We start from the raw sequence: 288,358 nt of genomic DNA, 5'->3' as shown, positions 1-288,358 counted from the left end.
CAACTATTATTAGCATTAACTTTGGCATATTCAGAAATACCGGGATGTGTGGATAGTGAAATAAAATAAAATTTATGGTCTAAATCACCCCCACCCACTCCACATACATTCTCTCGGCCCAAAGTTTCCAAACATTTTCCCCACATAACTTGGAGATTCCCTTTCATAACTTACCATTACTTTCCGGACTTAGTCGAGTTATGCATATATATTCCTCCTGTGTGGATATTATGGACATAGAAGGATAGACAAAAGGAAGGAGTCAACCTGAGTTGGCTCCTTGGCAAGTAGGAAATGCCTCCACAGTTAGGTAACTGGAAAATAGATGAATTGACCAGGCAGAAATACTTCTGGCCGAGTTCTAGCCTCTGGGAAAAAGAAAATAAGAGATACTCTGGAAGACCAGAGGCACCAAGAATTCAAGGAATGTGGCTTCTCCAGAGAAGAACTCACGTCTCTCTTGAATTTCTGGCCCCAGACACTAGAAAATTGCTCTACATTTGATGACCTCAAAATACTGTTGTTGAGGGCTTCCCTGGTGGCGCAGTGGTTGGGAGTCCGCCTGCCGATTCAGGGGACGCAGGTTCGTGCCCCGGTCCGGGGGGATCCCGCGTGCCGCGGAGCGGCTGGGCCTGTGAGCCATGGCCGCTGAGCCTGCGCGTCCGGAGCCTGTGCTCCGCGGCGGGAGAGGTCGCAGCAGTGAGAGGCCCGCGTAGCGCAAAAAAAAAAAAAAAATACTGTTGTTGAGAAGGAAAAATGAACACATGTGTTTATCTCTTCTAGTTCTTCGAGCCCCACAGAAATGAAAGCAAGTGAATAAGACCAAAATAAACCCACAAGGATAAAGAGAGTGGGAGAGGAGACATGAGAGGATGAGAAGGTGGAAATCCAAGTGGAAAAATTAGCAGGGCTGAAAAAGCTACATACCAACTGTCTACAGAGGTGGTGCTAATGAGAAGCAAGCCATTTCCTGCCACAGAACTCCAGCTAAGCTCAAGTACTAGAGGACCCAGAAACCCAGGAAGAAAGAACCAGGGAGAAGAATGGGTTCAAGACAAGAGGATTGGATGAAAGTCTCTGCAAGGATCCATTAGCCTTCAGGTCCCTTCTTTAATCCTGCACCTGTCAGATGACTACTACTCCTCCCTGGCAGGAATCTGGAGGCTTAGTCTGTGCAGTAATTGAGACAGAGAGGTACCTTACTAGAAAAAGGGAGAGTCATTGGAAGTCTACGTACCGAACGAAGAGGCCACACACTTCTCTATCCACTCTCCCTCCCTCCCCCACCCCATGATCTCTTATCTGGTGACTAGGGTATTCCCTCCCTCAGCTTGAAAACGGGAAATTCTCTGGAGAAACTGAACAGCCTCAGAGAAATGACCTAGAGTTTCAGCTTCTACTGTGAAAGCCACCAAAAGACGAAACCCATACATGGATAAAGAATTCAAATCAATCTTTTAAAACCCGACTCTTCAATGTGAAAAGACAAAATATGACCACCAGACATTTGAGGAAAGCCTCCAAAATAAATGAAGGATATTAAAACAAACCAAAAGAAGGGACTGATATTACACTTGCCTCCCTTGGTTTCTGGGATTTCACACACTCTTCTTTTCCTCCAACTTCACTGGCCATTCCTTCTCAATCTGCTTTGCGGGATCTTCCTCATTTCCTTGACCTTTAAATGTTACAGTGCCAAGAACCCTACTAATCCTGGGACCTCTTTTCTTCTCTAGCTACACTAACTCCTTTAGTGATTTCATCCAGACTCATGGCTTTCTTTAAATATTATCTCTATGTTGTTGACTCCCAAATGTATATCTCTAGACCAATCTCTCTCCTGACTCCAGACTGTATATCTCTAAGCCTATTCAACCTCTCCATCTGGTGACCTAACAAGCACCTCAAAACTATTGTGTTCAAAATGTTCTACTGATCTTCCCCCCTCCAAGAATCTGTCCCTGTCAAAGTCTTCTCCATCTTCATAAATGTCAATTTATTAATTAATAAATATGAATAGATATCTTCCCAGTTGCTCAAGCTGAAAATCTTGTGTATTAGTCTGGGTTTCTCCAAAAGCAGACTCTGAGATAAAGATTCAAGTGCAAATAATTTATTTTAGAGAAACAAGGGTCACCAGCAGGAGAGATACATGGAAGAGAAGGCAGCCAATAAAGATGTGTTGGTAAGCCAGCTACCACTGATTGATTGGAGCTTAATCTTGTGGGAAATAGTGTAAAACACACGTGTCAAAATTATCCCGTCTGAGGGGCAAAGGAGCTGGGATATTTATACACCAACTCCTGAGAATCACTGGTTGAGGGCTTCCCCTAGGTGGGGTTAGTTTCCCAGCACTTCCAGTCTAAGGTAGGAATTGTTAGATTGGCTTTCCTTTTGCACTTCTGGGAAAGGCCTCAGGTACAAAGATGCAGACACCTGGGGTACTAACAGCACTGAAACTTTAGAATTATCCTTAATGCCTCTCCTTTTTTTTATACCTCATACTCAGTCCATCAGCAAAGTCTGTCTTCAAAACATATCCAGCATCCACAGCTACCACCTTGACTCAAGCCACCATCAACATTCACCTGCATCATTGCAATAGTTCACTTCTTGGTCTCCCTATTTCCACCTTTACTCCTTATTTTAGTTTCCTAGGGCAGCTATAACAAAATACCAAAAACTGGGTGATTAAAACAATAGAAATTTATCATCTTGCAGTTCTAGAGGATAGACGTCCAAAAATCAAGGTATCGGCAGCGCTATGCTCCCTCTGAAACCTGTAGGGGAAATCCATCATTGCCTCTTCCTAGCTTCAGGTGGTTTGTGGGCAATCTTTGGTGTTCCTTAGCTTGTGGATGCAACACTCCCATCCTCCATCTTTACATGGTGTTTTCCCTGTATCAATTTACATAGTCTTTCCTCTGTGCATGTCTGTGTATGAGATCATATGGTATGGACTTATATATGTGCAACTATAAATGCACAGAAAAAAATTAGGGATTATATATATAAAATATTAATAGTAGTCACCTCTAATGAGGGAATTGGGAGGCAGCCTAAAGAGAACTATACATTTTATCTCCTTGATACACAATTTCAGTGAGATCACTGTGCATCTTATTCTATTGTACTGGATTTTTTTTTTCAATTTAACGGTGTATTTTAGGGATCCTTCCATGTCAGTACATATAGAAGCATCTCATACATTTAATACATACATTTTACTTATTATTCCATAATATGAATGTAATCTACTTTTTAAACCATTCCCTTTTGATGAATGTTAAGGTCATTTCTATTTTTTTCCTATTGCAATCAATGCTATAACGAACAAACATCCTTGTTATATGTTATGTGTGTACAGAAGTTCAAGATTCTTAAGACAGAGACCAAGAATGGAATTAAGGGTTTGAAGGGAGGCACAGTTAAATTTTTGATAGACACTGACAGACTATTTTCAAAGAAAGTTGCCCCAATTTACAATCCCACCAATACTGTGTGAGAGTATTAATTTCCCTCATCTTTACCATCTGGATTTACTCAATTTAAAAATATTTTTCAAGCAATGAATTTTTAAAATAGCTCATTTTTGTACTTTGCTTTTCTGATTGTTAATGATTGCACACCTTTTCATGTTTGTTACCATTTGTATTTTGTCTGTGAATTGCCAATTTTTCTACTTATGAATTTGTAGGAAGTCTTTTTTTAAATATAAGTTTATTTATGTATTTATCTTTGGCTGCGTTGGGTCTTCGTTGCTGTGCGCGGGCTTTCTCTAGTTGCGGCCAGCAGGGCTGTTCTGTTGCAGTGCACGGGCTTCTCATTGTGGTGGCTTCTCTTGTTTTGGAGCACGGGCTCTAGGTGTGCGGACTTCAGTAGTTGTGGCACGCGGGCTCAGTAGTTGTGGCTCGCGGGCTCTAGAGCGCAGGCTCAGAAGTTGTGGTGCATGGGCTCAGTTGCTCCATGGCAAGTGGGATCTCCCCGGACCAGGGACCGAATCCATGTCTCCTGCATTGGCAGGCAGATTCTTAACAACTGCGCCACCAGGGAAGCCCTGTAGGAACTCTTTATATTTAATTTTATGGTGGTTTTTGTGAGAAGTTTTAATTTTTCATGTAATTAAATCTAACAGTAGTTTTCTTTGTGGTTTCTAAATTTTATGTCTTGTTAAGAATGCCTTCCTGGGACTTCCCTCGTGGTGCAGTGGTTAAGAATCCTCCTGCCAATGCAGGGGACATGGGTTCAAGCCCTAGTCCGGGAGGATCCCACATGCCATGGAGCAGCTGAGCCCATGCGCCACAGCTACTGAGCCCACATGCCACAACTAATGAAGCCCGTGCGCCTAGAGCCTGTGCTCCGCAACAAGAGAAGCTACTGCAATGAGAAGCCCACGCACCACAATGAAGAGTAGCCCCCGCTTGCTGCAACTAGAGAAAGCCCGCGCGCAGCAATGAAGACCCAACACAGCCAAAAATAAATAAATAAATTTATTTAAAAAAATTGTAAAGGAGCAAGGCTGCTGATGGAGTAGGAGGAGGGGGGCAGAAATTCCGTTGGGATGCCAGGTGGTGTCTCTTGGCAAGCTAGTCTAGTTCAGTAGTATGCAATGCAGGTCTCTTTCCTCAGACAGAGTGGCTCCACTTCAGTTCCCACTTAAGATTTTTGTTTGAATAAGGGGGTCCCCAGCTAAAGAAGGGTTTAAGTCCCTAGCCCAGCTGATCGACTGCAAAGAAGTTCATCCTCGACTTCTAAGCTCCAGACTTGTGGAAAGATTGTATGAGGAGAGGCTGGGAAGTCAAAACACCAACAGAGACCAGCAGCCCACACAAGGGTTGGAGTGTCACAAGCAGCATGGGTGGCTGGAGCCCTGCCATCTGGCACAAGGTCCACTAGCAAGGCTCCCTCTGGCACAATCTGGTCTCGGGAGCATCGACACATTCAAAAAGTCCAGTTCCATTCATAAACCTCGACTGAGCGTGTTCTGGCTCTCACCCTCAGATGAGTGTGCCAAGTCCCTGTCCTCAGGTGGCTCAGACAAAGGCTGTGTAAACGTTCTTGGTCCCTGACAACTCTGCTTCCCTCTCTTGGACTAAGCCGAGATCATGAGCTCTCTGTCTCTCAAAGGACAGCAAGACAGCAGCAGGGGAGCAGCTTTTAGCTGGGGGAAAGGAGGGAAGGGAGGAGAATTATTTACTATTGGGCACTTACTCTGTGCCAGACACGCAGGAACATGCACATATATGGTTTAACTTCCTCCTCACAACATCCTTGAGCAGTAGGTGAAGGGACTGGTCCCAGGTCCTTAGAGCTAGTATGTTGTGGAACTGGGATTTGAACCCAGGACCACCTGATTGGAAAGTCTGCACTCTGGAGAAGCTGGGGATTCACCCAGAGTTTTTTACCTAGGCCCCTCCACTGGACCATTTCTAGTTCCCATGGTTTACACATTAATTGCTCATTCATTCCATACATTTCCCTGAGTAGGCATTTGGTGCCAAGTAACATGTTAGGCAACAGAAACACAAAGCCTGAATTCCTGAATAAGGCATAAGCCCTGCTTTCAAGGATTTATAATGTAATGGGAGCCAGGCCTGAACTGAGACAGAAGACCAGGAGCTGAGCTAATTATACCACCAAGGGAGGCCCTGTGGTAGTCTGGCCAGAGGGCAAGTAGTTTTAACATGAGAATGAGAATTCAAGGTTTGGTGTCATGGGGGTGCAAATAGATTGCCAATTCTCTGTCCATTCCCCAACGCTGTCCTGTAGATGTGTGGGGTGTGGGAGAATGAGCAGACACCATCAGAGAGAGCTGAGGGGGAAGTGGTATTCTGGGGCAGAGCTTCCTCTCAGACACAGCAGGAAGTGGAAGGAGAGCTTGTCGAACAGACTGAGGTTTAGGAGAGTTTATTGTCTATAGAACATTGGTTTGGCAGGGCTCAGTTGGAAAGGGGGCAGTGGGTGCCTGAGCGGGAGTGAGTTTTGGAAGAATGTAGATCATCAGAGCAGTCGAGAATGGCAGGGGTGAGAGATTGAGGAATTGAGGCGTTGCAGTCATGACTATGGCCTAAATACATTTCATACTCAGGTTTCTGAAGCTATTTTCAGTACAGGAAACAAGCTATGGTTTCTGCTCAGTGTACCAAATAAAATATGGGGGGAAATCTGTTAGAAAGTGAGAGGGGGAAAGTCAGCCTCAAACCAGGCTGGAAGCCACCAGCACTGTGTGAATGGGAAGAATTTAGCCTGCAGTGGAGAAGGGAGGTGGCTACTAGGCTTAACTCAAAACTTGACCTTTGGGGGCTTCCCTGGTGGCACAGTGGTTAGGAATCCACCTGTCAATGCAGGGGACACGGGTTCGAGCCCTGGTCCGGGAAGATCCCACATGCCGCAGGGCAACTAAGCCTGCGCACCACAACTACTGAGCCTGCGCTCCTAGAGCCCGTGCTCCGCAACAAGAGAAACCACCGCAATGAGAAGCCCACGCACCGCAACGAAGAGTAGCCACTGTTCGCCACAGCTGGAGAAAGCCCGCACGCAGCAACAAAGACCCAACACAGCCAAAAATAAATAAATTTATAAAAAATTTAAAAAAAACACTTGGCCTTTAGTTGGCTTTCCTTATCCTCTTATCCTCTTAACTGTCAACCAGTCTGTTCTTTTAGTGAATACTTCCTCCCCTTCAAACTTTCTGTCCCCTATCATTGTTTCCAGTGAATATCTGGCTTAACGGAGAAGCAGCATGGCACTACGGAAAGAACTTGGAGTATGTCATCAGTAGACTAGAGTCCAGTTACTTGATTAAAAGTCTCAGCTCTATAGCCAGGCGGGGATGGAGTCAGCCAGGACTAGAATGCAGGATTTAGAACTCCAATTTTTCCACGCTTCTCAGCCATACCATGTAATGCAGAGCCTGATTTTCTTAGCTCCTCTGAGGTTGTTTCCTCATCTACACAAATACCTTTCTTAATAATATCTACCTTATAGGTGGTTGTGAAGATTAGATGACATGTGAAGCCCATAACAAAGTGCCTGGCCATGGTGTGCCCCAAATATTTTTTTAAATCATTTTTATGATACAAAAATTATTTGGCTCTATGGCTGCACATTGTAGGTGCTCAAATAACTATCGCACTACACGTGTTATGGGCTGAATTCTGTCCCCTCAAAATTCACACCTTGAAATCCTAAGCCTCATTACTTCAGAATTCACTGTATTTGGAGACAGGGTCTCTAGACAGGCAATTAAATTAAAATGAAGTCTGTAAGGTGGGCCTTAATCCAGGATGACTAGTGTCCTTATAAGAAGAGGACATTTGGACACAGATGTGTATAGAGGAAAAATCATGTGAAGACACAGGGAGAAGATGCTATCTACAAGCAAAAGAGAGAGATCTCAGAAGAAACCAATCCTTGATCTTGGATGTTTATCCTCCATAACTGTAATAAAATTAATTTCTGTTGTTTAAACCACTCAATCTGTGGTACTCTGTAATGGCAGCTCTAGCAAACGAGTACAACATATACACATTGTCCCTTTTTAACTGGTGGGCACAGAGCTGCCTCATTCTGAAGACTAGAAACTCCTTCTTGGCCTATGTTCTCCAACTCAAAGTCCCAACTGAAAGCCCCGAGGATGCTGGGTCTACTGGGCTGACCGCACCACCCTGGAGTGGGGTGTTGCTCCTTTGGCTCTTGGCTGCTACAGTGAAGTCTTCCAAGAAAGCAAAACTTTTCTCTTTGAAGTGACTGGTGACTTGCTGAGCAGAGGTCATAGACAGAGAGAACACATCATTCATCATAGTCCATTCCCGTGGTGCTTTCGGCTGCATGGGTTGGGAAGAGCACCTGGGTGTACAGTCTTGGATGAAGAAGTGGAAGGAAAATGCTGCTTCCGTGGTGACCCCGGTGTTCTCAGTCCCAGGACAGTGGAGAAAGAGGAGACAGAGGAGAAAGAAGTGGTCTGAGGTGGGAGGAAGGAGGAGAGGTGTCCGACGTGCATCTTAGGACACTTTCCACGGGCGGAAGTGGAGTGCTGTGTCTGGATCAGTGGGGTCTGCAATCCCAATCTTTCTCCGGGCACTTGTGTATTGGAATTCTCTGGGAGGACAGCATGTAGACCCCCCCAGAGCCCTTCGCCGGGGAAGGCCTGCCTGGGCTACAGGGCAGTGCGGGCGGGCGGGCGCGCCCCCGACACGTCCTCTGGGCGCTGCCCCCTCAGGGCGCGCGCGCCCACCCCCGCCCCACCCCGCCTCTGCCCCACGCTGGGCCGGGTGGACCCGGCTTCCAGGGCTGTGCACGCCCCCTGCGTGAGCCGGGACCCCTGGCCGCGCGCGCCCCGCGCCCTCTCCCCGCCCGACGGGCGCGCGCGCTGGCTCCCGCTCCCGCTCCCGCTGGCGGCGGCGGCGGGGATTGTTTTTGTTGTCGCTGAGGCCGGAAGAGCCGCGGGAGCCGGGTCCCTGTCCCCGGACCGGGCGCCGCCGCCGCCCCTTGCTTAGCGCCCGCGTCTCCGCGGCGCCCCCATAGCGCCAATATTCCGGAGATCAAGCGTTACGCGGCGGCGGCGGCGGCGGCGGGGCCCGGAGCGGGAGGCGCCGGGGACCGCGGCGAGGCGGCCCCCGCCGCCGCCATGGAGGCGCTGGGACCCGGTGAGGAGGACGCTCGGGCCGGGACCAGGACCGGACCCGGGGACGGGTGGGCGGGCGGACGGGCTGGCAGCTCCCTGTGGCCCCCATCGGCTTGTGCGTACCTGGGTTGGGCCGTCAGGCCTGGGGGAGGGGGACCCCATTGCACAAGGCGGAGGGAGCTGACCCTGGCCTCGGCGGGGGGGGGCGGGTTCCGCGCCCCAGCCTGGAGATCTGAGCCAGTTCTCGAGGTCTAAGGAAGGAACGAGGTCACGGAGGAAGGTGACCCGCGTCCCCAGGTCTCAGGGAGACCTGACCCAACCTCAGGGAGGTGGTTTGTGCTCCAGGGTGGAGGCGAGGCCAGTTTGGGCTTCAGAAGGGACGCGATCTGTGCCAGGTGCGCAGCGGAGGCCTGGCCCTGACCGGACCGGACCAGGAAGGACTCCACCATCTACTACCAGGGGTATTCTTGGTTTGGGGCCGCACCCCTATTTTTCTTTGCACTGACAGACAGTCCAGAGCCCTCAGATAAGGAAGAAAGAGAACTTCCCCTAAACACTTCTCATTAGCCCCCAAGGCCAAGGGGCAAAGTGTCCACCCTTTCTCAAAGGCCCTGAAGTCTCGGGGAATGTGGCCTTCGGCCTCTGTCTACCTGTCAGTCTGTGCAAGAGACCCAGAGTGGTCTGTCGTGGCTCCTCAGTGACAGGCGAGTTACCAGCCAGAGGCTCCAGCTCCGGCTTTAATACTCTTGAGTATCTTCTAATTGGGTTAGAAGTAGTTGTGAGGATCAAATGAAGGAGAAAGTGCTTTGGAAACTGTATTATGAATGGCCTCTGGTTATCTCCTCGACTCTGCCCAAACAAGAAGAACCATTCCAAGTTGTAACAAATGCCCTGCAGATTGGAGTCTGCTGCTCCCACCTGGAACCCCAACAAGTTTCTGATGTCTTGGCTAAGTAGGGCAGGGTTTAGGGGCTGTGTTAGAATTAACTTTAGTATCATACCTTATTTACATAGTAGTCTTAGTTGTAGAGCATTTCATTTTTTTAGTGCATAGAAAACTCAGTCTACCATTTGAGTTTGGAAAGTTTGCAAGTTTGTTTACTCGAAACTTGTTTACATAGCTGAATGATTCAACTCCACTTTAATTTGCTGCTTGGAGTATTTTTTTTTAAGTCTTTATTGAATTTATTACAGTATTGCTTTTGTTTTATGTTTTGTGTTTTTTTGGCCACGAGGCATGTGGGATCTTAGCTCCTGGACCAGGGATCCAACCCCCCACCCCCTGCACTGGAAGGCGAAGTCTTAACCACTGGACCACCCGGGAAGTCCCTAGAGTTTTGGGATTCTTTTTAATTAATTAATTTATTTTGGCTGCTTTGGTTCTTCGTTGCTGTGCATGGCTTTCTCTACTTGCAGCGAGCAGGGGCTACTCTTCGTTGTGGTGTGTAGGCTTCTCGTTGCGGTGGCTTCTCTTGTTGCGGAACACGGGCTCTAGGCACTCGGGCTTCAGTAGTTGTGGCTCGCGGGCTCTAGAGCACAGGCTCAGTAGTCATGGCGCACGGGCTTAGTTGCTCCGAGGCATGTAGAATCTTCCCGTACCAGGGCTCGAACCCGTGTCCCCTGCATTGGCAGGCGGATTCTTAACCACTGCGCCACCAGAGAAGCCCCTTAGAGTATTTTTTAAAGGACTTCGTAGTCAAATTTCATATGCCTTTTAAAAATAAATTGGTTTTATCACATTAATATTATTTGATAAACCTCAGTGTATTACACAGGGTTACTTCAGCTATGTCCCCTGGCTAAAGGCATGATCAGGTCTTTAGGAATGTAACAGACTTCTGTTCAAATCCAATCTAGTAATTTAATAGTTGTATAACCTTGGGCAAATTACTTAATTCCTTTGAACTTTCATTTCCGCATCTATAAAAAAGGATAATAATAATTATGTGCTGCAAGATTGTTGTGAGAATGAAATAAGGTAATGTATGTGGGAAGCCTTGTTGTAGATAGCATGCATTGGAGATACTCAACAAATGTTTCTTCCCTCCCTCCCCTGCTAGAAAGTCATAATTGAATCAACTGTTGCATTTATGAGCTGATATTGAAAAAGACTATGTAACTGTGTATACAAACCAAATTTCATGGAAAAGATCAACCTGGCAGTGTTAGGAACATCCCAGGGACTCTCTTTTTGGTTTGATTTTAGATTTTGCAGGACTTATCATTTCACTCAGGATTGAGGAAAATTAATTCTCACTAACCACATTCATAAGACACTAATGAATAAGCCACAATGTCACATAGATCTTTTCCGTTGACTGGAATATTTTCTTGCCTGCTGTCTAACAAACTCCTTTTCTGGTATCACAGTACCTTGGAAACCCAATTAATAACAAGAAGCTGCTTGCTGAGCATGGAATTAGAGCAAAGGGAGTTGGTAGTCTTGTGGGATGTTTCATCCAGGCTAAGAACCTAGAGAAGCTTTCCTGCTTCTTTGTTAAAGCACATGGATCTAGTGCTCTGTTCCCTCCTAGCTTGAACAATCATTGAAGCATGTTTAGTCTTGCTCTGCTCTCCCTCACCCAATTTCGATTTCTGACAACAATAACTTGGAAATAAATATATTTAATAATATTACCATTTATTTTGCTTATATTAATAGTAATATTGATTTTTACAGTGCTTTACAGTTTGGAAAGTGCTTTCTTAGCTGTTAGCTCATTTAATTCTCTGTGAGGTAGGCAAGGCAGGTATGATCCCCATTTTACAGATGAGAAAATAGGTTCAGAGAGCTTAAGTGACTTTATCAAGGTCTCAAGGCTGAGTGGTGAGGATGAGTCTGGGTCACCTGACTCCTCGTCTAATGCCCTCCTCTTCTATTAAGCTGACTTCATCTAATCTGTATTGAGTCATATTTGTTACCTTTTTGGAAGATGTCATTCTCTGACTTTGTCACTAAATTTTGGAGATGCTCCCCACATGAAGACCTTTGAGCAATAACTATAACATTTATGCAAGCTCAGTCATAATAGCTAACATTTGTCAGTGCTTACCATTGTGAGGCACCGTTTAAGCCTTTTATATACATTGTCTCATGAGATCCTCACAGTAGCCTTATGAGATGGATGCTATTATTATCATACCTCCTCCATTTTATAGATAAGGAAATTGATGCACAGATTGGCTAAGAAACTGGCCCTAGGTCGTGCAGTTAGGGAGTGGTAAAACCAGGAGTTGCAGAGCCTTAGGCACTGTGATTTATTTCTTTGTAAGTCGTTTGATAAATTCAAAGAAACCAGCTTTGGGGATGAACAATTTTAGGATATATCTTTCTAAATAAGTCTTCTAAACTTATTAAAAGGAATGATCACTCACCTTCTAACTTTTCTCTCTTGCCATGGAAAAGACACACACTCTGCTTTTCTCCACTTCTTAATCCCTTTCCTTCATTTCTTCTGCCTCTGCCTCTTTAAAGGGCATCAAGTACTTTAGAGAGGTATAGATGCCATAGGATTGTGAAGTAAATTGGAGACGAAAAAGCCCTGAACTGGGAGTAAGGAGACCTAGTCTAGTCATACGTCCTTGAGCAAGTCACTTGATCCAAATTTCTGTTTGCAAATTTCTGTCATAAAGCTGGATTTGCGATACAAAGATTGTTTAAGCATATCTTGGAATATGCAGGGCTGACTTTTTTATGTGATTTAATTGGGTTAATTCAGTATGCCTGTCTACCTCTGATATTATTTATTATCTACTTCTTACCTTGTTTATAAATGCCGTATCACACCAAGAGTAGATCCCCTTGTTCACCAGAAGTGGAACTCAACTCCAAGGAATAATAATATTTTTAGTATAAATTAAGTGCTTTTTTGTTTTAATGAAAAGATAATCGTCAATTCTTTTGTTTTAGAAATGACTAGGTTTCTGTTTAGTTTCTACCTGGATCTGCTACAGGGATTATTGGTACTGTTCAGTTCAACATTTATTGAATTCCTACAATGTGCTCATCATTGAATTAGGTATTGAGATAACAACAAACTGGAAGTCCCTTTCTTCTAAGAGTTACAGTCTAGTGAAGGAGACAGTAATTTAACAAGTTGTTTCTAGGTACTTGTCCTAAGTGCTCCCTTATACAGAAGTTCTTGGGAACACAGAAGATGCATCCTTCAGCCCGGGAGATTCTGGAAAGGCTTTCCAAGGAGGTTGCACTCAACCTGAGTTTTGAAGGATGAGTATAATTTAGGGGAAGAAGGAACAGTGAATTTAATACATGAAAAGATTTTCAGTACTTTAAAAATTAGTATGTGGTGATCTGTCAACACAAATTTCATTAAAGTCTTTGCTTTGATTTTCCTAAGTGATGTTGGACCAGAACAGCTTCTTGCTGCAAAGTTTTCTCTCCTTAGTGAATTGTCTTTGTTCTTGGTGAAATACCATTGCAACAAGAAAACCTGTTGTAACTTTCCTTTGTAAACACAGCTCACTTTACTCAACACCTATTCATAGCAGAAAAGATGTTTGTTTTTTAGGCCAGTGTCCATTTGACATTATAATCAAAAAGGAGTAAGATTTTCTGTAGACAGATATTTCCCAGACTGTGTTTCCCTAAATCCTTATCTACTGAGTACTGATAGATGTTTGATTTTAAAAACAGAGAGAGGGACTTCCCTGGTGGTCCAGTGGTTAAGACTTCGCCTTCCAGTGCAGGGGGTGCGGCTTTGATCCCTGGTCGGGAACTAGGATCCCACATGCCTAGCGGCCAAAAAACCAAAACATAAAACAGAAGCAATATTGTAACAAATTCAATAAAGACTTAAAAAATGGCCCACATCAGGGGCTTCCCTGGTGGCGCAGTGGTTAAGAATCCACCTGCCAATGCAGGGGACACGGGTTCGAGCCCTGATCGAGGAAGATCCTACATGCTGCGGAGCAACTAAGCCCATGTGCCACAACTACTGAGCCTGCGCTCTAGAGCTCGCGAGCCACAACTACTGAAGCCTGCACACCTAGAGCCCGTGATCCGCAACAAGAGAAGCCGCCACAACGAGAAACCTGTGCACCGCAACGAAGAGTAGCCCCTGCTCGCTGCAACTAGAGAAAGCCTGCGCACAGCAATGAAGACCCAACACAGCCACAGATAAATAAATAAAATAAATAAAATTATATTTAAAAAATGGCCCACATCCAAAAAAATCTAAAAAAATAAATAAAAACAGAGAGAGACAGAGTGTGTGTGTGCGGGTGTGTTCTAGGGAAAAACAAGTTAGGTAAATGATGAGTTAAAGTTTAACAGGTTTATTTATTACATGACTTCTTAGAGAATTTAACACGATAATATACATTGGAATTTTAAGCAGGGGAGGGAATATGCAATTTCTTTAGCTTATGGAATCCTTTCTTTTTATGGAATATCTTGTGAACCATCAATGGAATAATTTGGAATGACTGCCGTATCTAGACCAAGGTTTCTCAGCCTCAGTACTGTTTTTTTTTTATTTTATTTTTTAAAATTTATTTATTTTTGGCTGTGTTGGGTCTTCTTTGCTGCGCATGGGCTTTCTCTACTTGTGGCGAGCGGGGGCTACTCTTCATTGCGGTGCGCAGGCTACTTATTGTGGTGGCTTCTCTTGTTGCAGAGCACGGGCTCTAGGCATGCGGGCTTCAGTAGTTGTGGCACATGGGCTCCAGAGTGCAGCCTCAGTTGTGGTGCACGGGCTTAGTTGCTCCACTGCATGTGGGATCTTCCCGGACCAGGGCTCCAACCCGTGTCCCCTGCATTGGCAGGCGGATTCTTAATCACCACGCCACCAGGGAAGTCCGAGATGGTTTTATTTTAAAATGCATATAATTTTGTAAGCCTAGCTGTAGATCTACTGATGCTGATAAAAGGTTTTAGACAGTAGATTGCCTCTGAGGGTTCATCATACTGTGTCTAATGTTGACATCCCCCATATTCAGAATAATAGCAACATGGCAAAATATTTAGAAATCTAGAGAGTCTTAGGTCAAAAAACTTTTGATCTTTGTATATCAGAGTATGTTCAGTGAATAATAAGATCTCAATAATTGTAGCTATTTTTGTTTTGTTTTGGTCGTGCCACGTGGCTTGTGGGAATTTAGTTCCTGGACCAGGGATTGAACCCGGGTTCTTGGCAGTAAGAGTGCAGAGTCCTAACCACTGGACCACCAGGGAATTTCCAATTGTAGCTATTATCATCATCATCATGATCATGGGGGAATATTATCCTTCACAAACAAATAGCACATCAAATATCTTTCATTCTCTTCAGGACCTCCAACCAGCCTGTTTCAGCCGCCTCGTCGTCCTGGCCTTGGAACTGTTGGAAAACCAATTCGACTGTTAGCCAATCATTTTCAGGTTCAGATTCCTAAAATAGATGTGTATCACTATGACGTGGATATTAAACCAGAAAAACGGCCTCGTAGAGTGAACAGGTAAGGATTAGAAAGAGTAGGCTTCTTATACATTAATTTTTTTTTTACATCTTTATTGGAGTATAATTGCTTTACAATGGTGTGTTAGTTTCTGCTTTATAACAAAGTGAATCAGTTTTACATATACATATGTTCCCATATCTCTTCCCTCTTGCATCTCCCTCCCTCCCACCCTCCCTATCCCACCCCTCCAGGCGGTCACAAAGCACTGAGCTGATCTCCCTGTGCTATGCGGCTGCTTCCCACTAGCTATCTACCTTACGTTTGGTAGTGTATATATGTCCATGCCTCTCTCTCACTTTGTCACAGTTTACCCTTCCCCCTCCTCATATCCTGAAGTCCATTCTCTAGTAGGTCTGTGTCTTTATTCCTGTCTTACCGCTAGGTTCTTCATGACATTTTTTTTTCTTAAATTCCATATATATGTGTTAGCATATGGTATTTGTCTTTCTCTTTCTGACTTACTTCACTCTGTATGACAGACTCTAGGTCTACACACCTCATTACAAATAGCTCAATTTCGTTTTTTTTTTATGGCTGAGTAATATTCCATTGTATATATGTGCCACATCTTCTTTATCCATTCATCCGATGATGGACACTTAGGTTGTTTCCATCTCCGGGCATTTGTAAATAGAGCTGCAATGAACATTTTGGTACATGACTCTTTTTGAATTATGGTTTTCTCAGGGTATATGCCCAGTAGTGGGATTGCTGGGTCATATGGTAGTTCTATTTGTAGTTTTTTATGGAACCTCCATACTGTTCTCCATAGTGGCTGTACCAATTCACATTCCCACCAGCAGTGCAAGAGTGTTCCCTTTTCTCCACACCCTCTCCAGCATTTATTGTTTCTAGGTTTTTTGATGATGGCCATTCTGACTGGTGTGAGATGATATCTCATTGTAGTTTTGATTTACATTTCTCTAATGATTAATTATGTTGAGCATTCTTTCATGTGTTTGTTGGCAGTCTGTATATCTTCTTTGGAGAAATGCCTATTTAGGTCTTCTGCCCATTTTTGGATTGGGTTGCATGAGCTGCTTATAAATTTTGGAGATTAATCCTTTGTCAGTTGCTTCATTTGCAATTATTTTCTCCCATTCTGAGGGTTGTCTTTTGGTCTTGTTTATGGTCTCCTTTGCTGTGCAAAAGCTTTGAAGTTTCATTAGGTCCCATTTGTTTATTTTTGTTTTTATTTCCATTTCTCTAGGAGGTGGGTCAAAAAGGATCTTGCTGTGATTTATGTCATAGAGTGTTCTGCCTTTCTTCCTCTAAGAGTTTGACAGTTTCTGGCCTTACATTTAGGTCTTTAATCCATTTTGAGCTTATTTTTGTGTATGGTGTTAGGGAGTGATCTATCTCATACTTTTACATGTACCTGTCCAGTTTTCCCAGCACCACTTATTGAAGAGGCTGTCCTTTCTCCACTGTACATTCCTGCCACCTTCAAAGATAAGGTGACCATATGTGCGTGGGTTTATCTCTGGGCTTTCTATCCTGTTCCATTGATCTATCTTTCTGTTTTTGTGCCAGTACCATACTGTCTTGATTACTGTAACTTTGTAGTATAGTCTGAAGTCAGGGAGCCTGATTCCTCCAGCTCTGTTTTTCGTTCTCAAGATTGCTTTGGCTATTCGGGGTCTTTTGTGTTTCCATACAAATTGTGAAATTTTTTGTTCTAGTTCTGTGAAAAATGCCAGTGGTAGTTTGATAGGGATTGCATTGAATCTGTAGATTGCTTTGGGTAGTAGAGTCATTTTCACAATGTTGATTCTTCCAATCCAAGAACATGGTATATCTCTCCATCTATTTGTATCATCTTTAATTTCTTTCATCAGTGTCTTATAATTTTCTGCATACAGGTCTTTTGTCTCCTTAGGTAGGTTTATTCCTAGATATTTTATTCTTTTTGTTGCAATGGTAAATGGGAGTGTTTTCTCGATTTCATTTTCAGATTTTTCATCGATAGTATATAGGAATGTCAGAGATTTCTGTGCATTAATTTTGTATCCTGCTACTTTACCAAATTCATTGATTAGCTCTAGTAGTTTTCTGGTAGCATCTTTAGGATTCTCTATGTATAGTATCATGTCATCTGCAAACAGTGACAGCTTTACTTCTTCTTTTCCGATTTGGATTCCTTTTATTTCCTTTTGTTCTCTGATTGCTGTGGCTAAAACTTCCAAAACTATGTTGAATAAGAGTGGTGAGAGTGGGCAACCTTGTCTTGTTCCTGATCTTAATGGAAATGCTTTCAGTTTTTCACCATTGAGGACAATGTTGGCTGTGGGTTTGTCATATATGGCCTTTATTATGTTGAGGAAAGTTCCCTCTATGCCTACTTTCTGCAGGGCTTTTATCATAAGTGGGTGTTGAATTTTGTCGAAAGCTTTCTCTGCATCTATTGAGATGATCATGTGGTTTTTCTCCTTCAATTTGTTAATATGGTGTATCACGTTGATTGATTTGCGTATATTGAAGAATCCTTGCATTCCTGGAATAAACCCCACTTGATCATGGTGTATGATCCTTTTAATGTGCTGTTGGATTCTGTTTGCTAGTATTTTGTTGAGGATTTTTGCATCTATGTTCATCAGTGATATTGGCCTGTAGTTTTCTTTCTTTGTGACATCCTTGCCTGGTTTTGGTATCAGGGTGATGGCGGCCTCATAGAATGAGTTTGGGAGTGTTCCTCCCTCAGCTATATTTTGGAAGAGTTTGAGAAGGATAGATGTTACCTCTTCTCTAAATGTTTGATAGAATTCGCCTGTGAAGCCATCTGGTCCTGGGCTTTTGTTTGTTGGAAGATTTTTAATCACAGTTTCAATTTCAGTGCTTGTGATTGATCTGTTCATATTTTCTATTTCTTCCTGATTCAGTCTTGGCAGGTTGTGCATTTCTAAGAATTTGTCCATTTCTTCCAGGTTGTCCATTTTATTGGCATAGAGTTGCTTGTAGTAATCGCTCATGATCTTTTGTATTTCTGCAGTGTCAGTTGTTACTTCTCCTTTTTCATTTCTAATTCTATTGATTTGAGTCTTCTCCCTTTTTTTCTTGATGAGTCTGAGTAATGGTTTATCAATTTTGTTTATCTTCTCAAAGAACCAGCTTTTAGTTTTATTGATCTTTGCTATCATTTCCTTCATTTCTTTTTCATTTATTTCTGATCTGATTTTTATGATTTCTTTCCTTCTGCTAACTTTGGGTTTTTTTTGTTCTTCTTTCTCTAATTGCTTTAGGTGCAAGGTTAGGTTGTTTATTCAAGATGTTCCTGTTTCTTAAGGTAGGATTGTATTGCTATAAACTTCCCTCTTAGAATTGCCTTTGCTGCATCCCATAGATTTTGGGTCGTCGTGTCTCCATTGTCATTTGTTTCTAGGTATTTTTTTATTTCCTCTTTGATTTCTTCAGTGATCACTTCGTTATTAAGTAGTGTATTGTTTAGCCTCCATGTGTTTGTATTTTTTACAGATCTTTCCCTGTAATTGATATCTAGTCACATAGCGTTATGGTCGGAAAAGATACTTGATACAATTTCAATTGTCTTCAATTTACCAAGGCTTGATTTGTGACCCAAGATATGATCTATCCTGGAGAATGTTCCATGAGCACTTGAGAAAAATGTGTATTCTGTTGTTTTTGGATGGAATGTCCTATAAATATCAATTAAGTCCATCTTGTTTAATGTATCATTTAAAGCTTGTGTTTCCTTATTTATTTTCATTTTGGATGACCTGTCCATTGGTGAAAGTGGGGTGTTAAAGTCCCCTACTATGAATGTGTTACTGTTGATTTCCCCTTTTATGGCTGTTAGTATTTGCCTTATGTATTGAGGTGCTCCTATGTTGGGTGCATAAATATTTACAATTGTTATATATTCTTCTTGGATCGATCCCTTGATCATTATGTAGTGTCCTTCTTTGTCTCTTCTAATAGTCTTTATTTTAAAGTCTACTTTGTCTGATATGAGAATTGCTACTCCAGCTTTCTTTTGGTTTCCATTTGCATGGAATATCTTTTTCCATCCCCTTACTTTCAGTCTGTATGTGTCTCTAGATCCGAAGTGGGTCTCTTGTAGACAGCATATATATTGGTCTTGTTTTTGTATCCATTCAGCCAATCTGTGTCTTTTGGTGGGAGCATTTAGTCCATTTACATTTAAGGTAATTATCGATATGTATGTTCCTATTCCCATTTTCTTGATTGTTTTGGGTTTGTTATTGTAGGTCTTTTCCTTCTCTTGTGTTTCTTGACTAGAGAAGTTCCTTTAGCATTTGTTGTAAAGCTGGTTTGGTGGTGCTGAACTCTCTCAGCTTTTGCTTGCCTGTAAAGGTTTTAATTTCTCCATCAAATCTGAATGAGATCCTTGCTGGGTAGAGTAATCTTGGTTACAGATTTTTCTCCTTCAGCACTTTAAATATGTCCTGCCAGTCCCTTCTGGCTTGCAGAGTTTCTGCTGAAAGATCAGCTGTTAACCTTATGGGGATTCCCTTGTGTGTTATTTGTTGTTTTTCCCTTGCTGCTTTTAATATGTTTTCTTTGTATTTAATTTTTGACAGTTTGATTAATATGTGTCTTGGCATATTTCTCCTTTGATTTATCCTGTATGGGACTCTTTGTGCTTCCTGGACTTGATTAACTATTTCCTTTCCCATATTAGGGAAGTTTTCAACTATAATCTCTTCAAATATTTTCTCAGTCCCTTTCTTTTTCTCTTCTTCTTCTGGAACCCCTATAATTCGAATGTTGGTGCGTTTAATGTTGTCCCAGAGGTCTCTGAGACTGTCCTCAGTTCTTTTCATTCTTTTTTCTTTATTCTGCTCTGCAGTAGTTATTTCCACTATTTTATCTTCCAGGTCTCTTATCCGTTCTTCTGCCTCAGTTATTCTGCTATTGATCCCATCTAGAGTATTTTTAATTTCATTTATTGTGTTGTTCATCGTTGTTTGTTTCATCTTTAGTTCTTCTAGGTCCTTGTTAAATGTTTCTTGCATTTTGTCTATTCTATTTCCAAGATTTTGGATCATCTTTACTATCATTATTCTGAATTCTTTTTCAGGTAGACTGCCTATTTCCTCTTCATTTGTTAGGTCTGGTGGGTTTTTATCTTGCTCCTTCATCTGCTGTGTGTGTTTCTGTCTTCTCACTTTGCTTATCTTACTGTGTTTGGGGTCTCCTTTTTGCAGGCTGCAGGTTCGTACTTCCCATTGTTTTTGGTGTCTGTCCCCAGTGGCTAAGGTTGGTTCAGTGGGTTGTGTAGGCTTCCTGGTGGAGGGGACTAGTGCCTGTGTTCTGGTGGATGAGGCTAGATCTTGTCTTTCTGGTGGGCAGGTCCACGTCTGGTGGTGTTTTGGGGTGTTGTGGACTTATTATGATTTTAGGCATCCTTTCTGCTAATGGGTGGGGTTGTGTTCCTGTCTTGCTAGCTGTTTGGCATAGGGTGTCCAGCACTGTAGCTTGCTGGTCGTTGAATGAAGCTGGGTGCTGGTGTTGAGATGGAGATCTCTGGGAGATTTTCGCCATTTGATATTATGTGGATCTGGGAGGTCTCTTGTGGACCAGTGTCCTGAAGTTGGCTCTCCCACCTCAGAGGCACAGCACTGACTCCTGGCTGTAGCACCAAGAGCCTTTCATCCACACGGCTCAGAATAAAAGGGAGAAAAAGTAGAAAGAAAGAATTAGTAGAAGTAGAAAGAAAGAAAGAAAGGTGGAAAGAAAGAAAGGGAGGGAGGGAGGAAGGAAGGAAGGAGGGAAGGAAGGAAAAAAAGAAAGAAAGAAGATAAAGTAAAATAAAATAAAGTAAGATAAAATATAATAAAGTTATTAAAATGAAAAATAATTATTAAGAAAGAAAAATTAAAAAAAAGAAAAACCGACGGATAGAGCCCCAGGACAAATGGTGGAAGCAAAGCTATACAGACAAAATCTCACACAGAAGCGTACACATACACACTCACAAAAAGAGGAAAAGGGGAAAAAGTCATAAATTTTGCTCTCAAAGTCCACCTCCTCAATTTGGGATGATTCGTTGTCTATTCATGTATTCCACAGATGCAGGGTACATCAAGTTGATTGTGGAGCTTTAATCCGCTGCTTCTGAGGCTGCTGGGAGAGATTTCCCTTTCTCTGTTCTCACAGCTCCCAGGGGCTCAGCTTTGGATTTGGCCCCGCCTCTGCGTGTAGGCCGCTGGAGGGCGTCTGTTGTTCGCTCAGACAGGACGGGGTTAAAGGAGCAGCTGCTTCGGGGACTGTGACTAACTCAGGCCGCGGGTGGGGGGGAGGGAGGGGCATGGAGTGCCGGGTGAGCCTGCGGCGGCAGAGGCTGGCGTGATGTTGCACCAGCCTGAGGTGCGCCGTGCGTTCTCCCGGGGAAGTTGTCCCTGGGTCCCGGGACCCTGGCAGTGGCGGGCTACACAGGCTCCCCGGAAGGGGGGTGTGGATAGTGACCTGTGCTCGCACACAGGCTTCTTGGTGGCGGCAGCAGCAGCTTTAGCGTCTCATGCCCGTCTCTGGGGTCCGCGCTTTTAGCCGCGGCTCGCGCCCGTCTCTGGAGCTCCTTTAAGCAGTGCTCTTAATCCCCTCTCCTCGTGCACCAGGAAACAAAGAGGGAAGAAAAAGTCTCTTGCCTCTTCGGCAGGGCCAGACTTTTCCCAGACTCCCTCCCGGCTAGCCGTGGCGCACTAACCCCTTCAGGCTGTGTTCACGCCGCCAACCCCACTCCTCTCCCTGCGCTCCAACCGAAGCCCGAGCTTCAGCTCCCAGCCCTGCCTGCCCTGGCGGGTGAGCAGACAAGCCTCTCGGGCTGGTGAGTGCCGGTCGGCACGGATCCTCTGTGTGGGAATCTCTCCGCTTTGTGCTCCGCACCCCAGTGGCTGCGTTCTCCTCCGCGGCTTCGAAGCTTCCCGCCTCCGCCACCCGCAGTCTCTGCCCGCGAAGGGGTTTCCTAGTGTGTGGAAACCTTTCCTCCTTCACAGCTCCCTCCCACTGGTGCAGGATGCGTCCCTATCCTTTTGTCTCTGTTTTTTCTTTTGCCCTACCCAGGTACGTGGGGAGTTTCTTGCCTTTGGGGAGGTCTGAGGTCTTCTGCTAGCGTTCAGTAGGTGTTCTTTCTGTAGGAGTTGTTCCACGTGTAGATGTATTTCTGGTGTATCTGTTGGGAGGAAGGTGATCTCCGCGTCTTACTCTTCTGCCATCTTCCCCTCGTCCCCTCTTATACATTTAAATACATGTAATTTATTTATCATGAATCGTATTGTTCTCTAAACTCTTTTAACATGTAGGCTTTTTTTTTTCTCTAAGATGTTAAGTTTCTTGATAGCAGGTTTGCTGTCTCATACTTGTTTGTCCTCCACAGATTCTAGCAGAATGCAGGATACATCATTGTTCAGTCAGTAAATACTTAATGAATGAAGAAGAACGGTCACTCTTTCACTGTCCAAAGGTAGCAGAAATTTGTAAAAATAGGTGAAGCCACTGGTGTCTATGGAAAATAGAACTATGTGGAAATTCAAATTTTATTATCATGTGTTGGTATTGGACATGAGAAAAATATAAGTGTAAAGACAGAAGAATCATCTTGGGGTATTGAAGAACATAAACTGAGAAGCTCTGTTTAATTCTAGCATTATCCAGGAGGGGTCTAGATAAGATGACTTAAGCATTGTTGTCTGTATGACAGGAATTTACCAATAGTGAATATAGCCCTATAGCAGGTATTTTTACAGTGTGCTGAGATCACCCAATTTACTTTTCTCTGTTTTCACGCTGTGATACTCAGGCAGTCCTTAATATTATAGTTCTTGCCTTTCCAAGGATGCTTTTGCTGTAAAGTGAAGTATTTCTTTGTGGCTTGGTTTTTTTTTTTCTCATTATAGATCAATTATTTGGCTTTCTGGTATAGTTCAGTCTCATGCAAGCCCTTAATTGTTTGGCTGTTGTATAACTGAAATCAATAATAACAGAAGCGGTGGCAACGGCTAATATTGATCCATTTGACATATATTCTGTTGGGTGCTCACTGTGTATCAGGTATTGTTCTGTGTTCTGGGAATACAACATGAACAAACAGGCAAAAGTTCCTACCCTTGAGGAACTTATATTCTAATGGGGGAAAAGTCCAAAAATAAATGAATAAGCAAAGAAAACATATTATTTGTTAGTTGATGATAACTGTTGTGAAGAAAAATAAAAGAGGGATGGAAGATAGGGATGGAGGATGGGCCACTGATTTTACATCTATATATATATATATATATATATACACACACACATACATATAGTCTATGTAGTATTTATGTATACTGTAAATATGTATATATTTTGTGTATATGTTACATATATATTATGTAAGATGTGTGAACGCACGTGTGTGTATATATATGGGTATGCGCACACACATAATGTAATATTTTAATAGTATAGTTAGGGAAGAGCTCACTGAAAAGTGACATTTGAGGAGAAATCTAGAGGAGGTGAGGGATATCTACATGACGAGAGTCCCAGGCAGAGGCAGCAGCTTGCATGGTATATTCAAGGAATAGCAGATAAAGCCTGTATTGCTGGAGTGAGTGAGGGAGAGAGTGGTAGAGAAACTCCTAAGGGCCCTATCATGCAGAGTCTTGTAGGTGGTCATAGAACTTTAGTGTTTACTCTGATTAGATGGGTTTTGAGTAGACATTTGATATGACTAACTTAGATTTTTAATGGGTCGTTTTGGCTGCTGTGTTGAAAACGAACCTTAGCCGGTAAGGGTGAAAAGCAAGGAAATCAATTAGGAGGCATGTGTAATGATTCCGGTGAAAAATGATGGTGGCTTGAACTTGGGTAGTAAAAGTGATAGTGATAAAAACTGGTCAGAGGGCTTCCCTGGTGACGCAGTGGTTGAGAGTCCGCCTGCCGATGCAGGGGACATGGGTTCGTTCCCCGGTCCGGGAAGATCCCACATGCCGCAGAACGGCTGGGCCCGTGAGCCATGGCCGCTGAGCCGGCGCGTCCGGAGCCTGTGCTCCGCAATGGGAGAGGCCACACAGTGAGAGTCCCGCGTACCGCAAAAAAAACCCCCCAAAAAACCAAAAAAACAACTGGTCAGAGACTACAAATATTTTAAAGGTAGTGTCAGCAAGATTTGTTGATGGATTGAACAGGAGGTATGAAAGAAATGAATCATCATTGATTCCAGGGTTTTTGTCCTGAGTGGATGGAAAGATGGAGTTGCCATTTATCGGGATGGGAAAAACTATGGGAGAGGCCAACAGGGTTGACAGATCAGGAGATCTGTTTTTTGGCCATGTTAGGATTGAGATGTCTATTGGACATCCCAGTGAAGATGTTGAGCAGGAAGTTGGATACATGAGGTTGGACTGAGCAGAAAAGTCCAGGCTGGAGACAAACATTTGAAAGTCATCAGCATATTGGTGGTAAAGCCATGAGACCGGGTGAGATCATGTAGGAAGTGAGTGTGGTTAAAGAACATAAGATTTCAAAACTGAGTCCTGAGGTAACTCAATACTTACAAATGGGGAGATGAGGAAGAATCAGCAGGGAGACTGGCATGGAGAGGCCACTGGGATGAGAGATAACCAGGGCAGAGTGAGGAGGCAAGGGAAGAAGATGTTTTAAGCTGAAAGAATTGATCGTCTAATGTTCGGGGAGCATTGAATTTCGCAATGTGGAGCTCACTGGGGACCTTGATAAGAGTAGCTTTGGTGGAGGAAAAGCCTCACTAGAGAAGATTGAAGAGAGAAAGGAGCAGAGCAATTAGAGACATCTCTGTCAAGGGATTTTGATGCAATGGGGAGCAGAGAAATGGAATGTTCAGACGAGGAGGAAGTGGGATCAGGAAATTTCACATTTTTTTTAAGATGAAGAAATTATAGCATATTTATTTGCTGAAGGCAGTAATTCAGTAGAGTGGAAAAATTTGATGATTCAGGAGAGAGGAAGATTCCTGGAGTGTTATCCTTGAGCATACCAGAGTTAAGTAGGCTAGTCAGCAGCCGTTTAGTCTTGTCCAGAGCATCCACAAGACATTTGGTCTAAGTCAAAAGGTCCCTGAAATTTGGTCCTATTCAAAGCGTCCATGAGCGTATTTGGCCCATGCCAAATTTTTGTTTTGGATAGAAGTGAATATCAAGGACCTTTTGGTGTGGACCAAATGTCTCCATGGACATTTTGGACAGGACCAAATATGACCAAATATCAAGGACCTTTTAGGATGGACCAAATGTCTTATGAATGTTTTGGACAGGACCAAATGTCCTGCAAGCAGTAGGCTTATTGCATGACAAGCACTGTTCTAAATATTCTGTCTATTTATTCACTTAATATGACAACTTTTGTGGTGGGTGTTATGATTACCATAATTTTACAAATGAAGAAACAGATGTGAGAGATTAAGTAACTTGTCCAACGTCATACAGCTCTGCCACTTAATCATTGTGTGATCAGGGGCAGTTTACTTGCCCATTCTGAATTCAATAATTATTGCCCTGCTTGTCTCACAAGGTTGTTTTGAAGGTTAAATGAGAATAGAGGTGAAAATATGTTTTTTACTGTAAAACTTTATGGTTACATTTTAAGAAAGTAAGATAAGAGATTACCCTTCCAGTCTGAAAATATACTGTTCTCTCTTTTTTTTTTTTTTTTATAAATAAGCACAAGCCTCTTGTCAGTTAACAACAGCCTAATATATATATTGGGTCTTTGTTTCTGTGCGAGGGCTTTCTCTAGTTGCGGCAAGTGTGGGCGGGCCTCTCACTGTCGCGGCCTCTCTTGTTGCGGACCACAGGCTCCAGACGCGCAGGCTCAGTAGTTGTGGCTCACAGGTCCAGTTGCTTCGCGGCATGTGGGATCTTCCCAGACCAGGGCTCGAACCCGTTCCCCTACATTGGCAGGCAGACTCTCAACCACTGCGCCATCAGGGAAGCCCCAAATATACTGTTCTTAAGTCAGCTTTTTAAAATTGGGAATGTATGAGACTATATTTCTCCATCAGTTTTTTTCAGTTGCATGATTTGGTTTGAAAACATATGACTTTCCCACAGATTTCATTTGTAGTAATATTAATGCCTTAGCTAGTTGTGATGTATTTTTTTTTGATAGAAACATGGGTATATTTATTTGATAAAGAACTTTGTTGTGATGTATTTTAAGGTACAGTTCCCCTACATGGGGCTCACTAATGTTGGTAAGACATAGCACCTGACTTTTCATTGACGCTAGCATTCCAAAATTGCACAGACCCGGATCTGTCCATCTTAAGCTGTAAACTCTGCTTCCCCCACAGCTGCATTTGTTTCAGAGCCTGCATACAGTGTGATCCGGCATATATGCAGAAACATTTAAATAAAGCTATTCATGCTCTATTGAGAGAAAGGCTTTCTTTCTAAACAGAAAGAAACTACATTGGTAATCTTTACAGAATGAGGACATTTTACGACATTCCCTTTTCTATACTGCTTGGAAGCAGTTTGGAATATAACAAGACAGTATGAAGAATAATAAATTTCTAGCATTATCAAAGGGGTTGACTTAGTCCTTTGATTTTGATGCATCTTAGATTTATTGATCCCCAGATTTCTGAATTCTGCTCACTCTCTTTTCCAAAACCAGTATACTTGAATAAGGATGCTTATTTGATAACACACTTATCATTGTTCAGTGATGAACATGCCAAACTTAGATACCTAAGACAGGTTATTCTTATAAGGCTCTATTTATCAGAGGAGAGGATTTTGGAAAGCAAGAATTTGAGAGGATGCTATAAAGTTTATTCTCTTTTTCCTTTTATTCCCTCCTTTCTGTTGTCATCTCATGATTGCTTTTGTTCACTTGCCTACCTTTCTTTAGTTAACTATTTTTCTAATTACTTGAGTCAGTTGTAAGTTTAACTCTTACTTTTTCCAAGGACGTTTGAACTGAATTTAGATGATTATGGTATGGTGATAGTTTCCTTACTGTTCACCACCGCTTCTCAGAGCTAACCTACACTATCTCCATTACTGTTAAGGGACGTAGTAGATACAATGGTGCGGCACTTCAAGATGCAGGTATTTGGTGATCGGCAGCCTGGCTATGATGGCAAAAGAAACATGTACACAGCACATCCACTGCCAATTGGACGGGAGAGGGTAAGTGTTAACGGCAAGAAATATTGATTAGACTTATGTCATTTAGTAGTAATTACATAGGACAACAGTGTTTCCCTTTCTAATAACAATTCAACGCTTAAAGTTGTTTCTCATGCTGACGATAGATTTGTTATTCTGTCCATATTCTCTTGTCCCTTAGTTAACCAATAACTGAGCATTAGAATTTAGGTTGATTTTGTCACCTTTACATATATTCCAGATTTCTCACAGTGTTAAAGTGCCACCTGAATCTGAAGAGTGGAATTTTTATAACTTGTAGAATCTGCCTGCCAACTTGTAGAATATTATATAACACCCACTTATGAAAATAGTTTTAATACCACAATAACTTAAGACATTTGTTTTAAAAATTTAAAAGCAATACATAAATATATACTCATTATAACCTTATTCAGACAATCTAGAAATGCTATGGTTTCCCGCCTCCCAACTTGCCTGTACCCTCAATCCCATTTTCACTTTCAGAGGAAACTGCTATAATAGTTCAGTATATATCCTTTCATATATTTTTTTGTGCCTTAGCTATTTATGCATATTTATGTATATTCTTATTTTTTTAAATAAAGTTATTTATTTATTTATATTTTTGGTTGCGCGCGGGCTTTCTCTAGTTGCAGTGAGCTGGGACTACTCTTCGTTTCGGTGCGTGGGCTTCTCATTGTGGTGGCTTCTCTTGTTGCGGAGCATGGGCTCTAGGCATGTGGGCTTCAGTAGTTGTGGCACTCGGGCTCAGTAGTTGTGGCTTGCAGGCTCTAGAGTGCAGGCTCAGTAGTTGTGGCGCATGGGCTTAGTTGCTCCGTGGCATGTGGGGTCTTCCCGGACCAGGGCTTGAACCCGTGCCCCCTGCATTGGCAGGCGGATTCTTAACCACTGCGCCACCAGGGAAGTCCCTATATATATTCTTATTTGTTTGATATTGTTCTATGATTTATTTTTTCATTTAACAATATGTCTGGGAGATCTTTCCATTTCTGTACATTTAAGTCTACCTTATTTTTTTTTTTTTTTTTTTTTGCGTTACGCGGGCCTCTCGCTGTTGTGGCCTCTCCCATTGCGGAGCACAGGCTCCGGACGCGCAGGCTCAGCGGCCATGGCTCACGGGCCTAGCCGCTCCGCGGCATGTGGGATCTTCCCAGACCGGGGCACGAACCTGTGTCCCGTGCATTGGCAGGCGGACTCTCAACCACTGCGCCACCAGGGAAGCCCTACCTTATTTTTTTAATTCAATTTTTTTATTGTGGTAAAATATATATAACATAAAATTTACTATTTTAACCATTTTTAAGTGTACAATTCAGTGGCATTAAATATATTCACATTGTTATGCAACTGTGACCGCTAGCCATCTCTAGAACTTTTCATCATCCCAAACTCAAACTCTGTGCCCATTAAACAATAACTCCCCATTTTCTCCTCCCCTACCCCTGGTAACCACTATTCTACTTTCTGTATTTATGAATTTAACTATTCTAGGTACCTCATATAAGTGGAATCATATAGTATTTGTCATTTTATGTCTGGCTATTTATTTCACTTAGCATAGTGTTTTCAAGGTTCATCCATGTTGTAGCATCTACCTTATTTTTAACTATTACATAATATTCAATATTAAATTATTCCCCTACTGATGGAACATAGGTTGTTTCCAGTGTTTTGCAATTACAGAAAGTGTTAAACATCCTTATGCATATACTATATGAATATTCCTGGGATGTCTCAGCCTTTGTAAATATGTATGTGTATGTATTTTATGTATTTTTCCTTAGGTTGATATGGAAGTGACCCTTCCAGGTGAGGGTAAAGACCAGACCTTTAAAGTGTCTGTTCAGTGGGTATCAGTTGTGAGCCTTCAGTTGCTTTTAGAAGCTTTGGCCGGGCACTTGAATGAAGTCCCAGATGACTCAGTTCAAGCACTTGATGTTATCACAAGACACCTTCCCTCCATGAGGTTAGTTTGAATTCTTTGCCACAAATGTCAGACTTTTTTTGCTAGGTTGCATTGGAGACATTGAAAGGTTTCTGCACAAGTCATAGTTCAAACTTGGTTTCAGTTTGCAAAATTGAGAGTGAAATGAAAGACTCAAGTTTTTACTGTGAAACATGCAAACTCTTGTTTCTTCAGGTACACTCCAGTGGGTCGCTCCTTTTTCTCACCTCCTGAAGGTTACTATCACCCTCTGGGAGGGGGCAGGGAGGTTTGGTTTGGCTTTCATCAGTCTGTGAGACCTGCCATGTGGAATATGATGCTGAATATTGATGGTAAGATGGAACTCTCTTTACCCTTTACTCTTTTGGCTGGTTTTTTTGTCTTTCCTCTTTCCCTGAAGCTAAGTATCCTTCTCTGTTTGTTAGTATCTGCAACTGCTTTCTACCGGGCTCAGCCTATCATTGAGTTCATGTGTGAGGTTTTAGACATTCAGAACATCAATGAACAGACCAAACCCCTAACAGACTCCCAGCGTGTCAAGTTTACCAAAGAAATCAGAGGTAGGTATTTGCATTACTGTGGTCTTGGAGAGGCAGCTCAGCATGGTGCAAGGAGCACGGTCTTGCAGTCAGACACACCGGGGCTTCCATCCCATTCCTGCCAGTTCTATCATTGGGACTTTGGGCAAGTTATTTAACCACTGTGAGCCTTAGTTTATTCATCTCTAAGATAAAGATAATGTGTATCTTGTAAGATTGTTGTGAGAATTAAATGCAACTAAGTGTATAAAGCTTCTTTATACAGTAGCTCAGTACCTGGCACATGTCAGGAACTTAGTAACTGTTACTTTTACTTACTTGAAAACTTCCATTTTAATAAAATAACACAAGTTCATTTATTCTCAGAATTTCTTTGCTTCTTTACCTGTTGTTAGCTATCTTCTCTCATTATACCATAAGCTTCATTAGGGCTATCTCCAGACCCAAGAATAAGCACCAAAACATAGTTGATGCTTGATAGATACTTATTGAATGAAGTAATACATCAAAGTAGGTTGCAAGTCTTAAGTCGTCTGGGTTCTAATTTTTTCTGCTTGGCTGAGGCTTTTTTGCCTATGCATGATGAAATTGTTCCCATATCCTTGCAACTTTTGTCCTATACAATGCTATGCCTTTCTGAAGACAACCTTCGAGTATTTTCTTGTCACTGTGATTTTAATTAATACTGCTCTTTTGACTGTTTTGACTTCAGGTCTTAAAGTTGAGGTGACCCACTGTGGACAGATGAAACGAAAATATCGAGTGTGTAATGTGACTAGACGGCCAGCCAGTCATCAGACGTATGTTAACCACATCTAAAATTGTACCATTATATTTTTTGTAACAAAGGAAGCTACTATAATAATTTGAGAAATTGGTATCCCCTATTGTAATTTAAAAAATCACCTAGATCTTCACTTTAAAGCACCGAAGCTTTAAAAATGTTTTAAGGGACTTCCCTGGTGGTCCATTGGTTAAGACTCCACGCTTCCACTGCAGGGATCTCAGGTTCAATCTCTGGTCAAGGAACTAAGATCCTGCATGCCACATGCCACACACAGCGAGGTCAAAAAAATAAAAAATAAAAATAAAAAAATAGAAAATGTTTTAAATATTTTTGATAGAAATATTTATAAAATATATTTCATGCCTTTAATTCATTTCACCTCTTTTTTTTTTTTTGTAAATGTAATTATGATCCAGCCAGTTTTTCTTTCTCTTTTTAAAAAAATATTTATTTCTCTATTTGGTTGCACCGGGTCTTAGTTGCAGCTCGCCGGCTTCTTTAGTTGCGGCACACGGGCTCCTTAGTTGTGGCCTGTGAACTCTTAGCTGTGGCATGCATGTGGGATCTAGTTCCCTAACCAAGGATCGAAGCTGGGCCCCCTGCATTGGGAGCACAGAGTCTTATCCACTGTGCCACCAGGGAAGTCATTTCACCTATTAAACAGAGTATGCTAAACATAGATCAACTTTTATATAATGATGCAGAGTCATCATTATGAACATCATTTATTATAGTGTTGTAATTCTCAATGCATGGCCTGAAGGATCTATTAAGGCCTGTAAGTCGTAAAAGCTGTCATGCGAAGATACATATTGCTTTGTGCTTTATGTGGATTTTTCTCCCCACTTTTGTAGCTAGCTGTCACTTCTTCCAGCTGTCAGTGTGTATGGTATGCCTCCAGCAGCACATTCATTTATGCTTACGCAATCTCAGTTTTCTAATCACCCAGCTTCTAGTCCACTGTGAGCTATACCTAATGAGAAAATATATATTAAAGTGCTTTTAAAATTACCATATATGTAAGTTTTATTCTTGTAATCAAGATCATTAAACTCATGTCTGACATAAATATGAATATTGGCTTTTCTAAGTAAAGAGCATAAACTTAACTATATTAACTTTACATTATTTTCCTCACTCAGAAGACTTTTTCAAACAAGTGTACATCAAAATCACCTGGAACGCTTTGTTCTAGATAACTGAAATTTGGGGGTGGCCTCTGGATAAATGTAGTATATAAATTCAGTCTGATTTGAATAAATTCTTCAGTATGAACTCATGTACACATCACATGAATTTCTTGACTTGTAAAGTGGTGTTCCGTATACTCTTCATGTTATACCATTGACTTCATTCTCTAAGGAAAAAAATGAAGTCACTGTTGAGAATTATAGCATTTGTTTCAAAAGGAACTATCTTTCTCATTATTTAATTACTTCACAGTACCCTGTAAGAATAACTATACTTATAGAACTATATAATCTTTGCATGAAAATTAAAAGCACATAGATTTAAATATCACATACGTGATCCTCACTGCATTATTACTTTGTGGGCCATTAACAGCTAAGAAAGCAAGATTAAAGTAATTATTGTGCCAAGTGTTTGAGATAATTTGTCCACTGGAAGAGCGAAATCAGGAGAGTCTCTTAAATCATGCTCCCCAGTTTATACCAAATATCTTGACACAGTCTCAAGTTCATGTATCTGGTCTTGTGGCCTCCAAATCCACATATGTTTGTCCTGGTTTGGGGATCTGAAGATGTGGCCCCAGTAACTGTGCTACATTCATTTTATCAAAAGTTATCTTAAGTTATCATCTGTGGATGACCCAGGACCTTATTTGAATTTACTCATCTCTAAGAAGCCAGCAAGAGATTGTATTTGTATCTGTAGGTGTTAACTGACCTCTCTAGTAAGTCTGTGTATTTTCTGGTTCTGCGGCTTCTTCTTGATTTAAATTCTTTTTCCGTTTTAATTAAAATTTTTCTCATCTTAGCTTCAACAAACAAACATGTAAAATTCCAACAAAATCGCTATCCTGATTAAACCCTAAAATGGCTTAAGTGAAAATGGCCAAATAAAGATTGACCTTTTTTTTTAAGTGACTGGTCAAGGTAGAAAATGTTAGTAGGCTTTTGTTTGTTTGCTTATTTGAAAAAAAACACAAAGAACTTGAAGAAATTTCTAAAAAGACATTCTCTTTTATAGTTTTCCCTTACAGCTAGAAAATGGGCAAGCAATGGAATGTACAGTAGCTCAATATTTTAAGCAAAAGTATAGTCTGCAACTGAAATACCCCCATCTTCCCTGTCTCCAGGTGGGACAAGAACAAAAGCATACATACTTGCCGCTTGAGGTAAGCTAAACTAAATTTTCTTTTGCCAATCTGCCAATCTCTTGAATGTGTTTTTTAAAAAAGAAATGTTCTAAACTAGTGATAGAATTTAATATTAATCTCTAAAATACTTTGGACAGATAACTTCACCATATAACAGGATTTTCAGTTTTTTGGAAATGGAAGATGTAAGGTACAGTTCAGCAAAGGCTTAAGATGTAGAAGCCCATTACACAAACTAATTCCTCTTTGCCTCTTGGTAGGTTTGTAATATAGTGGCAGGACAACGATGTATAAAGAAGCTCACAGACAATCAGACTTCCACGATGATCAAAGCCACAGCAAGATCTGCTCCTGACAGACAAGAAGAAATCAGTAGACTGGTCAGTAAGGCATGGTCTTTAAGATAAGCTAGCTTTCAGATGGGAAAAAAACAAAACACAAAAAACAAAAAAAAAAAACAATAGAAAATGCCTGATGGGGCACAGTTACTCTTTGGTTTTTATATATGCAGGCTTTCCTGTTCTTTAGGTGAAGAGTAACAGCATGGTGGGCGGACCTGATCCATATCTTAAAGAATTTGGTATTGTTGTCCACAATGAAATGACTGAGCTCACAGGCAGGGTACTTCCAGCACCAATGCTGCAATACGGAGGCCGGGTAAGCTTTTTATTTTATTCAGCAAGCTTCTTCCAACAACCAATCAAAAAGGGATGAATCCAGGGTTTTTCCACTACACCACACTGAATTTACTCATAGCTTTGCTCATTACTGCTTTTTGTCTTTTGGCTAATATCAAATAGAGTTTTGTTTATCCCCTCATCAACTTTAAAATGGCCTTAGATTGTAATGTCTTTTCTCTTTTCTTTTGTTTCTTTTTTTGTGTTTTTTTTTTTTAAAGAATAAAACGGTAGCCACACCCAACCAGGGTGTCTGGGACATGCGAGGAAAGCAGTTTTATGCTGGCATTGAAATTAAAGTTTGGGCAGTTGCTTGTTTTGCGCCTCAGAAACAATGTAGGGAAGATTTACTAAAGTGAGTATCTTCATATTTTCAGCTTAGTAATATCCCTTCCAGATATGAAAATATCATCTTTATGTGAATGTGCTGTGTACACTGGCACTGAATCCCAGACTCCTATAGTGACACCATCTGGCTATAGGAAAAAGACCTTGTTCTTATAGTAAATCGCAGACTTGGGAATTATGTTAAGAATCTGACTCAGCTTCCTACATTTAGAGCAGAAATTTGTGACTAACAAGGCTGAAGCAGTGCCGATTGGCAAATCCTTGAGTTCTTAGAGAAGCTTCCTTTGGGGTTAATTGTATCTTTTCAGCTAAGATAAAAACTAGTTCATTTTTAATCATTACAGTGTACTAGAGAGCTTGTTTTACTGCAGGGTCACTGAGTAAGATCATTGGTTCGCATCTTACAGATGCAGTTATCTATATACAGGAAGTTAGTGAAAAGGGTGGAAAAATCACTATAGGAAAAGGGAACTGGGGTGAAAGAAAGGAATCCTACAAAACATTGGCAAATGCAGAAAACAAATCATTCTGAAAGCTTTCTACAAATCCAAAATTTAAAACTTGACCATGAGTTTTGCTTTTTCTTAAAGGGATGATTTCTTTTGACATTGTTCTTGAATCAAATCTATTACAAGTTTGAATGTCATCCTAAATATGGTGATTTTGTGACAGTGTGTTTCTGTGTTCTCAGTTGAACACAAGCTTACCCAACTATTCTTGTACCTGGCTTACCAAAATACACGTTACCTGAAATTTTGACCTTGCTTTTTTCTTCGGCCTGGAATTACTGACTTGAAGGTTTAAAAAGATCTTTGAACAGGAATGCTATTCTAGGCCCTGAGGCCCAGCTGAGGCACAATTATTTAAAAATTCGAAATGATAATCTGATAGTTTAATAATACAGAGTCTTCTGCCTTCTAATTACAGTGATACAACTTCCAGGCTATTTTTGGCAACCAGTTAAAGAGGGAGTTTTTTTGTTTGTTTGTTTATTTGTTTCTAAATTTGGCTAAGAATTTACCGAACTGAAAGAAATATCTTAGAGGGAAATACATGCTAAGAATGTGCCCTGAAATGAAAGCACTGTGCCACCGGTTCTATTTTAACAGGAGTTTCACTGACCAGCTCCGTAAAATCTCTAAGGATGCAGGAATGCCCATCCAGGGTCAGCCATGTTTTTGCAAGTATGCACAAGGTGCAGACAGCGTGGAGCCCATGTTTAAACACCTGAAAATGACCTATGTGGGCCTACAGCTGATAGTGGTTATCTTGCCTGGGAAGACGCCAGTATATGGTATGGACCCCTTTAATGTTGGATGAGGGATGATTTCAAGTAGTAGTTGTAGCAGTCAGGATAAACTAGGTTATGCTGCAGTCACAGACAATCCCAAACTCTCAGTGGCTCAAAGCAACAAAGTTTTATTTTTTGCTTTTGCTATGTGTCCATTGAGGGTGGACTGCAGCCTCTGCTCCATGTCATCATATCATTTTCACTCCGGAACCCAGTCACTCTTTGGAATGTTGCTGGCTCCATGGCAGAGAGAAAAGAGCCTGGAGGGTTCTTAACTTCTGCAATTTCTTGGTCACAACCAGCTATATGGCCCACTCAACCTCTGTGGGGGAAGTGGGATGGTGGGCAGGAAATGCAGTGGTAATGAGGGTAGTGCCATTTTACCATAGTCCCCAAAACGGGGAGAACTGGAATGTCGGGTGAAAAGCATTTAGGAATATCAGAGTGGGGGGAGCCTACCACTTCCAGAATAGGAGATGCTTAGTTTGTATCTCTTATAAGAAGAATGATACAAAGTTCTTTTGGCTATCATCTAAGTGAAGGATTTGGAAACTATGTAGACCAACCATTTGAACTTTGTAAAATGCCTTCAACCCTCTCTATATTTGTTTCTTTTATTAGCTTCTCTTTATCTGTAGTGTTTGGCGGAGGAGGGGAAGGAAGGAAAAAAAAATCCATTAGAATTCAAAGGGCTGGTGTGTGTACTGAGAGGGAGGAGCTGGGGAGATTGATTTCTTTGCCAGACCAGTCCTGTTGGAAAAGGAACCTCAAGGGACTTGAGTGAGTGGTGAGTGGTGGCAGGCTGCATGGTAGAATAAAGGAAGTGGACTGGCTTCAAAGCCTGCAGGAGGGAAGAAAAGGGTAGGGAGAGAGCCTTCCAAACTCAAAAAAATTGCCCTGGGGGTTTAGCAGATGAAAGGACACACAGGAAAAGCATCTAGCACAACGTACAGTATATAGTTGGCACTCTGTAAATGTTAATGTGTGTGTGGGGGTGTTCCCCTCTACTTTTAGTAATCAGGAGAATATATCAACATTTTAAAATTAATTAATAAACTTATTTTTGTAGCGGAGGTGAAACGTGTTGGAGATACCCTCCTGGGTATGGCTACACAGTGTGTCCAGGTAAAAAATGTAGTGAAGACCTCACCTCAAACCCTTTCCAACCTTTGCCTGAAGATAAATGCAAAGCTCGGAGGAATTAACAACGTGCTTGTACCTCATCAAAGGTAAGATCCTGAACTCTTTTTCCATTTGTTTCTTAAGCTCTAACTTACATAATTTACAATAAAGCACACCAATCTCAAATATACATCTTGGTTACCTTTTCTTATATATGTATGCACTCATGTAACCACCACCCAGGTTAAATATAGAACACATCCAGCACCTCATCAGGCTTCCTCGTGGCCCTTCCCAATAGATAACCCCCAAAGGTTCTGACTGTTCTGACTTCCAGCATCATAGATTAGTTTTGCCTGTTTTTCTTCTGGCCACACCCTGCGGCTTGTGGGATCTTAGTTCCCCCAACCAGGGATTGAACCTGCACCCTTGGCAGTGAAAGGTCAGAGTCCTAACCACTGGCCCGCCAGGGAGTTCCCTAGTTTTGCCTGTTTTTGAACTTCATATAAATGGAACCATACAGTATATAGTATTTTGTGTCTGTCTTCTTTTGGTGAATATCATGTCTGTGAGATTCATTCATGTTGCTATTTTAAGTAGAAGTTTATTTTTTGTTGTGTATTATTTCATTTTATGAATATACTACAAAATTTTAGATATTCTTATACGTTTATTATACAAGTCTTCTACATTTTTGGTGGAATTAAGTACTCTTTCTCTTGCAAGAGTGGAATTGCTGACTTATAGAAAATATATGTATTTAGCATTGATAGATACTATCAAATACAGTAGTCCCCCCCTTATCTGCAGTTTCACTTTCCCTGGTTTCAGTTACCTGCAGCCAACCTCTGTCCGAAAATATTAAGTGGAAAAATTCCATAAATAAACAATTCTTCAGTTTTAATTAATTAATTTATTTATTTATTTTTGGCTGAGTTGGGTCTTCGTTGCTGAGCATGGGCTTTCTCTAGTTGCGGCGAGCAGGGGCTACTCTTCATTGTGGTGTGCGGGCTTCTCATTGCAGTGGCTTCTCTTGTGGAACACGAGGTCTAGGTGCACGGGCTTCAGTAGTTGTGGCACGTGGGCTCAGTAGTTGTGGCACGTGGGCTCCGTAGCTGTGGCTTGTGGGCTCTAGAGCGCAGGCTCAGTAGTTGTGGCACATGGGCTTGGTTGCTCCACGGCATGTGGGATCTTCCCAGACCAGGGTTCAAACCCGTGTCCCCTGCATTGGCAGGTGGATTCTTAACCACTGCACCACCAGGGAAGTCCCAATTCTTAAGTTTTAAATTGCATGCCATTCTGCGTAGTCCAATGAAATCTCTAACTCTCCCTCTCCATCCAGCCCTGGACATGAATTATCCCTTTGTCCAGTGTATTTAGGCTGTTTATGCTACCCATCCATTAGTAGAGGAAAGAAAACCAGTAGATATAGGATTTGGTACATCCACTGGGCATCTTGGAACACATCCTCTGCAGTAAGGGGAGACTACTGTAGTTTTCCAAAGTGGTTGTACCAATTTATATTTCCACTGAGAGTTCTAGTTGCTCATATTCTTGCCAATACTTGGTGGTATCAGTCCTTTTAATTTTAGCCATTTTGGCCGGGGGTAATAGTATCTCATGATGGTTTTAATTTGCAATCCTCTGATGACTAATCATGTTAAGCACATTTTCATATGTTTATTGGCTAAGTGGACATCCTCTTTTGTGATGGGCCTGTTCAGTCCTTTGCCCATTTCTTAGATTGGGCGGCTCCTTGTTAATTTGTAGTTCCCTTGTCTGTTGAGATAATATCTGACTTGTCTACTCTACGATGTTTTTATGTGAAATCCTGTATGTGGAAGTTATTTGGGAAGTTAAATTTTGTCTGTGATATTAGTCATTTTCATACTTGAGAAGAAGGTCAATTTGAGTGCCTTACTCTTGTACAGTTGTATCACAGTTCTCATTTTTGTCCTTGAATGAAACTTCTAGGTACATAAATCCTTCCTGCAACATTGGTAGATGAGGTATACAGACCATGGGGGAAGTTAACCTAAAGCATGATTTAATTTTACCCCAAACAATGTAGCATAGTGGCATAGAGTACAGACCTTTTTGTCAGGCTTCCTGGGTTTGGATTCCAGCTTTATCACTTCCTAACTGTGTAATCTTGAGCAAGTTCCTTATCCTCTTATATCTCATTTTTTAAACCTGGAAATCTGAGATAATAATTGTACTACCCTCATAGAATTGTTGTGAGGACTAAATGAATTCATACGTGTAAAGTCCTTAGCACAGTGGTTGGTACATAATACATGTAAGCTGTTATTATGTTCTGTGTATGTATCTTATGTATATACATTTGCTCTTATACCCTACTATGCCAAACCCATGTTGTATGATGATATATAGAGAGAAATACAACCCAGGCTCTGCCCACATGGAACCTCATCTTTAGTACCTATTACATGAGATTGTCAGATTTGGGATGCCTCCTAGATATACTTTAAAAGTCGGGCTTCCTTGGTGGCGCAGTGGTTGAGAGTCCGCCTGCCGATACAGGGGACACGGGTTCGTGCCCCTGTCTGGGAAAATCCCACATGCCACAGAGCGGCTGGGCCCCTGAGCCATGGCCGCTGAGCCTGCGCATCGGAGCCTGTGCTCCGCAACGGGAGAGGCCACAACAGGGAGAGGCCCGCATACCGCAGGAAAAAAAAAAAAAAAAGAATTTACCAGAGAAGTAATATATGCATGATATTTTTCTCCTTAATTCCATAGATAAATTAGTACCAAATAAATGAATTCATTATTTTAGCAAATATTAGTTGAGTGCCAACTGTGAGCAAGGCAGTGTTTTAGGCACTAGGGATACAGCAGTGAACAAGACAAAGCAAAACAAAATTCCTGCCTTCATGGAGCTTACATTCGTGTGTGTGTGTGTGTGTGTGTGTGTGTGTATACAATAAATAAAATAAATAAGTAAAATATGTGGTAAAAGTGATAAATACATGGAGAAAATAAAATAGGGAAGGAGATAGACTTTATTCTCTTCCCTAAGTCTCATATATTGGGGGGTTTGTCCCAGTTCCATGTACATTGTGCAATTCAGTATCCATTGTAGAAATCCCAGGATCCCAAGAAAGCCTGTTCTGGGAAAGTTTTGCCTTTGCACATAGAGATTTTGTTAAATTTGGGTTGGGTCCTCCTCTTGACTCTACCCTTCCCACTATTGCAGAAGAACCATGTTGTCTTCTTTAGTCAGTTCAGATTCATTGTACTGGGTGGCACAGATACTCAGTGGGCATTAGAGTTCTCTCCCAATGGGCACGTCTTTATTCTCATAAGATTATGCCTGTGATTATGTCTGGTGATCTTGCTAAACAAAAACATTTTCATCCATATGTCTGAGTGGCAATGTCTCCTTAAATCTGAGCAGGCCCTCCGTGTTCCAGCAGCCTGTCATCTTCCTGGGAGCGGATGTCACGCACCCCCCAGCAGGGGATGGGAAGAAGCCTTCCATTGCTGCTGTCGTTGGCAGTATGGACGGCCACCCCAGCCGGTACTGTGCCACTGTTCGGGTGCAGACGTCCCGCCAGGAGATCTCCCAGGAGCTCCTCTATAGTCAGGAGGTAATCCAGGACCTTACTAACATGGTTCGAGAGCTGCTGATCCAGTTCTACAAATCCACACGCTTCAAACCCACTCGGATCATCTATTACCGTGGAGGGGTATCCGAGGGACAGATGAAACAGGTACTCTCTTAATCCCATAGTTGCCTTCTGGGGCTTCTAGGTATCTGATGGAGTTTCCTCCCATCTGCCACTCCAAGTAAATCAGATCTGAGAGATGCCTGAGAGATTGGCAAGTTCTCAATTATACATCATTTTATTTCTAACTCCTAGGTAGCTTGGCCAGAACTAATAGCAATTCGAAAGGCATGTATTAGTTTGGAAGAAGATTACCGGCCAGGAATAACCTATATTGTGGTGCAGAAAAGACATCACACACGACTCTTCTGTGCAGATAAAACAGAGAGGGTAAGAACACATAGGATAAGCTTTATTATCTGATGCAAGTGACTATGTTTTCGGTTTTTTTAAAATATTTATTTATTTATTTTGGCTGTGCTGGGTCTTTGTTGCGGCATGCAGGATCTTCATTGCAGCATGCAAACTCTTAGTTGCACATGCATGCAGGATCTAGTTCACTGTCCAGGGATTGAACCCAGCCCCCCTGCATTGGGAGCGCAGAGTCTTACTGACTGGACCACCAGGGAAGTCCTGTGAATGTGTTTTTGAGTAGGCATACATATAGTTTTTTTTTTTTAAAAGCAGAAGTGCCTAATAATAATTTAATAAGCATGCTAACTCCAATTGAGCTTAGATGAGCAATTTTGAATGATACAGGTTTCAAGACTGAATATTTCTCTTATGTGACAGCAATACGGGTTTCTAGAGTTTTTAGAGGGAGAAGTTAAAAAAAGCTATGTACACTATGGTGATACAGGAAACCTCCAAAGGGAAGGTTTACTGCTTGGACTTTATTGCCATTTGCTATTTTTTGCTACCAGCGCCTAAGGCATGGTTCTAGGGTATAAAGAAAATTTCTCTTCCAAATGATTTTACATCAGTGCAGGGGATTCTTAGGGTACATACTTTGAATGCCTGTGATGTCACGTTTACTAACCATGGGCAGGTTAACTTCTCTAAGCCATAATGTTCTAACTGTAAAGTGTGGTAAGAACAATACCTATTTCACAAGGTTGTTGTTAAGGATTAACTTAGTAAATGAATGTTAATTTTGGGTACAATTTCCAGCATTTGATAAAAGGCATTTTGTGTAACCTTTTTATAATCTGATATTAATGTGTAAACTAGGTAAATTTTAGGTACACAGTGTTGGATGACTTTACTTCTATGATCTTTTCTATGACATTACTTCAACTTTTTCAGGCCCTCCCTGATCCACTCCCAGAGAGACCAGTTCTTTCTGTTTCCTGATCTTGTCGTCTTGTGGGTCACTCCCACTGTTTTCTAGTACACGCTTAGTTTATTTTTTTAAGGATTAGATTTTTCTTTTTAATTAATTAATTAATTACTTTTTGGCTGCGTTGGGTCTTTGTTGCTGCACGCGGGCTTTCTCTAGTTGCGGTGAGCGGGGGCTACTCTTCGTGGCAGTGCGCGGGCTTCTCATTGCAGTGGCTTCTCTTGTTGCAGAACACGAGGTATAGGTGCGCGGACTTCAGTAGTTGTTGCGCACAGGCTTAGTTGCTCCGCAGCAAGTGGGATCTTCCTGGACTAGGGCTCAAACCTGTGTCCCCTGCATTGGCAGGCAGATTCTTAACCACTGCACCACCAGGGAAGTCCCACATGCTCCCACATTAGAGTTTCTGTCTCTAATCCAAGGCTGAGCTGTTTCTTCTTGTTTTCTGAATCATTAGAGAACTAAGGTTTTACCCTTGGGCCACAGGTCCACCAATCAGCTCAGATTCAAAATACTGTCTTCCAAATTGCCAAACTCTGACTTGGTAATACTTCTTAAATTCTGCTAATTCAAATTCTCTGAGCTCTTAACCGAGCTCTGGGCACAAAACATCCTGCCATCCCCTCCTTAACTGCATAGTCACACTCCATCCCGCTGTTGACTTGCTATTCATGTAACTTTAGGACCTGGACTCTCTTTCTAAACCCCCAAGCTATCTCATAGCTTTGTTCTTGACCATCCAGTGTCACTCCTGACCTTTGAAGATTGACAGTCCCAATCCTTGGTCTACTTTGCACCCCTGACACCAGCATCTTCAGTTCTCTAAACATGCCTCTTGCCAGTCTCCAACTCTGAATTAGTGTACTTGCCCATTTCTTTTGCTGCTAGTCTTAGGCTGATTGACGTTGCTGAGGAAAAAAGTCATTTATTTAATAATGAACCATAATACAAGTTCTTGACAGCAAATCTCATCCAGGCCTTTGATGCTGCAATTTCTTTTCATTTATCGTATTCCCCATAACATCTGTTCTAAACCTTTATACTCTTCTCAAGTCCCCAACCCCATCCATGAAGCATTCGTTGCCAACAATTTACATTGCCAACAATAGAATAACCTTCTGTTTCCTCCAGAAAACAAAATAGAGAAGGCATGAATTTTCTCAGCTTCCTCCCCTTTACTTTCAAATTTAGCTAAATCTGTGTTTTCTTATTTTCTTCCTTGAATCTCAGAGGCTAATCTCTCCACCTATGCTTTCTTTCCCTCCACCTATGCTTTTGTTTTTAATGCTTTCTGCCTTCTTTAGAGCCTCACTTCATCAATTATCCTTTTTTTTTTCAAAATTTCAGTTTTCCCCATGCCGTTGCTTCCCTCTCCTCACCTTTTAAAGTTTCTCAACTCTTCCTCAGTCTTCCTCAAAACTTCCCTTCTCCCTCAATCTACCTGCCATTTTTTCTTTCCTCCCTTTCATGACCAAACTTATAGGAAAAAAAGACTTGATTTTCTTTTTGTATCTTCTCACATAATACTTCAGTTCTCTGTTGCCTGACTTTTATTTCACTGACTCCACTGATGTCGTTCTCTCAATGACTTGCTCATTTTGAATCCAGCGATATCTTGTCAAATTTCCACACTGACCTCTTTGAAGCACTTATGGATGTTTGCTTTCTTTGGCCTTAGCAATATGATTTTCCAGGCTCACTACCTACCTCTGTAATTAGGCTTTCTTTGACTCCTCTTCTTCCTCTGTCCATTAAACATTGATGCTTCCTGGCATTTCATATTTCTCTCTTCTCTTCTCAATTTCAACTCCCTTAGTCTCACCTACTTTTCCAGATTCACTTACTTGCTTATAGATTCCTAAATCTGTATTTCCAGCCCCAGATTTTCTATGCAGCTCCTGATCTGCACTTCTAACTGTCTACCAGTTTACTTAGATGCTCTGTAGGCATTGTATCAGGCAAGATAGGCTAGGCTGTGCTGTGGTAACAAAAGACTCCAAAGTCTTAGTGGCTTGCTAAGATTTATTTCTTGTTCACATTACACATTCATTGTGGCACTGCTACGGCTGGGACCTCACTGTCCTCCCTTTGGAACCTAGGCTGACAGAGAAGAAGCATCTGTCTGGAACTTCACCAGTCATTGTAGTAGAGGGGAAAAAGATACATGACAAGCCATATGCTGGCTGTTAAAGCTTCTGCCCAGAAGTAGCACATTTCACATCACATTTTATTAGCCAAAGGAAGTTACATGGCCACTTCTGAGTTAATTGGGTAGGGATGTATAATCCTCCCCCAGGGAGGGGCATGGGAATATTTGGCACCAGTGATACAATCTACCACAGGCATTTCAAGCAAAGCACATCTAAACCTTCTCCTTATTGTTTTATCCTCATCTAAAAGCTATTCCTCCCCCAAATTTACTATTCTTCTATTGCTTGGCATCACTATATATTAGTCAGCCAAGTGAGAAACTTTGGAGTTGTCTTTAAATTCTTCTCCTCCCTTCCTGTCCCCACTTCCCATGTTCAGTGGGTCAAACAATTCTCTGTGTTCTGCCCTGAAATCTCTTGGCTCAACTCTTCCTCTTGTGTGTTCCATCTGCCCTAGGCAGAACTCTTCAGTATTGCAGGAGACTCCTAGCACTCTCCCTGTGTCCATTCCTCCTTCACAAATGCATCCTCCACCTACTGTCAGGGCTAGGTTTTTTTTGTTTGTTTGTTTGTTTGTTTTAAATTAGATCTTTCTTTTTTTTTTTTTTTTCCCTCTTGTGTCTCCCTCCCTCCTACCCTTCCTATCCCACCCCTCCAGGCGGTCACAAAGCACCGAGCTGATCTCCCTGTGCTATGCAGCTGCTTCCCACTAGCTATCTACCTTACGTTTGGTAGTGTATATATGTCCATGCCTCTCTCTCGCTTTGTCACAGCTTACCCTTCCCCCTCCCCATATCCTCAAGTCCATTCTCTAGTAGGTCTGTGTCTTTATTCCTGTCTTACCCCTAGGTTCTTCATGACATTTTTTTTTCTTAAATTCCATATATATGTGTTAGCATACGGTATTTGTCTTTCTCTTTCTGATTACTTCACTCTGTATGACAGACTCTAGGTCTATCCACCATATTACAAATAGCTCAATTTTGTTTCTTTTTATGGCTGAGTAATATTCCATTGTATATATGTGCCACATCTTCTTTATCCATTCATCCGATGATGGACACTTACATTGTTTCCATCTCCGGGCTATTGTAAATAGTGCTGCAATGAACATTGGGGTGCATGTGTCTTTTTGAATTATGGTTTTCTCAGGGTATATGCCCAGTAGTGGGATTCCTGGGTCGTATGGTAGTTCTATTTGTAGTTTTTTAAGGAACCTCCATACTGTTCTCCACAGTGGCTGTATCAATTCACATTCCCACCAGCAGTGCAAGAGTGTTCCCTTTTCTCCACACCCTCTCCAGCATTTATTGTTTCTAGATTTTTTGATGATGGCCATTCTGAGGGCTAGGTTTTTAAAATACAGATCTTATCCTGCCACTCCACTGCTCAAAAATCTTCATGTTACCCCTGTTGCCTACCAGATGCTTCCTTATGGTGCTCAGTGTTTTCCCACGGTAGCCAAAGCACATTTAGTTTGATCTTTCACCATGCCCCCATACACCTTCCATTAGCAATGTGACTATTTCCATTTCCCATATACATTGTGTATTTTTATCCCTGGAATGACCACATCCATCCCACCTTTTTTTCCCCATTATTTTTATAATAAGATATAATATAGACCCAGTAAAATTCACTATTTTTAGTGCACACTGTTCTGCATGTCTTGACAAATGCATACAGTTGTGTAAAACTACCACCTTAATATTTAGAATGATTCTGTCACACATAAAAACTCTCTTATGCCCTTTTGTAGTCAACCCTTTCCCTTACCTACAGCCCCTGACAACCGCTGATGTATATTCCGTCCCTACAGTTTTGTTTCTCCCAGTATGTCATATGAAAAGAAGTCATAGCCTTTGGTCTGGCTTCTTTTACTTAGCATAATGCATTTGAGATTCATCCACGTTATTGTGTGTATCAGTAGTTTGTTCCTTTTCTATTGCTGAGTAGTATTTTGTGATGTAGATGAACCACAGTTTGTTTATCCATTCCTGACTGCAAGGGGTATTGGAATGTTTCCATTTTCATTCTATCCCCTCCATCCAACCTGTACTTATCCTATAAGGCATGGCTCAACCATTTCCTCCCACCAGCTTTTCCCAGTGCCTTCCATAAGGCCCTTATTACATTGCATTGCAGTGCATTGCCTGTGACTTTCATGAAGAGCAGGAGGGCAGGTTCTTTAGTTCTCTCTGTGACTCTGTCTCTCATCCCCAACATCTGTTGCAGAGCCTTGCACATGGTGCTCAAGCAGTAATTATTGAAATGAACATGCCTGGACCCCCTTTTCCCCAGGGCAGCACCTCTTTAGGTTCTCATCTGTAGATTTCAAGAGATTTTTAAAAAGGGATTCTATGGTCAAATAAGTTTGGGAAATGCTGTATACTCCATCTCCCTCTTAAAGATTATACATTACCAGATAAAGGTTCTGAGAAGTCATACAATAGAAAAACCTTTCAACTGTGGTTTAACCCCATATCACTCAAATTTATTTGACCATAAAACACCTAAACACATCCTGCAGAACTAATATTTCTAAAGCATACACTTTGGGAAACAATACTAGAATGATTGTAGCTCAGTTACATTTCCTCTTGTCCAGCTAAGTACCCCAGGTCACATATGAATTTCATGGAATGAGACTTTTCTATACTCATGTATGTTGTTATTATATGCATTGGGGCATGATCTTCAGCTGAAGTTAACAATAGTTAGAATGGAGCCAAATAAATTCCCATCAAATTTGTGCCAATATGCTAAATGTACTACCTCGTGTGGAACCCATGTGTACAGCAGAAGTGGATGAAAACTGACCAAATAGCAAGGTTTAATTCCTTTCCTTGAAGTTCTCCTCTCTGCTTTTCTAGAAGTTTGATTTTAGGATTTGGCTATAGAAGAACTTTAGAATTTTAAAAGTATCAGAGATCATCACCTAATTTTATGGATGATTAGATTGAGGCTTTGTTCAAGGTATGTAGTTACAAGGCTGGGCTTAGAACAGAAACTGTGGCTTTCCTAATTCTCATTTCAATGCACTCTTCCTGACAATACATGTGCCAGTGAATTCTTTTATTAATCCTGTAAAAGTATTAATTTTGTTGAACCTGGTGAACCAGTTCACAGATTCCTTCATCTTAACTTTTTTTTTTTTTTTTTTTTTGTGGTATGCGGGCCTCTCACTGTTGTGGCCTCTCCCGTTGCGGACGCGCAGGCTCAGCGGCCATGGCTCACGGGCCCAGCCGCTCCGCAGCATGTGGGATCCTCCCGGACCGGGGCACGAACCCGTGTCCCCTGCATCGGCAGGCGGACTCTCAACCACTGCGCCACCAGGGAAGCCCCTTCATCTTAACTTTTACTGAAAGTTGTAGGTTGTTTTTTTTTTTCACTCCAAATAAGGAATAAAACTGATTTTTTTTCCCCCTCAGGAAGCTTATCCATCTTAAATGTCTTTTTTTCCCCCCTCTGTGAACACACCGAAGTGTTATCTGTAAAATAGATGACAATAATGTAGCCCAAAGCCACAGGTAAAATAATTCTTTGTCTGGATTCCCTTAGAGAAGCAGTGGGGTATATTTGAGAAAATAAGGTTGAAATAGTTGGGCTAACGGAAAGTTACAGAAAATTCAACATCTTGAATTAAACTGATTTTCAAGAGTTCCCTTAAGAGCAGTATACTAACTTGTTACTAATGGCTTGAGCTCAATTTAGCACTTTGATGACTAATGACACTTTTTTTTTTTTTTTTTTTTAAGGTGGGGAAAAGTGGCAATGTACCAGCAGGCACTACCGTGGATAGCACCATCACACATCCATCTGAGTTTGACTTTTACCTCTGTAGTCATGCAGGAATTCAGGTAATTTGGAAGCTAGTCCAGGTCTTTGATTTGATAGGGAGGTGTTTGCAAATTCAGCAACTAGCTTGAGTAGACTTGTTATTAAACACTGTACATAACTTTGTTAATGCTTGTATCCTAGAACTGTTATCTTTTGGTCTAGGTATCTGCTTGTAGGTGTGCTAGGCAGGAATATTTCTGAATTTAAGTAGGTTTCAATTCTCTCAGGTCGTCAACCCATGTCAGAGACATTAATCATAAAACTCTTTCTCCAGGGAACCAGCCGTCCTTCACATTACCAGGTCTTGTGGGATGACAACTGCTTCACCGCAGATGAGCTCCAGTTACTAACTTACCAGCTATGTCATACCTATGTGCGGTGCACACGCTCAGTCTCTATTCCAGCCCCTGCCTATTATGCCCGCCTTGTAGCATTCAGAGCAAGGTATCATCTGGTGGATAAAGATCATGACAGGCAAGTTTCTCAGGCAAATAAAATCTTTCTGTCTGTGTTAGCAGCATATTAAAAAAAAATGAGCTACTATAGAAAACCTTTAGGAAGAGTTAAACTTCCTTTTAGGGTTTACATTTCAAGGAGCAGATAAAATTGCATGTGCCTTTAAGAGCTGATAATGTGACTTTTGGTCCAAAAATTGCCCAGGCTTGTTCGTACTTGTATGATGTGTCTAAAGTCTGCCCCAAAAAGCAGTCTCATTTGAAACTGCCTGTGGATTTCCCATAGAGCTAAATGCATTTCAGTTCTGCTCAGGTCCTAAGCAGCCTCAAAAGATGTCCAGCCCAGTGCCCTGGCTCCAGTCAGAGCAGTCACAGGCCTGTGGATTCCACTTCATGCAAGGGGGAAGTCCTGACCAGTTCACTTTACTTTCAGTACAATCTTGGAGGATGTATCAGAGGGAACCTGGGTTTGTGTCGGGAACAGGTAGGGTACCAGACCATTCTCACCCCCAAATAAGGATCTCAGGAGAATCAGACATATTGACCTGTTATTGAGCTACTATTAAATAACTAAACAAGCTTTCTGCATTAAATTTTTTTTTCCAAATGACCGTCTGTGAAGTATAGCAGTTTCTGGGCTCTTCCCCAAGTCCGAATTCAGCTGCTAAATAGTAGACATTCCACTGCAAGTCTATTTCTGTACGGGTTGAAAGTACGCTATGATGGAAAATGCCCAGCTGTGGCTTTGTACCTTCCATTCTGTAATATACATATTCATTCAACACATTTACTAGGTATTGCCTGTGTGCCCAACACTGTACTAGGTACTAAAAACTGTAAGTTGAGGAAGACATGTTTCCTGGGATTTTATGCTTCAGTATGGGATACAATACAGGCAAACATAAAACTGACAATTAGCCCATAGCAGTATAGATGAAAGTGCAATTGGACATCAGAGGAAAGTCTGTTAGAGATTTCATAGCTGGATGGGTAGGATTTGGCTCTACAAAGAAGAGAAAAGAATTTTCCAGGCAGAGGGAATAATGGACACGAAGAAGAGAAGACAAGTGACATGTTTGAACAATAGCAAGTTTTCTTTGGTTGGAGCATTTGAAAGGGGAATAGCAGGCATGAAGCTGGAAGAATATGTTAGAGCAAGATTACCTTTGTTTAACGTAAAAGGCTAATCCTGGGATAAAATAGACATTACTCAACAGTTAATTGGATGTGAGTGACAGAGAAGGGGATGAAGTAAAAAATGACTAAGATTTTGAGCCTAGATGATAAGGGTAATAATAATTTAAGCAGAGAAGTCAGAAGAGGGATGGTGATTTCCCATTTACTAAGCCTTTTATCACATGGTGCCCTTAAAAGGTATATTCCGAAGTTGTTACTGTTACCCTAAAAGATCAAGTTCAGAGGAGTTGTTAACTTGTCCAGGGTCATATAGCTAGTGAGGGGAAGACAAGAAAGGCTGGTGGCATAGTAACATTTGCTGAGTATCTGTTATGTTCCAGCACTGTGGTGAGCACATTCATTCATTCATTCATTCATCCATTCAACAAATGGTTATTGAGGCAATGCTATGTGGCAGGCACTAGGGATTTAGTGGTGAGTAAGACAGACAAAGTTGCTGCTTTCTTGGAGGTTACATCCCAGTAAGGGAAATAAATAATTATCCAAATAATAATCTTTCAAATAAAATAAATGTAGAGGATTCTGAGAAAGTATATTCCAGGTGGCTCTGACCTGAACTTCAGAATCAGGGAAGATTTCTTTGGGGGAAATGACATTTGACTGAAGCCTAAAGGACAAGTAGACGTTAACCAGACATAGCAGACACATGGAAGTCCTTGTGTAGGCACTGTTGAAGATTTGGGTCTTTGCAGACATTATTCTAATTAATTGCAGCAGCCCATTAAATAAGTTGTATTGCATTTTCAGTTGAGCAAACTGATGTTTAGAGAGACGTTACAAATTATTTAAGGAGCCACACCTTGAGCCCAAGATCTTGAATCTAGTACTATTCATGCTACTTGAAACATGTGGAGTTTGAAGTGGTCTTTTGTTACTCTTGTTTTTTTTGCTTTCTTTTCTTTACAGTGCGGAAGGCAGTCACGTGTCAGGACAGAGCAATGGCCGAGATCCTCAGGCCTTGGCTAAAGCTGTGCAGATCCACCATGATACCCAGCACACGATGTATTTTGCCTGAGAGTCTCAGAAAAAGAACTCAACCAGTTTGGCACCCCATGCAGGCTCAAAATGTTTCAAACGCCTACTGCCTCTAGAGAGAGCCAAGTTGACTTCAGGTGGTCCTCTACCAGCAACTCAGAATAGTTGCACTGAATCTGTACTTCGCAGCACTGTCTGATGCATCAACAAAATTGAGCCATTTTTTTAAAGTAATAGATACTCATTGATTATCTTTTCTGATGCACTGGACTGAATTTTTACCTCATCATGCAAAGGCTAATCAGCCTGAACTTTCTAAAGGACTTTATGAGAAAGGTTTCTATGGACTATTTTGCTAGCTGTGGTGTTCACCGCATCCCTCTAGTCTTACAAGAGAAGCTTATTCCTTTTTTCTGTATTCGTCGAGTGGGGTATATGCATAAATGGGAGAGAAAAACCAATCTACTTCAGTTCAGTGTAACTATTTAATTGCGTGGGTCAGTAGGCTTTTTAATGGAGATTTCTGACTTCGCCACTGTAAATGCCTTTAACGAGCATTAATTTTTGAAAGTTTTACAGAGTTTTATTAGTTTTACTACTTTATGTATTGATCTCTACAGACTTGTGCTGGTGCAAGTACAGGCTGCCAGGCAATTGCACTATATTTGGCTGCAGATTCAGACAGGCAGTTCTCTTATTAGGTTGACTTTTGTGAATGTGTAACACATGTGATGCATGTCATGGTGACAGATAACACTGCCATGGTAAAAAGTACTCATGTTTCCCCCTCTTTGAAAAAAATTAGCTTTTAGTATTTTTCAGAGTTTTCAAAAATGCCCATTTTATGCTGCTGTGTGGTTTGTTAGATCTAAATGATTTTTTAACTTTTCTCATAGCAAGTTAACTTTGGCAATAAACATTTTTTAAAGTCCCTCCTCTTCCTCCCCCTGACAGTGTAGTATTTTGGATGAGATTTCGGTATGATTTTTATCAGCTATTTCTTATAGATCATAATCTGGCAATTTTTGAAACTGGTCAGAAAAGGCATATATTTCCATGCCTTTTTTTTTTTTTTTTGCGGTACGCGGGCCTCTCACTGTTGTGGCCTCTCCCGTTGCGGAGCACAGGCTCCGGACGCACAGGCTCAGCGGCCATGGCTCACGGGCCCAGCTGCTCCGCGGCATGTGGGATCTTCCCAGACCGGGGCGTGAACCCGCGTCCCCTGCATCGGCAGGTGGACTCTCAACCACTGCGCTACCAGGGAAGCCCTCCATGCCTTTTTAAAGAATTCTTTTTATCTGTTTTATAGTCACAGTTGGTGTCCTGTCACTTTGTTTTAAACTAAGCTAGAACCAGGATGCTTCCTTATTGAATAGGCTTTGCCAGTCCTTAAGGTACCTTGAGTGATGCTGCAACTTGCAAAAATGTACCAGCATTTAAAACTTTATTCCCTGGGAATCAAGGTTACTCACACAATTGCTTGTAATGGAAATTTTTTGCTTCTCTTTCAACCTGAAATGTATTTGGTGGGGTTTCCTTCCTTTTATTAAACTAAAACTGCATAGAAAAGGTTGATTTTTCTTAATAGATTCTGGATTGCGTTCACAGGGAGAGAGGATTCCTTTCTTGTCCAAACAAAGGGAGTTGATCTAAAGCAAGCATCAGTTAAAATGTGGGGGAAAAGGTATTTTGTATTTAGTGTAGATAATACTTTGTGAATGGACAACAGTTACATAGAGTCTTGATAGTTCCAGCCAGTGTTTCCCAGCCCAAATTTTACTGACAGCCCAAATTCTCTGTCCTGGAACCTCAGGAGTGAGAGCTGAAAGGAGGGATAAAAGGCCCAGAGCCACTCCACATGGCTGAGGAAGGTGCTGGGGGAAGAGATAGATGCAGTGTGGTAAAACGGTTTTGCCACCTCTGTCTGGAAACTGCTGCTGGGGGAAACACTGGATCTAATGGTGAAGGATGTTGCTTGAACTCATTAGCTGGTCCAAATCTCTTAAACTAGCTTTCTCAAAATCCCAGCAATATAAAGCACTGTTTTTCTTCAGTCTTTTAAACAAGCTTGTAAATACATTAAAGTTTACATTTCCATGTGCTGTTGATCAGCGGCGCCACCAGTGTTTGCTGAGACTGGTCTCTGAGAGTTTTATAATGTATATGGAGTCCTAAAGCTCATTAAGATACAAGTGCAGACGTCCTTGTTCTCTTCATAGAGTGGGATGAAAGCAAGCTCTGTAATTGAGGCACAACATAGGCAGGAGTGAAGAAGATGGCAGATGTTAATTTCTTAAGATTTTCCTTTTTTGCAAATACCTCACTTGGACACTACAAATCAGGACACGTTGGTGAGGGGCTGGCTGCTGCTTTTTATTCACACTTGTTCAGGGAGAGCACAGAAAATACCCTTCAGCTTGGCCACCCTGGATACAAGAGGAGGAAAAACAGAAGTTTCCTCTAGGAAAAGGATGACTTGCTGGAGTCCAGGATGTGAAGAACTCTTGGTGGCTGGCTGGCTGGCCAGTGGGCACCCCATCTGCACTTGAGTGCCTCGGACTTGCTTGTTAACAATGCACAGAAGAAACATCACTTCTCACCATCTCCTGGCATGTATGGAGCAGGGAGCAAGGCGGAGTGCCAGGAAGCCCTGACGTGCTTGCAGATGGGCTATACACTCGACCTTGAACTGTAGTTTGTAAGACCTCAGTCAGTCCTAGTACACTGGGGCAAATCAGTGTAGTGGTGGAGGAAAAGCCGGGAGGCCTATTTTTATAGGAAAACAGTACCTTTGAGGGTTTAATGCTGCCGTTTTGGACAAAAGGAAAGAAATATAGAAGAATTAGGATTGTTGGAAAAAACTTGCTGAGCGGTGAATCTTTAAGAGGTAATTACTGCAGAATCCGAGTTGCAGCAATACTTATTGCAAGCAGGTCTGAATGCATAGTTTTAATTCGGCTTGACAATTTGAACACGTTAACCCCTTGGGACTGACTGAATCATTATGCATGTGTCAATCAATGGGAGGTGTGCATTCTCTAGAAGTAGGTGTAGGCTGTTTGGTTTTTTTTAAATGCAGCCTGTTCAGGCACTGTCATGTAGTGTGAAAGATTTAAATGTAGCAATGCTAAAGAGTTAACAATTTTGGGATAAGGCACGGGGACATTAAAAGAGTGGTGAAAATCCAAATGTTGAACAATTATGTTTTGTTGTTGTTGTTAGCTGTAGAGTGAACTAGCTGCCCAGCTGCCTGGGCAGGCAGAACATATTCATTCTTACTGTAAATTCTATTTGCTGCTTCCAAAGGTGATGATTTACAAGCAGACATATTCTATATGGTCTGTATTTTAGGATCTGGTGCCCAGCCTATATCAGAGCTTACCTACCTGGCTCAGCTACCTACCCTTCCTGTGGGAAAAGGTAATCCACTGTTTAACCAGGCTCACCCTCTCCGCCCTACCCTAGCAACCCTTTGTGGATGTGCTGTAAGATTTTCTTGCTCAATAGCAAGGTGGTAGCTCTGCTTTCATTTTAAGAAAGTGGAGGCTGAGGGCATTGTATCAATACTGCTTCAACTCCAAGGATTTTTCCTTGTAAAATTAAAGGGAAGAGCTTGTTATCGATTAACCATTTTCTTACCCCTTGCTATTGACATATTCATGCTCTTTCTATGTCTAGTAGCTGAAAAACGTTTGCATTTGTTCATTTGACTAATGGTGTCATTTTTGTTTCTATATTGTTAGGCCTGTAATGTTCTAAAATGTATTTTATTAAATTTGGACTGGATGTATGTCTCTAGCAATACGAGGTACTTTCTAAACTATTAAGGGAGGGGTGGTATCCCCGAGTTGAGATAAGATGATGGTTGTTTAAATTTTGCAATTTTTTTTTGGCCTGCAGGGATATTTTGTGTTCATGTGTCCATAAAAGAATAAATTGGCATTCTTGTGCCAAACATTGTTTTTCTTGTCAATTGTCTAATAAATATAGCGTAAACTGTAATAGCAATACACATGGTTACTTTTTTTGGCCACACCGCACAGCTTGTGGGATCTTTGTTTCTCAACCAGGAATTGAACCCACACCTTCGGCAGTGAAAGCACAGAGTCCTAACCACTGGGCCGCCGTGGAATTCCCCATGCTTACTTTTTAAAAACAGTTTCCTCAGTATAAGAAATTTGCGAAAGAAGAACAATGAGAAGACTGTGTTTTTAACTCCTGGGTCTCCCTATTTTTAGAAATTGTTATTTGGGAAATTTAGAAGAGCTTCTTGCAACATTTCACATGTGAAAACTTAAAGCTTCAGCAGAGTTCTGGGTATAGCTCTTAATAGGGAGATCTATTTCAGTGATGTTCTGAGAAAAATCCGTAGTCTTCAGAGGGCAGTATAGCTACGTACTTTATAAGACTGACTTCTTCAGAGGAAGAGCTGCCCAAATTCACCCATCCTGGGACTATCCAATCTCAAGTCTTTTAATTCTTACTAGCAAAGCCCTTTTGTTAAGTCATGGCAAGTATAATGCAGAGATTTGCACAATGTGGCCCTTATACTCAGGGAATTTATAGTTTACCAGAGGAGCAAGTCCTACATACAGCCAACTTTACTACAGGTAATTGTTTTTTCCATCAGTACAGTATCCCCCTGTCCATATTTGTCTATTATCAAACATTTATCATGAACCCAATATATGCCAAGCTCTGCCTAGGTGCTGGGAATACAGAAGAGTAAAAACTTAATTCTCCAGGGGCTTCCCTGGTGGCACAGTGGTTGAGAGTCCGCCTGCCGATGTAGGGGACGCGGGTTCATGCCCCGGTCCGGGAGGATCCCACATGCCGCGGAGCGGCTGGGCCCGTGAGCCATGGCTGCTGAGCCTGCGCGTCTGGAGCCTATGCTCCGCAACGGGAGAGGCCACAATAGTGAGAGGCCCGCGTACTGCAAAAAAAAAAAACAGCTTAATTCTCCAAAGAATTCATTCTAATATGGCATAAGGTGGGGAGGAGGAGGGAGCAAGGTTAACATCTGAGTGCCTAATATATGCAGTCACTTTATACTGACATCTTTAATCACAGCCACAGTCCTTTGAGGTTGACGGTGGTATCCCTGTTTTAAAGATGAGGAGTCAAAGTTTGAAGAATTGAAGCCAGGCCTATCTAACTTCATTATACCTGCTACTGAGGGTGAAATTATAGGAACTTAAAAAGGGAAACAATTTTTGTCATGGGGAGTCAGGAAACACTACAGAGTCATGAATTTTGGGATAGATCATGAAGCACGAGTCAGACTTTGCCAGGTGGATAAGTGGGGAACAAGGGGATTCTAGACACACTGTTCCCTCACAGTAGATTAGCTATAATTTTTATCTACTCCAATTCTTTCCTTTATTACTTCTTTGGGTGATAGAATCCCTCTTTCTTATGGGAACCCCATTATTTTGTGTGTTTCAAGTGAGTCCAAATGGCCTTCCTCACACTTCTTCCCCCTCCATTTGTGTCCTGTTCATGTCCATCCTTGAATCAGTCCCTGGGGGATGTGTCACATAATGACTCCTGTGTCAGGGAGTGGCTAGCAAGTAGGCGAGTCACAGACAAGGCATGTTCCTCCTCCGTCTCTTTTTCTCTATCTCTTGGCTCTGATTTCCTCTATGTTGACTTTATTCTCCAGAAGCTATTGGCAAATCTTTAAGGAGAAGAGGGACAAAATCAGATGGGAAAACTAGCAACTATATTGCAAATTGACTGGAGAAGGAAAGAAATTATTTTAGTTTAACAAACATTTTTGGAGCTCCTATTATGTGCTAAGAAATATAAAGATGAAAGACACAAGTTCTGGTCATTGAAAGGTTCACTTGTAAACTTGGGGGCCACATATGTAACAAGGTAGCTTTAAGGGTTAAGTATTATGAGAAATATATACACATAACCATGGGACCACTTAGAGAGGCTGCTAACCCAGCTTGGGGAGATCAAGGAAGGCTTCTTAGAAGAAATGATGACTGAGATGTCTTATAAAGAATAAATAAGAGGGTTTCCCTCGTGCCGCAGTGATTGGGAGTCCGGCTGCCGATGCTAGGGGACGCGGGTTCGTGTCCCGGTCCGGGAAGATCCCACATGCCGCGGAGCGGCTGGGCCCGTGAGCCATGGCCGCTGAGCCTGTGCGTCCGCAACGGGAGAGGCCACAACAGTGAGAGGCCCACGTACCGCAAAAAAAAAAAAAAAAAAGAATAAATAAGAGTTTTATAAATGAACAAGGTGGAAGAAGGCATTCTAAGGATTCTTTTCATGGGCAAAGGCATAGAGAGGAAAACAAAGATCATGACTTGTTGGGATAAATTACAAGTAATTTCAGTACTCTCGGATTATAAGGGAAGTGGAAATGATAAGGCTGAACCACAGAGGCAAGCATCAGTTCCTGCCAGGATGGGACTTGCATGGCATTCTGAGGAGCTTAGGGTTTGTCCACAGGTGCAATAGCACAGTCTGATTTGCGTTACTCAGGCTGTCAGTAGTGCTGTGGGTAGAGTCTGAAGCTGAAGTTCTGAGAGTTTTACTGTGGAAGCCCAGGCTAAAGATGATGAGGCTCGAACTTGAGCAGTGACAGTGCAATTGGAGAGAACGAATGAACACGAGATATTCAGAATTTAGAAGAAGCAGAACTTGGGGAAAGTGGATATAGAGAGTGCAGGGAAGGAAGTAGACTCATTAGGAGGGCTCTCAGATTTCTGGCTTGGGTAGCTGGGTAGGTAATAGTGCCACTGAGAAAATGAACACAGAAGAAGCAGATTTGGGATTTGTGGGAAGTAAGAATGTGGGGAGTTGAATTTTGGATGGATTTGATTTGAGGGTGGTATATATGGACTGGAGAAGGGGATTTGGAAGCCATCAGTATATATATCTATATATCTAACTATAGCTATGTCTATATCCTATTCGTTCTGTTTCTCTGGGGAACCCTGACCAGTACAGGCTGCTCTTAGTATCTTCTCTTTGTTTTTGATTTTCAACACTTTAATAGGCCTAGGAATCTTTATATTTATCCTGCTTAGAACTTTGTCTTATTCATCTTTGTGAAACCAGCACGCAGTGTCTGGCATATAGTAGATGCTCAATAAATGTTAGCTAATATCATTATTTGAGGAAATTCCCCAACACAAAAGTCAGAGAACAAAACAAACAGTAAACATAACTCAAAGAAAATAGAGACCATGCAAAGGGAGCAGAAGAAAACTCCCCCCCCCAAATTGTTTTATTTATTTATTTATTTATTTTTGCGGTACACGGGCCTCTCACTGCTGTGGCCTCTCCCGTTGCAGAGCACAGGCTCCGGATGCGCAGGCTCAGCGGCCATGGCTCACGGGCCCGGCAGCTCCGCGGCATGTGGGATCTTCCCGGACCGGGGCGTGAACCCGTGTCCCCTGCATCGGCAGGCGGACTCTCAAACACTGCGCCACCAGGGAAGCCCCTTTTTTTTTAATTTTTAAAATTTATTTGGCTACATTGGGTCTTTTAAAAAATATTTATTTATTTTAAGATTTTGAATTTTATTTATTTATTTATTTGGCTGCATTGGGTCTTCGTTGCTGTGTGCAGGCTTTCTCTAGTTGCGCGAGCGGGGGCTACTCTTTGTTGCGGTGTGCGGGCTTCTCCTTGTGGTGGCTTCTCTTGTTGCGGAGAACGGGCTCTAGGTACGTGGGCTTCAGTAGTTGCGGCATGCAGGCTCAGTAGTTGTGGCACATGGACTCTGGAGTGCAGGCTCAGTAGCTGTGGCGCACGGGCTTAGTTGCTCCGCAGCATGTGGGATCTTCCCAGACCAGGGCTCGAACCCGGGTCCCCTGTATTGGCAGGCAGATTCTTACCCACTGCACCACCAGGGAAGTCCCTTAATATTTATTTTATTTATTTACTTATTTGGTTGCTCCAGGTCTTAGTTGTGGCTTGCGGGCTCCATAGTTGTGGCTCGCCGGCTCCTTAGTTGTGGCATGCGAACTCTTAGTTGCGGCATGCATGTGGGATCTAGTTCCCTGGCCAGGCATCAAATCTGGGCCCCCTGCATTGGGAGCTCAGAGTCTTAACCACTGCGCCACGAGAAGTCCCCCAAATTGCATTTTATATTCTCGGAAAGATAAAAGAAGATACTGCATTCATTAAACAAGAGGAGACTATAACAATAGGAACAACTTAAATTAAAAGAAAATATTAAAATAGCAAAAATTTTAAAAATCATAAGTGAAACAAATGAAATCCATAGACTCCCACAGATATTTAAGGAAGTCATGCTTGAACTCCCCTCCACCCTAAACTTTGCTCACCAGTGATCCTGTCTCTTCTAATTCTGAACTCCAGTCTCTGTGATCTCTTTCCTTGACCCTGCTCCTGGCCCCTGGACTTGGTTGGCATTTGGACTTGGTTTCTCTCATGTTTAATCCTGCTTTCTCTAACTTCCTTCACTTGGTTGCCCTCAGAGTCTCGGTGTCCCATGTGACATTAACCCCCACCCCGAACCCACATGTGTGTGTGTCGGGGGAGGCAATTCAGACATCAGCAATAGTGAAAAGTTAAGAAAATTCTTGTTAAAAAGATACCAAACACAATGGCAATTGATTTTACATATCACCTTTCAATGCACATACATTTTTATATAGTTGTAATCTTAATGCGTACGGGATTTTGTGTTCTGTTATTTCATTAACTATTACATAACGAACAGTTACCCTTTTTCAAGACTGAAGTCATGTCATTTTGTGGTCATAATTCATTAGGCAAGCATTTATTGAATACCTATTGCCTGCTTAACATTGTGTTAAGCATTGGGGCTACAAAGATACGTATGGGTTTTTCTTCATGCTTTTGAGACTTTTGCATATTTAGAGGGAGGAGGAGGAGGAGGATGGAGAAGGCTATATCAACAAAGGAGAGCAGCTAAGTATTGCCACGTGCATCACAGGAAGTGCAAGCAAGGACACATGGGAGAGAATGTCAGGAAGTTGTCATGAACACAGGAAGCAAGTAACTTCACCAGTCTGATGGAGGAGGTGTTGAGGTTTTAGGGGATTAATAAATCATACCCCCTTCCCTACAACAGTTCAGAACCAACTGAAAAATAGCCATAGATATCAGATAGTTGGATGAAGAGCAAGATGTCAGTTTTATTGCTGACAAGACTTAGATAAGCGGACTTGCTTAGAAGTGAGGGCAAATGGGAGTGTAACATTCCACTTTACTTAACATGCTTGCCTTCCTAGTCATAGTAAGCACAGGAAAACCTTGGTTTTCCACAAAGGGAAGAGTCTACTTTTCCAAATTTACTGATAAAGCAATTTAGAATAAAATGGAAAAAAAAATTAAATCCCATTTAAATAGCATCAAAAATAAAAAGCGTTTAGGAACCAATTTGAAAAAAGTGTGCAAGATCTGTTCATTGAAAACTAGAAAACATTGCTGAAAGAAATTAAAGACCTACATAAATGAAGAGATGCAATAGGATCATGGATCAGAAGACTTGATAGTGTTATGGTGTTATTTGTACCCAAATTGATCTATAAATAAATTCCAATAAAAACTTCAACAAGCTTTTTTCGTAGAAATTTATTGCTAATTCTAAAATTTATTTGGAAATTCAAAGGACCTAGAATAGCCAAAAACAACTTTGAAAAGAAAAACATATTTGGAACTTATCTGTGGAGGATGTAGTCTAAGATGGCCTTATGGTCCCCACATCCTGGTGTTAAGGCATTTGTATAATCCCTCCCCTCTTGAGTGTGGACAGGGCCTGTTACTTGCTTGTAACCAATAAAATACGGCAAACGTGATGGGATGTGATTTTTGTGATTACCTTAATTTATATACGATTCTGTTTGCTAGCAGACTCACTAGAAAGTCCTCCCCACCACCACCACCAACCCCCCCCACCCCGTCTCTCTCTCTCTCTCTCTCTCTCTCTCTCTCTCTCTCTCTCTCCCTTTCGGCTGTGTTGGGGATGCCAATGTGGCAAGGAGTTGTGATGTGAGTGGGCTCTAGGACCTGAGGTTGGCCTCCAGCCACCAGTCAACAAAAACAGAAGCTCTTGGTTATACAGTTGCAGTGAACCAAATGACAAACACAGGAGCTGGAAAGTGGATTTTTTTTCCTAGTCAAGCCTCCAGATGAGAACCCAGCCCAGCCCACACTTTGACTATAGCCTGTGAGATGCTAAGCAGATGATCTAAGACATGCCTGGACCCTTAACCCACAGCAACTATGAGATAATAAACGTATATTGTTTTAAGCCTCCAAATTTGTGGTAATTTGTTATGCAGCAATAGGTAACGAGTACACTACCTGATTCAAGACTTATTATAAAGCTACAATAATCAAGACAGTTGGCATCAAGATAGATATATGGAACAGAATAAAGTGTCCAGAAATAGACCCGTGCATAAATGGCTAATTGATTTTCAACACAATCCAGGGCATATTAACTGGAGGAATCTTTTCAACAACTGGATAGACTTGTGCAAAAAAAAGATGAACTGATGAACCTGACCTTTACCTTTCACCATATATAAAAAGTAGCTCAAAAAGGATGATAGAACTAAATGTAAAAGCTAAAACTGTAAAACTTCTAGAAGAATACATGGAAGAAAATCTCAGTGACCCAGAGTTTTAAAACATAACACAAAAAGCATCAACTACAAAAGAAAAAACAATCAATAAATTGGATTTCATGAAAATTGAAAATCTTGCTCTTCATGAGACACTGCTATGAAAATGAACAGGCAAGCCATAACCTAAAAGAAAATATTTGAAAAATGTATATCTGATAAAGGACTTTATCTAGAATATATGAAGAATTCCTACAACTTAAGAAGACAAATAACCCAATTAAAAATGATTGACAGATTTGAACAGACACTTCACCTAAGAAAATATACAAATGAGGATCTCCCTGGTGGTCCAGCGGTTAAGACTCAGCGCTCCCAATGCAGGGGCCCCGGGTTCAATCCCTGGTCAGGGAACTAGATCCCAAATGCCGTGCCGCAACTAAGACCCGGCGCAGCCAAATAAATACATTTTTTAAAAAAAGAAAAGAAAATATGCAAATGGAAAATAAACATAATTTGTCATTAGGAAAGTGTAAATTGAAACCACAATGAGATACCACCGTACTCCCACTGGAATGACTAAAATTAAAAAGATTGTGGGTACCAACTGCTCAGGAGGATGTGGAGCAACTGGAATTCTCATAACACTTGTGAGAATGTAAAGTGAGGCAGTCACTTTGGATAGCAGGTTGGCTACTTTTTAAAAAGTTATTTAAGTTCTTTTAAAGTTATGCACCTACCCTAAATCCCAGTCATTTGACTCCTAGGTGTTTACCCAAGCAACTGTCCCGAAGACTTGTAGACAAATGTTTATAGCAGTTTTGTTTGTTTGTTTGTTTGCAGTACACGGGCCTCTCAGTGTTGTGGCCTCTCCCGTTGTGGAGAACAGGCTCCGGACGCGCAGGCTCAGCGGCCATGGCTCACGGGCCCAGCCGCTCCGCGGCATGTGGGATCTTCCCGGACCAGGGCACGAACCCGTGTCCCCTGCATCGGCAGGCAGACTCTCAACCATTGCGCCACCAGGGAAGCCCGTTTATAGCAGTTTTATTTGTAATGTTCTCAAACTGAAAACAACACAAATGCCCACCAACATGAGAGTGAATAAACAAGTGGTCATATATCCACATAATGGAATACTATTCAGCATTGAAAAGCAATGAACTCTTTCTTCTTTAAAATTTTATTTCTTTATCTATCTATCTATCTATTTATTTGTTTTTGGCTGCATTGGGTCCTCGTTGCTGTGCACGGGCCCTCTCCAGTTGCGGTGAGCAGGGACTACTCTTCGTTGCGTTGCCCGGGCTTCTCACTGCCGTGGCCTCTCCTGCTGCGGAGTGCAGGCTCTAGGCTTGCAGGCTTCAGTAGTTGTGGCATGCAGGCTTCAGTAGTTGTGGCATGCAGGCTCAGCAGTTGTGGCACACGGGCTCAGTTGCTCCACGGCATGTGGGATCCTCCCGGACCAGGGCTCGAACCCGTGTCCCCTGCATTGGCAGGCGGATTCCTAACCACTGCCTCACCAGGGAAGCCAGCAATGAATTCTTGATACACACAACTACATAGGTGAATCTCAAAATAATTATGGTAAGAGAAAGAAGCAGCAAAAAAAAAAAAAATTATTCCAGTTATATAAAATACGAGAAAATGAAAACTAATCTTTGATGACAGAAAGAAGATCAGTGGTTGCAGGAGGGGAAGGCAAGGAGTGACAAGAGGTAGGATTACCGAGGGTCAGGAGGAAACTTTTGAGGGTGATGGATATGTTAATTGTCTTTTTTTTTTTTTTTTTTTCTTATGGTACACGGGCCTCTCACTTTTGTGGCCTCTCCCGTTGCGGAGCACAGGCTCCGGACGCGCAGGCTCAATGGCCATGGCTCACGGGCCCAGCCGCTCCGCGGCATGTGGGATCTTCCCGGACGGGGGCGTGAACCCGCGTCCCCTGCATCGGCAGGCAGACTCAACCACTGCGCCACCAGGGAAGCCCTGTTCATTGTCTTGATTGTAGTGATGGGGTAACGTGTATACTTACGTCAAAACTCATCAGATTGCCCACTTGCAGTTTATTGAATGTCAATTAAACCTCTGCAGAATGGTGAGTGAGCGGTTGCAAAAAGGCCAGCTTTCTGCAACCCTGGGGCTCTGAAATGAGGGGTGGGAGGAGGGGCTAGGTCGCGCATGCTCAGTCCTTCCTCCACGCTCACCAATCAGATCCCGGCTGGGCGACCTGACTAGTTGCAGACACCGATAGACCTGAGAGGCCGCCATGATGAGAAGGAGCCACGTGAGAGGTGCGCGGCAGGGTTGCCTGAGGCCTTCCAGAACTCGGTGAGTTTATATCCTGAGGGCACAGAAGCGCCATGGAAGTACTCTAAGCAGGCAAGTGATTTAAGCCGGTGTTCATTTTGAAACGATATTTTGAAGCTCTGTGGAAAATGGGCTCGAGAGGGTGGGGAACGACGCGTCGGGAGGCTGTGGTAATTTTTTCTTTCTCTTCGTTGGTCTCCCTATTCAACCACGAACTCTTGGAGGGATAGGACTCTTTTGTACTTATCACCAAAGTACCCCTTCCCCACATGCGCCCCGGCCCCATGGCTGGTGGTCAGTAAGTTTTTGTTGAACGGGTTGAGTAATCCCAGGTCACACAAGCTTGTAAGTAAGAGCCACGTTCGGCTTTAGCACTTTTGTACTCCAAACCCTGAGGTCTTTCCTTCCAAGCATAATGACAATCTAAGAAAAATGTTGGTGTTCCTTTTGGGATTCAGCAGTCTAATCAATGAGTGACTTCCCTGAAATGCCTGCCATCAGTAATGAGGGGTTTCCAAGGGTGAGTGGAGAGATTGGTGTATTTTTAAAAATTATGCAAGATTGATTCAACAAATATTATGTACCTACTCTTCTCCGGGCACCGCATTTGGCTCTGGGTATTTCAGTGAGGAGGGTGGGCATAGTCCCTGCCGTCACATAAAACAGACAAAATAATAAACAAGAAAGTGTGCTAAGTGCTCTAAGATCTCTTTCTTTCTCTGAAATTTTGAAATTTTACTGTGATCTGCCCTTGTGTGAGTTTTTTTTCTTTTTTTCCCTCTCAGTGGGTTGAGCACAGAATTGCCCCCTACAGGAAACTAAGCCTTTTAGGTCTGAGAAAGTTTTTTTGTATTAGATCTTTGATAATTTCTTCTCTTCCATTGTTTCCCTTCTCTCTCCTGAACTGGATCTTCTATTGTTCAGCTGTGGGACCTAATGAGTGGCACCTCTAATTTTATTTCATTCTCTCTTCTATTTTCCACCTCTGCTTTTTGTTCTACTTTATGGGGTAATTTTCTCAACTTTATCTTTTGTGTATGAATTTAAAATGTTAGTTATCTTAATATTTTACTCTAAATTGGTCCTGTTGTTGTAGTCTCCTCCTGTTAAATGAGTGCAGTATCTTATTTTTCTGAGAATGTAAAATGCAGTTTGGGGGGAGGTTTTCTTGTGTTCCATTTGTGTGGTCTATATTTCCTTTGAGTTGTGGTTACAGTTTGTTTTGTTCTCTGACTTTCATGTTGGGGCCTCTCCTCAAATAATATTAGCTAACATTTATTGAGCACTTACAGCATTGTGGGCAAGTTTAAGCTCTTACAAATATTAACTTATTTAATCATCATAATAACTAATGAAGTAGGTGCTACTACCTTCAATTTATAAATGCTGAAATGAAGGAAATGAGAGCTTGAGTAATTTAACAAAGGTCACACAGTTGGAAAGCGGTGGAGCCAAGATATTAACTAACCAAGGCACTCTGGGACATGTGTTCTTCTTTTTTTTAAATAATTTTTTTTAATTTATTTTTTTTGGCTGCACTGGGTCTTCATTGCTGCATCCTCCACAGATAAGGCTTTCTCTAGTTGTGGTGAATGGGGGCTGCTCTTTGTTGAGGTATGTGGGCTTCTCATTGCAATGGCTTCTCTCGTTACAGAGCATGGGCTCTAGGGCGTGCAGGCTTCAGTGGTTGTGGCTCACAGGCTCTAGAGCGCAGGCTCAGTAGTTGTGGCGCACAGGCTTAGTTGCTCCGTGGCATGTGGGATCTTCCCTGACCAGGGCTTGAACCTGTGTCCCCTGCATTGGCAGGCAGATCCTTTTTAAAAATTTTTTTTAATTAATTTATTTATTTTGGGCTGTGTTGGGTCTTCATTGCTGCACACGGGCTTTCTCTAGTTGCAGTGAGCAGGGACTACTCTTCATTACCGTGCGCGGGCTTCTCGCTGTGGTGGCTTCTCGCTGCGGTGGCTTCGCTTGTTGCAGAGCATGGGCTCTAGGCATGTGGGCTTCAATAGTTGTGGCATGCAGTCTCTAGAGCGCAGGCTCAGTAGTTGTGGCACACAGGCTTAGTTGGTCCGCAGCATGTAGGATCTTCCTGGACCAGGGCTCGAACCCGTGTCCCCTGCATTGGCAGGCAGATTCTTAACCACTGCGCCACCAGGGAAATCTGGCAGGCAGATAGATTCTTAACCACTGTGCCACCAGGGAAGTCCCCTAGGACATGTGTTCTTAACCACTATTCTGCACTGCCTCTTATTTATTGATTGATTGATGTACAGTTGATATACAATGTTGTGTTAGTTTCTGGTATACAGCAAAGTGATTCAGTTTTACATATATATATATGCACACACACACATACATATGCATACACATATATATGTATATTCTTTTTCAGATTCTTTACTATTATAGGTTATTTCAAGATACTGAATAGAGTTCCCTGTGCTATATAGTAGAACCTTGTTGTTTATCTATCTTATGTATAGTAGTGTGTATCTGTCAATCCCAAGCTCCTAATTTATCCCTATCCCCCTTCCCTTTTGGTAACCATAAGTTTGTTTTCTATGTCTGTGAGTCTGTTTCTGTTTTATAAATAAGTTCATTTGTATCTTTTTTTAGATTCCACATATAAGTGATATGTGATATTTGTCTTTCTCTGTCTGACTTCACTTAGTATGATAGTCTCTAGGTCCATCCATGTTGCTGTAAATGGCATTAGTTCATTCATTTTTAGGGCTGAGTAATATTCCATTATATATATATATATATATATATATATATATATGCCACATCGTCTTTATCCATTCATCTGTCAATGGACACTTAGATTGCTTCCATGTCTTGGCTATTGTAAATAGTGCTGCTATGAACATTGGGGTGCATGTATCTTTTCAAATTAGAGTTTTCTTGGTATATATGCACAGGAGCAGGATTGCTGGATCGTATGGTAGCTCTATTTTTAGTTTTTTAAGGAAGCTTCGTACTGTTTTCCATAGTGGCTGCACCAATTTACATTCCCACCAACAGTGTAGGTGGGTTCCCTTTTCTCCACACCCTCTCCAGCATTTATTATTTGTAGACTTTTTGATGATGGCCATTCTGACTGGTGTGAGCTGATACCTCATTGTAGTTTTGATTTGCATTTCTCTAATAATTAGCGATGATGAGCATCTTTTCATGTGCCTGTTGGCATTTTTTAAAAATTTTATTTATTTAATTTATTTTTGGCTGTGTTGGGTCTTTGTTGCTGCATGCGGGCTTTCTCTTGTTGTGGCAAGCGGGGGCCACTCTTCATTGAGGTGTGCAGGCTTCTCATTGTGGTGGCTTCTCTTGTTGCAGAGCACGGGCTCTAGGCATGCGGGCTTCAGTAGTTGTGGCACATGGGTTCAGTAGTTGTGGCTCGCAGGCTCTAGCGCGCAGGCTCAGTAGTTGTGGCACACAGGCTCAGTTGCTCTGCAGCATGTGGGATCTTTCCGGACCATGGCTTGAACCCGTGTCCCCTGAATTTGCAGGTGGATTCTTAACCACTGTGCCACCAGGGAAGCCCCTGTTGGCCATCATTATGTCTTCTTTGGATAAATGTCTGTTTAGGTCTTCTGCCCATTTTTTGATTGGGTTGTTTGTTTTTTTGATATTGAGCTGTATGAACTGTTTGTTAATGGTTTCCTTTGCTTACACTGCCTCATATTTAAGAATGAGACCTTGCTTCTGATTAAAGATGGTGGATTACACACCCATATTTACCTGTTTCTTCTACTAATCCCGCAAAACAAAAATCAATGGATAAAATAATAAGTAAATAAATAATACATTGAAAAAAGGAGAAAACAGTTACAAAATTTTGGAAGTTAGAAAGCCTGTGGACCTATGGTCACTGACTTTGCATATCCCAGAAAGCTAAATCCTAAAGTGATGTGGGAGAAAACCAAAAGGCAAACTATTGATAATTTTCCTTGTGGACCACCATCCTTTTCTCTCTCTCAAGCTTTCTTTCACACACATACACACACACACAGGCACACACACAGGTTTGGAATAGGAGGCACCAGGAATCTCTGGACATGGGGGTGAAGTGGGGCTGAAAATAGGAAGATAGGTTGAAAGAATGGTAAAAATCTGTTAGATCCTCTCTGGCTTCACAGTCGTCAGATGACTGCCCATCTCTGCTACATGCAACCTGATAGAAGGTTGAAGGTTTATTCTCTAGAGAGGATAAAGCAGTCTTAGTCTGGGGGACAGTAAGTATCATTGAGGTACAGAGTACCACACTGAAAACAGGCAGTAAGTGAACGTTTACACATTAAATTGAGGCACTTTAATATGTATCAATATTAAACAGTTAAATTCTCCCAACAGCCTTATAGGTGTGGGTGTTACTGTTTTTTCTGACTTACAGAGGAGAAAACTGAGGCACAGCAAGACTAAATAAGTTGCCTAATATCACATAGATAGTCACAAGAGAATATTTATAACATACATACATATAAAGAAGAATGCTGTAACAGACACCTATAACCCAACCTCCTACCATTCAGTTTACCAAAAAAAATAATAATAATAAAGAAAAAGAAAAGATAAAGAGAATATTACTTTTATCTTTGTGTTTTTTTTTTTAACCTTTACCTTTTGAGTTGTGTTCCTTCAAAACCCAGTCCCATTCTTTTCCCTCTCAGATGTAACTGCCATCTTGAAATTTGGGTTTATCTTTTCCTTGCTTTTCTTTCTTTCTTTCTTTTTTTAAATAAATATTTGTTTATGTATTTTTGGTTGCATTGGGTCTTTGTTGCTGCGCATGGGCTTTCTCTTGTTATGGTGAGCAGGGGCTATTCTTCGTTGTGCACGGGCTTCTCATTGCGGTGGCTTCTCTTGTTGCGGAGCATGGATTCTAGGCACGTGGGCTTCAGTAGTTGTGGCATGTGGGCTCAGTTGTTGTGGCTCGCGGGCTCTAGAACACAGGCTCAGTAGTTGTGGCACACGGGCTTAGTTGCTCCATGGCATGTGGAATCTTCCCGGACCAGGGATTGAACCCATGTCCCCTGCATTGGCAGGCGGATTCTTAACCACTGCGCTACCAGGGAAGTCCTCTATGAGATTTTCACAAATGAGGAAATTACAGTTAATAGTGGAACTATGCTTTGCTTGAGATCACATGTTTACGTGTGGTAGAGCTGAGATTTGACCCAAGTTTGTCTGATTTCAAGTGTTTCAGTAGTAACTGGGTAGAATATTATAAGTCAAAGAGTAGAAACATGGTTGTTTCATGGCTGTTGATAAATATTGCCAGATTGCTTTCCAAAGGATCATACTGGTATAAAATGCCAGTGTATCAGTTCCATCACAATATCTTGATCACTGAGTATGTAATAAAAAATTTTAAATTAATAGATATAGGATTATTATTCTATATTGACTTTCTTAAGAATGAATGATAATTATATAGTCCTACTTATGCAGACAGTCTTTTTCCTTGGCCCATTGATATACTGAGGCCATGTTTATTAAAAATACTTTTCCATTGAGCCCCCTTGTGTATTAATGGAGGTGAAGGAAGATAATAGGAGTTAATTCTGCCCCTATCCTTTGCACTGATCTGCAGGTTGGTAACATCCACCCAGATAGATTCTGGGTCGAAAGTTGAGTTGTTATTTACGTTCACTAAGGGATCAAGATAGGACACCACAGGTTGACTAACGTCTTTGGGGTTCATTTGGTATAATATATCTACAGCTACTTTTATTTTAAAGAGGATGCCTTTCCTGGACATACCTGACCCTTAACTTCAATATCCCAGAGTTCTGTTCCTAGACTTGGATGTTCATAAGATTCTCTAACCCACTCAGGGCCAGCCTATCCAAAGGACTCTCCTGTTCTGCCAGCCCAGGTGTAGGGTTTTGGGGCTTCCATGTGTGCTGCAGAAAGCCCAAAGAAATAGACTTGATCTGGGTCAGTTCCAGCTTGGGTGGAACTACACTGTGAATCTGCGTTGGATGTCAGAACCAGGGACAGCTCCTTCCATTCCTCCCCCTGCTGCCCCTCCCCTGGCTTAGGCTGGGGAGAGAATGGGCAGATTTGGGAATGGTGTACTTCTCTAGCCTCTTCTCAGTGTTTCTTGCTTCCTTCTTTATGCTAGGATAGCACTACTGATAGTTCCTGGTATAAGTGCTCTTTCTTACTTTCATGGTCTCCGTTAATGCTGCTTAGAATGCCTTTCTCCCATCCTTCCTTTGCCTGGCTAATTCCTGCTCATCCTCCCAGGCCTGTTTAAGTAGGTATCTGTTGTAGGAAACCTACCCTGATTATCCCAGACAGAGTTAGACATATCTCCTCTTAGTTCCCATGGCACCCATGCTTGCCTTTGTCATACTCAAAATTGCATTGAAATGACCATCTGTGCTGTCCAGTGCAGTAGCCATTTGCCACATGTATTAAGCGCTTAAATTTGTGGCTAGTCTGAATTAACATGTGCTATGAGTGTAAAATACACACCAGATTTCAAAAACTTATATAAAAATGTAAAATATTAATAATTTTTATATTGATGACATGTTGAAACGATAATATTTGGAGGTTAAATAAAATATTAAAATTAATTTCACCTGTTTCTTTTTTACTTTTTATAATGTGGCTGTTAGAAATCTAAAATGACAAATGTATCTCACATGGTATTTATATTGGATAGCACTCAACTGTATGTTTGTCTCTTCTTAGGGGTAGGAACTGGCTCTAATACATCCTTATCTCTTTGTATTTCTAAAGCTCAGTACACAGGGAATGATGGAAATACCTGATGCTAGTCCTCAGAACTTGGGGCTGGAAAACAAGGGTCCAACAGACATCATTACATTATTTGGTTTTTCCATCCAGGAACTTGGCATCTCTCTCTACTTAACTCACTTTTTCTATTTAAGAAAACTCTCTTTAAGAGTTTTCACTTTTAACTCTACTTAACTTACTTTTTTCTATGTCTTATTGATTCTTACAGATTTTCTTGTAGAACACAAGCATCTCATTAAATTTATTTCTAAGTATTTTAAATGAGATATTTTACCCTTATAGTTTCTAATTAGTTATTACTTATACCAGCAGTGAATGCTATAGATTTTTGCTTATTTTCTTGAATCTTTCCACTTAGTCATACTAATTTTAAAATTAGCAAGACTGTATATTCCTATTATATAATTGCAACAACTGCAATAAAGATTTTTTCTTATATACTTAATTTTATTTCTCTCTCTCTCTCTTTCTCTGACTCCCTCTGCTCTGGCTAAAATATCCAAAGCAGTATTAAAATAGTATTAGTGGTGAAGAGTGACCTCATTTATTCCTTAAAAACAGGAAAGCATCTCTGCTTCTCCACTAGCTAAAGATAGATATTCTATTATCTTGTTAAGGATGATTGATTTTAATTATTTTTATTAAGAATGGGTCTTAAAATTTATCAAATATTTTAATCTATTACAATTATCCTGTTTATTTTTTGTTAATCTACCTATATGGTATATATTTATTTTTGAACCGTCCCTGAATTACCCTTATGCTTGTGATATGCTGCTCTTTTAATAATAATGTCATATAGTGTTGTGAAGAGTGTTGACCTTGGAACCATCCAGCATGGGTTCATGTTCTGCCTCTGCTAGTTGCAAGCTGTGTGATCTTGAGCAAGTTACTTAGCCTCTCTGTGTCTTCATTTTTAAAAAATTTTTTTAATTTTTAAAAAAGTTTATTTTATTCATTTTTGGCTGTGTTGGGTCTTCGTTGCTGCGCGCGGGCTTTCTCTAGTTGCGGCGAGCGGGGGCTACTCTTCGTTGCGGTGCGCAGGCTTCTCATTGCAGTGGCTTCTCTCATTGTGGAGCACAGGCTTTAGGCGCGTGGGCTTCAGTAGTTGCGACACGTGGGGCTCAGTAGTTGTGGCTCACGGGCTCTAGAGCACAGGCTCAGTAGTTGTGGCACACGAGCTTAGTTGCTCCGCGGTATGTGGGATCTTCCCGGACCAGGGATCGAACCCGTGTCCCCTGCATTGGCAGGCGGATTCTCAGCCACTGCACCACCGGGGAAGCTCTTCATTTTTTAAAAAATTAATTACTTAATTTGGCTGCGCTAGGTCTTAGTTGCAGCACGTGGGATCTTTGTTGCGGTGTGTGGGATCTTTTTTAGTTGCTGCATGCAGGATCTAGTTCCCTGACCAGGGATCAAACCTGGGCCCCCTGCATTGGGAGCATGGAGTCCTAACTGCTGGACCACCAGGGAAGTCCCTCTGTGTCTTTATTTTTAATGATAGTACCTGTCTGTGCTGTTTATTTACCTATTGCTTCTTAGCCCAAGCTCGCCTATATGTTCTATGATGCACCAGGATTTTTGTGAGGATTATGTGAGTTAACTTATGTCAAGTGTTGGAACAGTGCCTGACACTTAATATTAAGTAAATACTTAATAATGTTAAGTGTTAATATTATTATCATAATTTTAATTATTCTCTTACAGAATTCTGTAGGCTAGTATTTGACTTGTGATTTTTGCATCCATATTCCTGAGATCTCTTTTTGTAATATCATCATATGATAAGAGGTGTGGATCTTTATCTGCTATTGTGAACAAATTAGGAAAATTCCCCTTTTTCTCATGTTCTAGAACCATTCATATAACATGGAACAGAATTATCTCTTTAAGGAATGGTTGGAAATATTACACAGTAATCCTTCTGGGCCAGATGTTGTTTGGTGATTTTTGATAATTTTCTCAGTGTCCTCCTTAATTGTTGCTCAATTCTTGCTTTTTATTCTGTTTTGAATTTTTTAAAGGAAAAAAATTGTAGCTTAAACTTTTGATCAGGTATCAGATTCACTAGTCTATAGTTATGTAAAAAATTCCCTTGTATTTGTTAAATCTCTGTGATGAGTTTTAAAATTGGGGAGATAAATATGTTCACTGTCTTGATTGTGATGATGGTTTCATAGATTGATACATATGTTAGAATTGATTAAATTGTATACTTTATGTGCAGTTTATGTATGTCAATGATAGCATAATTTTAAAAAGTCTACCGATTGCATAAGTCTTTTCAAAGTACAAGGTAACATTTATTAATTCCATTGTTCATGATTTCTGATTTTTAAAATTATCTCCTGAAATATTATACAAGAAATACATTTTATTATAGATAAAAAGAGGTGGTGCATGCAGGAGGTGTTAGTGATTCATTTTCTGATAATAGGGTATACGATTTGTTTTATGTCTACTATACTGCCTTGATTTCATTGTTCCCAGGCTGTTTTATTAATATTTTAAAAAAGGAAAATATAGATTGGAGATACAGTTTTTTTCTTAGGCCATTCTTGTTGTTTTGGGGCCAGGAAACTCTGGGTTTAGGGAAGGTGTGTAAGTGGAAAGATCTGAGGTCTGGCCTACGTAGCAGAGGCCCTTGGGTGTGACTTAGCTATGGATTGAGGTGGAAGGATTGAACTGGAAACAGAAGGAGCCAATAAGCTTTCTGGGAAGGTACATCAGGAGTTACTGAAAGAAGTCTGAATAAGAAAACAAGATACTATCTGGAATTCCTTTACACTCTACCACTTTGCCTAGCCAAGAGTGAAATCCTTGATGATGAAGACACTCTGCAGAGAGACCCTGCAAGGCCAGGGCAAGGCTTGACTCCACTAGCCACTTTGGAGGTGGATCAGAATAGTGACCAGTGCCTTTCCACAAAGTTAAGTGTGAGGCTTCATATTTAGAACAGGGGATTCAAACTCTTCTTAAGGAATGCTGAGCTTCTAGCTTAGTTACACCAAGGCAAAGATCTTGCTATTTCTGAGGATGTTTTGATGCCATCTATTTGATACAGATCAACCCAAATTTACTGATCATTCTGGGCACAGCTTGTGCGAACCACTAAAGGGGGACAGAAGTGCATCTGATATGGTCCCTGCTCTTAAAGAGTAGTACAAGAGACAGACAGTAATTATGGTAGTAGCCAATACTTCACCTGCATTCTTCTAGGTACTGTTCTAAGGTCTTTATATATATTAATAACAGTCCAACGAGGTAGGTACTATTTTCACCCCCTAAAATAGGGGAGGAGGAAATTGGGACACACAGAAGTTAAGTAATTTTCACAGCTAGTAAATGGCAGCACCAGGATTGGAACCAAAACAGTGTGGCTCTAGAGTCTTTGTTCTTAACTTTATCTTGTAGAGCAGTAGTTCTTAAAATGTGGTCCCCAGGTCAGCAGCAGCAGCCCCATCTGGAAACTTACCAGAAACATGTATTCTTTGGGTCCCACCCAAGACCTACTGAATCACAAATTCTGGAGGCGGTGCTTAACATTCAGTGTTTTAGCAAGCCCTCCAGGTGATTCTGATGCCTGCTATTTGAGAACCTCTGCTAGAGAAAAGCAAAGCATACTATGAAAAGTGTCAGAAATTAATCTTCCCAATGGATAGCAACTGGATATGGTCTCTCTCTTAAGTTCCTAGCCTTCTGCACAGCATCTAGTGTAAAGTAGGCATCAAAAAATACAGATGGATGCATACATATGAATGAATATATGGAAAAGTGATGTTTGAGCTGGGGTCTCTTACCACCTATCAATTGATGCAGACCAAATAGGAGAAATGTTCCCCGAAACCGTGAGACCAGCAAGGAGGTGACTGTGATACTTTTGGCAAGGTATGGTAAAGGTCTGCACCAGCACAAGGAGCCATCAGAAGAATGTCAGGGAGATCATGCGAGAGCAGTTCAGGAGGTAAACATGTCAGGTCTTTGTGAACAGCTGTATAGGGGAAGAAGCAAGGGAGAGAGAGAAACTTTCATTTCTGGGATGAAGGTGCCCTTCGCAGAGACAGGAGGTATAGGACAAGCACGTTTGTGGGGGAAAGATAGAGTTTGGATTTGGACTCTTGAAATTGGAAGTGCTGGTAGATCCAGGTGGAGCTGTCCAGCAGACACTTGGAAATATGAGTCTGAGACATGGTTGGAAATAGAGATTTGGAAGGATAGTTGAGCCATAAGAATGGATGAGACCTTTAAGGGAAAAGTGGAGAGTGGAATGAGAAGAGAGCTGGGTTTGAAACCACGGTGAACACTGTTATTTAATGAATCAAAAGCAAGAGGGGGGCCCTTGAAGAAGGCTGAAAAGGGCTTAGGCAATAGGAGACCTCAGAAAATGCTGAAGCCAAGTAGAAGCCTCAGAAAGGAAGGAGAGGCAAAGTGTCAGATGCTGCAGAGAAATAAGAGTTGAAAATTATCCTTTGAATTTCGACACAAAAAGTGTTTTAAGTGACATGGTAGGGCAGAAACGGATTGACTGAGTTGAGGCGTGAGCTGTAGATGAGAAAGTGGAGACAGGTGTTTCCCAGGTCCCGCAGGTAGAGCTCAGGAGCTGCACTCAAGTTGAGACTGCGACATCTTCCAGGGTAGGCAGTCTCTTTCATATCTGTGGTCTCAGCGCCCGGTAGTCGGCCTGGAAGAGAGGGTGGCGTCAGTGAGTTCAGTGACTAGGGACGGAGAAAGGCTTCGCGGAGGCAATCGCTTTGCAGCCGAGGCTTGAAGGATGAGGGTGATTGGGAGGAGAGGTGGGAGGCAGGGCCCCTGGGTGACGGGGCTCTCGGAGTGTGTGAGGGTGACCTGGGAATGAGGTGGAAATGTGCGCGTGGCCCTGTGTGAAGGGGGGAGGCTGTGTGTAGGCTTGGAGGGACAGGTTTGGGGAAAAGACAAGGCCGGAGGCTGCTGCGGGGGGTTGTCCTCCCGCCCCGCCCCACCCCACTTAAGCCACTGCGTGGTTCCGCGGCGCCTCTACCGGAGCCCTCTCGCCGGGCTGCATGGCGACGGGTGACCGCCAGGGGCCGCTGCCTCCGGTCCCCGGTGCCCCCGCCCCTCTCCATTGGCCTTTGTTGCTGTCGGAGCGCCCCGTTTGACTCGTTCCCGTCCGCCCCCTGGGCCTGGCGGTCGCGCCTGCGCACTGGCAGCTGGCCGGGCGCTAGCTGGGGGAGCTGCTGCAGGCTCCGCGGCGGCGGCTGCAACGGAGGCTGCGGGGGCGGCGGCGCGAGCGGCCGGGCTTGGGGGGGTAGCCGAGCCCGGCCCGGGAGCCCAAGCAGCTAAAGTGCGGGGTACCTAGGCCCTTCACGCTGGACTCCACAGTCTCCGGGCCGCCTGACCTCCGCACGGGTATATGGGATGGAAGCGGGACCCTCGGGAGCAGGTAAGGGCCCCCGGCAGAGGGGCACGGTGCATGCTCCAAGGACTAGGGGACTCCCGCGTGAAGAGCAGGATTTCCGAGTGAGGAAAGGTTTCCTGAGTGAGGAAAGGGGCTCTTACGAGATGGGGGGCCCAGTTTGAAGGGGGCTGTGTGCAGTTCCGGGGGAAACCTTGTGAAGGGAGCTCAGAGACGGGGGCCATTTATCAAAGGAGGCTGTATGCACTCCTGGAGGTGGGAAGTGCTCTGGGAGAAGGGCCTGAACGCACGTAAGGACACTCGGAGATCCCGGGAGGCCTAGGGAGAGGCCCGGCAGGTGGCAGGGGGCGGGCCCCAGGTGTCCAGGAGAGGAGGGGGTCGACACAGATGGGCCCAGAGCTGCCGCATGCCGGGGGCGGGGGCTCAGCCGGGCTGGGCTGGGCTGATGTCTTTTGGGAGAAGGCGCCAGAGCTGGGCTGTGAGCTCCGCCCCAGCCGGGCCTGACGCGGGGGCGAGGGTCAGGGGGCAGTGGGTGGGGATCCAGCCCCGGGATCCCCCCCCCCACCGCCCAGTCTAGGGAGATGGAGCGGAGGCGCCGGAGCATGCGCGGAGGTGGCAGCTGGAACGGGTTGCCCGATGTGGTGGGGGCGTGGCCGCCCGAACCCCCCACCCCCAGACCCGCAGGTTGGCTTGGAAAAAGGAGCGCACTGTTGGGCTGCAGTCTCTCTTAGGTTATGCTGGCAGAGTACAAGTGGAAATGGGCCCCTTCCCCATCTTGGGGCTCTTGCACTTGGCCCTGAAAACCTTCAGTCATAATTTGCCAAGAATAGGTTGAGGGAAACTGCTAAAGTGCCTTATTCTGCCACTGGGATGAGGAAAGACTGGGATGGAAGCAATGTTTTAGGTTATGGACGGGTCCCCCTTGAAGACAGGCCTTAAAAAATGTGTTGGTTACTGAGGTACCAAGGCCAGGACCAGGTTTACCTAGAAGGGGTTTTCTGCCTAGCTTGCACGGTCCAACAGTGAGCAGAGTTGGGATCTTTTAATCCAAGGAAAATGACCTCTCTATTGAATGTCTCCTGAGTCGACAGCCTAATCTTTCTATACCTTAATATTTTTATGTTTGTTGTCCCCCACTGAGTATCTTTTCTTTTTCCTCTCTCTACTCCCCAGAAACTGTCAGGGCCATGTTATTAGACCCAAGGTCATCAAGCTAGCCTTTTGTCACAAATACGTTGTTTGGGGTAGGGGGAAGTCTATAGCCTTCACCATGGTGTCCCAGGTGATAGCCTTAACTTCTCCTTATTTACAATCAGGAGAAAAGGCGGTAAGAATAGAGGAGAAACTGAGGCAAGGCTGCCCCAAGAAGCCCAGAGTCCCTGGATGTGTTGTGTAGTGGTGGCACCTCCTGTGTCCTGTCTCTTACCCTTTTGATGGGAGGAGCAGTCTGGACCTGGGAATCCTTTAGGTCTTGTCACACTACTTCCTCTCATTTGATCTCGGGGTTGAAGCATCTTTGTCTTTTATACCAGATCTAATCCCCTTAAGGAAATAGCTCCTGCCAACTCATTCTTCGAGTCATCCATTCAGTGATCTATAAGTGCTTAGTGACTACTTTCCCCAGGACAAAAACAACCTTGTAAAGGCTGTGTAAGCCTTAAGGTGGAATGCAGGGAGCAACTGACTTCAGAAAACTACTTCCTCCTTCCCTTAGGCCCCTTTCTCCATTCCAGGAGCTCTCCTGGTTTTCTGGGCTGGAGACTACTTGCAGCAACCCAGGGATTAGAGTAGTAGAGGTCCCAGAGGTCCAGATGGATTGCTGGGAGCTGGCACCCATACCAGATTGATCTATTATGGTGAATTCCTAATGGCCTCTAGAGTGATGAAAAAGTTGACTTTTTCTGGTTCATGTTACATATTTATAGCTTCTAGGGAAGGAACTAGAGCCTGGTATCTGGAGTTGGCTGTAGCCTAATGAGGCAGGCTTTTCCTCATCAAAAGGTGTAATTGAAATTCATTCTGGAAGCTGTGAGTGGAGGGATCCCATAACTGCCTCCTTCCTAGGCTCGGACTATTTTCTTGGAGGTTTGAGGACACAGTACGTACACAAAGCAAGGTATTGTTGCTGGCTTCACTGGGCTTATGGCCAGGTGTGCCTTCTGTGCTCAGGTGTGTTACAAGTACATATACTGGACTGGGAGCTCCCAGAGGGTAGAGGTGGTGTCTGATTTATCTGTGGAACCAGCCAATGTCTAGGCCCTGACACAAGTACGTCTTTATTTTTTGAATTGAATCACATTCCAGTGTGAACATAAATGGTTAAGCACATGTGTGGATATTTAATAATTTGTGTGTACTCAGTGTGTGGACAAATTCTTTTTGGAGCGATTGGCCCTTTACTCTTTGCTTACCGGACAGCTAACCCAACCTTGAGTTTGTCTTTTGAGTGGGCTGTCTAGCTTATTGGGAGGTATGTGTGCCTCAGAACTGCAGGGAAGGAATCCCTGAGCCAGGCCTTTCAGCTCTGTTACTTTTCCTTCTCAGGGCTGGTTGAGGATGGGGGAGGGGGAGTGTCCTTTTCATAGCCCCTCCCTCCATGCTTTTGTCTGCAGGGAAGGGCCCCGCCCCTTTCCCCCAAGGCCCAAGCTTTGTCCTCTGTGCTGGGGCCCTCATCTGCATCACAAAGTGGCCGTCTGTCCCTGTCTGGGTCTGAAGGGAAGTGTCTCCCTTTCTCAGACTAAAAGCTGGGGGCAGGGTGGGGTTAGGGGAGGAACTTTGTACTGCTGTAAGGCTTGCAGGGGAGTGGAGTGGGAGAGAGGTTCTCTCTTCCTCCTGCCTTCCCTAGTTTGGGTATGAAGGGGAGGGTGGGGGCTCCTTGTTTTTCCAAAGCCTCCTAGGAGTGGAGGGTGCCTAAGGCTAAGTCTGGTGTGTAGTCCTGTTTCTGGGAAAGAGAAGGTTTTGAGGCTAGAGTGTCTGTCCCATCCCCCATCATTTCTACCCAGCCCCTAGCTCTAGGGGATGTCTTTCTCCCAAGGCTCCTAACAATTATTCAGCCTGGGAGGCTAAGGAGGTGAATGGAATGTAAGAACTTGGGGAGGGAAAGGGTATCTCTTACCAGCTACTTCCACTAGGGTCATGTTTGTCCTGTGCTGGGTTTATAATTGTTTCTGAGCAGTGTGCAGGTGTTTGTTTGTGTGCTGTGTATGTTTGTGTGTTCTTTGTGGTGTGTCTATGGATCTGTTTGTTAATTCATTTAGTATCTGTATATTGAACACCTATATGCCAGGCGCTGGAGATTCAGCAGTGACCAAGGCAGATACAGCCTGTATCTTTGAAGATCTCACAATCTAGGCTGGTGAGGGGTATGTGTATGAAGGTACACTGTCCAGGTCTAAGTATGTGTTTGGATGTGTATGTCTATCTATGGCTTGTGTATAATTTCTGTTCAGCTCTTTCTGGGGTATGTGGCCAGGTGCTAGTAGTTAGGCTTTCACTTCCCCAGGTAGCTGAATCCTGAAGGCCTTTTCTCCCCAGGCTGGGCTGCCATTCCCGTCTGTGTTTCCCTGTCTGTGGAGTAGGGTAGGCTTGACAGGTGGTTAGAAGGAGACACAGCAGCTTAGCTCTGGAAAGCATGCCCCTCCCTTGAATGGTTCTGACCTCTTCCTGACCCCCCTGCTGAGGATATGCCCCATCCCCCCAGGCTCGCCAACTGTGAGAGCAGATCTCTGGTAATGGGAGGTTCTGGGCTGTTTTGTCCCTCTTTCCTCCCACCTGGGCTGGTCCTCTGCTGGCAAAGACAATAGTAGATGCTGAGGGAGGGTTCTCTTAGGCAGTTTCCTCTTTTCTTCCCTTTCCCCTCAAGCTAGAAAATAAAACCACGGGCAGCAATCAGACTGGTGGCAATAGAGGAGAAAGTAGTGGGAGTTGGCCCTGCCCTAGCCCTTTCCCAAGGACTGCCTCTGTCTTAAACCCCTTCTGTTACTGTCTGGGCCCTCTGTGTAGAAGGAGCTGTGGGCCTGGAAAGAATCTTGTATTCTTCTTCCCAGAAGCAGTAATCTCGTCTTCTCCAGGATGCTACTGTCTGCCCCTCCTTCCCAAATCCTCTACTCTAGTTTACTCTTGCCTCAGTCTCCCATATTTAGCCTGTTTTCATTCCCTAGCTTTTTCTTCTTTTGAACTTCTTCATTGTCTCCCCACTTGCAGCCCTGCTTCTTGCCCAGGCTCTCAACTCTAAACTGTCTTGCCCCAGCCCTAACTCCAGCCTTTCCTCCTTCCCAGTTCAAGCATTTTTGGGCTGTGACCTCCAGTTCCAGCCTCTTCACCAGCTCCGTGTTTCAGCCTCTCTCCTTTCCTTAGTCTCCAAAATCCATCCTTTTAGCCTTTTCTCGTTTTCTGCTCCATCCTCAGCCATTCGGTTGCCTTAATCTTTTCTCAGACACTGCCCTGTTCCTTGCGTGGCCTCCCCCCATCCGCCCGCCCCAGCACTTGGCCTTCTTTAGGTCTTCCTCCTGCCTGCAGTGCAGAGAAGCATTAAGATGATACTATTTTGTGTTCAGGATGGTGATGAGTGAAGTGAGCATCTGGCTGACAGGTAATAAGGCTTTCTTGGTCTGCTAGATACCTGAAGGAGTCTTCATCTAGTAGAGGGAAGAAAGAGTTTTGTTACTAGAGCCAGATTTAGCCCGTCTACTTAACATGTAATAGGAAGATATTACATACTCATTTGATGAATTTAATATAGACAACAAGGGTAATTTTCGTAACTGGAAAGAATTTTTAAAAAATGAGCCTGGGTTGTTTCAGCCAGTGGAAGCCCTCAGTTGGGTTGGGTAGTCAGGAAAGAGGCTTTTCCTACACTTTGCTGCTCCCGTTCTAGGAGGCCTTGTGCCTTCTCTGATCAGAGTGGTAAGGAAATTACCAGACTCTACCCTCACCAGCCTCTCTGTCTTGTAGCTGCAGGCACCTACCTGCCCCCCCTGCAGCAGGTGTTCCAGGCACCTCGTCGGCCTGGCATTGGCACCGTGGGGAAACCAATCAAGCTTCTGGCCAACTACTTTGAAGTGGACATCCCTAAGATTGACGTCTACCACTACGAGGTGGATATCAAGCCGGATAAGTGTCCTCGCAGAGTCAACCGGTAAGTAATGCACGTTTAAGCCACTAAGTCCAGTAGTCCTTATTTTCCTGAGTCTCACAGCTTTAAAAGAGAATCCGGAGGGATAAAAGAAAAACTAGTAGAGGGTGATATCACCAAATTCAAGAAAGTTCTTGAGGAAGAGATTCTAAGGAAGGTAAATGTTGAAAAATATCACTGGATTTGGCTATTAGGAGACAACTGGTACCTATTGCCACAGTAGTTTCAGTAGAGGAGTTGGGCTAGTAATCTAACAGTGAGTTAAGGAATAAATGGAAGGTAATGTGGTAGGGATAGTGAGAACAGATAGCTTTTTTCTAGATAGCTTGATAGTGAAGCATGGGGAGAGAGGGAATATGTTGGCTAGAGAAGATTATAGGGGTCATTATTTGTTGAAATGAATAAATGAAAGGTTTTTAAGAATGAGACATGGGTATGTTTATAAACCGAGAAGGAGCTAGTGCAGGAGAGGTTAAAGGTACAAGACAGAAAGGAGAGGAGTGAGTGGGATGTCCTTGCTGAGGCAGGAGGACACATATATATATGCACAATGTAAAAAAAAAATTTAATATTACAGGAAGAGTAGCAATGAAAAATGTCTCGTATTACCCTGGCCTCCTGTCTCCTAGTCCCTTTCCCCAGATGCATTCATTATTACCATTCTTGAGTACACTTCCAGATATTTTTCTATGCATATGCAAACATATATGTTTATAGAACATTTTTAAAGCACACAGAATACAGAATCTTATATACACGGCTCTGCACCTTGCTTTTTTCCACTGAACAATATAATTTGGAAAGTAATATATATCAGTACCTACATATCTGTCTCATTCTTTTGCATAGCTTCATAGATATTCCATTGAATGGATATATTATAACCTATTTAATAAATCTATTCAGGAACATGTAGGTTGAGTCTAAACTTTTGCTACAAAAGTGAAACTGTGTAGAATATTAATATAGATACATTTTTGCACGCAGATACAAGTGTATCTGTAGGATAAGTTCCTAGGCTGGAATTGCTGGCATAATACATTTAAAATTTTTGAGATGTTGCCAGTTTTTTTTAAGGTAAGTTGTACCAATTTATACTCCCATCAGTAAGGTATCCCCCCATATCCGCACCAATTCAGTATATTGGATTTTTTAGTTGTTGGCATTCTGATAAGTAGAGAATTATATCTTGGTCTAATTTTAAATTGTATTTCTCTACTGAGTGAAGTTGAACGTATTTTCAGATGTTTAAAAATTATATGTGGAAGGAATATTTCAAGTGTGAGAGGAAAGAAAGAGGAAGAGAGGCAAGTGTATATAAATGTATTTGTTTATATGTCTGGGAACTTGAGGGTGGCCTTGCCTTCTATGTTGTACTCCTTTCAAAATTATTAAAGATGCTTTTTGATCTGAGGTAGGAGTGGATTCTGTCGTTAGGCGGGTAGTGGAGAAGGTTTGACACAATCTATGAGGATGGAAGTGATCAGAGATGAAAAAGATTGCTGGGCAGCACCGAGGCCTAATTGGCATTAAAACCATGTATTTACAGTTGCTTCCAATGTATAGTTTGAGTCTTTTTATCCAATAGTATTCAAGAGCTTTGGTTTAGAAAGCGAAGAGTTCAGATAGTTGGATGGACTGGGATTTTGAAGGCTAGATGGATACTCTGGAATCTAAGTAGCAGAGGACAGGAACTGAAATCAGGAAAGAGATGATAATGGAGAGAAAACAGGGTGGTAGAACTAAGGACTTCAGAGAGATGGAAGAGGTGAGGTTCTTCTTCCACACTTTATTCCTATTCCAATTCAGGTCTCTTCCCATCTGCCTTTCTTGATTATCAGCTTGGGGATTGGAGCAGCCTAGATTTTGTTCCTGATTCTGGACAGACCCTGAGATTAAGCCCTTCTCCCCTCAGCCTCCCCCTCTGCTCAGAAGGCACTCACAACCACTCTTTTAGGTCCTTCAGAGCCTGGGTGATCCGAGGACCAAAAATATCACCTGGGAGTGTGCTAGAAACATAGAATTTCAGACTTTGCTCTAAATCTGCTGAATCAGAACCTGCATTTTAGATCTCTAGGTGGTTCATATGAATGTTGAAGCTTGAGAAGCACTGCTTAGAACAGAGATTAGTAGCTGGTAGGACAGAATATAGTAGATGGGACATTGCCTGGAGTTTAAATTACTTCCAAGAGCTTGAAGTAGTAGTCTTTCAGCTTCCACTGGCCTTTCCTATTCCCCACAGGGAAGTGGTGGAATACATGGTCCAGCATTTCAAGCCTCAGATCTTTGGTGATCGCAAGCCCGTGTATGATGGAAAGAAGAACATTTACACTGTCACAGCACTGCCCATTGGCAATGAACGGGTAAGGTTGGGAGTCAGGCTGGACCTGTGTCAGGGGTCTGGGGAGGGACAGAACTCAACTAAGCCTGTTTGGAGTCTGGCAGTCCAGAGATCCCTTTCGTCTTTTGTGCTGAGAAAGTGTGTTTTAGGATGAGGGATGGGTAGGTGCTGATGTTTATTTAGCCTCTTGTATGTCTGTCCCTGTCCAAACAGACTGAGATTAGACTTAAAATAGACATAAGGGACTTCCTACTAAGTGTGGTTGAGAGGGACAGATACACTGAGCCAAGGTGGCTGGAGACTAAGGGGCTGGATTTACTCTGAAGTTTTCATTGTGAGTCCCTATCAGCTTAAGAAGCAGATTCTGGGAAATCTATGGGGTGAAGGATAATAAGGGCAAGGCAGGGAATATTGGACTGTGGGACAGCATCAGCAATCTTTCACCCCTTTCTCTTTCCTGAAGGTTGACTTCGAGGTGACAATCCCTGGGGAAGGGAAGGATCGAATCTTCAAGGTCTCCATCAAGTGGCTAGCCATTGTGAGCTGGCGCATGCTGCATGAGGCCTTGGTTAGTGGCCAGATCCCCGTTCCCCTGGAGTCTGTGCAAGCCCTGGATGTGGCCATGAGGCACCTGGCATCCATGAGGTACTGGGTGTAGTTAGTATCTGGGCTACAAGTGGTGGCAGAAGTGCTGTGGGAGGAGGAGGGGAATGAGCGTATATTAAGGTCCCACCGTGTGCCTTTCAAATAAAAAATTCTTTGAAGCCCTACCATATACCAGGCAAGTGTGCATATACATTTAGATGGTTTAAAGCTTTGGCCCTGTCCCTTTTAGATATCTTTGGACCTCACCCCATCTGTCCCTGCAGGGCAGTAAAAGGGGAGAGACTTGCACAAGGTCAGTCACACAACTAGTAAAGGATCAGAGCTGGAATTAAAGCCCTGGTGTCCTGCCTTCCAGGCCAGGGCTCCTCCGTGCCCAGGATGCCTCACAGGGTGGGGGCCTGTGCCCGAGGGACCAGTTCTCTGCCTGTCCCTGCCAGGTACACCCCTGTGGGCCGCTCCTTCTTCTCACCGCCTGAGGGCTACTACCACCCGCTGGGGGGTGGGCGCGAGGTCTGGTTCGGCTTTCACCAGTCTGTGCGCCCTGCCATGTGGAAGATGATGCTCAACATTGATGGTGAGTGGGGAGAGCTATGGAGCCAGGGGCACCCTGAGTCCAGTGACCACACTCCCAGCCTCGTCCCTCCCAGCTCTGTAACCACACTCCTAGTCTAATCCCTAAAGCCCTGGGACCCCTCCCCCACCCCAATACCCTATAAAGAAGAGGGTGTAAAGAGCAGTGCTTCCATTTATTCTGGAAGACAGAACCTGAGCTGAGCTGTACTTACCATGTCCCCACAGTCTCAGCCACTGCCTTCTACAAGGCGCAGCCAGTGATTGAGTTCATGTGTGAGGTGCTGGACATCAGGAACATAGATGAGCAGCCCAAGCCCCTCACGGACTCTCAGCGTGTGCGCTTCACCAAGGAGATCAAGGGTGAGGACCCAACCAGGCGGGGAGGGGAATCAATGCTACTTTCTCTTTAGTCCTAAAAGGAAATCCCCTTGGGATATATTCAGGGGAGAGGCCAAGCCTGGGCACATGAGCAACCTTTTCCAACCCTGACAAGCAGTGTGTGTGTCCCAGGCCTGAAGGTGGAAGTGACCCACTGTGGACAGATGAAGAGGAAATACCGCGTGTGTAATGTTACCCGCCGCCCTGCCAGCCATCAGACGTAAGTTGACAGGGCTGCTAAGCCATACTGTTGGTGGAAGAGGGCCGATATTTCAACATGCTCTGTTCACTTTCTCTGCACCCACACCTGGCCCTGAGGATGAGCCCTGTTTTTGAAGATAAACTGTGGGAATTTGGCATCCCTCCCCTAACCTTCCCAGATCCATTGATACTCTCCCTACCATTTTTACCTTCTTGGTCTCCACCTTTCCTTCTTGGGCGTTTACTGGAGAGCAGGTGTCTTTCTCTGGCTTCTTTCTCAGTTCTATAAATGTTAGGATCTCTCTCAACTTATTCTTCCTCCTGAAAAAGCAAGTTGCGATCCTAGGCTAGACCCTTGGGTAAGTTGTCACTGATTCCATCTACCTCCTTCACTTCAGACTGTGCTGGACTGTGAGTGCCTACTGTGTGTCAGGCTTCATGCACAACACTAGACATACAGATGAGTCAGATATGATCTGACCATTGTGGAACTTGCCTTTCAAATCTTTGGCTTCACTCTTGGAGCCCTGTATTTCCTCTGCTTTCCTATGAGTGGTGGGAGTGCTCAAAGAGGTTGGATAGGGATGAAGTCAAGTCTGGCGCTTCCCATGGTTGTAGGTCTAGAAAGGTGTTACTGAATGCTGGGCCATGACACTTCTTTCCCTTCCCCCAAACAGGTTTCCCTTGCAGCTGGAGAGTGGACAGACTGTGGAGTGCACAGTGGCACAGTATTTCAAGCAGAAATATAACCTTCAGCTCAAGTATCCCCACCTGCCCTGCCTGCAAGTTGGCCAGGAACAAAAGCATACCTACCTGCCCCTAGAGGTGAGACTGCCAAGTAATGGCCTGGCTGGGGAACAAGCATGGTACCTGCACACTGATCATCAGAGGTCTTTTCTTCCATTTGTAGTCTCTCATCATTTTTAGGTTTGGAAAATTGATGTTCTGAGAGGTCATTCTGTGAAATGTAGGCCTCATTCTTAACTGCTGAGTTCTTTACTTATCCCGCATCCTGCTCTCGTATTCTTTCAGGACTGCCAGGCAGAGGCGAAAGCTGTATTTACTGTTTAATAAGTAATTAGTTCATTCAGTACAGAGATTTCAGATACCTACACTCATGTCCTCTTAATTTCTCTTTCCCTGTCTGGAGCTGGGGATCTAAATGACCTAAAGATACAAGTATACTTTATTTTACAGAAAATGGACATGAACGTTACCTGTAACGTGAATTCTGTATCCCCAGTGATCAATGTGATCCTTTTTTTAAAAAATTAATTAATTTATGTTTGGCTGCATTGGGTCTTCATTACTATGCGCGGGCTTTCTCTAGTTGTGGCAAGCGGGGGCTACTCTTCGTTGCGGTGCGCGGGCTTCTCATTGCGGTAGCCTCTCTTCCTGAGGAGCGCAGCCTCTAGGTTCACCAGCTCAGTAGTTGTGGCTCAAGGGCTCAGTAGTGGCTCAAGGGCTCTAGAGTGCAGGCTCAGTAGTTGTGCCTCATGGGCTTAGTTGCTCCGCGGCATGTGGGATCTTCCCAGACCAGGGCTCGAACCCGTGTCCCCTGCATTGGCAGGCATCAGATTCTTAACCACTGCGCCACGAGGGAAACCCAATGTGTTCCTTTTGAAAAAGTTTTCGCTCCAAGATTTGTCATATTTTTACGCTTCAGCAGACCTTTGAAATTCTGCAATTAAGGAGAGAATAGTAATGCTCTTAAGTCATTACTTAAGTCATTACTTAAGTAATGCTTTTAAGTCATTTGCATTAAGTCATAGAATGCAAATGGAGAACCACTGGGCTGTATTTGGTTTTCTATACACTAGCCAAAATGTCTAATGAGAAACTGTCTCTGACTGCTTCATTGTCTAGTCTAGTGCTGCTCAAAGTGTGGTCAGTGGACCAGGAGCATAGGTATTACCTGAGAGCTTGTTTGAAATGTAGACTCTCAGGTTCCACCTAGACCTACTGAATCAGTATCTCTTTTAACAGAATCTAAAGAGGATTCATATGAACATTTAAGTTGGAAAAGCACTAGCCTAGATGACCGTCTTACTCTGTTCTAGCAGCAGGAGTCAGATAGCTGGGACCAAAACTTAAGCCTTCTTTCTGTGAGCTTTTGGGATTTCAGAACTAACCAGAGGAAATTAGGCTGAAGGGAGAAGAGATCCCAAAGCCCAAGAACTCTGACTTAGTAATAGCTGCTGATGCACAGAAAGTGGGATGAAGACAGTATGTTCTCTGAGATGTAAACAGAAGTCTTTAACGGCAATTACAGCTAAGTAGATAGGCTTTGGGTAATACCTACTGCAAGCTGAGATTTGTTAGCAAATTGACATTACTTCTGTTTAAACAGTAGTTTCCAAGGTGAATAACTTATGTATTTTGATTTTTACTGTTGCTTGTTTATTTAACAAATATTTATTGAACTCCTACTATGAGTCATACACTCTTAGGTGTGGGGAAAGCAGAGATTAACAAGACAGATAAAGTCCCTGCTGTCATGGAGCTTATAATCTAGAAGGGGGAGATAGATAATAAGTTGATAAATAAGATAGTTTCAGTTGGTGGTAAGTGCTATAAGAATAATAAAACAGGTTAAGGGGATAGTCATAAGGGTGGAGCGGGTTGGAGATTCACTTTAGTTATTGTGGTCAGGGAAGGCTTCTTTTTTTTTTTTCTTTTTGGCCACACTGACGGCATGTGGAACTTCCCCAACCAGGGATCAAACCTGTGTGAGTGTGGAATCTTAACCACTGGACCACCAGGGAAGGCTTCTTTTAGGAGACATTTGAGCTGAGTCCCAAATTATGAGATAGAACCAACCTTTTACAACCTGAAGGAAGAGCCTTCCAGGCAAGAGTTTAATAGTGAGTACAAAGGCTCTAAAGCAGCAGAGAGCTTGGATCTTCTTAGAGAGACAGAAGGCTTAGTGGCTGGTATGTAGTGTATGAGGGGAGAAGTAGTAGGAGATGATTTTGGAGAGAGGTACAGGGTCAAATCACATAGGCTATTGTAGGTGATAGTTTTTTTTTAGAATTGCTTTATTGAGAAATAATTCACATTCCATAAAACTCACCCTCTTAAAATGTACAATTCAGTGGGTTTTAGTTAATTCACAGAGTTGCGCAACCATTACCGTTGTCTGAGTCTAAAACATTTTCATCGCCCTCAGAAAGCCCATACCCATTAATAGTCACTTACCATTCCTTCTGCCCTCCTCACCAGCCCCTACTAACCACTGATCTACTTCTGTCTCTGTGGATTTGCCTATTCTAGACATTTCATATAAATGGAATTATATAATATATGGCCTTTTTTTAAGTGGCCTATTTCACTTAACGTAATGTCTTCAGGGTTCATCTATATTGTAGCATATGTCAGAATTCCCTTCCTTTTTAAGGCTGAATAATATTTCGATGTATGTATATACCACATTTTGTTTGTCTGTTCATTCATTGATGGACACTTGGGTTGCTTTCACCTTCTAGCTATTATGAATAATGCTGCTATGAATATAGGCGTACAAATATTTGTTCTAGTCCCTGCTTTCATTTCTTTTGAGTACATACCCAGAAGTGGAATTACTGGATCATATGGTAATTCTGTGTTTAATTTTTTGAGGAATCACCATACTGTTTTCCACAGCAGCTGTACCATTTTACATTCCCACCAGCAACGCACAAGGGGTCCAGTTTGTCTACATCCCTGCTTTAGTCTTTTTTCCAGTGTTGATTCTGTAGTTGAAATTATCCGTAAAGAGTTCTACAACTTTAAGTTACCTTCAAGAGAGCAACCTCACAAATTTTAACAGTTCTGGATTTTCATTAAGGGAATTGACTAATTCTTTGAGGTACAGAGTCTAAGGGCAGGTGACCTTGTCCTGGTTTTCCCTACCATTGTTCAGCATGAACTCTGGAAGTTAGGCAGAGAAGCAGTACTTGGTGTATTGGCCCTATGGGAACAAGTTTTACATTTCATTTCATCTAAATCCTCACAACAGCTTCAGGAGACAGCTAGTGCTTTTTCCGGTGGCTAAAATTAAAGAAGCAGAGTCTTAGAGTGGTTAAGAGTCCTACCCAAGGTAGCATCTTCTAGAATTGGCAAAGCGAGACTTCAAACTCAAGTGTTCTTGAGTTCTCTCTACTTTGCCAAAAGGCTTCCTGTTCACTGCTTCCTGAATATAGTATATTGGGCAATGGAAGACTTATATATCACTAGAAAGTCTTTTCTGATCTCCATTGTGTTCTCTTGGGCCCAATACAGAGAACCATGTGGCAGGATGTTCCTCACACCAACAGAGCACACTGTCAGTCAACAGACAGTGATTTCTATAGTCCAAGGGCTCAGTGATCATCTGTAGGCTCGGGCTCAAGAGTCGAGTCACTGCTAGTTCTCCTGGTGTGTTGCAGTGTGGAACGACTGACTGCCTGCTACCATTGGAGAGCTGTCTGCTACCTAGGCATCCAGTTTGTGTGTATTGAGTTTTTTTAGTATTAAGAAGAGCTCTAGACTGGGTCCTTTGGTAAATAATAATTTATGCTACAACTTACTGAGTGTTTACAGTGTTCAGAACTGTACTTGTTTCTTTAAGTGCTTTATTTAATTTAGTCTCCAGACAGTCCTAGGAGATTGTTACTGATCTCCCTATTTAATATATGAGCCCTGAGCCCAGATCTGCCTCTGGATCCTAAGCTCTTAATCACGAAGTGGCTGTATTACCTTTTGTATTGCACGTGGATATTTTCTAACTTACCTGTCTATGAACAAGGGATTTTCTAGTCCATTTCCCAGGACTGACAGCCAAGTCCTCTTCCCTTACTATGGGGCTCCGGGTATAGGGTGAACTATACTCAGGCCAGCGATACGTATTCTTGTTTCCTTAGGTCTGTAACATTGTGGCTGGGCAGCGCTGCATTAAGAAGCTGACTGACAACCAGACTTCAACCATGATAAAGGCTACAGCTAGATCGGCCCCAGACAGACAAGAGGAGATCAGCCGCCTGGTCAGTGAGGATGCAGAGAAATGTATGCTTGGTTGCTCAGTCATGGGAGTCCCTGGTAGCACAGATGCCTTTCTGCCCTGGCAGGGCCCTTAGGAAAACAAAAGTCTGGATTTGTTACCTGGGACTCCATAGGACTGCTCTTGCTTCTTGACCCTGTAGCTACTTTGTTTCCTATCTCTTTTTCTCTCCTGTATTACTTCCCTATGTTATCCATTCCCACTTACCTCATCTTCCACTTCCCCCCAACCCCCTTTTTAGAACAGCCTCAGCTGTTCTTCAAGGCTTTCTGCTTGGGACCTGGAAGGTGAGCAGTATTGCCAAGCTACTGCTCTCCTGAGATCCCCTTCTTTTGTCTTATAGATGAAGAATGCCAGCTACAACCTAGATCCCTACATCCAGGAATTTGGGATCAAGGTGAAGGATGACATGACGGAGGTGACGGGGCGAGTGCTGCCGGCGCCCATCTTGCAGTACGGCGGCCGGGTGAGCAGGGTCAGGGCCAGACAACATCTCTGGGACGTGTGGGGGGAGGTTGGGTTGTATAGCCCGTGGCTTTTGCTCCCCTACGCACCTGGCTCTACTGAGGCTCACCTGGACGCCCCCTTTGCCTATCCCCAGAACCGGGCCATTGCCACACCCAATCAAGGTGTCTGGGACATGCGGGGGAAACAGTTCTACAATGGAATTGAGATCAAAGTCTGGGCCATTGCCTGCTTCGCACCCCAAAAACAGTGTCGAGAAGAAGTGCTCAAGTAAGGAGGTTGGGTGTATGGATGGAAGGGTGGGAAGGACCCTAGAGCTGCCTAACTTCCTCTACTCCCAGGGGGCCACGATTTGCTCTGTAGTCTGTTCTTTCTGAGTCTTGACTCTCCCCACCTGTGCTGTCTGGCTCACACTTCTGCCTGCTTCTTTTCTGTCCATCTGTGGTGAGGAGTCTTGATAAGGAGCCATATCTGTGTCAGAGATGATGATTTCAGGACATGAATCTCCTAAGGGAGACCTGAATTATTTTATTGTTATAATCATTAACATGGGTGGTAAACAGTAGTAGTGATGACTATAATGTTTGTGCCAACATTGTACCTAATTTTATGTTCTCTTATTTCATCTTCACAGTGAGTAGGTGGTGGTATTTCCATTTTCAGGAGACTGAGGCTCAAAGAGGTTAAGTAACTTGTACAAGGTTTGCATATCAAGAAAGTGTCAGATTGGAATCAAATCAGTTCTGAGGTTTCAAAGCTTATATTCCTAATTGGAAATAAAAGTTCAGCTGGTACTCTGAGCTGTCCTTTCCTGTGCACAGAATTTGTTCAGTCGGGTCCAAGTGACCTGAATTAGGTGAACATGAATTGTAAGGGCCTCTGAGCCACCTGTGGCTGAGTGGCTGGGAGTAGATGATAGCAATGAAGAAAGTGATATAGCCAAATGGTTTAAAGGAACAGTTTAGGGGAGTAATGGTCTTGAATGAGTGAATAAGTAAGTGAAGAAGTCACCAACCCTTCCCCTGCAGTCTTCTTTTTTTTTAAACAGCTTTATTGAGATATTTTTCAAATACCACAAAATTTACCCATTTAAAGTGTACAGTTCAGTGTTCCTGCAGTCTTTTGAAGTGGTAGCTTTTTTTTTTTCTCTGGATCTGGAGTAAGGTCAGTGCACTCTGGGGCTGAGAAAGAATCAGTGGAGCTGACCACTTCGGGCAGTGATGAGGATTAGTAGAGATGTGTGCCCTGGTGGGTTCAGCTGGCCTTGGGATTTTCATAAGAATTAGTTACAGCAGCCCCTGATGAATATGGAGACTCTGGCCCTCCTTCTCCCCTCACAGATATATAACTACTTCCACACAATTATAGTTTCTCTTAAATGTGTTCCTCTTGTCTCCTTTCCTGGGTTCTTGGGATTTTAGCCCCATTTAAGCCAGGCTGCTCTTAGCCTTGGCCAGGCTTTGGAGGGCTGGTCCTTAACCAATATTAGAAAGGCTCTCAGCGCTGTGCCTTTGTGTCACATTGTTGGTAGCTCCACTCTTGGTGTGTTTCTCTCTCATTCCCGTGTCCTTCCCCTGTCCCACTCTTTTGAGAAGCAATTTGTTGTTTTGGATATTTTGGGGTACAGAAACTGATAAACCTAGAATCTCAGAGTTGGAAGGAGTCAGTTCATCAGACAGCCCCTTCTTGCAGTGATCCCTAGATTCAGGGAGTAAAAATGCGACTTGTACACCTGGGTCAGGGTACTCAGTTGCATGTATGGTTCTGGGCTAAAGATTAAGATTTGAGAGTTTTCGGCTGTGGCAGTGGATGAGATTGTCCAGGGAGAATGTGCATAGTGAACAGAGGCTGAAAATAGAACCCAGAGAAACTAGAAAGGAAATAGAACAAAGTTCCTACATGTGTATGAGGGAATGGGATCCAAAGCACAGGAAAAGCCATCCTTTCCACTGAGACAAAAGGGGAAGAGATGAGGTGGAGAAATTGGTAATTGGGGAGGTATAAGGGAGTCCTAGGGTCAACCCTCAGAATTTTCTTCTGGCTAAAGAAGCCGTTACCTCAGCTGTATCACTTTTAGGACAGGATTTTAAGACTTTCTCCATCCTAGAGTTCTCTAAACACTTTGTGGCCCCCAGCACTGGACATAATATCCCAAGTGTGATCTGGTAATAGAAGATAGGGAAAACCACTTTCCTTGAAGTAGAGACCCACTTATTGATGGAATCTGGTAACACCTTGGCTTTTTAAATAGCTATACTGTAGTTGTATACAAAGCAGAGAAATGGAAGAAACACTGTTAGGTTGTCCATCAGAGCCCTGGCTCTTATTTACATGAAATAATAGGTTATATTTTTTATTCTAATGTTTATTTGAAAGAATTTTTAAAATTAGAATAATATGGAAAACATCCATGTGTCCATCATCCAGAGTATTGTCATATTTATTTTATCCTTTTTAAAAAGTAAATAAAATATTAAAGATAAATTTGACATTCCTTTATTTTCTCCATTCTAGTCCCGTTCCTCCTTTCTGATGCAGTCACTGTCATGAATTATTACAACCTTCCTACCCAATTTATGTATTTTATATACCTATATGTATATAAGTGATTTAAAATTTTATACAACAGTGCTGTACTATATTAATCTTACAGGTTTTTTTTCTTTTCAACTAATAAGTAAAAAATTTATTTCCTCACTGTATAGGCTTTTAAATCCATCTTACTGATATTTATATGCTATATAATAACATCCCCTAAACGATTGCTTTTATTCTCTATTTGTACCTTGTTGCTTTTAATCTAAATGCAGGACTTTCACAATTGAATTTCCTGCTGCTCCTTTCAGTCTGTCATTATATTTATGTAGCTCGATTTTTTTTTTTAATCTGTTGCATGTGAACCCTCTCTTCCAGCTTTGTCTTCCTTTCCTAGGGTAAAGCTCTAAAGCCAAAAGAAAGAAGCTTGTTTAATTATTTGCCCTCAGGCTTCAAAGAACCAGTAGGGGAGGAGGGAGCTCATTTTTTTCTGAGCATCTCCTGTGCTCTGATCACTGTTGGAACCTTATTTATTTTAATTTGAGCCAAGAGGCCTTCCTCTTGGGCATCTTCCTATTGCTGTAGACTTGAAACATAGGAACCAGCTGCTTGAATGGGACAACATGGGGGACTTTGAGAATTCCCACAGATCCCTTCTCTGGGCTCCCTCAGCTCTCTGCTCATACCATTGAACACTTGGCAAGCTCTGTCTTGTCCTATCCAACTGTAAATGTGCTTTTTACACTAGATGTGATGATGTCTCATTCATCTTATAATCTGTCAGTGCCTGTCGTAGTGCTAGGCACCTAAGATGGAGGCATTTGGTTAGAGGTATTAAAGTGGGACTTACCTGCCTCCTGTCATGACCATACTTGTGCTGCAGGAACTTCACAGACCAGCTGCGGAAGATTTCCAAGGATGCAGGGATGCCCATCCAGGGCCAGCCTTGCTTCTGCAAATATGCGCAGGGGGCAGACAGCGTGGAGCCCATGTTCCGGCATCTCAAGAACACCTACTCAGGGCTGCAGCTCATTATCGTCATCCTGCCAGGGAAGACGCCAGTGTATGGTACAGTTCTGTTGGGACAGTGATTACGGTGATAGGACTCCTCTCAGGGTAGCTCCCTGGAAGATCCTAGGGACGACTCAGTGTGGATTCTTGGCTCTAGCCAGAGCTGTTCCTTAGTGTCAGTGTTCTTCTTAGAGGAGAAATATTAGACTGTATGAGCCAGTTAGTCATCTCTGGTCCTGTTTACCTGCTCACAGTCCTTCCCAGTAACATTTACTGGGGTCCTCTGTGTGCTGGTGTGTATGCCAGGCTAAGCTGAGCTGGATACAGAGATGGGTCAGTCCAGATTCCTATTCTCAGGAGTGCATTGTCTGTCAAGACATAGGGCAGCACACCCAAGCAGAATTTGTGGTGGTTCTGTTGGTGTTCCACTGCTGGGAATGATGGAGACTTTTTGAGAAGCTTTCCCTCTCTTTTCCTCTCTTTTAAGAATGAGAATGACTATATACATCTCTGACTCAGTGCTCTTCTCTTACTCTTTTTTTCCTTCTCCACGTCTCCTCTTCAAAGGAAGAGGTGTCTCTCCTTTTATCTTACTCAACCCACGTGTGCTCTTGTTTCTATTCCTTCCTTTTACCTTTGGGACCCTTGAACCCTCAAACATCTTTAGATTCCCCACCCTAGAGCACATTACCACAGTCATGCCATCTCCTTGAGCTTTTTTCTTCCTATTTTTTTGTTTTTCTTCATCAACGTTTTTAAATGAGTTCTCTACATTTTCTACCCCCACTTCCTCACCAGCCACTTACTCCTTAGCCTTTTTCATTTATTTTACCTCTGCCATTCTCCTAAACCTCCTCTGCAGAGGGTCACCAATGACCTTTCTCCTCTTGACTTCTTGATATTTTCTCCTGTCTCTCCTTAATTGTTTTTGTCATTACCAGGAATGCCTGGCATTTTCCAGATTTCTGTACTCTGCCCTCTCTGCCTTTTCATTCTAGTGAAATTCTCATCCATTTCAGTTGTTTCAGTCACCAGCTATTGTTACTGTATGTTATATTGTATTATTAAAATCTTGATTCCACCCTTGACCTCTCTGCAGTTCCGATCTCTCCCTTTGACCTATCTCCTTTCCACAAGAGTTTATTGATCACCTACTGTGTGTGAAAAGAAACACCGCTAGATCCTGAATACATTGGTATGTGCTCTCTGCTCTTACAAAGTGTTTTGGTGAACCATTTCTTTACTAGCTTGTCTCCTCTGTCTACCAGTAAGCCCTTCTCTTTACTTTTCTCTTATGTGTTGGCATCACAGTTGCTTCTGGGTACCTTCATCCAGACTTTGGGAACAGTCTGTCTTCTCTTTGCCTCACCTCTAATGCTCTTTTTTACAGTATTAAGGTGTATTCCCTGCTCTCCACCCACTCTTCTCAATTTAGTTCTAACATTTCTTCTTAAATCTTTCTTGTATAGGTTACTGGATGAGACTTTTTGTGATTGTACTCTCAAAAAAACCCCCAAAACCTTCATTAGCCCCCATTCACAAAATAAAAGTTTTTTAGGGCCCTGATCTTAGTTTAACCTTTTCAGCTTCAGGTACTGTTCCCTTTGCCACACATACCAGAAAGATGACTTGTCTGGAATTAGATAGAACTGGATTTTAATCCTGGCTATGCCAGATTACTGTCTTAGGCAAATTATCTAACCTTTCTCAGCCTCATTAATTAATTATATAAAATGCAGCGTCTAACACGGTGCCTGTGACATAGTAGATGCTCTAAATGCTCATTCCTTGTCTCTGCTGTCTAGTCTCTGGTTTTGCTTACATCATTTGCCTTTGCCTAGAATATTTAAGTACTCTTTTTATCCTCCACCTTGCCCTTAAAATTCTCTATCCTTCAAGTCCTAGTTTAAATGTACTTATTCCCGGAAGCTTTCTCTTGTCATCCTACCTACAGGATTAACTCGTCTCTTTTTGGATTCCTCTAGAAATTGTATCAGGCTGCTGATCAGTTACGGTCTTGCTTGATATTGTTTTGAGCATGGAGTGGATCTGATTCTGCTCTGAAATCTTCTTCCCTCTGCACATATATACCCGAGGTAGAGCCTTCCGCTCACATGATACTCAATACTTATGGAAGTTGGTTCACCTCAAGTCCATGTCTCTCTTGGGCAATAAATTGGTGTCCCTTGTGATTGATAAAGTGGAGTGTCTTTTTATATTTCTATTGGCTGTTTCACTAGCCTCTTTTGAGAAGTGCCTGCTCAAGTCTTTTCCTTTTTTCATTGGCTTCACTACCTTTTTCTTATTGATTTATCGGATGCTTTTTAGGAGAACTGCCTTGAGTAATTATCCATGTTTCTGGTTTCCTCCATAAAGGGAGAATCTAGTGTTTTTGGCCTGCATGTGGAGTATAGTGCGGCATGCTTGGAGAAGTCAGTGCTTACTCAGAAGATTTTCCCTTCCCTGGGCTCAGTCATGTTATACCTCTCTCCAGTCTCATACCTTGATTAGGACCTTGGGTTTCTTCCACTTACATGCTGTTCTTTGATTATATTGAATACCACTTAGGTAATGGGGGCACTGCCTAGGAATTAAGCCTGCAGATAAGAGGAACAGTCAGATTCTTTTAAAGATCCTTCATCCTCCTTCCTGGTAGGTCAAGTGATGGTCAAAGCAAGGTCCACATGCACTGTGATTGCCCTGAGAGTGTAAAAGGATAGTGTCACATTTGTCCCGTTCTAATCTGCTACCATACCTCACACTGTTCTTAGTATTTTTAACTCCTTCCTCTCCACTAAACTGGTACAATTTTTTTAATGTAAACTTTTTATTGAAGTACAGTATACATATAGAGATCTTTTGTGTTCAGTCAATTAATTCTCACAAAATGTCTTAGCAAGGTAACCAGTACCTAGTTCTGATAGTAGAACATTACCACAATCCCAGGCTACCAGTCACTACAACTCCCCATCAGTGTTAACCACTATTATTTTGGCTTCTAACACCATAGATTAGTTTTGACTGTCTTTGAACTTTATATAAATGGAGTCATATACCATGTACCTTTTTTTGTGTCTGGCTTCTTTCACTCAACATTATGTTTGTAAGATTTATCCGTGTTTGTTTAGTTGTAGTTTGCTGCAGTTTTTCCATTATATGATAATAACACAATTTACATGTATTTATACATTCTACTGTTAATGGACATATTTGGGTTGGTTCCAGTTTTTACTATTATAAATAATGCTTCATTGAACATTCTTGTACATGTCCTTTGAACATATATGCCCATTTCTATTGGGTGTGTAACTAGGAGGGATTTTAAGTGTACAAATGTATACTTCCACCAGCAGCAAAGGAGAGTAGTAGTTATTTATATCCTTACCAAACTTGGTATTGTCGCTTTCATTTTAGCCGTTCTTATGGGTGTTTAGTTATACTGCATTTTGCTTTTAATTTGAATTCTCCGGTGATTGATAAAGTTGAGTATCTTTTTATATTTCTATTGGCTGTTTCACGAGCCTCTTTTGAGAAGTTCCTGCTCAAGTCTTTTCCTTTTGTTGCTGGCTTCACTACCTTTCTCTTATTGATTTATAGATGTTCTTTATAATTCCTTTATTTAAATTTATATGTATTATACATATCTGTGGCTTGCCTTTTTACTTTCTTAATGGGTTCTTTTGTTGAACAGAAATTTAAAATTTTAATGTAGTCCTATTTGTCAATATTTTTCCTTTATGCCTAGTACTTTCTGAGTCCTGTTTAGGAAATCCCAAGGTCATGAAGATACTAGTCTGTGTTTTCTTTTAAATGTTTTTTTTTAACCTTTCACGTTTAGAACTAGCCTGTGTTCGCCAGAAACTGTTGCTTTCTCTGTCCCTTGGCAGTGGTTCCTCTTTTGGTGCAAAGCCTAGAATCTCAGCCTGCTGCCCACACCTAGAATCAGCACATGTACCCAGGGCAAAAGCAGCTGCAGCAGATGGCTCACCTCTGTGAGATTCTCTCCCTCTCTGCAGTGTTAACCCTTCCAGTTCTTGTTGTCTTAGCACTTCTCTACTGCCTACAAAAAGATGATTTCTATATTTTATTTGGCTTTTCTGAATGTTATGTGCAGAGACACTGGTTTGCCTCTAACTTTATCTCTTAGAAGTAGAAATGATCCCTTTAGCTTTTTAAACATTCTCAAATCTCTCCCATTGAAAACATATCATACCGTTCATTGATCCTACATCTCCTCCTTGGTACTTTGTATTACCAAAAACAGTTTTTGCCTCTATACATTAATTTTTGCCTCGCTATCACAAAATTCTGGTCCTCATTTTACCAGTCTCTTAGCAGCATTTGACTTAGTTGAACACTTGCTCCTTCTTGAAACACTCTTTCTTCCCTGGCATTCATGATATAATACTGTCTTGATCTTTCTCTTGGTTCTCTGAATTTTTGTCCTTTGCAGACTCATCTTCTTCCTGTTCTGCAAGTATTGTGAGTTCAGAGATACAGGTCTAAGCCCTCTTCTCCTTTCATTCTGTTCTCTTCCTTGGTGATCTCAAGATCATGTTTTCAATTACTGCCTGTACCTAAATATCTCATAAATTTACATCTCCATTTCAGACTACTCCTGAGCTTCCAACTACTATACTCAGTTGTGTGATGGATATCCTCACTGGGATGACCAAAAAACACTTCAAACTCAAAATGTCTCAAAAAGAACTTATGAGCTATCTGTTCTATTATAAAAATCTAGAAACTCAGAGGTTATCCATAAAAATTATTTTCCCTTACGTATATAGTCTCTTGAATCTGTTTCTTTCCATCTTGACAGCTGCCTTCTTAAGCTACCCTCATTTCCCTAGATTGGTCTAATGACCACATTCTTCCTCTCACACTGTGGTTCCTTTTTATTCTCCTTTGTAGTTACTTTGGCCTTTCAGCTTCTCAAATGTATGTTGCTTTCTCCTATCAGCGTACATTTTTGCACGCTCTTCCCTCTGCCTGGAATCCTCTTCCCATATTCCCTCTCCCTTCTAAGCTCTCTTCTACCTTTAGATTTCAGTTCACTCATTACTTACTCAAGAATCCTTTCCTGACTAGGTTATTACCCCCACGTTATATGCTCTCACAGCTCCATGGAGTTTTCTGTTGTAGCATTTTATCATTGTTATACTTTTCATGATTTTTAAAATTAGCCACTGGATAGTAAGCACTATAAGAGTAGGGACCCTGTGTGTTTCTGGTCCTCGTTGTGTTCCCTAGCACCTCATATACTTCGTGGCATCTAGGAGGCATTCAGTAAATATTAGTTGAATGCACTAATCAGCTCTCTCCCTGCTCATAGCTGAAGTGAAACGTGTTGGAGATACACTCTTGGGAATGGCTACACAGTGTGTGCAAGTGAAGAATGTGGTCAAGACCTCGCCTCAGACTCTGTCCAACCTTTGCCTGAAGATCAATGTCAAACTTGGTGGCATTAACAACATCCTAGTTCCACACCAACGGTATGAACTCTATTGCCCACTTGCCCTTGTCAAGTAAGGTACCATACTGGTGATTGATGAAAAGATAGGACCCTGTCCAGGCCAAGTGACTCACACACAAGGGAGAGAGGACCAAAGTGGGTGCTAGATGGTGCCAGGAAGAGAAGACCCAACTCCTCACCATTTGTTTTCTCTTCCTTGTTTAGCTCTGCTGTCTTTCAACAACCAGTGATATTCCTGGGAGCAGATGTTACACACCCCCCAGCAGGGGATGGGAAAAAACCTTCTATCACAGCAGTGAGTGTTACTTTCCAACTTCCTCATAAGGTTCTTCTCTTAGCTCTGGGCCCCCAAGACTACACATGATTTCCTTCCCTTAGCTCTGGTGCTTGACCCTTCACAAGATCTTTTTATTTCAGCTGATCATCCCCATTAACCACTCCCTTGGTTTCTTAATAAAACTAACTCTGCATGGCATTTTCTTTTCAGAGAGAGAGCAGTGAGAGTGTAGGCTGTGGCCAGAGACTTGGCCCTGTCTCCATCACTTTTGTTCTGTGTTCGAGTTTCCCTCTCTCTCTCTGTGCCCACTTTTAGAATACGAACATATCTCTTCTCTGAAATCCCTTTTGAGGGAGTTACTTAGTTGCTGCGATTGTCCTTTACTCTTCCCCATCCCTACCCCTGATCCACCTAGTAGATTAGATAGCTCTCCAATCCCTCTCCTGACATCTTTGCTCCCTGTCTCATAGGGGCTTCTGAATTGGCTAAAGGGACCAGGCCTTCTTTCCCACTTCTCTTTCTTCAACCCTCAAGTTTCTCTAGGCAGACTGGGCCTATCTCAGTAAATGTGGGGAACCCTATACTATGCTTATCTTTAATTTCCTTGTGGCCATCCATCCTAGTAGGCTTTGGCTATTGTCCCCTTAGAAAATGATGTTATTCCCACCACCCACAAGAACACTCTTCACTGTGGTTCCTAGCGTAGATTAGCACTTGAATTGAAAAAAAAAGATAAACTTGTTTTTGAATGAGGTCACTCTTTGAGCTAGTAGTGCCAAACCTTCACATGCCCCTCTGCAAGGAGTAGGGAAATCAAACTTATCAAGTACCTACTGTGTGTTAGGCCCTGTACAAGATGACTTATATGTGCTACAACAGCACTGCAAGTAGGTGGTATTCTTATCTCCATTTCAGAGGAGGAACAAGAAGATCACGTGGATTAAGTAACTTCCACATGTGTGATAGAACAGAGATTGAACCAGGGCTTACTGAATCCAAAAAACCTCATTCAGTTGCATAGTTGTTTTGCTAAGTGGCCTTTTCCCAAGCCCAGAACCTAACAGTGTTGGGAGGGTGGAGGTTCTGGGAGCTGATCCTGCCTCTTTGGTTATCAGGTGGTAGGCAGTATGGATGCCCACCCCAGCCGTTACTGTGCTACTGTGCGGGTGCAGCGACCTCGGCAGGAGATCATTGAAGACTTATCCTACATGGTACGGGAGCTGCTCATCCAGTTCTACAAGTCCACCCGCTTCAAGCCTACCCGCATCATCTTCTACCGAGATGGGGTTCCTGAAGGCCAGCTCCCCCAGGTAGGGCCCACAATAGGTCAAGAAAACCTCACATTGAGGCCGGGGGGCCTGATGGTAGCAGAGAGTACTGCTGTCTTTTCTGAGCTATTGACACTGGGAGGTGCTACTACTTAGGGAGGTTTGCTAAATGGAGTACTCTTGGAAGCAGAGATCACAATTGAGAGATGGCGTCTACAATCACTGATAGACCTTTCTTCTTGTAATAAAAGACCCTCAGTGCCTATTTACTAGTTGGTCCATGTTGAAGACTGATACTTTAGACCAGTGGTTCTCAAACTTTAGCATCCATCACAATCTTTTGGAGAGCTTATTAAAGTAGTTTGCAGAGGTCTACCCTTAGAATTTCTGCTTCAGTGAATCTAGGATGGGGCCCTAAAATTTGTAGTTCTGACAGGCTCTTAGGTGATGCTGCTGGTCTGGAGACCACACTTTGAGAATCACTGCTATTGACCTTCACGATGTTCCTCCTATTCTTTCTCCCTGCTAAGCCTTCGTATTCTGTTGTTTAGATTAGTGTACTGAACTGGTCTCCTTGACTACCATTTAATACATAGTAATATAACTACCATTTATTGGGTACCTCTTATGTGCCGTAAACTGAGCTAAGCACTTTGTATGTATTCTATTTAATGCTTACAATAACCCTATGAAATAATTATTATTCCACTTGATAGATGATGAAACTGAGGCTTGAAAATGTTAAATGATTTCTTCAGTGTCATCCAGGCTAATAAGTGGTAGAGCTGGGATTCAAACAAATTGGTTAGATTCCAAAGTTCATGCTCTTAACCATTATGCTCAATTTCCTCCAAGTCATACAGTGTTTCCTAAAATGCCAGATGCATTTATCATAACATGTCTGTGTTTAGAGATGTCTAGTGACCTCACATAGCCTGGGGTTAAAATTCAAACTGCTTAATAAGCAAAGCAGTCAGCAGTTATTAAGCCACTACTAGGTTTTTTGTGTTTTTACTTAATTATTTGTCTTAGTCTTCACAACAGTTTTGTGAGGCTGATCTTATTAGTAACTTTAGTCAGTGTGGAGAAAATGAGACTTAAAGGGGTTAAGTAACTTGCTCAAGGTAATAAAATTAGATAAAGCTTGGGTTTAAACCTAGTTCTAATTGATTCTAAATTGTATTTACTTCTGCCATACAGTTTTTACTCCCTATACCTGACATCCAAGGCCACAAGGCAACTACTGACTATGGTTTTTCACCTGTGGCTTCTTGAGCTAGTCCATTTTTGTATAACACTGCTTTTTTTCAGGACTGAATTTATCTAGTCCCTCTACACCCATTTCTGAACTATGTGTCTAGTCTTCTATGGTGGTCCCAATCCTGTCTGCTCTTAGAGCTCATGGGTAACTTCCATTTTCCTTCTGATCCTAAATTCAGCCTTACTTTGGGCATTGTGATTTCTCTCTGAATCTTGGTTCTGTGTCTTGATGTTAGGTCTAATTATACATAGGAACCAGGTGAGTGCTCTCTGCTGATACTAAGCCTCCCAGCTAGGCTTTATGGGAACATGTCAGGTGAGCTGTCTACAGGCATACCTCGTTTTATTGCACTTCGCTTTATTGTGCTTTGCAGATACTGCATTTTTTACAAATTGAAGGTTTGTGGCAAGCCTGCGTCCAGCAAGTCTGTCGGCACTATTTTTCCAACAGCATTTGCTAAAACTTCATGGCTCTGTGTCACATTTTGATAATTCTTGCAATATTTCAAACTTTTTCATTATTATTATATTTGTTATGGTGATCTGTGAACAGTGATCTTTGATGTTACTACTACGACTCACTGGCTCAGGTGATAGTTAGCAATTTTTAGCCATAAAGTATTTTTTAATTAAGGTATATACTTTTTTTTTTTTTTAGACATACTGCTACTGCACACTTAATAGACTATAGCATAGTGTAAGCATAACTTTTATATGCACTGGGAAACCAAAAAATTCATGTGACTTACTTTATTGTAGTGATCTGGAACTGAACCCACAATATCTCCGAGGTATGCCTGTATAAGGCTGATTTTGGTAGGAAGGGCTTATCATCTCTAATGGTTGGGTGTCAGCTTATAAAGAGAGGCTGAACAAAAAGCCGTATTACAAGTGGCAACCCCTTAGTTCAGAAAGATGCGTGAACTCAAGAGGAGCTGTATGTCTCTTTGTCTCCCTCCTCACCCTGTGCCTAGATCCTCCACTATGAGCTGCTGGCCATTCGTGATGCCTGCATCAAACTGGAAAAGGACTACCAGCCCGGGATCACTTATATTGTGGTGCAGAAACGCCATCACACCCGCCTTTTTTGTGCTGACAAGAATGAGCGAGTGAGTGAGGGATTGAGGAAGCCACCCATACCCTTATCTTGTCTCCTTTCTCTTAATATGGAAGAAGCCCTTGAAATAAAATCTGGGGTTTTAGTCCTTGGCCTGTCCATCTTCCCTGGTCCCTTTCTTCCCCTTAGCTCTTGTGGTCCTTCCTCTGCTGCTTCCTTCCCTTTGTTTCCCCCTTCTCCCCTCCTTCCCTTATACTTCATCTCCCTCCTCCTAGCTCCCTGGCCTATAGACCCCATATATAGACCAGCTCCCAGAGAAGGGAAAGGGAACTTCCATTTATTGAACTTCTCCTATGTGCCAGACACTGTACAAGGCGTCTTCCTCACAGCAGCCCTGTGAGGTAGGTACTGTTATTATCTCCAGTTTAGCCTCAGAAAGGTTAAATGACTTGCTAAGATCACGCAGCTAATAAATGGTGAAAGCAGCACTTAAACACAGGTCTGTGTGACTTTAGAAGCCTATTATTTCAATTCCCAGTACCCTCTGGGAATAGCAGCTTCTACTTTACTCTTGGGATTCTGATGGAATCAGATTAGAATTGAGTCGGGGCCCTAGTTAGGGTCATGCAGGTCTTGGGATCTCGGTTGTCTTTGTCTCTATACAGATTGGGAAGAGTGGTAACATCCCAGCTGGGACCACTGTGGACACCAACATCACCCACCCATTTGAGTTTGACTTCTATCTGTGCAGCCACGCAGGCATCCAGGTAGCTGGGCTATGTCCTGGGGTTTCCAATGGGTCAAAGATTAGTTGATTATTCCCACTGCCTCTAGAATATATCATTCCTCACTGAGTGGCATTCAAATCAGGATTGTTCTGTTAATAAGCCCTTCGCGCACTTGAACATGAGTGCACTTTGAACGTCTTAGGCAGGTTGCCCATAAGATGAGTGCTTTATGACATAGGTGGCTTTGTGTCTGCCTTTTCATGGGTGGGTCTTCCAACCCAGCCATACTCTTAATATTGAGCCTGTTCCTTATCATCAACCATCCCCTCTGCCCAACCTGGGGCCCCTCACCTTCCTATCTTCCCAGGGCACCAGCCGACCATCCCATTACTATGTCCTTTGGGATGACAACCGTTTCACAGCGGATGAGCTCCAGATCTTGACGTACCAGCTGTGCCACACTTACGTACGATGCACACGCTCCGTCTCAATTCCAGCACCTGCCTACTATGCCCGCTTGGTGGCTTTCCGGGCACGATACCACCTAGTGGACAAGGAGCATGACAGGTGAGGCCTGGGATCAGGCTGGCTTCCTTTTTGCTTCAGCCTCTGGTACCAGACCCTCTCAATTTTCCTTGGGTAGTAGGAAATGAGTATTGTCCGATTTGATGTCCTTGGGCTCGTCAGCCCAAATCTGGGTTGGGGTTTTCTCTTAAATTGTTATGGGAATTGGCATCCTAGGGGTGGGGGAAGGAATTAGCAACTCAGTTCACCAGGAAGGACTTCTTTCATTTTTCCTTTTCAGTGGAGAGGGGAGCCACATATCGGGGCAGAGCAATGGGCGGGACCCCCAGGCCCTGGCCAAAGCCGTGCAGGTTCACCAGGATACTCTGCGCACCATGTACTTCGCTTGAAGGCAGAACGCTGTTACCTCACTGGATAGAAGAAAGCTTTCCAAGCCCCAAGAGCTGTGCCGCCCAAATCCAGAGGAAGCAGGGAGGAGGGAGGTGGGGCAGGGAGGAATGCAGAAGGCCTTGTTTCCTCTACAGAGGGGGCGAAAGGGTGGGGAACAGGGCCAGTAAGCCAGACCACCAGCCAGAAATCTCTGATATTCACCTCATGCCCTCCACCCCTCACCCCATCTTGTCACATCTGGCCCTGACTCCACTGGACCAAGAGAGGCAGCCCCGGTGCCCACCATACACACAGATGTCGCATGTGACTCACAGTGCTAAAGACTCATGCCTGACAGCTTGGTAAGGTCGGCCCTGCAGCCCTGCAGACAAAAGCTGGTAGGTTTGGGTTTGATACTTTAGATGGGAAAGTGAGGGGCTTGAAAAGTGGGTGGGAGGAGGGAAGGATTTTTTAGGAGCCTTAATCAGAAAAGGTCTAGATTTGTTTAAGAAGAAAAACGAAACCAGATGCAGATCAATATTTTAGGATACTAGATGTTTTAATGGGTTGAGAATCCAGCTTGTAGGAAGATTTTTAATGCTAATGGTTTGGTTGCCCCTCCCCCAGCTGCCACTCCTCTTTCCCTTATTCCTCTTTCTCCACCTTTTCTACCCCACCTTACACCTTCTCCCTGACAGACATCCAGCCCCTAGTAAGACTTAAGGCACTATGGCACTTAGCTCTGAAGTGACACGACCCTGTCTTCCTTCCGCCTGCTGGTGGGTAACCAGTGCCTTCCCTGTAACGGTAATGCTGCAGAACTGCAACCTTTTGTACCTATTTTTGGGGGGGTGGGGGCGGGGTGGGGGTGGGAGAGGAGGTAGGTGGGGATGAAATACCCCTAACCCAAGAAGCCTCCAGCCAGAGCGCCAGCTATTTTGCATTTGAAGGAGTTGACTTCCATATTCATTGAGCTTTTAAAAAGATCGCCACCTCAAGATGGTTAAAATCCATTGACATTTGCACTTTCAGACATGACAAGTCTCTCAGAGCTGCTGAGGTGACTGGCCTCTGGCCTTTCCACTTACGTCTCCTTTCTTCCCGTCCCCGCTTCCTCCCCACCTGCCTGGGTCTGGAGTTACTTTCATAGCATTTCTCACTCTTGGCTTCTTTTTTTTTCCCTGATGGTCAAGTCTGTTTATGTTTCAATATTTTTTAACTGGGGTGTCTTTTAACAAACGATCCTTAGGTCTAAAATAAGAAAAAAAAAAAAAAAGCAAAAACTAAATGTTATTTTTATACCATAACTTGAGTCTATTGCCAAAATCTGGAAATCCCTCCCATGCCCAGTGAGTTTACATCCCAGAAACATTGAGCCGTCAGAAGGAACTATGTACCTGACTTGTTCTTTGGCCTGGCTCTGTAGGGGGTGGTTATCTCCCCAAGGTGGGGCTCAGTCTCCACCCCTCCTCTGTGCAGATAATATCTTTCTCTTGCCGCAGGCACCCCTTCTGCACTGCCCTGCACTCTTTTCTGCAAGTGCATCTTCCCTTCCTCTGGACTGTCCTCTGACACTTTGGCTTATCCCAGATTTCAGTGTGTCCTGTGGATAGGCTGGGGAATTTTGCTGCTCCCTTTTGCTTCTGTTTACACAAATGAATTTTTCCTGATTTCCCACTAGGGCATGTGAGTGGGTGGCATGGGCTTTTTTTTTTAATTTTTTCCTGTCTTCCTGGGTAGAGATGGGGTTTGGCTGTGTTGCAGAACTGGAAAAGTAGGGGGTTCTAGCTTGGGGCCTGTTGGCCTTGAAGCAAGGCTTCCTCATTTCTTGACTGTTCATTTTTTCCTGTCCCACTGCTTGGGATGAGGAGTTGCAGCTTCAGTGTGGAAATTCCTCTTTTTGAGGAGCCTGGGCTTGGGCTTGCCCCAATCTGGTGATGAAGCCATGACACTTTAGACCTAGCTCAGGCTTGGAGGCCAGCCAGAGGAAGGCCGGTCTGAATATGGGCGTATGAAGTTAGAGCTACCATTTCCCCTCCCCAGCAGCCTTTGTACAGACCCAGATTTGCTATGCAAAACAGTCTATCCCAGGTTCTGTTCTGGTTGGCTACTTTGTTCAGCAACTTCACAAAACGTAGCACGAACATTGATTATGGAGAAGGCATCAGGACTGTTGAGTAACTCTTCCTTTACTTCTTTCCTGCTGGCTACAGTGTGGGGTGCCCCATGGGCACAGCCCAGCTGGAGAGCAGAATGGAGGGCTCTGGGAGGAGGCAGCCCACTGGAGAGCCTACATTCCTTACACAAGTGCCTAAGGAGAGTGATGCCAACACTCCATCTGCCCTGTCCATCGCCTTCATATACTGTCTGTTTTGTGTTCAGTCACCCTTCGGGGAGGGGAGTTCTCTTGGGACAGTGGGCTCTGAGTGTTCTCTTCTCGGGTATGTTTTGGGGCTGGGATCAGGGCAGTATTCCTGGAGGGTCCAGTCATTCACCAGCATTTTGCAAATGTCCATTGAGAGCTGGTGGCAGCCACCTACTCTCCACAGCAAGTTTGTGTTCCCCCCTTTTTCTCTCTTTGCCTCACTCTCTCCAGTTGGGTTTTGAGCTGAGGCTTGAAATGCATTTTTTAGCCCTTTGGCATTGTACATGCCATTTAAGAAATAAAAGCAAAAGAAACAGCTTGGGCAGTGGCAAGAATATGACATCTTGCTGTGATTTTCTCTATTTCGTTTTATCTTTGAAACTTGAAAAACACCCTTGACCTTGAGGATTACTCTTGTTTGAAAGGTGGTGCATGCAGATTTAGAAGTGTTGTTGGCAACAAGCTTTGGCTTTCTTTGATTTCGTTCAAGTGGTGCTTCTTACTTAGGCTCTGAAGAAGCTCTGGGGAGACCCCAGCCTCATCCTCTTAGAGGAGTCTCCTGCTCCCTTTGTTCCACTCTTTTACCTTCCTTTTCCTCTTCTCTCTTTCCCTGGCCTTCTTTTATTTTATTTTCTGTTCACTCAGCTTGCTTGCTGGCCTCCCTGCCTGCCTGCCTTTGTGATGATGAATTCTCTGCATGGCTAAAATGATCGCACTGTTCTCTGGCAAGGTCAGGCTTAGCTCCTCGGCTGCAGAGGACCAAGAATCTTCTTCCCAAGCCCAGTGATGTCCTCAGTGGGCTGGACTGCCCCCAAACTTACGTGAGGGCATAGCAGAAGGCCTGCCCAACTGGCATGAAATCAGGAGGGCTTCTGGCAACTTCCACACCTGTCCACTCTTTGGAGTTGGTTTCTCTCATTGCTTTTTCTAGATCTGGTTTCATTTCTCTCTACCTGGGACCTCCCTTTTCTGAGGATGTCCTAGGGTTGACCTACTTGGTTATCCAGTGTTGAAGGGTTAGGGGATAGACATGGGGGAAGAAGAGCGGGATGAGAAGAGAATGGAGAGAATTTGGCTAAAATCTGGGAAAGGAGAGCGCTGCTCATTGATCACTTTTCCAGTCCAGCCTAACTCACTGGGGCTGAGGTGCTACTGCTGGCCGCTGGGGATAAGCCTAAGGCTGTTGTTGTGGGAAACTTAGGCTTAGATTAATGCTGAAGAAGGTACCTCACAGTGTGAAACCTCCCTAAGAAGCTCCCACCTACTCAGTAGCTCCACTGCAGCCTCCTTTTTGGCTCAGCAATGATGTTCTTGGATAGTTTTCTTGTCCAGAATTCTGTAAATGAGGCCAGCAAGATGGGCAGCCAGGGGGACACTGTGACTTCTTAGCTGGCCCATAGGGTATCTGCAAGGCTGGTGGGACAGTGTTTTAGACCTGGCATCATGTGTAACAAAGAAGGATGAAAGTTCCTTCCCCTTCAGGGTAGAGAGACGTCTCTAACTAAAATGCAGTTTTGGAAATTACATTGGGGGAAGTTATTTTTATTTATATTTGCTGGGCGTAGGCCAATCCAGGATGGTAGCTGGGATGCCTTCCTTCTTAAAGTCTGATCATGGCAGGGTTATGCAGGGCACTCTTTCCTCTTTGGCCTTCTAAGCAGACTGGGGAGAAGGGATTCTCTGGTTTTCTCTTTTCGCCCATTTATTAGGACTTGCCTTCTCCCTGGACAGGGAGAGAGGCTAGGTTGGTGCTCTCCCCTTACTCTACTCCTACTGACTTAGAACCTCTGGCTGCTGTTTGGGAGCCCAAGAAAGGTAGTGGAGGTTATGGGCTCAAAACAAAAGAAAACAAAGCAAAAAAACAATAAGGTGGGGAAGGCAGATTTCCTTCTTTAAAAAGGAAAATAGGAAACCCTCCAAGGATTGTGCAAGTAAAGACAATATGTCGAATGCACTGACCCCCCTGGTGTAGTAGCAATAAGGAAAAATGAAATGAATTTCCTGTGCACACAGTCCAACCTGATTGGTGTGTGATGTTGCACTTAGCAGCCATCTGGTGGGCGTGTGTGTCTACTCTGGGTTTCACTTTAGTTTCTAAACTTTTTATCCCTCTCAAGTCCAGCATGGTTGGGGAAATGTCCCTGGAGCCCCACAGCTGTGTACTTGTTTGCATTTGTTTCCCTTTGAGACTTGTGTTTGTGTCCTGCTTTGAGCTGTACCTTGTCCAGTCCATTGTAAAATTATCCCAGCAGCTGTAATGTACAGTTTCTTCTGAAGCAAGCAACAGCAGCAGCACAATTCTGTGTTTTATAAAGACAACAGTGGCTTCTATTTCTAAAGTGCGGACTCTCTCTCTTTTTTTTTCCTTAGCAAAGCAAACTGTTGGGATTAATTATAATCTCTGATAGATTTTACGTTAGAATAACAGATTGTTAGAAGAGCAGAACCATCACTTTCTAAAGGAGTAAAGTGGGTAAAACAAATTCCGGAGTGTTGAAACTGCAGATTGTATGTAATCACTTCACAGGTCCTCCATTTATTCTTCATTCAACAAACATGGAAAGCACTGTGTCTAGAAGTATTATGAGGGGAGTAAGCAGGCACAATTCAAAAATGAGGAAAACAGTGTTTCTCTCTTTAAGGAGTTTAAAAAGTTTGGTTGTGGATATCAGTAGCCAGATGGTTCTCTGGTACCATTTAGAGAGATTATGAGGACTGGAACAAGGCTCTAGGGCTGTATCAATGAAGATAGAAAGGAAAGCGCAAATTGGAGAGACACTTGGGGAGATAGAATTAATAGGACTCCATGGATGATGGAACAGGAAGAGAGTAGAGGCTAATAATGTTCACTCTTCTTGAGCAAGTGAGTATATTGGGACATTCCTCTAGCCAAGACTGGGGGGAAAGGAAGACTATAGAAGGAAGGTGGTACATTTTGTGAAGAAAGACAATTAGCCTTGTTTAGACTGAGTTTTGAGGTTCCCATGGGGTAACAAGGTTAAGGTTTCCAGTAAACATTTATGTTTTGGTGCTCAGGGAAGACTGCAAAACTGTAGTTATAGATATGGAATTCATAATCATATAGATGGTAGTTAAAACCATAGGAATGAACAAGATGGCTTAGAGAAAGAGTAGAGCAAGAGAAACCTAGTGTACGAATGTAGGAAACGAGATGAGGAGAGGAAGTAGAACCTAAGATGACAGATCACACATAGATACCTTGTATGTTTTTGACTGCTTTAATGAGATGGGAGAATAGTCAAGAGAGTGGAATAGGATTTAATAAAGACAAGATTAACAACATGAAAACTGCTGCAGTGAAGGGGGAGGGTTATTTTTTTCTACTTAGTTTGCTGTCTTCCACCCCGTCTTCTCTGGGATCTCGTAAGTATATGGTCATTCTCCAGTATTTTTTGAAAATGAGCATTGGAAAACCTAACTTAAACCAGGCTAAGACTGGGACTTCCAGGTTGTTCACCACAACCACCAGCACCATTTCCACTTCCAGCTTCCTCCTATCCTCAGGAGATGCTTGTAAAAGAATAAAATAAACAAACCTAATTTTGTTCCTAACTAGTGTCATAGGTGGTGTTCCAGTGCACTCAGTAGCACTTAGCAACTTGCTCTATTTACTCTCATGACTTGTTTTCCCCAGAGCCTGTGAACTTCTAGGAGCAGAAGCTACATTCTATTCATTTTCATCATCTCAGGGCCATAGCGTGTATCGGGCGGGGGTGTGTGTGTGTGTGTCAATATTTGTGAGTAGAAATGAGCTAGAAATCTGTGGTTCTTGAGTACAGAGGGGAGAATCAAGAAGTGATACTGAGTCTGCAGGATGGGCTCAGTATTCCTGAATCTTCAGGTAAGCAGAAACAACCAGATTATCATCACCCTTTCTTACTCTCACCCCAGCTTCAAGGTTCTATGATTTTGTGCCTTAAACTGTTGGTGCAGTTGTCAAGCATGTAAGTTCAGCATGCCTCCCTGGTACTCCTAGATTATTGTTATTTCTGTGTATTGGGGGAAGATGGCACAGAGAAGGATTCTGGCACAGGGCCCAGTGAGAAATTTCAGTGGCAGTTAGTATGTACAAGAGTGGGCCTAGCATTTCTCTGGAGGCCAAGTGTTCAAATTGCTAACCTGTGGCTACCCCTGCCAGATTTGCTTGGAAGCAAGCCAGCCAGACCCATGCTCCTTTTCACCAGCAAGGAGTAGTGAGGTTGGTTGGACTTGAAGAGCAAACTGGAACATGGAGGAGATTTTTCCCAGTTGAAACAAGACAAATTTATGACCGTTAATGAAGCAGAAAGTGTTTAGCAGAGCGAATGGGAAGATAATCATTATACCACATTTTGGTTATAAATTTCATTGCCATAAATGAATGATGTTAAAAAGATTTCAGCATTTGGCTGTTGGTTGCTACTCAAGAGAAAAACATGGTGGGAGCCCAAGGCCTGATTTATCTGGTCCTAGAGCTCAAGGTTTGATTTAAGGCTTGTCCTAGCACCCCTGGATATCCCTTTTCAGGATTGGTTGAGCAGCCTTCCCTCTGTCCTGTCAGTTGGCACCGTATACTGTAGCACATTGTTGTCTGTCAAGTGCCTTTAGGGTAGAATGAGGCTGTGTATTTGTTGGGTATCACTTGGCTTAATAGACCCCAGAATCACATGGCAGTTAGGGTTTGGCGGCTAAAGGAAAGGGTTATAGTGCAAAAAGAAGAATATTTTCAAGTTCTGAGCCTGGGCCATCCTCAGACTACTGTCTGTACTGCTTGAATGTAAAGAAGCATCGAATTGGGAAATTAGCTCTCCGTTTTTCTTCCTAGTTTTCAAGATATTTCTTCCTTTGGCTGTAAGCTAAGGAAACCTGGCAGGCTTAGAAAGTGCACAGAGCATGACAGAAGCACTCTTTTAAAGCAGCAGTGTTGAGGAGCTGGAAAAGTGGACTTGCTGGAGGTGAGGTGCATTTAGAAGCTCTCCATTTAAGTACCACAACTACCTTCCCAGGATACCGTATCAAGATTTTTTTAGGCCACCGTGGCTTACCCTGCAGGAACACACTGTCCTCTTATTCTAGACTGCAGCAGCTTCACCACTGTCCTCTTGGCAGTGTCTTTTTGGGACAAAGAAATTTTGAGGAACTTTTCTGGGGACCTTCCCCACCTTCTGAAGGCAAGGAACTTGCCTTGTAAAAGAGGCAGTGGGAGCTCCTAGCCAGGTTTTTGGGTTGTTAATGGAAGTGAACTGGAAAAGGAATAGGGACTTTGGGTACTTTGAAGTACTTGGCTAGGTGTTCTGTACAGTATCCATTATAATTTGGTTGTATCTTCACAGCATTCGTGTGAAGTAGTTTATCAGTTACCTTCAATTGCAATAGCAAAACCCAAGTAAATTGGCTCAAATAAGGAAACTATCACATGACAAGAAGTCCTGATTTCATATGGCTCCAAGGTTGGATAATTCACTGGCTCAATGATAATATCAACATAACAGATTCTTGCAATCTTTTTGCTCTGCTATCCTTTGTGTTGTTTTATCCTCATACTAGTTCACCTCAGGATCCCAAGATGGCTGCTATAATTCCAGGAAGGAAATGCTGACAGAACAAAGTCTAGCAGAAGAGGGACTAATTTTTCCCAATGTTTCATTTTAAAGAAAGGGAATCCCTGGAAGCCCCAGCAGATCTGGCTTAACGTCTCATTTGCTAGAAATGGGTCATCTTCCCACTATTCTGTCATTGGCATAGCAAATGAGATCATCCATCATGAGTGGCTTAGATTAATTACAAGTTATCCTATGAGTCATGTGGATTAGAAAGACAAATCATGTTTGCTAGGCGAGAAGGGATAAAAGGCTCTTGGGTAGGCATCAAGCAGTGTCTGCTCTACCTAGCTACTCTGGGTTTTACAGATGAGGAATGTGATGTTCAGAGAGAGTGACTTTCCTAGAATCACAGATAGTAGCAGAGGGCCTTCAGTGTCAGCTCTGACTGTCCCTAAAGCCAGTATGTTTTATATTGTGTTCTGCTGCAGTACAAAGTAGCTTCCTTTCTGCCGTGTAAAAATTGCTTGTCTCGGAGAAGAGATTTCAAAGTGTCAAGTCGGCCAACTTCAGCCCATGCAAGAGGAAAGGGTTCTATCCAGTTGCTTTCCTCATCCAGTGATGTTTTTCTAGCACAGGAAGCTTGGAATGCAACTTTCAGAGGGCACTGATTTCTTTGCCCCCAAGATTTCTGTACTATTTTACAGTTCTCCCTTCTGAGAGCAACCAGTACCACAAGGGATGAGGGCAGAGCTGCCATTCTTGAAGCCCACTTATTTATTGGTCCATCCACCTGCCCCACAGATATTTATGGGATGCTGCTATGTACGAGGCACAGGCACTGTTCTAGGCACTGGGGCTATGACAGTTAAGATACACAAAGACCCTGCACCATACCCTTAAGAGCAGACTCATTTGGGAATGAGGTTGTCCAAAACTAGGATGTGCATGTTGTCAGGGGAGAGCCTCATACAGCTTGGCTTTGGGCAGAATCATTCAAACTTTTTTGCCTTCCTACTTCCTGATATTACAATTCGTGAGCCTTTCATAATGGGCTCACAGGTGGGGTCCATGGATAGCAGAGGTAGATGGGAAGGGATTATTGACATTTATTAAATTGGGCTGAATTAGAAGGCCCCAATCCTGTTAAATCCATGTCAACAAAGCCAAGAAGCTTGCAGTCATTTAGGGAACCAGTTGAGGGGGTTGAGGGGTGAAAGACTCTATTTACCCCTGTTGAATGCTGCTAAGGACTTGGATTGTGTAGAGTCAAAGATTGAAAATAACTTTTAAGATACAGTGTTTCATCTAGTGACATTTGATATTTTGAAATTGGGGAGGGCATTTTCAGTATAAGGGGTAAGGATGGGAAGGAAGAAGTGAGGCAGAATTGGAGTCAGATATGGGTTTGAATCCCATCCATTTATTAAGTGTTTACTGTAGGTGCATCTAATTAGTGCTTTAAGATGATAACAATAGTAAATGCCCTCACTAACATTTAGGAAGGATTTTCTCGGTGCTTTATGTACATTCCCTAACTTTACAACAACTGTGAGGAAACTGAAGCCCAGAGGTTCAAGTGACTGATCCAAGTCCCACAGTGACTGGGGGGGGGGGGGGAACTAAAGATAGGATTTTTTCCCCCCCTTTCCTCTTTGTCCCAAGCTTTTAAAAAATAATGTATTTTGATTGTTAAAAGTCTAAACATTACTGATACTCAGAGACAGGGAAAAATCATGAATCATTCCTCAACCTGAATAAAATAGTATCACATTTCTTTCAGGCAACAAATACTAATGTGCTGGTCTTAATAACCTTATAAAGCTTACATTCTAGTGGAGGAGGGGGCACCCAATAAACTAGTGAACAAAAATTGCAGATTGGGAGAGGGGTTATTAAGGAGATACTGTAATAGTATACAGGAGTACCTCACCATAGATCGGAGGTCCGGGAAAGGCATCTGAAATGTCTTAAGTTGAGGTGTGAAGAGCGGTTGGGGGGCGGAGGGGAAGGGGTGAGTGTGAAGAGGAAGGAGAGGGCTCCTGGCCAAGGGAACCAGAAGCAGAGAGGCTCCAGGTCTAATAGAAAAGCGCTTTCCCCGTTAGGGGAGGCCGACCAGTATAGCTGTCGCATGATGAGGAAGAGTCTCGCTTGAGGGGAAAGGCACGGGCCCCGTTACGCCTACAGCTGGCCCCGCGATGGAGTTTGGGTCCTGGTGTGACCAGGCGTTATTAAAGAGTTTTTAACATGGAAATAATAAGAACTGATGTTTGTGTCAAGTCCTGTTTCATAATCTTTCCCCAAGTTATATTGTACATTCCCCCCCCCAAAAAAATGGTCCTCAAAGCAACTCTACAGGCTTGATCAACTAACTGTTGGTGGTCACTTGACCGCCTGCAGAGGAGGAGGTGCGTGGGTCGGTCCCAACTGGGCGTGGCGGGAGGGCCTCGAGAAGAAGGGGGCCTCTCCCCAGGACAAGATTGGCCCAGGGCCTTCACAGCTGCAGGTCTTGGTCCTGCACCTCAGACCAGCCACGCTTCACGAAGGCTCCTGTCCAGGTTAGCTATGCCGCCCTCCGCGACCTCGCCTCGGGCAGGCACTGTCCCGCACCAAGGTGGCGGCAGGAGTCCAGCCCCTCAGGGTTGTCTCCAGCAGGCACGGCCGGGCGGAGGACCGCGGGAGGGCAGGCCCCGCCCAGCTCGCGGCCGTTGGCCGCACCCCATCGCGCTCGCCCCAGGCCCCGCCCAGGCCCGGCGCCCGTTCCGCGACACCTCCCCTGCGTCCTCCGCGCCGGCCGCGCCCGCACAGACGTCGCGTCCGCACGGTTAGGGCGGAGAGGCGAGGCTTGGATGTCGGGCGAGAGCCCGGGCAGCGGAACTGACGCCAGCAGGCTTCCGGGGGCGGCCCCCGGGGAGGTCGGCGGCGGCGCCGCAGTCGTGGAGGGGCACTGGGATCGTAGGCGGCCGCGGGCGACGCAAGTTCCGCACGGAGCCCGTCTCTTCTCGCCTCACGCTTCTTTCTCTATCCTAGTTGCGCCCTGCCTCCCGACGGCCGCTCTTCCTGACGAGAGCTTTCGGAGTGCGGTTGCTGAGGAGAAGCCGTCACCACCCCGCCTCGGGGCCGAGTGAGGGTTCCTGTCGCGCCGCGTCGCCCCCTGCGCCGCCTCCTTGCCCTCAGTGGCGGGCGCCCTTCTCGCTGGAAGCATTCCCCCCAGCTCCATGAATGGAAATCGGCTCCGCAGGTGAGTGAGTCAGAGCTGCTGGTCCGTCCGTTGGGGGTAACCGCAGAGCATCGTCGCTCCCTGCGCCCCGGCCCAGGTGCGCGAGGTGAGCGCCGTCCCCCTTCGGTCCCCCGCCCGGCCCTTCCTCCGCCTCCCCGCAGCCCCGCCGCAGTTCCCTGGAGCCACGGAGTAGGCGATGACACTGCGGGGAAGAGACTGCTCAAAGGGTTGAAGTTTGGGGTTCCCTAGGCCATATTACTCTTTTTTCCCCGGAGTCTAGAAGGGTTTGCCATCTTTTTTGTTACTCCAGTTGAAGATACAACGGGGTGTGTATTCTTTAATCGGGTAGTGTGTCCCGTAGAGGCACTGGGTGGCCAGCCTTCTCCCTTATGTATCTCCCTTCTGTAGTTGTGAAGATGCATTAAGATAACAGATGAGAATTAAGTTTGAAACAGGTATTAGTGCAACGTCAAATGCAAGATGGAATTTCTTCCATCCCCGAGTTCTCATCTATGTTTGTGGCAGCATGGTACATATAATAGTTCCTGAGGATCTTGGAAATGTCATATCAGCCTGGATCACTGCTGATGTGAGGAGGTAGATCTTAAAATTGCTGACTATATATATATGTTTTCATTCTATATTCCCTAGAGAATCGGCTGTCATATTCTTGGAAATTTGGAATTTAAGAAAACTGCTTCTCTCCTTGGGAAAAAAATAGTCTTGAGAAAAAATTGCATCATGGGCAGTACTTATCTTAAAAAAAGAAAAAGCACTTGTTACGGTCTGTAATTAATTGAAGGACATGAAGTAGGTGTTACATAACGATTTGCTTTCCAAATGATCATATTTGGTATGTTACATTTGGAAGTATGCTTCATCCAGCCAGTCACAGTTTTATAACTTAATTATGAAAATATTAAGCAGCGGGTGTCTTCTTACTAATAGCACCACAAGTCCCTGAAATTCACATCTCATTTTGCCGATTTGAGAGGCACCTGAATATGAGATAAGACAAACTTATATGAAAGAAACCAGTGACATAATGATATTAAAGATTTTGTTGGCTACGTTAAGGAGTATAATTGTCAAATAGATGCAAAAAGCCCTTAGGAATTGTAGAGGTGGGCTGGGGAGAAGGGTTTATTACAAGTTTTATTATATGGAATTTTCTCTAATCAATTTTTACCGTGTCTCTTTTGCATGCTCTTTTTTCTTTTTTTTCATGTCTCCTTAAAAAGAGAAAGGTTTGTCTAGATTGTGAAGAGCTTTAGACTCTCGTTTGTTTATCATTGATTTGTAGGTTTCCGAAACTGTGTTGCTTTTGTTTTCCAGTTTTCTAATACACTGTTTAGGGAATGTGATGATTTGGGAGCTATACGTGATTTTTACATAACTGTTCTGTTGTTGAGCCTGGAAAACAAACATGAAAGTTAAACACTTAACTACTTATCCTAAAATTTTAAAGATATTTCCAAAAATTTTTAAGGTTCTTTTCTTTTTTGGGTTTTTCATGTGAAATTATTCCCAAATATATGGGCAACATCTTAGAAAATACTTCTGAAGTCAAACTGCCTAGCCAAGGGGTCCAACTCACCAAGTACGATTCAGTAAATGCTCCTAAGAATTCTTGAGCTATAGATAAGTTTTACTTCTTTTTGCATGGGCCGTTGCTGAAATATATACCTATTTAACTATCCTCACATCTGAGGAGGTATAGTTAGATTTGTCAGCCATATGCTTGGACATCGTGAAACACAAAGTTTATTCTTCAGTGCAGTTTATACATGATTGACTGTAATTTAATGATGAAGATAAAGTATAATTTGGCTTAAGATTGTCATCATCAAAACCAAAATTTTCATTCTTCCTGAGACGTGTAATTGTTATGCTGCAAGTGAAATCGAAAGCATAATTGGGAAAAATGTGCAACTAAGTCTAAAATCAAGAATTTGACAGATACATATTTTGGTTTAAAAAATTTTAGATGCATATTTTCTCTGATAGTCTATTGAGTCAGTGTTGGATCTTGGCTCTCCAATTTTGTTCTAAGTTTTTCTTTTGTGTGGAGATTCTCAGGAATCATCTTATGGCAAAATATTTTAAATTCTAATTGTTAGGTGGATACATAGAAAACTTAAATTTATTTACATTAGAGAACTAGAGATACAAATTCTATATAATTGTTCCTTGGCAAATCGTTCTTCACTAAAAGTTAATATTTGTCTATTCTTCCCTTTTGCATGTAATATTTTAAGTGATCTTTTAAGGATGTCCTGTACAATGTAGTGATTTAGTACTGTGTTAACTCTGATTTAACCAAAAAGCTGGCAGGCACAATTGGTTTTTAAATAATAATAATCAGTAGTTTAGCATCTGTGCCTATGACTCCTTAGTTAGGGGAACTTCTGATGAAACCCTATTTTTTTAAGCTTTAATTACAGCTGGACTAAGAGTATATATATTTTCATTCCAAATAAAGTGGGAATAAAAGAAGCAGAAACGTTCATTAAGATATCAGTTCTCCTGAGTAGCTATCTTTTAGGACTGTGCTATTCTAGTCTATTTTTAGGTAAAGTCAGACTACTGTTAAAGGGCAGAAGGAATTGTACTTAGCTACCAATGGAAGAAAAACATTTTCTGTTACCTTAAATTAATAATAATGCAAAGTAATTTGACATGTTTGGTAGATGTCTTATACAGTCTTGCAAAAGTGAATAGACTATGTTTCTTAGTTATATTCTTGAATTCCTGTTTGAATGTAGTTGTTTTAGGACTCTGTGTTTCTTTAATAATAAAAATCAAGAAAAGTTATTTGAGAACAAGTTCCAAAGGATGTGTGGAAGCTCAATTTGAATGAGGTGGATAAAAGTTGTGGATTCAAAGTACTAAAATATGTATTGCCATTAGGTTTTCAGTTTAGTATTTCTTTAATCCCTTGGGAAATGTTTTTATTATATAGATTTTCTCACTTGTAGATTTTTGTCTTGAAGAAGATAAAATGCTGTTCTGTCTAGAGGGCATGAATTATAAACATGGAAAAGGTTTTTCTACTTTGTTGTCGCTTAACTTTTAGCTAGTGCTGCTCTGGAGTGGCCATTATAACTTTTTTTCTAGTATTTATTGCTGTTGACTGGCATTGGGACTTATAAAAATGTGCAAGATTATTTTGATTTTTGTTTTAGAATTTAATTTCTCTGACAGTGATGGAAAGCCCTGGGGGAAAACTGTAAAGGAGGCAAGAAACAACGTTTTTCTTCTAAACAAAGACTTGAAAGTAAAGCGGGAAAAAGAACATGTATGAAACCCTTAAACATAATTCGATTAACATGATGAAGACTTTAAAAAATTATCCTTGATTTCATCACCCTGATATAACCACTCTTTAAAGTTTTAAACCAATTTCCAAGCTAATAAATGTATTAATTAAAAAAAATTTTTTTAATGAAGTAATTTAGGAAAGTGGTTAAAATGAATGAAACCGTTTCTAAGTGCTACGTTTGCTCTTTCAGAGAATTTTATGTAATAGGTTGATAATTTAGAATTAATTTATATTCTCCAGTGGGAACATTGCATTTGTTTGGTTCTGTAGGCCTGGTCTGAAAGTATGCAAAGAGGCCAGAGGCCCTGTAAAGGGGACATTTCCAGGAAAAGTTCTATGTTGTATATGGAAAAACCCTGGCTCGAGATAGAATTCTTGCCAAATTGTCATAAACTGTTAGATTCTAATTGAATACTACATTGCTTTATATCACAACCATCTTTTTTCACACTGGTTTCCATAGTCTTAAAATAATTGAGGGTCTACCTGAAAGATGAATTAAATATTATATTTCGTTAATCTAAAAAATTTTTTTCCTCTTATAATACTTAAAACTAGGATCTTAAGTAATTTATGTGTGGTTTGGTTTTCTTTTGTTTTAATGGATGGGAGGAAAAGGCAAGTGATCTGTTTTCAGGAAGGTAAAGCTAAAAAGATAATTTATTTAAGAATAGTATTCTTTCCAAACCTGTTTAGTCTCGGTTTGTTGTGATGAACAGCATTCACCAGACATTCCTGCTTCTAATTCAGTTGTCTAGGATACTCAATAGACCCTCATTCTTGGCTCATTAACAAAACAGATGTGAGAAAGAATATTGTGTGGTTTTTCAACCATAGTGGTTATGCTGTTAGGATACATGAACAGCCTTTCTGTATTTGGAGTTTCTATAGTTTTCTGCCATTATCTGTGTTTTTAATATTAATGATTTTCTTTGGCTACCCATTGCTTTAAAAAAAAAAAAAAGACTACTGAGATTTAGCAAAATCTTGTTACACAACTGATGCTTTCTCTTATATCTTAAATGTGGGCTCTCTGTGGTTTGGTTGCAATAAATTATGTACATTAGTCTGGAATGTTAGTTTAATGAAATAATCTGGAAGAATTCTTTGTTTTAAATCAGCCAGTTATTCCTCTGTTGTTTCTAAATTATCAGGTTCTTGAGAAATCAGAAGATATCTGTAGGATATAGTCATGGGATATTTTTATATTCTTCATTTTTGCAAGAAAGTGTTCTCGGTTGTAGGCTTACATAATACAATTTTTGAGTCATTACCAATATTTGATATTTTAACTGATTTCTAAATCTAACAACAGAAGTTCATTAATATATCTCTGAATTTTAAAAAAGGTTGAAGAATAGATTGCAAAATAGGCTTATATCTTAGCAGTGAAGTCCTTTTTTTTGTTTGTTTGAAGAAACTTATAGCTTCTAAATTAGGACTTGCTCTCTATCTGGGTATTTAACATAAAAGTGGCATTCTCTAAAATTACTCAAAATTTTTCTAAATTTTTGCTTGGGTGATCAAAGTTTTTCAAAAGCTACCCACACTTTAATTATAAAATAAATCTCAAGGCATTTCCGTAGCGTGGGCTACTTGTTTTCCAGGGGGAAAAATGGCTTTGAAATAATGGTTCCCCATAGTGCATCTGAGAAATTTAACCCCCAACAGTCTGAATGTTCTAGAGTGATTATTTAGCTACAGTGAATATAATAAATGTAATCTGATATAAGTGCATTGTGTTTGTACAGGTTCACTGAATGAATACGTAGACTTAGTAGATAAGAAGTTACTGAAATCTCATGCTGATGTTTACTAGTTAGCCTTGTGGACTTAACTAGTAAACAGAGGCATTTAATTATGTTAAAAATGTGTTTGAGGTCAACACATTTATTTTTTCAAAACAAAAATAAAAATTTTTTCCAGGTTGTAAAAATGCATGTTTATTATTTTTTAAAAAGCAAACAGTATAGGAAAGTCTAAAATAGAAATGACAATAATATGATCCCATTCTCCAGATAAAACCATTGCAAATTTTTCTTGTATATTTTCTCAAACGTCCATCCATCTGTCATCATATTGTTTTTAACCCGCTTTTTCTACTCAATATTGTATCATGGATATTTTTCCTTATCATTACTTATATCTATGTAGCAATATAGCAACATAATAATTTTTACTGAGTACATAGCATTTAAATTTTTTATTTTATTTATTTATTTTTTTGCTGCACTGCGTGGCTTGTGGGATCTTAGTTCTCAGAGTAGGGATTGAACCCAGGCCCTTGGCAGTGAAAGCGCGAAGTTCTAACCACTGGACTGCCAGGGAATTCCCGCATTTAATTTTATATTATTAATTAGTGTCATTGATGGTGGATTAGATTTCTTTCCAGTTTTTTATAAAATTATAACTAAAACTTTGGTAATTATCCTAATATATACATCTTTGTATAGTGATCCAGTGATTGCTTTAGGATAAATTCCTAGAAGTAGAATGGTTGAAACGAGGTATCCCATGAATATCAAAGCAAAAGTTCCCAGTGAAAATCCACAATTTGGTAATAGGCTATAGTAGTGCTGTAGTTGATTCTTATTTCTTCATTGCTTATTTTCATCAATCACATTTACTATAGACTGTAATTTAGCTTTGGACTCACTAGTACACGTTAGATTGTTAGGTCAGTGAACAACACGCACACATGCTTTGAAAATGTATGGTTTTTTGTTTGAAGTTTAACATGGTTAGTTGTTATTAGCCAGTACTTGCTGTAGCTACTAAAAGAAAAGTTTGAAGTAGAAATGCCAGATAGTGCTTTTTATTTCTGTGTAATTACATTTTCAACTCTAGTGGGCAATATATGTATTTGTTAAATAACTAAAATATGCCTCTCTGGAAGTATAATTTGTTGTATTGACAGAATTATTTCTTCCAGTAATTTACATTAAAATATTTTGTATACTTAAATTTGATGATTTTATGGTCAGTTACAGTAGAGTTCTGTTACATTGCTTATTCATGAAACAGAATTTTGGTTTTTACCAGTTTGTATAAAAAGCATGAGGGAAAATAACAATAGTGGAGAAAAAAATCGTCAGTGTAATATAGTGTAGAAAGCATGGGTTTTGGAAACAAATCCTGGCTCTCAAATTAACATGGTAACGATGTGTCATTGTAGGTTCATCGATTGTAACAAATGTACCACTCTGGTGTGGGGATGTTGATATTCGGGGAGGCTGTGCATATGTGGGGGCAGGAGGCATATGGGCAATCTCTACCTTCTGCTCAGTTTTGCTGTGAACCCACAACTGCTTTAAAAAATAAAGTCTATTAAAAAAATTAATTGTGACTTTGGGCAGTGCTTTTAATCTTCCTTAATCTTAGCTTCCTTATCTGTATAATGGTATAGTAAAGAGATTCAGTATGCAAAGGAAATGACATTCCTCTCTTCCTAATTTTTAAGACATTTTATTATAGAAAATTGAGGATGTATATGCAGAACTGTATAATAAACTCCCATGTACCCATCACCCATGTCCAGTCATGTCCGTTCTACTTTCCCCTCCCCTGTATTTTTTGAAGTATATTCTAGACATAATAATATTTTATTTATAAATATCTACTAAGTACATCTATAAGAGATATGGGGGACTTCCCTGGTGGTCCAGTGGTTAAGACTCCATGCTTTCACTGCAGGGGGAGCAGGTTCAATCCCTGGTTGGGGAACCTTGCAAGGCGAAGCCAAAAAAAAAAAAAGTTACGGACTCTTTAAATAAGCCACAGTACCATTATCACAGCATAAAATAATAGTATAACCCTTTATATCAAATATTCAATCAGTATTCAAATTTCAACTTGTCTCAGATATTATTCTTTTTTTTTTTAAACAATTTGCCTTTTTAAAATTTATTTCATTTTTGAGTCAGGATCCAGATAAGTTTCCCACATTGTGAATGATTGATATGTCTTTTAAGTGCCTCTTAATTTGTAAGTTTTCTATCCTCTTTCCCCCTACAATTTATGGATTGTTTGTCCTTTTAGACTTTCTCACAGTCTGGATTTTGCTGGTTCCATCTTCATGGTGTAATTTAACGTGTTTCTCTAAATTTACTGTAAACTGCTAGGACCAAAAAGCTTGATCAGATTCAAGGCATGTGGGATCTTAGTTCCCCATGCAACCAGGGATCGAACCCCCATCCCGTGCTGTCCGGACGCACAGGCTCAGCGGCCATGGCTCACGGGCCCAGCCACTCCGCGGCATGTGGGATCCTCCCGGACAGGGGCACGAACCCGCGTCCCCTGCATCGGCAGGCGGACTCTCAACCACTGCGCCACCAGGGAACCCCAGGGTATTCTTTTTGAACTTACTGCAGCCAGGTTTTTGTCCCTAGAACTTCACTGAAATTGCTTTTATCAAAGTCAACAAAGAATTTGTTAAACCCAGTGGTCAGTTCCCAAATCTTAATTTTGTCTCTTCAACTTCATTTGATTACTTTGCTTCCTTTTGGACATTCCTTTTCCACTTGGCTTCCTGGCCACCACATTCTCCAGGTCCTCCTCCAACCTTATTGGCTATCACTTTTCTGCTTCCTTGCTGTTTCATCTTCATCTCCCCAATCTCTAAACATTGGGAGTTTCCCAGAGCTTATTAGTACTCTTCTGTATCCTGCCACAGTCAGGGTGATCTCCTCTGGTCCAGTGGTTTCAAATATCACTAATATGCCAAGGGCACTCATAGCTACATTTCCAGCCTGGACCTCTCCCTTGAACTCCACACCCATCTAACTGCCTACTAGATGCCTACTTGTACAGAAACCTTGACGTTAACATGTCCTAAAAATCCTCTTGATTTCTTCTCAAAGCTTTCTATTACTCCTGAGTCTTTCCTGTCTCAGTAAGTGCATTTCCAATTCTTTTAGTTGCTTAGACCAAAAAGCTTTGAGAGCTCTTTTCTCTCATACCCCACACCTAATCCATTAGCAGTTCCCATTAGGTCTACCATCTAAATATTTTCCACATTGACCTCATTCCCATAGCTGCTACCACCCCTGCCCTAGCCAACTTTATCTTTTGCGTGGAAAGTCGACTAGCCTACTAACTGGTCTCCCTGCTTGTACTTTTACATATAATTTTTCATATAGCAGCTAGAGTGATTGTTTAAAAAAAGCTTAAGTCAGATCATAATGCTTCTTGATTCAGAACCCTTTGTTGGTTTCTCATGTCTCAGAATAAAATCCAAAGACCTCATCATGGCTTGCAAATCCTATAAGATCTGATCTCCCAGCATCTTTCTGACCTCATCTCGTACCGTTCTCTCTACTCCAGGCACAGTGGTCTCCTTGCTGTTCATCAAACACCAAGCAAACTTCTGCTTTTTCCTTTATACTTGATTTTTCCTTGCCTGGAATGTTCTTTCAGCTGTCTACATGACTTTTTCTTTCACTTCTGTTTTATGCCTACTTGTCACCTTTTCAAAGAGGTCTTCTTTGACAAACCTATCTAATATGGCTAACTACCTCCCCCCCACACACACATTTTCTATCCCCGTAACCTATCTTATTTTTTTAAAAATAAATTTATTTATTTTTATTTTTGGCTGCATTGGGTCTTTGTTGCTGTGCGCAGGCTAAGCGGCGAGTGGGGGCTACTCTTCATTGCGGTGCCCGTACTTCTCATTGGGTGGCTTCTCTTGTTGAAGAGCACAGGCTCTAGGTGCACGGGCTTCCGTAGTTGTGGCTCGCGGGCTCTAGAGCGCAGGCTCAGTAGTTGTGGCGCACAGGCTTAGTTGCTCCGCGGCATGTGGGATCTTCCCAGAGCAGGGCTCGAACCCGTGTCCCCTGCATTGGCAGGTGGATTCTTAACCACTGCGCCACCAGGGAAACCCTAACCTATCTTATTGTTTTATAGCAGTTATTACTACCTAATCGGCAAAAAAGAAATACAATATAATCTGCCCCACACCCCTATAAAACCTTCATGAGGACCAGGTCTTTATTGTTATTATTAAAATTATTATTCACTTGAACAATGTTTCGCACTTAGGATACAGTAAATATTTGTGGGGTTTTTTTGTTTGTTTGTTTGTTTTTTGTGATACGCGGGCCTCTCACTGTTGTGGCCTCTCCTGTTGCGGAGCACAGGCTCCGTACGCGCAGGCTCAGCGGCCATGGCTCACAGGCCCAGCCGCTTCGCGGCATGTGGGATCTTCCTGGACCGGGGCACGAACCCGCGTCCCCTGCATCGGCAAGCGGACCCTCAACCACTGCGCCACCAGGGAAGCCCTACAGTAAATATTTGAACACATTTACGAGTCAATGAATGATAGATTTTCAGCACGTGTTAGTTTGTAGTAGTATAGTGTACTGATTAAAAGCCCAGGCTCTGAAATCAGACTACCTGTTTGCAAATCCTAGCTTTGCCACTTTCTGTGAACATGTTTTTTAATCTCCTTGTGCTTCAGTTTCCTCAGTATAATATAGTACCTGCCTCAAAAGTTATGTTGTAAGAAATCACCAAATGTATATCAGATATGTAATACTCAATACATGTTAGCTGTTATTGTTGTTGTAATTTTGGGTTATCCCCGAGTATATTGTGAACTACTTAAGCAAAGTAACTGACTTATTAATTAATCCATGTATCTATAAAACCTCGAACATAATAATTGTTCAATAAATAGAATAGATAAATGACTTTTTATGTTTTTGATTTTTAAAAAATTGTCTATGGGGGCAGTGAATTTCAGAAGAGAATGGGGGTTATAGAAAAATGAAGCATTATTATTAAGCCAATCTTGATAGTCATCACATGTAAATAAAACAGCAGAAAGTTATTTTTTTAAACACATAAAAGGTTTTTTAAAATTTTAATGCCTAATGCTAGAGAGGGCATAGGAGAGAAATCTGGTGATAGTAATGCATTTATATGCCAGTTTGGTAGTAAATACCAAGAGTCAGAAACATGTTTCTGTTCCTATCCTTTGATCTGGTAGGTCTCTTTCTGAAATTTATCTGAAGGAAAAAATTCTATATGCCACTTTCCCTCTGTAGCTCCCCCAAATAAAACAGTAGGTGCTTGATGCAGAGAAATTCACTTAGCATAGTTGTGTGAAATGTTGTAGCTGTTTATTTATATTAATATTTATTGAAGAGCTACTACTTTTTTTAATGGCTTCTGTGCCAGGCACATCTAGAATGTATAGGTCATTTTATCTCATTTTTAAAATAAGGTAACTGAATGTACCTCAACATAAGAGAGGCCATATATGACAAAGCCCACAGCTAGTATCATACTCAGTGGTGAAAAGCTGAAAGCTTTTCCTCTGAGATCAGGAGCAAGACAAGAAGCCTCCTCTCAACACTTTTATTCAAATAGTGCTGGAAGTCCTAGCCAGAACAGTTAGGCAGGAAAAAGAAAGAAAAGGCATCTGAATTGGAATGGAAGGAGTAAAATTGTCTCTATTTGCAGATGACATGCTATTATATATAGAAAACGCTAAAGACTGCATGAAAAACTATTAGAAGTAATAAATGAATTTAGTAGAGTTGCGGGATACAAAATCAATATGCAAAATCTATTGCATTTCTGGACTTCCCTGGTGGTCCAGTGGTTAAGAATCCGCCTTCCAGTGCAGAGGACGCAGGTTTGATCCCTGGTCGGGGAACTAAGATCCCACATACCGTGGGGCACCTGAGCCCGCGTGCCGCAACTACTGAGTCAGTGCGCTTTAGAGCCCATGTGCCACAATTAGAGAGCCCACGTGCTGCAACTACTGAGCCCACATGCTCTGGAGCCTGCGTGCCACAACTAGAGAAGCCCATGCAGCACAACGAAAGATCCCACATGCCTCAACGAAGATCCTGCGTGCCGCAACTAAGACCCGATGCAGCCAAATAAATAAATTTATAACAAAAAAGCCAAAATCTACTGCATTTCTATACACTAACAACTAAATATCAAAAGGATAAATTTTTTAAAAGTCCCATTTATGGTAGCATCAAAAACAATAAAATGCTTATGAATAAATTTAACCAAGAAAGTCAAAGATCTAGGGGCTTCCCTGGTGGCGCAGTGGTTGAGAGTCCGCCTGCCAATGCAGGGGACACGGGTTCGTGCCCCGGTCCAAGAAGATCCCACATGCCGCAGAGCAGCTGGGCCCGTGAGCCATGGCCAATGAGCCCGCGCATCCAGAGCCTGCGCTCCGCAATGGGAGAGGCCACAAAAGTGAGAGGCCCGCAGACCGCCAAAAAAAAAAAAAAAGAAAGTCAAAGATCTACACATTGAAAACTATAAGACATTGATGAAAGCAATCAAAGAAGACACAAATATATGGAAAGATATCCTGTGCTCATGGATTGGAAGAATTAATATTGTTTAAATGTCCACACTACCCAAAGTGATCTACAGATTCAGTGCAGTCCCTATCAAAATTGCAATGGCATTTTCTACAGAAATAGAAAAAACAATCCTAAAATTTATGTGGAACCACAAAAGACCCCCCAATAGCCAAAGCAGTCTTGAGAAGGATGAACAAAGAAAACTTCCTGATTTCAAACTATTTTATAAAGTTATGTCAAAACAGTGTGGTATTGGCATAAGAATAGGCACATAGATCAATGTGAGCCCAGAAATAAACCCATGCATGTATGGTCAGTTAGTTTTTGACAAAGGAGCAAAGACTATACAGTGGGTAAAGGATAGTCTCTTCAATAAATGGTGTTGGGTAAACTGGATAGCCATATGCAAAAGAATGAAACTAGACCCCAACTTATACCATATATAGAAATTAAAATGGATCAAAGACTTTAACAGAAGACCTGAAACCATAAAACTCCTAGAAGAAAACAGCACGTGAGCTCCTTGACATTGGTCTTGGCAATGATTTTTAAAATTTAATAGCAAAAGCAAAGGCAACAAAAGCAAAAGTAAAGAGGTGAGACTCCATCAAACTAAAAAGCTTCTGCTCAGCAAAGGAAACCATTGACAAAATTAAAAGGAAACTTATAGAATGGGAGAAAATATTTGCAAACCACATAACTGATAGAGGGTTAGTATCCAAAATATACAAGAAACTCTTACAACTCAGTAGCAAAAAAAACCAACTCAGTTAAAAAATGGGCAAAGGGCGGAGCAGCTAAGCCTGTGCACCACAACTACTGAGCCTGCGCTCTAGGGCCTGCGAACCACAATTACTGAGCCCGCGTGCCACAACTACTAAAGCCCACACGCCTAGAGCCTGAGCTCTGCAACAAGAGAAGCCACTGCAATGAGAAGCCCGCTCACCGCAACGAAGAGTAGCCCCCGCTCGCAGCAACTAGAGAAAGCCTGCACAGCAACGAGGACCCAACAATGAAGACCCAATGCAGCCATAAATAAATAGATAGATAGATAAATTTATTAAAAAAATAAAATGGGCAAAGGACCTGAATAGACATTTTTCCAAAGAAGACATACAAATGGCCAACTGGTACATAAAAGGTGCTCAGCATCACCAGTCATCATGGAAATGCAAATCAAAACCACAGTGAGATATAACCTCATACCTGTTAGGATGACTTTTATCAAAAAGACAAGATGATAAATGCTGTTGTGAGTGTGGAGAAAAGAGAAGCCTTATACACTGTTGGTGGGAACATAAACTGGTACGGCCACGATGGAAAACTGTATGGAGGTTCCTCAAGAAATTAAAAATAGAGCTACCATATGTTCCTTTACCAGGGGGGAAGGGTGGAGGAGAGAGATAGATTGGGAGTTTGGGATTGACATGTACACACCGCTGTATTTAAAATAGATAACCAACAAGGACCTACTGTATAGCACAGGGAACTCTGTGCAATATTCTGTAATAACCTAGATGGGGAAAGAATTTGAAAGAAATAGACACATGTATATGTATAACTGAATCACTTTACTGTTCACGTGAAGCTAACACAACATTGTTAATCAACTATACTCCAATATTTAAAATAAAAAAAAGAATAGGGCTATCATATATTCCAGCAATCCCACTTCTGGGTATATATCCGAAGGAAACGAAACCATTATCTTGAAGAGATATCTGTACTCTAATGTTCATTGCAGCATTCACAGTAGCCAGGGTATGGAGACTATCTTAAGTATCCATCAGCGGATGAATGAATCAAGAAAATGTGATATGTGTATACACACACACACACACACACACACGTATACACACAGTGGAATATTACTTAGCCTTAAAAAAAGAAGGGAATCCTGTTATTTCTGACAACATGGATGAGCCTAGAGGGCACTATGCTAAGTATAATAAGACAAAGACAAATACTACATGGTATCACTTATATGTGGAATCTAAAAAAAAAAGTCAAACAGAAACAGTAGAAAAATGGTTGCCAGGGAGTGGGGGAAATAGGGAAAAGTTGGTACAAGGGTACAAACTTTGAGCTATAAAATAAATAAGGTCTGAGGATTTAATGTATAACATAGTGACTATAGTTGATAATACTCTGTTATATAATTGAAATTTGCTGAGAGAGTAGAATTTAAATGTTCTAAGTCCCCCCTCATCCCCCAAAAAAGGTGAATATGTGGAGTGATGAATGAGTTAATTAACTTGATGGGGAGAATCTTTTCACAGTGCACAGGTATGTCAAATCATTGTGTTGTGCAGTCTAAATATCATTTTTAAAAATACACTACCAAATGTAAAATAGATAGCTAGTGGGAAGCAGCCGCATAGCACAGGGAGATCAGCTCTGTGCTTTGTGACCACCTAGAGGGGTGGGATAGGGAGGGTGGGAGGGAGACGCAAGAGGGAGGAGATATGGGGATATATGTGTACATATAGCTGATTCACTTTGTTATAAAGCAGAAACTAACACACCATTGTAAAGCAGTTATACTCCAATAAAGATGTTAAAAAAAAAAGATCCCACATATAAGTGAAAATAATAATAATAATAGGCAACTGAGTCTTAGAGGCTGTGACTTTCCCCTGGTCATTAGATCTGGAATTTGAACTCAGGTTTGAGACCATACTTCAGTTGAAGTAATTAATATAATTACTCCTTTTATCAGTTAAGAGTTTTAGTTGCAAATAACAGCAATCCAACAGAAACTAATTTAAGCAAAAGGGGTTTATTGGCTCATGGAACGCAAGGCAGGTTGAATAGCAAGCAATAGGAAGAACCGGTTTGTAGCTGAGCTTGCATCTGGAGCAGGTGGAACTAGTAACTCATGGTATCAGACTACTCCATCTCTTATTTTGATTTCTCTCTATTTGTAGCTCTCTACTTGTAGCTTCCATTTTCTCTCACTGTTGATTGGCTTTTTCTACACATGAGAACACCTGATCTCCAACAGCTATTATATCTCACAGCTTTAGTCCCTGAAGAGGAAATACCTGATTGTTGTTTAGGTCCCAAGTTAAAACCAAAAAAAAGTCCCAGGGAAAAGGCTTATTACTTTCTCTTGGTTCTGGTGTCCATCCCTAGATGAGTCAGTTGTGGTGTCAACTTCACGTAAGAACATATCAATTGCTGGTATTCATGTAGTACGTGAGAGAGTGTGTAGTTTTCAAGAGAATAGCCAGTAGGTGGAGGAAAAGGTTTCACTATTTATAATAGTGAAACATTGGAAGCAAGCTAAATATTCTTGAGTGGAACCTGGTCAGTTTACTTCATCAACTTAATGTATTATTACATAACCATTAAAATTATGAATATGAAGACCTTAGTAATACAGATATGCTTATGAGGCTATGTTAAGTGGGAACAGAATATAACATTTTATATACAGTGTGTTTGCTACTGTGAAACTTGAAAATGTAATGGAAGGGATTCAGATTACTCAAACAAATTTATGAGGTAGTGTGACAGAGGGTCACTGTGCTCCACAGTCTGGTCCCTAGCTTTGCAGATCCTGATGCTTGGTTTTGCCAGGCATCCAGAGCTGATCATCACCTTGAGGGACCGATTGATGCTAACCAAGTTCACAAGAAACTAATATATAAGTCATAATGCCAATTTAATTATTTACAAAGAAAAATACTATTTCCAGAGCATAAAGAAGATTCATGTTGACTAGTCAGCGACTTATCTCGCTCTGGCCATCTATATGGGTATACAGACAGTAATCAGAAGGTTGCTTTGTAATCGTGGAATCAGAACAAGGGACTTAATATGATGTGCTCTTTAGTATTAGGGATAGAAATATGAGTCACTCATAAACTCTGTCCTCAGGTCACTCAATTTGTAAGAAAATGCAGGTAGTTAAATAGCTATAGAATTTTCTCCGTGTGGAGTAGACAGATTATTTTATTAGGCTCAGAACTTCCACTAAAGAAAACTAAAAAATCTGGATAAGATGGAGCAAAATGCCTTCTTAAGAGGATGGAATAATTAAGAATAGGTTACTGAAAATCAGACATTCTGTATGACAACCACTAGTTGGGAGACTATTTCCCTTTATTTTATTTTTATAAATTTATTTTATTTATTTATTTTTGGGCTGCGTTGGGTCTTCTTTGCTGCGCATGGGCTTTCTCTAGTTGTGGCGAGCAGGGGCTACTCTTTGTGTGAGCTTCTCATTGCGGTGGCTTCCGTTGTTGAGCACGGGCTCTAGGCGTGCGGGTTTCAGTAGTTGTGACACGTGGGCTCAGTAGTTGTGGCACACGGGCTTAGTTGTTCCGAGGCATGTGGGATCTTCCCAGACCAGGGATCAAACCCGTGTCCCCTGCATTGGCAGGCGGATTCTTAACCACTGCGCCACCAGGGAAGTACCCCCTGAGTTAATTTTTGAAAAATGTTTTAAGTCTGTGTCCAGATTCTTTTTTTTTTTCTCCCTTTAGCATGTGGATATCCATCCACTTGTTTATCAGCACCATTGCTTGAAAAGACTGCTTTTTCCGTTGAATTGCCTTTGCTCCTTTGTCAAAGATCAGTTGACTTGTGGTTCAATTTTGGGGCTGTGTATTCCTCTGATGTATTTTTCTATTCTTTGTGACAAAACCCCACACTGTCGCGATTATTGTAGCCTTATACGTTAGCACCAAAAAAAGAAAAGAAAGAAATACTTAGGTATAAATCTAACAAAATACGTACGAGATCTATGTGAGGAAAACTACGAAACTCTGGTTTAAAAAAATCAAAGAAATCAAAGAAAATCTAAATAAATAGAGATATTTTATTATACATGGATAGGAAGACTCAGTATAAAGATGTCAGCTCTTCTCAACTTGATTTATGTACTTAGCACAATTCCAAGCAAAATCCCAGCAAGTTATTTTGTGGATATTGACAAAGTGATTGTAAAGTTTATAGGGAAAGGCAAAATACCTAGAACAGCTACGTGATATTAAAGGAGATTAAAGTCAGAGAACTGATTGGCAGTACCTGATTTCAAAACTTACTGTAAAATATCATAATCGAGACAGTGTATTATTGACAAAAGGATAAACAAATATATCAATGGAACACAATAGAGAGCACAGCAGAATGGGTTCCAATCCCAGTTCTGCTACTTACTAGCTATGAAATTTTAGGCAAATCATTTCAGTTTTCCTCATCTATAAAATCATTATGAAGTTTGGGGTTCCATTTGTTTATTTTTGCTTTTATTTCTATTGCCTTGGGAGACTGACCTAAGAAAACGTTGGTATGATTTATAATCAAACTTATAAGGTTTTGCACAGCAAAGGAAACCATAAACAAAATGCAAAGGCATCCTACGGACTGGGAGAAAAATATTTACAAGTGATGCAACCGACAGGGCTTAATTTCCAAAATATACAAACAGCTCCTACAATTCAATGACAAAAAAACCATTAAAAAAGGTGGGCAGAAGACCTAAATAGACATTTCTACAAAGAAGACATAAAGATGGCCAACAGGAACATGAAAAGATGTTCCACATCGCTAATTATTAGAAAAATGAAAATCAAAACTACAGTGAGAGGGCTTCCCTGGTGGCGCAGTGGTTGAGAGTCCGCCTGCCGATGCAGGGGACACGGGTTCGTGCCCTGGTCCGGGAAGATCCCACATGCCGCAGAGCGGCTGGGCCCGTGAGCCGTGGCCGCTGGGCCTGCGCGTCCGGAGCCTGTGCTCCGCAACAGGAGAGGCCACAACAGTGAGAGGCCCACGTACCGCCAAAAAAAAAACAACAAAACTACAGTGAGGTATCACCTCACACCAGTCAGAATGACCATCATCAAATTTACAAATAATAAGTGCTGGAGGGTGTGTGGAGAAAAAGGAACCCTCCTACACTGTTGGTGGGAATGTAAATTGGTACAGTTACTATGGAAAACAGTATGGAGGTTCCTCAAAAAACTAAAAATAGAGTTGTCATATGATCCAGCAATCCCACTCCTGGGCATATACTCAGACAAAACTGTAATTCGAAAAGATACATGCACCCCTATGTTCATAGCAGCACTATTTACAATAGCCAGGACATGGAAACAGCCTAAATGTCCATCAACAGATGAATGGATAAAGAAGATGTGGTATATGTACACAATGGAATATTACTCGGCCATTAAAAAGAATGAAATAATGCCATTTGCAACAACATGGATGGACCTAGAGATTATCATACTAAGCAAAGTAAGTCAGAAAGAGAAAGACTATGCTATATGATATCACTTATACGTGGAATCTAAAATACAACACAAATGAACATATCTATGAAAGACAAACAGACTACAGACAGAACAGATTTGTGGTTGCCAAGGGAGAGGCTGGGTTGGGGAGGGAAGGACTTGGAGTTTGGGATTAGCAGGTGTAAACTATTATATATCGGATGGATAAACAACAAGGTCCTACTGTGTAGCACAGGGAACTATATTCAATATCCTGTGATAAACCACATTGGAAAAGAATATGAAAAAGAATATATATGTATAACTGAGTCACTTTGCTGTACAGCAGAAATTAAACACAACAATGTAAATCAACTATACTTCAATAGTAAGAAAAAAAATTATTGCAAGGTTTGGTAAGAGCTTGATAAATTTTATCTGTTGTTCATGTTCTGATTTTATCCTGACAGGATTCATAAGAAAGAGGCAGATTAGGTATTGTTTCCATTTTATAGATCAGGAAATAGAATTTCAGGGCTATTAATATTTAACTAAGGTCAAGTGGTTAGATAAATGGCAGAGCCAGAACTATGACCTAGTCTAGAATTACTCATTATTACCTATCTCAGTTTAGGATAGCAGGAAAGATTATGCCCTCAGAAAAGATCTTACAAATATATGAAAACAAAATTTAAAAATAAGTGATGCAGGTGGCACTTTAATGTACTTTCATCCACAGTGAAGAAAAGTTGTTAATTATCTTTTTTCCTATTCTCTGGAAGAATTTGTTTAAGATTAGTATTATTTCTTTCCTTAAATGTTTGGTATAATTCTCTAGTGAAGTCATCTGGATCTGGAATTTTTTAGTGTGTGCATGTGTGTGAATATTTTTAATTGTGGACTTAATTTTTTCAGATAGTTACAGGACTTTTCAGATATTTTAAATGTAAATTTATTTAGATAATATTTACTAACTGAATTTATTGTTTGAATTTTGTTTAACAAAGCTACAACATTTTGAGCTTCAAAAACTTAATGCTAGATATCACCTAGGGTTTGTTTTTTTCTTAACTGTGATAAAATATATATAGCATTAAATTTGCTATCTTAGCAATTTTTAAGTGTACAATTTAGTAGTAGTTAAGTACATACACATTGTTGTGCAACCAGTCGCCAGAACTCTTTTCATTTTGCAAAACTGAAACTATACTCATTAAGCAACAATTCCTTTTTCTACCTTTTCCCCCAGCCCCTGGCAACCGCCCTTCTACTTTGTCTCTATGAATATGACTACTCTAGGTATTAATAAGTGGAATCATACAGTGTCTTTTTGTGACTGGCTTATTTCACTTAGCATGACCTCTACAAGGTTCATCTATGTTGTAGCATGTGTCAGGATTTCCTTCCTTTTTAAGGCTGATTGATGTCCCATTATAGGTATATATCAGATTTTCTTTATCCATTCATGCGTCAGTGGACACTTAGGTTGCTTCCACCTTTCGTCTATTGTGAATAGTACTGCTATGAGCATAGGTGTATAATTATCTTTTCAATACCCTGCTTTCAATTCTTTTGGGTTTATACCCAGAAGTGGATCTACTAGATCGTATGGTAATTCTATTTCTAATGTTTTGAGGAACCACTGTACTGTTTTCCAAAATAGCTGCACCATTTTACATTTTATTTTATTTGAAAAGAGAACTTTTCAAATTTTATACGCTTTTGTGTACCAGTAAGCTGTATCTTTCTAGGACTTAGTCTATTTCATCAAACTTTCAAATTTATTAACAATGTTTGTAATGTCTTCTGTATCTGTAGTGATACTGATACTTTTTTTTCTGTTTATATTGGTTACTTAAGCCTTTTTTTCTTCTGTTATAAAAGTCACTGGAATTTATCAATTTTAGTTATCTTTTCAAATAATTGAGTTTGTTGTTCCTTTTTATTGTATATTGTTTTTATTTTGTTCATCTGCTCTTACCCTTCTTTAAGTTTACTTTGGTATTGGTTGCATACATTTTAGATACGATTTGTGCTTTGTTTATGCTCACCTGGGTTTGTGTGCTCCTTTCTACCCCTTCCAAAACAATTTTCCAGAGGTACCCAGTTTTTGTTTCTTTGTATGTTTGTTTTAATGAGGAAAGTAAAGTGGGGTGAAAGAAATTGGTGTTAGAAACCATGTCATCTTTCAGCACTAGGCTTCAAGCATTATCAGCTGTACTTAAAATTCTAACTTACTCTGGTTGACAAGATTATTAAATGCATCTTGTAAGAGTGTGTCTCTCTTTTTTTTCCCTTTCCCTGGCAGGACCCGTTGGGGCCCAGCCCCTACTCATGGTGCCCAGAAGACCTGGCTATGGCACCATGGGCAAACCCATTAAGTTGCTGGCTAACTGTTTTCAAGTTGAAATTCCAAAGATTGATGTCTACCTCTATGAGGTAGATATTAAACCAGACAAGTGTCCTAGGAGAGTGAACAGGTAAGAATTCAGAGATCTTTTGCTTTTGGTATTTGTCTTTGCTTTAGAAATTATGTTTATCTTGTATATCTAAATAGCAATGATAATGTCTAACAGTTTGACCAAGAACAGATGGTAATTTGCTTTGAAATTGACTATACTTCAGAGGTGTGATGATGGGAAAAATCTACAAACAGCCTTGAAATTTTTCCATTATAACATAAATTCATATGTTTCCTCTGTGATAATAGAAAAGGTGCAAGTCATTTTTATGTGCTCTTGAAATCAGACTGAGCATTTTTTCCTTTGCTATTAGGTAATATTTATCGGTGCTTTCTTTTTTCTCCCCACCCCACCTCGACCTTATTTACCCCTTTCGTGATGTTCCCTTTAAGATGATGGTGGTTGTCATGGTTTCATGCCTTCTGTTCTCCTGATCCTCAACTCCTAACTGTTCCCTACTCTTTTATAGGAACAAGTATGTATGATATATAAAGATTTATCAATCTGCTTTCAATAAGCTTCTTTCACTTCCCCCAAATACTATGGATATGGATGTGGTTTAGATAATACAGGAACAGAAAAAGAATTTATGACGTGATGTATACCACAAAGGAGGGTTTTAAAAAAAAAATGACTTATGGACAAAATATTTAGAAAACAATGATGTTCAATTTAGCCTTTTAGTTTGTACTATCAAATACCCCAGCCTTTTCTTACTCAGTAAGTATTATTATTAAGAGCCTTCATTTAAAACGTAGATTTATTGCTGTCAAGAAATTTGTAATTTAGTAGAAGAAGAGATAAGACACATAAGAAATATGACGTGAATGAGCACTAAGAGACTTTTTAATAACATATAAAAGAAAACCATCATATGAGTGTTATAATTAACATGTAATAAAGAGTTCTTTCTGAGGTCAGGAAGCAAGTTGTGGAGTATTACAAGTGGAGGAATCTTAAAATATCAACTAATCTGATGCCTTTTTTTTTTTTTCTCCTGATACCTTTTTTGTAGCTGAAATCCAGAAAGGTTGAGAGGCTTACTCAACAACATTTCTAATAGCAAAGGTGAGACCAGCACTCCAGAATCCTGACTTGATAGTCATTAAGAAATATTTGTAAAGCAAGAAGGAAAGGAATTGGGCTAAACAGTTGGTAGAACTGCAGATCATGTAATAAAGAGAACACTTTTTTTTTTTTTTTTTTTTTTAAGATGAGGCAGCAGTAACAAAGGTACAACAATTGAGAAGAACCAGGTTTAGTGAGCCTAAGCCAGGCTTAAGGGGGAGGTTCTGGTCAGGTACTAAAATAAGCTACCATCTGTGAGTACATGACTTCCTAATCTTGCTGTAGCCTCCACCTCTTTCCTGAGCTTCAGACTTGACACCTGAATATCTATAAAGTGCTTCAAACACAGGTCAAAACAACTTATTCTCTCAATCCCCATCCCCACACTCCGCTCATACTACTATATTCTTTTCCTCTACCTAAATTCCCAAACTAGACCTTCCTTTTCCTCCTGTTGGTTATCAAGTCCTATTGCTTCTGTTTCAGAAATTATTCCCTAATTTGACCCCTCTCCATCCATACTGCTACCACCTTGGTTTCAGACCCTTATTTGTTTTCTAGACTATTGTAATGATCTTCAAATTGGTCTCCCCTAACATTTCTTTCTCTCCCCATTCTCGATAAGTATCCATACTTCTGGCGTAGTTATTCTTTTAAATAAGAAATCTGATTATATCACTCCCCTACTTTAAAATGTATTCAGCTCCCTATTGCCTACAGAATAATATCCCAAATTTAGTATAGCATACCTTTCTTAGTTTGGCTCTAACCTTTATCTTTTTTCATATTCTGCAACTCCTACCTGGAATGCCTTCTCTGCCCTTACCTAGAGCAAACTTCTGTTATTTTTCAAGACAAACCTTTTGAGCTCCATAGTCAGATAGTAGTTCATTCTTTTTTTCTTTTTCTTTTTTACAAATAATATTTGGCAGTTTATTAACCAGTGGAGTATATTGCACAACAAATTACCTCACATCTTTCAGGAAGAAAAACAACTAAATTTGAAAAGTAAAGACATCACCCACTGAATTCGGACACAGTTAAAATGTGCTTTAAATATTTCTTTGGGAGAAGGGACACAACACTTCTACTCAATTAAGAGAAACATATGTACAGTCCAGGTCTTTTGTTTTCTTTACACCCATCATGCCATGAATTCATAGGTAATGGGTTCCAACAGTTCAGGCTCCTTTCCACTGGTTCTCATGAAGTGTGCTTCTCTGGGTGGAGCAGACTGGCGCTTCAGCTGAACCCAAGTACCTTTCTCTTTGGCTTCCTTCTTTTTCTGATCGTTTTCCTTCACACATTTCAGAAAGCTGTCTTGGCTCTTAGAGTGCTTAATGTGCTTGATAGGCACATTAATTCTCTTGGCAAGAATCTTGCCCTTAACTTGTTTGTTTACAACGATGCCAACATTGTGCTAGGTAACACTGTAGACTCTTCCAGTTTTGCCATGGTAACATTTGTGGGGCATTCCTTATGGAACAGTGCCCATTCGCTTGACATCTGCAATATCACTTTCTTCTTGATTTGCATGTATGTGGCCAAAGGAACAACTCCGTGTTTTCTAAAAGGCCTAGAGAACATATAGCAAGTACCCCTCCTCCTTCCCTTTGTGTTGGTCATTTTGGTGAATTATTGGAAGATGGTGGTTCCAGCCGAAAGGCCAGATGGTAGTTCATTCTACTATGACCTTGTAGTACTTGGTTGGTGTACACTTTCATTACAGTATTTTTAGTGTGTTATTTGTTACCCTCTTCTCTCAGTATAACCTCTTCATGAAAAGTAATATTCTTTATCATCATCTTTGTAGCCCTGATCTTAGCTCAATGATTGGCACATAATAAATACTCAGTAAAATGAATGAAATGCTTATAAAAGTAAAATGGGATGAGTGTGTTGGTAGGAGACAGGAAAGAGAACTGGACATTATAGAGGGCTTTGTATGCCTAGATATGGATTTTCAGTTCCCTACCCTTCTCTCCTAGGATATATAGGTTAGTCTTTATGTTAGTGTCCTTCTCTTTTGTCTGTCTTTGGGCTTACAGGGACCAACTGTCTCATGCTGCACTCTCAAATTCCCTTTTTCTTGTTTCTCAAAACGGGGGTGTTAATGTGTAAATTTGAATGAAGGATAATTCTGACCTTTCTGGTAGATGTTTACATTTTTAAAAGGCATTTATTAATCTAAGGAAGTCTCTTAACTGATAGAATGTCTAAGGCAGATATTTCTTAGCTGAATTCCTTATTATTGCCTCTTCACCTTGCCCTGCCTGAAAAAATTGCCCCTAACTTTAGCAGTATATAGTGAAGAATTCTTATACGTTATTTATTGAATAGGAAAATTATATGACGAAAATGTTAGAAAAACAAAATCACTTGAAGACAAAATGGGATGGAATTGAGGAAGTGGTAGGAGTTGGAGGCTTGGGACTTAGAGGGATGTCAATTGAAAATTTTTTTAATATTTCAGATGAGTTATGAGGGACTAGGGCATTGGCAATAACGTTGGGTAAAAAAGAACAAAATTGTTTATTAGATTTGTTCTTTTTCCTACCTTTTTTTGGTAGAGGAATAATCACATGTTATATGTGTGTATATGAAGTTGCGTACCATAGAGTTTCACATGTAGGTTAAGTTTGGGAAGAAAATGTATATAATAAATTAGTGTGGTACATTCTGGTTTTAACTTACAGTCCTTTTGGCATCCCTAATTGTATTTCATCTTTATGTTGCTTTGTCTTCTTACGTTATTTGTCAGTAGGAGTAAAGGATCTGCAATTTAGATGTTCCCAAATGGAAATTTTTTTTATCGTGTACATTTTATTTGAGTTTTGATAGGAGCTATAGGACTTCCTTGGGACTCTAAAATTGGTGTTAACCAACTTTATACTTTGTTAATAATATTGATTTAATATTATGTCAACATCCACAAAACTTATTCCCTTTATTTTCTTCAAAAGCCTAGCTTTTGTCTTCACTTTTTGCAATATCATGTAATTAGTCAGTTAAAATTGTTGGTGGGCTTCCTAAATTGGTTCAGTTCTTACACTTCAACAACTAGAATTCTAGAAGTTAGAAGAAACTCAATAGAACTTTACAATTCCTTTTCAATATGAACTAAACAGTTATGGGCCAAAATGCAGCAGTATTTAAATCAACACATATGAGGTTTCTCTTGTCCATATGCCACATGCTCAAATATTTGGCACTGTGGCATTAATCATAATAGTAGAATGATGTATTGCAGCCAAACAAGTTTCCACTTTAGTCAGAAGAGTTTTCTTGGACAAAATATCCAGGAAATGCTTGTGAATCATCTTGTGAGTCAATTTTTCTACTTTAGACTTTCTGTCTGTTGCCTTTTTTATCCTTTCCTCACTTCTTTGGGGAGTGTGTGTCTATGTGTTTCTTTTTTTCCCAATTTAATGATTTGATTATAAAATCATCATTAGTTAAAAGAGCATGTAAAGCAGATTTCAGATGTTTCTTGTTTTTTTTTAACAAGTGAATGGTCTTAAAAATTAATTTCTAGAAATATTATGACCTAAAGTATAAAATCTGTAACTTGAGATTTTTATGCTAGTTTGTCCAGCTACTAAATATATATGAGGATAAACCATGAATAGACTGTTCCATATTTATTCAAAATTGTTAAATAGTGAAATAGATGGGGAAAGTTGTGTATGCAGCATGATTATAAATATAAGATCTCCTTGCATAAAGATTTGAAGGAATGTTGAAATAGTTGGTAATAGATTGTGATCGAAGTTTTTGGTTTAATTTTCTTTTACAAATTAAGCATTATCTTATAGTCATTGTACTAGTATGATTGCTGTTACTATTCTATTATGATTAATGACATAGTGCTGAGTGTGCATAGTGCATATGGATGTAATGTAATTCTAATGATTGAATCTTAGAAGGAAAAAAATCTATATTGATATGATTTTGGCTTTTAAATAGAAATAGCAAGTCAGAGTGTTTGAAGAAACTCTCTTCTACTGTTATTAGGAATATTATTGGCATAGTGTAATAACAGGGTAGTGTGCCAAGAAAGGGATATTCTTTTTTTTCTTTTTAACACATTAGGTTTTTTTGTTTGTTTGTTTTCTTTTCTTTGGCTGCTTTGAGTCTTCGTTGCGGTGCGTGGGCTTCTCACTGCAGTGGCTTCTCTTGTTGCAGAGCACGGCCTCTAGGCACGCGGGCTCAGTAGTTGTGGCTCGTGGGCTTAGTTGCTCCACGACACGTGGGATCTTCCCAGACTAGGGATCAAACCCGTGTCCCCTGCATTGGCAGGTGGACTCTCAACCACTGCGCAACCAGGGAAGTACAGGACATTCCTTTTTTTAAATAACATCCTTATTGATATAAAATTCACATACTACACTATTCACTCATTTAAAGTGTGCAATTCAGTGGCATTTAGTATGTTCACAGTGTACAACTGTGAACACTGTGTACAACTGTCACTGCAGTCATACTTTAGAACATTTTGTCCTCCACCAAAGAAATCCCATACTCACTAGCAGTCACTCCCCATTGCCTCCCTCCCTGCAGTCCCTGCCCAACACTAATCTACTCTCTGTCTGTGTAGATTTGCCTTTTCTGGACATTTAAATATAAATAGAATCATACAATATGTGGCCTTCTGTGTGACCGACCTCTTTCATTTCACGTTTGTTTGTTTGTTTGTTTTTTGTGGTATGCAGGCCTCTCACTGATGTGGCCTCTCCCGTTAAGGAGCACAGGCTCCGGACACGCAGGCTTAGCGGCCATGGCTCACGGGCCCAGCCGCTCCGCGGCATGTGGGATCTTCCCGGACCGGGACACGAACCTGTGGCCCCTACATCGGCAGGCGGACTCTCAACCACTGCGCCACCAGTGAAGCCCCATTTCATGTTTTTTTTTTGCTTTTTTCTTTTTTACGGTACGCGGGCCTCTCACTGTTGTGGCCTCTCCCGTTGCGGAGCACAGGCTCCGGACGCGCAGGCTCAGCGGCCATGGCTCACGGGCCTAGTCGCTCCGCGGCATGTGGGATCTTCCCGGACCGGGGCACGAACCCGTGTCCCCTGCATCGGCAGGCGGACTCTGAACCACTGCGCCACCAGGGAAGCTGCATTTCATGTTTTCACATAATGTTGTAACATGTATTAGTACTTCATTCCTTTTTATTGCTTAATGATATTCCATTGTATGGATATTTTGTGTATCAGTTCATCAGTTGGTGGACATGTGAGTTGTTTACACATTTTGGCTCTTAATTATGCTGCTATGCACATTCATGTACAGAATTTTGTGTGGGACATGTTTTCATTTCTCTTGAGTGTATTCCCAAGAGGGGAATCATATGGTAACTCTGTGTTTAACCTTTTGAGGAACTGCCAGACTCTTTTCTAAAGTGGCTGCATCATTTTACATTTCCATTAGCAGTGTGTGGTGATTCCAGTTTCTCTACATCCTCATTAACATTTATCTGTCTTTTTGATTATAGCCATCATAGTGACTGTTAAGTAGTATCCCATTGTTACTTTGATTTGCATTTCCCTGATGGCTAGTGATATTGACCATATTTTCGTGCACTTATTGGCTATTTGTATATTTTCAGAGAAATGTCTGTTCAGGTCTTTTGCCCATTTTTAAATTGGATCATTTGCCTTTTTGTTACTGAGTTGTAGGAGTTCTTTATACCTTATCAGATAAGATGATTTGCAAAAATTTTCTCCCTTTCTGCACCTTGCCTTTTTATTTCCTTTTAAAAATTTTTTTCTTTTAATTGAAATATAGTTTATTTACAATATTATATTATTAGTTTCAGGTATACAAAATAGTGATTTGATATTTAATAGATTATATTCCATACGAAGTTATTATAAAATATTGGCTATATTCCTTGTGCTGCCTTTTCAATTTCTTGATGGTATCCTCTGAAACACAAACATTTTTCATTTTGATGAAGTCCAATTATTTTTTTCTTTTGCCACCTGTTCTTTTGGTGTCTTATCTGTAGAGGGGTATACTTCTGATTAAAATGATTTAGAAGACATACACCAGAAAACACTGCCGGTGAAAATCAAATGGTATAGTTTTGAATGTTTAGCTATCTTGGGGAAACTATATCATGCAAAATATGTCAGTTAAAAAAAAAAAGCAAGTTTTATTTTCCTTGTTAGTTGTTAGTCACTTGGAAGATAGGAAAGCTAATAGATGGTGATTATTTCAAATCTCAAGATTCTTTTAAAGTAGCATTTAAATAAATTAGTAGAAATTAACCTTTTGGCTAATATTCCTACAATATATTTGAAATTCAAAGATAATCTTATAAATAAATACATGTCTAAACATCAGGGACTAGTAGGTAGGGTTTTTTCCTAATATCTATCTATTTGTGTAGATTTAAATTACAATAACGGCTGTATAGTATTCCATTGTAGGATGTGCCTTGACTTGTTTACTTCTAGTATGCTCCATTTTTTTTCTCAGGCTGAGTTAAATTAATTTAAAGCAGTTATCTGAATGTACCATATTATTGTACCAAAGCAGAATGCTATTAGTACTAGATTTCAGGATATATGGATCCTGACTAGAACTATAATTCTAAAGCCTGCAGTAACTTTTAAAAAGATCATTTTTAAAAACTTCCCTATGTTTTCATTAACTGTTTAACTTATTGTGCCCCTGTTTGTGTCAGGCACTGTGCTAAGTTCTGGAGATAACAAGATAAATAAGACATGATTCCTGCCAAGGATTATATAGTCTGTACAGAGTGACAAGTTCTGTGAGATGTGCAGTATATGCTGTGATAAAAGATTCCTGCTTTTGGTTAGCGAGGAAGATAGGGTACATGACATTGTTACCTGAGCTGAATAGTTACCCAGTGGACTAGGGGAAAGAATAATCCATAGAGAAAGAGCATGAGCAAAGGTGTGACATGTTTATGTAACAGAAATAGGCCAGTATAAATAGAGTAGCTAGAGTCTGAAAAAGTTGGCCAGCAAGTAGGTTATAAAGGATCTTAAATCCATGCCAAGGCTTGTGAATTCAGAAAGAGTAGAGAGCCACTGGAGGCTTTTGAGCAAATGAGGAACACCTATATTTAAAAGCATTTCTTTCTTTCTTTCTTTTCAGTGTTTTTTTTTTTTAATTGGATTATAGTTGAGTTACAATGTTGTCTTAGTTTCTGGTGCTCAGCAAAGTGATTCATTTTTTTTTATGTGTGTGTGTGTATTCATTCTTTTTCATATTCTTTTCCATTATGGTTTATTACAGAGTACTGAATATAGTTCCCTGTGCTATACAGTAGGACCTTGTTGTTTATCTATTCTATATATAATAGTTTGCGTCTGCTAGTCCCAAACTCCAGTCCAACCCTCCCCTCCGCCCTCCCCCTTGGCAACCACAAGTTGTTCTCTATGTCTGTGAGTCTGTTTCTGTTTCATGGATAAGTTCATATGTGTCTTTTTTTTTTTCTTTTGCTGTACCACGCAGCTTGTGGGATCTTAGTTCCCCGACCAGGGATTGAACCCAGGCCCTCAGCAGTGAAAGCGCAGAATCCTAACCACTGGACTGCCAGGGAATTCCCATATGTGTCATATTTTAGATTCCATGTATAAGTGATATCATATGGTATTTGTCTTTCTCTTTCTGACTTACTTCGCTTAGTATGATAGTATCTAGGTCCATCCATGTAGCTGCAAATGGCATTATTTCATTCTTTTTAATGGATTAGTAATATTCCATTGTATATATACCACATCTTCTTTATCCATTCATCTGTCGATGGACATTTAGGTTGTATCCATGTCTTGGCTATTGTAAATAGTGCTGCACTGAACATAGGGGTGCATGTATCTGTTCGAATTATAGTTTTGTCTGGGTATATGCCCAGGAGTGGGATTGCCGGATCATATGGCAACTCTGTTTTTAGATATTTGAGGAACCTCTATGCTATTCTCCATAGTGACTGCACCAATATACATTCCCACTCACAGTGTAGGAGGGTTCTATAAAAGCATTTCTAGGGAATTCCCTGGTGGTCCAATGGTTATGACTCCATGCTTTCACTGCCAAGGGCATAGGTTCAATCCCTGGTCAGGGAACTAAGATCCTGCAAGTGGCATGATGCAGCCAAAAAAAAAAGAAGCATTTCTAATGGCAGTGGGGAGAATGAATTAGAGAAGAGAAAGACCAGGGTCATGGAGAACATTTGGAAGGCGATTGCAGTAGTCTTCAAACTTTTGATCATGCATCCCTATTAGTTAAAACATACTTACCCATGCATTCAACAATAAATATATATATATACACACACACACACACACACACACACATTTAAAAATCTTTAATTTATGGACATGTACTACTATTCTAACACTGCATAACTATAGAAAAATTAAAGGTGGGAAACAATATTTTGAAATAAACTATTTAAGAATAGATTTAGTAATCTGACATGTTCTGATTACTGTACCAAAACCTGATAGAATATGTGCCACACACTTCAACGGAAATAAGTTACAACATGCTGAAGATGCATGAATGAGTGGGAGTTCCACTGTTAACTCTTATGTTGCAGAACTCCCATTATTCTCTTTGGATTCCTTGTGTACCTACATATGTTACACCTGATCGTCAGATGTGGACTAAATGAGGATACCAGTGTCAATCCCTATTCATGAATTTTAGTCCATCTCAATTTGTAATTGTTAGATGAAAATTAAATATAAATACTTCTAACCATTTTTTCTCATACTCCAGCATAGTCACTAGCACCTCTAATACTTTTTTTTTAATATTTATTTATTGGCTGCGTTGGGTCTTAGTTGCAGCACACGGGATCTTTTGTTGCGGTGCGCAGGCTTCTGTCTAGTTGTGACTCGTGGGCTCAGTTGCCCCGCGGCATGTGGGATCTTAGTTCCCCGACCAGGGATCGAACCTGCATCCCCTGCATTGGAAGAGGGATTCTTAACCACTGGACCACCAGGGAAGTCCCCTATTTTTTTTAATTTGTAGTATAGTTGATTTACAATATTAGTTTCAGGTGTATAACATAGTGATTCAGTATTTTTGCAGATTATGCTTCATTATAAGTTATTACAAGATAATGGCTATAATTGCCTGTGCTATGTAATATATCCTTGTTGCTTACCTATTTTATATATAGTACTTTATATCTGTTAATCCCATAGCCCTAATTTGTTCCTCCCCCCTCTTCACTCCCCTTTGGTAACTGAAGTTTGTTTTCTATAGCTGTGAGTCTGTTTCTGTTTTGCATATACATTCATTTGTATTATTTTTAAGATTACACATATAAGTGATACCATACAGTATTTGGTCTTTCTCTGTCTGACTTATTTCACTAAGCGTAATATTCTCTAGGTCCATTCATGTTCCTGCAAATGGCACAATTTCATTCTTTTTAATGGCTGAGTAATATTCCATTCTGTGTGTGTGTGTGTGTGTGTGTGTGTGTGTGTGTACACACACACATACACCACATCTTTATCCATTCATCTGTTGATGGGCACTTGGGTTGATTCCATGTCTTGGCTATTGCAAATACTGCTGTTATGAACATCGTGGTGCTTGTATCTTTTCAAATTCGTGTTTGGTACCTACTTTTTTAGATTAGAGATCGTGTGTTCTAAGACTTAACTAATAGCAGTGGCAGTGGCGGTGGAGCAAAGGCTTAGATGTAAGATTTAGAAGAAGAATGAATAATTTAGGTGTGTAGAGAAAGGGAAGAGATAAGAATGGCTTCATAGTTCCTTGCTTGTACAATGTTGATGGCTTTAACAGAAATACAGATGGTGAAAGGACCAAGTTTTTTATTTTCTCTTGACTATTTGGAGGTTGAATTGTGTGAGAAACATCAAAATGGATAAGTTCAATAGATTATTGGAAATAAGCGCCTAGAGCTCAGGAAATAAGTCAAGATTGAGATTTGAGATGTGTCAGCATATAGGTGATAGTTAAAAGCTAGGGAGAGTGTGTAGCGTCAAGATAAGAAAACTGAGAATAGATCTCTGGGGATACTATTGTTTCAGGTTGCCAGTGAAGACACTTAGAGATTGCAAAGGTAGGAGAACCGGGACAAAGTAAAAGCTGTTTCAGAGAAAGTAAAGGACGGATTGTGATTTTCAAGGATTGATCACAGTGGCAAATGCTAAAAGAAGCGAGGAACGTAGAGACTGAAAAGAGGCTATGTCTATTAAGAAGTCAATGGTGGCCTGAGGGAGAAGTGTTCTAGAGGAGAATTGTTAGTATAAGCCACATTGAGTTAAAAATCGATTGCTCAGTCTAAAGTAATCTATCAATTGTTTGTGAATACTAGAAATGGTTACTAGATTAGCTAGTGTGGTTATATAAGATTATGAAAGAATTCACACCCATATGAATTAGCAGTGAAGATAGTTTATGGTAAAATGCTCTGATGTACTACAAATTTTATAAGGTATTAAAAAGTTGATCTAAAGTATAACTCCTTTCTCCTCTACTCTGCATCTTTAAACTTTAACTTGATGCAAAGGTATGGCTACCTTCTCTGCTACTTAGTACAGAGTTATGAAGATAAATTAGAGGTTAGAAGGATACTAGGAGAGGCTGTCAGCTGTTTTCGCTGTGTTTTATAAACCTCTGGGTGATTTTAGCGTCTTGTTATACCTTAGCAATCTTCCTTTGTTCTGTCTGTATTATAGTGGCAGGTTAATTTATTGTAACTGGGAATATTAAACTAAGGTGAATAGTCACTTTTAGAGGAAAATACTATTTTACGTCTTCTCCTAAAGATTAAAATAATATTTCCCATTCTACCTTTTGGGAGCAGAGAATTAAGAGGTACCTAAAAACGAGATGAAGACGGGTCTCTGTGAGTTTATAGTAACAATTAACAGGAAAATAATTTCCTCTCCTTTTTACGTTAAAGTTTCCCTCTCCTACCATTTTTCTGCTGTATGAGTCAGGTGGTAAAGTGGAACTTACTGAAAACAATATTAAATTTTACTTTACAGTCTGTGCACCAGAGCATGATGGAGTCAGTCAAAAGACTTGGTACCAGAATATAGGAAGTGGTGGTTGAGGTAAGAGTGGGAAGGTAGGCTGTTAGCCCTGTGTAAGACCTAATGTACTCAGGGAGGTTCCATTTTTGTAGTGATTGCCAGATATTCTTCAGGATTTTAAAATTCTGTCCTGAGGTTCTACAAAAGTGCATCATATTATTCTCTGCAAGAATTCTTCCCTCTTCAGACTAAGGTTATTAGTAAAAGGAAGCTACTAAAGATTGGTTAGAAGTTCTTATACCCAGTTACTCAGATTTTCTTTCCCAAATTTCTTTCCTACATACTGCTTTAGAAGTTAAAATATTTTATGTATTTTGGTTTTGGTAGCTTTACTTTTTATTGTAAGCTAAGAAGCTGGCTTAACAGTACACGCTTAAAATGTTATCCTGAAGTTAATACATTTGAACAAAAGATTCCTCCCCCCATTGTTCATTGTTATAATAAAAGACTAGTGCTCCACAAACTACAATGTAGGGAAAATTCAGTTCACAGTTTCTGTTAATTAGCAGAATTCATTGTTTGTATTATTTACTATATTTGATGCTACTGCATTGTAATGTATGTTTGTTGTTAGGAAGACTTCCGTACCTCAGTATCATTCTTGAAGTACAATTTTGAGATAATTATGCTTAAATTTTTATATAAAAACAGTATGATACATATTTACCGTTTTCCCCCAAGGTACTTTCACTAATATCCCACATTGTCCCTATAACAGCCCTGAGACTATTATGTCATTTTTATTGATAAAGGAACTAAATTCAGAGAAGCCAAGTAAATTTCCCAACAATTTAGTGGCAGGGTGGGACTAAAAACTCATGTCTACTTATTTTTTCTCCAGTACATATGTTACCACATATTTTAAAGGCTCCTCAAGTTGGCCATTTCTCAGTTCAAACTTTCTTCATAATATAGTGAGTACCTTTGCTGCTACAGCTGACTAGATGACTAGATAAATTACTGTTTTAGAGAGTTTTTCCTCTAGTTTCACATGCCTGCCTGATGAATATTCTAATAAACTACGCTTTGCTATAGTATCATTTGAGATAAAAAATGACAAGTTGGGCTTCCCTGGTGGTGCAGTGGTTGAGAGTCCGCCTGCTGATGCAGGGGACGCGGGTTCGTGCCCCGGTCCGGGAGGATCCCACATGCCGCGGAGCGGCTGGGCCTGTGAGCCATGGCCGCTGAGCCTGCGCACCCGGAGCCTGTGCTCCGCAACGGGAGAGGCCACAGCAGTGAGAGGCCCGCGTACCGCAAAAAAAAAAAAAAAAAAAAAAAAGACAAGTTGCAGTTCCTGCATTTGTCATTTTGTTAATTTGCATAATAAAGTGCCATTAAAAGTCTAAATATATCATTTAATTATATCATATTAGTAAGAGGTTAAAGTTAAAATTGCCCAATGTACATAGAATTCTAATACCATTCTGTAAAGGCTCAGAAGCCTTAACTTCAAATCAATATTTAGTGTAATTATTTATAAAGGAGTTTCTGTATCTGATGCTATGATCTGCAGTTTCATTATTTGATATTCTCTTAATTAAATTTTGCTGTTAGAGGGGATTGTAGACATTATTCATTTCAATCTTCTAGTCGGTATCTTCTCTGACATAAGTGCTTTTTGAACAATTCTAGCAAGGATGAACTCAGGTACTTTATGAGATAGTGTAATCCACTCGTGAATAACTCTGGTGGTTAGCAAATGTTGGAAATTTTTGTTCCAAAATCTAGCTCCTTATATTTTCCAACTATTTGTCCTAATTCTGTCCTCCCACACAAGGAAGATACTCTACTCAGTTTTTCACGTGACAGTCTGTCAAAATAGCTGAAGACTTCTCTAATTTCCTTTGACTCTTTCCTATTCTAGACTAAGAGTCCTTAATTTGATTTATTTTTGCTCATATTATGTGAGTTTCTATCAGGATTACCTTTTTATGATTATATTTCATTTGTTAGGGTCTTAAGTTTTTTCCAAATTGAACAGAGTACTCCAGAGTTTGAAATGACCTGTGTAATATTTGATGGGATTGTTACCTGCCTTATACTGGGTATTTAAATATATGCAACCTGAGTTCTTTAATTTTGAAGAAACTACATCACAGTATTAGTTGATTTTGGATTTATAGTCACCTAAAGCCCCTTTGCAGGAGAGCAGTGGGTAAGTTTAGATCCTCTAATTTGTTCTTATTGCAGTTGAACTTTTCAAACATAAGTGTTTAGACTTTACAGTTACCCGTACTATGTTTCATCTTCTTTTATTTTGTTTATTGTGGTAGTTTGTCAGTAGCTTTTAATACACTAATTTGTTTTTAGCATACTAGCCTTGTCTCTCGAGTTTGTATTATTTGAGGGTTTCTTAACCAATAGATTTTTAAAAAAATAAATTTATTTATCTATTTTTGGCTGGGTTGGGTCTTTGTTGCTGTGTGCGGGTTTTCTCCAGCTGTGACGAGCTGGGGGGTGGGCCACTCCTCGTTGCGGTGCACGGCTTCTCACTGCGGTGGCCTCTCTTTGTTGCGGAGCACGGGGCTGTAGGCGCGCAGGCCTCAGTAGTTGTGGCTCGTGGGCTCAGTAGTTGTGGCGCCTGGGCTTAGCTGCTCTGCGGCATGTGGGATCCTCCCAGACCAGGGCTCGAACCCGTGTCCCCTGCATTGGCAGGCGGATTCTTAAACACTGCGCCACCAGCGAAGTCCCAACAGATATTTTTTGATTGTTTACTATATGTAGGGCACTAGATATGTTTCTTTTCCTTATTGTATTGATAGTTTGGGGCAGTGGGAGAGGACTCGAAATTTATTTTGAATAAATGTTTCCATTAATTTCCAAGTTATTGATATCTTAGAGAAAGAAAAGGAACTTGCCCTACCCCGCATTACAACATAATAAAACACTCCAGTAATCATGAAAACATATGATACTGGTCCAAGAACAGACAAGGAGACCACTGGGACAGCATAGAGAACTCAGATCAGAACTTAATAAGATAAACTGGCATTATAAATTGATCAGTTAAATATAGATTGTTTAGTAGATGGTGTGGGAAGACTGGTAGGGAGAAAAATAAAATTGAGTTCTTACATAATACTGTTTATAAAGAAGAACCTCAAATGGATTAGTGACCAACATAATATAGATAAAATTATAGAGTTAATGAAACATAGTACATCTTTGTGAGTTAATATTTGCAAATTATTTCTTAAAACCTTAAAAGCATGAAACCATAAGGTGAAAAAACGATTAATTTGATGATGCAGCATTAAAAATTTCAGTTCAGTAAATACATGGACATTGTTAACAGGTAGGTAACATTTGGGGGAAAGATATTTGCAACAACTAAACCTGTTAAATGAATTAACATTAGAATATCAAAGAAGCTCCTTCAATTTAACAAGAAAACTGGGACCCCAATACACAATGAACAAAGGAAACAAACAGGGAATTCACAAAAGAAGAAACACAAATAATGAAGGGATGCTCAAATTCATTAGTAATAAGAGAAATCTAAATAAAACAAGCTTTTAGTTTTACCCACTGGGCTAGCAAAAATTAGAAAGCAAAGCTGGATAATGCCAAATCTTGTCTGGGATGTAGGGAAATAGGAACCTCCAGGAGGATTGTTCAGTGCAGCCATTCTGCAGAGCAGTTTGGCAGTTCTTCATCATTTAGTTGATAAAATTCACTTGGACCTAACAGTTTTGTTCCTGGGTATATATAGCCGGAGATTAATTCTCACACAAGTTCATAAGGGGACATAGAAGGGGATATTGCATTGTAGCATTGTTTTGGTGGCTGACTGTTCTCTGAGTCTGTATTGCTGGGAGAGTAAGTAGACAGCATGTGGAGTACTTTGCATCACAAGGAACTAAGTGTCCCACAGCAACGTGAACAGATTTTAAAAACCTAGTGCAGAGGGCAAAGTTAGGAATATATACAAACAGAAGAATGTTTATCAAACACATTAGAAAAAATAACTTATTGGGAAGAATGGGAATAAGAAATGAATATGGAAGGAAAGAAATCAATTAGTTAGAAGAGGAGTCTTATATAGATGAATGATGCTAATGTGGCATGAACTGAGGAGCATGGTTAACTTAAGCTTTTGTACCTGGAGAATAAAAGTGGGGTTTGGAGACTCATTTGGCAGTGGGATATAAGTTGGGCCGGAGAAGAAAAAATTAAAGGCATAAAAAACAAGAAACTTAAAATAATTCAGGTACTCGAACATGAGGTTTTAATTTAGGATGATGGTAATTGGGAATGGGAAGTAGAAGACTGGTGCAAGAAATACTTGCAAAATAAAATTGAAAGGCGGGGAAATAGAAATTTTGAGCATTTGGAAAATTCCTCTGGGTATCAAATCAGCTTAATTATTTTGTTCCAGAAAATGCTTTTTTCTCTCCTGTCTCTTCTGCTTCACTGGGCTAGAATTGAATTTTTTTCCCATTCTTTTAAATGTATTGTAAATTATACCAGTACTATGTGAGTGTACTGTCATTGTAATATATTTAGATTGTGTAAACAAAATAAAAAATCATTCTTCTCTTCACTTTTTCTCCAGAGGTAACTAACCACTGTATCTGTTTGGTACATACCCTTCTAGATATCTTTCCACTGCTTTTACAAATTATGTGTACATAAATATAAATATTGATTTGTGGATATTTGGTATTATTCTCTTTGTAGTCTGCAAATTTTTTAAAATGTCTAAAAAAGCTTTAATATCATTCTGTGTAAGTATATAGGATAAAAATGTTTGCTGGGTAAAAAAATGGAGGTTTCAAAATATCCTTACTGGCTAGATACCATTGGAAGAATGGGTGGGTAGAGGAATGGGGCGGGTACAGGATACAGGTGTGTTTATTACTCTTAAAATCTCACAGTCTAGTAGAAGTGAAGTATATAATAATAATGATAATACAGTGAAGAAAGTGTTCTAATAGATATATGTACTAGGTGCTATTTGAGCACAAAGGAAAGAGCATCATATTCTTTGATAAAGAGAGGTGAATGTGTCAGGTAGTGCTTAGAGATGGTGAAAGGGATTTTGGATCGGTTTATAAGGATAATATTTTGCAGGTCAACTGTGTCCCAAAATGATTAAGTAATTCACTGGATTCATTCTTCTCTGTCTTTTGTGAAATTCATATCATCCCTTCCAGAAATCAATCTTTCTGGTATCCTAAGCCATGGTCCTGAAAGCAAAATCTTTACCATGTATGATTATCTTTTAGAATTTGGACAGCTTTAAATAGTGTAAGAAATTACTTTAGGTAAGATTTTTGTATTTCATCATGCAGAGGATTATATGAATGCATTTTTTCCCTTTTTTAGGGAGGTGGTTGACTCAATGGTTCAGCATTTTAAAGTAACTATATTTGGGGACCGTAGACCAGTTTATGATGGAAAAAGAAGCCTTTACACAGCCAATCCACTTCCTGTGGCAACTACAGGGGTAAGATGCATTCCTTTATCAGAAAGCTATACTTTTGCAATGTTTTTTAAATGCACTTATTGCCATTTTATTGTAGTCTATATATGTATCATTTATCTATTTTAACTTTTTATTTTGAAATAATTTCAAACTCAAGAGTTGTAAGAATCATGCAAAGAACTCATGTATACCCAGATTCATCAGTGTTCTTAAAAGTTTGCCCCATTTGTTTTATCATTCTCTTTCCTTTCTCTTTTACTTTCTTTGTATCTATAGAGACAGCTATATATAGAGATACATATACATACTTATTTCTTCCTGGACCATTCAAGAGTAGGTTTTATACATTATGCCCTTTAATGTGTTTTTCCTAAGAGCAAGGATAAAAACCATAGTACAGTTACCAACTTCCCTAAATTTTACATTGACATATTTTTGTCTAATCTGCCCCTATTCCATTTTTGCCATTTATTCCAATGATGTCCTTCAGCATTTTTTTTTTTCCCTTTAGTACAGAATCCAATCCAGGTTCCTGAATGTATTTAGATGTTACATCTTTTTAGTCTTCTTTATTCTGGAACAATTTCCCAGCCTTTTTTTTTTTCTTCTTCTTTTATAACATTAACATGGTTGAAGATTACAGGCAGGTTATTTTGTAGGATGTCCCTCTGTGTTTTTCTGGTGCTTCCTCTTGGTTAGATTCTGAGTAAGCTTTTTTGGCAGGAATATTACGTAAGTGTTCTTTCCTTAATAGTGCATTGTATCAGGAGGCACATAATATGTATTTGTTCCATTAACGGTGATGTTAACTTCAATCACTTGGTTAAGTTGGTATCTGCCAGGTTTCTCCTTTCAAGTTATTCTTCTTTCTTTTGTGGGGAGATCGTATTTTTTTTAATTGTGGTAAAATACACATAACATAAAGTTTATCATCTGAGCCATTTTTAAGGTATGGTTCAGTGTCAAAGTACATTTACAACCATCACCATCATCCATCTTGTAAAACTGTAACTCTGTACACATTAGACACTTAACTCCCCATCTTCCCTCCCCTCAGGCCCTGGCAACCACCATTCTACTTTCTGTCTTTATGAATTTGACCTCTCTTAGTACCTCATATAGGTGGAATCATAGTGTTTTGTCTTTTGTGATTGGCTTATTTCACTTAGCATAGTATCCTCAAGGTTAATCCATGTTGTGACATGTGTCAGAATTTCCTCCCTTTTTAAGGCTGAATAGTATTCCATCGTATGTATATACTACATTTTACTTATCCGTTCATCTGTTGATGGACACTCGGGTTGCTTTCCCATTTGAACATAGATTTACTCTAGGGACCTCGTATAAGTGGAACCATACAGTATTTGTCCTTTTGTGACTGGATTATTTTACTTAGCATAATGTCCTAAAGGTTCATTCATGTTGTCATATGTGTCACAATTTCTTTCCTTTTTAAGATTGAATAATATTCCATTGAATGTATATACCGCATTTTGTTTATCCATTCATCCACTGATGAACACCTTTTGGCTATTGAAAATAATGCAACATGGGTGTATAAATCTCTCTTCTAATGCCTGCTTTCAGTTCTCTTGTGTATATACCTAGAAGTGGAGTTGCTGGATCATATAAATGATAATTGTATTTTTAGTGTTTTGGGAAACCACCATACTGTTTTCCATAGTGACTATACCATTTTATGTTTCTACAAACAGTGGACAAGGGTTCCAAATACTTCACACCCTTGCCAACATTTGTTGTTTTCTGAATTTTCGATAGTTGTCATCCTATTGGGTGTGAGGTAATATCTCATTGTGGGTTTGATTTTTATTTACCTAATGACTAGTAATGTTGAGCATCTTTTCATATGCTTATGGGCCTTTTGTGTATCTTCTTTGGAGAAATGTGTATTCAGCTTCTTTGCCCATTTTTTAATTGGGTTATTTGATTTTGTTGTTGTTGATGAGTTTTAGGAATTCTTTATGTATTCTCATGGGATATATGTTTTGGAATATTTTCTCACATTCCATAGGTTGCCTTTTCACTATGTTGATTGTGTCCTTTGATGCACCAAAGTTTTTAATTTTTATAAGGGAGATACTTTTAAGAATCCCATTTCTCTTTAGACTTTTTTAGTAACTGATGATTCTTGCTTGGAAGGTTTATTATTATGTAGTAATGGTGATTTTCTAATTCTGTCATTCCTTCTACATTAATCATTGTTATTCTACTGTAAGGGAGCACATTTTCATCTCTTCTAGTTCTTTATCCTTATTTATTTGCCCAAATTGTCCCAGATTTTGCCTGTGGCAGCCCCTTTAAGTTGGTTCCTGTGTGCTTTTGTCATGACACGTTTTTTTTTTGTTTTTTTTTTTTGAGTATTTCCTTACTTTTGGGCACAAGATGTTCCAGGTTCATCTTGTGTTTTCCCTGCTGTAGTCCTGCAACCAGCCATATCTCAAAGGTACACTGGTTTCTTTTAGTTAGGGAATACAATTTAGAAAACAAAATCTGGGTACTGGATGTGCTCATTGCTGCTGGGGTATATGTGCTTATAAGCCCTTTCAGTGGACAGAGATAGAAAATATAAATACATAAATAAGTAAATAGATAAAACAGATAATAAATATTACATTCATATAATAAACCTAACATATGTTTCCTGCAAGTACCACTTATTGTATGCAATATCGTACAGTATGTTTATTGGAAATCGTGAATTCAAACTGATTCTTCCAGTTCTAGTCCATCCCAAAAGGATTCTTCCTTTACTCCCTACATTGCATATTTGTGTCTTGCTTCTCCTTTAAACCCCTGACTCTCCAAAATATTACCACTTTTACTTATTTGTTCAGTCCTACAGTACATATAAAATAGTTTCTGAATTACTACACTATATCACTATGGAAAACAAACATAGTAGTAAGAGTTTAAGGTTTTATTTTGTATGCAGTTCTTTCCCACCCACCCCTCCTCCACACCCCTAACCAAGAGTGTAGTCAATATATTATGTTCAGGAGTTACCTGAATTAGTGTTTTCTTTTCTTTCTTTCTTTTTTTTTTTTTAATATTCTTTCAATCTGGCTATGTTATTTGTTTGAAATGCATTTGGTTTCATTTGATTTTGTATTCAGTTTTAGTTTTTTCTCTCCATCCTTGTTGATCTTATTTTTATTTTTTTAATGTTATAGAACTTAATTTAACATGCTTCCAAAAGTCAAAACTAAGCTGAAAAATATACTCAGAATTGTTAATCCTTCCTTTATTTCTTCCAATCTGTTCTTTCATATCCTTTGAAAGTAACCCCTTTTTTTTGTTGTTTCTGATTCATGCTTTCTGTGTTTCTTTTTACAAAAATAAGCAGATATATGAATATTTTTCCATTTCCCCCTTTCTCACATAAAATATGGCATACTATTTGTAATCTTTTGTACTTGCTTTTTTTCACATAACAGTGTAGCTTGGAAATTATTCCATAGCAGTTCCGTTACCTTTTTTTTTTATATCTGCCTAAATGGTCATTTAGGTAATTTCCATATTTTGCAATGACAAAGAATGCTGGCATAAATAACTTATTTACATTTTAGTCTGTCGATTTCACATTGAGATTTTTTTTTTTATATTTGCCTTGTTTTCTCTTAAATATTTGTATCAGTTAAAAATTATTGTATTTATCTTTTAAAACTTTTACCAGTTGACTCTTCTCCCATCAACAGGTAGATTTAGATGTTACTTTACCTGGGGAAGGTGGAAAAGATCGACCTTTCAAGGTGTCAATCAAATTTGTCTCTCGGGTGAGTTGGCACCTACTACATGAAGTACTGACAGGACGGACCTTGCCAGAGCCACTGGAATTAGACAAGCCAATCAGCACTAATCCTGTCCATGCCGTTGATGTGGTGCTACGACATCTGCCCTCCATGAAGTGGGTGCTTCTGGCTTTTTTTTCCTCTTTAGGTTTTAAGTGTGAAAGCTTTCTTCCCAAAAGTAGGTTGTGCAGTCTTCCTTTGGTTAACCTTCAGATGTTGTATATTTTGATTATCTCAGTTGAAGAATAGCATGCATACAAATTCATTGAGAGAAGTAAGTTACATAAAATTCTCTGACCTGTGAAAGTAAATGCACATCATTAGTGTAGCTATTTTTTTCAGAAAAAAATGTCTAACCCTTTTTCTTAGGAGCTATAAATCTTAACTAACTGATACATTATCAGTTTTAGTATTTTAGTTAAATCACTGTGTTTTAAAGGTAATTTCATTGTTTGTATAACAGTATCAAAGTGTGTTGAAATTGTTACTTTTTTAATCACACTAGCATCTCACATGTGTATATATATATATATCTATTTGTATAGGTATAGGATCAGTGTGTCTTTTTAAAGAAAAATATTATGTCCTACAAACAACATTTATAGAAGTAGCTTTTTGATCAATAATTATTTATTCTTTAGTATTTTCTAAGGTTGGAACTATTTTTTAAAACTATTTTAAATAAAATTTAATCTTATTCAAATATTAGTTTTAAGTATAGAGAATTTCAGTGAGGGATGGTGTTTTTTCATTTTGAGTGGTTGCTTTTTGATTTCACAAATTTGGAAAATGTTTAGTTTCATATATTCATAATGAGAGGCATTATTATGATAAGTTAAGATTATATCCTCTAGACTCACCTGTTCTGCAGATTTAAATACTCAATGGGAAGGAAAATATTGAACATGCCATTTTAATTTTTGTAGATATACGCCTGTGGGGCGTTCCTTTTTCTCAGCTCCAGAAGGATATGACCACCCTCTGGGAGGGGGCAGGGAAGTTTGGTTTGGATTCCATCAGTCTGTTCGGCCTGCCATGTGGAAAATGATGCTTAATATTGATGGTAAGGGAATTAAAACCATATTCTGTGCTGGGTAGTTGATTTCTATATGGCCTGTGTGTGTGTGTCTGTATATATGTACATTTTATATGTAATTATATGTACTGGTGTCTTGAATTAATATTTGGACATATATTAAGACAAACTGGAAAAACCTTTATTTTTTATTATATTTCATTTAGAAGTCCTTTATATAGAACTTGTCCTGGAATGCTACTAAACATGAAGTAAGCAAATGAAAGCAAATGTAAAAGCCTTGACATGATCATCTGAGCAATTATAATTCATTTTTGTCCTTAACAATTATATAAGTCAGTATTTCATTATGAAATACATATTTTAAAGGAAGAGAAGTCTGTTGGTCTTGGTGACTCTTAGATTGTGCCTACTACTGATGTTTAATGTGGTGCTGATTGCATTCTCATTTTTAGGTGGTTTTTTTTTTAAGAATATTTTCGAGTATATATAAAAGTAGAGAGACTAGTATGATAAACTGCTGCCTATGTAGCCAATATCCAGATTGTCAGGATTTTTCTGCCTTTGCTTAAACTATGTACATTTCTTCCTCTACTGTAGTAATTTTAAATCAAATCCCATACAGCATGTTATTTTTTCCCTACTACAGTGTGCACCTCTAAAAATATGGATGTTTTCTTACACATTCACAATGCCACTATCATATGTAAAAAATTTAATCGTTTATTTGTAGTTTCTAATCCCTGTCCATAATCAGATTTCCCTGATAGTCTCAAATATATCTTTCTATAGTTGGTTGGTTCTAATCAGGATTTAAACAAGATCCACACATCACATTTGGCTATTATGCCTTTTAAAAATGTAGTAGTCCCATTTCCTTCCCTCTAGTTTTGTTCTTTTTCCTTTTTTATGTCATTGACTTGTTGTAGAAACTTTCACTTTTCCTGTAGAATATCCAAAAATCTGGATTTATCTTTTGTTTTCTTGTGGTGTCATTGTCTTCTTCCTCTATCCCCTATATTTCCTGAAAATGAAAATTGGCCCTGTAAGCTTGATTCAATTCTGATTCATAAATACTCTGTATTGTATCATATTAGGAGGCATATAGTATATAGTGGTCCCAACTTTAGTGGTACTAAGATTGATCAGTATGTTCAGAGACCAGTAGGCCTGATCTCTCCATTGTAAATTTCCCAGTCAGTCTTTCAGTCACTGATATTCCATTCGTTGATCATTGTTACCTGAGTCATTTATTTCACTAGTCATTTTTTCACTAGAAAAACTGGTATTTTTTCTAATTCTGTTATTCCTTTTACATTAGGTGGAATTCTTATGTGGAAAATCACATTGTCCTGTTGATAATTCATAGTCTTTGATAGCTTTCTTGCTTTCTGACACAGCAGAATTTTCCAGATTCATCCTGTATTTCCTCCTCTATACCTGGAATCAGCCATTCCTCCAAGGATCCCTGGGTCTTTCCAGATCAGTACATAGTTTTGTCATTATTTTCAGCTGCATCTACCATTGTGGGGATACGTCGAGATGATGTATTTTTAAAGTCATCTTTAGGTGTATACTAGGGCTGTTGTTTTATTTTTTGCTGTACGCGGGCCTCTCACTGTTGTGGCCTCTCCTGTTGTGGAGCACAGGCTCCGGACGCGCAGGCTCAGCGGCCGTGGCTCACGGGCCCAGCCGCTCCGCGGCATGTGGGATCTTCCCGGAACGGGGCACGAACCCGTGTCCCCTGCATCGGCAGGCGGACTCGCAACCACTGCGCCACCAGGGAAGACTAGGGCTGTTTTTAATTATTTTCCATTTCAGAACATCTTTCATATATTTTTATTTTTAAGATAGATTCCAGGAGGTGAGATTTGATGGGTCAAAAGCAGATATATTTGTAATTTTGATTGTTACTGTCAGATTGCCCTCCACTGAGATTGTAAATATTTTGCATCAGTAAATGACCTGTTTCCCTATATCTTTGCCACTAGAGGTGTCAAACTCTAGATTTTTGTCAATCAGATTTACAAGAAATAGTTTCCTTATGTACTGTTATTTTGCATTTGACCATCTTTTCACATACGTAAGGGCCACCTTATTTCTTTTTTATTAATTCTTTATGTCCTTTGCTCCTTTTTTTTCTGTTGGGTTTTTGGTCTTATTTACTGAGAGAGCTTTCTGAAATCAAGGAGATTAGCCCTTTGTGATATGAATTGCAGATATTATCCCTAGGTTGTCTTTTGATCTTTGGTGTGGTCTTGTTTTTGCTTTTTGTCATGTAGAAAGTTGTCTTTTGGTGGGGCTGTGTGTTTCAGTCAGTCCTTTCTTTTATAATTTTAATGTCTTCTAGGGCTAGTCTCATTTTTCTCTTCAGGATTTCTAGGCCATTCTTACTTATCTCACTATATAAGCTTTAGAAATACCTTGTCAGACCTAGTGGTTATGGGAGGACGGACTGTTACTTTTACTGTGACCTCATTATATTTTTAAATTAAGTTACTGAGTCTTAAGATAGTGAGTCTTTCTATCCAAGAAAACACTATGCCTTTCCATTTGCTCAGGGTTGCCTTTGTTTACTTCAGGAGTGTTTTAAAGTGTTCCTCACATAAAATTTGCACATTTCTTATTATCATTCCTGGATATGTCCTCTCTCTCTTTTTTCCCTATTAAATGGGTTTATAGATTCTAACTGGTTATTGTTTATGTACATGAAGGCATTTAATTTCTGTATAGTAACTTTTTTCTCTCTGCCTTATTGAATTCCATTAACTTTTCAAGTGATTTCCTTGCAGTTTCTAGGTTATAATCATTTCATCTATGATGGTGATAGGTTTACGTCTTCCTTTGGACTTTTATACCTCTAATATTTTTTATCAGATTATATTGACTAATTAGATAGGACAGTGTTAACCATTAGAGAGTAGTGGGCATCCTCTTTTTATTCCTTACTTTAGAAGGAATGCTTCCAGTGTTTCTGCATTAAATACATATATGTATGTATATGTTTAGGAGCATCTGTTGGTTCCTATTTTATTGAGTACTTTTAATCAAGAATGGATGTTGAATTTTGTCAGATGTCTTTTAGTGGCTATGGAGCTGATGATATGATATTTCTCTCCTTTTTTAACAAACACTGAACTAAACTTGTGTTTTTGGATTGTTTTAATGTGATGCTGGAATCTGTTTGTTAATGCTTTACCTTTTTAGTCAAATTGCAAAAAGTAAGATTGATCTGATCTGCAGTCTTCTCTTTTTTTATGCAGTCTTTATCAAGTTTTGGTATTAATATTTTATTTCATAAAGAATTTAGAAGTTTCCCATTTTCTAAAATGTACAACAGTTTTTAAATAGTATTGAAATTATCAGCTCTTTTAAGATTTGGTAGAATTCCCCTGTAAAATCTTGTGGCCTGGTGTGTTTTGTTTTGTTTGGTGGGTAGCTCTTTTAAATCTTTCATTTATTTTGTGAAAAATCAGTCTGTTTAGAAATATATATTTTATCTATATCTAATGTATCTTTACTAAGTAGTTCCTTTTTTTTTTTTTTTTTAGTTTTGTCTACTTCTGTGGTTTATCCCCATAGTTTCTTTTTTATATTTGTGCTTTGTTCTTTTTACTCTTAAATTAGGAGACGTAGTAGTTTAATCAACGGGTTCTCCCCACCTCACCCCACCGCCTCCCCCCACCAAAGAGCTTTTGAATTTTTTTCTTAGTTCTCTGGCTTTCTGTTTTCTGACTCCTTAATTTCTCTTTTTAGCTTTATAAATTTTTTCTTCCACTTTTCTTCAGTTAATTTAGTTGTTTTTCCTTCCTTTTTGAACTATATTAGTAACTCATTTAATTTCATTTCTTCTTATTAAAAAAAGTATTTAAAAAAATTATTTCGGGAATTCTTCGGTGGTCCAATTGTTGGGACTCCGCACTTTCACTGCTGAGGGCGTGGGTTCGATCCCTGGTCGGGAAACTAAGATCCTGCAGGCCGTGTGGCATGGCCAAAAATAAAAACAAACAAAAACCAAAAAGAACAGTTATTTTTCTTCTTATCACTGTTTTAGCTATGTTCCAAAGCTTCTAATACCTAGTTTTTTATTATATCATTTTCTCAAAACACCACAGATTTCATTTGTATTTCCCATATTATCCAGATGTTGTTTGAGAGACTTTTTAAATTTTCAGATTGAAGATCTTTTTATTTTCTGATTGTGTTATAAATTTCTAGTTTCATTGTGCTGTTAATCAGAGAATGTGGTTTGTATTTCTATTTTTAGAATTTGTTGAGGGTTTTTTTTTTTTTTTTAGTAACCTAATATATGGTCAGATTTTGTGAATGAAAGTTCAATAGCTATTTGAAAATAAGATATAATCATTTTTTAGGATAGAGTTAAATGAATATCCATCAGCACTTTAATTTTGATTATGTTGTTTAGATCATCTATTTCCTTATTTATTTTTGTTTACTTGTCTCAGATGGGAGAAATAAATTTAAATTTCCTATTGTGTTTCTATTTCTTCTTATATTTCCACTTTCATGATGTTGCTGCTATAGTATTGGGAGCATATGTACACCTATCTGTATTCTTCATTGATTTATACCCTTTACAATGATAAAGTGACTTTTTTTGTACTTATGGGCCAAAAGTCTACGTTGTCTAACAAAAGGATTATAATCCATGTGGTATGTTTTCTGTGCTTTTTAAATGCTAGTTCTGTTATTAGGAAAGTTTTTTTTTTTCCTCATCAGTGGTTACCTTCATACCTTCATATAATAATCATCTTTCCCTCTCTTTAAAACAGTATCTTTTGCTTTCCTTAATCAGTAACATTTAAATTAGCTTTATTCTTTTCCTTCCCTTCTTTCCTCCCTCTCCTTTTTTAACTAGTTTTAGCCAATATAGCATTATTTTATTGTTGTTACGATTTTGCTTAAATTTATACTACTTGACTTTCAACTTTACTCCTGTCTATTACTGTAAAGTGAAATCAGTGAGTTTATGCTACTTTTTATGATTTTTCTGTTATTCATTTATTTGTATATATTACTGTTCCAGTGTTTTTTAAGCATGTTAACAGTTACATTCCATTCTGTCACCTGTATATTCATTCGTTTTCATCTTAAATCTACAGTTATATGTGTTGGTGCTAATTGCAAGTCCTTTTGCTAAAATTTTTCCTGTCATCTCTTGGTTACAGTTTGTCTTCAAGTTGTTACTTCAGGAAGGGCTCATATGAGTAAGAGCTGAGTTTTTGCATATAAAACCATTTGTCTATAGCCTTATTCCTGAAGGACTGCTTGGCTAGACATAAAATGATTGAATCACACTTTTTTTTCATTCAATTTTTTTCTTATTGAAGTATAGCTGATTTCCATGTTGTGGCAGTCTCTGCTGCACAGCAAAGTGACTCAGTTCTACACGTAGAGACATGCTTTTTTTTTAATATTCTTTTCCATTATGGTTTATCTGAATGACACTTTCTTGAGTTTCTTAAAGGTATTTTCCCACTGTCTTCTGACAATGAATGTTCAGTAGAGAAATATGATGTCAGCAGATTTTCTTTTCCCTAGAAGGGACCTGCTTTTTTTGTCTGTTTGCTGAATATATTTTTTACAATTATTTTACTAGATTTTTTCCTCAGTGTTGAGCATTTTGGGTCAGTTTTATTTAAAACATGGGATTCCCTTTGAAAATGTAGGTTCAACTCTTTTATCTTTTTTTTAATCTGTCATTTATTTTCTTTTTAAAAAAATTCCATCCTACTTGCTCCTTACTGTGCCTTTTGTGATATAATTTTTACCATTTGCTCAGTCTTCATTTTTTGAATTTGAAAAAGTCTTTTTCTTCCATTTCTTTCGTGAGTTCTCAGTGCTTATTTCATCTTCTCTTAACTGTTTGTCTTTCCCCTTAGTTCTTAAATTTCTGCTCTGAGATCTTTCTTCATAGCTGCATTAAGAAGTTTTGAATTCATGTTAAAAAGTAGTGTTATAATTTTTTATCTACTTCGTGGTGGTATTTTCTGTTGAGTTTTCTTTGTCAGGGATGTTGTGCTGCTTTTTTACATTTTTTAAATGGTATTTTTGTATGGATACTTATCACTTTTGTTATTCGTGTTTGAATGAGATGAGTTTTCCCAAACCACCTATTAGAAGAGACTGGAGTGGGAGAGGGAGGTGGGACAGGACATTAGGAGCAAGGTGGTTTTCCAGGTTTCTCTGCTCAAGGCCTCTGTCCTCTGTTGTTCTGATGGGTTCTTTCTTCAAAATAAATCACATCTCTTTTGCCTCTGAGTAATATATGTTTAAGGAGTTTCTGCTACCAGGGGAATTCAGCTTCTGCCCTTTTTTTTTTTTTTTTTTTTTTTTGGCGGTATGTGGGCCTCTCACTGTTGTGGCCTCTCCCGTTGTGGAGCACAGGCTCCAGACACGCAGGCTCAGCGGCCATGGCTCACCGGCCCAGGCACTCCGCGGCATATGGGATCTTCCCGGACCGGGGCACGAACCCATGTCCCCTGCATCGGCAGGCGGACTCTCAACCACTGCGCCACCAGGGAAGCCCAACTCCTGCCTTTGAAAGTGCCTGCTCAAACATTAGCAATTAGAGAATTTGTGAAGGGTACATGGTAGTTCATTGTACTATTCTTTTAACTTGTCTCCAAGTTTGACATTACAGAGGAAAAATGCAAGCCTTGGTTTTAGAAGGGTAATCCTATCTGAGATCTGTCACTTCTAGTTCACCCTCTACTCACTCTCATGACACTTTCTACACCTCCTTTCTCTACTTCCTTCTGAGATTTCCCCCATTCAATCTCAGAACTAAACATTGCAGTTCCCACTTAGGGTAGGACCCTCTCTCTCTGGAGTGAAAATTTACTCTTGCCCCACTAGGCTTTCTTTCATCTTTCATGTCTTTCTCCCTTGCATAGGTTCTACTAGTCCCAAGTACTTTGGGCCATATTTACTTACAATTTGGCATTTTCAGGTTTTTATTGTCTCCTAGGTTCACTGAAGATGTAGGGTTTTTTTTCCTTTTCTTTTCTCTCTTTCTTACATTATCTTTGTTGCTCTGTATCAAGTTCTAGGAGGAAAGTGGGAAATTTTGGAAATAAATTGCTGCTATTTTCCTACTGGAACTTAAAGTTCAGCTTTGGATATTACTAAAAAATAATTTCTAAATAACCCATTGGTCGAAGAAATCACAAATTTTAAATATTTTGAACTGAAGAGTATTGAAAATAGTACATATCAGAATTGGTATGATTAGCTAAAGCAATGCTTAGAGAGAATTTAAAACCTTAAATGCCTATTAGAAAAGAAGAAAAGCATCAATGACCTATACATTCATCTTAATAAGTTAGAAAAATAACATAATTAAATGCAAAGAAAAATAGAAGGAAATAAGAGTTAAAAACAGAAAATAATGAAATAGAAAACAAATTTACCTCTATCCTGTAGGTAGGAAGACTTCAAAAGTTTTCAAGAAGGATAGTGACATGATCATATTTGTTTTCCAGAAAGAGACCTCTGGCAGCAGTGTGGAGAATAGATAGAGGAGAAAAAAACTAATCTGAGAAGCCAGTTAGGAGGCTTTTTCAATCACTAGTTCAGGTAAGAGATGGTGATGGTCTAATGTGGGATGGAGAGGAAGGAACATATTACAAAGATTAAGTTGAAAAAATAGGTTTAAAAACCATGTCCAGAAAAAAACTTTGGGTATAGTTACTGGTACATGGAACTGATTGGAAATGAAGAGACCAGAAGGTTTACTAGGTTTTTGAAGGAATTGGTTTTTGGAAGTAAAGCTACAATCTTAGTGTATTAGGTTCAACCAGAGAAGCAGAACCAGTAGGAGACACATAGAGAGAGAGAGCGATTGGGCTTACACAGTTGTAGGGGCTAGGTAGTCAAGTCTGAAATCCTTAGGGTAGGCTATCAGGAAGGGCAGGCTAGAACACATGGGTATGGGCTGTAGCTGCTGTCCATAGGTGGAATTTCTTCTCTCTCTTGGGGATACCTCAGCCCCGTTTTTAAGGCCTTTCAACTGACTAAATGAGGCCAACTCAGATTATCCAGGATAATATCCCTTTAATTACATCTATAAAATATCTTCACAGCAATACCTAGATTAGTGTTTGATTGAATAACTGACAAGTAGTAGCCTAGCCAAACTGACATATTAAAAATAAAAAAACAAAACCCCATACCTGGCCTACAGAATTCTATGATTATTCAGTCTTTGAAACAACCTTCATATTCCCAAACCTTCAGTGACTGTGCTAGCTAACTGTGCTGGCTTTTATAAACTAGCTTTCAAGAAGGGCATACTCACCAACATACATTCAGAATAGTGACTCATTCATACCAGGTATGAATGATAATACTGAATATGGGAGGTAGGTCTGCTGTTGCTGGTTAGCTGGCAGTATATACCATGTATAAATATGTCAAATGTAAATATGTCTAAAGCTTGAGGATTCTATGGAACATATGGACAGAATCATCTAGTATGTAGTTGGAAATGCAGATGTGAAAATCTGTAGTGGTGTGAGCTAAAAGTAAAAGTTTTGGGACTCCTTAGTATATAAATCCATATTTGAAACTCTGAAAATGGAAGAACTTTAGAAACAGTATTTAGATTGAAAACAGGAATGAAAAGGTTAGAGCCATGGAGAATACTGGCATTTAAGGAAGAGGAACCAGTGAGCAATTAATGATTATCACAGGCAGTATGAGAGCCAAGAAATGGTGTCAAGGAAGCCAAGGGAGGAAACATTCAGAGAGTAGATTTTACAGTTAAGCGCCGGAGCTTTTCCAGTAAAATCAAGAGTAAGACAAGGATGTCAGTACTATGATATTTAGTCACTATTGTGTTTGCTAACTTCTGTTCTTCTTACAGGTTTCAGTCTACATGTTACTTCCTTGAGAAGCAGTATTTGACACCCTTCTTGCCCCCCATCCAGCCATTCCCCCAAGTCTGAGTTAGGTATTTCTCTTATGTATTCCCATAGTACAGTATACTTCCCCTGTAATACCATGTGTCACCTTGAATTATAAGTGTTTATTATTCTTTGTCTCCTGTTAGAATGAAAGCTCCATGAAGCTAGGGACTGTCCATCTTATTCACCAGTCTACCTCCATGCCTGGCACAACTCTCGGTCATATTAAGCAAGGAATGAATAAATAAAACCAAGAACATGGAGGAGGAGTATCTAATTGAGCCTGGAAAGTTAGAAAAATATTTGTAGAAGTAAATGATGTCTTAACTGAGCTTTAGAAAATGTGATAACATTGAGAGTTTGGGTTGAAAAGGGGATACACAGGAATAAAAGATTTCTGAGAGGTCTGTAAAATATAAAACTTTATTGAAAGATATAAGTGAAGATCTGAATGAAAGAAATATATTAGGCTTATTGAGAAGACTCTGTTTGATAAGATGTCAATTCTCCCAAAATTAATCTGTAAATGCAATTTTAAGTAAAATCTCAATCGGGTATATAGTGAAACTTGATAAGTCAATATTAAGATTTATATGGAAAAAATAAGTGACGGTGAAAAATCAATATAATTTTAAAGAAGAGTAAAGGGGGAGGAATTGCCCTCCTTATGTTGAAACTGTAACAATTTTAGCACACTTTTTAAACTGCAGGGACAGACAGATTAATGAAGCAGAATATAAAGCCTAGAAATAAGCTCTGTGTGTGTGTGTGTGTGTGTGTGTGTAGAAACTTTGTTGATATTAAGTTGGCATTTCAAATCACTGAGGAAAGAGTAAAATGTTTAATAAATGGTGTTTATGCAGTTGTTAACTATATGAAAAAAATAATTAGACCCATCTCACATCATATCCCAAATTTATTTCTAGGTGGATTGTAATCTAAAATTTGTAAAGCAAAACTTTAAAATTCTGTCAGGGACTTCCCTGGCGGTCCAGTGGTTAAGACTGCACGCTTCCAGTGCAGGGTCTGCAGGTTCCATCCCGGGTCGGGGAACTAAGATCCCATATGCCATGTGGTGTGGCCAAAATAAAAAATAAGATAAGATTCATTCAGAGAAAAAGTAAGAGAATATCTCTAACATTGAACAAAATGTAAAATGTATAAATCATAATAGAAAATACTGGTAAGCTTGGCTCTGTCAAAATTTAAAACTTATTTGTTATAAATACACCATAAACAAAGTTAAAATGCTAGAAGAATATGAAAGCATATATAACCAAGAGCTTTATGGGATATAAGGCAATCAGTTAAAAAAAAAAAAGGTAATTCACAAAAGAGGAAACACAAATGGCCAATAGAAAATCAGATTCTCAAATTCATAAGTAATCAGGAAAATGCAAGTGAAATCAGTACCATTTCACACCTATCAGATTTATAAAAATTTAAGTCTTATATCAAATGTTGGTGAGGATAAAGTATAAGGAACTATCATGCACTGCTTATAGGCGTATGATTTGATACAACTACTTTGGAGGCCGTTTTCAATATCCAGTAAAGATGAAATTGAACATGTCTTAAAACCCTTAATATACCATAGAGGTATCTTGCAAAAACTGAGACATTATTTGTAATAGCAGAAAATTGGAAACAGCCTGATTCCTGTCAATAACAGAATAAGTAAGCATTGGAATGAGTACATAAATTGTTATATTGTGGTATACTGTGTAACAGTTAAATGAATGAACCAGGTCTACATATATCAACATGGATTATTATTGAAAACATTGTTGGGGGGATGATCAAATAGCAAAAGGTTATGTTACTACTTATGTGAATTTTTTTTTTTAAGTATATACTGGATACATACAAATGCAGTAAAAGTATTAAAACATAGATGGCGGTGCTTTGTGACCACCTAGAGGGGTGGTATAGGGAGGGTGGGAGGGAGACGCAAGAGGGAGGAGATATGGGTGTATATGTATACGTATAGCTGGTTCATTTTGTTATAAAGCAGAAACTAACACACCATTGTAAAGCAATTTTACTCCAATAAAGATGTTAACAAAAAAACAAACCATAAAAACATAGATGGGACAAATACACACCAGTTTCAGTATAGTGCTTCCCTTTAGGAAGAAGGAAGGAAAGAAGAAAGAGGAATGAAATAGGTTGGTTGGGGTAGGAGAAGAGATAGACCTATAAGGCTACATGTTTCAGGAAACATGTGACAGTATGTTTATTTGTGTGAACAAAGTGTGTAGATAATTTCAGGTGCCACTGTGAAGCAAAGAAACAAAAAGATCTGTGTTATCTTAATGAAATGAAATAAAACCTAAAATTTTATTTTCTTTTATTTATTTATTTATTAATTTTTGGCTGCATTGGGTCTTCGTTGCTGCGCACGAGCTTTCTCTAGTTGGGGCGAGCGGGGGCTACTCTTCGTTGCAGTGCACGGACTTCTCCTTGTGGTGGCTTCTCTTGTTGGGAGCACGGGCTCTAGATGCGTGGGCTTCAGTAGTTGTGGCATGTGAGCTTCAGTAGTTGCAGCTCATGGACTCTAGAGCTCAGGCTCAGTAGTTGTGGCTCACGGGCTTAGTTGCTCCGCGGCATGTGGGATCTTCCTCGACCAGGGCCCAAACCCGTGTCCCCTGCATTGGCAGGTGGATTCTTAACCACTGTACCACCAGGGAAGTCCCAAAGCCTAAAATTTTAAATGGGTTTATTCTTATGAGACTGATGTGCTGCCTACTGTGCTAAGAAGGCACTTAAATGAGTTTATTTTTAAATTGTCAATGATATATAATGCTGCTGTGAAAAATAATGAGGGAAAATATTACACTGACCACCTTACTTGCTTATATTTCCTTTCTTGTTTGTGTGGTTTTGATTTTGCAACCCTTCCACTTGGTATATTGCACTGAACAAAATAGTCTTTATTGAACTTGAAATCAGCCAGAGAAGATTAGTATTGAGCAATATAATGAGTACTACGAGGAAGTACTAAGTGCAGTGGGACTGCGTAACAAAGGGATCCATTCTGGTCTCCGTGTTCAAGGAACTTTTCTCTGAGGAAGTGACAGGTGGGAGCTAGGTGAAATGTGTGGTGGAAATAAGCATGGAACAGTACTTTAAGAAAGCAAGCAATTTAATTCTAATTGTGTGACTTAATCTTGTCTTCAAAATGATTGTTTTCATGGTGTTTGGTGTTTAATATCCTAACTCTCAACTAGGTAACTTTAATGAATTTTACCAATCTTAGACACACAAAAAACTTTTTTTCACATTTCATTATCTCTGAAATCAGGAGATGTCTTGCAGTAGATCGTTTGTCACAGTTGAATTGGCAAATTTCTCTTTTAGGATACACACAATACTGATGTACCTTACCATAATTGGCATTTTAGAGTCAATGAAATGCAGAATATTTTTTTAGGTTGGCCTGCCTTTAGGCCTAACTTATTTGCAACTTGCATTTACTTTTTGTAGTTATGCATTTTAAGAGCATCAGAGTGAATCTGGGGAATTTCCTGGTGGTCCAGTGATTAGGATTCCGCACTTTGACTGCCAAGGGCGCAGGTTCAGTCCCTGGTCAGGGAACTAAGATCTCACAAGCCGTGCAACACAGCCAAAAAAGAGTGAATCTGGTACTTATTAGTTGTATGTCCCTGAAGATATTTTTGTTTACCACAGGCAGAATGCTAAACATTTTACATTAATTACAGTCAGCCCTTGTTACCTGGGTACCATGTATACTGAGGGCCGACTGTATTATGTCATTTTTTTATAAGGGACTTGAGCATCCACTGACTTTTGATATCCAAAGGGAGCCCTAGAACCAATCTCCCCCAGGAACCAAAAGACAACTGTATCTCCTATGAACGTCATCACAGTTGTATGAGTTAAGTGATACCCCCAACTGAAGTTTAGAGACAAAATCTAAACTTTCTCTAAAGTGACTTTCTCTCTCGAAATGTCACATAGTTTGTATTTTATATTTTTATTAATGTATTGATATATGTAATATAACCTATTAAAGGTATATTTAGATATAACTATATTTGAGGCACAATAGTTATTATATTTAAATGATAGAGGTCAATTTTTCTGATTCCAGAGATTATGCCCCTAATATTCACAGGTCTTTACTGCATCCTTTAAGAGGCAAGATTCCTGGCAGACAAATCTCAGACCCAGGACATCTGAGTTGAGAAATGTTTTTTATTTTTATATACTTTATTTACTTCCTTGTGCTTTTCAGTAAAAAGTAGCTTTCTATAAAACATTCACTATTTTGCTACTAGAAGAAAGTAGTCATAATATATAAATGGTTGTAGAATTTGGTAATTATAATTTATGCTGCTTAAGAGTCAAAAGTTCTCACTGAATATGCTTCCTTTGCAAGGAAAACAGATTTCTAATAAGTAATTTATTAATCACAATATTAGTGTTGCTTGCTTCATATGTTTGTCTTCAGTTCAGGTATAAGATCCCTAAGGTTAAGAAATAATTTGATTTTTACAGTATTCAAATTAGTCCTCAGAAGTAGATCAAAGCAGAATATTTCTTTAGGGTGAAAGGGTCAGGCAACAGGGCAGGAACTTTATCAGCACTGGTCAAGCTCAGCCAAGTAAAGATACCTGTATCAGGCTTGTCTAGTCTATCCTCACATTAGAAAAAGAGTATAATGGCATCAGGAATTTCAGTGACAGTCTAATCAAATCTGTTTCTTGACCCATACTGCTTCAGTCTGATAGAGTATGTTCATATTTGGTGCACAGCTGTCCTCTTGGGATCAGACTTCACTATCTGTATCCCTTCCTACCCCTCCCCCCTGTTTTAGAAGTTTCATGAGAAAAGGGTACACAGGAGGCAAAATTTTTTGATGCCTTACACATTGGAAAATGTATCAACAAACCTAAATGAAAGTTCAGCTAGGTTTCTATGTTGGAAATAATCTTCCTTCATAAATTTGAAAGTGGTGCTCCACTTTTTAAATAGCTTTAGTGAGGTTTTGTTTCCCTTGTATTACTTTCTGGAAAATTTACTTACCTTCATTTTCTAACCCCCTTCGCTTTTTAAAATTTCTATTCGTTCTTTTTTATTTCCTGAATGTTATTTTATAGTAGCATACTATTCTTGTTTCATATATGGTAGTATCTTCTCTAAGCTCACTGTAGGTCATTTATTTTGGGGTATTATTTTTCTTACACATGCTTATGCTTCCTCCAAATTCTTTTTTTGTTTGTTTGTTTTGATCATTATCCTCCATTTTGGAAGCTTCCTTCAAGCATATAGTATCCTTGATTATTTATTCATGATGCATTGGGACTCTAAAACACTGACTAGGTGCTTTGAATTCATCAGTGGAGCCTGTTTACTTTGAGCTTTATCATAGGGTGATTTGATTGGGCTGATGTTGGTGAACCTATAATGTTAGTTTATCCTTATGTCTTACCTGGTCAAATTACCCACAGATGAGCCTTCCAAACCTCCTGCTTGAAGGGTAATAGTCTTCATTACGATCTGGAAGCCAAGTTGGGGATTCTGGCTTGGGGAATGTCTGCATTCAGCATTTAATATTTATAGTTATTTAATTCCTTGTTTTGGGTACAGTCCTGTGCCCTTAATTGTGCCTGACATCCTCCCTCCAAAAGTCTTTTACTTTTTCCAGAGAATACACCTACAGTTTATGCCAGGATAAAGACGAGGCAGTTGTTCCGCAACGTGAATGGAGCTGAACAAGGGATCTAGGATTCTACCTGCTTCTCAAACAGCTTTCCTCTTCATTTTTCTGCACTACCCCCATCCTTTTATCACCAGTTTCAGAGGTACCTAGCACTGCCATTTCACTCCTTCTGAGGATTCTATCTGCTATGTCAGTTACAACTTGTCTACTCGCTTTTCATCTTCTAAAATGTTGGTGCATTTTCTGTTTTCTGTTCTCCCTTCCTTCTAGGTTTATGTCTTTCTTTCTTCCTTTCTTTCTTTTAACTCCTTACCATGGCTATAGTGGAGTTTGAGGAAGGAATGAAATGAGCTGCTTGTGGTTCCTCTGCCATCCTAACCCAGGATCTATTCTTAAAAGGCAGAGGCTTTGTCTGAGTCATCTTTAAATTCCAACCCACAAAAGAGCCCCTGATATGGTAGGTACTTGATGAATGTTTAAATGGATGGTTAAGTCTTGTTTTACATCTGTAAAACTCAGTAACAAGTTTGTGCTAGAGGCCTAGTTTCTTGCCATCTGGACCTCTCAACAGGGCTGGTTAAGTGTTGTCATGATATTTGTGGCTGTCTTCCTCTGGAGCAAGTAATCCATGATAGAGCAAGGCAAAAGTTGTAATGACATTAAGGCCTAGCGTTGAAAGCTATATTCTGCCAGTTTTGTAATGTCTTATTAGTTATATAAACCAGTTATATTCAGTGTAGGAGAGACACAAACGTGGAAATCCCATGAGGCAAGACTTATTATTAGGGACCGTCTTTGGAGGTAGGCTAGCACACACAGTTTCTATCTTAAGCTAGAAAAAGAACAAATTAAACCCAAAGTAAGTAGAAGGTAAGAAATAATAAAGATCAGAGCAAAAATTAATAGAAAAACAAACAATATAGAAAGTGAATGAAACCAAAAGTTAATTCCTTTTAAAAAGCTAATAAAAATTTTAAACTCCTAACAAGGCTAATCAAGAAAAATAGAAAAATAAAACTGATTACTAGTGTCAGGAATGAAAGAAGGGGTTATCACTAAAGATCCTTCAGAACTGAAGATTAATAAGGGAATGTTAGGAACAAATTTATACCAATTAATTTGATAAATGAAACACAACTTTACAAAAATTGGCTCAAAGAAAATTGGAATAGCCTTGTACCTATTAAGGAAATTAAATCCATAATTCTTTCTAACAAAGAAAACTCCAGTCCCAAATCATTTCGCTGCTGAATTTTATCTAACATTTAAGGAAAAATAATACCAATCTTTCACAAATTCTTTCAGAAAACAGAAGAAGAAGAAAGGCTTTACAACTCAATTTTATGAGGCTAGTATACCCCGGAATCTGACACCTGACAAAAACAATGTAATCCTCTCAACAGACAGAAGAATCATTTGACACATTTTAACATTTTCATGATAAAAATTTGTAACAGACTAGCAGTAAAAGGAAACTTCTTCAACCTGATCAAAGCATCTAGAAAAACATACAGGCATCATCATACTAAACGATAAAAAGAGTGAATGATTTTGCCATAAGATAAGAAGGCAAGAATACTTGCTCTCACTACTTCTGTCTAACATTGTGCTGGTGGTCCAAGAAAAATAGAGGCATGATATTGTAGAGGAAGTAATACAACTATCTCAGTTTGCAGAAGACATAATTGTTTACGTAAAAAATCCTAAGAAATCTACCCAAAAAAACAAATCCTACTAGAATTAATAGATGAATTTAGCAAGATCACAAGACACTAGTTGCATATACAAAAAGAAAATACTAGCAGTATAATAAATGATACCCAGCATTCAACAATTAGAAAAGTGAAAAACACATGTACCATTCATAATATCAAAAAATGTAGGGCTTCCCTGGTGGCGCAGTGGTTGGGAGTCCACCTGCCGATGCAGGGTACACGGGTTCGTTCCCCGGTCCGGGAGGATCCCACGTGCCGCGGAGCGGCTGGGCCCGTGAGCCATGGCCGCTGAGCCTGCGCGTCCGGAGCCTGTGCTCCGCAACGGGAGGGGCCACAACAGTGAGAGGCCCGTGTACCACAAAAAAATAATATTTAGGAATAGATTTTAAAAGAGATGTACAAGCCCTCTACACTGAAAGCTACAAAGCATTCCTGAGAAAGATAGGAAGATATAAATAAACAGAGATACCATGTTCTTGGCCCAGAAGCCTCAAATTCTTAGGATGTGCATTATCCCCAAATTTATCTGTAGACTCAACACAATCCCAGAATCTCACCAGGCTTTTTTTTGTTTTTTTTAATAATATAAATTGACAAGCTGATTCTAAGATTTATATGGAAATGCAGAGAACCTAGAATAGCTAAAACCATTTTGAAGAGGAACAGAGTTGGAGGATTCATAATCCCCGATTTGAAGACATGCTATAAAGCTACAGTAATCAAAGCTGTGATATTGGGGTTAAAGATGGACATACAAATCAATTTACATGATAGCTATAGATACTACACTTGATCTTAGCCAAAAGGCTAAGAAGTGATTAGAATAGCTACAGAAATAGACCCACTTACGTGGTTGATTGATACTTGACAAAGGGGCCAACATTCAATGGGGAAAGAATAGTCTTCTCAATAAACGATGCTAGAACAGCTGAGTATTTGTACGAAAAAAGAAAAAAACATTAAAACTGAGAAATTTGTAAGAAAAGAGGAAAAATATTCATGTCCTTGGAATAGGCAAAGATTTCTTAATATGTTGGAAACCTCATCTAAATGAACACCTTCTCTTAAGAACACTGTTAAGAAGATGAAAAGGCAAGCTACTGCTGGGAGAAAATATTTGCATAACATATCCTAAACAAAAGATTTGTGTCCAGAATGTATGAGAAACTTCCATAACTCAGACAATTTAAAAAAGTGGTCAAAATCAGACACTTCACAAAAGATTATGGGAATGGCCAGTAAGCACTTGAGAAGATGCTAAACATCATTGGTCATCTGGAAAATGCAGGTAAGAACCACAGTGAGATATCACTTCACACCTGCTAGATTCGCTAAATCAAAAAGACTGGCAATACTAAGTGTTGGTAAGGGTGTGGAGCAATCAGAAATGGTAGGAGTATAAAATTGTACAACCACTTTGGAAAATATTTTGGCAGATTTTTTTTTTAATATTTATTTATCTTTGGCTGCATTGGGTCTTCATTACTGTGCGCAGGCTTTCTCCATTTGCGGCGAGCAGGGGCTACTCTTCGTTGCGGTGGCTCCTCTTGTTGCGGAGCACGGGCTCTAGGCGTGTGGGCTTCAGTAGTTGTGGCACGTGGGCTCAGTAGCTGCGGCTCGCGGGCTCTAGAGCACAGGCTCAGTAGTTGTGGCGCACAGGCTTAGTTGTTCCGCAGCATGTGGGATCTTCCCGGACCAGGGATCGAACCTGTGTCCCCTGCATTGGCAGGTGGATTCTTAACGACTGTGCCACCAGGGAAGCCCTTGGCAGATCCTTTTAAATTTAAACATTTTCTTGCCATGTGTCCTACCAGTTCTATTCTTAGGTCTTTCCCCAGGAGAAATGAAAAAATAGGTCCATACAAAGATTTGTGCATATATGTTTACATGTTCATAATAATTAGGAACTGGAAACAACCCAAATGCCCAGCAACAAGTGAATTGAGAAACAAGTTGTGATTTATTTATACAATGAAATACTACCCAGCAGCTAAAAAGAACTAACTACTAATTTATACAATGGTATGGATAAATCTCAAGATGTACAAAAAATCTAGACAAAGTGGTGTATACAGTATAATTCCACTTATATGAAATTCTGGAACCATTTATTCTATTATGAAATGAATCAGATCAGTGCTTGCCTGTGGCAGATGTGACAGAAGCTGATTGCATAGGGGCAGGAAAGTACTTTCTGGGGTGATGACAGATTCTGTCTTAATTGGGGTGGTAATACCATAGATGTATATACGTTTGTCAAAATCATTGACCTTTACAATTGAAATGCATTTTATTGTATGTAAGTTATACCTCAAATTGTTTTTTTTCTTGAACTGAGATATCATTACACATCCACCAGAAGGGCTAAAATTCAAGTCTGATGATACTAATGGTGAAAATTAGGCACGACAGTGACTCTTAAGTGCTGCTTGTGGGAGAGTTATTTGTTAAAACCACTTTGGAAGAGTTTGACATTATCTAGGAGAGTCAGAGATAACACATCCCTAATGACTCAGCAGCTCTACTCAGATATTGCCTTTTCTACTAGAGAAATATATGTGTTTACGTATATCAAGAAGGCCACCTAGGCACTTCCCTGGTGGTCTAGCAGTTAAGAATCCACTCTTCCACTGCAGGGGGCACAGGTTAGATCTCTGGTTAGGGAACTAGGATCCCGCATGCTGCGTGGTGCAGCCAAAAAAAAAAAAAAAAAAGGCTATAAGAATATTCATAACCTTATTCTAATAACCAAAGGAAAGTGCCAGCATAAACTGTCCACCAACATTAATAATCAGGTTTTTTTGGGTTTTTGTTTGGTTTTGTTTTTTGCTGTGGGGCAGCTTACGCCTGGGATCCTTAGTTGCCTGACCAGGGATTGAACCTGGGCCCCTGGCAGTGAAAGTTCCCTGTCCTAACCACTGGACTGCAAGGGAATTCCCTGTCCATCAACATCAGAGTGGATAAATTGTGTATTTCTTCAACAGAGTGTTAGAGCAATGAAAATGAAGAAACCAGTTACATTTAATTAATATAGATCAGTTAGAAACAATGTTTAGCAAAAGGCTCAAAAAGATTACATGCTTTATGTTTCCAGTTACATAACATTCAAGAACTAGGAAAACTAAATTGTGGTCCTTAGTGATCTGTACTTATGTTGTAATTCTATAAAGAAAAAGAAGTGATTACCATAAAAGCCAGGATTTTGGTTACCTCTAGCAGAGAGAGGGGAAGTTAAGGTTGGGAAAGGGATAGGGAAGAGGTTTCTAGGATGCTGGCAATATTTAGTTCTTGATATGAATGTTGGTTATGTGGATATTCACTTTATAATTTGTTTAGTGACACTCTAGTAAATACGTGATATTTTATATTAAAAATAGAAAAAGAAAAAGAAAAGCAGTCCTTTCATCTATCAGTATCTCCTGAGTACTATGTTAATATTATTTTGCTAGGTAATAATAGACACGCCAAGATGTTTAATGTGGCCTCTTAATTGCTCACTATTCCCATAAAAAGGGATTGTATAATAAGTTTCTGTTCTTATATCTTCAGAGCAATGAAAGTATACATATAAAATTGAGGCACATAACCGTTATTCTCAGGAGATTAAAGTATAATTGTAGTTATGTTTTTACCAGGATCCAGCATTGTTTACTGCTTTATTTTATACTCATCATTTGGACCTGGGCTCATTTTGGTACTTGTAGCCCTAGTTATCTTAAATATGGCAAATATTTATTATTTTCTTTTTTCACATCTGTTATTTTAGCTGCGTCCTAACAAAAATTTTCAGTTTTGACACAGTAAAATGCAAATTCAAGAATCCTAATCGCTTTTTCATGGAACATTCTCCCATCAGCCTCTTCAAGGAGTTAGTTTACATTGACAAAATGATTTTGCCTAGAATTAAAACCTCAGTAAATGAGAGAGCAAAAGACATGAGTAGACAGTTCTTCAAAGATGAGAAAAAGAGCTCTGATGAGCTCCTGTCATGTTCTGGGCACAAGTAGGTACCTTATATTGAATCTTCACCCTAATGCTATAAGTACTAGATGTTTTTCTAATTTTGCAATGAACGGACTATGATTTCTCTGAATTTCAAGTCTGGATCTAGAATTAAAATCTATTTCATTTCCAAGCCTATCCTTTTCTCATTATTCTAACACTGTTACCCATGAAAAGAAGAAAATAAACCTAATTAAAAAAGTAAGTGGGCTTCCCTGGTGGCGCAGTGGTTGAGAATCTGCCTGCCAATGCAGGAGACACGGGTTCAAGCCCTGGTCTGGGAGGACCCCACATGCCACAGAGCAACTAGGTCCGTGAGCCACAACTACTGAGCCTGTGCGTCTGGAGCTTGTGCTCCGCAACAAGAGAGGCCGCGACAGTGAGAGGCCCGTGCACTGCGATGAAGAGTGGCCCCCGCTCACCACAACTGGAGAAAGCCCACGCACAGAAACGAAGACCCAACACAGCCAAAAACAAATAAATAAATAAAATTTTAAAAATAAGTTAGTAAGTGATGAAAGATTAAAGGATACATTTCCAACAGCAACAAAATTTTTATCAATTATTAATAAATGAGTTATAAAGTATCACAAAACCTTAATGAAACTGGAATGATGTTAATAAATTCAGAGATATTATGTTCATGAATTGAAAGACTATCCCACTGGTATTCTAGACATCTAGTCTATTTTGGTAAATTTTTTTGCCTTAGTTGTGTATTATACATATCTAGATAATGGCAATCTAAGCAGTTGGTAAGATCGCATTTTCTACCAAACTCCTCTCAAGTTTTCTACTTCTCAATTGTATTTATCTGAATTCTAACACCTGCCCATTAATTGTAATTATATGCATGTAGTACAAATTTATCCATTTGGCTGGTGTTTAAGTTGTTTCCATTCTTTTTACCATTATAAACAGTGCTACAATAAGCATTCTCATTCATGTTGCCTTTCACAGATATGGAATTTTTGCAGAGTATATACTCCAATAGAGTGAAATTGTTTTTTGGGTTTTTATTAAGTTATTCATTCATTCATTCATTCATTCATTTATGGCTACATTGGGTCTTCTTTGCTGCGCCCGGGCTTTTCTCTAGTTGCGGCGATGGGGGGCTCCTCTTTGTTGCGGTGCACGGGATTCTCATTGCGGTGGCTTCTCTTGTTGTGGAGCACGGGCTCTAGGCGCGCAGGCTTCAGTAGTTGTGGCACGCGGGCTCTAGAGCGCAGGCTCAGTAGTTGTAGCACACAGGCTTAGTTGCTCCCTGGTATGTGGAATCTTCCCAGACCAGGGCTCAAACCTGTGTCTCCTGCATTGGCAGGCGGATTCTTTTTTATTTATTTATTTATTTATTTTATTTATTTATTTTACTTATATTTATTTTTGGCTGTGTTGGGTCTTCATTGATGTGCGCGGGCTTTCTCTAGTTGCAGTGAGCAAGGGCTGCTCTTTGTTGTGGTGCGTGGGCTTCTCATTGCAGTGGCTTCTCTTGTTGCAGAGCACGGGCTCTAGGCACATGGGCTTCAGGAGTTGTGGCTCGCGGGCTCTAGAGCGCAGACTCAGTAGTTATGGCCCATGGGCTTCGTTGCTCCACGGCATGTGGGATCTTCCCGGACCAGGACTTGAACCTGTGTCCCCTGCACTGGCAGGCAGACTCAACTACTGCGCCACTAGGGAAGCCCTGGCAGGCAGATTCTTAACCACTGCACTACCAGGGAAGTCCTAGAGTGAAATTGTTGAGTTGAAAATTATGCTCATCTTCAAACTTACTATAAATTACCATTTGTTCCTAACTGACTATATCAGTTTATATTCCTACAGTCCGTATGAGAGCTTTCATTCTTCAGTCTTCCTTTGGCTTGTTGTCAGCTTGTGTTATCGGTCTTAACATTTTTGGCCAGTCTTGATTGGTGTAAAATGATAGCTTGATATAGTTTTTATATATATTTCCTTAATTACAAATAAGATAATTAGTGAAAATTTGTTTTTTGACATTTAGATTTTCTCTTCTATGAAATGCCTAGTCGTATCCTTTGCCACTTTTATTGTTTTATCTTGATTTATAGGAACTTATTATATATTCTGGATAGTAATCATTTGTTATATGTACTACACATATCTATAGCCTGTCTTTTTTTTTCTGGCTTTGTTTATGGTATTTTTTATGATAGTTTTTATATCTTAAGAAATTCTTTCTTGCCTCCAAGATCATAAAGATGTTCTATATTTTCCTCTAAATGTTTATTTTTCTTTTCATGTTCAGTTCTCTGAATAGGAATTTGTTTTTGTATATTGTATAAGGTGGGCTTCCAAGTCTGTTCTACTGGTCTGTGTGTCTGTCCCCACAGTCTCTTGACTTGAATTGGATTATAACAGATCTCGATGAATGTTAGAGCAGACCTTATTCTTAAAAACTGTCTTGGCTATTCTTGTTTCATTTCTCTTTCATGTTAATTTTAGTATCAGCTTCTTAAGTTCCAGAGGTCAAGGGGGTTATATCCTATTGGTATTTTGATTGAAATTGCCTTGAATTTGCAGATTAATTTACAAATAATTTATACTAATAAGGTATATACTCCATTTATTTAGATTTTCTGTAGTAGTAAAGATACCTATTACTTCTATAGGTCTTATGCATCTTTTGTTCAGATTTTATCTCAAGTGTCTTGTGGTTTTTTTGTTGTGATATTAAGTGGTATCTTTTTTAAATTACATTTTAAGTTGGGTGCTAGTGTATAAGAATGTAATTTTATTTTTATATGTTGATCTTAAATCTAGCAACCTTACTGAACTGTCTAATTCTATAATTTATAGATTATTGGGTTTTCTCTCTAGACAGTCATATTGTGAAGAATAATAATTTTGTTTCTCCCTTTCCAATCTTTTTACCTTTTACTTCTCTTAGCTTGCATTCCTGTGCCAGCTAGCACTTTCTATTAAATGAAGTTGAATTTACCATAGATTTTTGGTGGATAACTTTTATCAAATTAAGGAAGCTCCTTTCTAGTCTGGTACTGTGAGACTTTTAGTTATGGTGCTGAATTTTATCTAATGCTTTTTTGAGGGTAATTATCTGTAGAAATGATTGTATGTTTATTTCCTTTAGTGTGTTAATGTATATTTTGTTAATAGGTTTTAAAAATATTAAATGTAAATATTACTTTTTCAGTTAAACTCAGCTGATTTTTGAAAGGGAAAGAAGGAAAAAATGCATAAATATGTAGGTTTATAAAATGTTAAGGATTTAACCAAGGGATAGAGAGGCAGATCTTTGCTGATTGAAATTCATGCCTAATTCAACTGTACTCACTGATTTCATCCCATCTTTTGTAAGAGCTTTCCTTCACTAACTTTAATTTTTACCTCAGATGCCCACATTGCTGTGGGGAAGATGGTGAACAGTAATGATTAGAAGAACAGTGGGATAAACACTAAGGAAAATTAATAGAATGTTAAACAGGATAAATAATGTTTGTTTAGTAGTTTCAACTCTGTGAGATAAGACACATTAGTTGTGAATGCTAGTATTATAATAATCCAGTGAAGAAAATTTACCTGTAGGATTAAAGGAAAGACAAAATAAGCATGTTAATTACCATGTATTTATTTTCCTTTATTCACTTTTTTTTTAAATTAACACAGAAGCAATATGTGCTTATTTGGTATGTATCCTGCCAGCCTTGTTTTAATGTACGACAGTATTCCCACATTTTTTTAATAGAAGAATGTAATGTATACATTTTTTTAAAGTACTGTGGATTTGAATAAGATACCCAGAATGCTAATACAGTCTTACCAGTCTCTCTTTTTTTAGTTAGTTTGAAATTGTGGAGGTATTTCTAAAGTTTATTTGGATGGAAGTACAAAACCAACATAACTCTCCATCATGAGGGACATGAAGTAGGTCCATGCAATGAGATATCCTGCAGCTGTGAAAAAGCATGATATAGTTCCATATTAGTACATATAGATCTATCTCTAAGATATAGAATGAGAAAAAAGAAATCAAAGGCCAGAATAGTGTGTCTAATGTTTTATCATTTGTGTTCCTTTTCATTAAGAGGGGAAGGGAATATATATTCACTTAATTACCATGCACCCAAACTGCAGAATAAAAAGATCTCTAAGACACATTGTTAGTTTTTAAAATAATAATAAAAGAAGTCATAGAACATTTATTATCTGATCTCATGTTAAAAAAGAAAGTTGTATATGCATTTTTATCTCTAAGTGAATAGGATATATACATACCTAAGTACTAATAATGGTTGCTCCTTAAAGATACTTGGAGACCAGAAGTCTTTACTGTGGATATCTATATTGTTTAAATTTTTTAGGATGAGACTTCATTCATATATTGTTTCTGTAATAAAGGAAAAAGTAATATGTGCTCACTATTAAAAAATGAAGATTTAAAGATAAAGTCAAAAAGAAGAAAATAAAAAATATCTACGGTAGCCTTACTACCTGAGATAACTACTTAAAGCCTTGATAAATATCCTTCCAGAGATGAGGGACATTTTGTGGAAGACATTTAATCCTAAACCAAGGAGAGTAAGAGAAAGAGCACCACAGTAGGCATGCTTTTAAATAAAAAAATAACATGATAGCATGTAGCTTATTGTCTGTTTTGGTTTTACTTTTCACTGTATCCCCAGTGCCTTTATAGCACATAATAGCAGTCAGTAAGTATGTATTTAAGAAATGAGTGATGGTGGTCTACTAACTATTGGTGAAGCTCTTCTAGTTCCAAAACCCAAGATTAAGAAATCATACTTGTTGGCTCTTGGAAGACTGCTGACTGTAGCTAGATAACATTGGGCAGATACACCTTACTATTACTACCTGTAGCTTGGATTAGCACTAGTAACATTTAATACCATTGTCTTCTCAAATCTGTGCAAGACAGGGAGAGCTCTCGCTAGAATAGATAAGCAGTCTAGGGTGGCTTAAAAAGCTTTGTTTAAGAAATAATACCTAACCTTTTCTTCTTTAAGGTGCTCTGGCCTTCTTTGTCCCCTTACAGACCTTGTTTCATAGCCAGAACACTGCTCTGTACATGTAGTAGGAAATGGAATGATTCAGTTACCCATGATAAGAGATAGATTATAAAAACTGTAATATTAGGCTTTTTCTGTGTTGTGCTTGTCTTCCAGTCAAACAGTTCAAATTGAAACAGCTTAACTTTGGAAATATTTTTATATGTATATAGGTATACATAAAAGGGTAATTTTAACTCTGTATTAGTTAATTATCATGGAGCCCAAGATCAAGTTTTTGAGTTTTTTTAAAGGAAACATTAATTTGTACTATTTGTGTTTTTCTTCTTAGTTTCTGCCACTGCCTTCTACAAAGCACAACCTGTAATTCAGTTCATGTGTGAAGTTCTTGACATTCATAATATTGATGAGCAGCCGAGACCTCTGACTGATTCTCATCGGGTAAAATTCACCAAAGAGATAAAAGGTGAGTTAATTAGCATTTGGAACAACTTAACTATAAAATGCATGAATATAACAAACTTTCATTGAAATTTTTTAAGATATAAATCTGTTCATGTAACATCACCGGTAAAAAAATGGACTAATTATAAAATGTCACATTAAATTCATTACCATAACATCTTAGGTAGTGTGTCAATGAAAGAAATACCAAGTAATAGAATTAATATTGATACTAGCTAATTTTTTGTCAATACTTTCCCTTACTAGCTGAAGGTATAAGAGTATCTGTTAGGAAAACGCTTCTATGATACTGTTAAAAATAAGCTTATTCCAAAAACATTGTCACTTCAGAACTGGAGCCATTCTTTGAACATATTCTATCGATAATATAATGACTTCTTTATTTTTCTGAAATGATAGCAGAATATTTTATTCCTTTGTAAATTTATGGATATGGGACTAGCCTGTTTCATGTGTTGTTCTAGAGTTGAAACTTAGTAATTTCATATACATTATTCAGTTGACCATTGATCTTGACTATTTTATAGTTAGTAGCTAAAATGTGTACAGTGGGTTGCATCGTATGTATATTTTACTAATACAAATTCATCTCTACATAGTCTTCCAAAGAGAAAAATTAAAAATTAATTTCAATTGTGTCCTAAAATTTATATTTTGTATATACTTATTGTTTATATAATTGTTGCTTTCTATATACATGTACACTTTTATGTGCAAACCCACACATAGTGTACTTTATCTGCAATTTAAGGGATTTTTCAACAGTAATTTTGATTACGTAAAATTCTTGCCTTGTTCATGACTTTAGAACCTAATCCTCATGTAAGATGTGACTCCACTGTATTTAGTTCTTTATTATTTAGACACAAAGAGAAATTAGATATTCTCTAATTAGAATGAATAGTATAAATTCTATTTAAACTAAATGTTAGATCTTCAATTGTCAGAAATAATTATGTCGTTTTATTTTAAGGTTTTACCTATTTGTTACAGGCAATTTTTAGCTTGTGATTTGAATGAAGCATTGAAGTTTGTTCTCTGAACATCTTTCAGTTCCCCAAATCAATTAGTATAGTTGAATACATCCTGCTTGCTCCAGTAATCCTTTATTCTTTGCCATTTAGTAACCAGGAGAGAGATGGTCATTGTAATAAAACATTTAAAGGAAAATTCTTCCTGCTTTGAAAATAGGCATCCATTTATCTCAAGTTATTTAAGTGTCAGAATAAGAAAGTGTTATATATTCTTATATTGCAATCATACCATTGTCCTTTCATAATCTGTATTAACTGCACAGTTAGCATTGTTGGGAGGTAGTGCATTACCCACCATTAATATGTGATCATCTAAATGCCATGGTTTCCAGTGGAGTTGCTGCTTAGTTACCACCTCTGATATCATGAAGTCACTTACATTATTTTGCGGTAACTATGCAATCAACTCATATCACCACTCTATCACAGAAAATACAAGATGTACAGAACAAGGATTCAACTGCTGCCCGAAGAGCATGGACTCGATCTTAACTTCAACTGCTCAGGGGGCCAAAGAAATGACTGAAAAAATGACTAGAAAGCATTATAAAGTTGATGTTATAGTGAAGGTAAAGCCAAGTTTATAGGTTAAATATTTGATTTATTAAAGCCAAAAACATTTTTTGTTGGATGGAGGGTTTGGGGAGGGACCTGGGCAGAGAATTATCTAGTCCATTTTTTTAAATTTCAGCTTTTTGCTAACCCCTGGATTTGGATCTAATCCTTAGGCACCTATGACTGTAGATTTGGGGTAGAAAAATCTGAGTTGGATCTAACTGACATACTGATGATTTTTTCCTCCATTCAAAGTCAAGAAGGCTTTTTTTTTAAAAGAGGACTCTTTAAAGTACGTCATGTATTCCTACCTCAATTACACAAGAGAATCAAAGTTACATGTTTTGTATTATGTATTTGGGTTTAATTTTTAGTTAGCATGAGGAATTTGATGAAGCTTGTTAAATAGTGATACAAAGTGTGCTATAATGAATAGATTTCCTAGTACAATATTATTTGGTTCTAGTTGAACTTTTTCCTAGATATTTAATGGTAACTTTAGGGTGGTTTCTTTGTGCCGTAATTCATCATAGTTAAATAGCAGAAATATTGGAGGAAGTTTATGGTAAAAGTACCATATGTATGTAAGAGTATTTTATTTTACTTTTTTATTAATTTTTATTGGAGTATAGTTGCTTTACATCAATTTTATTTTTGATAAAAACTTATTTAGTAGGCTTGTAGAACCTTACTGATAATTTTTTTTAATTCAAGGGGAAGATTTGAAAACAAATTGCTAAGTGGTATAGATAACAGAAATTTGTTTTAAATTTTTCTATCGTGTTTTCCCCCTAAACAATATTTTTACATCTTGCTTACTTCATATGTTGGTGTTTCCTTCTTAAAAGGCCTTCTCTTGGTAGTATTTCCTAGTCTTATTTATAGAGGCATAGTAAATGCTCTAATTGATCTGAAATTTTAGTTTTATAAAGGTAGTTACTAATAAAAACTATTTCTCACTGATTCAATTAGGAGTAGTTCTTAAGAAAACCTCATACCAATCTGGTACAGTGACACTGTGTCCATTTAACATCTTAATTTATGCTGATACGTCATAAGAAAATATTACTATGATTGAACTTTGTGTTTGGCTCTGCAGTTAGTAGATACGAAAATAAGTTATACTGTATCAGGGTTTCTCAACCTTGGCACTATTGATATTTTGGGCTGGATAATTCTTTGTTGTGGTTGGGGATGGGAGGTAGTGATGTCCTGTGCATTGCAGTATAATTTAGCAGCATCCCTGGATCCAAGCATTCCAAAATCTAGCATGTATTAGATGCCAGTAGCACCCCCAGTCATAACAATCAAAAATGTCTGCAGACATTACCAAACCTTCCCTGGAGGTCAGAGTCACCTCTGGTTGAGAACCTCTGCATTATAGGATACACAGATATAAAAGGAAAATAATACAAAAGTATAACCGTAAATACTATCAGGGAACTAAAAGTTGTCCTCCATCTACCCCTTTTTAGATTTTCCTCCTTTGGAGTATAGGCCTTAGAAATGGAGTTGCTTATCTGTGACCAGTAGCCACTGTATCTGTTTGTTAACTCTTCTCTAGGTAGCTCCAAGAGTATCCACTAGCCACATGTAGCTATTTGAATTTTAATTTATTAAAGTTAAATTAAAATTTTAGTTTTTTAGTCACACTAGCCACATTTCATGTGTGCAGTAACATATTGCTGGTGATTTTAGCACAGATGTAGAACAATCCATCATCTCAGAAAATTCTTTTGTACACCACTGCATAGGAAAATTCATCCCAAAGAATTTCAGCCAGTGTTTTAAAAGCCCACAGCTTCACTTTCTAAAGCAGGCCTAGGATCTGCAAACCCCTAGGGTCCACAAATGGACGTACAGATCCACAAACATCTAAAATCATATGTTAAATTAAGTGTATGTTGCATTTTTCTGAGAATTTATTGCTTTCATCAGATTCTCAAAGGGATCATTGATTCCATAAGAAGGTCTGGATTACCTGTTCTAGGAATTATTTTGGTTGCATTTGATTTCTAACAGTAGTAAAAGAACTGTATCACTATATTATCCTTCAGCGAAATTGTCACTCCACTTCTGTTAAAAGGGCCTGGGATTTTTTTTTTTTTTCCTTCCTGCATTAAAAATCTTTGAAGGACTTTTTTCTTCAGCTATATGAAATTATGATCTTCAGTCAGTATGTGATTACTGGGCAAATCAGATATCACATACTTTGAAGGTTATAGAATATCTTGAGAATTATCATAACTCCCTTTGCTCCTTCCCTCGACCAGCATAAAAACCTGCATTATAAGCAGGGTTTTTTATTAATGGAGAACTTTATCCCTTTATATACAGGCTTTGCAAATTTTATACTATTTTTTAATAGCTGGATAGAATAGGGAAAAGGTTTGGAGTTAGGCCTATCATGATTGTAACTGTTGTTAACAATGTTATATATAAAATCCTTTGTTAATATCACATTGCCTGTATCACAGATTTTCTGTTTAGAATTTGAGTTTTTATAGTAGTGAACAGGCTTTATAGTTATAAATATTTTACATGTGACAGTTCTATAACCTCAGTTTTTCTTGTTGGGAACAGGTCTGAAGGTTGAAGTGACTCATTGTGGAACAATGAGACGGAAATACCGTGTTTGTAATGTAACAAGAAGGCCTGCCAGTCATCAAACGTAAGAAAAGCTGGTGTTTGTCAGAGCAGAGATGATGTGAGGCAGCTTGCTCTAGTTAGTAGATTGGGAGTTTTGCTGGCTCATAATGAGATAAGAGTTGTTAATGTGTAATTTTTTTTTTCCAGCTTTCCTTTACAGTTAGAAAATGGCCAAACTGTGGAGAGAACAGTAGCACAGTATTTCAGAGAAAAGTATACTCTTCAGCTGAAGTACCCACACCTTCCCTGTCTGCAAGTGGGGCAGGAGCAGAAACATACCTATCTGCCACTAGAAGTAATGTGTTTAGGCTGCTTATTAATATCCTCTTATTCATCGTTCTGTTGGGGTTTTTAATGACCTATAACTTACTTCATACTCTCACATTTATTTTGGAGACTGAACTGTTTTTAAATTTCCTTTTATTCTAAATTTTCAGCTATAAAATAATATGGGAAAAAATTCATCCACAGTCCTACCACTCTAAATGTAACCACTGTTAGCATTTTGGTACACTTCTTTTCAGCCTTTTTATGCAGTGTATATTTTACCTAATTATAATCATACTGTAAAGCAGTATTGTTTACTGCTTTTTTACTTAACATGATATTAAACAGAAGTGGTTTAATGGAGTAGATATTAAAATTTAATCTCACATGTAATTGGCACTCAGAATTTTAAGAAAGATGTATATATCTAGTACAAAACTTTTTTCCATTTGTAGGTCTGTAATATTGTGGCAGGGCAACGATGTATCAAGAAGCTAACGGACAATCAAACCTCCACTATGATCAAAGCAACAGCAAGATCTGCACCAGATAGACAAGAGGAAATTAGCAGATTGGTTAGTACTTAACCCTAGAAATGAAAATTAAAAACATATGAGGGTGAGCTCTAAAGAACCATGTCCTTATCAACTCATACCTTATTACCATTTCATGGGCTGTCAGAATTAAAAGAGATTATGGAAGTAATCTAGTGGTATTCTAGGGGTGAATCTTAGTGGGTTCTATGAAAAGGGTTAGACTAGATCCTTCTAATTTAACCCCAAGCTCTTTAATTAGATTCAGAACAGATACTCTCAGAACTAATGTTTCAGTTTAGCAAACTGGACCTTCATTACCTTCCACCTAAAAGAGGAAGAGAAAAGGAAGAAAAGTCAAAGTTTTATGACTAGCAATGGTGAGAGTCTTAACACACAAAGTAGGATGGCTTAGCTCCATTGTAAACACTGGTAACCGTATAGGATGAATAAAGAAATATAAGACAGCTCCAGCCGTATGGGATCTCTAAGCTGTCTCCTTGTTCTAAATGGGGAGAAAAGAGACATCAATACTACTTTTAAAACTGACGGGGCTTCCCTGGTGGCGCAGTGGTTGAGAGTCCGCCTGCCGATGCAGGGGACGCGGGTTCGTGCCCCGGTCTGGGAAGATCCCACATGGCCGCGGAGCGGCTGGGCCCGTGAGCCATGGCCGCTGGGCCTGGGCGTCCGGAGCCTGTGCTCTGCAACGGGAGAAGCCACAACAGTGAGAGGCCCGCGTACCGCAAAAAAAAAAAAAAAAAAAGACGGAATTAAGGCAAAATGAAAAATGAAGACAACTGGATCTTATCTTACTCTCTTCTTGAATACCATGTAAATTGCCCAAGTGAAGAGAAAAAAATCTAGAGATCAGAACATTACCCAAAACAACTTAATAACACTTTCAAAAGCAGTTTTAGAGATTGTTGGAAAAGGGTTACAGAATTGGCTCTTTCATTTTGTAAGGCAATTACCAAAAAAAAAAAAAAGAAGACCTTTTTTTCCAATGTAGTTTGTAAAGAGTAAGTTATTACATGATATTTAATTAGGAAAATACAGGCTGGTTCTCATCATGGATTTTTCTCTGATCTACTATGACAAAATTTTAAAACCTTTAAGAGACTAGAACCTCTCACTATCAATATAAAATCTCAATAACTAGTTCTAACTCATTTATTACAGCTTTTCTGTTCAGAGAGATGATATTGTACAGTGATTGAAAGCACAGGCTTTGGAATCTAACAGCTCTGGGTTCAAGGTCTAACTTCTTTACTCACTTACTGTTACTATTGTATTATTATAATTATAGCATCTGGTAGGCTGGTGCAGTGATTGAGAGTAGGAACTCTAGAATCAGAATGTACATGGTTTCAAATTATATATCACTTGCTTAGCTATATGGTTTTAGGCCAATCATTTAACTACTGAGATTTAATTTTATCCTCTGTAAAATAAAGATTATAAAAGACTTACTTTATAGTCATAGGTTATTGTGAAAATTAATTATAAAACATTTAGCACAAGCACATCACCTACCAACTCCTGGTAAATAGTAGTTGTTGTTATTGTTTGTAACCTTACAGAAAAAAAATGGCATTTAAGCTTGAAGAAAAGATACATTAGTTAGATGCATTAGTTAGATGCCTAATTTAGAAAACAAATTTTCCTGCACATTGTGGGGAGATTCTTTTTACATACTTAGATTATATAGTGTTTTTGTTTTTGTTTTTGTTTTTGTTGGTACGCGGGCCTCTCACTGTTGTGGCCTCTCCAGTTGCGGAGCACAGGCTCCGGACGCGCAGGCTCAGTGGCCATGGCTCACGGGCCCAGCCACTCTGCGGCATGTGGGATCTTCCCGGACCAGGGCACGAATCCGTGTCCTCTGCATCGGCAGGTGGACTCTCAACCACTGTGCCACCAGGGAAGCCCTATATAGTGTTTTTTAATAGAGTGTTACTCAAAGAATTGAGCATTGCCTTTTTTTGTAACCTTGTTTGACCTTTATTCTGAGACTAAGTAAATATGTTTTGAAAAACGCATTATAGCACACTATGAGCATGAATTACACTTTTGAGATTCAAGTCTACACTGAATTACAATAAATTCTTTATCTTTGCACATTTTGGTATATTACATAAAAATTATAATCTGTATCTCATACTGGCTTTCTTTTCTGTCTCAAGTGTATCTCTTAAGTAAATTTTATAATGTGCTGTTTTATCTGAAAATATTCAAGGAGATTTTGTATAACTTGTAATCAATTAGGAAAAAAAGCCTTAGGATTATTGATATTTGCTGTCGAGATCTACATAAAATAAATTTCAATAGTATATATCCAGATCCTCTAATTAGAAGTAATTAACCATTTTTAGGTCAGGTATTGGGTTGGCCAAAAAGTTCATTCGGGTTTTTCCATAAGCTATTAGGGGAAAACCCATACGAACTTTTTGAACCTTATATTTCTCTTGCAGTCTCTCAACCACCCTCTCAAAGTATATGAGGCTTAATCATATAAAGTTACCATTTTCATGAGTCATAAATAGTTGAAATTTCTTCTTATGCAACCTAATACATTTAAATGTTCTGTAAATTATCAGGAGGTTCACAGACTTCCTACAGTCCACTCATGATCTGTGGTCCCCAAGTTAAGATTCTCTGCTCTATAGTGAGGTTACCATTATCTACACCTGTCAGTATTATAAGACATTGTTGACACAGTGAAGAAAAAAAGTTAGAGGGTTCTAAAGCAGGGAATTTGGGGGAATTTTGAAAGTAACTACAAACTTTTTCTGTTGTTAGGTAAGAAGTGCAAATTATGAAACAGATCCATTTGTTCAGGAGTTTCAATTTAAAGTTCGGGATGAAATGGCCCATGTAACCGGACGCGTACTTCCAGCACCTATGCTCCAGTATGGTGGCCGGGTAAAACCTCTTGATAGTTTTTAAATTATAATCATACAGTTTCTGTGTATGGAGAGAAGGGCTTCCTAGCTAAGTCTGGAATTTAAAAAGTGTTTTATTGTTCCAACAGTTTTTTTTGTTTGTTTCAAGGTCAGTGTCTTTGCTTGAACTTCGTAGAACTTTTGTTTTTCTATGATAAAAATATAAAATATTGATTTAGAACAGCCTATTCCATGTAGAATATCAGATATATATCAGTTCAGCAATTTGAAATGCTTATTTTCAGCTCATTCAAATAAGTTATATATTAAATGTTTGTTCATTTTTGCCTTATTATTTCTCTTTCTCTGTAGAATCGGACAGTAGCAACACCAAGCCACGGAGTATGGGACATGCGAGGGAAACAGTTCCACACAGGAGTTGAAATCAAAATGTGGGCTATAGCTTGTTTTGCCACACAGAGGCAGTGCAGAGAAGAAATATTGAAGTAAGGCTTGTCATTAGTTTCACTTTGGGACCATTTTGTGTTTAAATTTTGTATTTCAGTTTTAAATTACTCAGCTAATATTCTAACCAGTGTTGCCTCAATATGAAGTATATTTAATCACTGAACCTTTAAAAATGTTTCTTTTCGTTACTTTGATGAAGATTCCTGAATTTGTTGGTCATATCTAAGTCACTGATTCATTCTTACAAGCATCCTAATGGACTAGCTTATGTGGTATAGCAGGAGTACCATTGGCTTTTGATGGCGAACAGATTAGATATAATTCTCAGGTTTGCCACTTCCTAGTCTTACTGCCATGGATAATTTATTTAATCTCATTATGCTTCACTTTTCACCTTTTAAAAATAGAGATAATAGTACCTATTTACTGAATGAGGATTAAATAACATCCTTATTTCTCAATTGAGTTCTTTGAAAGAGTCATTTAATTTCTCATTTTCACTTCCTTACTTTCCAAAATTTGACCTGCATCTCCACTACTTTTCCTCTTCTCCAGATTCTTTCCCTCAACAATCTTCTGTTTAAATTTAAAACAAACACAAAATCTTTTTTTTTTTTTTGCGGTATGCGGGCCTCTCACCGTTGTGGCCTCTCCCGTTGCGGAGCACAGGCTCCGGACGCGCCGGCTCAACGGCCATGGCTCACGGGCCTAGCCGCTCTGCGGCATGTGGGATCCTCCCGGACCGGAGCACAAACCCGTGTCCCCTGCATCGGCAGGCGGACTCTCAACCAGTGCGCCACCAGGGAAGCCCTTCATTTTTCATTTTACCTGATTTAAGGCTTCCAGGCTTCCATTCTCTCCCCTTCCTTGAAATCTTAGTGGTCTGCTGAAACTGGTTACTGGAAGAACTTCAGCATCTTTGTGCTTATCAATTCTAATGGTCTCCTCTCAGCCATTATTTTTCCTCAAAATTTGTGCAGCATTAGATACAATTGACTACCTTCCTGACATTCTCTCCATTCTTGCCTTCCTGCTTTCTTTTTATCACTTTGGCTTCCTTTCTCCTCTACACCATCTCCTTTGGGACTCTCTAATCTTTGGGGCATTGGCAGTCTCAAGGGCTTCTGCTGTTACTCTTGTTTGAGGAGTTGTGCTACTGTGAAAAGAGCACCAGCTCCACTTGTGACTACCTCCACTCTAAAACTTTTAGGTTTCTCTTTGACAAAGAATAACATTAAAAATCATATAACATTTAAAAATTTTCATTTGCCTCTTAAGTCCTTTCTCCATTTTCATATATTCTGGACAAAGAGGAGTACTGTATGCCCTCTGTCTGGTATTTTTTTCCATTTCCACTCATTCTGCTCTTTACTGAAAATGCCTCCTTCCTATCTCTACATTTCTAAATAATAGCCAGTCTTCTGTGATTTGTGATGCTGGAAATAATCCATAGTAGTAAACATAGTAGTTTATCAATATCCTCTCCATTTGTACTTGTCACTTCCTGTATAAAATAGAATTATATTATAATTATCCATGTAAGTTTCTTGTCTCCCCTCTGGAATCTAATTTCCCTAAGAAAATGATTATGGTCTAATTTAAGTCTCCACTAACAGATCCTATAAAATATGCCCATAATGAATAGTTCTTGAGTGACGTAGACACCAGTTTACCCCAGGTCAATTCAGAATTTGCCTCCTTCATGTGAGAAAAATTATTTTCTATTTAATTCTGTTCACTTCTTTTTATTAGCTCCAAATCTTATGTCTTAAGGTTCACTTAGTATATGTTTTTTAGTATAGTTTTTTTTTTTTTTTTTGTGGTATATGGGCCTCTCACTGTTGTGGCCTCTCCTGTTGCGGAGCACAGGCTCAGGCTCTGCGGCCATGGCTCACGGGCCTAGCCGCTCCGCAGCATGTGGGATCTTCCCGGACCGGGGCACGAACCCGTATCTCCTGCATCGGCAGGCAGACTCTCAACCACTGCACCACCAGGGGAGCCCTTTTAATATAGTTTTTATCCGCTGGCTTTCAAGTAAAATGTCATGAGGACAGTTAAGAAGAATGCTGCTATTATTTTACTTGACCTCCAGAGACCAAAGAAAACACCTCCAACTGTTTTTCGAGATATTCTTTTCATTTTACATTTTTTATTCATGGCTTGATAGAAGTCTCATAATCATTGGGCTTATGGCTCTTGTTCAGGCTAACTGAAAATATTCAACTTCATACTTTCTTGAATTAAATACTAATAAGGAGAAGGGAATTCCTACAAACTCCATCTCTGTCCTGAGGGAATCAGTGTTTTTGAGCAAAGATCACTCAGATCCTTGACGTAGGACCGTATTTGTTTTAAAAACAAGTAAAGTGATTGTTAAATCCCAACATTATTACTTATTTATCCTAGGCTAAGTGCAGACTTTTGTTTAAATAAGAAATTATTAGTCTTTTGTTTTTTCAGTGTGGATAAAAGTACATTAAAGTGCTGTCTGCCTCATTTCTTTTTAAATGTTTTCTTGTTTTTTTTAATCTTTTCTGAGGACAGAATCTTTCCTGCTATCCTAAGTGTCAGATAGGTATTATTGTAGAAAGAAATTCTGGACTAGGTCATAGTTCTTACTCTTGCCATTTGTCTAATAAGCATTTGACCTTGGTCAAATACTTAATGTCCCTGAAACTGTTTCCTGATTTATAAAATGGCAGTAATACTTTACCTACCACTTTCTTATGAATCTTGTCAGGATCAAATTAGAAAATGTATGCGTGTGCTAAGTGCTAAGTGCTTCACATGTATTATCTCATTTAATCTTCACACCAACCCTATATTGAAAGTGGTCATTTTACAGATGAGAGAATCTGAAAAAATTTGCCTAAAATTCCATAGCTAGTAAGTAACAGAACTAGAACTGGAACCTGTAGAGCTGAGCTCTTATCCAGCACACTCTATTACTAATGTCCTTTGTGAACTACAAAATGCCACATAACTGTACAGTAGTGTTCTTAGTTTGCAAAATAGATTACTGACCAACCATTGCCCTTAACATCAGTAGTCTGGTCACCTCTTCTTATATGTAGCACACAAATCTTTGCTTCATTCTCCATTCCCTTCCCAAACTTTCCATTACTAATTTGTAGGTGTTGCTGACTAGACAAAGGTTTTATTTTTAGTGATTTCTCCTTCTAGGGGTTTCACGGACCAGCTGCGTAAGATTTCTAAAGATGCAGGGATGCCCATCCAGGGCCAGCCTTGCTTCTGCAAATACGCGCAGGGGGCAGACAGCGTGGAGCCCATGTTCCGGCATCTCAAGAACACGTACTCTGGGCTACAGCTCATTATTGTCATCCTGCCAGGGAAGACACCAGTGTATGGTAAGGATATTGTATTAAGATTGCATTTTTCCTCAAGTACTCAGTCTTCCTTTTAGGGAGTTAACCTGGAAGTCCAGTGGTTAAGACTCCGCGCTCCCAGTGCAGAGGGTACGCGTTCAATCCCTGGTTGGGGATCTAAGATCCTGCTTACCACACGGCACGGCCAAGAAAAAAGTATTCCTTTTAGAATTACGCTAACACATATCCTAAAACTATCAAACATTAAAATATATTTTATAGCTATAGTATTTAAAACCATGTATTGTTACTATAAAAAGACAAATCTGGAGAGCAAACTAAATAGTCTGAGACCCTGTGAAAAGAATTTCAGTAAAGGAAGCATTAAAAAACAATGATTAAGGGAAGAATTATTTATTAAGAATGTCATTGAGATAACTTGAGTATCAGTATAATGTAGCAGTTAAAAGCACAGGCTCTGGAGTCAGACTGTGCTGCTTAATACCCAGGTTTTGCCAGGTATACTACCTGTGTGATACTACTTGAATTACTTAACCACACAAAGCCTGAGTTTCTTCATCTATGAAATTGGGATACTACAAATACCTAACCCGTAGAAGGTAGTTGTAAGGATTAAATAAATTTACATATGTAAACTGGGTCTATGATAGCACCTGTCATACAGTGAATGCTCAATAAATGTTAGCTATTATTATTGTAAACAAGTTAAAGTGTATGAGATTAATATGTTAAGTATAAATCATTGAAACATGGAAAAACACAAAGAAAGTATAATTTTCAGACTACTGAATGGAGTATAATTATTTAAGCTTAAAATGATAGAATTCACATAAGAAAATTTGTTAGATTTGACTGCATAAAAATTAAATTTTCCATACATCACAGGTATCTAAAATTAAAAGGAAACCATAGAACGTGAAAAATATTTGCAGCAAATGGAGACAGCAAAGGGCTAGTTTATTATTAGTTAAAATATCCATATGGATCTGTTATTGCATTCAAAGGAAAAAATTTTTATATTCTCCTACATTAATGAGCAAAGAATATAAACCAAAATTTCTCAAGAAAAAACAAGTAAATATTTGAGAAAATGTTGGTTTTCACCAATAAAGAAAAGTACAAATTAATAAAAGGAAAATTTTTATGCTACTAAATTAGCAAATATATTTAAATACTGTACTACCTAGTGATTGTGAGTATGCAGTGAATCTAGTATTTTAATATATTGCTGATGGCAGTATAAATTGATAATATCCTTTCATCGAAAGTATAAAAATGTGCTTGCAGTCAACAGTTCAGTATTTCCCATTCCAAACATATGTTCAAAGAAAAGAATTCATAATGTAGAAAAATCTCTATGCACAAAATTTTCATAATGATATCTATGACATTGAAAAACGTGTAAGAACTGGTTTTAAACAGTAAGTTGTATGTTGGTGAAATAATATGCAGTGATTAAAAATGATGGTTGTAAAATTTGAAAGATATTTTTTAAGTTGTGATAAAATACAGAAGGTGTTAAACTCAAAGAATTTGTAAATCAAGGTAAGAACAAACAACTGAAAAAGACAAAGGACATAAAAAAGAAATGCAAATGCTCAATTATCAATGCAAAGATGCTGAGCCTCATTAGTCATTAAAGAAATATGAACTAGAACAAATTATTTTTCACCAACAATGATAATACCCATTTTTGGCAAAGGCATGAATAAATGTACATTCTCATACACTGCTGATGGGAGAGAAAGTTGATATTACCATAGCCTCCAAGCTGATATTCTTGCCTTCATTCCCTCTAATTCACTTTCAGTGCATTTTCTACACTGCTTCCCTCAGTGATTCAGTGAGTGATTTTTCTAATTAATAGATTTTATTTTTTAGAACAGTTTTAGATTTACAGAAAAATTGAGCAGATAGTATAGAGAGTTCCTATATGCCTTCCTTCCCCTGTACACAGATTTCCCTTTTTTTTTTTTTTTTTTTTTGCGGTACACGGGCCTCTCACTGTTGCGGCCTCTTCCGTTGCGGAGCACAGGCTCTGGACGCGCAGGCTCAGCGGCCATGGCTCATGGGCCTAGTCACTCCGCGGCATGTGGGATCTTCCCGGACCGGGGCACAAACCCGTGTCCCCTGCATCAGCAGGCGGACTCTCAACCACTGTGCCACCAGAGAAGCCCCAGTTTTCCCTATTTTTAACATTTTGTATTAGAGTGGTACATTTAATGAACCAGTATTGATAAATTATTATTAACATATTGTCCACAGTTTACATTAAAGTTTACTCTTTATGTGTACAGGTCTATGGGTTTTGACAAATCCATAATGTCACGTATCTACTATGACAGTATCAAAGAATAGTTTCACTGCTCTAAAAATCCCCTGTGCTCCACTTATTCATCTCTCCCTCCATCTCCTCAAACCCCTGATAACCACTGGGCTTTTTATGTCTCTACAGTTTTGCCTTTTCTAAAATGTTATATAGTTGGAATCATATAGTATGTCCCCTTTTCTGATTGGCCACTTGCAGTTAGCAATATTTAAGATTCCACCATGTCTTTTTGTGGTTTGATAAAGCCATTTCTTTTTAATGCTGAATAATATTTAATATTGCATTGTGTGGTTGTACTACAGTTTGTTATACATGTACCTGTTGAGGGACATCTTGATTGCTTCCAGTTTTGGGCATTTATGAATAATACTGCTCAAACATTCATGTGCAGGTTTTTGTGTGGACATAAGTTTCTAACTCAGTTTGGTACATAACCAGGAGCACAACTGCTGTATCAAATGATAAGACTGCCAAAAAGTGACTGTACCATTTTGTATTCCCGTCAGCAGTGAATGAGAGTGCCTATTGCTCTACATCCTCTTCAGCATTTGGTATTGTCAGTTTTTTGGATTTTAGCAATTCTAATAGGCATGTAGTAGTATTTTATTGTAATTTTAATTTGCAGTTCGTTAATAACACAATATTGAGCACTGGACTTCCCTGGCAGTCCAGTGGTTAAGACTCCGCGCTTCCACTGCAGAGGGCACGGGTTCAATCCCTAGTTGGGGAACTGAGATCCTGCATAACTGTGCAGCTTGGCAAAAAAAAAATAGAGAGAGAGAAAGAGAGAGAGAGAGAGAGGGAGAGAGAGAGCACCTTTTCATGTGCTTATTTGCCATCTGTATATCTTTGATGAAATGTCTGTTCCAATCTTTTGCTCATTTTTTAATTGATGTGTTTGTTTTCTTATTGTTCAGTTTTAAGAGTTCTTTGTATGTTTGGATACAGGTTTTTTATCAGATACCTGTTTTGCAGATAATTTTCTCCTAGGCTGTGGCTTGTCTTTTTTTTTTGCAGTACGCAGGCCTCTCACTGCTGTGGCCTCTCCCGTTGCGGAGCACAGGCTCCGGACGCGCAGGCTCAGCGGCCATGGCTCACGGGCCTAGCCGCTCCGCGGCATGAGGGATCTTCCCGGACCGGGGCACGAACCCGCGTCCCCTGCATAAGCAGGCAGACTCTCAACCACTGTGCCACCAGGGAAGCCCTTGTCTTAAGTGTCTTTCATAGAGCACAAGTTTTAAATTTTAATGAAGTCCAAATTTTAATAAAGTCATCAATTTTTTTCTTTCACAGATCATTTTTGGTGTTATAGTCTAAGCTTTTATACTGTGTTATCTTCTAGTAGTTTTATAGTTTTCCTTTTTTACATATAGGTTTGTAATCCATTTTGACTTAACTTCTGTGAAAGGTGTATGGTCTGTATCTAGATTTTTTTTTTTTCTTTTTTTGTATGTGGATTCCAATTGTTTCAGCACCATTTGTTGGAAAGATTATCTTTCTCCATGAAATTGCTTTTGCTACTCTGTGAATGATTGACTATATTTGTGTCAGTCTATTTCTGGACTCTATTTTGTTTCATTGGTCTGTCTGTCCATTCATTTGCTAAAACCACACTGTCTTGATTAATTTAGCTTTGTGATAAGTCTTGAAGTCAGATAATGTCAGTTCTCTGACTTTGTTCTTCTTCTTCCCTGTTGTATTAGCTAATAGGTCTTTTGCCTATCTATATAAACTTTAGAATCAGTTTGTCAATATCACAAAATAACTTGCTGAGACTTTTGTTGGGATTACATTGAATCTATAGATCAAGCTGGGAAGAATTGACATCTTAATGTTAAGTCTTCTGTCCTTGAACATGGAATATCTCTTTGTTCAGAGCTTCTTTGATTTCTTTTATCAGAGTTTTATAGTTTTCCTCATTTAGATTTATATCTAAGTATATTGTTTTTTTCTTTTTCTACTATAAATGGTATTGTGTTTTTAATTTTAAATGCTAGTTGTTCATTTTTAGTATTTAGGAATGCAGGTGATTTTTGTATATTTATTTTGTATCCTGAAACCTTGCAATAGTCACTTATTAGTTCCAGGAAGCTTTTGTCAATTTTGGGGGGTTTTCTGCGTAGGCAGTCATGTTCTCTATGAACAAAGACAGTTTTATTTTTTTCCTTCCCAGTCCGTATACTTTTATATCCTTTTCCTTGCGTTAGCTAGGAATTCCAATACGATGTTGAATAGCAGTGGTGAGACGACATTCTTGCATTGTTCCTGACTTTAGGGGGAAAACATCTAGTTTCTCAGCAGTAAACATGATGTTAGCTATAAGCTTTCTATAATTGTTATTTATCAAGTTGAGGAAGTTCCCCTCCAGTCCTAGTTTTTTTTGTTTGTTTCGTTGGGTTTTTTTGCGGTACGCGGGACTCTCACTGTTGTGGCCTCTCCCGTTGCGGAGCACAGGCTCCAGACGCGCAGGCTCAGCGGCCATGGCTCACGGACCTAGCCGCTCCACGGCATGTGGGATCTTCCCGTACCGGGGCATGAGCCCATGTCCCCTGCATCGGCAGGTGGACTCTCAGCCACTGCGCCACGAGGGAAGCCCTCCAGTCCTAGTTTTGCTGAGAGTTTTTATTATGAATGGATGATCGAGTTTGCAAAATGTCCTTTTCTGCATCTGTTGATATGATCATATGATTTTTCTTCTTTTTTTTCTCTTAATGTGATTAATTACTTTAATTGATTTTTGAAATGTTGAACCCAGCCTTGCGTGCCTGGGATAAATCCCACTTGGGGATGGTATATAATTCTTACACATTGTTGGATTCAGTTTGCTAATATTTTGTTGAAGATTTTGCCTCTGTGTTCATGAGAGATATTGATCTGTAGTTTTCCTTTCTTGTAATGTCTTTTTCTGGTTTGGGTATTAGGGTATTTTGGCCTCAGAATCATGAGTACTTCCTCTGCTTCTGTTTTCTGCAAGAGATTGCAGAGAATTGGTATCATTTGTTCCTTGAATGTTTGGTAGAATTCGCCAGTGAAACCATCTGGGCCTGGTACTTTCTTTTTTTGGAAAGTTGTTAATTATTGATTCAGTTTTTTTAATAGGTACACACCTATTCAGATTATCTATTTCTTCTGTGTGAGATTTGGTAGTGTCATTCAAGGAACTGGTCCACTTCATGTAAGTTAACAAATTTGTGGGCCTAAAGTTTTTCATAATATTCTTTTATTATCCTTTAAATGTCCTTGGGGCCAATGACCCTTTTTTCGTTTCTGATATTAATAATTTGTGTTGTCTGTTTTATTCTTGATTAGTCTGGCTAGAGGTTTATGAATTTCTTTGAACTTTTCAGAGAACTAGCTTTTTGGTTTCCTTCATTTTCCTCTGTTGATTTCTTATTTTCAATTTCATTGATTTCTGCTCTAATTAAGATTTTTTTCCTTCTGCTTGTTCTAGGCCTATATTGTTCTTCTTTATCGTTCTAAGGTAGAAACATAGATTATTGATTTTAGATCTTTCTTCTCTGCATTCAGTGCCATAAATTTATCTCTTAAGTACTGCTTTCACTGCATCACACTAATTTTGGTAAGTTGTATTTCATTTTCATTTAGTTCAAAATATTTTTAAATTTCTCAAGACTTTTTCTTTAATCCATGTCTCATAGAATTATATTGTTTAATATATAGATATTTGGGGATTTCCTGGCTATCTTTCCATTATTGATTTCTAGTTTAATTCCACTGTGGTCTGGGACCATACTTTGTATGATTTCTGTTCTTTCAAATTTGTTAAAGTGTGTTTTAGGACCATAATATGGTCTTCCTTAATGAATGTTACATGTGAGCTTGAGAAGAATGTGTATTCTGCTGTTATTGAATGAAGTATTTTATAAATGACTCTTAGAATCAGTTGATTGATGGTATTGTTCAAGTCAGCTATTGAATATATACTTATCTTCTGCCTGCTGGATCTGTCAATTACTGATGAAAGTACATTGAAGTCTCCACTATAATAGTGGATTTGTTTGTTTCTCCTTGCAATTCTATCAGTTTTTGCCTCACTTGTTTTGGCATTCTTTTCTTGGCTGCATACATGTTAAAGATTGTCCTGTCTTCTTGAAGAATTGACCCTTTTATTATTATGTAATACCCCTCTTTATCCCTGTTAATCTTCCTAGTTCTGAAATCTACTTTGTGTGAAAAAATACAGCAACTTCAGTTTTCTTTTTCTTGGTGTTAGCATGGTATATCTTTCTGTATCACTTTATTTTAGAATTGGTTTCTTGTAAGCAACATGTAGTTTGGGTCTTTTTTTTTTTTTTTTTGGTTGCGGTGGGTCTTAGTTGCAGCAGGCAGGCTCCTTAGTTGTGGCACTCAGGCTCCTTAGTTGTGGCATGTGAACTCTTAGTTGCGGCATGCGAGTGGGATCTAGTTCCCTGACCAGGGTTCGAACCCAGGCCCCCTGCATTGGGAGCGTGGAGTCTTAACCACTGTGCCACCAGGGAAGTCCCTGGGTCTTATATTTTATCTTCCCCTCTTTTTCTCCATTTTATGGTTTTTTTAAAATAAATTTATCTATTTTTGGCTGCATTGGGTCTTCGTTGCTGCACGTGGGCGTTCTCTAGTTGTGGCAAGCGGGGATACTCTTTGTTGCGGTGCGCGGGCTTCTCATTGCGGTGGCTTCTCTTGTTGCAGAGCACAGGCTCTAGGCGCACAGGCTTCAGTAGTTGTGGCACGCGGGCTCAGTAGTTGTGGCTTGCAGGCTCTAGAGTGCAGGCCCAGCAGTTGTGGCGCACAGGCTTTGTTGCTTCGCGACACGTGGAATCTTCCTGGACCAGGACTCAAACCCATGTCCCCTGCGTTGGCAGGCGGATTCTTAACCACTGCGCCACCAGGGAAGCCCCTCCATTTTATGGTTTTAAATGAGCATTTTATATTATTCCATTTTCTCTCTTACATCAATTATACTTTTTTTTTTTTTTTACTTTTAATGGTTTCCCTAGAGTTTGCAGTATACATTTACAACTAATCTGAGTTTGCTTTCCATAATTCTGTACCACTTCACAGATAGTGTAGATACCTTATAACAAAGTATTCCCAATTCCTCCCTCCCCCTTACAATATTTCTGTCATTCATTTCACCTATCCATAAGTTGTAACCACACAATATATTGTTGCTATTATTATTTTGAACAGTATCTCTTAGTTCAGTTAAGAATAAGAAAGTAAAAGATTTTATTTTACTTTTATTCCTTCTCTGACCTTTTTTTTATATATAGATCTGGACTTCCGACCTGTATACTTTTCCTTCTTTCTGAAAAATGTCTTTTATCATTTCTTTCAAGGCAAGTCTACTGTCAACAGATTCCCTTAGTTTTTATTTGTCATATTTCCCCTTCACTTTTTAAAAAATTATTTGCTTATGTTTACTTATAAATCAAATTATCTACTCACATAGTTTCAAGTGTTAAATCATTCTGGAATTCTTATTTTCAAAAACAGCACCTTTATAGCTGTCATCCCGTTTGTTTTTTTCATAGAAAAACTCTTTCATCATCTAATACTTTTTAAGTTTAATTTTTGTTTATTGAGTGCTGCTGCCTGTATTTCAGTTTCTTCTGTAGTCCTGCCCTGTTTTGCCAGAGCCTTGGGACCTCTACATTTGTCTCATGTTGGTGTAGGTGATGCCTTCTATAAATCAGTCACTTGGTGTCATTTTTTTTTTTTTTTTGGCCGCGCTGCGTGACATGTGGGCGTTTAGTTCCCCCACCAGGAATCGAACCCCTTGCAGTGGAAGCGCAGAGTCTTAACCACTGGACCACCAGGGAAGTCCCAGGTGCCAAATTTTGATTGTAGTTTTCATTCCTTCTGAGGTACTGTTTTCATAGGAGTGTTCCTGAATTAACTTTTTTTTTTTTTTTTTTTTTTTTTTTGCGGTACAAAGGCCTCTCACTGCTGTGGCCTCTCCTGTTGTGGAGCACAGGCTCCGGACGCGCAGGCTCAGCGGCCATGGCTCACGGGCCCAGCCGCTCCGTGGCATGTGGGATCCTCCTGGACCGGGGCACGAACCCGTGTCCCCTGCATCAGCAGGCGGACTCTCAACCACTGTGCCACCAGGGAAGCCCCTGAATTAACTATTTTTAAACAAGTTTTTGTGTGTATGTGTGATAAAATATACATAACATAAAATTTACCATTTTAACCACCTTAAAGTACACAATTCACTGGCATTAAGTATATTCACAGCATTGTGCAACCATAACTACTGTCCATTTCCAGAACTTTTTCATCATCTCAAACAGAAACTCTGTACCCATTAAATAGTAACACCCCATTCCCCTACCCACCAACACCTGGTAGCCTCTATTCTACTTTCTGTCTCTATGAATTTACCTATTCTAGTAACTTATATAAATGGAATCATACAATACTTATCCCTTTGTTTCTGGCTTATTTCACTTAGGGTAATGTCCTCAAGGTTTATCTATGTTGTAGTATGTATCAGAATTTTCTTCCCCTTTTTTGTTGTAAAATATACTAATATATAAAACAAAAAATTTACCATTTTAACAAGTATACAGTTCAGTGACATTAAGTACATTCAGTGTTGTACAACCAGCACCACCATCCATCTCCAGAACTTTTTCATCATCCCTAACTGAAACTCAGCACTAACTCCCCATCTCCCCTCCCTCAACCCCTAGAAACCTATATTCTACTTTCTGTCTCTATGAATTTGACTGAATAAATCATATAGTATTTGTCCTTTTGTGACCGTTTATCTCATTAAGCATAATGTCCTTAAGGTTTATCCATGTTATAGTATGTATCAGAATTTTCTTCCTTTTTAAGGCTGAATAATATTCCATTGTATGTATATACACATTTTGTTTATCTATTCATCTATCAGTGGGTACTTGGATTAGTTCCACCTTTGGGCTATTGTGAATAATGCTGCTTTGAACATGAGTATACAGCTCTCTGTTCCAGTCCTTCCTTTCACTTTTCTTGGGTATATTACCAGAAGTGAAATTGCTGGATTATATAATTCTGTTTTAGTTTTTTGAGCAATTGCCTTACTGTTTTGTACAGAGTCTGCACCATTTTGCATTCCTATCAGCAGTGTACAAGGTTCCAGTTTCTCCACATTCTTGCCAATACTTACTTATTTATTTTAGCCATCCTATTGGGTGTGAAGTAGTGTCTCTTTATGGTTTTCATTTGCATTTTCCTAATGATTAGTGATGTAGAACATCTTTTCATGTGTTTGCTGAACATTTGTAGATCTTCTTTGGAGAAATGTCTATTCAAGTCCTATGGTCATTTTTATTTGGATTGTTTGGGTTTTTTCTTATTGAGTTATAGGAGTTAGTGTGTGTGGTTTTTTGGTACATGTTGTTTTGTTTTGCTGGTTGGTTGGTTGGTTGGTGGCCACACTGCACAGCTTGTGGAATCTTAGTTCCCCAACCAGGGATTGAACCCAGGCCCTTGGCGGTGAGAGTGTGGAGTCCTAACCACTAGCCCACCAGGGAATTCCCAGGAGTCAGTGTTTAATTGTTCCTGCAGTTAATGGCTTCATCAGCTTCTGCTTCTAGTAAGCTGATCTTGGCTGTGATTCTCTGTATTCACCTGTTTTGGGGGTGGCAGTTTTCTCTGATGGATCTAAGACTAAGACAAGTCATTGATTTTCAGTCATTGATTTTATATAGTTATTTTATATATATATATTTTAATATATATATATTATATATATATTTATATATTTTTTATATATTATATTATATATTATATTATATATTATATTATTATAATATATAATATATAATTATATATTATATATATTTTTATATATTTTTAATATTATTAGATATTTTTAATATTATATTATATATATTTACTTATAATATAATATATTATATTATATATTATATATTTATATATTATATTATATTTATATATATATATTTATATATATATTTTATATAGTTAATGTCCAGAGTGGTATTTTTAAGTACAAATCTGATTTTATCCCCTTCCCTATCACCCCCACTTCAGTAGTTCTTCATTTAACAATTGGTAAAATTGATATTTAAGATTATCTTCCAAGGGTTTGCATGTTCTAATCCATGACTTTTTTTTTTTTAATAAATTTATTTATTTTTTATTTTTGGCTGAGTTGGGTCTTCGTTGCTGCACACAGGCTTTCTCTAGTTGTGGCGAGCGGGGGCTACTCTTTATTGCAATGCGCGAGCTTCTCATTGCGGTGGCTTCTCTTGTTGCGAAGCATGGGTTGTAGGTGCGCAGGCTTCAGTAGCTCTGGCACGAGGGCTCGGTAGTTGTGGCTCACGGGCTCTAGAGCTCAGGCTCAGTAGTTGTGGCACACAGGCTTAGTTGCTCCGCAGCATGTGGGATCTTCCCAGACCAGGGTTTGAAGCCATGTCCCCTGCATTGGCAGGTGGATTCTTAACCACTGCGCCACCAGGGAAGCCCCTAATCCGTGACTTCTTACCTCTTCAGAATTCAGCTCACTTTATGCTTGTTTTCCCCCACAGAAACTCTTTGTTTATCCTCTTCCTTCTACCTGTATTGCTTCTCATAATCCATCTTCCACCCTTTACCAAGTAAACACACATTCTTTTGAATTTTAGTTCAGACATCCCTTCCTTGGGGAAGCTTTGCCTGACCTCCCTGACAAGGTCAAATTCTCTCACTTTTATTATCTTACAGCACCTTGTTACCACTCCTTTATGTTGTTTCGCAGTTACAATGTTAAATTTGAAGTTATTTAATTAATGTCTGTTTCTCTGACTAGACTATAAGCTCTGTGAGGGCAAGAACAATGTCTCTCTTGACTTAACATTGTATATCCAGAGCTTCGCACAGTATTAGCATGTATTAGGTGGCTCATTAAATACTTGTTGAATGAATTAATAAACCTTTTTAGAGGGCAAATTTTCAGTATCTATAAAAATGTTAAGTATATATATCTCTGATCCCTCGATTCTACCTGTAGAAATTTATCCTGAAGCTATAGTTATACAACCAAATGAAAGTTAAATATACAAGGATGTTATTCATAGCATTGTTTGAAATAATGGAAACCTGGAAAAAGTTAAAAATATGTCGGTGTATGAGTAGTGGTTAGATACCTTATGGCATTTAAAAACAAAGTAACTGCTGTTGTTATAAATAATAAGGGCATCTATATATTGGCATTCAGAACATACTATATTATTAAGTGAATATGACAAGTTACACAATAGAGTGTATAGTATATTCTCAATTTTTGTTTAAAAGTGTTTTCCATGTGTTATATATAAGAAGTTATGGGGCTTCCCTGGTGGCGCAGTGGTTGAGCGTCCGCCTGCCGATGCAGGGGACACGGGTTCGTGCCCCGGTCCGGGAAGATCCCACATGCCGCGGAGCGGCTAGGCCCGTGAGCAATGGCCGCTGAGCCTGCGCGTCCAGGGCCTGTGCTCCGCAACGGGAGAGGCCACAACAGTGAGAGGCCCGCATACTGCAAAAAAAAAGAAGCTATGGACACCGAACTCTTTATGGTAGTTACAATGGCAGAGAGGGGGAGAGGAACAGGAAACAGGATAAGGAAAGGAACAGGATAAAAACCTTTATACAGTAATACCTCTATATTTCTAAATTAAAGCTTAGAGAATCAGATTGAAAGCTATAAGTATACTGTGATTATAACTGCATTAAAATAATGCAAATGAGAACCTTATTGGAAGAGAGTACAATTAAATACTAATAAGGGTTTATATATGATATTTTTCTCTGGTTTTTCGGTTATTGTGGTTATACTGTTTTCGTGAAGACAAAAGTATGCTTCCTTATATATGAAGAAAACAACTGGAAAAAATTATCACTAAATACTTAAGCTAATCTTCAAGGCAGTAAGTATACTTTATTTTTTAGGATTATTTTTCATATTTTATAGTTGTATATTGTAGAACACAGTTTTCACAAATGTTGGAAACAGTTCATTCAAAAGATCTGGTTTATTTTAATTGGCTAGATATCAAGTTAAAACATTTAAGATAGACAGTATATTACTAATTGCACTCTTTTTTTTTTTTTTTTTTAATTTTGGTGCGCTCGGTCTTCATTGCAGTGTGAGGGCTTCTCTAGTTGTGGCCTGCAGACGCAGGCTCCAGAGCACATGGGCTCAGTAGTTGCGGCGCACAGGATTAGTTGCCCCACGGCATGTGGGATCTTAGTTCCTCCACCAGGGATCGAACCTGCGTCCCTGCATTGGAAGGCGTATTCTTAACCACTGGACCACCAGGGAAGTCCCACTAATTGCACTCTTGAATGCCCTCAAAACTCTGCACATTTATATAATCAAATAAGGCAGTATAGGGAATTCCCTGGCGGTCCAGTGGTTAGGATCCGCGCTCTCACTGCAGAGGGCTCGGGTTCAGTCCCCGGTCGGGGAATTAAAATCCCACAAGCTGCGCAGCATGGCTGAAAAAAAAAAAAGGCAGTATACTTTAAATTTTAATAGCATTGTTTTAGTATTAGTATAAGTTTTGGTATCCTGTAATACAGTGGTGTATTTCACAAGGGGAAACATACATAGCAGCTTAATTTTCAGTAAAATTTGCCTTTTTATAACCAGAGGTATTTGTATTTGTTCCACAGCGGAGGTGAAACGTGTTGGAGATACACTTTTGGGTATGGCTACACAGTGTGTTCAAGTCAAGAATGTAATAAAAACATCCCCTCAAACTCTCTCAAACCTGTGCCTAAAGATAAATGTTAAACTTGGAGGGATCAATAATATTCTTGTACCTCATCAAAGGTAAGATAAGCTAATCACCTAATAAAATATTAATTTTTCTCTGTATTGCCATATCTAACACCTGTGTAAGAGACAGCTTTGATGATTCCTGCCAAGGGAGATAAGTAGACATTTTGGCAAAAACTTAAGAGTTTTGATTGGCAAAATTTACAAGATTTTTTTATGAAAAATCCCCTCCCATCTCCATTTTCATTTAATATGCAAAGTACCTCGTCCCTGGCTAGAAAGTATTGAGAATTTTATTTATTTTTCACTGGAGAGCCCAGCTTGAAGAACTTTCTCATTGTTTGGTAGTCATCTTCAAGCTGGTGTCATGAGGCAACTCACTCACCTAGAAAGTGAGGGAAGCCTTTCTTCCCTCCTTTAGGGGCTTTGGGTGGAGTTGGATGGGGGGGCATGTCAGTTAAGTAAATCAGTTAAGGAAGCCATATCAACTCCTGGTGGAGTCAGTGGGACAACAGATGTTACTGTTATATCACCATCATGTCTAAGAGCTCTTAGGAAGTATGACACGTAATGACCTAGAAATAGGGTGATGGGGAAGAGGCTGTTATTTGGAGAATTGAACAACAGTTTTCCTTTTAATAGTTGAAGCAACTAGGGCTCTAAAAAATTAAATATCTTGTTGACACAGAAGCTCTTTTTTTCCTGTTTTTCCATACTGCCTCTGTTTCCCATCCCTATTAAATATGAGATTCATAAATGACATGAATATAGAATTTTATCAACAACTCCAAGAACTAAGAGTCATTTGAATCTTAAAGGATACAGTTTTAAAATAAAATGAACTGCTAGCTACTTTATGACTATTAAATGTATGTTACTCAAATTTTATACTTTTGGTCAGAGGCGGGGGAGTAGTAGAGTCCCATAATCCCTTCCAATGTGGTTTCATGATTCTTTATCTACTTGAGAGATTACATTGGCTTAAAATGTAAGTAGGTTAAAGAATTATTGATACAAATCAGTGGATTAATATGAAGAAGTTTATCATTTTATGCCTATTAAGAATGCTAGCAGCAGTTGACCTTTGCAACCACCAGCACCGCTGCTTAAGGCAGAAAACTGCTCTGAATACTTCTCTTACTAGAGATTCATGATTTAAGAGAATAAAGCTGTCAGTAGTTCAAGCCTATGAAGTTGTCTATAATGGACGTCCTCTGTGCTATGCCAGCAACTTGCAGTTGTGTTGCAGTAGTGTGAAATAGGTAAAAGAATAATGAAAAAAATGATCTAACTCTTTTTAAAACTGTGTTTAAGACCTTCTGTGTTCCAGCAACCAGTGATCTTTTTGGGAGCAGATGTCACTCATCCACCAGCTGGTGATGGGAAGAAGCCTTCTATTGCTGCTGTGAGTATCTTTAGACAGGTTTATCTTATCTAAAGTTTAGACAAAGATCAACATTTTGGTTTTAACTTTTTGAATTTTAATTACATTTTCTTTGAAACCAACTTTTATAAATACAAAGTTTAAAAAATATGTTTATAAAGTTTTATAAATATATATATCTATATGTAGATCTATGCAGAGCCAACTTTCAAATGTTCTTTGGGTTTTTGAAAAGAATGATTATTCTCTGGTTTGGAGGCTGCAAGTTCTGTATATATCTATTAAATCGAGTTTATTAATTATATTACTCAACTCTTCTGTATCCTACTTTAATTTGTCTGTTTGACCTCTCCATGGTTGTATATTTTCAGTTACTTTTTGTAATTCAGAGTTTGTTTGTATATTTCAGTAGTGTCTTTGTTACAGAAAGATGCATTACATATAAGTTTGCTGGATTGCATTTTTTTCAGTATAAAATATCTCATCTTTGTCCAGTTTTATACTTTGCACTTGAATTCTTTATTACTGCTCCTCTTACTTTTAACATCTGCCTGTTCTATCTTTTGCCCACCTTTATATTTGTAACCTTTCTGTGTCAGTTCAAAAGTGTATTTCTTATAAATTTCATAAAGCCAGATGATATTTTACCCAACTTGAAAATTGCTTGACACACCATTGTAGAGCAATTATACTCCAATAAAGATGTTGAAAAAAAGAAAGAAAGAAAATTGCTTGATTTTAACAAATGCCAACATTTTGAAAATGTCAACATATTTTAGGCATACTTGATAAATTTCAGAAATTAAACTGTAAGACTTTTTATATATTTTTTCTATCATTCATTATAATCTTTACTTTTAAAAATCTGATAAATCTTAATCTTTCCTTGAAAATGATAGTAATATTAAATTTTTCACTTATTTTTCCAAACCTCTTTTCATTGATGAAGAAAATTGACTTTTGTCTATTAATAAATTATATTTCCTTGTATTCTTAATGTTGTGCATAAATTGTGTACATTTCAAGTGTCCTAGAGGTAGTATTGAGCAATCTCTGATATTCATTAAAATGTTCCTAGAGAAGATAAAATAATACAAAATTTCTAAAGACTTACTTTGGATTTGCTATTTTAGGGTTGTTTTCCAAGGAAGTTTAAGCACATTTAAATTCTTTTGGACTTCTGGGTTGTCATTGTCCTTTTTTGCTAAATCCATTTCTACCAAATATTCACTTTCTTTTATAATTATCAGAGGTCTTGTAAATAGAATTTGATTATTTTTGCTATATATCTTCTATTCCCAAGAACTTAAAGACTAGTGTGAGAAACAATGTAAGTAATAAATGCCATATAGTATAATAGATACTACCATGATAGTGATGTAAATTAAAATTGCAAAAATCTGGTGTGTTGAGGAATTCCAAATGCAGGGAATTGGAATGTAGTATAGCAGACTGTGAGGCTTGTAAGATTTTGTAAGGCTTTTTTTGCCATCAGAGGGAGTATGGATTTATTTTTAGCAGTGAAAAAGAAATGGTCAGGTTCCTTTTTTTCTTTTTTTTACTTAGAGAAGATTTAAAAAAGCAGATACAATTCCATGTACCTAAAGAAGTAGACAAGTTGTAGCTCACTTTTTAAAAAACTCTTGGTTATTTTCTAATCTGACCTAAGACTGAAGAGAAATGTAAGAATTTTCCATATCTTGGTTTCTAATAAGATGTTTAAATTACTGACAGGAATTTAGGTACTCTTTTGAAATAGTGTGGTTTTATTTATTTATGTTTTAATTGATATATAATTGACATATAACATTATTTTAGTTTCAGGTGTATAACATAATTTGATATTCATATATATTGTGAAATGATCACTACAATAAGTCTAGTTAACATCTGTCACCATACATAGTTAACAAAAGTTTTTTCTTATGGGGAGAACTTTTTTTTTTTTTTTTTGGCTGCTCCGGGTCTTAGTTGTGGCACACAGGATCTTTCCTGGTGGCGCGTGGACTCAGAGTGCGTGGGCTCTGTAGTTGCAGCCTGAGGGCTCTCTAGTTGTGGCACCTAGGCTTAGTTGCCCCAAGGCATGTTGGGATCTTAGTTCCCTGACCAGGGATCAAACTGGCGTCCCCTGAATTGCAAGTGCTGAGAACTTTTAAGATTTACTCTCTTAGCAATTTTCAAATATGCAGTACAGTATTAACTGTAGTCACCGTGCTGTACGTTACATCCCCATAGCTTATTTATTTTACATCTGGAAGTTTGTACCTTTTGAGCCATTTCACCCATACCCCACCCCTCTGGCAACCACCAGTCTGTTCTCTATATCTGTGAACTCAGTTGGGATTTTTTGTTTGTTTTTTGTTTTTAGATTCCACATATAAGTGGCATCATATGGTATTTGTCTGACTTATTTCACTTAACATAATGCCCTCAGGGTTCATTCATGTTGTCACAAATGGCAAGATTTCATTCTTTTTTATGGCCAAATGATATTCTATTGTATGTATATGCCACATTTTCTTTATTCATTCATCCATCAATGGACACTTAGGTTGTTTCCACGTCTTGGCTGTGTAAATAATGCTGCAGTGAACATGGAGGTGCAGAGGTCCATTTTTGAAGCATGACTTTATTATAGATACTACCCTGGAAGAAAGAGAAGCTGGAGGTAGAATAACCAGCTGGTTCTTGGTCCAGGCTCTGATCAGTGATGTGTGAATACTTTTAAATATTCTGGTTCCAGTGATCATGCTTCAGTAGATCTATGAGTGACTACAGTCAAGGAGAACTTATAAGTTCATGCTTCAGAGTTCCGTCTGCTCCAATCACATAACAATATTAAGACACAGAGAGAAAAAATTAAGATAGCTACTCTCAAAACCAAGATTTAAAATTTATGAAGCATAAGAGTTCTTAAGGTAATGCCAAAGTCATCTTGAATATGGCTCCTGGGATAGTTTGCTAAACTGTAAGAGCTATAAAGAGAAATCAAGAGTTTGAATGGACCTTCTTTTTTATTTATCTCCTTCCTCTATGTACATCTCTTTGTCTTTCTATCCTTACTAATATTTAGGTTTACCAGCAACATCTGTAAATTAGAGCCAAATTGTTAAATATAAAGTACAGCCTACTTATGGGAAAATAGTTTTTGACCCTAGACTGTGTCTTTTATTTTGTTCTTCACTGGAATTATCTATTTTTATTACTTTCAAAATGAACTGTGATAAATAGTTAAGGTTATAATAAAATACAAATTTAAATGAAATCCTTTTCCTTTTTTTTTCAACTTTTTTATGGTAAAATTCATATTCATATAGTTTTAAATACCTTAATTTCTATGTTTTCTTTACTTTTTTCAACCTAGGTTGTAGGTAGTATGGATGCCCACCCAAGCAGATACTGTGCTACAGTAAGAGTTCAGAGACCCCGACAGGAGATCATCCAGGACCTTGCCTCCATGGTCCGAGAACTTCTCATTCAGTTTTATAAGTCAACTCGGTTCAAACCTACTCGTATCATCTTTTATCGGGATGGTGTTTCAGAGGGGCAGTTTAGGCAGGTTGGTTGCCTGGGATTCTCATCATACTGTGGTTAAATCAGATACTGTGTTTATAATATGGTGTCTAGTTCTGAAGTTAGGAGCCTTAATTGAGAGTTCCTAAAGTCAAATTTTGATACTTCCTTAGATTTTCCCTTTTAAAATATTTACTAGATATGTAAGCCTTGATCGCTAAGACCATGCTCTGATAATAGTTAAAATGGAATAGAGAAGTATAATTAGCTGTGAGGTGATGAGTTTAAGAAATTCTAAGTCTAAATCATTGTCTTACTTTGAAGTATGTATAGGAGAACAACTGACTAGATCAAATCTTTCCATTTCATCTTCTCTAGGTATTATATTATGAACTACTAGCAATTCGAGAAGCCTGCATCAGTTTGGAGAAAGACTATCAACCTGGAATAACTTACATTGTAGTTCAGAAGAGACATCACACTCGATTATTTTGTGCTGATAGGACTGAAAGGGTAATCTTACATTTATTGTAATACTATTATAAGCAAAGGTTATCTAACATAGTTCATAGAGCACTTAACAAAGGCTCTCTGCCAACAGCAGAGTTTCTGATATATAGTAGTAGGTTACAGCAAAGCAGATTGATTATGAGTATAGGAGCATCAAAATAAGTTAATTTTTAACTTTCTAGAATTTCTAGTAACACTCCAAATGTTCAAAATCCCATTATACTTTTTTGTTGTTGTGAAGAAACTCATAGTTTTAAAATTGTTCTTTTTATTCATATTTTCCTTAAATGTTCAGAATAAAAAAGGTATGTTCTATTTTTTAAATATCTTGTAAAAATTAAAATTAATTTTACAAGCTAGGGACATTCTAGAGTGATTAGTGAAAATTCATGCAAACTAACTTTCATTTTCAGTGCTCTGCCCCCATCCTGTAAACCTTAGAGCAGAGAAATCTGAGGAGTACAAGGGTCAGTGTCCCCTTGGGAAAGGGGATCAATAGAAAAGACTGAAAAAGAAAGGAGTGTGTCTTGTCTTTGGTACATATTTGGTCTTTGATTACACTGGTGTGTAGCTTTGGGCAAGTAACTTAACATCTCTGTGCCGGTTTCTTTCTGAGCAAGGTTTGGATAATATTAATATTTGCCTTATTTGGGTTTTTGAAAGGGTTTTTTTTTTAAATTAAAATGTGTAATGTACTTAGAACGGTGCTTAGGCACATGCTAAGCACTCAGTGGAGGTTACCTAGTTGTAGAGTGGTGGTAATGGTGGTAGTGATAGAGAAAAAGAGGGCATAATGGCAGGCACTGTTCTGGATATTTTTTATAAATTTAACTCATTTAACCCTCACAAACAACACTCTGAAGTACTTATTATTATTATCCCCATTTTTCACAGTAGGAAACTGTGGCACATGGAGGTTAAATTGGTAGAGCTAGGACTCAAAATAGGCAATCTGGCTCCAGAGTATTCTTAATCACTGTCCTATACCACATCTCTAATAGCAGTAATGATAGTTTTATTTTGGCCTCCATGTTTTTAAAGGCCTGTGCCCCAAATTACATTTCTGTACCTAGAAAACCAAAGGTTTCTTCAAAAGTTAGATCAGGAAAACCTAAGTTAGATTTAATGATTTCTTGCAACTGATGTTTAATTGTGCCTTTCCTTCATTTGTTTGCTTCTCTTTCATCTTTGCTCTAAATCTACTAATCATAATAGATGAGAGATAATTATAAATGAGGAAATAGGCACAGAGAGGAAAATACTGTGCCCTAGATTTCATGACTAGAAACTGGTGGAGCTCTGATATGAACCCAGGCATTCTGCCGCCTCTCTAAAGAGAATAAAACTTTTAAATGTATATTAATTAGGAGATTTGTGTGTTAAGAATAGGCATAACTTAGTAGTTTATGAACTGTTTTCTTTATTTTGTGATTTGGTGAAGCTAGCTGGTTGGTCCACACAGATATAACTCCAGCCACCACCTGGTAACAGTCCCTCACACAGCAGAAATAATGTCTGAGTCAGTAAAAGAGTCTCTGATTTGTTAGCCTTGTAAACCTCGACTTACAATTAATGATTTTAAATATGTTAGGGATAAGGAGGTAGAGGTAAGTATGTATATGCATTTAAAGTGTTTTATTAGGAGACTTTCATTATCAGGAGTTTCGAACTTTTTCATTTACATCATGTATTACTCAGAGAAAATCATGGTGTCTGTTTTCTTACAAGATGTTGAAACTGCAAATATAAAATAAAAGAAATAGGGCCTTTGCAGTCATTTCCATGTTTGACTCTCAGTTCTGCCCTTTATTGTATGCTATTGGGTGAGTTATTTTGTATTCCTGAGCTGTAGATTCCCCCCAGACAAATGGGAATAATACCTAACTTGCAGGATTATGAGGATTAGAAATAAGGTATGTAAAGTACCTGGCATATAAATGGTTAACAAATGGTGACTGTAGTTGATGCTGTGGTCAGCATTCTTTCCCTCTAAAAATATAGGGTTCTCTGAGAAAAATGCTAATTTTCATAAAACTGCACATTCAAGAGTACCTGCTCTGCACAGACATCATAAATTGGAGCACTTAACGTAACTTTTTTTTAAAAAAATTTTTAAGTTTTCTACCCGTATTACGATCAACTACCAGCTAAGCATCAGTAGAAACTCATAACTTTGTTATCAGCTTTCACTTTCAGCAACATTTAAGAATAGGAACTAGGACTAGAATAAGGTCTGCTCTTAATGCCTGCTTAAGTAATATTTCAAGCCGAAAATAGTGAAACATGGAATCAGCCTATGTATTTATATCTTTTTAAAAGTGCTTTCAGACACATTCTTTACCTTTGTCTTGTTTGTTTAAACTTTGACCGAACAATCTAGGTCGGAAGAAGTGGCAATATCCCAGCCGGAACAACAGTTGATACAGACATTACACACCCATATGAGTTTGATTTTTACCTCTGTAGCCATGCTGGAATACAGGTAAGCCTATACTTTGGGTGAAATGTTTTTATTCAGGAACTTCTGTTCTTAGGCATATTTTTTAAATCTCAGAAAAGAGAGAAAGAAATATTCTTCTCTACACGTCAGATTGTTTCCACGTGAAATTAGAATGAAACTTTCAGTAACTAAATCATATCCCCTTTCTCACCTTGAGAGGGACTTATTTCTACGAAAGTACCAGAATATAAGTGTTTTAATAGAAGGCATCTCCCTAAACTATGTCCTTAATTTAATGCAAAACTTCAAAAAACTCTAAAATACCTGATTGTTCCTTTGATGTATTCCTTTTGATAATAAAATACTTCATAGAAAACTCTGACACTCACTGGCAGATGTTGAGCACGTGAGAGAGTTTAGTTGTAGAATTACAGCTTTGAGTTTCAGTTAAATAATTCTAAGTCTTTTCTTATTTTTCAGAAAATCTTTTTGTTAATTTGTTAGCTATACTTAGTAAAACATAAGCTGTAATTCAGAGCTTCTCCAACTTCCCAGCAACAGAGTGTGAATCCACATTCGCAGGATACCTGAGAGAATGTAGCCCGGAACTATTTTAGTTTACTTGCCATTGATTAAAATAGAAATTTCAGGAAGATGTACCTAACTGTATATCTGACTCTTAAAGCTTTATATGTCCCACATACACTAACCCCAGTTTCACTCTTAGGGCTTTAAAATTATTGTCCTACTCATTTATATATGTTCTTATAACTGCTTCTGTTTACAGTCAATGTGGTACATTTTCATGGTGGGTGGTAACAGTCAGCAAAACAAAGTTAAAAGTACCTTCTGAGATAAAATCTATTATCATTCGAGTACATATTTTAACCTTAAGTTTCTCTCCATGTATCCCAAGGAACCCTACTGCTATGACTTTTTAGTTAATATAATGGAGGGGGAAAAAAGGTTCTCTATTCACATAAATTTTAGAAATGCTGGTCAAACAGATTGTTTTTTTACTCTAGAACTTTTGGATACCATTGATATGCAAATGGTTGTTATGAATTTTCAAGACAGGACTATTTCTCCAATGTATTTAACCAGAAACTTTAGGGACCAATATTTTGGGAGGACACCAAATTGAAACTTTGCTCTAGTCAGCAAATAACCAGGAATATTTCACAGGGACTTTCTGGGCTTTCTCTAGTTGCAGTGAGTGAGGGCTACTCTTCCTTGCAGTGTACGGGCTTCTCATTGCCATGGCTTCTCTTGTTGCAGAGCACAGCCTCTAGGCGTGCAGGCTTCAGTAGTTGCAGCATGCAAGCTCAGTAGTTGCAGCACATGGGCCCTAGAGTGCACGAGCTTCAGTAGTTGCAGCGCATGGGCTCAGTAGTTGTGGCACACGGGCTCAGTAGTTGTGGCACACAGGCTTAGTTGCTCCACGGCATGTGGGATCTTCCCAAACTGGGGATTGAACCCATGTCCCCTGCATTGGCAGGCAGATTCTTAACCACTGTGCCACCAGGGAAGTCCCCAAAGACCGTTCTTTACATGTCTTCCCAGCTTTATTAGACTTTTCTAACTTCTCTGAGATCAAAAGGAGGAGTCTTATTTTTTAACAGCTAAAATTAAAATCGACTCATTCCTAACCAGTATGAGATAATATTTTTGTATCACTACTTTTAACTTTACCAGTGAACAACAGATCCTTTAACAACATTTTGGCCAAATTCCGTAACTTCTTGACATTTATGTTGGTCATACTGGTGTTTACAGCTTAGTTCCATTTCCTCCCCTCCCCATTTTATTTTGAGATAAAATTCCCATTCATTTTTAAAACTTAAATTTACAAATAAAATTAAAGCTTGGCTTTTCCCTTCTACCCTCCACCTGCCCAAGACAGGCTCTAGAGCTTTGGTCCCAGTGTTTTGAGTAGGGGAGGAGACCATGGCCTGCCTCTGAGATACCTCCTTCCCCTCCTCCTTCTAGGACTCTAATTCATCTGGTACCGCTGACTGCCAGAATGTCAGTAGTGGGGAGATGACACAAGTCTTTCTCTAGTCCATTCTGATTCTTTCTAATCCCTTAGCCTCCATGGAGCTGAGAACCCTCAAAGGGCAGCAGTGTCCTTCTTTAGCCCCATCTGTGGTATAGACCCCAGCCCCTTCTTTAGGTTAGATATCGCATTGCATGGCTCCATGGCCCCTCCTTCTCTACTCAACTTCATTTTTTTAGATTCGCAGAACTGCTTCCAAGAGCTCTCATCGCTCTAGCTGTATGGAGTTGGGAGAGTGGGCCTATGGACTCTGAACTCAGGAATAATCCAGTTGGGGAATGAGATGGGATAGTCTCTCCCTTTCTAACAGGCTCTCATCTTTACAACTCATTCTCTTGGAGTGCCCCTTACATGTCTTTAGGGGAGAGAGAGTGCCTTTCCTCACAACTGAAATTCTGTATTTTCACAAAACTCTCAATCTCTTCCTATATTGAGAGGATAGGGGTAAGGTGAGAAGAGGCCAGAGCCCGGGATTTGATGGTAAGACCTGTCCTGAACTGTCTCCTCTCGGTGAGCCCTTGAGGGAGGGTAGCTGATTCCAAAGGTTGGTAGCTCTTTAGAATGTAAGATGCTTAGCACCTTTAGTCCCCTGCTTTGGACCTTAGTTGAAATTCTAGGACAGCAGGGAAAAAAAAATCCTACTTACCATACTGTTAGAAACACATTAACCGGGTGGAGCATGTGACCCCTCTGACCTACCAAAGGAAATTCTTCTGAAGACATAAATGTACCTGTTGAGGAGTGGGCGGCGTCCTAAATTATAACTTCCTAATATGAATCTCCCAAACTTCGAAGATGTCCTTCACTGTGAGTTAACATTCCTTTGACTCCACTTTAATTAGCTCTCTCTACCATTTTCTTTGGGTTCCTAACTTGGTCTTTTGCCCCAACACTCAGCACATGACCCCTTCCTTTTTTCTCACTAAGAAATTACATTGTCAGTCATGCCTACTTTCTTCCCTCCTTTCCCACAGGAAAAAGGGTCAACCTGTAGAACTGTTCTCATTCGCCCTTGCCTGCCTTAAGTTGGCATTAGTTCACCAGTTACCCTCTTTCGTATATCTTCAGTCTCCTTTAAGCTTCTGATTCCATTCCCTTAGCTTATAGTTATCCCCGTCCTAAAGTACAGTTCCTTGCTCCTGCTGTTCTCCTTTAAGGTACTGTCTTTCTACCATTTGTCACCAAACTGTTGTTAAAAGGATAGCCTAAACACACTCACCAAAATGGCTAAAATTTTAAAAGACAAACAGTATTAAGGATATAGAGCAACTGGAACTCTTATACTCTCCTGGTAGGTGTGTAAATTAATGTGAACGTTTTTTAAAATTGGCTGGCATTATCTACTAAACTTAAATATATGTATGCTCTATGACCAGGATTTCCACTCCAAGATAGCCAACAGAAATGCATATCTATGTTCACCAAAAGATAGTACGTTACTATTCATAGCAGCACTGGTCATAATGGTCAATACAAAAACTATCAGTACAAACAGTTCAAATGCCCATGATCAGCAGATTGGATAAATAACTATACAAATGTGATTTATACAACAGTAAGAATGATACAACAGTATGTATGAATTTCACAATGTCAAATCAAAGAAGCTAGACCCAAAGGGTACATACATTATAAACTTCAAAAACAAGCAAAACTAATCTATGATGTTAAAAGTCAGGTTACAGGCAGCAGGGTGGCAGGTAGGGTAGTGACCCTGAGAGGGCACAAAGGGGCTTTGTGGTTGCAGTTAACGTTTAGTTTCTTGATTTGGGTGCTGGTTTCATGGGTATATTCTCTTTGTGAAAAATTCATCAGTCTACATGTATGGTACATGAATTTTTCTCTCTATATCTTTACTTCTATAAAAGGTTTACATTAAGAACAAAAAAGACTACACTTATTTCCTCTTCAACTTACAGCAAACTGCCTTCTGCCCCACCGTTATTGCTCCTTGATCTCTGTAACTTCTGACTCTGTTATAATCATGCACTCATCAAAACCGTCTACCATTTGGCTTCCACTACACATTTTATCCTACCTGTCGTCTTACCCTTCTGTTTTTTCTAGGTTTCGTTCTTCTTCCACCCACCTTTTTTTTTTTTTTTTTTTTGCGGTACGTGGCCTCTCACTGTTGTGGTCTCTCCCATTGCGGAGCACAGGCTCCGGACGCACTGGCAGGCTCAGCGGCCATGGCTCACGGGCCCAGCCGCTCTGCGGCACGTGGGATCCTCCCAGACCGGGGCACGAACCCATGTCCCCTGCATCGGCAGGCAGACTCTCAACCACTGCTCCATCAGGGAAGCCCCCACCCACCTTTTAAAATTTTAAGTTCAGGGAATTCCCTGGCGGTCCAGTGGTTAGGACTCAGCTCTTTTACTGCCGTGGGCCTGGGTTCAGTCCCTGGTCAGGGAACTAAGATCCTGCAGGCTGTGCAGCACAGCCAAAAAGAAAAAAAAATTAAGTTCAAGTAATATTTATGACTTTGAAATCTCTTTTTACAGATACAACTTTTCTCCGGATTTCCAGATCTTGAAGTTATTTTTGATTGTACCCTCTCACCTGCCACCCTTATCTAATGGAATCCCTGAACTCTACAGAATCTATCTTCTTAGTCTAAGACCTATCTCTTATTCTTTTTTTTCTTTTTTGGCTGTGTTGGGTCTTCGTTGCTGTGCGTGGGCTTTCTCTACTTGTGGCGAGCGGGGGCTACTCTTTGTTGCAGTGCACGGACTTCTCATTGTCATGGCTTCTCTTGTTGTGCAGCGTGGGCTCTAGGTGCGCGGGCTCAATAGTTGTGGCTCACGGGCTCTAGTGCGTAGCCTCAGTAGTTGTGGCGCACAGGCTTAGTTGCTCCGTGGCATGTGGGATCTTCCCGGACCAGGGCTCGAACCCATGCCCCCTGCATTGGCAAGCGGATTCTTAACCACTGTGCCACCAGGGAAGCCCCTATCTCTTATTCTTATCCTCACCTCCCCTGCTTAGTTCAAGTTCTCATTATTACTTTCCTATCCTGGGTGCCCTCATTTAGTCTGTTCTCATTAGATTAATTAAAACAGCTAAGATCCGGACTTCCCTGGGAGGAGGTAGTATTTGGTAGTAATTTGAACTTTATCCCCAAAATCTTGCACAGTGTCTGAAAAACGATAAATATTTGCTAACGTATGAGCTAACCTGTCTCTTTTCTCCTTTACCACTGCCATTTTCATACTTCATACATTCATCATCTCATACCAGCACTAGTGCAGCAGCCTCCTAATTGCTCCCCTTGCTTTTAGTCTCTTCCTGTTTTCTTTTTTTTTTTTTCATGGGGGTGGTGGTGGTGGTGTTTATTTAAAGTAAAAACAAAAACAGTTCACCCATTTCTCCCACCCCTGCCTCTGGCAACCACCAATCTGTTCTTTGTATCTTTGACCATGCTTTTTAAATTATTTTTCATTCATTCATTTTGATTCCAGATATATGGCATTTGTCTTTCTCTGTCTGACTTATTTTACTTAGCATAATGTCCATATATATATATATCACAATTTCTTTATCTATTTATCCATCGATGGACACTTAGGTTGTTTCCATATCTTAGCTATTGCAAATATTGCTGCAATGAACATAGTGATGCATACTTTTTGAATTAGTGTTTTTGTTTTCTTCAGATAAATACCCATAAGTGGAACTGGTAGATCATATGGTATTTCTGTTTTTAATTTTTTGAGGAACCTCCAAACTGTTTTCCATAGTGACTGCACCAATTTACATTCTCACCAACGGTGTAGGAGGGTTCAAAAGAGAACTCTTATGCGTTGTTGGTGGGAAAGTAAACTGGTGCAGCCACTATGGAAAACAGTATGGAGGTTCCTCAAAAAACTAAAAATAGAGTTGCCAAGACTTCCCTGGTGGTGCAGTGGTTAAGAATCTGCCTGCCAATGCAGGGGACATGGGTTCTAGCCCTGGTCCGGGAGATCCCACATTCCGCGGAGCAACTAAGCCCATGCACCACAACTACCAAGCCTGCATTCTAGAGCCTGCGAGCCACAACTACTGAGCCCACGTGCCACAACTACTGAAGCCTGCACGCCTAGAGCCCATGCTCCACAGCAAGAGATACCACCGCAATGAGAAGCCCTCGCACAGCAACGAAGAGTAGCCCTGCTCACCACATCTAGAGAAAGCCTGCATGCAGCAATGAAGACCCAATGCAGCCATAATTAATTAATTAGTTAATTAATTAATTAAAAAAATAATAATGAAAATAGAGTTGCCATATGATCCTGCAGTCCCACTCTTGGGCATATACCCAGAGAAAACTATAAATACAAAAGATACATGTGGGGGGCTTCCCTGGTGGTGCAGTGGTTAAGAATCCACGTGCCAATGCAGGGAACACGGATTCGAGCCCTGGTCTGGGAAGATCCCACATGCCGCAGAGCAACTAGGCCCGTGTGCCACAACTACTGAGCCTGCGCTCTAGAGCCTGTGAGCCACAACTACTGAAGCCCGCGTGCCTAGAGCCCGTGATCCGCAACAAGAGAAGCCACCACGAGAAGCACGTGCACCGCAACAAAGAGTAGCCCCTGCTCACCGCAACTAAAGAAAGCCCACACACAGCAACAAAGACCCAAAGCAGCCAAAGATAGACAGACAGACAGACAGATAGATAGATAGATAGGTAGATAGATAAATTTTTTAAAAAGAAGGAAAGGAAGTGAGGGAATTTAGTAAAAAAAAAAAAAAAAAAAGGTACATGAGGGACTTCCCTGGTGGTACAGTGGTAAAGAATCTGCTTTCCAATGCAGGGGACATGGGTTCGATCCCTGGTCGGGGAACTAAGATCCCACATGCCGCAGGGCAACTAAGCCTGTGCACCCAACTATTGAGCTCTCACACCTAATGAGAGAGGCTGCATGCCACAAACTACAGAGCCCATGCACTCTGGAGCCTGTGCACCACAACTAGAGAAAGAAAAACCAGCATACCACAACTAGAGAGAAGCCCGTGTGCCACAACTAGAGAGAGAAAACCCGCACGCTGCAACAAAAGATCCCGCATGCTTCAACTAAGACCCGACACAGCCAAAAAAGTAGAGAAAATAAATAAATTAAATAAATAATTTTTTTTAAAATTTATTTTTGCAGTACGCGGGCCTCTCACTGCTGTGGTCTCTCCCGTTGCGGAGCACAGGCTCTGGACGCCCAGGTTCAGCGGCCATGGCTCACGGGCCTAGCTGCTCCGTGGCATGTGGGATCTTCCCAGACCAGGGCACGAACCCGTGTCCCCTGCATCGGCAGGCAGACTCTCAACCACTGCACCACCAGGGAAGCCCAATAAATATTTTTTTTAACAAAAGAAGATACATGCACTCAAGTGTTCATTGCAGCACTATTTACAATAGCCAGGACATGGATACAACCTAAATGTCCATCAACAGATGAATGGATGAAGAAGATGTGGTATATATTACAATGGAATACTACTCAGCCATAAAAAAGAATGAAATAATGTTATTTGCAGCAACATGGATGGACCTAGAGATTATCCTACTAAGTCAAGTAAGTCAGAAAGAGAAAGACAAATACCATATGGTATCACTTAATGTGGAATCAAAAATATGACACAAATGAACTTATCTACAAAACAGGAACAGACTCACAGACATAGAAAACAGACTTGTGGTTGCTGGGGGTGGCAGGGGTGATGGATTGGGAGTTTGGGACTAGTAGATGCAAACTATTATATATAGAATGGATAAACAACAAGGCCCTACTGTATAGCACAGGGAACTATATTTAGTATCCTGTGATAAACCATAATGGAAAAAAATATAAAAAAGAATGTATATATATGTATAACTGAATCACTTTGCTGTATACCAAAAACTAACACGACATTGTAAATCAACTATACTTCAATACAATAAATTTTTTTTTTAAAAAGTTCCCAGGGAATTCCCTGGCAGTCCAGTGGTTAGGACTTTCACGTTTCCACGCAGGGGGCACAAATTCAATCCCTGGAACTAAGATCCCGCATGCCCCACCATGTGCCCCCCCTCAAAAAAAAAAAAGTTCCCTTTTCTGTCATCACTAACACTTGTCATTTCTAATCTTTCGGATAATAGCCATTCCAACAGGTATGAGGTGATACCACGTTGTGATTTTGATTTGCATTTCCCTGATGATTAATGATGTTTAACATTTTTTTCATGTGCCTGTTGACCATCTGTATGTCTTCTTTGGAAAAATGTCTATTCAGATCTGCCCGTTTTTCAACTGGATTTTTTTCTTTTGCTATGAATTTTATGAATTCTTGATATATTTTGGATATTAACCCCTTATCAGATACATGATTTGCAAATATTTTCTCCCATTTAGTAGGTTGCCTTTTTGTTTTCCTGATGGCTTCCTTTGCTGTGCAGAAGCTTTTTAATTTGGTGTAGTCCTACTTGTTTATTTTTGGTTTTGTTGCTTTTGCTTTTGGTGTCAGATCAGAAAAAATCATCACCAAGACCTATGTCAGGAGCTCATTGCCTATGTTTTCTTTCAGGAGTTTTATGGTTTCAGGTCTTACATTTAAGTCTTTAAACCATTTTGAGTTAATTTTAGTGTATAGTGTATGGTATAAGATAGCGCTCCATTTTCATTCTTTGCATGTGGCTCTCCAGTTTTCCCAACCCCATTTATTGAAGAGACTGTCCTCTCCCCATTGTAAGTTCTTGCCTCCTTTGTCATAAATTAATTGATCATATATGCATGGTTTATTTCTGGGCTCTATTCTGGTCCACTGACCTATCTATGTGCCTGTTTTTACCATACTGTTTAATTAGTATAGCTTTATAATATACAGTCCCCAACATATGATAGTTTGACTATTTTTTGACTTTACAGTGGTGCAAAAGTGATATGCATTCAGTAGAAACTGTACTTCAAATTTTGAATTTTGATCTTTTCCCCAGCTAGTGTTGTACAGTACAATACTCTCATGATGCTGGGCAGCAGCAGCAAGCCACAGCTGCCAAGCAGTCACATGATCACAAGGGTAAAAAACTGATATACTTACAACCATTCTGCACCCATATAGCCATTCTGTTTTTCACTTTCAGTACAGTATTCAATAAATTACATGAGGTATTTAACACTTTATTGTAAAATAAGCTTTGTGTTAGATGATTTTGCCCAACTATTGGCTAACATAAGTGTTCTGAACACGTTTGAGTTAGGCTAGGCTAAGCTGTGAGGTTCGGTAGGTTAGGTATATTAAATGCATTTTGACTTAGGATATCTTCAACTTAAAATGGGTTTATTGGAACATAACCCCATCGTAAGTCAACGAAGATCTGTATAATATTTTACTTCTTTTTCTTGGCTGATTTCACTGGCTAGGACTTTCAATAACTATGTTAAATAAAAGTGGTGAGAGTGGGCATCTTTGTCTTGTTCCTGATCTTAGAGTATGATTGAGTATGATGTTAGCTGTGGGCTTGTCATATATGGCCTTTGTTATGTTGAAGTACGTTCCCTCTGTACCCACATTGTTGACAGTCTTTATTATAAATACTCAGATGCTTTTTCTGCCTCTGTTGAGATGGTCATATGATTTTTGTCCTTCATTTTGTTAATGGGGTGTCTCACATTGATTGGTTTGCAGATGTTGACCCACCCTTACATCCTAGAATAAATCCCCCTTAATCATGGTTTATGATCCTTTTAATGTGTTGTTGAAGTTGGTTTGCTAATATTTTGTCGAGGATTTTTGCATCTATGTTCATTAGGGGTATCGGCCTGTAATTCTTTTCTTGAGGCATCCTTGTCTGGTTTTGGTAGCAAGGTAATGCTAGCCTTGTAAAATGAGTTTGGAAGAGTTCCCTCCTCTTCTATTTTTTGGAAGTTTGAGAAGGATTGGTATTAATTCTTCTTTGAATGTTTGGTAAAATTCACCAGTAAAGCTGTCTGGTCCTGGACTTTTATTTGTTGGGAAGCTTTTGATTACTGATTCAATCACTAGTAATAGGTCTGTTCAGATTTTCTATTTTTTGCTTCATCATGATTCTGTTTCTAACGCATCCTCCATATTACTGCTGATGTTACTTTTATAAAACCCCCAGTCTTATCACACCCAAAACCTCTCCTGTTAAAAAAAAGCTGCGCAGTGCTTTCCCTGCTGCCTACAAGTGAAAGTTCAAATTCCTAAGCATGTCATTCAGTCTGATTCCAAATGTTCCTTTCAATTTCATCTTTTTCCCCTCATGCCCCATATTCTGTTCATCCTAGTCTATTAGCTATTCCCCAAATGTGCCATGAAATTTTATGCCCCCGTGCTTTTGTTAAGGCTGTTCATTCTCTCCAGTGTCTCCTCACCCTACCCATCCCATAATGGCCAAATCTCACTCATTCCGCTCTTGGTGAAGAACCCCCAGGGCTCACCCTCACAATTACTTCCTTTGGTATTCTCATATAGGACTAAGTACCAGTAGTACTATAGCCATTTATTAGTTGTTTTATAATTACATATGTTCCATTTCCTCTACTCCTCTACTGAATTATGTTTCCATTGTTTTGACATTGTTTCCTTTGTTTTTCTTTGAATTCACAGTCCCTAGCATAGTGACTAATACATAGGAGCTCAACTAATGTTCTTGTTTTTTTATTATGGTAAAAAACACATAACATACAATGTACCATTTTAACCATTTTTAAATATACAGTTCTGTGACATTAAGTAATTCACATTATTCTGCAGTCATACCACCTTCTATCTATGGAACTTTTTCATCTTCCCTGATACTCTGTACTCATTAAACACTAACTCCCCATTCCCACATCCCCGCAACCCATGGTGATCACCATTCTACTTTCTGTCTCTATGAACTCGACTACTTCAGGTAGCTCATGTAAGCGAATTGTACAATATTTGTCCTTTTGTGACTGGTTTATTTCACTTAGCAGAACATCATCAAGGTTCATCCATGTTGTAGTATGTGACAGATTTTTCTTCCTTTTTAAGACTGAATAGTATTCCGTTATATATATATATATATATATACACACACCACCTTTTATTATACATTCATCCATCAGTGGATACTTGGATTGTGTCCACCTTCTGGCTATTGTGAATAATGCTGCTTTGAACCTAGGTGTGCAAATATCTGTTCGAGTCCCTGTTTTTACTTCTTTGGGATATATACCCAAAATCAACTAAATGTTTTTTTATTGATTATTAAATTAGGATATATTTTGCTAATGTACAAAGCTTGTTTTTTCACTTAACTTAGTCTGTGGTGAATATTTATTTAAAAGTTTAGAAATCAGCGGAATATTCTGTTGCCTTCTATAGGGTACCAGCCGTCCTTCACACTATCACGTTTTATGGGATGATAACTGCTTTACTGCAGATGAACTTCAACTGCTAACTTACCAGCTCTGCCACACTTACGTGCGCTGCACACGATCTGTTTCTATACCTGCACCAGCGTATTATGCTCACCTGGTAGCATTTAGAGCCAGATATCATCTTGTGGACAAAGAACATGACAGGTAATATAAAAGCATAACAAGTACAGATTCTCACCCAAATCCAAGTATGCGCTGTGTGTTAGGATTTTCATGGGAAATTTCTTTAAGTGTTTACATGTAAGTAGGTGCCTCTGTCTTTGCCATAAAGCACTGCCATTTAGAATTAAAGTTCCACAGGCTGTTAGAAGAGTCAGTGATCCAAATGAAAAGCTATGATAGAACTGACTGCCCAAGATGAGGGTTCCTATTAAAATGTGCAGTCTGGGCTTATTAGTAATAGTGTGATGTAGTGATTTTGTTGCTTTACCAGATTAATTCAAGGGAGAGATTATTGGTAGTAAAAGTGATATATACAGACAAAATTATAGGATGTCTTGGATTTACTTCTAAATAGTCCTGGAGAGGTGAGAGATGTAAAACAGAATTGGCCTTGAGTTAATAATTATTGAAACTGGATGATGGGCATGTAGGAGTTCATTATACTGGCCTCTTATTTGTTTTTTAATTTTTTAAAAATTTTCTACAAATAATATTTTTCAGAATTTTTACATCAGAATAGGGTTTGGTTTTGTGTTCACTGCCACTTTTCTTACAGTGCTGAAGGAAGTCACGTTTCAGGACAGAGCAATGGACGAGATCCACAGGCTCTTGCCAAGGCTGTACAGATTCACCAAGATACCTTACGCACAATGTACTTTGCTTAAAAAGTCTAAGAATATTCTCTGAGAGGAAGAACTGGAAGATGAATCAACATACAACTTATGTTTCCAGTGGAGTCAGCTGAGTGGGGATGCCTCCAGCCATACAGAAACCAACACTGTGTGGGGGCCAGGGTATGATCTTTATGTCGATACAAGGAAGATTGTTTACTTCATCAAGGAACACAGCACCATTATGCAATATGAAACCAGCCAACTGCTTTTTTGTGCGGTCTCCTGTAGGAAGTATCGCGATCATTTTGTTTTCACTTTCTTGTAGTCTAACCCTTTTAATGCCTTTACCTCAAGTTGCTTGGCAGCACAACTCTTTGCAAAAAAAAAAAAAGTAAAGAAAAAGTAAATGATGGTTTTTTAAAAAACACACGTATATGAATAATCAAAGTGATTGTTCACAATTATGTGTGCAAAAAATGTGCATTCATGTATTCTTGTAAAACTTATCTGTATATTTTACTTACATACATGCATACTGCATATGCATATATATCTGTATCTATACTGATAATAGATATATATGTATCTCTGTATATATTTTATAGTTCATTCCATTGGGGAACTTTCTTTCCCTTTTATTATCCTCCCACCACCACTATGATTTCTCTCTCTACCGCCCTTGCCTTCATCACCTACATTTGTTTTTCCCTGATGCTACCAGTAACATTCAGATGTTCATGTATCTGGTTCATTTGAATATGAAGCATGGCAAACTAGATTTTTATTTTGCACGCCCTACTCCTGTCTTGTCTCATGCATAATTCTGAGTCCTCAACTCTTGGTATTGCTTTCTTAAGAAACTATATATATATATATATATATATATATATACACACATATATATATAAAAAATATGTTTTTGTGAGAGTGAATGTCTGCCCCCTCCTGCTCTCAACTTACATTTGCCATTTGTGCAATGTGTACATAAGCAGTAGCAACCTAAACTATTCTTTTTCTTTAGTGAGTTTGTTAAAGCTGCTATAAATATATAAAAAAAAAAAACACACAACTTTGTCAGAAGTTGTAACTCTCTATATGAGTGATATGTATTCTAAAGTCTTCTGTTTCTATGTGTTATACATGGAAATCCCTTAAAACTTTTATAAAGGGTAAATATTTTAAATGATTGGAACTGTGTAGGGTTGAGGCCTCTGAAATTGGGTGGAGAGAAGGGATTGTGGAGGGTTTTTTTGGGTTTTTTTTTACTAGTTTATTTGCTGCCTCTCATACCTTAATGTGATTTTCATATATATATATTTTTATATATATGTGTGTTGTATATATATAAACATATATGTATGTGTTTTGAAGTATAGCTTCCTTTTCTTTTATATTTATTAGAATAGTGCTTTAATAATTATAGAATCATATTGGCAACATCTTTTATAGAAATATAATCATGTTTATTTTAAGAACTGACAACTTGTTTTTGCTCTCTTTTAGTGCAATAAGCAGTTTTAAAAGAAAGCTGTGTCTGTTTGACATCTTTACCACAGATAGTGGGAGAAACAGGCACCTCCATAATTTTAAAAGGGCAAAGTATATAGCCTTAATTTCAGAAGGAAAGTTTTGTAATTTTCAAGTTTAAAGCATGTCTTATAAAAATCATAATGAAAATGAAGGAAGTTAAATTTCCTAAATGAGTGTTGACCTTGAATATTAGAAATAAAGTTGAAGAACTTTGATTTGAGTAATGACAGCGACTAGCTTTAGATTTAGAAGATATTTAAATTCTTTGAAAGTAGATCATGTTTATTGAAGAATCATACTGGTAAGGTGCCCATTTTCACTTACTAACATGAGTCAGGAAAATATAAAATGATATTTTAAAAACTTTTTTTGCTAATTCATCACCAGTGTAACTTTCCTTTTAAAATTAGGGTGATGGTGACAAAGGAAGTTAGGACTTTGAGCATTTGAAATGAGTTAAATCACTGAAATGTTGAAAAAAGTTTTGTAAAACTTTTGTTTTATTGACTTCACTTTAAGATATTAAAAAATACTATAAAGCTGTCAAAACCGAGTTTATCAGTAACCTTGGATTCAGGGGAGCTTTGCACTTTGTAACTCATGAAAATAGCATTTTAATTATTTTTTTTTTTTTGCACTGGTTCAGAGTATAGATATTACAGATTGTTTCCAGTGGGCATTGTTGTTAACCTTTCAGAATTCCATCTGCACATGAAAACAAATGGATTAGCTCTTTAGTTCTCTCTTACCTATAATCCACACTTATTGCCAATTTACTGTATTTTGAGCCTAAAATCTGAGCCCATATCCTCCAACAGGTATGAAATCTTTTGTCCCTCTGCCAGAAAACTAAGAAAGTACTGTATTTTGTATGTTTATTATATTGAAGTGTCTGAAATGCAATTTACAACACTGTTTTAAAGCTCTTTACATAAGGTAATGTTTGTGTAGTGTATACATTTTTCTCCCAACCCTCCCCCCTCCTCCAAAAAATTTCTATAAAGAGTGTATTTTTTTTACATTGGAATTTCACTGAATATAGGCAAGAGAAGACAATAGTATATCCTAGGTGGTAAAAACCTGATGGCGTATGTTTGCTCAGTATGAGTAAAACATCTTCCTTTATCAGTGGGAGCTGTACAGATTGATGTGGAAAACTTTAGAGCCCAGGGAAGAACTGTAGATAACCTTTCCCTATTTACCTGCTTTACCTAATTTTCAGTCACTTAATCTCACGTGTGCTAAAGTAAAGCCTATAATTTAAAACTATTTAGAAGGACTTTTACAGAGGAAAAAAAATTTTTTTTAATATAAAGCTTTACATTTGAAGTGAGTTCTTTTTAGGGTGCTCTTAGAGTTTCAACATTGCTAGTTTAAAGTTGGTTAACTTGAAAGAATATGTATAGTATATTCTATTTTGCTTACTAACAAATTGGTATATCAAACTTAATTATAAGAAACTTTGTGCTTAGAACTTTAAGGTAAATACTAAGTGGCAAATATTTTTTGAAATTTGTTTCGTTATTATACTTCTGGTGTAGAATTGCTGATCTTCTTTTATTTTAAAAAAAAAAAAAAAGGTTGTTTTGAGTTTAATGGTCATGAAACTCAACAGTGACCTTTCTGTTCCTGCCCTTGCTCACTAACTATACAGTGAATGCTAAATTTCTGTCTGCTGTTTTCTGTAATATAAGAGTGACTTTAAAATGTAAGTCCGAGCAACTGGTATAATAGATTTTCATGTGAAGCAGAATTGGGAGTTTAATGTATATTCTGGATGGCAAATGTGTAAAGTGCTGATACATGTTTTATATTACAGTATCAAGTTACTGGCATTGAGGACCATGCATTTATAATACCGTAGCTGCTATATTTATTTAATGAAGTAGAGTCTGACAGTTACTGCACTTAACAGTAAGGAAATGAGCAGGATTCAAGGCTAGTGTTAGACTTTTTTTTTTTCCTAAATAAGATTTAAGAACATGAAATATCAAGGTAACAAAGGGTGCTGCCAATTTAGTTTCAATTTAATATCAGGATACTCTTTCTTTGTTTTAGAAATGTGGATTTTTACTTTAGCAGTTTTGGAAAAGGGTACCTCAGCCTCCTCAGTACTGGTTTTTAGCATATTTTTCACAGGAGTACAGGTGCCCTTTATTTTTTTCTTAATATTTACCTTTAAACAAGTTTCTCAGAAAAAGTACTCTGTGGAAATCTTCCTGTTTGTAACCTATTAATTTATTTATCTTCCTACAAGAGAGTCTAGGTGGGATTCTAGTAGGAATGTACTGGGTGTTTTAGAAGGCACTTGATAAAGATTCATCTCTACTTTCTAGCATGGAGACTTCTAGCCCTCTAAACACCTATACTGGTTTTCCAAACTAGGTTCTCTGATGACCCACCACTGCCTAAAGTTTACTTATATATTCTCTAATGGATTTTAGTATGACAGACCTCATGACAGGCTTAGTCATGACAGACTTAAAGTATGACTAAGGAGATAGAAGCTGAGTTGCCATTCAGTAAAAACGGCTGGCTGAGGATCTCAATGTTTAAGGAAAAGGTGAACACTCAGAGTGCCAGTAATCAGTCTGAAGGATCTATTATTGATGGATTATAGACCAGGAATTAGAGACTCTTATTCAAGGAATTTGGTGGGTGTTTGATTCAGAGGCCAACATGAATTTGCCATGGGTGGTGATTTTTATGAAATCTGTGAAGCTAGCCACTTGGATTCAGCTAGAATATTTTGTAGTCTTGCTGTTAAAACTTGATAGTGATGTTTTGCCAAGAAGCTTAACTGACAGCTCGGCATAAATTTTATTCAGTATCATTAAACCTGGGTTAAATATTTATTTAACTCATCCTCTTAGATGTTCTCCTACTGAATAGTTTTTAAAGACAAGTTGCCCCTAACAGTAACTTGCTACTTAAATTATCTTTTATGAGTTATCAGTCAAGATGCAAAAGGACACCATTGAACTGGCATCTTTATTTTGGCTTTTTTAATCCTTTTCATTCTTTTTGAGAATTCATGGATGTGTTAAAGTTTCAATAGTAATACCTGGGAGACTTTATCAAGTGAGGCCTTTGTGAGTGGCGGTATAACCCTGACTCTAAAGTCTGTCTTTATTTTCCTTTTTCCCTCTCATTTGATCATATAAAGCACTTTGTGATTCTACAGGAGTCGAAAAACAAGCCAAGAATAATGTGTAAAATCAGTACATAGATGTGAAAGTCAGAATTTTCTCCAAAAAATCTTTTTTAAAAAATTTCCTGCTTATACTAAGAACATTTTTGATCGGTGGCAATATTGGAAATGATGCTGTGATTAGTGAAACCTAAGCTGACTCCCAGGAAGAAAAATTCAGTCTCTCTCTCTCTCTCTCTCTCTCTCTCTCTGTGTGTGTGTGTGTGTGTGTGTATATATATATATATATATATATATATATAGCCTCAAAGGGAAAAATATTTTTAACTTTTTCCTACTTTTAAAAGTGGTACATTTCAGTTTATAATTTTCCATGTTGGTCAAAATCATTTCTTTTAACTAAGATATAATGGTCAAGGCTTATGCTAATATTATCTACTGCTAGTTCAATTTTATTTTTCTTTACCCATCAAAGATAGTGCTCTATATTTTTACATCGTTGTAAGAATCTTTTGCTCTTAAAGTACAGAAGTTAAAGATTTTAATTTGATTTAAAGATAGAAGTTTAATAAATTTCATATGGAGGGTTGAGATTTACCAATGAGAAGCCCTATTAAAATATCAGGTAGCCAACAGTGTGACAAAATTAAGATGCTATCAAATCATCTATCTGGCCATTGGTCTCCCTTCCTTTTTGAAATCAATGTCTTAGGTAACCAGACTCTAATGTTGTGTCCATGTTAGCGTGTCAGTAAAGCAGAGATGTTCTTCAGGGTAGACACTGAATTAAATTTTTAAATCATTTTTTAAAGCAAGGCGGTTCTTAGAAAGTGCCTTTTCAGAAGATGGTGCTGTAGATTTTTATTTTTCAAATAGCATGAGGCTAAAAATTTGAAAGATAAATTATTTTAGAATTCCAAGAGTATGACCGTTTCATATAAATAATGTTATTTGTTGTTCTGAATCTGGTCCAAGGGAACCAAGTAAAGCTTTTATTCAGTAAAGTATCTAAGTAAATGCTCACCAAATATATTTTGTAAGTTTAAAAACACAGTTTTTAACAGAATTAACCGTTTCAGTTCTTAGCTGTGTTGCAGGTATTATATAAGGCATATAAAACAGCAAGTTTGCTTAACTTTTTAACAAGAGTATGGATATAGTAGTAAGTGCCCGACGGCAAAGGTAACTTGCCAGAAATTATGTCATAGGCTACGTTTTCCCCCCCAGCATATTGACCCTTTTGTAAATATCTACTGGCAGCCTTTTCTAATTAATCTTTATTAAAGAAGACTGCTTATAAAGATGGAGCCAAGTCATCATGGAAATCAGTGTAAGAGGAGAAGTAAAATGATTCTCTATCTTTAGGGAAATTTTTTCTTTTTCAGGCAGCAAGAAATATTCTAAATGTTTCCCTCTTTTTTCTAGCATAGGTGAAAAATGATGACAGTGCATCTATATGATCAATTAATTAGACATAGAACAGGTAAAATTGGGCTTTGGAGGAAATAAGTAAGAGGCAGGATAATAGCAGGACTATTCATACTGGTTGGTAATTTATCTACCAGAAAGCGATTTTCCCCTGAACTAGGAAGTAGTAAACAGCAGTAAATGATCACCTAACCAGTTCATGCTTGTGAATTTGGTGAGCACTCTTCCAGAAAATAGACTTAAAAACACACAAAAAAACACACCTCAGTAACCTTGTATGCTGCATTATGTAATAATGATAGTAAAATTATATTGATTGTTTGGAGTGTACTATGTCTGTCTGCAAATATACATGCACATTAAACTTTTTCATTTTTTATAATGTCATAATAGCAATTACGAGTTTATTTTTTTAATATTAATTTTTCTATTGTGATGTTTATATTTATTGGCAATTTGTGCGCAACTTTTATAGTTTGCTTAGATATTGGTTTTAAGGTATTTTATTTTTATAGATATCTCTAGCTTTTCCTCTTTCTTTGTAATATTAGCAAAGATTAAGATGGAATGTTAATATGCCAACTAAACTACTAATTCCATAAAGTCTAGAGTTTGGATTTTTACCAATAAACCATTAACACTATTTTCTAACTTAGAATACTTAATGTTGTTTATATAGTGGGCATTAAAGACAGTCTTTAGACAGATTTCTAAACGTGGAGGGGAGGTGGGGCTTTTCTTTAGTTTTCTTTCCTTTAAGTAGAAAATGAATACTAATGGATTGGATTTATTTTACCTGATCTGCAGTTTTGGGGCAACTTGATTGTTTACACTTCTTATTTCTCACTTCAGCTACATTGAAACTGCTTTAGGTGGATACATCATCCAGCGTTAGGATTGTGATACCATTCTCATAGGCCTGGAAAACAAAGAGCAAATGATCCAGAAGTCAGTGATAATTGACTTTGAAATGGGCTGCTCCAGCCCCCACCATGATTATGTCATGTGGAAGATTTGCTACCCTGATCTTTTCCCTACCATACCTTTAACGTTGATTCAACCCTACCTTACTTTTAAAGTTGTTTCTTTTTCATCAATGAAGAAACAGAGTTTAAGTGGCTAGGTAGAATCAGAGATAAAGGCTAATATAGTATTTCAGCTACTTAAAAATTTAAGTAATAATTATGAATGTGAATTAATTGGAAGACAGTTAAAAGTATGATTATAGAAAATTAATTTCAAGCATATATGGTTACTCCAGTTTCCTAGTGAATAGATCAAGGTTATTTGTATTGACATTAACTTTTTATAAAAGGTGCATGAAAAAAGTGAATTCTGTTAAACAGGTACAATATTTCCATTGTGTTTTTACACGGTGAATTTGCTTGGTAAGCCATTTTTTTCTGTAAGAGATTAAAAGATAAACTTTATCCCTCCTCTGAGCTTTAAATTCTAAATTATCAGGGTTTAATGTATGACATTTTGCCATACTACATTCTTTCACTGAGAGGGGTAAATGAGAAAGTTTCAAGTAACTATAATTGGAAAAGTATTTATGTTATGGGAAATTTAACGATTTAAAATGAATCAGCATGTGATTTCGTATAGACATTAGCCATATCACTTTTTCCCCATGTTTTTGCCAGTTTCAGTAGGTTGACACACAAACACACACACACACACACACACACACAGCTACTTCCTTACCCTACATCAAGTATTAATTGAACGTTGGTATTCTGATTATAGGAATTTGTTGATACTAAAAAACTAAATATGTTTCAATCAGTCAGATATATTTTTATTGCAAATATATGCTCCCCTCTTAAGGATATTTATTGTAGTTATAATTTTAATAGTTTTATTCATTATGCTTCAACATTGTCCTAGATTGACAGGCATATAATTCTTGTAGATCAATATTTTTAAGGCAGCTTTGAGTAGAAATCATCCTTTATTTTCTTTTTTCCTTCCAAAAGCTCATAGGAACCTGACACATAGAGCTTATTTTGCTCTTTTAACTGGTTGGCTCCATAAATCAGGGTACCTGGCATCAGTAACTGAATTACCACAGTGAAGTACTTGGTGACTTGTTCAAGTTTACAGTCATCTCTTAGAACTGTCATGAATAGGCTTATGTGAGTAGAAAACAGATGGGATTGTTGGTCATTAGAACTTTATTTTCTTTGACTTTTTTTTTTTTTGGTTTTTTTATTTCTAAAAATTGACTGCATGCACATCTGTAATTTTATGTTTAAAGTTTAAGAGGCCATGCCAGAAACTAGAGAGGGAGATTACCCTGGTATTTAATGCCTAAAACTTTCCATCTTCATTTACTTCATGGCTTTAGTTGGAAGAACAAACAAACAAAAATCCTTTCATTTGGCCCTTTATTTTTAGAACCAAAGAAGGAAAGACTCTACAAAAAATGTTTGCAGGTGTGATAGGAGATCTTTGTGAAGAAATGGACTAGTGGGATTGTAAGAGTATGTAGTGAGGGGGTAAATGAGGAAAAGGAAAAGGTTTCTTTGCCGGAATCCTTGGAGAGAAACCTTATAATTGTTTGATATTTGTCTGGTTCTCACAGTCACATTGTAAAAGAGGAACTGTTGCCATTTGAACCTAGGAAGAGAGTCTCTGTAACCTAAATTTATTTTATGTTGCTGTCCCAGATCTAAAGCTGCATCTGTTTTGATTAGAGAAGTTGCTTCTGAATAAAGAAACGAAGTATTTATCCTTAAATAGAGCTATGGCATTGCTATCAACACGGCTTCTCCAGCTTTTCCCTTTATATAGAAAACACAAAATAGGACCTTTCCAGACAAGGTAGTCTTTCCTGTAAAGAAAATATTTTTTGATAACAGATTTGGGGGAAACACTGGTAGATTGTAGTGAAGGGGGAATTTTGCCTAACATGGACGGTCCAACCAGGTTAATGGATACAGTTTGATCCCAGGGAGTTTAACAAGAGGAGGCTTTGGTAGCAGGTTAAACCTTTGGTTTTGATAGCAACAGATTTGGATCTCCAGTGTTAACTGCAGATATCTCCCTGTTTCACAGAAAGGGAATGATCTCATAGTATTGATGATGATCCTGCAAATGTGCCTGTGCTCTTTCTCTAATTCAAAAATCAGGACTAGCAAGCACTAACCAAAATCTTCTAATACTTTGTCCTATAAGATTCTTTAAAAGTTTTCCAGGAGCTTTCTCATTTCTTAGCCCAGGGTACAATGCCTTGCTCCTCTTTGAAAAAGAAAAGAAAAAGGATTTAGAGGCAGTTTAGATAGAATTCTACTATGAGTAAATAATAGAGTCTTTAAAATACTTGGGAAAGGAAGATCACATGCCGCAAGTTATAGCTTGATTGAGAGACTCTTTGAATACTGTTTTCATGTTTGGGTTCTAAAGTTTTTTCTTTGACCTACCATTCTTTGATTTACTTGAGTGCCATGATTCTATATTGGGATGAAATCAGTGTTTTATGCCATTTATGAATTGTGCAGTTTTTCCCTCTCCACACCCTACACACACACACTGTTAAAAATAAAAGGGGGAGGACTAAAAAAAAAGAGAGATAATGAGAATCATTAGAATGTAATTTTAGTTAATATAGATGGAAAGAAATCCTAACTTGGCTAAATGAGAATTAAGACAAAGTGTTAGTGCTGCAGGTATTATCTCTATCCATAGAGGGTTTTGCTAGCTATAGAGTGGTAATATGAACAGAATATATACCTGAAATATGATGTTACAGCAAAGTGATAAAAGAAATTATTCTTGAAAGTAATATTTCAATCTTCTCTAACAGAGATGCCCATATTCTTAAGGAAGATTAATGTAGCTCCTGGTTTTAATGAATCAGACTCTGATTTAAACTTCAGAAGATTTGTAACTTTTATTCTGACACATCTTCTTAAATATGTAAAAATTACACTGAATGAATACTTAAGACTATTCTTTCCTCTTAATTTACATAATGATTTTTTCAGACCTTAGTTCTATAGATATTGATTTCTTTCTCACATATATGCCTCTTGGTGTGTGCAGAATTCCATATTAAAAGTTTTCTTAAACTCATTTCCTAGTCAAACCTGAACTGTAAAGAAGGCATAAATAGGTTTAAAACGCAGGAAATTTTAGAAGATCACAACTGGAAAAAGACTGTTGAGAACTTGTTGCCTTTGAGAGTAGAAAGGGCTCTAAAACTTGAACTGAGATTTGGAGTTTAGTCAGAGCTCTACCACTAATTTGCTCTGTGTCCATAAGGCAATTTCCTTAATCTCTGTGTGCCTAGGTTCTTATAAAATGGTAGTGATAATACCTGCCCTCACCTCCCTCACAAAGTAGTTGTAAGAATAGGATAATGTTTGTGACAGTGCTTGAGTTCTCCAAAAGAAAAGCTATTCAGAAGTTCAAGATAAAAGAATATTGTTGTGTGAAGGGTTCATTTCCAGTTTGCTTCTATGAAAGTATCTTTAGTTACCCTAGATCATTTTATCAAACAAATGTAAGAGAAACTGAGGCTTTATCATGGTATGGTGTTCACCTACAAACGTATTCTGTTCTGTTTCTCCCCTGCTAGATATTTATTGCACAAGCTGAATTTTTCTTTATAATAATCTTTGGAAAAAGTGTAACTTCAAAAACCAAACTCCTTTTAGTGGTGCTATGGCAGCTGTGATTGTATTTTGAGTTAGATTAATGTGGTGAAACCATCAGATAATCAGAAATTAACTTTGCCTTTTGCCTTCAGGCATTTTTGCTACAGATTGGCATCAGAGGCTGTTGTACAACCAGATAGCTATCCCTTTGTTTCTTGCAGATTTTTGGTACCTTTTTTTGGAACCTTTTTTTGGAGTAAGGGGTTAGGTTTTAAGAAGGAAAAGTGTGCTTATTTCACTTACCACTTTGCAGAGTTGACCGTTGCTTTCCAATCACCATGTACCTGTAAAAATTAAAATATAGTAAAAGGGTTTTTTCTTCATTTAAATTCAGTTCTGAGCATCTGCAGGTGATATCAGGCAGCCTGTTGGTGTCTGACCCAGTTATCTTTATGGATTGTGGGCAGAACCTTACATTTCTACAGACTTACCCACTTTCCTGAGGGGAAGGGGCTCTTGTTTCTAGGAAAAAAACAAAGGGCACATCACCACAGGTTGTGTAAGCAATTCCTTGTTGAAACAGACAAGTTTGGTTTGTGTTTTGTTTTGTTTTAAGAAATAAAAGGATGCATTTTAGGTACACAGGGTATGAATGCATTCAACATTTATTTTTTTATCTCTATAGATGCTGATCTCCCCTTGTTGCAGGCAGTTTGGGCTTTTCCAGCTCATCACTAACATGGATGAGATCTATCTTAGTTTTATAGGATAATGAGAATTACAAGTACTGAAAAGTTGGGGAGATTTCATGCTTGGAAAATGAACAAAAAATCCACCTTGCTGGGTGAGATAGCTGAGAACATTGGATATATCAGGAATACTTTTAAACAATTTTTGCTGTAATGTGTAGCTTTAATATCTGTCTTCAGTTATGGACCCCATGAAAGTATTACTGTATCTTGTGAATAAAGATCATTCTTGTGAACTAGTATATGGATGCATTCATAGGCTGTGGGAAGCAGTGATGTGTGTATGTGTGTGTGTGTGTGTGTGTGTGTGTAAATATTCTATGTTTATAACACTGTGTATTACATAAGTTTATATAGAAAAAATAATGTGTTTCTTCAGTGTTTGGGGGACTAAAATTGTAATATAACCATTCCAGTGTAATCTGACCACTCAGTCTAGAGAACATTTATATTACACACAAATACACACCCCTAAAGCATTGCTAACTGCTCCCACTTGAGATAATTGCTGCTTTTTTTTAAGCCCGAAGTAGTGGACAGGAAATAGCACTCTTTTAAAAGGGGCTTTTCTGAAAAGTAAAATGTAAATGTAGGACATGTGGGGAGGTGGGGCCTCCTGCAAATGCCCTGCAGATGGACAAATAGCCTTTTAAATTTTACTTTTTAACCATCTTAACCGTGTGTGCCTATTTGTACTGCAGATGTGAAATATTTTGGGGAGTTAATATCAGTATGTTTTGAAACTGAATTATTACATAAAATCAGAGTAACCTCTTTCTCCATCCTCCTTTTCCACACTGACTATTCTTGCCAAATGTACCAAGTTTCAGCATGGTAAAATGATGGACACTCAAACCTCCTTCCTCATCTTCCCAATCCTGTCTTACACCTGGTCTGGCCTTATATTTTTTGTTGGCTTTTCATAAGTAAGAACAATTTACTGTAGTACTTTAGAGACTGCAGAATTTCAAAATGTTTATAAGCCTTCCTTTGTTAATGTTTGGTTACACGATAACATTAGTTAAAACAATGGAGTAAGTCTGAGTTTGTAATATGCTACAAGATAAAATCTTGAGTGATATTAAACTTGACTGCCACATTTTATTAAGAGGAAATTGGATTATATGGTGGGTGGGAGCTAGTCTATGATATATATGTAATCACTGTATAATTAGAAACACCAAATGTTGAGTCCTATCACTGTGTACTTGGGGGCCAGGCTTTGGATATGGTTGTCATTTTAATTCCTCAAAGACTATATGTCATTAAGATGAGCAGAAGGCAAATAAAGTTTTTAAACAAAACTACTTTTGGGGGTATTTAAACTTTCTTTCCCCAAAAAAAATTTACTACAAAAAAACCTAGGGTTGAGACTGAGAAGCTTCAAGCCGCTTTTTAAGCAGTTCAGTCACTTACAATATTTTATGTTAAAGAAATTGTCATAATTCTTTCTGAGCCAAACTGTCACTAAAATGTCCTGTGACAGAACCACTCCTCTTTTTTCTGCCATTCTGTGTATTGGAAGTGTTCTTAGTTGTATTTGTTTTTAATCCTTGATTTTAAAATATTAATGGTTTTAGTGTTGCTTAGCTTCAGTTTGAAGTGTAACTTTCACTAATAACTGCAATAAAAAGAAAAGCTTTGCTCCAAACTTTGTTTTGTGGTCATCATTACAGCACTTCAGGCTTAGGTAAAGGGAGTTAGTGTGATACAGTGGAAAGAGTTTAGGCTTTCATAATCACGAAGTCCTGAATTCAAACCTGGATTGCATGATTGCGTGACAATAGACAAGTTCCTTGATGCTTCTAAATCTCAAGTTTCCTCCACTATAATGAGATAATAGTAGGGCTGTTGGGACATTAAATGAGTTAATAGATGGAGGGTACTTAATAGTGCTGGGCATGTAGGTGGAACTCAGGTTTTAAAGAGGTTCTGCTGCGCCGGCCCCCCACCAACCCAGGACTTCCCTGGCTGTCCAGTGGTTAAGAGAGTCCACACTTCCACTGCAGGGGGCACAGGTTTGACCCCTGCTTGGGGAAGCTCCGCATGCTCTGCAGTGCGGCCAAAAAAAATGCCTGGTGGGGCTGGGGCTCCGTATAAAAAAAAATTAAAGTGATGGAAAATACAATTCAATAAATAAATAAATAGTTTCTCCCCCACCTTAAATAAAAGACACTGGGTCTTTTAGACTCTCCTCCCTTTAAGACATTGGGTGGCGTGGAAAGAGGGGTAAGCAAGAAGCCAGGCTTGCAAACTCTGCCAGGCAGTGAAAGAACTTAAGAATAGGTAGGATAAAAAGGAACTGAAATGGACGGGGAATCGTCACAGGCACTGAAGTGGATACACAGCCCAAGTATGATATGCAAGAAAACCCTGGACTGAAATTTTGAAAACCAGCTCTCAACTGTCCTAACTGCATAACTTCAGGTATATCACTTTTCATTCCATAATTGAAGTTAATAGAGTAAAATCAGAGGTCTCAAGTTGGCAGCCAATTTCTGTCTGCAAATAATTTTTGTTTGGTATTTAAAATATTTTTATTAGTCCCTAATATTTAAAAAATCAGAAGATCTCACATAAAAATCCCTTAAAAAGCAAGGAGGGTCATCGATTTCACTATTCCTTCAGTATCCCTTCACAGCTGCCACCAGGGGAAGCTCAAGAGTGGTTGGCCCCTTTGGATGGAGCACACTCTCCACAGCCCCGCCATTCTGCCCAGTCTGCATAGGTCTGGACTCAAAGGAACCCTAGTGTGAGGTGAGGCCTCCAAGCAAGCAGGAATCCCTATGAGGATGAGCTCCTTATCTGGGGGTAACTCACTACTTGAAGCAGTCCAGCCTAAATATTAAAAACTTGTCCCTTCATTATTTCCATTTACCCTATTTCTGTTCTCCAGAACATCAGAGAATTCAGTCTGTTCCCTTCTGGCTATTATGTGTTCTTCACCCCAGTCTTCTCCCACCTACATGTCGCCAGAGTCTGTGCAACCCTAACAGTACAGTTTGTTTTCTTAAAGGATCTTGTTACTGATGCTGAAGAAGCACTAGTTAGCTTAACTAACAAATGCTGATGGGTTGAGTTTTTTTTAACTATATGTGTCAGTTGTTAAGTTTGACGAATTGAAGAGAATCACTCTACTGTCAATCTTCCCAGTAACTACACTGATAAGGAAAATTCTAAAAACGTCAGTAACTACACCCAAATTCATACAGTTAAATGGGGGAAATATGTGTAACGGTGACGCGAAGACATGCTCTGATAAATCAGGCTGTAGCATCCCTAAGGGTAGTACCAGAAAAGCATGACGGTTATCTAGGCAGACAGTAATCGGACGATTGCTGTAATTGATTAATTAGACATGCTGGACTGGACAGAACAAGTCACCAATTACATTAGAGTTCACCTGCTTGAAACTTCAGGTAAAAGGGTGCTCAGAGCACTACACTAAAGCATGGAGAAATGAGGGGGCAATCTAAGGTAAAATTCCGAGGTGGTTTCTTTTTTGGAGGGGGACCGTACATCTTGAACTCTCAGTTCTTGTAGTTTCCATGTTTCAGTCGTCTGATCATTTGACAAATTCTTTGGCTGCTGAGACTTGCATACCTTGCAGATACTTTTAGGAAATTAATTAGGTTAATCTGTCAGTGCCAGGAAAGGATGGGATCATTTTTACTATACTTGATAAAATGTCTCTATCATAAAGGGGACTAGAATCTTTAGTTTTATCTGTAGAAAAAAGATGACTGTTTTCCTGCCTTCTGTCACTTTTGTTATTTCTGTAATTTCCACAGTCTATAGAGATCTTTGCAGTGCCTTTATACAGCAGCACTTGTCTCATACTTTTCTCTATTAAAATATTTTCCTTTAAGAATAATCCTTGGGGGACTTCCCTGGTGGCGCAGTGGTTAAGAATCCGCCTGCTAAAGCAGGGGACACGGGTTCGAGCCCTGGTCCGGGAAGATCCCACATGCTGCAGAGCAACTAAGCCCGTGCGCCACAACTACTGAGCCTGTGCTCTACAGCCCGCGAGCCACAACTACTGAGCCCACGTGCCACAACTACTGAAGCCCGCGCACCTAGAGCCCGTGGTCCACAACAAGTGAAGCCACTGCAATGAGAAGCCCGCGCACTGCAACGAAGAGTAGCCCCCGCTCGCCGCAACTAGAGAAAGCCTGTGCACAGCAACGAAGACCCAACGCAGCCTAAATAAATAAATTTTTTAAAAAATTTTTTAAAAGAATAATCCTTGGGAAACTTACACAACATTGTAAAGCAATTATACTCCAGTAAAGATTTTTTTTTAAAAAAGAATAATGCTTGGGTTCAAGATTTACTTATAAACAAAGCAGACATATTCGTGGTTTAGGATTATGAAGCTTTATATGATGTCTGATTCTCAGCTGAAATAAAATGTTAATGGACTTTTTTGCTAACGGACCTCAGAAACAGCCCAACTCAAAAGTACTTGTGGGCTTCCCTGGTGGCGCAGTTGTTGGGAGTCCGCCTGCCGACGCGGGGGACGTGGGTTCGTGCCCTGGTCCGGGAGGATCCCACATGCCGCGGAGCGGCTGGGCCCGTGAGCCATGGCCGCTGAGCCTGTGCGTCCGGAGCCTGTGCTCCGCAACGGGGGAGGCCACAGCAGTGGGGGGCCCGCGTACTGCAAAAAAAAAAAAAAAGTACTTGCAACTGCTAACTGTACAATATTACTCTTTATTTACTGCCACATAAACTGTCAAATGGAAATTGCACATTATGTTGCAAAAAACAAAATCAAAAACAACATAGGAATAGGATACTTTACCAAACAGGATTTCAGTCACTGCCATCATTCAGATGGTTTTCACTTGTATTTTATACAAATGTAAAATTAAGGTTGCTTAACCATTTTATGAGTTTAATTTTTCTAATTTATTTTTGTACTTTTATAAAGATTTTAGATTATAAATGTTTGCCGTTTGTGGTATTTCTTTGAATAGTGTTTTTTTTTACTATATTAAAAGGTGTGTTTTAAATCTTTAATTTAAAAGTATTACTAGTATCTACATTAAGACCCTTTAAGGAGCGACAGGGCGACTCTCTGGAGGCCGTGTCCTCTGTGGTGCCTGAGGAGGACAAGCTCTGTTCCTCTGAGCACCAGTGGTCAGACCACTCATGTCTCAGCATTTCTCCAGGACCAACCTACCCCAGGATGGTGTGGAATACAGGACATTCACCTGTCACCCAGCCACCATTCTGGTTCCAAGGCTGCATGTCTCCACTGGATTGGTGAGAGGGTTGTCAGTGTTTTGCTCCTGGGCCTAATTCCAGCTGCTTATTTGAATCCTTGCTCTGCAATGAACTACTCCCTGGCTGCAGCCCCTCCCTCTTCATAGTCACTGGGACATTGGACAAGTTGTGACTATATTCCAGGGATTGGCACTCTCAGCTTTCACCTTTGCTAGGCTTTGTTATTTCTACGATCATGATGAGGGCATCTGCACAGCTGTTGCTATGCTATGGAAGCTCCGACCTTTTAGACGTAATACCTTGAAAATTGATTGTACACCTCCCTTGCCTCTGCTCTGTCATGCCATTCAATTCACAATAAGGAGGAAACAACAGATAAGTCCATTGGTGAGACAAACCTCTTCTCCTAATCACCTCGTTATTTTTAGAATGTAATCTTTGAGGAAAGATTTGAGAGCAATTGTAACCAAAAAATTGTCAGACTGAGTTCTCTATGCTGGGGAGTTAATGGGGTGTCTCTCAGCTTCTCACAAGACTCACAGTACAACTAAACATATATGAGCTTTTGCCTTTTAATTTATCAAACTCCTAAAGGGAATTCAGCTTTATTGCTCTCAATAGCTGATCAGACTTCTGTATTTGTCCTAGGGTGGTAGAGAAAGGGAGAGACTGTTAATTCGAGAAAAGACTTTGCAGAAAATTAGACAGTGTTTAGTTTTTGCAAACTTCCCCGCTCTGTTCAGTCGATACCAGTTACATGTCCAAGGTAAACTGGCAAATTAGAAATGCTGATGTTTCACATTACTGATTTCTAAATCCTAGGAAGAAGAGCCTGGAGAGTTCCTGAATACAGAGAAGTTCCATGTAGGGAAGAGATCCCCTTATAGATGTTTCAAATTGTTACAGATTCTAAACCTAGACTTAATCCTCAAAGGTGTTTATTTTACTTGTCCTAAAATAGTCTGTCCACAGATATAAAATTATAAGTAATAAGTTGTTGTTTTCCCATTGTGGGAATCTCTAATGTGAAGATGTATTCTATGAAGATAAAGTCTTTTTAAAAATAAGATGCTGTGTAATAAAAATTTATTCTACTCCAAAAAAAGACCCTTTAGATACTCATTTTTAAATCTGCACAAACGTATAACACTTTACTTTGAATGCAGCAAAGCTACTTTCCATTCATTTGAACTGATAGACTTTTCTTATACAAGAAAATGGAAGGGCAAATAGAGTCGAGGAGGGGGCTTGTTGGTTGTTTCAACCTCCAGATTAAACCATCTGCAGCTGTGTAGTTGAAACAGCGGTTCATTCTCTCTGACTATTGTATACAAAACTACTTAGTCTCACTTAAGTCTCAACCTTGAGGATCTCAACGTGAATTTATTTGGCCTGAGACAGGTGCGAGAGCAACAGAAAAGTAAGCTGGAAAAAAGGCCAGAGTCAAGCAGTTTCCTTTGGAGAAGTGTACAAACAAACAAAAATGCCTAAATTAGAGAAACTATTTCCACTCACTCTGTGTTTTTAAAAAAGTGCAATTTACTAGAGCAACTATACCCAAATCCCTTGGCAAACAACTCATACAAAAACATCAAGATCGGCCTTTCTCACCTTCTGAGGTGGCCCACACTCTGTGGAGTGTGTTTCTCTCTAAATAAATCCACTTCTTACCTATCACTTTGTCTCTCACTGAATTCTTTCTGCGATGAGACATCAAGAACCTAAGTTTCGGGGATTCCCTGGTTGCAGAGCGGTTAGGAATCTGCCTGCCAGTGCAGGGGACACAGGTTCGAGCCCTGGTCCGGGAAGATCCCACATGCCATGAGCAACTAAGCCCGTTCACCACAGCTACTGAGCCTGCACTCTAGAGCCCGCTAGCCACAACTACTGAGCCCGTGAGCCACAGCTACTGAAGCCCGCGCGCCTAGAGCCCATGCTCCACAACAAGAGAAGCCACTGCAGTGAGAAGCCCGCGCACCACAACGAAGAGTAGCCCCCTCTCGCTGCAACTGGAGAAAGCCCACGGGCAGCAATGAAGACCCAATGCAGCCAAAAATAATAAACAAATTAAATAAATAATAAAAATAAAAAAACATCAAGATCTTCCACTGTACCTCGAAGGTGGGTCACTTGGTTGTAAATAGCCAAAGTCAGTCCCAATTTAAAGCAGAAATCTTCTAATGTGACACTAAATTGCTGTTGCTTGAAAAACATTTTCACAATCACAGTTCTCACTTTTCTAAAATAGCAATTTCCAGAGGGAAGACCAGAGTTCAATTTAATAGTAAAATACAACTTTGCTGTCATTTGCCAAGCTCATTAATAAGCTATTTGGAACTTAACTTTGGTTATCTACATACGACAGAATGAAGGTAAGGGGGCGGGGGGGGGGGTGGAATCTCCAAATTTGTACTTTGTTTTTCCACTTAAGAGGGTAGAAAGGCCAAAATAGAACAGCTTTTAAGACATTCAGTTTTACATTTCTGCATATTGGAAATAACCTGACATTTTAGCATGCTTCTAAACAGAAAAGGGTGAATAAAATCATCATTCATCCTCTGAATTGTCTTTATATTTTTCCCTTAGATTTAAATTTAATTGAAAACAACCTCACATCAACACCAAAATAGGAACTACTATTTTGTTAGAAATTGCCCTCTTGGAAGAGAAATAAAGAAAGATAATTTACCTGAAATCTTTCCGGATAAAAAGTCGTTAACGATCGTGGAGAAACAATCCAGTATTTAATTAGTCTGTAATATCTACAACCATCAGGAAGCACAATAGCGTATTTCAGTAGAAAAGACTTGGGAGATGGAGCACCACGTAGTACTATATCTGCCTCTAGACATTGGAAGTGCACGCTAAAGAAAGATAAGGCTTCAGGGAACAACACACGAAGTAAGCTGTGCAAATATACACCTCCAAAAAAGGCAATACAGTTTTAACTTCGGTAGCTAGATGTGGGGATGGATACCTTATCAAGATATTTTTCATATTAGAATAAGATCAGCTGACCAAATATTAACTAAAGTACTTTTTTTTTTTTTTTTTTTTGCGGTATGCGGGCCTCTCACTGCTGTGGCCTCTCCCGTTGCGGAGCACAGGCTCTGGACGCGAAGGCTCAGCGGCCATGGCTCACGGGCCCAGCCGCTCCACGGCATGTGGGATCCTCCCGGACCGGGGCACGAACCCATGTCCCCTGCATCGGCAGGTGGGCTCTCAACCACTGTGCCACCAGGGAAGCCCTAACTAAAGTACTTTTAAACACTGTCCTAATTCAGTAAAAGGTGTACACTCTGAGGATTTTAATTATTGGAATTCGCTAAGTAAGGTAATCTATGACATTTACTGGGAGGAGAAAATTGAGAAGAACAGAGAGGATACATAACATAACACTTCACAGATTTTGAGAGAAAATAGCTTGTTATTGCCAGGGCACCTCATGTCTCCTTTGGCTAAGTCTTAATTTAAAAAGTTACGAGTTCATATTCTGCTGTTTTCATGTTTTTACTTTCACATTTTAAAAAAATTTCTTGCTTCCTTGTCTACATCTCTAGGATCCTTTTTAATCCACGAGAATGTGGAATGGATAGTTATGTTCTTTAAATCTGAAGAGAGAAAGCAGCCAACTGAAGAATATTACAACTAGACACAAACAAGTCATGGACATTATCTTCCTATTTATAATGATCATAGGAGAGGTGGCAGCTGTATCTAAGAGCAATATTTCCAGGGTAATGCACACATGAAACAGAGAAATGATATACATTTCTGCTACAAACTGGAAGTAATGCACTTCATGAATATAATGTGTCTGTCCTGTGTATTGCTTTGAGCAAATGGGGCTCCTCGTATATGAGTCCACATTGGACCAGATGACATCAAAACACAGCTAAAACTGCCCATAAATTCTTGTTAAAACTAAATTTCCTATTCCATTTCAATACATACACAAGTCCACCGATGAAAGCCAAAGATATCCCTAACTTGAAGGAATAGTAATAATTTATAGGCTTCCTGGTTCTGACATTGACCATCCGTCTCTCATTTCTCTCGGCTACCCACGTGAACATTTGCTGCGCTATGATACCCCTCTCTTTGAAATTATAAATGTCATCTGCTGTAAATTTACTTTTAGCAGAAAAGTGGAGGACATGCGGAACAGACATCACCTGGAGCATTTCAGAGACCTCGGGGCTTTCATCAAAATCCACCATAGCAAAAAATACCTTGTTGCTGAATGCACTGGAGAATTGCCAGGAATCTGCCAAGATCTGAAATTCTTGAAGAGCAAGTTTGCATGTTACACATAATCTAAACTTCTGGAGAGTAGTAAACATCACAATAACAGAATCGTTTCTTGGTTTTTCTAATACAAAACGATTGAACATGGCATCATTCATTCTTATCACTCTTTTTCTGAGTCCAGTCCATCAGCTGTCCGACCTTTTCTGCTAATGTCTTCTTCCTTTGTCCAGGATGTGCAGGAGCCTCGGGAGTCATGAACACCAAAACCACCACCATGGTCAGAGATACACCACCATTCTTCCATATTTGTTTACTTCTTTTTGTTAAGTTTCCAAATATCTATGCCAAAATCTTATCATTTCTCCCGGCAATTAATTTGTCCAGGACCTTTTATTTTTCTGTCTTCTTTAATCCTAGTAAAAGAGCTATATCACAAATTCCCATGCCTGTCTGGTTTATGAGCCATGTATTAGAGTTTAGAAAATATTCTGTGAAAAAACAAAATTCTGTGATCAAGGAAGTCTTGGAAATGTTCCAGTCTCAGTCTTTCTGCAGAGTTCCAGACTCACATTTCTAACTGCCTCCTGGACAGCAATACCTAGATCCACCACAATCACCTCAAACTACTCAAAAGCCAACCTCATCATCCCCTTGCCTACCAAGCCCTGGGTTCTCTGCCTCTCTTCCCACTGTGACCCCATCCCACCAATCACTGAGGTTTTAAAACTGAGGACTCTTCTTGGACTCCTCTCTTACCCTCCATCCATCAAACCAGAACTTAGCCTCTGGAGCAGACTGCCTGAGTTTGGATCCAAGCTCTATCACTTAGTTTTGTGACCCTGGGCACGTTCCTCACTTCTCTGTGCCTCAGTTTCCTTGCCTGTAAGACGATGGTGGTCATAGCATCCATCTCCTAGGATTTTTCTGCACAGCCCTCAGAGAGGAGCAGGCGGGCAAGCTGGGGATAGCATCCCTGCCTTCCTCTTGCTGTCCAGCGCCACCACTAGAGGCAGTGCGGAGTCGTAACTGAGAGAAGGTAGACCTGGGGACCAGATGCATCTGGGTTTCCATCCTTACCAGTCTCTTCAGTTACTGGCAAAAATGGGGGTAATGCCTACCTCACCTATTAGTTATGTACATTACCTGTCAACATCTTCCAATGTCTAGAACGGTACTAGCACGGTTGGACTTTTTTTTCCTTCTCCTTCTTAGAGAAATGGTTGGATACTGAGCATTACTTCTAATACCCGTTGCGTCTCCCAGGGACGTGCCCTCTCCAATTGCGATGATCATTCCTTCTATGCCGTCAAGCAGCTGATGAAATCATCGGGAAAGACAGAATCGGTAGAATGTGTGTAAATAATGTTAAGTTCTGGGAAGGATACCTGCTGGAGAGTGAGCCTGACTGGGAGATTACTCTGGCTATGTAAGGCACTTTGTTTTTTGCCATGTCGATGAGTAACCTTTATCAAAGTAAAGATTTTTAACTTGTGAATGAAGTGAACGCGATATCCTGATGCCCTCCTCCTCCCCACCCTCTTGCAGCACCAGCCCCGCCGCCGGCCCTTTCCTACCCGGAAGACCTCTGGGCCCCAACGCCGCCGCCGCCGCCGCCGCCGCCGCTGCGCCGCCCGGCGGTGACCAAGCTGAACGCGGGCTGTGATGACCCGCGCGCGGAGTGGGGGTGCCTAGCAACCGGGGGCGCTTAACAGAAGAGCCGGCGAAGGCAGGCGGAAGTGCGCGCTGGGAAGGTGAGAGGAGGAAGGGAGCTCCCGCTCCTTTCTCTGCGCCGGGGTATTAATTTAAACTGGAGATGATTATCCTGGGAGGGGAAGGGAGGGATTGGGCTGGAACTAGACAAACCGCAGCTCCTCCCGCTGGGGCCCCTCACACACCCGCTCCTCCTCCTCCAGCAGAGTGCAGAGGGAGGGAATATGACCCAGGTGGGGAGGGGACCAGCCCCCCCCCCACCAATTCCCTAGTGCCAATTCGAAGCCCCTTCGAAACAAGCCGGTCCTCTCTGGATGGGGATAGGGCTCCTTCTCTTAGATCCCACAGGGCCCTAGCCCAAAGCTGGGGCAGGGAAAGCAAAGAAAGTTGCACAGGACTTGGTTACTGGAAGTAGTGGTGGAAACTGGATTAAGGGCTATTTTTCCTGCTACCTGCCCCCCGCCTTCCGCCAGCCCCGCCGAGCACTTGGCACTACACGCACACGCACACGCACATGCACACACACACACGCGCACGCACACACACCGAGGAGCCCCATTATCCCCTTTCACCTGCTCCAGGACCTGCAGGGTCCAGCAGTTTGTGTCTGTAGATGGATGGGTGGGAGGAAACTTAGCTAATGCCTCACACGAAGTTGAGTGTAGGGAGTGCTGTTTCCAAGCAGGCTTCCAGCAGGAAGGGGCTTGGAGCGAAACGGACAGGAGTACATCCTTTGGAGGGGCTTTGATCCAGGAGAGGCTTTCCTCAGTGGTCTCCTGCAGCCTTGTTTGCTCCCTCCAGCAGAGGTGGGTGTCTTGGAACAGGCCTGGGGTCCCTGAGCCTTCGGCTCCTGCACCATGGCCACCCTGAGTGTCAAGCCCAGCCCACGTTTCCAGTTGCCGGACTGGCACACCAACAGCTACCTGTTGTCCACTAACGCTGAACGGCAGCGAGATGCCTCACACCAGATCCGCCAGGAGGCCCAGGTCCTCTGCAATGAGACCAACAACCAGGTTGGGGGCCGGAGCCCAGTTGGGTGGGAAAGGGATAGCCCCCAACTCCCGACAACCTCTTTATCTGGCTCTGTCTCTTCCAGACCATTTGGGATGAACATGACAATAGGACTCGACTGGCAGAGAGGATTGATACTGTCAACCGGTGGAAGGAGATGCTCGACAAGTGTCTGACGGATTTAGATGCTGAGATCGACGCCCTGACACAGGCAGGGAGCCAGGGCAGGGTGCCAGGAGACCCTGCCTGCAAGGACCTCCCTCTCCCTCCCCTCTTCCGGGTCAGGGTATTTGGTGGCATGTCCATCTGAGTCACTTGGCCTAAGTGGGGATGAGAGCTGCTTCCCAGCGGATGGCCCCACCAGCCTCCTGTGCCCTCTCTTTTCTAGATGAAAGAGTCAGCAGAGCAAAACCTGCAGGCCAAGAACCTGCCTCTGGATGTGGCCATTGAGTGCCTGACCCTGCGGGAGAGTCGGCGTGACATTGATGTGGTGAAGGACCCCGTGGAGGAAGAGCTGCACAAAGAGGTAGAGGTCACTGAAGCCACCAAGAAGGCCTTGCAACAGAAGATCAGCCAGGCCTTTGAGAAGCTCTGGTAAGAGAGAGATACGTCATTCGCACGTTCACCCGCCTTTGAAGGCTGTGTTTTAAATGTAGAACATGTGTATCGTGGGTTACAAGTCACTGGCTCTCAGGCCGCCTTCTGCCCCTGCCGTGCCCATGGCAGAAACCACTCACCCACTGATCGTAGTACTTTTTGCACCACCTGGACGTGGTCTCAGAATACTTTTCATGAACCTGCTCTAGGCAGCCATTATCAATTTATTGGAAGCATGAGAGATGAAGCCCATGTGCCACCACCCCGACTTTCTGGGAGTGTGAGCCTTGTGAGTGTAGCTACTGGAGTGTGCCCTGTGGGTGTGTACAAGCACTTGGTGCCATAATTTTGTCTGTGGGGAGCTCATCCAGCTGTGCCTATATATGTCTCAGCTGCAGTGGCAGCTCCATTGTCACCTCAGCTTTCCCATCCCTCCTTGTCCCTTCAGTACCATGGGGGCTGCGTTCCAGGGCCTTGGAGGTATGGCTCCTGATCCAGTCTGTTCTGTCCCCAGCCTCCTGCAGGAAGTCCGACAGCAGCTCAACTCTGACCATCGGGGCAAAATGGAGACAGTGGACATAGACAGAGGCTGCTTCTCTCTCAACCTCAAGTCCCCGAACATCTCTCTGAAGATTAATCCCACACGTGTCCCCAACGGGTAAGAAGGGCATTTCATTCAGTCTCTCTTCCTCCCTGCAGAGGCCATATTCTGATTATTTCCTGCCACCTGCAGCTCCACCACACTCCAGCAGTGGGATGACTGCAGTCAGTTCAACAAGAGCCGAGCAGAGGCTGAGATGAAAGGGGCCATAGAGCTGAGGGAGGCCATCGCCCTAACTATTGCCAAGGTGACTGACCAGTCCCCCTACCCCGATCCTCCATGGCTAAGAGATGGCCCCAGCATGCACTCAAGCCCTTTTCTTTTGTTCCCTGTCAGCCATGTGGCATCCCACCCCTCACCTGAGCGACATCCTCAGCTGGCCAGAGCGTATACCCTCCCCTTGCCCTGCCTACTTTCTGTCCTCAGACCAACAACGAACTGGAAGCCCAGAGGGTTGCAACGGAATTTGCCTTCAGGAAGCGGCTGTGGGAGATGGAGAAAGTGTACAGGGAGCTCAAGTGGCAAGAGAAGAATGTGAGCCTTCTCCGTTTGGTCTCCTGGGGCCGGGACTTCCTGCTGTGGGAAGAAGAGCCTGATGCCCTGCCAGGAAGCCCCGGACTGGGTGCACCAGGTGGAGACCAGTCACTCCGTCCCTGCAGACCTTGGAGGAGATTGCCGAGCTGCAGGAGGACATCCGGCATCTGGAGGAGGATCTGCGCAGAAAGTTACAGAACCTGAAGCTATGCCACACCCGGCTAGAGACCAGGACCTACCGGCCCAACGTGGAACTCTGCAGGGACCAGGTACGAGGGCACCCCAGCGGGGCATGGGACCCTGGCTAAGGTTCCTCAGGATGACTCACTCCCTGGTGAAGCAGGGGTGCTGGCGCAGGGCAGCCCCCAGACCCGTGGGCAGAAGGACAGTGTGGCTGACCTGGACTCCCAACCTGCCCCTCTGCCTCCAGGCACAGTGCGGCCTCACTGAGGAGGCCCAGCAGTTAGAGGCCACCACTGCTGCCCTGAAGCAGAAGCTGGCGCAGGCACAGTAGGTTTGGGGAGTGGGCAGGAGGGGCGGGGAGACACCTCCCACCATTGGGGTCCCTTGCTGCCTGCCAGCTTCCCCCGCGGTCTTCCTGACTCAAGGCTGGTGAGCTCAGCCCTGACCTCCCAGCCTCACGCTGGGGGTGGTGGGCTGTTAATCCCTCCTCCCCAGGGACGCTCTGGACGCCCTGTACCAGCATCTGGCCCGGCTGCAGGCTGACATCGCCTGCAAGGCCAACTCCATGCTCTTGGACACCAAGTGCATGGACACCCGGCGGAAGCTGACCATGCCGGCTGAGAAGTTTGTGCCGGAGGTGGACACCTTCACCCGCACCACAAACCGCACCCTGAGTCCACTCAAAACCTGCCAGCTGCAGCTAACCTAGCGAGGGGGCTGAGGGAGGAGGGGAAGGCTGGTGGAAAATGAAAGAGGGAGGGCAGTGGAGAGAACGAATCTAATAAAGGTCGGGGGTTCTCAGTCCGGACGGTTCTTTGCTACCCCTGCATGTAGCCAGCGGGGAGAGGGCTCTTGGCTCTCCTGTGCACGGAGGAGCAAAGATGGTAACATCATCCCTCAAGCTCCATGTTCCCAATCCCATGCCCTTCTCTGGGCTAGGCCAGCACCCTGGGCTCCAGCGCCGTGATCTCTAACCAGCTCTGTCCCAGCTGGACCCTTGCGTGCCCTCTTGACGCCTAGGGGAGGCCCAGAGGGGGCTAGGGTGACAGGGAGGGATTGGGGGTGGCCGCCCAGGACTGAATGACCCGAGCTGGGGCTGCTGTGGCACGGCTGGCCGACCGTGGGGGCAGTGGCCCAAAGGTCTGGCTCAGTGCGCAGCCCTCGGGGACCCTTTAGTGGCCGTCCCGCCCGGCTGTGACGCCTTTTACAGGTCGGGGAAACGCGGGCTAAATACAGAGGCCGGGCCCAATCGAAACGAGGGCTGCGGGACCGCCCCTTGTCACCCGCGGGGCAGCTGCGACTCCGGGCCGCCGGGCGGCGCTGTGGGGCCGGGGAAGCCGCGCGGTGAGGCGCGCGCGGGCCGCACCGGAAGTGGCGGCTAGTACGCGCGGATGGTGGCGGCTGCGGTGATGATGGCGGCGGGCTGCGGAGGGTCTGGGGCGGCTCGCTCCCTCTCCCGCTTCCGCGGCTGCCTGGCGGGCGCGCTGCTCGGGGACTGCGTGGGCGCCGTCTACGAGGCGCGCGACACCGTCGACCTGACGTCAGTGCTGCGTCGGGTCCAGGACCTGGAGCCGGACCCCGGCTCTCCGGGGAGCGCGCGGACAGGTGGGCGGGGCCGGGCGCACTGGGCACCGGGGAGCCGCGAGGGACTCAGGCAGGGAGGGGACAGCGGCCGGAGGGGCCCGCTCAGCACGACCCGCGGGCACCTTGGATTCAGCGTGTCCAAATCCGAGCCCCGTCTTCACACGTCTCGCCCCGAACGTTCGCCAGCCCGGGGCTTGGCTACACAGACCTCCCAGCCGTGCAAGCCACGCCTAGATTGCGCCTAGTCCAATACTTAAGTCCCTGCCGATTTTACCCATTTTACGCGTTTTACCCGGGTCTCCCGAGTCAGTTGGCCACCAGTCCATCTCCACGCAGCTGGAGGGCACTTCTGAAAGCAGATCTTATCGCGGCCTCCCCTCATGAATCTCTGCAGTGATTTTCCATTACCCTTAGGACATAGCCAAACTCCTTAATGTTCCCTACGTGGCCGGCCCTCGCCTGCGTCTCCAGTTTCACCTTATACCACCCTTGGCCTTGCTGTCTGCGCTGCACTTCCTCTCACTTCGTGCCTCCTCTAGCTCAGGCCTTTGCATGTACTGCTGTCCCTTTGCCTGTAAAGCTGTCTCCCCTCTGCCTCTCCCTCCCTGTGCAGTCAACTCATCACCCAGATCTCAGCGCAGTATCACGGCTGAGGGTGATTCTTCTTGGAGAGCAGATAGAATAGTAAGAAAAAGGGGCCACACCCAGAACCCTGGAGGAGGAAAAGGAGCTAGAGAAGGAAACAGTTTATAGGAGGAGAAGCAGAAGGGAGATGGGTAACAACAAAACTCAAGAAAAGAATTTCAGGGCTTCCCTGGTGGCGCAGTGGTTGAGAGTCCACCTGCCGATGCAGGGGACACGGGTTCGTGCCCCGGTCCGGGAAGATCCCACATGACGCGGAGCAGCTGGGCCCATGAGCCATGGCCGATGAGCTTGTGCGTGTGCTCCGCGGCGGGAGAGGCCACAACAGTGAGAGGCCCGCATACCGCAAAAAAAAAAAAAAATTTCAAGATGAAGACACTGGTTACTGGTGTGAGGCTACAGAGAGGTTAAGTGGGGGGAAGTCTAGACTTAGAAAAGCATTTTCAGTAGAAGGTTGAACCCTGGAAGTTAGATTTCAGTGGGTTTAGGAGGAAATGGAAAAGGAGAAAATAGAGTATGTTTGGTATGAAGGGAAGGAGAGAGATGAACTGTGGCTGAGGTGAAGACAGGATGGGGGGGGACGGTTCATAATTTCATTTTTGGTTTGATGTTAAGATGAGGGGAAGACATTTTAGGTTGAGATTTTAGGACCCTTTGGGTGCAAGTGGCAGAAAACCCAACTCAGAACGGCCTGAGCAAAAAGAATGCATTGGCTGGCATCACTGAGAAGTCCAGGGCAGGTCTGGCTTTAAGCAGAGCTAAATCAAGCCATCTCCTCAAGACTCAGTTCCTCTCCTTATTCAGATCTGCGTTCTTCTGGGTGGGCTTCACTGTAACAGACCCTTCCCACGGGGTGGCCCTCAGCAGTTCCCAGCTCAGCATCTCCAGCAGAGGAAGTTTCTCTTCGCAGTGGCACCAGCAGAGGTCTCTGATGGAGTCTCAGTGGTCTGGCTTATGTCACCCATCCATCGGTGAAACAGGGAATGGGGTGCTGTTTGGCTGGGCTGGAGGTGGCATTGGCTCCCTCCCCTATCATCTGGACTGGGAGTGGGAGAGAAGTGATTTCCTGGGGGAAAGCAGGGTGCGGGGACCGATCAGAGGGAGAACGGGTGCTGCTGTATTACAGAGGGAGGAGTTGAGGAGACAAAGGAAGGGCAAGGTCCCTGGGGAACTGGGCTTGGGGGGCACTTCAAGAGGGACCAGTCCCTCTGAGGACAGACTGGAGAGTGTGGCTGTGAGTAGGTGCCTGTGAGCCTCTCTTCCTGGTGAAGTAGGGGGTGGGGGCTCCTGAGCGTGAAAGGGGAGGAGAAGGCAGGGTTGGTGCTTGGGATACACAGAGCAGGGCAGGGATGGGGGGCAAGGGCAGAAGGCAGATGTGAGGAATAAGAAGGGGCTCACTAGGGAGTATGCTTTGTTCTCTGTAACTGTTTCTTCTTCAGATAAAACCAAGTCCTTGGCCCTCGCTGGCTTATAGCCTATTTGAGAAGCTACCACGTAACCAATGGTGTGTGTTACAAGTGCCAGAGCAGTAGACTCTCGGGCACCCAGAGGAAGGAGACAGGGCCAGAGGAGGGCGGGGGAGCAGCCCCAGGTGGGAAGGACTTGACCCAGCCTCCAGGATTGGTTCTGAGGATGTGGATTGGAGCAGTGGGATATAAGATGGGTGAGGAAGGGCGGGCTTCCAATGGCCAAGGCAGTGAGTTTGGACCTCATCCTGAAGGCAGCAGACAGCCATTCGAGCAGGAGAGTGAGATGAGGAAAGTGATACTCTACTCTTCCTGGCTGCACATATAGGTTGGGCTGGAGGGTGGGGAATATGCAGGAGATTTGAGAGGCCCAAAGCAGGTCCATTAAGACTGGAGGTGCAGTGATGGCAGCCAGAAGGGGTGGAAGGTTTTCCTCCAGAAATCGGCAGGGCATGTGACTGACTCAGAGCCCTGGAAACTGGATGGGAGTGAGAGGCTGACTTGAGGCCTTCTGGAAGTAGTAGATAAAAGGAGTGAGCGGGAGGCCAAAGCCGCCACCCTCGAGCCCTGCAGCTCGATCTCCGCCCCCCGCCCTGTCCCTGCAGAAGCACTGTGCTACACAGACGACACGGCCATGGCCAGGGCGCTGGTGCAGTCCCTGCTGGCCAAGGAGGCCTTCGACGAGATGGACATGGCGCACAGGTGAGGGCAGTGGTCCTGGGGTGAAGCAAACCAGGTGGGCAGAGTTATTGCACCCCTTGACCAGAGCAGTGACATCTGTGCATGTCGGGCCACCCTCCCCGCACACCCCGCCACAGGGCACTCTCCCTAGGGCAGCTGCAGCTTCCCAAGCTAGAAGTGACAGCACCGCTGGCACAGGCTCCTGAGGTCCCCAAGGATTCCTCTTTTCCCAAGCCAGCCAGGTTTCTTCTCTCCCAACCCTGGCAGGCATCTCTTAGATCATTACGCTGTCCCCTTCTCTCCCCTAGGTTTGCGCAGGAGTACAAGAAAGACCCTGACCGGGGCTACGGTGCTGGAGTGATCACCGTCTTCAGGAAGCTCCTGAGCCCCAAGTGCCGTGATGTCTTCGAGCCTGCCCGGGCCCAGTTTAATGGCAAAGGCTCCTACGGCAACGGGGGCGCCATGCGGGTGGCCGGCATCTCCCTGGCCTATAGCAGTGTCCAGGATGTGCAGAAGGTAGCTGGGGCTGGCTGGCTTCTGGACACTCTCGTCCCTCCCTCCTCTGCAGCTTGGGTGCTGTGACAGCAGGTCTTTGCCTCCCTCACCTTTGCCCTAGTTTGCCCGGCTCTCGGCCCAGCTGACACACGCCTCCTCCCTGGGTTACAACGGTGCCATCCTGCAGGCCCTGGCTGTGCACCTGGCTTTGCAGGGTGAGTCGTCCAGTGAGCACTTCCTTGAACAACTCCTGGGCCACATGGAGGAGCTGGAGAGTGATGCCCAGTCTGTGTCAGATGCCCGGGAGTGAGTATGCGGTCTGGAGGCGGGCTGGAGGCGCGTCTGTGCATGTGCATGCTGGTGGGGTGGCCCTGCCTCAAGCTGAAACCTTCCTTTAATTGCAGGCCCTAAGAGGGGTGGGAAGAAGCCCTTTGCCTTGGCTGTGCCTCAGGGCTCTTCGGGTCCCAGAGAACAAACCGGGTGGCTCACACCTCGCCCTTCCCACTTCTTGCCCTGACACCCGTGCTTAAGTGTCAGATGCCCACGTCCCTGCCTCGCCCTCCCATGCAGCCCTTCCCCTTCCTGCCTTCTCCACCCTGCTGGCTCCAACCTCCCTGAAATCTCGCCCCCAACCCACAGGTTGGGCATGGAGGAGCGTCCGTACTCCAGCCGACTGAAGAAGATTGGGGAGCTTCTAGAGCAGGACTCAGTGACCAGAGAGGAGGTGGTGTCCGAGCTAGGTGGGTAGTCCCCCACCCGTCATCCTTCAGGGTCAGTCTTGGGCTCAGGAGTGGGAGGGGTGCCTGGAGTCACGCCTGCTGCCGTCACACCTTTGCCAGGGTTGCTGAGACAGCAGAGCCACGTTCCGTAGGGTCTTTGGCAGGCTGCGAGCACAGCGCCTTCTTGTTCTAGGGCAACAGTACCCTCAGCCTTAAAGATAAACATCCCAGAGATGGCAGCCAGCCGCTGGTTTTTTACAGCTAATGGTGATAGTACTTTTACTGTGTTCTGGGCACTATGCAGAATGCTTTACCTCTAGGATGTCATTTCACCCTCGCACCAGCCCTGCGAGAATTCCTAACTTTATTCACTGTCTACATGAGGAGCTGAACCCAGGATACAGGAATCACACAGCCAATAGGTCGGCGAGCCGGGATTTGAACCCAGGTAGCCTGACTCCAGAGCCTGTGCTCTTAGTCGCAGCCCAGCTTGAAGCTGACTTGTGGCAGGTGGCAGGAAGCCTGGGGACATGTGGGGCTCGGGAAGGGGGGTGGCTCAAGTTCCCATAACCTGGCTTCCCCACAGGGAACGGCATCGCTGCCTTTGAGTCTGTGCCCACCGCCATCTATTGCTTCCTGCGCTGCATGGAGCCCGACCCCGAGATCCCCTCTGCCTTCAACAGCCTCCAGAGGACTCTCATCTACTCCATCTCACTTGGTGGGGACACAGACACCATTGCCACCATGGCCGGGGCCATTGCTGGCGCCTACTATGGCATGGAACAGGTGCCAGAGAGCTGGCAGCAAAGCTGTGAGGGCTATGAGGAGACTGACGTCCTGGCCCAGAGCCTGCACCGGGTCTTCCAGAAGAATCTGTGAGGGCCACAGCACCGCCATACCCAGCAGGACCAACTACAGCTCGGATCGGAAACCCTGGGCTCCCTTAGGCTTGGCTCCCTGCCTCGGCCTTCCTGCAGTGTGGCCGGAATGCACCCTTGGGGCTGGGGACTCCTCTGGGGAGGTCACTGAACAGCGAGGGAGGGACGGGTGCCTTCTGGTGCTGGGTTCCTGGCTTCTGCAGAGCCTCGGTGCTCCTGGCTTCTCAGTCAGACATAAGGGACCAGGGCAGGTTTTGTTTTGGAGCAGTACTTGTGGTGTTTTCCTTTATTATCTAGGACATGGGATTTGGGGAGGTGGAAATGATCTGCGGCATCGTTTCTCCTTGTTGGGATTTAACCAGTTTGCCAGGATGCCTGCCTTTGACTGCACAGGGCCCCCAAGCGCCAAGTTTATATGGATCAGGAGGTGGACACGTGAATCTAGCTGATCTAGATGCACACCTGGCCCTTGGCTGTCATGGGTCTTGTTAACAGCTTCCCGACGAAGTTACAGAGCAATAAACAGTTCTTTAAATCCCACCACTGTTTCCTGTGTTTCTCCTCTGCCCTGAATGGATTCTTCCCCCGTCGCCCTTCTGTGCCTGTGCCTCTCTGTCTGGGCCTCACTCTCCTAGGAGCCAGGGACCCAAGCTGCTGGCTTGTGGAGGCATATTCCTCCAGCTGTTCAGCCACGAAAAGCAGAGCAGGCATGGTTTGGTGCTTTGTCCTGGTGGAGATCCCTCACAGCGGCCCAGGCAGCGGGCAGGAACAAGCCAGATTTTCCTGCTCTCAGAGCCTGGCTTCATAGGTTGCTCCCCAGATAGAACCCAGGCCCAGCCAGGAACCAGAACACTGTAGGAGGATGCGGAGCGGACCGTGTTATCACGGGACTGCTGACCTTTGTGTGAGGGGCCACATCACCTCAGGTGAAGGCCGGGCCTCATTCTGCATCTTGGGCCTCAGTCAAAGGCCTTGGCCTGCTGGGAAGTTCTGCACACCATCCATTCTGAAGAAAGGAAAATCGAAATGGAGGAGGCACCTCCCCTCAAACTTGAGGGATATTCCAGCCTCGGTGGAGAGAGACGCGTGCCCAGCTCTGCAGCTAGCCTGAGGTTTCAGGACTGTCGGACAGGCCTGCTTTCAGCCAACATGGGGATCTTCCAGGCTGGGGAAAACCACAGGATTTTTCAGAGCACAGGTTGGTCTCAGGTCTGCTGTCCAGATTCCCAGAGTACGGCAAGTTATGGGGCAGTGCTTTCTCCCAGGACAGCTCCCCTGGCCCTGCCTTCAGCGTTGGGCCTGGCACTAGCCCCGCCCACAGGAGCAAAGATTCCTGATTTCATTCATAATTTGTATCAGATGTTGAAACTTGACCCTTGGGATCCTGAGCCAGCTGTCATGCTCCACTACCCTTGAGAGCTTGCAGGAATGTTCCAGGGAAGCTTGATCTGTCTCCCCTAATTCCAGCCACTGCCTCACTTTGCTTTCTTAAAATGCCTCTTGGCATTTACTTGGTGCAGAGCCTCGGCAGCTTCAGAGAATCAAGCATTTCTGATGCGGTGGTGACAGAACCCCTGGCTGGGAGGAATGCACGCTCCTTGAGAGGGTGCAGGGTAAGAGCCCCAGAGAGCTCCCTGGGTGCTTTATGAAATCCAGAGGCTCGAGACACCTCTGAATCAATGTCAGTTTCAGCACAGTGCTGTTTATTCAACAGGCTTTATTGAGATTGTGTCAATACAGTCAATACCGTTGTTTTTCTTTTCAAAAAGAAGTCCCATTTTCTTTGATTCCCAAGTGCATTTTTCCCCGAATCTTCTGTGACACAGGGTACATAATAGGTATGTAGAGAACTAAGCTCCTATACCAGGTTAGAAATGAAATTACTAACGGAAAACATTTAAACCTTAATCTTAAAAAAAAAAAGAAGGAATCAATATAAAAATGCACAAGGTAATGTAGTTTTCATTGTTAAAACCTGACATAGTTTATCAAAGCTAGTCAGTTAAGTGGACACCTGGAAATCCCATAAATATTTCGGAAGCACCACCCACCTCTCCCCAAAGGCTTCAGGAATGTCATTTAGCAGAAACTCAGTTCTGTGAAACAGCATTTTTTTTTTTTTGGCTCCCTGTACCCTCCTCAGGGCCCTGGGCTTCCACTAGGACCTGATGCATTTCCGCCCGACAGAAGCCTCCCTAACAGGTCAGATGGCAGTGGCTTTGATCCAGGAAGGAGGCTGAGCAGATGGCTCCACGAGGTACGATTTGAGACTTAGTACCCGTGGGTGCCGATGAATAAGAAACCCACCAGGAACCGTAGCCACAACCTGCTCTTGAAGTGCCACTTGGGCAGATTTGGGTTTTTGTCTCTCCTTTTGAAAGTTAAAGCAAGTAAACGGTCTGCTTTGTTTGGAGTTGTGGCCAGCCGATGGGCCTGAGGAGCCACAGAGTAGCAAGTCGGGAGTCAGTGGCATGAAGAACCCAGGGGCAGGACGGGAATAAAGACGCAGGCCTACTAGAGAATGGACTTGAGGACATGGGGGGGCGGGGAAGGGTAAGCTGGGATGAAGTGAGAGAGTGGCATGGACATATACACACTACCAAACGTAAAATAGATAGCTAGTGGGAAGCAGCCGCATAGCACAGGGAGATCAGCTCGGTGCTTTGTGACCACCTAGAGTGGTAGGATAGGGAGGGTGGGAGGGAGGGAGATGCAAGAGGGAGGAGCTATGGGGATACATGTATACGTATAGCTGATTCATTTTGTTATACAGCAGAAACTAACACACCATTGTAAAGCAATTATACTCCAATAAGATGTTAAAAAAAGAAGTCAGTGGCCAGTCTCCTTCCTCAACATGGGAAGGAAGGCTGGCATGGGCCAGAGCTGGAGCAGGTTCACGCTGGGTCCTCAGCTCTATCCACTCGGCTTGAACTAGGGGCTGAGGGCATGGCAGGGGGTCCTGCCTGTTTCCTGCAGGGTGGAGCTCTGATTGGGGAAAATGGCAGAAACATCCAACTCATTCCAAAGGGGCCTGTTGGCACCCTTTTTCTCAGGGCCTCATCCTCCTGGGCCCTAATCCTGCCTAGGACAGGAAATTGGAACCAGAGGGTGAAGGAGAGGAAGCCCCAGCAGACTAACCCCTGTAGTCGACACACACCCATCATATGGCTGTTAAGAAAAAGCGGGCGGTGGCCTTCATCCCCAAGCTTGTGTGCACCTTGTTCTGAGGGCAAACAAGAAGCTCTCTGCCTTGGGGATACTGGGGTTGGGGGTGGCAAGGATCCCTTACAATTTTGTCTGAGGAAATCAGCCCTCCCGCAGCAGGTGAAAGGAGAGAAAGGGAGGAATACTCATGTTTGCTGACTGCCCATCCTGCCTCGTGCCCGCCTGTGGTGGTCCCTAGGGGCCTGGGTGGCTGGCCTCATGAGGAACAGAGCCAGAGCTGGTGGGGGCAGCCTGGGGGATGGAGACGAACGTGAAGAGCTGCCATCCTGCCTCAGACCCATGCCCCTACCCCTCACAAACCACCGTTCCCCATGGCTGCAGCCTGAGCAGTGAAGGGGGGTCGGCACTTCCTGGGAGCCTGAAGGAGGGGCCACACGCCTGTACCTGCCAGGGACAGGCCTGATGCCACCGCCCCACTGCTAGGGTGGCAGTCCTGACAGGGTGTCCACTGGCCACCTCGATGGTCCCCCTCCTCTCCCTTCCCCCGGAGAGAAACAAAAACTCTTCAGGGGACCCACCGTCTTATGCTGGAGGTCCCGCGCGGGGGCAGCCGGAAGAGCCCCAGCCAAGAACTGAGGGAGGCCCTGCCCCATTCCTTGAGCAGGGGCTGTCTGCGGGCAGGCAGGAAGGGCAGGGCTGGGAAGATGTCTCCCCGGGGGAATGGGTGGGGGAATTCGGTCCCCTCTCAGCTCTGACTCCTTCGCCGCCCATCAGAGCCCAGCACTCACGGGGGCCAGGGGTCTCCACCAGCTGGGCAGAGCGTCCTGGGGCCCTGCCTGCAGGCCAGGCAGGGCAGGAGAGGGGGCACAACCCCGACGCTGCACAGACACTCGGGGGAGAGGAACGCAGGCCACCTTCTTCCAGAAACAACCTCAGCCTGCACGGAGGGAGAAACCCAGTCAGTCTCCTCGGGCCAAGGCCGCGGCCGCCTCTGCTCCCGCCTCTGTTTGGCCTTTGGTTTTTTCTTTAAATGGAGGTTCTTTGTAAGTGAGAAGGTCTCTCTACCGCTAAAGAGGAGGAGGCCAGGGCAGCATGGGTTATGTGGGGCACAGCAAGAATCCTGAAAAGGAGGAGTGGATGTACTCGGTGGAGTAGAGGCCATTGGCCTGGTCCGAGGGCATCTGCACCCAGACCTGGTCGTTGGGCCGCAGCTGGAGCACGGCCCCCCCAGACGCCTGGTCCAGGTAGCCCTTCTTGTACTCGTCATAGGTGTAGGTGGCTGGCACGTTGTTCTTGTACAGGGCCACCCACACGTTGGTGCCCTTGACGTGCACATGGTAAGCAAAGTAGTAGACCCCGCCCACGGGGCAGGTGAAGATGCCGGTGGCCGGGTTGTAGCCACTGTGGCCATTGTAGAGGGTCCGGTCAAACTTCACAGGCATGCCTGAGGCGGGGAAGGGCGAGGTGAGCACAGCGGTGAAGGCGGGCGTGGCATGGACCGACAGCTCGCCCAGCCCAAACCGGGGCTTGGTCCCCTTGCCCAGCACAGCTCCCTGCACGCCGCCATTGGGCAGGTGCAGGCCAGCGATGCCAGTCTCATCGAAGGCCCCAGGTGCACCAGGGGGCCCGGGAGGTCCGGGAGGCCCAGGAGGGCCCGTGAGTCCTGGGGAACCTGGGACCCCAGGAGGCCCTGTAGGCCCAGCCATGCCAGGTTCTCCCACATTCCCCTCTCCAGGGGCCCCCGGCAGGCCTGGTTCACCCTTCAGGCCTGGTAGACCCTGCGGCCCGATAGGGCCAGCCGGACCTTGGAGTCCTGGGATTCCAGAAGGGCCTCTCAGGCCAGGCTGCCCAGGGAGCCCCAAGTCACCCTTCTGCCCCAGGGCTCCTGCCACCCCTGGTCCTCCAGGGCGGCCCGTGAAACCTGGCTCGCCTTTGGGCCCAGTCGGTCCAGGAGGTCCATGAGCCCCTGGAAGCCCCCTCTCTCCTGGGATCCCAGGTTTCCCAGCCAGGCCACTAGGCCCCTGGTCACCCCGAATGCCAGGCACTCCTGGGGGTCCTCCAGGCCCCGTCTCCCCCTTAGGCCCCGGGGGCCCACGTCGGCCAGGTAGCCCTGCAGACCCCGGAAGTCCAGGGGGGCCCCCAAGGCCCTGTGGTCCCTGTTCCCCCGGCTCCCCATCCTCACCTGGCTCGCCCCTGTCCCCCAAGAGCCCCGGGACCCCAGCTGGGCCCCTGTCCCCCTTGGGACCTGGCAGCCCTGGTATCCCATAGCCAGTGGGGCCTATCAGGCCAGGAGGGCCCCGGGTGCCTGGCTCCCCTTTGGCCCCTGGTGGGCCCTGTGGCCCTGGCACCCCTGCTGACCCTGGTACCCCCATACCATCCAGCCCAGGGGGCCCTTTGGGGCCCAAAGCTCCTGGCTCCCCCCTGGGTCCTGGCAGCCCAGGAGGCCCAGACTCACCCTTATCTCCAGGGGCCCCAGGAAACCCATCCAAACCTGGTTTGCCCAAGCCAGCTGGACCAGGGAGACCAGGGGGTCCGGGGGCACCCCCCTGGCCTGGGGCTCCAGGAAGCCCTGGTTGGCCCACTCCATTTTCGCCCTTGAGGCCTCGATCACCCGGGGGCCCAGGCTCTCCCTGGGGCCCTGGCTCCCCCCCAAATCCTGGGGGCCCTGGCACCCCCTGGGGACCTGGTTTTCCAGGGACAGCAATGCCTGAGGGCCCAGGTAGGCCAGGGGGCCCTGGGGGCCCCCGGAGGCCCTGGTCCCCTCGTATCCCTGGCTCCCCCCGAAGCCCCGGCTGCCCTGGTGGGCCAACCTTGCCTGGAAGCCCTGGGGGACCAGCCTTGCCCATCCGGGAGAAGCCAGGGGGGCCAGCGGGTCCAGGCTGCCCATGTAGCCCTGGTTTTCCAGTGCCTGGTTTTCCTGGGAAGCCAGGAGGGCCAGGGGGACCCCGCGGTCCGGGTTTTCCTGGGGGACCAGGCTCTCCTTTCAGGTCCATTGGCAACAGCGGTAGAGGCATTTCTGAGAGAGAAAGAGAGAGAAGGGGTAAGTCAGGGGCCTGGACAGTGGGAACAGGGGACCCATCTTCCCACTCCCCATACCAGCATGTGGTGCAACTTGAGAAGACAGGGTTCTGTATCTGTTCATGAAGACCAGTCCCGGTCTCCCCCTCCCTGCTCTCATGGAAGATGGAATTTAGGTGGTTCAGTGGCCACCTTGGGAACTGCAGGGTATCCACACCCAGGGCTCTTAGCACCCAACCCACCCAGACTAGGCCTTCCCTAAGAGCTTCTCATCCCTGCCTGACCGGGGTGGAGTGGCCACCAGGTGGCACCAGCATCCCTCCTTAGAGCCAATCTGAGCCGCCCCGCCTCCCCACTTCCCCACAAACCTTCCCGCCCCACCCTCTGCCTAAAGACCATCTCCGCCAGCCAGCGGCACCCCACTTCCCCACCCCACTTCTGCACCCGCCCCGGACCAGCATCAGGAAGAAAGTGGAGATGGGAAAGTCTTTGGTGGGGATTGAGGGGCTGTGGCCGGAGGCGGGGGCGCCTGGGAAGAGCTGGTGGAGGTCGGGAGGCAGGGAGTTGGGGGTCAGGACTGTCCGGGGCGGGGCGGGGCGGGGCGGGGAGGTGCTCACCCAGGTATTGGCCCTTGCCCTCGCGGAAGGGCGGCCCCACGGGTCCTTTGTGCATGGGCTGCACGTACTGCACCGGCGGGTAGCCCGCTGCCCCGGCGGCTCCACCGCTGGCGGCCGCCCTCAGCCCGCACCCCAGCACCAGCAGCAGCAGCAGCAGAGGTGGCGGCAGCGAAGACAGGGACGTCAGAGCCCCCCACATGGCGTCCTTAGGCTTGCTGCAGGGAGGAACGAGAGGGGCCATCAAGCCAGCCCATGGGTACTTTGGCACCGGGCCCAGGGACTCACAAAAAGATCAGGATTTAGATATTATTCACAAGCAATTCTCAAAGTCTTAGAGTCTGCAGAAGTTACTAAGCCTCTCCTAATCCTGCCCATAGCTCTCTATCACCGCCCCCCCAAGTCTACCGAGGACCCCTCCCTGGACAGTAGCCTCCCCCTAACCGTTCACGTGGCGGCCAGATGCCCTTCCAGAGCATCTCTAACCTTGGCACAGCTCTGCCAGAAACTGTTGGGTGATTACACCCACTACCATGTGCCGGGCTGGCTCTCTGCAGCCAGGGGCTAAGCTCTCTAGAGATGGAAGCTCACTTAATCCTCCTAACACTTTAACGAGGTATTGTTATTGTCATCCCCATTTTCCAGATGACAAAACTAACGCAGAGGTCTCTAGGAAGCAGACTGGGATTTTTTTATTTTTATGTTTTGGTTGCACTGGGGCTTAGTTGTAGCAGGCAGGCTTCTTATTTGTGGCATGAGAACTCTTAGTTGCGGCATGCATGTGGGATCTAGTTCCCTGACCAGGGATCGAACCCAGGCCCCTGCATCGGGAGCATGGATTCTTTTTTTTTTTTTAACATATAAATTCATTCATTTGTTTATTTATTTTTGGCTGCGTTGGGTCTTCGTTGCTGCGCGCAGGCTTTTCTCTAGTTGCGGTGAGAGGGGGCTACTCTTCGTTGTGGTGCGCCGAGCACGGGCTCTAGGCACGGGGGCTTCAGTAGTTGTGGCTCATGGGCTCTAGAGCGCAGCCTCAGTAGTTGTGGCGTACGGGCTTAGTTGCTCCTTGGCATGTGGGATCTCCTGGACCAGGGCTCAAACCCATGTCCCCTGCACTGGCAGGCGGATTCTCAGCCACTGCGCCACCAGAGAAGCCCTGGGAGCGTGGAATCTTAACCACTGTGACACCAGGGAAGTCCCAGAACTGGGATTTGACTAAGGTCTCTCTGACCTCACATTATGTCGATGCCCTTCTGGGGCTCCCCACTGCCTTCAGGATCAAGTCCTTTGTGGGACTTCCCTGGCGGTCCAGTGGTTAGGACTCCGTGCTCTCACGCCAGGGGCCCAGGTTCAGTCCCTGGTCGGGGAACTAAAATCCCGCAAGCCGTGTGGCCAAAAATCAATTGATTTAAAAAAAAAAAAAAAAGGGCTTCCCTCGTGGCACAGTGGTTAAGAATCTGCCTGCCAGTGCAGGGGACACGGGTTCGAGCCCTGGTCCGGGAGACCCCACATGCAGTGGAGCAGCTAAGCCCATGCGCCACAGCTACTGAGCCTGCGCTCTAGAGCCCGTGTGCCAAAACTAGTGAAGCCTGCGCACCTGGAGCCTGTACTCTGCAACAAGAGAAGCCACCACAATGAGAAGCCCGCACACAGCAACAAAGAGAAGCCCCCGCTCGCCTCAACTAGAGAAAAGCCTGTGCGCAGCAACGAAGACCCAATGCAGACAAACATTAAGAAAAAGTCCTTGGTGCCCAGCATGGCGTTCAAGGCCTTTTAAATCTAATCACCTAGTGGGTGCCTGCCTATCACCTGCCACCCCTTTCTCTGCCTCTCCCCTCCCCCATACCTTTGCCCCAGGCACCAGGCAGCCTCACACTTCTGGGCCTTTGTACCTGCTATTTCTCTGCCTGCAGTGTTCTTCCTCTCTCCAACTTGTCCTTCAAGGCCCAGGGAAGCTGTCATCCCTTCCTCTATAGAGTTAACCCCTCACTCCTGTGTCCTGATCTAGCCCTGTCACAGCATTTAGCTCAGCTCTGAGAACAAGGCCTGGGTTGGGAAGAAGCACAGGCTCCAGCTTTGGATGGCCAGCCTGAGTCCTCCGCTCACCAGCTGGGGGAGCCTGGGCAAGAGGTTTCCACTCTGTGAACCTCAGTTTCCTCATCTGTAAAATGGAATAACACGTCCACACAAAAACGTGTACATGAATGTTCATGGTGACATTATTCGTAACAGTCACAAAGTAGAAACAACACAGACGTGCACCCACTGATGAACGGATAGTGTGGTATATCCATACGACGGACTATCATTCAGCAATAAAAAGAAGGGAGATACTGATAAATGCTACAATGCAGATGAATCTGGAAAACATTATGCCAGGTGAAGAAGCCAGTCACAAAATCATATTATCTAATTCTATCTGTATGTTCAGAATAGGTAAATCTATAGAGACAGAAAGTAGATAGATGAGTGGTTGCCTAGGGCTGGGGGGAGTGGAAATGGGGAGTGATTGCTAATGGGCACAGGGCTTCTATTAGGGGTGATGAAAATGTTCTAAATTGCTTGCTGTGATGGCTGCACAATTCCGTGAATACCTTAAAAAAAACATTGATTCGTACACTTTAATGAACCAATTGTATGCTATGTGAATTGTATCTCAATAAAGTTCTTTTTAGAAAAAGCTAGGCTAGGGAATCTCCTAGTGGTCCGGTGGTTAGGACTCTGCACTGCCACTGCTGGGGGCCCGGGTTCGGTCTCTGGTCGTGGCCAAAAATATAAAATAAAACAAATTAAAAAAAAAATTTTTTTTTAAAGCTAGGCTAACCACCTGCTTCTCAAGGCTGCTGTGATGATTAGAGATATCCCAGTGCCTCACGGCAAGCACCCACCAACACCTGCACAGTGGACTAGCCTGGCATTTCACACGCCCCAGGGAAGTCTCACTTGCCCTGGCATCCCTGCTCCGGGCTCCCCTCACCCCACCCAGGGGCCTCTCCACACCTGCGCCTGGCCGCAGGAGGGAGTGCGGGTGCGTTGTGCACACCCAGGGGTGCACGTGGGGCTGAGTCTGGAGCTGCAGTGCAGTGTTCCTCCAAACTCATATCACTCAGGGCTTTGCAGGAATGAACGCGGGGCTCCGGAGAAGGTCGGTGAAGCTGCCAACCCAGCTCTGCCATCAACCTCTCTGTAACCCTGGGCAGGTCGTTCAGCCTCCCTCAGCCCCAGCATAATAGTAACACCTGCCACCTAAGGGCTCCCCATGCGCCAGGCGGGGCTTCACCAGCTTCACATCACTAACCCTCTTAATGACCCCCCACCAGCTCCTACAATTATAATCCCCTATTTTATAGACGTAGAAACAGAAGCTTAGACTTGGAATCTTGCCCAGAACACCTTCCCTCAACACAGGCCACCTGCTCTATCTGCACCATGATTGGTGCTGGGCCTCGTGAGGCCACAGGGTGTAGGCCTGGCACTCAGCTACTGCCGGTGGAAGCTCTGGCCATGCACTGCCCTAACGTTTGTTTGACATTCCATCCCCGTGCAGCCCCGCGGGGCTCGTCGGCCCTGTTTTACAGATGAGGAAACCGAGGTGCTGTCAGAGCCTAAACCCGGGCAGTCTGACTCTTGAGCCCCAATCTCTAACCACCACACCACGCGTCCTCTCCGGAGAGGGGTAAGGGCCCTCCCGCACTTGCCACCCGAGCTGGGGGGGCTGTTAGGATGGAGGTGGTGCTCACACATCACAGAGCCAGAATGTTCTGCCTGGTAGGGGGCAGAGGGTTGGGGGAGCACGTGGAGGGGCAGAGCTTGCAGCAGGAAGCAGGGGGAGGGGAGGGAGCAGTTCTGGCCTGGGTGGGCCAGAGGCCAAGGTCATGGCACCACCACAGGAGGACTCAAGAGAGCCCTGGCTCTGGGGAGCCCTGGTCCCCTTCCCATGCTGAGTTGAGGCCTCACTAGGCGTGGGGGGTGATGGAGGGTGCAGGCAGCCTCAGGCTCAGCTGGGAGGGTGTCTGGGGTGGGGAGAACTGTGGAGGAGCACAGGCAGGCCGGGCGCCAGAGGAAGAGCCCCCAGTCCACTCAGGAGCCCGGGCAGGGGCAGGGCCCCCTGCCAGCTGCCCACTTTTCTTTCCTCCTTGGCAAGGTGGATCTCCCGGAAGCATCCCCACCCTACACCCTGTGGCTCCCTGAACTTGCCCCATCCCAGCACCGCCAGCATCGTGGAGGTGGGGCAGATCTGCTGCAGGACCCCAGAGCAGGTGTTTCCTCTGGAGGGAGGGGTGTCTGAGTGAGGATGACAGCTCACACCTCTGGCTGGGCACCGCCCAAGTGCTGCATGTTCGGCATTCGATTTAACTCCCACAAGGTCCCTGGGAAAAAGGAACTATTGTGCTTCCTCTTTCTATAGGTGAGGAGTCTGAGGCTGGGACAAGGCCAGTGATGTGCCCACTGGCTACAGCTGGCAGCCAGGATCTGAGCGGAGGTCTGTTAAGAACCTGAGCTCTTAACCGCTGGGGCAGACTGCCATGGGGGAGGGTGTGGGGGAGAGTGCGCCAGAGAGCACAAGCTAGACAGAGAGAGAAGCAAACTGAGAGAGAGAGTCTCTCTTCCAGCTCCAAGCTGCCTGTGGGTTTGAGGAGGGAAAACTTACTCTAGCTCTTAGAGGGGAGGTGGCTATGCCACTCCAGGTGGGGGGCTTGGCCAGAGAAGGGGCTGAGAATTGATGGCCCTGGAATGGTGCGACGTGGCAGCCCAGGTGGGAAGGACTGCCCCCCAACGCCAGCCACCATCAGAGCCGAGGGTGCCTGGGCGCCCCTGAGCCCCTGCTCACTGCCACCCCTCCCCCCCCCCCGCCACTGCAGGCTCCGCAGGCTCTCTGGCCTCTGTACGTTCATTTCACCCTACTGCTTCTCCACCTCCTAACTCTTCCTCATTCTTGGACATCCTGGACCCCTACTGGATGCCTTCCCCGGGCTCCTCTGACACCTGCAGGTCTCCCTCACAGCTCTTGTTTCCCTCTTTGGCTCTTCTGCTCTCTCCCCGCCACATTCCCCCGACTCCATGCCCAGCACAGGACTTGGATGGCACACAGAGATGCTCCATAAATGTTTGATGAGCTCAGTTTGCTGTCAGATTTAATGATCACACCAATAACTCACTCCAGGAAGCATCCAGGACTTTGCACAGATACATGTCACACGGCCCTGGGAGCCCCCTCCCTAGGCCAGATGGGCTTATCGGTTGGCTAGAATGGGAACAGGTGGGACATTCCCGTGGCCTCAATCAAGGATCTTCAGCTAAGAACTGTCTGCGCAGGGAATAGAGGCACACAGGGAGGAACAGCTGTGATCCATTTGCTTCCTCCTGGTCTCCCCGTGAGGAATGGCGGCCAAGCAGGGGTGTCAGGGGCTGGCGGAGGGCCCTAAGGCTCAAGCCTGGCTCTGCTGTGTGACCTTGGGCAGTCCATCACCCTCTCTGGTGACCTCTTAGGAAGGAAGGCAGGAGCCAGGGCAGCTGGGAAGGGGCTGGGCTGGCAGGGGCAGGAGATGGGATGCAAAAGGAGACGGTAATTCAAGGGATGGAGCGGTGGCGGCAGCAGGGTAGACGCGGTGTTTGGACAGCTGCAAGTCCTTAGCGGGGATTTCCCCCCTTTTCAACAAATCCCCGTAAAACAGCATTTTGTCCAAGTCAGCGTTTTGTGGCAGCCTGGGCCTCCTCCAGGGGCGGCCGAGGAGGTTGGCTGGGAGCGGGTAGCGCTCCAGGGTCTTTCAGACCAATTGAGAGGGGAGGGGAATGGACCCCAGCAGGAAGAAGAAGTGCATGAATACAGACCCCTCTCTCCCTGGACAGGGCTTTGGGAGGGGAAGGGGCATCAGCAGCAGTGACCCCTCCCCACCAGTCCCCTCTCAAAGGGTCCTGTCCCAGGGGGCGGCCAGCAGAGGGGGCCCAGGTGATCCCATGGAATTTAAGGGCCTGCCCACTCCCCATCCCATTTTACACGTGAGCTATCAGAGGTCCAGATAAAAAGGGGAGCCTGAGGGTGGGGCGCAGGCTCCCGACAGACCGTGCAGGGGTGTGGCTAGCGTGGCCCTGGCAGCACCCCCACCTCACCCCACCCCACCCCCGGTGGGTGGATGGAACGCGGCTCTGTGCAGGCTCCCGCTGCTCCAAGCCCCCAACCCCAGAAGGGCGGCTGCAGCTGAGGCAGCCCGGGGCCTGGCCAAACCACAGGTATGTTATGAGACGCTTCCTGTTGTGGAGACATTTCTGCGGGATCGGCTGCCCCACTTGCTCCCCCGGTGCCTCCTGCCTCCCCACTCGTCCAGCCTCACTCTATTCTGTCCCTGGGTCTCTGGCCCTGACTCATTTCTCTCTGTCTCTCTCTCTCTCTCTCCAACCCGGTCACGGCCACTTCAACAGGTGAGCAGCATTTCTTGCTCAGGCTCTCCCTATCAGGGATCCAGCCCTGGGGGGCCCTAAGGCCCTCTAGGTCCTGGCAGCCCCTGAACTCCCATTTCAGCAAAGCTGCCTACCGGCTGGGTGATCTTGGGCAAGTGACTTAACCTCTCTGAACCTCGGTGTCCTCATCTGTGAAAGGGTTAACTGAGATGGTCTAAGCCATCAGCCCCTCCATGCTGCCTTGTCCTGTTACCCCGGTGGCCAGAAAGTCCTCCCTTCAGTCTAACCTCAGTTCCTCCTGCTGCAAAGCAACATCTCCTCCAACCCTTGAAAACCTCAGGTGACTTGCTGCCAAAGGCCAGCACCTTGTGAATTTCCCTAAAGTCAAATTTCTGGCCTGCTAGGCCTTTTCCCTAACCACCCCTGAGATGACACCGAGCAGGGGTCATACAGCCTGCTCAGGACAAGGATGGAGTTATGGATCTTGGAGAGCAGAGGAACTGCCCTCCTCCCTCACTGGGCATGATGCCCACCCCCACTGCTGAGCAGGGTGGCTCCAGACTTCTCCAGGGTTCCTGAGCCTCCCAGCTCCCCCACCTCTCTCCCGGCTTGCAGAGATCAGAGAGCCCTTCCCCGTCCCCCTCTCCTGAGTCTCAGAGGAAGGGGGTCCTGTCTCCCACTCAAGGCCCCGGGCCCCTCCACATGTCTTCCTCTTCCTCGGGGACCTCTCACTCTGTGGATGCCTCCCCCAGTCTCCAGCCTCTCCATCCCACATCTACACAGGCCTCACCCCCGCCCCTGGCCACCCTCATCTCTTTCCAGCCCTTCTCAGCCAAGCTTCTCAAAAGAACTGTCTCTACCCCTCACCCTCTCACCTCGCGTTTCCTTCTCTCCAGCACTGACTCCCACCTTGTGACCCTGCTTTCCTCCTTCCTGGAAAGGTTCTTCCTCAGATTCTTCTCTGCTCCTTCCCTCTGCCCACTCTGCAGACCCAGGCTTGCCCCAAGGAGCTGGCTCAGGCCTCTTCTCTTCTCTCTGGATGTTTCTCCTGCAGTTTCCAGCTCTCCCCAGCTCCCACAGTTCCAATCCCATCACCAAGGACTCCCACATCTGTTTCCAGCTACCTCTCTCCTGAGCCCCAGACTCCTGGGTTTGACTATGAGCTGAGCATTTTCGCCTGGCTGTCCCTCATACACCTCCACCCAAACTGCTGTCACTACCTTCTCCCCTAGTACTTGCTTCTCCCCCACTTCCTGTTGCCCAGGCCAGAAATCTGGATGTCACTTCTGACGCTTCTGACCCTTCCTTCCTTACAGGGAATCTCTCTAGCCTATACCATGCCTTAGCGCAATTAGAAAAGGCTACCCCTCCTTCCAGCCAACTCAGGCCTTACTCATTGCCTTTCCCGAGTGCCCTTGAACAGTAACCAACCTGCACAACTGTACATGACAGCCCTGTTCCTTTACCCTCAAACCCCCAATCCAGTCTTATGGACTCTGTCTTCTCTACTTCTGGGTACGTGACATGCCCACCTGTATCCCTTCCTCTGTGTCTCTGTGTCGCTGAATCCAGATCCTCACCTGCCTGTGTATCTGAGGCATCTCCTGGTGTGTCTCTCTCCTCCTATCTCTGTGTCGCCATCCCATTTGTCTACCCACCTCTGTGACCCTGTCTTTCTCTGTTGTCCTTCTCCGTCCTCTCTTGTTCCTTGTACCTAGATCCTGTCAGAGTTCCAGGTTCTGAAATCTCTAGCTGTTGGTCACTTGATGGGAGCCTCTAGAAGGCCAGCACTTACGGCTTTAATGTTAACGTCAGGTCTGGGGCTGACCACCGTGGACGATCCACGAGCAGCCCCACAAGGTCTGGGTGGAGACTTGCGGGGCCCAGAGCCCATGAGCTGAGCTCACTGTCCTACAGGCCACTGGGACTCTGAACCCCTCAAATTTAAATGTGCAGGCGTGAGGACTGCTCCAAAGCCAAAGGGCTGCCTGGAACCTGGGAGCTGGCGAGGTGGGGGGAGGTGATCAGGCTGGGACAAGGCTGCCTGGAGGACACCTTATCATCCAGGTTGATGGCAGGACAGGAGTGCTGCCCTCTTCACACCTTGTCTACCCAACCAGGCTTCAAGAGTCCTAACATCCCTCACCTCTGCAGGTGAGGCTCCCAGACCACAGGGGACCTCCATTTGCAAAGCAGCATCGGAAGGAGGTTTGAAGGACAGAGGAGAGTTCAACATACTCATAGGCGCAAGTGATGGTGGAATATTCCAAACTGAGAGCAGAGCAAAAATCTCGTCAAGGAAGACTGAGGGGCTTCTGGGCTGGGCAGTATCTAAGAGGCAGAGAACCTGTGGTTCTGAAACTTGAGAGCGAGAGAGATTGCCTGGAGATAAAAATAGGGCTTCATCGGCAGGGTTGTTGCAGCCTGGGTGAGGGCCATGGACTCACCCTTAGGGAAATCACCCATGTTCAGGGAGTGAGAGGAGCCCACTGTGCCCTAAGCCCCAGCGTCCTGAATCCAGACAACCCAAGCTTTTCGATGTTTCCCTGTACCCACCTGCCTGCATTTGCCTGAATTGCTCTTTCTTTCTCCTCCAGGCAAACGTGTTATTCCTCATTTAAGACCCAGCTCAAATGCCGCCTCCTCCAAGCAGCACTCCGTGCCTCTCTCAGGCAGAACAGCTCCTCCTCCAGGGCATGTCTTCCCCCAGCCCCACCCCATCCCCAGCTGGGGCTCAGCACACTGGCACTCAGAACAGTCTGCAGCCTGTGTGCTCCAGCTCCTGGCCTCTGACAACGCCACCTCCCACCTCCAGACAAGCCTGCAAGATGGCTTCTCATAGGGTCCCTTTTTCTTTGTGGCTCTTCCAGGGTCCTTCTCAGCTCTGGGCTGGAGGGGGCTTGCGGTGAACCTCCCTCCCTGCAGGTAACTAGGTTTACCTCCCAGACCCCCAGCCGCTGCCCATCTCTGAGGCTAGCCACCCCACTACCACCCTGGGTAGGAGCTTCTTGCGGGGCAACAAAGCATCCAGGGAGGTAGGGACAGCCAGGGGGGGGGGAGATGAACCAGAAGAGGCCCAGCAGTGGACAGGACCCAGGGCAACAATGTATCCTCAGGCAGGTGGCCAGGAGACCGGCCCTTCCTCGCCGGGGGCTCAGGCCTCAGCTGGTGCCATTGCTCATTTCCCAGAAGAGGCCTTGAGCTTCTGATCGAGACCGGACACGGGTGGGCCACCAGACCCAGGCACCCCCAGGCTCCAGGCCGAGCCAGGCGGGGCCTTCTCAGCCGCCAGTCCCCCGCCTTCTGTTTCGCATTTGCAGCCTTTTCCGGAGCGCCACCCGCCGCCCGCTGCCTCCCGACGCCTGCCAAGATTCCTGGGCCTTCGCGGCTTCCCCGCGCGGTGGCGGCAGCTTCGGCATCGGCGGGAGGGGCTGAGCTGGGAAGGGAGCGGGCCCGGCGGGAGCGCGGCCAGGCCACTGCACCCGGGCAGGCCAAGCAAACACGGCCACGCCAAGGAGCCGGGCGAAATAGTTCACAAATGAGAAAAAGCCGCTTCCAAGTTGGGCCGGAGAGAGCTGAGGTCACCTGCCCGCTAGGCCACCCCAAGCCTGGGAGGGGCATCTGCTGCAGCTGGAGGGAGCAAGGGTAGATAGCAGCAAGCACAGGTCTCATCCAGCTGGGGATATCAGAGAGCCCTGCCCCCAAATCTAGCTTACCTTTCAGGTCGGAGGGGCCTCTGAAGGTGCCAGCAGAGACAAGGCCTGAGAATGAAAGAGGGAGACAGTGAGGAAGATGCCAGGAGCTGGCGAAGCCTCCTGCGCTAACTCAGCCACCCCAGCGCCTGCCATGGGTTTTTTACCAGGAGCCCCTGCTGGAACATTGGCCCCCAACCTCAGTCTCCTCTCAGGGAGCCAGGTCCCCCCCTCACCAACTCCATTCATTCCATGCACTTAGCAATGCCCATGGGGGACCTGGCCCTGGTTTGATGGAGTTCCTCCTGTCCTAGGGCCCAGGCTGAGGAAGCCCCTTCTGTGGGCCAGGGTCCATACCGGAGAAGTCCCTACACTCTGTCAGGCCCTAAGCTGGGGTGGCCCCTACTATAGACTAGGGTTCCTGCCTGGGGAAGCTCGTACTAGGTAGGGGACCTGAGGCTAGGCCTTGGGACAAAGAAATAGTTCAGCCCCATGCCCTGCCCTGAATTAGCTGGAGGCATCAGACACGTGGCCATCACACAATTGACTAAGGTCTCCAGGCCTTGGGAGTGCAGAGCAGGAAATATTGCCCTCCCTTGAGTTTCCCTGGAAGACTTCATGAAGGAAAGGACATTAAGGCTGGATCCTGAAGGATGAGTAGGAGTCTGACAGGCAGACACAGTAGGCAAAGGAATTTCAGGCAGTAGGAAGCTGCTTGGCAGATACAGGGACGGTCCAGAAGTGCTGTGGGGCTGAGACGACAAGCATGAGCTGAGAAGCCTCGGGCAATTTAGTGGGGAGCCTTAAATGCTATGCTTGTGTATCTCTGGAAGGCAATGGGGAGCCATGGAGGGTTGTTGAGCAGGGGGAGATGATGTGGTCGCAGCCCTCGATGGCCAGGTCCCCGGTTCTGGCTCAACCATGATGCCTGGCTATCATAAGCCCTAGTCCAGGTCACACAGCAGAGCCGGGGCCGTAGTCCAAGTCCAGATATGAATCCTGGGTGGATGGGGAGGGGACGCCTAGCCAGCCCACCTGGCAGGGAGGCCTGCCGGCTGCGTCACTCTCTCCCCCAGCTGCTTGCTTGCCTCTGCCCGCTCCCATGGAAACTCTGACATCCCAGCCCTCTCGCTGCACTAGCAGCCAGATGCCGAAGCCAGCGGCTCCTAAGCCTTCTCGCCAGCTCAGCTGAGCCCTGCCTCCGTCCACGCCCCTCTGACACCATAACCCCAGAGGTGGGTCATGAGGCTATTCTCTCTGAGGGCCCAGACTGGCTGATGGAGCTTGGGTGGGAGGTCCTCACTGGCCAACTTGACCCCAGCTTGTCTGGCCCCAGCCCACACCCTCACCATGAGGCTCAGGGAGGGGAAGTGACTTATGTTGGATCTGGGCTTTTGAAAGATGAACATGGATTTAACTGGGTGGTAGCGGGGAGAGGTGATCAGTCCAGGCTAAGGGAATACCATGTGTGAGGGTATGGAGATGTGAATGCCCTGAACATAATTAGAATAAATAAATGAACTAACTAATCATAGCTAACATTTATTGTATATCTACTATGTGCCAGGCACGGTTCTGGGCTCTTCTCATGAATTATCTCATTTAATCCTCATACCAACCCAGTGAAGTAGGTTCTTCGTCTTTCCTTTTTACATAGTGGGAAACCAAGGGACAGAGAGGTTAAGTAATTGGCCAAAGGTCACACAGCTCATGAGGGGTAGAGCCTAGGCTGTTGGTGCCAAAGCTTGGGCTCTTAACCTCTCCAAACACAGATGGTTTGAGATGAGAAGGCCCGGCTGGGGTCAGCCTGAGAAATGCCTTAAATATCAGAATCAAAGATCTCCAGCACAGGGACTTCCCTGGTGGTGCAGTGGTTAAGAATCGGCCTGCCAGTGCAGGGGACATGGGTTCAATCCCTGGTCCGGGAAGATCCCACATGCCGCAGAACAACTAAGCCCGTGCAACACAACTACTGAGCCTGCGCTCGCTCTACAGCCCGCGAGCCACAACTACTGAGCCCGCGTGGCACAGCTACTGAAGCCCATGCACCTACAGCCCATGCTCCGCAACAAAAGAAGCCACCGCAATGAGAAACCCGTGCACCACAACGAAAGTAGCCCCTGCTTGCTGCAACTAGAGAAAGCCCGCGCGCAGCAACAAAGACCCAACGCAGCCAAAAATAAAAATAAATTTTAAAAAAAAAGACCTCAAGCACAGCTTAAAGCTGGCTCCCCATCCCCTCCACCCATGTTAGCCCTTAATAATAATGGTCTCTAAAAATCCCAAGTACATTTTCTGCACCAGACATAGCACTAGGCATGCTCCAGGCATTATTTTTGATCATGCTTTCCCATAACTCTATAAGGCGGGAATTGCTGTCCCATTTTTCTGAGGAGGAGCATTGAGGCTCAGAGAGGTGACATCCATTCTCCAAGGTGACAGGAAGCACTGGGGCTGGGATCTGAACCTTGGGGCTTGCACAGCCCCTAAATGGCCAAACCCCTGTATACTTGGGCTTCCTGGAGACCGCAGCCACGGTTACTTCTCCCCACTTCTCCTCCACCCCCGCCTGTGCTGCCTCAACCCAGATGCCAGCACAGCTGGCGACAGAGTGAGCAGCTCCTATCACGGGCCTCAGGAGCCCACTCCAGTTGACCAAGGCTCCCGCGGTCCTACAAAATAGAAGGTGGGGTGGGTGAGTGTGCCAGGGCAGTGCCTGAGCCGACTTCAATGGGACTCTGTTCTTAACCTCCGCCCTCAGCTGCCTTTCCTAATCTCCTCCTGAGCCCCTCCCCTGGCGACATCTCCTCCTTGCACAGAGCCTGCCTCCAGCTAAATCCCAGGCCAGATGTGGGGGGGACAGTCTATACCCCCCTGGCCCCCACCAGCTTCGGCTAGCGCAGGTGCCCAAGGAGATTGGCCAGGACCCCAGGCCTGCTTCCCCTTCCCAACTTTCCAACCTGACATGCTGATGGCCATGAGGTGAACAGCTGGCTCCTCCCAGAGCGGGGCTCATGGGAGAAGTCTCCATTTTCTGAGCCCCTACCATGGGCTGGCCCTCGGCTAAGAGTCTTGCCTAATACATCATGACGGGTTAAGAACCACTCTGGAGCCCAGCTGCTCGCAGTCTTCTCCCAGCCCTGCCTCTTACCGGCAGTGACCTCAGCGTCCTGGTCAATACCACGGGAGCAATTCTTACTTCGCAGAGCGCTGGAGAGGATTAAACGCGTTAACTTCACGTAGCCGACTTCAAGCAGTGCTTGGCATAAAGAACATTCAATATATGTTTCCTATTATCATTATCATCACCATCACCGTGACGCCTCCCAAAAGCCCTGAGGTTAAATTATAAACCCTATTTTACAGATGAAGAAACAGAGGCTCAGAAAGAAGTCATTTGCCCAGGTTCACCAGCCAGCCAGCGGTGGACGATGTCAGTTTGGACTGAAGCTGAATGAGTTCCCAGATAATGAGGACAGCCTTGCAGCTCTCTGGAGCTGAGGCACAGAGAGAGAGAGAGAGAGAGAGAGAGAGAGAGAGAGAGAGAGAGTGTGTGTGTGTGTGTGTCTGTGTGTGTGTGTCTGTGTCTGTCGGGTTGGGAGGGGTCCTCCACTCACCCCTGTCCTGCCTGACCTCCAGGGGCTCCCCTGCCCAAGCCCCTGCTGCCGCTGCAGGAGGGGGCTCTGCATTCCTGGCTAAGCAGCCGGATTTGCTGTGCTCCAGGAACTATGAAAAGAATGTTTGCCACGAGCTGAGCCTTGGTTGCCTGTCAGAGGCGGCATGGCCTGGAGGGCCCACACAGAGCTATGTGGCAGCCAGGAGCCGCCACAGCGGGAGGGGAGGAGGCTAGACACAAGAGAGCTTCTGGTTAGTGAGTGCAGCGGATGCTGCATGGGGGTGGGGACCAGTCAACCTCCTGGGGTCTTCCAGGGGGGAGAAATGACCCACACACACAATCTACATTGGTCCTCCCCACAGGCTCCAAGGACAGCCAGGGAGGCATCACCGGCCCATATCATGGATGGGACTATGGAGATCCAGGGAAAGCTCACAGCCAGTGGCAGAATTGGGACCCGTGGCCAGGACCCCTTGCTCCCAGAGGTTGCCAACCCTCACGGGACCCACCGGGACCACAGCACATTCTGAGATACTAGAAAACACCATGCCAGCCCTCACTGTCCTGGCCCGCCTCCGGGCCTGACCTTCTCATGACTGCTACTCCCCATGTTTCCTGTCCCTCAAAAAAGTACCTTATGTATGAAAATTCCTGGCACACTGTGGACAGATGCTCAACTAAGTTTCCATTCCTTTCCCCGCCAAACCAAGCCCTGTAGAGGGCAGTGACCCGGGAGGTCGGCGGGAAGAACATGAGTTGTACATCCTCACAGACCTGGGAATGAATCCCAACTTGGCACTCAGCAAGGGGACGCTTGGCCAGTTTATGGGCCTCTCTGAGCCTCCACTTCTCCCTCTGTTAAATGGGCTACTGACCCTTGCCTTGCAGTAGTGTTACAAGGACTAAATGAGATAAGCAAACACAGGCCCTGATACACAGTAGGTGCCCAATAACCTCTTATTGTTACCCTCCCCCAGGGGGACAGAAATAATTGAAATTAGAGAACCTCAGATGACAAGGTTCCCTCCATCCCAGGTTCCTGATGGGCCCTGCTAGGGGAGGGCGGCCTCTGAGAGGAAGGGAAGCCTGAGCCCAGGGTCCTGTCCTCAGGGCTCAGTTCTGCCACTGGCTGCTATGTGACCTGAGGCAACTTCCTCTCTGAGTCTCCATAATCCCATCCAGGAGAGGAGCCAGCAGTGCTGGCATGGCCTCTCTCCAGGAGGCAGCAACCCTCTGCCACCCACTTCTTCTGCCCTCCAAGAGCCAGAAATCTCAGCCTGCATGGGGACAGTCACTTCTCAATTCAGAACTTTCCAAGAATCTGAATGGAAGCAGGGCCAGGCCCTCCCCGCCATTCCCTTCCCAGGATCCAACCAGAGAGGTGTAACAGACTCTGATCAGAAGTCTGGGTGAAAGTTCTTGGCACTGCACCCTGATCCTGTGTGACCTCAGACCACTCCTCACCTCTCTGCAGGCAAAAGGACCCTGGAGACAAGTATTAGCATTCCCATTTTATAGATGAGGACACTGAGGCACAGAGATGGGAAGTCCCTTACCCAGAGTCACGCAGAAAGTAACCCCAGTCTGTCTGACTCCCAAGGTCAGGATCTGCTGTCTACACCCCGCCACCATAGAACAGAGCAGGCCTGGAATTCCCTTTCTGGGACCATAACTTCCTTAACTGATGTCTGGGCATACGTGTGCACACATATGGCCTCACACACCCTCTTTGGCTTCTAAACATACATACCCAGGTCTCCCAGACACTAAACTAGCCCCAAGACCCATGGCCCCACTCGACACTCAGCCCCCTGCACCTAAGCATACCAGACCCTGGTGTTCAAACCCACATCTCCCCTTGACCTGACTTCTCTGGGGTCAGACCACGGCCACCCAGTACAAGGCTCCTGGCCCGCCCTCTCCTATCCCCACAGCCAAGCATCACTGAGGCCTGTCCAATCTCTCTCTTTACTCCTCTCCATCTATACCTGCCTCCCATCCCCATGGCAACCACCCACCTCAGCCCCCATCACCTTCCTCCTCAAACTCTGCCCAGCCCCCTAAGTGGTGTCCTTGCCTGTAAGATCCCTCTTCATCCTTTCCCCCCAGAGCAACCAGAGTGATTTCCAGTTTGCACCACTCTGCAACTCACACCCTTTCTCCGACAAGGCCCTAGGAAATCTGACCTCAAAGTAGTTGTCAGTCCCTCCCCATCGGTCTCTCACCGTGTAGTCACCGTCCCCAGAGAGAACTCTGCAGCTTCCCACCTCCACACCTTCGCACACACTGTGTCTTCTGATTGGAATGCCCTCATTTACCTTTACCACGCCCTGCACCTGTCAAAGTTCTCGTTCTCCCTGAAAATCGCGGCCAGAGTCACCTCTTTGCTGTTTCCCCTGATGGCTCCTCCCACACACACTTTGGCTTGTAAGGTTCCTCCCCTTCATGCAGCTCCACGGGCACCCTGAGAGACAGCTGCACCCCATATGAGAGGCCACTGTGCCTCTGGTTCTTCCACCCCGGCTCTGTAAGTGTCTCAGGCCACCGATGGGACTGGCTCATCTGAGGCCCCACTTTCCTACAAGGGGAGCCCCATGCGTGCCACTGGGGGGGCCTGGAGTGGGCTGGGGTCCTAGCAGGGCAACCAACCTTTGGTCTGGCTCAGACCCGGAGCAGGGGGCAAGTTGGGGTGCTCAGGCTGACAACCCTGTTTGATATCTTCACCTCCCTTTTTCTTTCCGCTTCCTCTGAGCCAAAGAGCGGAAACTCATTTTCACTGTGGTGGACAGAGTGAAACTGGAGAAAGAGACCCTGGTGTGAGTGTGTTGTCCTGTCTGAGTACGTCTGGCTGGGCCACGTAGGGCCTGCCATGTGTCTGTAGGAGTTTGTGTGTGTGTGTGTGCGTGGTGTGTGTGTGTGTGTGTGTGTGCGCGCGCGCGCATGCTGTCTGTTGTTTCAGCATCTGTGGTGGTATGTGTTTCAACAGAGCATGTTCTGGTGTATGACTGTGTGTGACTGTCAATGGGAGGGAGTGTAGCTATGCAGCTGTGCGTGACTCTGTCTGTGGTGTGTCCTCATTATCATTTTGGGGTGATGGTGTGTCCAAGGGCCTATCGGTGTTCACCAGCCCAGCGAGAGGCCAGCGGGGACATCTATGCCCTGACTGAGGCCACCAACTCCCAGTGCAAGGTTGCTGCCCCCCACACCTCCTCTTCTGGGCTCTAGAATGGGCTCCCTGAGGGCCCCACATCTACTCAGGCCAGTGAGGGTCAGTCCCCAGAGAGGAACCCCAGACTGCCTGACCCTCCAGCCATCCCAGCTCCACAGCCCCCAGATCTTCCAAACACCCAAGGCAGCTCCCTAGGAGGTTGCCTTCGCTAAGGACACTCCAAGGAGGGGATGGACCCTGCCACCAGACAAGGGCACAGGCCTTAGCAAGAGACGCTGAAGGTAGACAGGAGGAAGGACTTCAGGGTTGCCAGGGTCCCCTGAGGGAGGTCAGTGGTATTTCTGCGTCAAAAGTCTAGCACGTTCTCACACACGCTGAGAACCTCACACAAGCACACACTGATGCACACATTAATAACATACTGGCAGACACTCACCGTCCCCCCACACCACACAAATGCACACATTGACAGGCTCGCACATGCACACACACAAGAAGCAAACTCAGAGGGTCTGCCCTTCCCCGGCTCGCAACTCATGGGCTCCTCTGGATGAACAGTGTCTCTCCGCCCAGGGACTAATGCCTCCAGCCCCAGGACGGACACCCGGGGAGGCTGTTCTGGGGCCCTCAGACCCCGGCCCGAGCCGGGCAACATTCCCCTCACCCCCGCAGGTCTCAGGCCTGAGCTGAGGCAAGGTGCTGAGCCTCCGGCAGGGACATTCCTCAGAACCCCACTCTCCAGTTTGGGGGTGCCGCCAGGACACCTAGAATAGGAGGAACTTGGGGGCAGAAGCAGAAAAAACGGGAAACCGGGAGGTCGCCAGCAAACTAGAATCGTGAGAGAGATGGGGAGAGGAGAGCTGAGGGGTTTCCCCTGCCTGGGGCTACAGCGGGGTCTAAGGCCACTGCTCCCTCCTCCCTGCTCCACCATCCTGCGATGGAAGCTTTGTCATCCCCATTTCACAGGTGGGAAGGGAGACTCCCGGAGGTGAAGTGACTGCTCCGAGACACATGGTCAGGGATGCCACCCAGGACTGTCTGAAGCTGGAGCCCCGCTTCTGGGAAGGAAGGGAGCAAGGGGCTTTATCTGGGATTCTGCCCCAGGAAGCAAGAGACGGGATGGGAGCCCGCATACCAGCGCCGACCCCCGGCCCAGTCCCCCATCCCGTCCTCACCTCGTTGTCCAAGGAGCAGGCCCAGCTGTCCCGGACAGTTTTGGGGGAAGCCCAGGCCGGGTCCTGCCCTCGGAGCCCCCAAGCCCGGCAGCCGTGCCGCCTCCCCCCACCCCCCGTCCCGTTACCTGCAGGGGCGGCCGCCTGGCGCCACTCCCGGCCCTCGAGGGCGGCCCGGGGCGCGCGGGCTCCGGGCAGGGGCGTCGTCGGGGTCCGCGCCGGCGAGGCTCCGCGTCGCTCTGCCGGCCGCCCCTCGCGGCTGCCGGAGTGGGCGGGCGGCGCGGGGGGGGGGGGGGGGCCGGGGAGGCGGGAGGGGCGCGGCGGGGCGGGGCCTCCACCCTCTTCTTTCCACTGGCACCGCCAAGGTCCGCGCCCAGCCCGGCCTCGACAGCAACCTCCCTCCGGGGACCCACTCAGACAACCCCCACCCCACGCACATCCCGGGCAGCTCGGTCCCCACTCACCCTCACGCGCCCTGTGCCTGCGTCTGGAGCCCCCTGCTCTCGGGGACGACCTGTCTATGGGGACACAGACCCAGACCCTGTCACCAAGAAGGGGGGCATGGTGTGCTCAGGGCAGGGAAGGGGCAGCACAGGGGTGATGGCCCATAATTGAGCAGTCCGCGAAGGCTTCCTGCCAGTGGTGACCTAGCTGAGAGGGACTGGGCTGGGGGTGGGGTGGGGTAGGGGGGAGACTTAGGGGGAAGCGGGAGGAGTGACGGTGGTGACCCGCACATTCTGGGTTTAGGGAGGTGAGCCTTTGTGCTCACAGGGGCAGGCAGCGGGATCTTGTAGGCTGTGCAGAAGTTGGTTAGACTTCACTTCAGGGAAATGGGGAGCCACTGAAGACTCTGGAGCAGCGCAGTGACGTGGTCAGAGTTGTGCTTTAGAAAGAGCCCTCTCTCCTTCACTTTGCTGTACAGTAGAAAGTAACACAACATTGTAAAACAACTATACGCCAATTAAAAAATAAATAAAAAGAGCCCCTGACTTCTACGTGGAGGAAGACAGAGGCAGGGACACCGGTGAGGAGGCTGCCGGAATAATCCTGGCTGGTCCAGTGAGGCGGACAATGGGCGCTGGAAGGAAAGGTCAAATGTGAGAGTAAAGAAGGTGGGATAGGCAGGATTTGGCTGTGGGGGTGAAGGACCTAGAAAGAGGGAAGTATCGAGGACAGGGCCCAGGTTTCTGATTGGGCAGTGGGGAGGTGGTGGTCCAGAAGGAGGACGGTCAGATGCACTGAGTTGCACACTGCTGTGGGCTTCCACGTATCCAGCAGGCAAGTGAGAGTTCTGAGCTAGAGATTAGGGGCCCGTGGTGTACAGATGGTGACTGATGCCATGGGAGTGATGCTCAGGGAAGGAGTGCCCAGGCCACAACCGAGGACCGTTAACATTCAAAGGCCCTGTAGAGGAAGAGAGGTCAGCAAAGGAGACCTAGAAGGTGGGGCTGGGAGGTGGGGGGAAACCAAGAGAGCAGTAACTCAGAAAAGAAAGACAGGGTGTTTCTAGAAGGCCAGGGAGGCCCCCAGGGTCAAGATGTCTCAGTCCTTTGGGACTGGCAATTAGGGGCTGGTGGTTGGGGTGCAGGGCAGGGGCAGGGGCAGGGGTCAGGCTGCAGAGGCCAAAGGAGCAGCCGCAGGGGAGAAAGTGGAGGCAGCAAGTGCAGTAGGGGAGTTTGGAAGGGGGTTTGGGGTGAGGGTGTGAGTGTGTGTGTGTGTGTGTGTGTGTGTGTGTGTGTGTGTCAGTTCTAAGTGGGAAAGACCCTCCACAGGCCCAGAAAAGGAGCAGGGAGGGCCCACGGCTGTCTGTCTTTGGGTCTGGGCCCACCTCCATGGCCCCCTCACCCTCCTACCGCCTGCCCTCCGAAGGCCTCCCACTTCGCTGTCCCCCTGCCAAGGTACACACCAGCCCTGCCACTCCTCGATGGGGCCTCCCATCCTCACCCACCTCCAGAGTCTGGGCCCACTCCCATCCTAGCCCTCAGATTGGGGGGATTGCAATGGGTCTTCGGGTCTGGCCTCCTGGCCTGAGCCGCTCAGAGGGACAGCAGGGGAGCCAGGCTGGGGCACTGTCCAAGGAAGGGAAGGGGGCCTGGTTGGTGGGGTACCAAAGAGGACACTGGCTGGGGTGGAGAGCTGTGGCCCTCCCCCAGAGCTGGTGTGAAAACTAGGCCCTTGATGGGGATCAAATGGAGGTGAGCGTTCAGGGAGAGGGTGGGAGCAAAGGAGCAGGGACTCTGGAGTTAGGCTGCCTGGGTTCAAGTCCAAGAGCCACCACTCACCAGCTGCGTGTCTTGAGCGATTACCTAACCTCTGGAGCCTCAGTTTGCTCATCTGAAAAGCTCTCATAGGCCTGTTGTGAGGATTAAATCCATTAATCCACGTTGAGCTCTTAGCTCTGAGTGTGAGCTGTTCTTGGGGGGGAACTCAGTGAAGGGGGTGCTGGTGAAGCAAGCAGGCAAGTGAGGGGGTGCACTGTGCCCGGGAAGGGGCTCCCATGGGCTCCGCACACACAGTTGCTGCAACACATACTCAGTCCCCGACGTGATCCCACCCCTGATTCTCCTGACTCGCCCTTTAAACTTTCCTGAGGCCCCCCTGCCTGGTTCTATGTGGCACACATGTCCCCAGCCCCTCTCTTCTCCCCCTGCTGAATGCCCTGCAGGGAGGGAGGGCTCCAGCTCCTCCTTTCAACCGGCCCTAGGAGGCCAAGTCTGGCCCTGTCCTGTTGTCCTGCAGCCCCTGGTGTTCACTGGACCCCCAAGGTGAGCCTCAGCTACCCATCACCCAACAGAGGCTGAAACAGTCTTGCCATGACCCTGCCACAG

The 288,358-nt window shown here is 41.9% G+C and overlaps 6 protein-coding genes and 4 pseudogenes across 19 annotated transcripts; 6 read left to right on the top strand and 4 right to left on the bottom strand.

The window, feature by feature from the left end:
• The first annotated feature begins 8,350 nt into the window (after nucleotides 1-8,350).
• On the top strand, nucleotides 8,351-53,808 carry LOC111175572 (protein argonaute-4). The gene is made up of 18 exons (XM_022575217.3): nucleotides 8,351-8,648; nucleotides 14,917-15,082; nucleotides 27,093-27,213; nucleotides 29,001-29,182; nucleotides 29,357-29,493; nucleotides 29,587-29,721; nucleotides 30,413-30,500; nucleotides 32,699-32,846; nucleotides 33,089-33,208; nucleotides 33,357-33,485; nucleotides 33,727-33,860; nucleotides 34,963-35,147; nucleotides 36,214-36,373; nucleotides 39,685-40,000; nucleotides 40,151-40,285; nucleotides 47,140-47,241; nucleotides 47,496-47,695; nucleotides 49,780-53,808. Exons 1-18 carry the CDS (start codon nucleotides 8,630-8,632, stop codon nucleotides 49,886-49,888), a joined length of 2,586 nt encoding a protein of 861 aa, XP_022430925.2. The 5' UTR covers nucleotides 8,351-8,629; the 3' UTR covers nucleotides 49,889-53,808.
• Nucleotides 53,809-74,629: 20,821 nt separating this feature from the next.
• On the top strand, nucleotides 74,630-108,817 carry LOC111175575 (argonaute RISC component 1). 4 transcript variants are annotated; one of them, XM_030759969.2, is made up of 19 exons: nucleotides 74,632-74,919; nucleotides 79,846-80,029; nucleotides 82,269-82,389; nucleotides 82,831-83,012; nucleotides 83,411-83,547; nucleotides 83,772-83,906; nucleotides 84,057-84,144; nucleotides 84,803-84,950; nucleotides 89,006-89,125; nucleotides 89,486-89,617; nucleotides 89,744-89,877; nucleotides 93,026-93,210; nucleotides 98,489-98,648; nucleotides 98,834-98,924; nucleotides 100,022-100,216; nucleotides 102,409-102,543; nucleotides 103,157-103,258; nucleotides 103,587-103,786; nucleotides 104,025-108,817. In XM_030759969.2, the coding sequence occupies exons 1-19, from the start codon at nucleotides 74,895-74,897 to the stop codon at nucleotides 104,131-104,133; spliced, it is 2,583 nt and encodes an 860-aa protein (XP_030615829.1). In that variant the 5' UTR covers nucleotides 74,632-74,894; the 3' UTR covers nucleotides 104,134-108,817. The 4 variants fall into 4 exon arrangements, with proteins under 4 accessions (XP_089752296.1, XP_089752304.1, XP_030615829.1 ...); XM_022575225.3 differs by having other exon boundaries at nucleotides 74,634-74,919; nucleotides 89,486-89,608; XM_089896170.1 differs by lacking the exon at nucleotides 103,157-103,258 and having other exon boundaries at nucleotides 74,630-74,919.
• A 6,110-nt stretch (nucleotides 108,818-114,927) lies between these two features.
• AGO3 (argonaute RISC catalytic component 3) lies at nucleotides 114,928-241,753 on the top strand. Of its 11 annotated transcripts, none has more exons than XM_022575218.3 (19): nucleotides 114,928-115,259; nucleotides 135,423-135,594; nucleotides 153,030-153,150; nucleotides 156,846-157,054; nucleotides 157,865-158,001; nucleotides 183,636-183,770; nucleotides 187,942-188,029; nucleotides 188,155-188,302; nucleotides 188,730-188,849; nucleotides 191,604-191,726; nucleotides 192,059-192,192; nucleotides 195,338-195,522; nucleotides 208,481-208,640; nucleotides 209,901-209,991; nucleotides 213,335-213,529; nucleotides 213,862-213,996; nucleotides 216,374-216,475; nucleotides 227,814-228,013; nucleotides 228,588-241,753. In XM_022575218.3, the coding sequence occupies exons 1-19, from the start codon at nucleotides 115,241-115,243 to the stop codon at nucleotides 228,694-228,696; spliced, it is 2,583 nt and encodes an 860-aa protein (XP_022430926.1). In that variant the 5' UTR covers nucleotides 114,928-115,240; the 3' UTR covers nucleotides 228,697-241,753. The 11 variants fall into 11 exon arrangements, with proteins under 11 accessions (XP_022430926.1, XP_089752228.1, XP_089752242.1 ...); XM_022575221.3 differs by lacking the exon at nucleotides 114,928-115,259 and adding an exon at nucleotides 136,592-136,644 and having other exon boundaries at nucleotides 135,481-135,594; XM_089896127.1 differs by lacking the exon at nucleotides 114,928-115,259 and adding an exon at nucleotides 136,592-147,722 and having other exon boundaries at nucleotides 135,481-135,594.
• Nucleotides 136,170-138,939, bottom strand: LOC149750789 (large ribosomal subunit protein eL21 pseudogene; annotated as a pseudogene).
• LOC115801869 (U2 spliceosomal RNA) lies at nucleotides 175,036-175,121 on the bottom strand (annotated as a pseudogene).
• Nucleotides 241,754-243,462: 1,709 nt separating the features above from the next.
• LOC111175457 (succinate dehydrogenase [ubiquinone] cytochrome b small subunit, mitochondrial pseudogene) lies at nucleotides 243,463-246,538 on the top strand (annotated as a pseudogene).
• A 750-nt stretch (nucleotides 246,539-247,288) lies between these two features.
• On the bottom strand, nucleotides 247,289-250,491 carry LOC149750788 (dolichyl-diphosphooligosaccharide--protein glycosyltransferase subunit MAGT1 pseudogene; annotated as a pseudogene).
• Nucleotides 249,222-255,534, top strand: TEKT2 (tektin 2). Its single transcript, XM_089896194.1, has 10 exons — nucleotides 249,222-251,007; nucleotides 251,127-252,304; nucleotides 252,388-252,513; nucleotides 252,691-252,896; nucleotides 253,414-253,557; nucleotides 253,633-253,747; nucleotides 253,927-254,034; nucleotides 254,160-254,303; nucleotides 254,465-254,544; nucleotides 254,713-255,534. The coding sequence occupies exons 2-10, from the start codon at nucleotides 252,149-252,151 to the stop codon at nucleotides 254,924-254,926; spliced, it is 1,293 nt and encodes a 430-aa protein (XP_089752320.1). The 5' UTR covers nucleotides 249,222-251,007; nucleotides 251,127-252,148; the 3' UTR covers nucleotides 254,927-255,534.
• Nucleotides 255,535-255,586: 52 nt separating this feature from the next.
• ADPRS (ADP-ribosylserine hydrolase) lies at nucleotides 255,587-261,222 on the top strand. The gene is made up of 6 exons (XM_022575231.3): nucleotides 255,587-255,822; nucleotides 258,515-258,611; nucleotides 258,899-259,106; nucleotides 259,207-259,391; nucleotides 259,725-259,825; nucleotides 260,391-261,222. Exons 1-6 carry the CDS (start codon nucleotides 255,609-255,611, stop codon nucleotides 260,681-260,683), a joined length of 1,098 nt encoding a protein of 365 aa, XP_022430939.1. The 5' UTR covers nucleotides 255,587-255,608; the 3' UTR covers nucleotides 260,684-261,222.
• A 1,939-nt stretch (nucleotides 261,223-263,161) lies between these two features.
• On the bottom strand, nucleotides 263,162-268,849 carry COL8A2 (collagen type VIII alpha 2 chain). The gene is made up of 2 exons (XM_022574961.3): nucleotides 267,486-268,849; nucleotides 263,162-266,866 (listed from the first exon to the last, which is right to left on the bottom strand). The coding sequence occupies exons 1-2, from the start codon at nucleotides 267,724-267,726 to the stop codon at nucleotides 264,948-264,950; spliced, it is 2,160 nt and encodes a 719-aa protein (XP_022430669.2). The 5' UTR covers nucleotides 267,727-268,849; the 3' UTR covers nucleotides 263,162-264,947.
• Between the last annotated feature and the right edge of the window lie 19,509 nt (nucleotides 268,850-288,358).

Source organism: Delphinapterus leucas, chromosome 1, assembly GCF_059928025.1.
Source record: "Delphinapterus leucas isolate spDelLeu-1000000601 "Yukka" chromosome 1, BTC_Dleu_Yukka2, whole genome shotgun sequence".
In the NCBI taxonomy this organism is placed as follows: domain Eukaryota; kingdom Metazoa; phylum Chordata; class Mammalia; order Artiodactyla; family Monodontidae; genus Delphinapterus; species Delphinapterus leucas.
This window is presented reverse-complemented; position numbering and strand designations above follow the sequence as displayed.

Bases quoted from the DNA above. Each gene is read 5' to 3' on its own strand.
- ADPRS (XM_022575231.3), top strand. From the start codon at position 255,609: ATGGTGGCGGCTGCGGTGATGATGGCGGCGGGCTGCGGAGGGTCTGGG. The intron at 258,612-258,898 runs GTGAGGGCAGTG...TCTCTCCCCTAG, and splicing joins GAGATGGACATGGCGCACAG to GTTTGCGCAGGAGTACAAGA. The intron at 259,107-259,206 runs GTAGCTGGGGCT...CCTTTGCCCTAG, and splicing joins GTGTCCAGGATGTGCAGAAG to TTTGCCCGGCTCTCGGCCCA.
- LOC111175575 (XM_030759969.2), top strand. From the start codon at position 74,895: ATGGAAGCGGGACCCTCGGGAGCAG. The intron at 83,548-83,771 runs GTGAGTGGGGAG...ATGTCCCCACAG, and splicing joins GATGATGCTCAACATTGATG to TCTCAGCCACTGCCTTCTAC. The intron at 103,787-104,024 runs GTGAGGCCTGGG...TTTCCTTTTCAG, and splicing joins GTGGACAAGGAGCATGACAG to TGGAGAGGGGAGCCACATAT.
- COL8A2 (XM_022574961.3), bottom strand. From the start codon at position 267,726: ATGGCCCCTCTCGTTCCTCCCTGCAGCAAGCCTAAGGACGCCATGTGG. The intron at 266,867-267,485 runs GTGAGCACCTCC...TTTCTCTCTCAG, and splicing joins GGGCAAGGGCCAATACCTGG to AAATGCCTCTACCGCTGTTG.
- TEKT2 (XM_089896194.1), top strand. From the start codon at position 252,149: ATGGCCACCCTGAGTGTCAAGCCCAGCCCACGTTTCCAGTTGCCGGAC. The intron at 252,897-253,413 runs GTAAGAGAGAGA...TTCTGTCCCCAG, and splicing joins CAGGCCTTTGAGAAGCTCTG to CCTCCTGCAGGAAGTCCGAC. The intron at 254,304-254,464 runs GTACGAGGGCAC...CTCTGCCTCCAG, and splicing joins TGGAACTCTGCAGGGACCAG to GCACAGTGCGGCCTCACTGA.
- AGO3 (XM_089896102.1), top strand. From the start codon at position 135,374: ATGCATCTTGTAAGAGTGTGTCTCTCTTTTTTTTCCCTTTCCCTGGCA. The intron at 188,030-188,154 runs GTAAGAAAAGCT...TTTTTTTTCCAG, and splicing joins AGGCCTGCCAGTCATCAAAC to CTTTCCTTTACAGTTAGAAA. The intron at 191,727-192,058 runs GTAAAACCTCTT...CTTTCTCTGTAG, and splicing joins TGCTCCAGTATGGTGGCCGG to AATCGGACAGTAGCAACACC.
- LOC111175572 (XM_022575217.3), top strand. The intron at 30,501-32,698 runs GTATGTTAACCA...TCTCTTTTATAG, and splicing joins CGGCCAGCCAGTCATCAGAC to TTTTCCCTTACAGCTAGAAA. The intron at 32,847-33,088 runs GTAAGCTAAACT...GCCTCTTGGTAG, and splicing joins ATACATACTTGCCGCTTGAG to GTTTGTAATATAGTGGCAGG.